This window comes from Ranitomeya variabilis, chromosome 3, assembly GCF_051348905.1.
Source record: "Ranitomeya variabilis isolate aRanVar5 chromosome 3, aRanVar5.hap1, whole genome shotgun sequence".
In the NCBI taxonomy this organism is placed as follows: Eukaryota; Metazoa; Chordata; class Amphibia; order Anura; family Dendrobatidae; genus Ranitomeya; species Ranitomeya variabilis.
Genome location: NC_135234.1, coordinates 400,382,225 through 400,670,582, shown reverse-complemented (window position 1 = coordinate 400,670,582; position 288,358 = coordinate 400,382,225). Strand labels below are relative to the sequence as shown.

Sequence of the window (288,358 nt, the reverse complement as noted above, 5' to 3'; positions counted from 1 at the left end):
TTGGTGCAGCTGATGTATGCGTCTCCAAGAGCCAGGATACGAGTAAATGGAGTCTTGTCGGGGGATTTCCCTTTATATAGGGGAACGCGGCAGGGGTGCCCCTTGTCTCCTCTGCTAATGGCAATTGCTATAGAGCCCTTGGCGGCGGCAATATGGAGGGACAGGGACGCAAAGGGGTTTCTGTATGGAAACTATGAAGAAAAAATAGCCCTGTCCCCTGATGACGTGTTATTGTTCTTGGAAGATGCACAGGAGTCTCTGGGGGCCGCTATGAACAGTATTTCTAAATTTGGGTCTCTTTCCGGATTATCTATTAATTGGGAGAAGTCTGTGTTGTTGCCCATGGACGCGGCGGCTCCTCTGACTCTTGACCCTGGGGTTCCCTTAAGAGTAGTACATGAGTTTAAATATCTGGGCATCATGGTTTCTGACAAAATAGAGGACTATGTGCGGCTCAACCTGACTCCTTTGCTTGGGAAGTTCCAGCAGAAGATTGGGGCCTGGAAGAAGCTATTTCTGTCGGTCGCAGACAGAGCCAATTTGATCAAAATGATACTTATGCCTCAGCTCCTCTACATATTGCATAATGCTCCAGTGTGGCTGCCTCAGAGTAAATTTTATAGGATCAATACTCTATTTAGGGATTTAATCTGGAAGGGTGGACAGGCGCGCATCAAATTGGAACATCTGCAAAGGGCAAAGGATGAGGGTGGTATGGCGGTCCCCAATCCATGGATTTACTGTATAGCATCTCAATGCCAGCACATGGTAGGTTGGGGAGAGCCAGAACAAAGCTCTTCAGCGGGAATAATCATTGAACACGCAGTAGGGAAGGGCCCATTGTTGGCCAGTCTTGAAGCAGGTAGATTCAGAATTAGTGTTGAGCATTCCGATACCGCAAGTATCAGGTATCGGCCGATACTTGCGGTATCGGAATTCCGATACCGAGATCCGATACTTTTGTGGTATCGGGAATCGGTATCGGGATTAATATCAATGTGTAAAAGAAAGAATTAAAATAAAAAATAGGGATATACTCACCTCTCCGGCGGCCCCTGGACTTTACCGCCGTAACCGGGAGCCGTTGTACCTAAGAATGCGCGCTTGAAGGGCCTTAGATGACGTCACGGGGGCTCTGATTGGTCCGTAGCGGTCGCGTGACCGCTACACGACCAATCACAAAGCCGTGACATCACCTAAGGTCTTTCAAGAGCTTCAAAGACCTTAGGTGACGTCACGGCTTTGTGATTGGTCGCGTAGCGGTCACGCGACCGCTACGCGACCAATCAGAAGCTGCGGACGTCTTCTAAGGTATTTCAAGCGCTTGAAAGACCTTAGGTGACGTGACATCTTTGTGATTGGTCGCGTAGCGGTCACGCGACCGCTACGGACCAATCAGAGCGACCTTGACGTCATCTAAGGCCCTTCAAGCGCGCATTCTTAGGTACAACGGCTCCCGGTTACGGCGGTAAAGTCCAGGGCGCGTCAGAGGGTGAGTATATCCCTATTTTTTATTTTAATTCTTTCTTTTACACATTGATATGGATCCCAGGGCCTGAAGGAGAGTTTCCTCTTCTTCAGACCCTGGGAACCATACAGGATACCGTCTGATACTTGGTGTCCCATTGACTTGTATTGGTATCGGGTATCGGTATCGGATTAGATCCGATACTTTGCCGGTATCGGCCGATACTTTCCGATACCGATACTTTCAAGTATTGGACGGTGTCGCTCAACACTATTCAGAATTATTCCCCAAAAATTCCCAACAATAGCTATGATGGGGAAAGTATGGCAGAAAATTAAGCAATGGAGGGGAGTAACGGAATTTACAGGATATACGCCAATTTGGTTTGAACCTAGGTTGGCAGAGCTTAAGAGATTGCGGGGGTTCGGTCAGTGGAGGCGCATTGGCATTTGGTTCGTGTCTCAGTTGCTTGATGGGGATGTCATTAAAACATTCGAGACACTTAGGACTGAGTTTCCTTTAACCCAGAAGTCATTCTTTGAGTACCTGCAGTTGAGACACGCCCTAAACTGTCAAAATGAGGTGTCGCGCGTGAATCTGCAGTCAGATAGCCTGTTGAATCTTATTGGGCCTCGGAGGAGTACGAGGGGGTTCATTACCTTGATGTTAAGGATTAAGGAGAAATGAGTGGCGGATGTGGGCCCCTTGTCGGAGTCCCAGTGGGAGTCCATACTTCAATATATCCCCAGGGCTTCCCTGAGTGAGGCTAAAAGGGTGTCACAGTTATACCTGGTGTATAGGGTGTACAGGACCCCGGCATGGATGAAGAAGGCAGGACTGAGAGGTGACTCAAAGTGTCCCAGGTGTGGTGAGGAAAGCGCTGATCTGCTACATATGATGTGGTCGTGTGCTCGCCTCCAACCCTTTTGGGTGAAAGTGCTTAACTTGATCCAGGAGGTGACAGGAGTAGATGTGGTGCGTAACCCGCTGACTTGCCTTTTGGGCTGTATGGATGATATTGCTACGGATGAATGTGGAAGGCTGACTATCGCAAGATTGTTGTATGCTGCGAGAAAGCTTATCGCAATGCATTGGTTGGATGAAAAACCGCCAGGGAAAAAGGAATTTATCAACAAGATAAATTTTATTGTCCTTATGGAAAGAAACATATACAGTAAGAGAGGTCAGAATACAAAATTTGAAAATGTGTGGGGTGGATGGATGGATTACCCGTGTGTGGCTTCTGCTGAGTTACTGCAAAGTAGAATGGGTGTCGTTTAGTTGATTCTGGGGGCACTCCTACATGTACTGGTGTGTAAAGCTTGTTATCTTTTCTCAAGAGGTGATGTTGTTATGGTTGTATTGGATAATGGGCAAGAGATTGGGGGGAGGGAGAGGGAGGTTGGTTAGGGGGTAAGGGTGTTGTTTTGTAAAATGAAAATGTGCTACCAGGTCATGTATCTAACGTACGGTATTTTTCTGGAAATTGTATCGGACTGTGTTATTGGCGTTTCATATGCTTTAACAAAAAAAATACATGATTAAAAAAAAAAACTTGACAGGGCACACCTGTGAAGTGAAAACCATTCCTGGTGACTACCTCTTGAAGCTCATCAAGAGAATGTCAAGAGTGTGCAAAGCAGTCATCAAAGCAAAAGGTAGCTATTTTGAAGAACCTGGAATATAAGACATAATTTCAGTTGTTTCACACTTTTTTGTTAAGTATATAATTCCACATGTGTTAATTCATAGTTTTGATGCCTTCAGTGTGAATGTACAATTTTCATAGTCATGAAAATACAGAAATATCTTTAAATGAGAAGGTGTGTCCAAACTTTTGGTCTGTACTGTGTGTGTATACATACAGTTATATGAAAAAGTTTGGGCACCCCTATTAATCTTAAGCTTAATGTTTTATAAAAATTGTTTTTTTTGCTACAGCTATTTTAGTTTCATATATCTAATAACTGTTGGACACAGTAATGTTTCTGCCTTAAAATGAGGTTTATTGTACTAACAGAAAATGTGCAATCTGCATTCAAACAAAATTTGACAGGTGCATAAGTATGGGCACCTGTTATGATGACCTGGTGGTTAGGAGCACTAGGAATGACCTGATGAGCAAACTAGTAATACAGGACAAGCTCTGGGAAGTGGTAGCTCTGCTGACCGCAACCCCTAATCCTATCAAAACAACTAGAAATAGCCGTGGAGCGTACCTGACTCTGCCTAGACGCCTCTTCACAGCCTAAGAGCTAACTACCCCTAAAGATAGAAAATAAGGCCTAAATTGCCTCAGAGAAATTCACCCAAAGAGAAAGGCAGCCCCCCACACATATTGACTGTGAGTTAAGATGGAAGTCACAAACACAGGAATGAAATAGGTTTCAGCAAAGGAGGCCAGACTTAACTAAACAGACTTGAGGATAGAAAAGGTATCTTTGCGGTCAGCATAAAAAACTACCAAAAAACCACGCAGAGTGTGCAAAAGAGACCCCACACCGACTCACGGCGTGGAGGTGCCACTCTGCATCCCAGAGCTTCCAGCTAGCAAGGCAGAATCATGATAGCAAGCTGGACAAGAAAACAGTGGTAAACAAATAAGCGAGCAGGGACTTAGCTTTTGCTGGAGTAGACAGGTCATCTGAAAGATCCAAAAGAGAACTGAACCAGTACTAGGACATTGACAGCTGGCATCAAGTAACGATCTAAGTGGAGTTAAATAGAGCAGCCAGCCTAGGACTAAACGAGGTCAGCTGAGGAAGGAACCTCAGAACCAGCAGCTCCACTCACAGCCACCAGAGGGAGTCCATGGACAGAACTCGCCGAAGTACCATTCATAACCACCAGAGGGAGTTCGAGAACAGAATTCACAACAGGCACCCTTATCATTTTCTTGATTAAAATACTCCTACCTACTTTTTACTGACTTACTAAAGCACTTTTTTTGGTTTTGTAACCTCATTGAGCTTTGAACTTCATAGCCAGGTGTATGCAATTATGAGAAAAGCTACTTAAAGTGGCCACTTGCAAGTTGTTCTCCTGTTTGAATCTCCTCTGAAGAGTGGCATCATGGGCTCCTCAAAACAACTGTCAAATGATCTGAAAACAAAGATTATTCAACATAGTTGTTCAGGGGAAGGATACAAAAAGCTGTCTCAGAGATTTAACCTGTCAATTTCCACTGTGAGGAACATAGTAAGGAAATGGAAGAACACAGGTACAGTTCTTGTTAAGGCCAGAAGTGGCAGGCCAAGAAAAACATCAGAAAGGCAGAGAAGAAGAATGGTGAGATCAGTCAAGGACAATCCTCAGACCACCTCCAGAGAGCTGCAGCATCAACTTGCTGCAGATGGTGTCACTGTGCATCGGTCAACTATACAACGCACTTTGCACAAGGAGAAGCTGTATGGGAGAGTGATGCAAAATAAGCCGTTTCTGCAAGCACGCCACAAACAGAGTCGGCTGAGGTATGCAAAAGCACATTTGGAGAAGCCAATTTCTTTTTGGAAGAAGGTCCTGTGGACTGATGAAACCAAGATTGAGTTGTTTGGTCATACAAAAAGGCGTTATGCATGGCAGCAAAAAAACACAGTGGGTTGTATAGTTGACCGATGCACAGTGACACCATCTGCAGCAAGTTGATGCTGCAGCTCTCTGGAGGTGGTCTGAGGATTGTCCTTGACTGATCTCACCATTCTTCTTCTCTGTCTTTCTGATGTTTTTCTTGGCCTGCCACTTCTGGCCTTAACAAGAACTGTACCTGTGTTCTTCCATTTCCTTACTATGTTCCTCACAGTTGAAATTGACAGGTTAAATCTCTGAGACAGCTTTTTGTATCCTTCCCCTGAACAACTATGTTGAATAGTCCTTGTTTACAGATCATTTGACAGTTGTTTTGAGGAGCCCATGATGCCACTCTTCAGAGGAGATTCAAACAGGAGAACAACTTGCAAGTGGCCACTTTAAGTAGCTTTTCTCATGATTGCATACACCTAGCTATGAAGTTCAAAGCTCAATGAGGTTACAAAACCAAAAAAAGTGCTTTAGTAAGTCAGTAAAAAGTAGGTAGGATTATTTTAAACAAGAAAATGATAAGGGTGCCCATACTTATGCACCTGTCAAATTTTGTTTGAATGCAGATTGCACATTTTCTGTTAGTACAATAAACCTCATTTCAAGGCAGAAACATTACTGTGTCCAACAGTTATTAGATATATAAAACTGAAATAGCTGTTGCAAAAAAAACAATTTTTATAAAACATTAGGCTTAAGATTAATAGGGGTGCCCAAACGTTTTCATATATCTGTATATATATACACACAAAATACAATTTAAACAATTCTGGACTTCCCGTATGATGATGTCATGTGTTTTGAAGCTTCTGATATTTTTTTTGCAACATCTGAGTTGTGGACATCGAGCCCTCATACCACCCTCATGGAGTCCGTTTCTGACCATTTGTGCAGACACGCACATTTGTGGCCTGCTGGAGGTCATTTTTCAGAGCTCTGGCACTGCTCCTCCTGTTTCTCCTTACACAAAGGAGGAGATAGCGGTCCTGCTGCTGGATTGTTGCCCTCCTATAGCCCCCTCCACGTCTCCTGGTGTACTGGCCTATCTCCTAGTATCGGCTTCATGCTCTGGACACTGTACTGACAGACACAGCTGCACTTCTTGTCACAGCTCGCATTGATGTGTCATCTTGGATGAGCTGCACTAAGCAACTTCTTTAGACATTATAGACACTGCCTCATGCTACTGTACTGTACCTCTAGGGGTGAGAGCAATGACAAAATGCAAAAGTGACCAAAGCAACAGCCAAATAGGATGACAACAGAGAAATCGTCTGTGGTCACCCCCTGCAGAACCACAACAGGAAAAATTGATTCACAATCAGTGCTGCATCATAACTGGACAGGTTGATTTCACAGAAGCATGATTGACTTGGAGTTGCATAGTGTTGTTTAAGTGCTCCCTTAATTTTTTTGAGCAGTGTGAATATGAATATATATATATATATATATATATATATATATATATATATATATACATACATACATACACACACAGTACAGACCAAAAGTTTGGACACACCTTCTCATTTAAAGATTTTTCTATATTTTCATGACTATGAAAATTGTACATTCACACTAAAGGCATCAAAACTATGAATTAACACATGTGGAATTTTATACTTAAAAAAGTTTGAAACAACTGAAATTATGTCTTATATTCTAGGTTCTTCAAAGTAGCCACCTTTTGCTTTGATGACTGCTTTGCACACTCTTCGCATTCTCTTGAGGTAGTCACTGGGAATGGCCTTCCAACAATCTTGAAGGAGTTCCCAGAGATGCTTAGCACTTGTTGGCCCTTTTGCCTTCACTCTGCAGTCCAGCTGACCCCAAACCATCTCGACTGGGTTCAGGTTTGGTGAGTATGGAGGCCAGGTCATCTGGCGAAGCACCCCATCACTCTCCTTCTTGGTCAAATAGCCCTTACACAGCCTGGAGGTGTGTTTGGGGTCATTGTCCTGTTGAAAAATAAATGATGGTCCAACTAAACGCAAACCGGATGGAATAGCATGCCGCTACAAGATGCTATGGTAGCCATGCTGGTTCAGTATGCCTTCAATTTTGAATAAATCCCCAACAGTGTCACCAGCAAAGCACCCCCACACCATCACACCTCCTCCTCCATGCTTCACGGTGGGAACCAGGCATGTAGAGTCCATCCGTTCACCTTTTCTGCGTCGCACAAAGACACGGTGGTTGGAACCGAAGATCTCAAATTTGAACTCATCAGACCAAAGCACAGATTTCCACTGGTCTAATGTCCATTCCTTGTGTTCTTTAGACCAAACAAGTCTTTTCTGCTTGTTGCCTGTCCTTAGCAGTGGTTTCCTAGCAGCTATTTTACCATGAAGGCCTGCTGCACAAAGTCTCCTCTTAACAGTTGTTGTAGAGATGTGTTTGCTGCTAGAACTCTGTGTGGCATTGACCTGGCCTCTAATCTGAGCTGCTGTTAACCTGCGATTTCTGAGGCTGGTGACTCGGATAAACTTATCCTCAGAAGCAGAGGCGACTCTTGGTCTTCCTTTCCTGGAGTGGTCCTCATGTGAGCCAGTTTCTTTGTAGCGCTTGATGGATTTTGCCACTGCACTTGGGGACACTTTCAAAGTTTTCCCAATTTTTTGGACTGACTGACCTTCATTTCTTAAAGTAATGATGGCCACTCGTTTTTCTTCACTTAGCTGCTTTTTCTTGCCATAATACAAATCCTAACAGTCTATTCAGTAGGTTTATCCACCAGACTTCTGCACAACACAACTGATGGTCCCAACCCCATTTATAAGGCAAGAAATCACACTTATTAAACCTGACAGGGCACACCTGTGAAGTGAAAACCTTTCCTGGTGACTACCTCTTGAAGCTCATTAAGAGAATGCCAAGAGTGTGCAAAGCAGTCATCAAAGCAAAAGGTGGCTGCTTTGAAGAACCTAGAATATAAGACATATTTTCAGTTGTTTCACACTTTTTTGTTAAGTATATACCGTATATACTCGAGTATAAGCCAACCCGAGTATAAGCCGACCCCCCTAATTTTGCCACAAAAAACTGGGAAAACTTATTGACTCGAGTATAAGCCTAGGGTGGAAAATGCAGCAGCTACCGGTAAATGTCAAAAATAAAAATAGATACCAATAAAATTTAAATTAATTGAGACATCAGTAGGTTGTGTTTTTTTTGAATATCCATATTGAATCAGGAGCCCCATATAATGCTCCATACAGTTCATGATGGGTCCCATAAGATGCTCCATACAAAATACGCCCCATATAATGATCCATATTAAAATATGCCCCATATAATGCTGCACAAAGGTTAATAATGGCCCCATAAGATGCTCCATAGAAACATTTGCCCCATACAATGCTGCATAAAGGTTGATGGCCCCATAAGATGCTCCACACATTATGCCCCATAAGATGCTCCATACATTATGGCCCCATAAGATGCTCCATACATTATGGCCCCATTAGATGCTCCACATATTATGGCCCCATGAGATGTTCCATACATTATGGCCCCATGAGATGCTCCATACATTATGGCCCCATGAGATGCTCCATACATTGTGGCCCCATACGATGCTCCATACATTGTGGCCTCATACGATGCTCCATACATTGTGGCCCCATACGATGCTCCATACATTGTGGCCCCATACGATGCTCCATACATTGTGGCCCCATACGATGCTCCATATATTGTGGCCCCATGAGATGCTCCATACATTGTGGCCCCATACGATGCTCAATACATTGTGGCCCCATAAGATGCTCCATACATTGTGGCCCCATAAGATGCTCCACACATTTGCCCCATATGCTGTTGCTGCAATTAAAATAAAAAAATCACATACTCACCTCTCTTCGCTCAGGCACCCGGCACTTGCAATATTCACCTTCCTCGTTCCACGCGCCGCTCTGTCTTCCATCCTCCACAGTGACTGTTCAGGCAGAGGGCTGCGCGCACACTAATCTTGTCATCGTGCCCTCTGACCTGAACAGTAAGTTCACAGGATGGAAGACAGAGCAACGCGCAGCGGTGGAACCAGGAAAGTGACTATCGCGCACTGTTCACCTCCCCCGATATACTCACCTGCTCCCGGCGCGGTCCCTGGCAGCGTCTCACTGTCAGATGGTCTCCGGGAGCCGGCGGCATCTTCCTGTGTTCAGCGGTCACGTACTGCTCATTACAGTAATGAATATGCGTCCATATTCATTTCTTTAATGAGCGGTACCACGTCACCACTGAACACAGGAAGAGCTGCCCAGAGACATGGGACATGCAGGGACAGCGCCAGGAGCAGGTGAGTATGTCACCGCGACGCTCTCCCGCCGATCCCCCCCCCTGCTGACAATGACTCGAGTATAAGCCGAGAGGGTCACTTTCAGCCCAAAAAAGTGGGCTGAAAATCTCGGCTTATACTCGAGTATATACGGTAATTCCACATGTGTTAATTCACAGTTTTGATGCCTTCAGTGTGAATGTACAATTTTCATAGTCATGAAAATACAGAAAAATCTTTAAATGAGAAGGTGTGTCAAGACTTTTGGTCTGTACTGTATATATATATATATATATATATATATATATATATATGTACATACATATACATAAACACACACACACGCATATACATACATATATACATGTATGGCAAGTGTGGGGAAAATATATAGTGCCGTACAAATGTTTTAGGCAGATGTGGATGTAAAGATATAAAATATATATTTACATATATCTAGCTACTAGCTCTAGCTCTCTTCTAAAATTTGTATAATACAGTTGGAACAATTATCTCTAATATTTCTGCATGACACTATTCAGTACAATGAAGCTTGTGGTAGAAAGCAGAAATCTTTAAAGCACTAAATATCCTCTTTGCACAATATTCTAATATTTGAAGTAGACATATCAAGTATCTGGAAGGCTCTTCCTTGTGGCAACAAGAGCACAGATGCAACATGTGCTGCATACTAAAAAGACCATCAATCTCCATCAGTAAAGGCCATTTGAATAGTTTCTGTTAATGAGTAAGGTACATGACAGAAAAATACATAGATGACCACACGAACATGAGAAAATTGTATTCATTTTCCAGCCAGTTGGAAAAAAGCAAATATAAAAGCAATGTCTGAGTAAACATGAACGTGCTGATGGACGTGTAAACACGCTGCCTTTGAGAATGATGCTGTAACATACACATCAGTGCTCCTGCTCTGGTGATGAAAGAGAGAGTTGTTTAGGTATTGTTACTGCTCCGCACGCTTGTCTGCGATAGCTATACTTCTGTGAGGCAAATGTCATCACATAAGACATGATAAAAGGATCAGTTTGTTTGTTTCTCATGTTTGTCTCCCTAAATAATGCAACTCATGTTTGTCTTGTGCTTTCATGAGAAGTACTGATCTATATGAGGATCATTCGGCACTAAGTAATAAACCTGGAGCACGATTATTATGTCTTAATGGTGTTGGGATCACACAGATCTAAAAGTTTCAAATTACCATCAGGTTTGGAGAGATATCACATATGTAGCAGAGTCCTAAAGAAGTTGTCATAAATTATAATAACCTCTCTGCTTTGTACAGTCCATTCTTGTCCATAGACTGTGGTAAAGCAGTTCTGCTCCATTCTAGTATAACACAATCTACTATATAATTGTCTAAGGGTCACTTCTGTCTTTCTGTCTGTCTTTCTGTCTGCGGCAATGACCGGAGATGACGTAGCGGTCTCGCGAGATCGCTACATCATCACGTGTTATTGCCGCTTGGGACCGGAGCGGCGCACGAGGAGCGGGAAAGGCCTGGGATGGATCCGGGGGCCGTCGGAGGGTGAGTATATAACTATTTTTTATTTTAATTCTTTTTTTAATAGGAATATGGTGCCTACATTGCTATATACTGCGTGGGCTGTGTTATATACTACGTCGGCTGCGCAATGTAATACGTGGGCTGTGTAATATACTATGTGGCTGTCTAATATACTGCGTGGCCTGTGCTATACACTGCGTGGGCTGTGTGTTATACTGCGTCGGCTCTGCAATATATTACGTGGGCTGTGCAATATACTACGTGGCTGTGCAATATACTACGTGGCTGTGCAATATACTACTTGGCTGTGCTATATACTATGTGGGACTACGTGGCTGTGTTATATGCTGCATGGGCTGTGTTATATACTACATCGCTGTGCTATATACTACGTGGGCTGTGTAATATACTGCGTGGACTGTGCAATATACCACATGGCTGTGCTATATACTATGTGGCTGTGCTATATACTACGTGGCTGTGTTATATACTACATGGCTGTTCTATATACTACCTGGCTGTGCTATATACTACGTGGGCTGTGCTATATACTACGTGGCTGTGCAATATACTATGTGGCTGTGCAATATACTATGTGGGCTGTGCAATATACTATGTGACTGTGCAATATACTACGTGGGCTGTGCAATATACTACGTGGCTGTGCAATATACTATGTGGCTGTGCTATATACTACGTGGCTGTGCAATATACTACGTGGGCTGTGCAATATACTACGTGGGCTGTGTTATATACTCCTTTGACCGCATGTTTACTTCACAGCAAAACCTTCCAAATGCAAGCACCACACCTCAAATCAACTCCAGGCCTTTTATCTGCTTAATTGAGAATGACATATTGCCCACAGGGATTGCCCACACCTGTCCATGAAATGGCCTTGGAGTTAATTGTCCAATTACTTGGACAGGGGTGCCACCGTGCCTTCTGGGTGTTAGGTCGGACAGGTAAATTAAAGTTTGACTGTCCTGCCGGTCTCTGATGTAAGTCATAGAGGTCCTTACAACCTCGGGGTTCCGGCTACCGGTCTCTGCGCCTCAGAAGGAGGCAGCCTGCTCGGGGCTGGTCTCCCCCTGATATCTTCTCCTGTGCTTTGCTCTCCTGCACTTTTGCTGCAATCAATTCAGCCTTCTAAATGTCTCTTTCCAGGAACTGCTGCACTGTGGCTGCACAGCTCTGTAAAACCTTTCTCTGCCTCAGACTGATCCAGTCTGTTTCCTGGCAAGACTGAACTCACTCGCCCTACAGACTACCAGTTATATATGTATGGGGAGTCACCTAGCAAGTAGGATCAAAAGCTCCCCTTGGTGGCCTGGAGTGTGAATGTGTTGAATGTTTGTGGTACCTGGTTGCAGTTATCCCTTCTTGCCTTCAAGCGTAACATCACTCTCCCCGTGAGGAAAGCAGTGCTACTAAGACGACCAGGACCCTGGGCGCCACAAAATTATGTCCAATTTGCCCTTTTTCTCTGTTTTTTTGTGTTGTTCCAATACAGACAAAGGAAATAGACATGCGTATAACAAAACATATGTAATTACTTTTATGTAATACTTTTCTGGGAGAAATATTTCATTTTCTGGGACAATTTCAAAGTTGCCAACACTTTCAACCACGAATGTATATTCCCTCGCACATTGGACACATGAAGCACACCCAACACATACACTGAATTTAAGCTTCATATATGCCATTACGTATAGGACTCATACTGGACATGCAACACATTTGACACATGCCTCATGGCTGCGAACGATGCACTATACACAAGCCAAACACATCTAGATTTCAATGGCATCTACAATGGTGGAGGAGAGAGAAGGCTATTGAGCCATTCAACCTGTGATCTTAGAACTGGATACTACAGATGCGATGATATAACTAGATCACACCTGCCACACTAGGCACATGCTGCAGAGACTGGAACAATACGCCAGGGAAATGCAGTGAGGTGAGTATTGTTTTCTACTCTTTTTTCAGTCATTACTTGTGGGAGCCCCTTACTGCATGAAGTTGCATTGTGGGACCACCATACAGTATATAGGGGAGCTGTGAGGACATCATACTGTATATGGGGAGCTGTGCCTCCCCAAACTGCATACAATGGAGCTATGAGGCCATCATACTGCATATAGAAGAGCTGTAGGGGCCTTTAACAGGGGCGGACATACCGCATGTGCAGCTGCTGCGGCTGCACTGGAGACCAGAGGTGGAGGGGGGCCCCTGCAGGGTGGCTAATAATGAGGGCAATCTGGCCTGATTATCCATCCCCGAGGCTCCGGGGGGGCCCTTGGCGAGATTGCCCTCATGTGCGGTGGGCAGGGAGAGATCCCTGAAGCTCCGCTGCCTACAAGAGAAAATGGCAGTGGAGCGGAGCTGCAGCGATCTGTCCTACTTCTTGCCTGCGCTTCCTGTCTCACACAGCAGTCAGCAGCGCAGCTAGATGACATCATCATTCAATGCCGCAGCTGTGCCAGAGAGAGAAAGCTGCCGGCGACAGTGATGCTGCTGGAGAGCGTGTGGAGAGGCAAGAGGTGGTCGTAAATGGCTCCACATCCAGTTGGAAGAATGTCTCAAGTGGGATACCACAGGGTTCTGTCCTGGGCCCTGTATTGTTCAACATCTTTATCAATGATTTAGATGAAGGAATTGAGGGTAAACTGATTAAATTTGCTGATGACACAAAGCTAGGAGGGATAGCTAATACTAGAGAAGAGAGAGAGGATTCAAAAAGATATAAATAAACTGGAGCAGTGGGCAGCAACTAACAGAATGATTTTTAACAGGGAAAAATGCAAAGTACTACATTTGGGCAATAAAAATGAAAAAAGCAAATACAGAATGGGAGGAGTAGGGATAAGCAACAGCACATGTGAAAAAGACTTGGGTATACTAATAGATAACAGACTGAACATGAGTCAACAGTGTGATGCAGCAGCAAAAAGGGCAAATACAATTCTGGGATGTATTAGCAGAAGCATACAGTATAGATCATGTGAAGTCATTATTGCCCTCTACTCCTCTTTTGTCAGACTTCATCTGGAATACTGTGTCCAGTTTTGGGCACTGCATTTTAAAAAAGACATCAGCAAACTGGAGCAAGTTCAGAGAAGAGCAAGTAGAATGGTGACCGGTCTGAAAACCATGTGCTATGAGTAGTGTTGAGCGATACCGTCCGATACTTGAAAGTATCGGTATCGGATAGTATCGGCCGATACCCGAAAAGTATCGGATATCGCCGATACCGATACCCGATACCAATACAAGTCAATGGGACACGAAGTATCGGAAGGTATCCTGATGGTTCCCAGGGTCTGAAGGAGAGGAAACTCCCCTTCAGGCCCTGGGATCCATATTAATGTGTAAAATAAAAAATAAAAATAAAAAATATTGATATACTCACCCTCTGACGCGCCCTGGTTGTAACCGCCAGCCTCCGTTCATAAGAATGAGCGCTTGAAAGTCCTTAGATGACGTCGCGGCCTGTGATTGGTCGCGGAGCGGTCACGTGACTGCAACGCGACCAATCACAGGCCGCGACATCATCTAAGGACTTTCAAGCGCTTGAAAGACCTTAGATGACGTCACGGCTTGTGATTGGTCGCGTTGCGGTCACGTGACCGCTCCGCGACCAATCACAGGCCGCGACGTCATCTAAGGACTTTCAAGCGCTCATTCTTATGAACGGAGGCTGGCGGTTACATCGGTAAGGTCCAGGCTGCGTCGGAGAGGTGAGTATATCAATATTTTTTATTTTTATTCTTTATTTTACACATTAATATTGATCCCGATACCGATTCCCGATATCACAAAAGTATCGGATCTCGGTATCGGAATTCCGATACAGCAAATATCGGCCGATACCCGATACTTGCGGTATCGGAATGCTCAACACTAGCTATGAGGAACGTTTACACTATTTAGGAATGTTTAGCTTGCAAAAAAGAAGACTGAGAGGAGACTTACCGTATACACTCGAGTATAAGCCGACCCAAGTATAAGCCGAGACCCCTAATTTTGCCACAAAAAAACTGGGAAAACTTATTGACTCGAGTATAAGCCTAGGGTGGAAAATTCAGCAGCTACCGGTTAATGTCAAAAATAAAAATAGGTACCAATAAAAGTAAAATTGAGACATCAGTAGGTTAAGTGTTTTTGAATATCCATATTGAATAAGGAGCCCCATAAAATGCTCCATACAGTTCATGATGGACCCCATAAGATGCTCCATACAAAATACTCCCCAGATAATGCTCCATAAAATTTATGATGGGCCCCATAAGATGCTCCATATTAAAATATGCCCCATATAATGCTTCACAAAGGTTACTAATGGCCCCATAAGATGCTCCATAGAAAATGTGCCCCATATAATGCTGCATAAAGGTTGATTATTGCCCCATAAGATGCTCCATAGAGACAGTTGCCCCATACAATGCTGCACAAATGTTGATTATGGCCCCATAAGATGCTGCATAAAGGTTAATAAGGGCCCCATAAGATGCTCCATACAGACATTTGCCCCATACAATGCTGAACAAATGCTGATTATGGCCCCATAAGATGCTCCATAGAAACATTTGCCCCATTTACTGTTGCTGCGATTTAAAAAAAACAAACAAAAAACATGACATACTAACCTTTATCGCTCAGGCCCCCAGCTCTTGCAATATTCACCTGTTGGGGGAGAAAGCAATGATGGAGGTGGTGGAAAGGGCAATGATGGGGATGGTGGGGGAGTAAGTAATGGTGGAGGTAGTAATGGTGGAGGTGGAAAGGACAATGATGGGGTGGAGGGGAGAAATAAATTGTGGAGGTGGGAAAAAGGCAATGATGGTGGTGGTGGAAAGGACGATGATGATCGTTGTGGAAAAGTCAATAATGGGGTGGTGGGGAGGAGGAAATGATGGAGGTGGTGAAATGAGCAATGATGGGGTGGTGGGGGAGAAAGCAATGATGGAGGTGGTGGAAAGGACAATGATGGGAGTGGTGGGGGAGAAATCAATGATGGAGGTGGTGGAATGGCAATGATGGAGGTGATGGGGAAAAGGCAATGATGGTGGTGGTGCAAAGGACAATGATGGTCGTGGTGGAAAGGGCAATAATGCGGGTGGTCGGGAGGAGGAAATGATGGAGGTGGTGGAATGGGCATGGGGTGGTGGGGGGAAAGGCAATGATGGCGGTCGTTTAAAGGACAATGATGGTGGAAAGGGCAATGATGGGGGTGGTGGGGAGGAGGAAATAATGGAGGTGGTGTGTTATGTTGGGCTGGTGGTTAGGAGCACTAGAAATGACCAGAAGAGCAAACTAGCAATACAGGACGAGCTCTGGGAAGTGGGAGCTCTGCTGACCGCAACCCCTAATCCTATCACAACAACTAGAAATAGCCGTGGAGCGTTCCTGACTCTCCCTAGACGCCTCTTCACAGCCTAAGAGCTAACTACCCCTAAAGATAGAAAATACAGCCTACCTTGCCTCAGAGAAATTCCCCAAAGAAATAGGCAGCCCCCACATATATTGACTGTGAGTTAAGATGGAAGTCACAAACACAGGAATGAAATAGGTTTCAGCATAGGAGGCCAGACTTAACTAAACAGACTGAAGATAGAAAAGGTATCTTTGCGGTCAGCATAAAAAACTAACAAAAAAACACGCAGAGTGTGCAAAAGAAACCACCGCACCGACTCACGGCACGGTGGTGCCACTCTGCATCCCAGAGCTTCCAGCTAACAAGATTAAATCATAATAGCAAGCTGGACAAAAACACAGTGGTAACAAATAAGCTAGCAGGGACTTAGCTTTTGCTGAAGTAGACAGGTCATCTGAAAGATCCAAGAGAACTGAACCAGTACTAGGACATTGACAGCTGGCATCAAGTAACGATCTGAGTGGAGTTAAATAGAGCAGCCAGCCAAGGCCTGAACGAGATCAGCTGGAGAAGGAATCTCAGAACCAGCAGCTCCACTCACAGCCACCAGAGGGAGTTCATGAACAGAACTCGCCGAAGTACCATTCATAACCACAGGAGGGAGCTCGAGAACAGAATTCACAACAGTACCCCCCCTTGAGGATGGGTCACCGAACCCTCACCAGAGCCTCCAGGCCGCTCCGGATGAGTCAAATGAAAGGCACGAACAAGATCGGCAGCATGAACATCAGAGGCAACTACCCAGGAATTATCCTCCTGACCATAACCTTTCCACTTGACTAGGTACTGAAGTTTCCGTCTCGAGATACGAGAATCCAAAATCTTCTCCACCACATACTCCAACTCCCCCTCAACCAACACCTGGGCAGGAGGATCAACGGAGGGAACCATAGGAGCCACATATCTCCGCAACAACGACCTATGGAACACATTATGGATGGCGAAAGAAGCTGGAAGGTCCAAATGAAACGACACAGGATTAATAATTTTAGAAATCTTATAAGGACCAATGAAACGAGGCTTAAACTTAGGAGACGAAACCTTCATAGGAACAAAACGAGATGACAACCAAACCAAATCCCCAACACGAAGTCGGGGACCCACACAGCGACGGCGGTTAGCGAAACGTTGAGCCTTCTCCTGGGACAATGTCAAATTGTCCACTACGTGAGTCCAAATTTGCTGCAACCTGTCCACCACAGAATCCACCCCAGGACAGTCCGAAGGCTCAACCTGCCCTGAAGAAAAACAAGGGTGGAAACCAGAATTACAGAAAAAAGGCGAAACCAAAGTGGCCGAGCTGGCCCGATTATTAAGGGCGAACTCAGCCAAAGGCAAGAAGGACACCCAATCATCCTGATCAGCAGAAACAAAGCATCTCAGATATGTTTCCAAAGTCTGATTGGTTCGTTCGGTTTGGCCATTTGTCTGAGGATGGAAAGCTGAAGAAAAAGACAAATCAATGCCCATCTTAGCACAAAAGGACCGCCAAAATCTTGAAACAAACTGGGAACCTCTGTCCGACACAATGTTCTCCGGAATGCCATGTAAACGAACCACATGCTGGAAAAACAATGGAACCAAATCAGAGGAGGAAGGCAATTTAGGCAAAGGTACCAAATGGACCATCTTAGAGAAGCGATCACAAACCACCCAGATGACCGACATCCTCTGAGAGACAGGGAGATCTGAAATAAAATCCATGGAAATATGCGTCCAGGGCCTTTTCGTGACCGGCAAGGGCAAAAGCAACCCACTGGCATGGGAACAGCAGGGCTTAGCCCGAGCACAAGTCCCACAGGACTGCACAAAAGAACGCACATCTCGTGACAAGGAAGGCCACCAAAAGGATCTAGCCACCAAATCTCTGGTACCAAAGATTCCAGGATGACCAGCCAACACCGAACAATGAACCTCAGAGATAACTCTACTAGTCCATCTATCAGGGACAAACAGCTTCTCCGCTGGGCAACGGTCAGGTCTATCAGCCTGAAACTCCTGCAGCACCCGCCGCAAATCAGGGGAGATGGCAGACAAAATTACCCCCTCCTTGAGAATACCAGCCGGCTCAGGAACTCCCGGAGAATCAGGCACAAAACTCCTTGAAAGGGCATCAGCCTTCACATTCTTAGAACCCGGAAGGTACAAAACCACAAAATTGAAGCGGGAGAAAAACAGCGACCATCGAGCCTGTCTAGGATTCAACCGCTTGGCAGACTCGAGATAAGTCAGATTCTTGTGATCCGTCAAGACCACCACGCGATGTTTGGCTCCTTCAAGCAAAAGTCGCCACTCCTCAAACGCCCACTTCATAGCTAACAACTCTCGATTACCCACATCATAATTATCATAATTGCGCTCAGCAGGCGAAAACTTTCTAGAAAAGAAAGCACATGTGTCATGGTTCTCAATGGCAAGAGACCGTAGTAAAGCATACAAAAGGACTAGCTCTTGGAAGATGGGAACTCAAGCTGACTGTGAGCTAAACCTACCGCACAACTAACAGTGGCCGGGTAGCGTGCCTACGTTTTATCCCTAGACGCCCAGCGCCAGCCGGAGGACTGACTGACCCTAGCAGAAGAAAATACAGACCTGGTTTACCTCTAGAGAAATTTTCCCCAAAAGGCAGACAGTAGCCCCCACATATATTGTCGGTGATTTTAGAGGAAAATGACATACGAAGTATGAAGATAGGTTTAGCAAACTGAGGTCCGCTTACTAGATAGTAGAAAGACAGAAAAGGGAACTTCCCAGTCAGCTGAAAACCCTTTCAAAACACCATCCTGAAATTACTTTAAGACTCTAATATCAACTCATGACACCAGAGTGGCAATTTCAGCTCACAAGAGCTTCCAGCCTCAGAAATATTCAAAAACAGAGAACTGGAACAAAAATGCAAAACAATCTTAGGACTACAAGTCCAACTTAGCTGATAGTAGTCTAGGAGCAGGAACATGCAACAGAAAGGCTTCTGGTAACATTGTTGGCCGGCATAGAAATGACTGAGGAGCAAGGCTAAATAGAAACTCCCACATCCTGATGGAAACAGGTGAACAGAGGAGATGAAGCACACAAGTTCAGTACCACCAGTAACCACCGGGGGAGCCCAGAAACCAAATTCACAACAGTACCCCCCCCTCAAGGAGGGGGCACCGAACCCTCACCAGAACCACCAGGGCGATCAGGATGAGCCCTATGAAAGGCAAGGACCAAATCGGAGGCATGAACATCAGAGGCTGTCACCCAAGAATTATCCTCCTGACCGTAGCCCTTCCACTTGACCAAATACTGAAGTCTCCGTCTGGAAACACGGGAGTCCAAGATCTTCTCGACAACGTACTCCAACTCACCCTCAACCAACAGCGGAGCAGGAGGCTCAACGGAAGGCACAACCGGTACCTCATACCTGCGCAACAATGACCGATGGAAGACATTATGAATAGAAAAAGATGCAGGGAGGTCCAAACGAAAGGACACAGGGTTAAGAATCTCCAATATCTTGTACGGGCCGATGAACCGAGGCTTAAACTTAGGAGAAGAAACCTTCATAGGGACAAAACGAGAAGACAACCACACCAAGTCCCCAACACAAAGACGAGGACCAGCACGACGACGGCGGTTGGCAAACTGCTGAGTCTTCTCCTGGGACAACTTCAAATTGTCCACCACATGCCCCCAAATCTGATGCAACCTCTCCACCACAGCATCCACTCCAGGACAATCCGAAGACTCCAACTGACCGGAAGAGAAACGAGGATGAAACCCCGAATTACAGAAGAAAGGAGAAACCAAGGTGGCAGAACTAGCCCGGTTATTGAGGGCAAACTCCGCCAAGGGCAAAAAGGCAACCCAATCATCCTGATCCGCAGACACAAAACACCTCAAATAAGTCTCCAAGGTCTGATTAGTTCGCTCGGTCTGGCCATTAGTCTGAGGATGGAAAGCAGACGAAAAAGACAAATCAATGCCCATCCTAGCACAGAACGCTCGCCAAAATCTAGACACGAATTGGGTTCCCCTGTCAGAAACGATATTCTCCGGAATACCATGCAAGCGAACCACATTTTGAAAAAACAGAGGAACCAGCTCGGTGAGGAAGGCAATTTAGGCAAGGGGACCAAATGGACCATCTTAGAGAAACGGTCACACACCACCCAGATGACAGACATCTTCTGAGAAACAGGGAGATCAGAAATAAAATCCATGGAGATGTGAGTCCAAGGCCTCTTCGGAATAGGCAAAGATAACAACAATCCACTAGCCCGAGAACAACAAGGCTTGGCCCGAGCACAAACATCACAAGACTGCACAAAACCTCGCACATCTCGCGACAGGGAAGGCCACCAGAAGGACCTAGCCACCAAATCCCTGGTACCAAAGATTCCAGGATGACCAGCTAACGCAGAAGAATGGACCTCCGAGATGACTCTACTGGTCCAATCATCCGGAACAAACAGTCTACCAGGCGGGCAACGATCAGGTCTATCCGCCTGAAACTCCTGCAAGACCCGTCGCAAGTCTGGGGAAACAGCAGATAATATCACTCCATCCTTAAGGATACCTGTAGGTTCAGAATTACCAGGGGAATCAGGCTCAAAACTCCTAGAAAGGGCATCCGCCTTCACATTTTTAGAACCCGGTAGGTAAGAAACCACAAAATTAAACCGAGAGAAAAATAACGACCAGCGCGCCTGTCTAGGATTCAGGCGCCTGGCAGACTCAAGATAAATCAAATTCTTGTGGTCGGTCAATACCACCACCTGATGTCTAGCCCCCTCAAGCCAATGACGCCACTCCTCAAAAGCCCACTTCATAGCCAAGAGCTCCCGATTACCAATATCATAATTTCGCTCAGCGGGCGAAAATTTACGAGAAAAGAACGCGCAAGGTCTCATCACGGAGCAGTCGGAACTTTTCTGCGACAAAACCGCCCCAGCTCCGATTTCTGAAGCGTCGACCTCAACCTGAAAAGGAAGAGTAACATCAGGCTGACGCAATACAGGGGCGGAAGAAAAGCGGCGCTTAAGCTCCCGAAAGGCCTCCACAGCAGCAGGGGACCAATCAGCAACATCAGCACCCTTCTTAGTCAAATCAGTCAACGGCTTAGCAACATCAGAAAAACCAGTTATAAATCGACGATAAAAATTAGCAAAGCCCAAAAACTTCTGAAGGCTCTTAAGAGAAGAGGGTTGCGTCCAATCACAAATAGCCTGAACCTTGACAGGGTCCATCTCAATGGAAGAGGGGGAAAAAATGTACCCCAAAAACGAAATCTTTTGAACCCCAAAAACACACTTAGAACCCTTTACACACAAGGAATTAGAGCGCAAAACCTGAAAAACCCTCCTGACCTGTTGGACATGAGAGTCCCAGTCATCCGAAAAAATCAAAATATCATCCAGATACACAATCATAAATTTATCCAAATATTCACGGAAAATGTCATGCATAAAAGACTGAAAGACTGAAGGGGCATTTGAAAGACCAAAAGGCATTACTAAATACTCAAAATGGCCCTCAGGCGTATTAAATGCGGTTTTCCACTCATCCCCCTGCTTAATTCGCACTAAATTATACGCCCCACGAAGATCAATCTTAGAGAACCACTTGGCCCCCTTTATTCGAGCAAACAAATCAGTAAGCAGTGGCAAAGGATACTGATATTTAACCGTGATTTTATTCAAAAGCCGATAATCAATACACGGCCTCAAAGAGCCATCTTTTTTAGATACAAAGAAAAAACCGGCTCCTAAGGGAGATGACGAAGGACGAATATGTCCCTTTTCCAAGGACTCCTTAATATATTCCCGCATAGCAGCATGTTCAGGCACAGATAGATTAAATAAACGACCCTTTGGAAACTTACTGCCCGGAATCAGATCTATAGTACAATCGCAATCTCTGTGCGGAGGTAGTGAACCAAGTTTAGGCTCCTCAAAAACGTCACGATAATCAGATAAAAATTCCGGAATCTCAGAGGGAATAGATGACGAAATGGAAACCAAAGGTACGTCCCCATGAGTCCCCTGACATCCCCAGCTTAACACAGACATTGCTTTCCAGTCGAGGACTGGGTTATGAGATTGCAGCCATGGCAATCCAAGCACCAACACATCATGTAGATTATACAACACAAGGAAGCGAATAATCTCCTGGTGATCCGGATTAATACGCATAGTTACTTGTGTCCAGTATTGTGGTTTATTACTAGCCAATGGCGTGGAGTCAATACCCTTCAGAGGTATAGGAACTTCCAGAGGCTCTAAATTAAACCCACAGCGTTTGGCAAAGGACCAATCCATAAGACTCAAAGCGGCGCCAGAGTCGACATAGGCGTCCGCGGTAATAGACGATAAAGAGCAAATCAGGGTCACAGATAGAATAAACTTAGACTGTAAAGTGCCAATTGAAACAGACTTATCAACCTTCTTAGTACGTTTAGAGCATGCTGATATAACATGAGTTGAATCACCACAATAGAAGCATAACCCATTTTTTCGCCTAAAATTCTGTCGTTCGCTTCTGGACAGAATTCTATCATATTGCATAATCTCTGGCGCCTTCTCAGTAGACACCGCCAAATGGTGCACAGGTTTGCGCTCCCGCAAACGCCGATCAATCTGAATAGCCATTGTCATGGACTCATTCAGACCTGTAGGCACAGGGAACCCCACCATAACATCTTTAATGGCATCAGAGAGACCCTCTCTGAAATTCGCCGCCAGGGCGCACTCATTCCACTGAGTAAGCACAGACCACTTACGAAATTTTTGGCAGTATATTTCAACCTCATCTTGCCCTTGAGACAGGGCCATCAAGGCTTTTTCAGCCTGAATCTCCAAATGAGGTTCCTCATAAAGCAACCCCAAAGCCAGGAAAAACGCATCCACATTGAGCAACGCAGGATCCCCTGGTGCCAAAGCAAATGCCCAATCCTGAGGGTCGCCCCGGAGCAAGGAAATTACAATCCTGACCTGCTGTGCAGGATCTCCAGCGGAGCGAGATCTCAGAGACAAAAATAATTTACAATTATGTTTGAAATTCTGGAAGCGAGATCTATCCCCGGAGAAAAATTCAGGTAAAGGAATTCTAGGTTCAGATATAGGAGCATGAATTACAAAATCCTGTAAACTTTGAACCTTCATAGCGAGATTATCCAAACCAATAGCTAAACTCTGAGGATCCATTTTAATCAGGTGAAATCAGAACCATTCAAGGATTAGAAGGAGAGAGAGACGAAGGCTGCAGTAAGCAGAGATGCAAGTGAATCAACTAATGAACAAACTCAGAAAAAAAAAAAAAAAAAAAATTCTCTGCAGACTTCTTTTCTCTCCTTTCTTCTGCCAATTATTTTAACTCTTGGCCGGCCAAACAGTCATGGTTCTCAATGGCAAGAGACTGTAGTAAAGCATACAAAAGGACTAGCTCTTGGAAGATGGGAACTCGAGCTGACTGTGAGCTAAACCTACCGCACAACTAACAGTGGCCGGGTAGCGTGCCTACGTTTTATCCCTAGACGCCCAGCGCCAGCCGGAGGACTGACTGACCCTAGCAGAGGAAAATACAGACCTGGCTTACCTCTAGAGAAATTTTCCCCAAAAGGCAGACAGTAGCCCCCACATATATTGTCGGTGATTTTAGAGGAAAATGACATACGGAGTATGAAGATAGGTTTAGCAAACTGAGGTCCGCTTACTAGATAGTAGAAAGACAGAAAAGGGAACTTCCCAGTCAGCTGAAAACCCTTTCAAAACACCATCCTGAAATTACTTTAAGACTCTAATATCAACTCATGACACCAGAGTGGCAATTTCAGCTCACAAGAGCTTCCAGCCTCAGAAATATTCAAAAACAGAGAACTGGAACAAAAATGCAAAACAATCTTAGGACTACAAGTCCAACTTAGCTGATAGTAGTCTAGGAGCAGGAACATGCAACAGAAAGGCTTCTGGTAACATTGTTGGCCGGCATAGAAATGACTGAGGAGCAAGGCTAAATAGAAACTCCCACATCCTGATGGAAACAGGTGAACAGAGGAGATGAAGCACACAAGTTCAGTACCACCAGTAACCACCGGGGGAGCCCAGAAACCAAATTCACAACACACATGGTTTCATCACAGAGCCATCAGAACCTCTTTGAGACAAAACAGCCCCTGCTCCAATCTCAGAAGCATCCACCTCGACCTGAAACGGGAGCGAAACATCTGGCTGACACAACACAGGAGCAGAAGAAAAACGACGCTTCAGCTCCTGAAAAGCCTCAACGGCCGCAGAGGACCAACTGACCACATCAGCACCTTTCTTGGTTAAATCAGTCAATGGTTTAACAACACTAGAAAAATTAGCGATGAAGCGACGGTAAAAATTAGCAAAGCCCAGAAATTTCTGAAGGCTCTTCACAGAAGTAGGCTGAGTCCAATCATAAATGGCCTGAACTTTAACAGGGTCCATCTCGATAGTAGAAGGGGAAAAAATGAAGCCCAAAAATGAAACCTTCTGAACTCCAAAGAGACATTTAGACCCCTTCACAAACAAGGAATGAGCACGAAGGACTTGGAACACCATTCTGACCTGCTTCACATGAGACTCCCAATCGTCCGAAAAGACCAAAATATCATCCAAATATACAATCATGAATCTATCCAGGTACTTTCGGAAGATGTCATGCATAAAGGACTGAAACACAGATGGAGCATTAGAAAGCCCGAATGGCATCACCAAGTACTCAAAATGGCCCTCGGGCGTATTAAATGCTGTTTTCTATTCGTCGCCCCGTTTAATACGCACAAGATTATACGCCCCTCGAAGATCTATCTTGGTGAACCAGCTAGCTCCCTTAATCCGAGCAAACAAATCAGACAGTAGCGGCAAAGGGTACTGAAATTTGACGGTGATTTTATTAAGAAGGCGGTAATCTATACAAGGTCTCAGAGAACCATCCTTCTTGGCCACAAAAAAGAACCCTGCTCCCAACGGTGACGACGACGGGCGAATATGCCCTTTCTCCAAGGACTCCTTTATATAACTCCGCATTGCAGCGTGTTCTGGCACAGATAAATTGAACAGTCGGCCCTTCGGAAACTTACTACCAGGAATCAAATTAATAGCACAATCGCAATCCCTATGAGGAGGTAGGGCACTGGATTTGGGCTCATCAAATACATCCCGGTAATCTGACAAGAACTCAGGGACTTCTGAAGGATGGGAAGACGAAATAGACAACAATGGGACATCCCCATGTACCCCTTGACAACCCCAACTGGATACAGACATTGATTTCCAATCCAATACAGGATTATGGACCTGTAGCCATGGCAAACCCAAAACGACCACATCATGCAGATTATGCAACACCAAAAAGCGAATATCCTCCTGATGTGCAGGAGCCATGCACATGGTCAATTGAGTCCAGTACTGAGGCTTATTCTTGGCCAAAGGTGTAGCATCAATTCCTCTCAATGGAATAGGATACTGCAAGGGCTCCAAGAAAAAACCACAGCGCCTGGCAAACTCCAAGTCCATCAAATTCAGGGCAGCGCCTGAATCCACAAATGCCATAACAGAATAGGACGACAAAGAGCAAATCAGAGTAACGGACAAAAGAAATTTTGGCTGTACCGTACCAATGGTGGCAGACCTAGCGAACCGTTTAGTGCGCTTAGGACAATCAGAGATAGCATGAGTGGAGTCACCACAGTAAAAACACAGCCCATTCTGACGTCTGTATTCTTGCCGTTCAGCTCTGGTCAAGGTCCTATCACATTGCATAGGCTCAGGCTTCTGCTCAGAAAACACCGCCAAATGGTGCACATTTTTGCGCTCACGTAAGCGTCGATCGATCTGAATGGCCAAGGACATAGACTCATTCAGACCAGCAGGCGTGGGAAATCCCACCATAACATCCTTAAGGGCTTCAGAAAGACCCTTTCTGAAAATTGCCGCCAGGGCACACTCATTCCACTGAGTAAGCACAGACCACTTTCTGAACTTCTGACAATATACCTCCGCTTCATCCTGACCCTGACACAAAGCCAGCAAAATTTTCTCTGCCTGATTGACTAAATCTGGTTCATCATAAAGCAATCCAAGCGCCAGAAAAAACGCATCAACATTACGCAATGCAGGATCTCCTGGCGCAAGGGAAAATGCCCAGTCTTGAGGGTCGCCACGTAGTAAAGAAATAATGATTTTTACTTGCTGAATGGGGTCACCAGAGGAGCGGGGTTTCAAAGCAAAAAACAGTCTACAATTATTTTTGAAATTCAGGAACTTAGATCTATCCCCAGAAAACAAATCAGGAATTGGAATTCTGGGTTCTAACATCGGGTTCTGAACTACATAATCTTGAATGCTTTGTACCCTTGCAGTGAGTTGATCCACACAAGAGGATAGACCTTGAATGTCCATATCTACACCTGTGTCCTGAACCACCCAGAGGTTAAGGGGAAAAGAAATACAAAACACATTGCAGAGAGAAAAAAATGGTCTCAGAACTTCTCTTATCCCTCTATTGAGATGCATTAACACTTTGTAGGCCAGCTGTACTGTTATGTTGGGCTGGTGGTTAGGAGCACTAGAAATGACCAGAAGAGCAAACTAGCAATACAGGACGAGCTCTGGGAAGTGGGAGCTCTGCTGACCGCAACCCCTAATCCTATCACAACAACTAGAAATAGCCGTGGAGCGTTCCTGACTCTCCCTAGACGCCTCTTCACAGCCTAAGAGCTAACTACCCCTAAAGATAGAAAATACAGCCTACCTTGCCTCAGAGAAATTCCCCAAAGAAATAGGCAGCCCCCACATATATTGACTGTGAGTTAAGATGGAAGTCACAAACACAGGAATGAAATAGGTTTCAGCATAGGAGGCCAGACCGAAGATAGAAAAGGTATCTTTGCGGTCAGCATAAAAAACTAACAAAAAAACACGGAGTGTGCAAAAGAAACCACCGCACCGACTCACGGCGCGGTGGTGCCACTCTGCATCCCAGAGCTTCCAGCTAACAAGATTAAATCATAATAGCAAGCTGGACAAAAACACAGTGGTAACAAATAAGCTAGCAGGGACTTAGCTTTTGCTGAAGTAGACAGGTCATCTGAAAGATCCAAGAGAACTGAACCAGTACTAGGACATTGACAGCTGGCATCAAGTAACGATCTGAGTGGAGTTAAATAGAGCAGCCAGCCAAGGCCTGAACGAGATCAGCTGGAGAAGGAATCTCAGAACCAGCAGCTCCACTCACAGCCACCAGAGGGAGTTCATGAACAGAACTCGCCGAAGTACCATTCATAACCACATGAGGGAGCTTGAGAACAGAATTCACAACAGTGGTGCAATGGGCAATGATGGGGGTGGTGGGGGAGAAGGCAGTGTTGGAGGTGGTGGAATGGGCAATGATGGGGTGGTGAGGGGGAAGGCAATGATGGCAGTCGTGGAAAGGACAATAATGGTGGAAAGGGCAATGATGGGGGTGGTGGGGGAGGAGGAAATGATGGAGGTGGTGCAATGGGCAATGATGGGGGGTGGTGGGGGAGAAGGCAGTGATGGAGGTGGTGGAATGGGCAATGATGGGGTGGTGGGGGAGAAAGCAATGATAGAGGTGGTGGAAAGGGCAATGATGGGGTGGGGGAATGGCAATGTTGGATGTGGTGAAGAGGGCAATGGCAATGATGGGGTGGGGAGAGGACAATAATGGGATGTGGGGGGAGGAGGATAATGAGGGGTGTGGGGGATTGGGATGGGAGGAAGGGGGATTTATAATGTATCTAGGAACAGGGGAAGGTGGAAGATGTTATTATCGCTTATTATGTTTAACACAGTCCCTTAGTATATAATGTACTCACTTATTATACATAGCACAGCCCCTTAGTATATAGTGTACTCACTTAATATGTAGAGCACAGTCCCTTAGTATATAGTGTACTCGCTTATTATGTACAGCGCCATCCCTCAGTATATAGTGTAGTCACTTTTTATGTAGCACAGTCCCTTAGTATATAGTGTACTCACTTATGTATAGCACAGTCCCTTAGTATATAGTGTAGTCACTTATTGTGTCTAACACACTCCCTTAGTATATAGTGTACTTATTATGTATAACACAGTCCCGTAGTATATAGTGTACTCACTTATTATGTATAACACCATCCTTAGTTACATAGTTTCCTCTTTTGTTATGTATAACACCATCCATTATTACATACCATCCTCTCTAGTTATATATGATGCCGTCCCTTATTATATGGCTTCCTCTGCTGTTATACACAGTGTATTCTTGTTATTTTTGTTATTCACAGTGCCCTCTTTTATTACTGTACATAGTCCCCTCCATTGTTAGATATAAAATGACTGCTGATGGAGGAGCCGGTGACCAGACTACCAGTGCATCAGCTTCTCCATTAGAAAATAAGCTTTCCCTTGAAAGAAGTATTTACCCCAAGAGGAATAAACAGGAATACTTCCATAAACTATGGCAGCCATGGTTGGATAAGATCAATTAGAGTAACACCTGTTTGTACTATTGTAGCGCAAAACTCACGGAAAACTGTAATATTGTTGGATAATTGTTAACACCCTTTCTGACATTAGACGTACTATCCCTTCGAGGTGGGGTGGGCCCGTATGACCACCGACGGGATAGTACGTCATATGCGATTGGCCGCGCTCATCGGGGAGCGCGGCCGGGTGTCAGCTGACTATCTATATATATATTGTTCCTATAAATACATTTCTTTATCTAAAATTATTAATAAAAAAAACGATAAAAGTACACATATTTAGTATCGCCGTGTCCGTAACGACCCGACCTATAAAACTGTCCAACTAGTTAACCCATTTAGTGAACATCGTAAAAAATGAAAAAAGAGGCAAAAAACAACGCTTTATTATCATACCACCGAACAAAAAGTGGAATAACACGCGATCAAAAAGACGGATATAAATAACCATGGTACCTCTGAAAACGTCATCTTGTCCCGCAAAAAACAAGCCACCACACAGCATCATCAGCGAAAAAATAAAAAAGTTATAGTCCTCAGAATAAAGCGATGTAAAAATAATTATTTTTTCTATAAAATAGTTTTTATCGTATAAAAGCGCCAAAACATAAAAAAGATATAAATGAGTTATCACTGTAATCGTTCTGACCCGAAGAATAAAACTGCTTTATCCATTTTACTAAACGTGGAACGGTATAAACCCCTCCCCCAAAAGAAATTCATGAATAGCTGGTTTTTGGTCATTCTGCCTCACAAAAATCGGAATAAAAAGCGATCAAAAAATGTCACGTGCCCGAAAATGTTACCAATAAAAACATCAACTCGTCCCGCAAAAAACAAGACCTCACATGACTCTGTGGAGCCAAATATGGAAAAATTATAGCTCTCAAAATGTGGTAACGCAAAAAATATTTTTTGCAATAAAAAGCATCTTTCAGTGTGTGATGGCTGCCAATCATAAAAATCCGCTAAAAAACCCGCTATAAAAGTAAATCAAACCCCCCTTCATCAACCCCTTAGTTAGGGAAAAATTAAAAAATTTGAAAAATGTATTTATTTCCATTTTTCCATTAGGGTTAGGGCTAGGGTTAGGGTTAGGGCTAGGGCTAGGGTTAGGGCTAGGGCTAGGATTAGGGATAGGGCTAGGGTTAGGGTTAGGAAGTTGGGTACAGTTTGAAGTGAACTATCCTAATTAATATGCAGGCAGTCCCTTTTGGATATAAAGGTCCCCTGCAGTGTGGAGGACGATGTCTTTTGTGCGTGAGACTGAGGTATATAGATTAAATAAATGTTTAAACAGGAAGGGGTCTTTATAGAGAGTTGAAACAAAAGTACCTGTGTTTGCACATAGATAGAGACATGGAAGAGCCTTTTTTAAACCTGAATTTAACCCCTTTTCGACCTCGTGCGTAATAGTATGCCGATGTCGGACTCCTTCCCTTTGATGTGGCCTCTAGTGCTTATCCCACATCTTTTCCGGCACAAGTCAGCTGTTTTAAACAGCTCACATGTGCCTTTAACAGCTGTGAGTGGATTATATGTGTGGGGCCATCATGCTATATATGGAGGATTACAGTTGGAACCATCATACTATATATGGGCGATTATATGTGTGGGGCTATCATACTATATATGGGTGATCACATGTGTGAGGTCATCATACTATATATGGGGGAATACAGGTGGAACCATTATACTATATAAATGTCATAATTAAATGATAGCCATGCACTAAACTCCAAACCCCTTCATAACCCCACTTCCATATAACCAAAGTCCCGTTCCTGCCGTGCCATGAAAGAATGGTCTTGCTTGAAGCCAGTCCCTGGTGCAAAAAAGGTTGGGGACCACTGGGTTAAATGACACCTGGGTTCCCTCAGAAGAAATGTTATACATTTACAATATTTGGCTGTGTCCAAAAGAAAGTTATGAATATTGGAATTTGTTTAGATCCAATAGTGATGGAACATACATTTTCAGCTTCAGGGCTAATCAGGGAATAAGATGCATGTTATTTTTATAGCCATAACCCCTGCCTATAAGCCTCAAATCTATAGTTGTCAGATGACTGACAACAGCCATAACCTGTTTGATCTCTGATAAAAATTTATCAGTGATCTGGAACTTCTGCAATCATCAGGAATGAAGTTATCGCATAAGTTGGTAGTTCCATAAAATCCTGAAGGTCTGAGGGCATCGCACAACCCGGCATACATGAGGTCATAATGGGGGTGAGGGTGTAACTCAGGGACTGATAAGAGGTCAAGACACATTATGATCTGTGTTCTATGCTGACGAAGATACATACTTGATTATGCTTGATCCCATAACCAGACGTTCTATCGTATTGCTTTCATCCACTAAGCTTAATCATATCTGTGATCAGTGTAGTAAGTCTTTTGTTAATCCTTTTTATTTTCTGTAATTGCATATGCTGTATTGTTTTGCCCCTTTGTAAAATCTTTTGCACTTTTTTTATAAACACTGCCTATTGTTTGGATTAAATATAAAATTTTATAGTTTTGTTACTATGTTCTGTAACCTGCATCCTGAACACCATATGCTACCAAAACCAGGCCTCCAGTCAGCCTTTATAAATGACTGGTGCTGACAGCAAGCAGTCTTGGGCTATTGTGCAGTTTGCAGTGACTGTATAGGGAGTATATACCTATATTCAATTCTCTCCTCCGTCCCCCAGCACCTCCTCCCTCCCCACTTATCTCAGCTGAAGACTTTGCCTCATTTTTCAAGCAGAAGATTGATAACATCAGAGACAGTTTTGGTCAACAACCCCCAGAGCCCTTCCTCCCGACTTCCCAGCCCTCCACCTTCAAATCCAACTTCTCCACCGTTACAGAAGATCAACTCTCCACTCTACTCTCAAGATCGCATCTCACCACCTGTGCACTTGTTGACCCGCTCCCATCCCACTTCATCCCAAACCTCACCAAAGTCTTCATCCCAACCCTAACCCATCTCTTCAAACTATCACTAACAACTGGTGTTTTCCCCTCAAGCTTTAAACATGCCTCAATCACACCTATGCTCAAAAAGCCCTCTCTTGACCCATCCTCTGTATCTAGCTATCGCCCTATATCACTTCTCCCTTATGCCTCCAAACTACTGGAACAACACGTCTACCTTGAACTGTCCTCCCATCTCTCTTCTTGCTCCCTCTTTGACCGCTTACAATCTGGCTTCCGGTCACACCGCTCCACTGAAACTGCCCTAACTAAGGTCACCAATGACCTCTTAACCGCCAAGAGCAAGCGACACTACTCTGTCCTCCTCCTCCTCGACCTCTCGGCTGCCTTTGACACAGTGGACCATTCCCTATTATTACAGACCCTCTCATCCCTTGGCATCACAGCCTTGGCCCTATCCTGGATCTCATCATACCTAACAGACCGGACATTCAGCGTCTCCCACTCACACACCACCTCCTCACCTCGCCCCCTATCTGTCGGAGTCCCACAAGGTTCAGTCCTTGGGCCCCTGCTCTTCTCCATTTACACCTTTGGCCTGGGACAGCTCATAGAATCTCATGGCTTCCAGTATCACTTCTATGCTGATGACACACAGATCTACATCTCTGGACCAGATATCACCTCCCTACTAACCAGAATCCCTCAATGTCTGTCCACTATTTCATCCTTCTTCTCCGCTAGATTTCTGAAACTTAACATGGACAAAACAGAATTCATCATCTTTCCCCCATCTCACACGACCCCCCCAACGAACCTATCCATTACAGTGCATGGCTGCCCACTCTCCCCAGTCCCACAAGCTCACTGCCTCGGGGTAATCCTTGACGCTGATCTCTCCTTCAAACCACATATCCAAGCCCTTTCCACTTCCTGCCAACTTCAACTCAAAAATATTTCACGAATCCGTACATTCCTCAACCAAGAATCTGCAAAAACCCTAGTCCATGCCCTCATCATCTCTCGCCTTGACTACTGCAACCTCCTGCTCTGTGGCCTCCTCTCTAACACTCTCGCACCCCTCCAATCTATTCTAAACTCCGCTGCCCGACTAATCCACCTGTCCCCCCGCTATTCCCCGGCCTCTCCCCTCTGTCAATCCCTTCACTGGCTCCCCATTGCCCAGAGACTCCAGTACAAAGCCCTAACCATGACATACAAAGCCATCCACAACCTGTCTCCTCCATACATCTGTGACCTCGTCTCCCGGTACTTATCTACACGCAACCACCGATCCTCACAAGATCTCCTTCTCTACTCCCCTCTTATCTCCTCTTCCCACAATCGTATACAAGATTTCTCTCGCGTATCACCCCTACTCTGGAACCCTCTACCACAACACATCAGAATCTCGCCTACCATCGAAACCTTCAAAAAGAACCTGAAGACCCACCTCTTCCGACAAGCCTACAACCTGCAGTAACCACCGATCAAACAAACCGCTGCATGACCAGCTCTATCCTTACCTACTGTATTCTCACCCATCCCTTGTAGATTGTGAGCCTTCGTGGGCAGGGTCCTCTCTCCTCCTGTACCAGTTATGACTTGTATTGTTTAAGATTATTGTACTTGTTTTTATTATGTATACCCCTCCTCACATGTAAAGCGCCATGGAATAAATGGCGCTATATCAATAAATAATAATAATAATAATATTCCATGCTTTGGAATTAGAGGTGTATATACTCACTGTTAGCTTCCCGATAACCAGCCTATTAGTGGAAACAGCCTGCGGCCTCCTCCGTTGATTGTTGTTCAAACGCCTAATTGTCCTGACGATAGGGGGTAGCAGAGAGCAGAGCAGAGAGGTGGATCTTAGACATGACCCCCCTGGCTGCTTTCCTTGACAGCCATCATACTGTATATAGGGAGCTGTTGGGGGCCATAATACTGTATGTAGCAGATCTGTGGGGCCATCATACTGTATGTAATAAGGTTGTGGGGGATATTATACTGTATACTTTATATAGGGATTGTGGGGCCAACAAAATGTATAAATGGATTTGTGATGCCATCATATTGCATATAGGGATCAGTTGGGTCATCATACTTTAGAAAAGGATGTAGGGGAGCTGTGGGGGGTCATCATACTGCATATAGGGGAGCTGCTGTAGCCCCAAAATGTATATAGGGGAACTGTTGGGCCACCATATTATGTATAGGAAGCTGTGGGGGCCATCACACTTTATAAATTGGAACTGTGGAATCCATCATGCTATATACAAGGGCTGTGAGAGCAATCATGCTGTACAAAGGGGAACTGTCAGGTTATCATCCTATGCATAGGGAGCTATGGGGGACATCATACTGTATATATGTAAGTAGGGTATACCCATAAAGTCCTTTGTATATATATATATATATATATATATATATATTGCTATTATTATTATTAACGGCCTTCAGCTCGATCTCGAGAGTTGGCCAAACCTACTAATTACAATAGGAGTGATGACAATCTGATGTTCATGGGAGCCTCCCTTCTTTCAACCGGTGATGTCAGGTGGGATAAGGAACGATTCTTTTCACTTTAGATGTCTAATCTTTTTGTTCTTCTGGGAGATAAGCTGCTGGAAAAGGTGTCTAGCAGAGGGTTTCTCCCCTTTCTAGATTCAGGACACAGTTGATATTTATGGGGCGGGGGTTTAGGAGAGATAGCTGTTGGCCATTCAGCTGACAGCTATTGGAAACTGTGTGAATGACCACGTTTAGATTGTGACATATTCTGTCATTCATTTGCTTCATGTGCCTGGTTAGTGGAGCGCCCTCACGTAAGGGCAATGGGGTACTCAATACCAGGTCCTTCAGTTCAGGGGATGTCACGGTGGCCCGACCCGGTCCGTGGCCCTTTGAGGGACGTCCAATAAAAGGGAAAGTTTGTTTAGTGTTCGTGACGCCACCTGTGGTATTCGGTCAGGGTGACCGACGCTGCTTAGGGGTCCGCTGGGGTGATGTTATGGCAGCTAGATGGTATACCTTCCCACAGGTGAAATGTATCCCCAGGGCTTCCCAGAGGTGTAGATGATGGATGGCGTAAGGCGCAGTGAATAACGAGGACACAAGGTTGCAGTCGCTTTACCTTTTACTGAAGACTTCAGCATCCACAGTCCAGGGTACAGACCACAGGGTAGGCAGAGTCCAGCCGGTCCGAAGGCAAATCCAGAGTCCCTCTATCCAGGTGGAAATCAGTAGCCTTCCTCTAGCGCCTGTGTGTTGTAGTACCTCCCTGCTGAGCTTCTCGGTAAGGTCCTCACAACTTTTGTAGATGTTCTAGAGGCTATGCCTTCCTCTCTGTCCCCCAGATGGTATGGATAGGACAAACCCGTATGACTGGTGGTCTGAGGCTTTTTACAGGGACCCTACGATGCCCCAGCCCCCACAAGTTGCCACCGTGCCTCCTGGGTATATGGTCGGGCAGCCAACGTGGAATTGACTGTCCTGCCGGTCTCTGGAGCAAGGCTTAGAGACTGTTGCTCCCTAAGTGTTCCGGCCACCGGCTTCTGCGCCTCAGAAGGAGGCAGCCTTTTGCAGGGCAGAACTCCCTGTGGTTTTCTCTCCTTGTGCTATGACTTCGTTTCTCACCCGCTACAATACAATTCTCTTTCGTGTCCTTCCTTAGGATGCTGCCGCACGTGGGGCAGGCGCAGCTCCGTGGCCTTCTCTCTAGGCCTCTGACAGGATCCCAACCCTGTCAGGGACCTCTCTGTCTGCAGCTCTGTGATGTTCCTCCTTCCCCTCTGTCTGCCTGACAGGAACTGCCTGGGTGAATCCCAGTCAGCTTCTGACTCCCAGGATGCTGCCTGGGTGAAGCCCAGTCAGCGTCTGTCTAACTTTCTATCCAGCCCACCAGTTTTACCTAACTGTGAGGAGTGCCCTAGTAGATAGGAGCAAGGCTCCCCCTGGTGGTCTGGAGTGTGAAGTGTGGTGTATGGTTTATGATACCTGGTAAGAAGATCTCCTTTATTGCCATCAGACGTAATATCACTCCCCCTGGTGGAAGAATAATATTACTGCAACGACCAGGACTCTGGCGCTGCATTAGCTTAGGCCCCTTTCACTGATGCCGCCGGATCCATTTTTTTTCTCATAGACTTGTATTAGCAATGGATTGCGGTGGATGGCCTCACGTTTCATCCATCGTTCGCCGGATCCATTGAAAATCAAAAGTTTAACAAAAAAAAAATCGGACAGCGACGATTCGTCGCCGTCCGTCATTTGCTCGAATGGAAGCCTATGGGCGCTGGATCCGTCAAATGATGGAATCCGGCAACGGATTCTGTTTTTTTTAACTGAGCATGCTCCGATTTATTTAGGATCCAATTAGCGAGATCTGCTAGTCGGATCTGTCAAAAAAACAGATCCGTCGCATCAGTTTTTCACAATCTGCGACGGACCCGTCAATCTAACGGATTGTGATTGACGGCAAAAAACTGATGTGCTAAAGGGGCCTTAAACAAATGGTCCCATCTTCTTAATGGGCAAAATCACAGGGTACTTGTAAAAACAAACAACTTTGCAATTTACCTCATTTTAAGAATCATCTATGTTCTCAAGAACTGAGGAATTTTTAATTGTGTAGTTTACTGCCCATTGCCTATGTTACCGGCCACCTCGGCAGTCTATCAGAGTTGGCTGGTCTTCTAGGCAAGGAGTATAGCACTGCTGAATCATCAGAGCTCTACTCCTCTCATTCTGTACAGGCAGAGCTGCCTTTCATAGAAGCATCTTAGAAAGCACAGATGAGAAGAGCAGGGCAGCCAAGCTACTGGCCATAACTGTCAATCATGTCTGAACTCTCAGCCCTGGCAAACAGGAAGCCGGGAGGCAGGGGAATGGTGCTCTTCTGAAGAACTAAGATGAGAAAAATACTTTAGTGCATGTAATAAGATAAAATAACTATTACATGCTAGGTAAATTATAGCCTAAGGGTATGTGCACTCGTTGAGTATTTACAGCAGATTTTTCTCCATCAAGAACCAGTGTTGGCAGGATGCATAATGGGTTTTGACATTTTTATGTGCGTTATTGATGCGCTTTTGCTTTTATTTCCCCTCCCTCCATTCGAATGTGTGAAAAAACACTGCATAAATGCTAAAAGAAATGACTTGGTGCAGATTTGAAAAAATAAGGATCAATGAAAAAAATAAGCAGCACGTGTATGAGATTTCAGAAATCACAATGTACTGTAAAGTGCAACATTTTTTACCCTTGAAAAATCCACTGCAAAAAACACAGAGTGTGAACGAGCACAAACTATTATTTTATTACATTAGAATAATATAGTCTAACTTGCCTGTTAACTTGTAACAAGCTATTCAATCCATAGCCATGAGGTGGCACTGTGGGGCTTCCCTTGCACAAGTCATATGGTATAATTTGTACTGTAAAAAGCCCAGGCAGTTTTTTTAGAACCTGGACATGGAGGTTATTCCAAACATGTTGGACAACAAGACTTTTGTGGATGTAGGATGGACAAATCCTCCTGTCTCTTCATGTAATCTCAGACAGACTCAATAATGTTGACATCAGGGCTTTGAGGGTGCCATATCATCATTTACAGGATGCCTTGTTCTTCTTTAAAAGGAAACTGTCAGCAGGATTGTGCACAATAACCTACACACTGTGTCAGGTCAGCGCTGTTATACTGAATAAAGTGCTGTCTTGGCTGATGTAATCCGTCTTGTGGTTGTTCTGTAATCTTTATTTTCAGTTTTCTGTTAATGAGATTCTCGTGCCCTAAGGTGGGGTTGGTATATGTGGTGCTCTGATTATATATTCATAATGCAGACTGCTGACAGGTCACTGATCCCTCACTGACCTGCGCCCAAGTTTGCATAATGAATATCTAACATACTGAAGAAAGAGACAAAAAATGCTTCTGCAGGCAGGTATCAGCCGTGGCACCTGCATAATCGCATGTTTAGTGTGGCAATAATACATTTTAATAAAATGTAATTGTGGTGCCCCAGGGTCCTGGTCGTCACAGTGACATTGCTTTCCTCCAGGGGAGAGTGATGTTTCGTTTGGAGGCAAGGAAGGATAACTGCATCCAGGTGCCACAAGCATGCAACATATTCACACTCCAGACCACCAGGGGGAGCTTTTGATCATATTTACTAGGTGACTCCCTATATATATATATATATATATATATATATATATATATATATATATATATATATATATATAACTGGTAGTCTGTAGGGAGAGTTAGTTAGTTCCAGACATCCGTCTGAGGAGGACAGAGGGTCCACGGAGCTGTTCATGCCCTCAGAGCTGCAGCTCTACAGCGCAAGGGAAGGCTATTGATTTCCACCTGGACAAGGGGACTCTGGAATTGCCTCCAAACCGGCTGGACTCTACCTGCCCTGTGATCTGGTGCCCTGGACTTTGGCTGCTGAAACCAACAGTAAACAAGGTAAAGAGATTGCAACCTGTGTTCTTGTTCTTCACTGCACCTCTCACCATTCTACCATCTACACACTGGGAAGCCCTGGGGATATACTTCACCTGTGGGAAGGTATACCATCTAGCTGCCATAACATCACCCTAGCGGATCCTTAAAGCAGCGTCGGTCACCCTGACCGCATACCACAGGTGGCGTCACAAACATAAACCTTATCCCTTTAAAGACCTTTCCCTTTTATACGGACGTCCCAGGGCCATGGACCGGGTCAGCCACCGTGACATCTCCCTGTGAACACCGGACCTGGTACCAAGTAACCCCTTGCCCTGACGGGGCGCTTAATAATAATAATAATAATAACTACTGCAGAAGCATTTTTTGTAGCTTTCTTCAGTATGTTAGGTATTCATTATGCAAACTAGGGGGCAGGTCAGTGAGGAATCAGTGACCTGTCACCAGTCTGCATTATGAATATCTAATCAAAGCACCACATACACCAACCCCGCCTTATGGCGCAAGATTCTCATTAACTACAAACTGAAAATAAAGATACCTTCACACTAAGCGACGCTGCAGCGATACAGACAACGATGCCGATCGCTGCAGCGTCGCTGTTTAGTTGTTGTGTGGTCGCTGGAGAGCTGTCACACAGACGGCTCTCCAGCGACCAACGATGCCAAAGTCCCCTGATAACCAGGGTAAACATCGGGTTACTAAGCGCAGGGCCGCGCTTAGTAACCCGATGTTTACCCTGGTTACCATTGTAAAAGTAAAAAAAAAAAACACATACTCACATTCCGGTGCCCGGCGTCCGCTTCCCTGCACTCCTCCTGCATCCTGTGTCAGCGCCGAACATCTCCGGCATCTCCCACAGAGCAGAGCGGTGACGTCACCGCTCTGCTTTACGGCCGGCACTTACACAGGATGCAGGAGGAGTGCAGGGAAGCGGACGCCGGGCACCGGAATGTGAGTATGTGTTTTTTTTTTTTACTTTTACAATGGTAACCACGGTAAACATCGGGTTACTAAGCGCGGCCCTGCGCTTAGTAACCTGATGATTACCCTGGTTACCAGTGAAGACATCGCTGGATCAGTGTCACACACACCGATTCAGCGATGTCAGCGGGAGATCCAGCGACGAAATAAAGTTCTGGACTTTCAGCAACGACCAGCGATCTCACAGCAGGATCCTGATCGCTGCTGCGTGTCAAACACAACGCTATCGCTATCCAGGACGCTGCAACGTCACGGATCGCTATCGTTATCGTTGTAAAGTCGCTTAGTGTGAAGGTACCTTAAAGATTAAAGAACAATCACAACATGGATTTCATCAACCGAGGTATCATTTTAATCAGTATAAAGGCACCGACCTGACACTGTCTGTAGGTTACTGTGCACAATCCTGCTGACAGGTTCCCTTTAACCCCTTTCTGACATCGTACTATCCTGTCGAGGTGGTCTGGGCCCCTATGACCACCGATGGGATAGTACGTCATCACTGTTCAGCCGCGCTCAAGGGGGGAGCGCGGCTGGTTGTCAGCTGACATCCGGCATTATGTGCCAGGAGCGGTCATGGACCGCTCCTAGCACATTAACCCCCGGAACACTGCGATCAAACAGTGTTAGTTTGGGTAATATATTCCTCAAGCTTGCTGAGATTTAATTTAATAGATTTCATCCATTCATCATATTGTTTCAGAGATGAGTATACTATTAGGGTATGTGCACACGTCAGGATTTCTTGCAGAAATTTCCTGAAGAAAACTGGAAATTTTCTGCAAGAAATCCGCATTTTTTTTGCGTTTTTTCCCCGTTTTTTTCGCATTTTTTTTTAGCATTTTGCAAGCGAAATTAGCTTGCAGAATGCTAAAGTTTTCCAAGCGATCTGTAGCATCGCTTGGAAAACTGACAGGTTGGTCACACTTGTCAAACATAGTGTTTGACAAGTGTGACCAACTTTTTACTATAGATGCTGCCTATGCAGCATCAATAGTAAAAGATAGAATGTTTAAAAATAATAACAAAAATAAAAAAATGGTTATACTCACCTGCAGACAGCCGATCTCCTCAGCGGCGTCCGTTCCTATAGATGGTGCGTGCAGGACCTTCGGTGACGTCACGGTCACGTGATCGGTCACATGAGCGGTCACGCGACCAATCAAAAGACCGCGACGTCATCGCAGGTCCTTCACACAGAGCATCTATAGGAACGGAAGAGAGAGCATGCAGCGCTGAGAGGCGGGAACACTCCGGGGGCCATCAGAGGGTGAGTATATCACTATTTTTTATTTTAATTATTTTTTTTTACCAATTATATGGTGCCCAGTCCGTGGAGGAGAGTCTCCTCTCCTCCACCCTGGGTACCAACCGCACATAATCCGCTTACTTCCCGCATGGTGTGCACAGCCCCGTGCGGGAAGTAAGCAGATCAATGCACTCCTAGGTGTGCGGAATCCCCGCAATTCCGCATTTTTAATGAACATGTTGCTTTTTTTCCCGCGATGCGATTTTTTCGCGGAAAAAAATGCAACATTTGCACAAGAAATGCGGAATACACTGTTAATAATAGGAGGCATAAGTAAGCATTTTTTTCGCGTTGTTTTCGCGTTTTTATCACGTTTTTATAGTGAAAAAACGCGAAAAAACGCGAAAAATACTGAACGTGTGCACATGGCCTTAAAGAGTTTTTAGTCCCATCAATTTGTTCATAAACTGAAACCAAAACTTTCTCTTCTTCTTGAACAATAAGTTTCATAAGCTGAATGGAGCAATTATCCAGGACCTCATACCACGATTTCTCAAAGCTATCAGAAAAAATAGTAGTTGCTTTCTTCTTGAGTCAAAAGTCCCTTTGGAATCATGTTTTTACTTATATATGCATTTGGAGCGGCCCCCAGACGCAGGACGACGGGGTACTCAGATCCGGGTCTCTCGGTTCTGAGGATGTCACGGTGGCCCGACCCGGTCCATGGTCCTGCTATGGGGCGCCCAATAAAAGGTGCAGGTGGTGGTGTAGGTCGCAGTATATAACGAGGACACAGGGTTGCAGTCTCTTTACCTCTTTACTGAAGGCTTCGGCATCCGCAATCCAGAGCACTGTTAACTGGGCTGGCTGAGACCATCTGGTTCCCTTTGCAGGTGGAAATCAGTGCCTACCTACTAGCGCCTGGGTGTTGTAGTACTTCCCTGCTGAGCACCACGGGATAGTCCTCACAACTGTCGTGTATGTTTCTGTTCTTTCTCGCCGTCCCCCAGATGATATGGATAGGACGCACCCGTATGACGGGGTAGGCCTGGAGTTATTTTATAGGGACCCTAGAGACGCCCCTCTCCCACAATTGCCTCCGTTGTCTTCATTAGGTGATTTAGGTGAGGCAGCCAACCTAAAATTAACTGCCCTGCCGTTGGTTTGAAGTAATGCGTGGAGCCCAATACTTCCTCGGCGTTCCGGCCACCGGCTACGCGCCTCAGTAGGATGTTGCCGCTCGGGGCACGACTCCTACTGGTTCTATCGCCTTTGTGCTGTGATCTCGTTTCTCACTTCTCCACAATATACTTCGCTTCGTGTCCTTTCTTAAGATGCCGCCGCAATGAAGTGCAGGCGCGGCTCCGTAACGATCTGTCCTTTTCGCTAGGCCTCTGCCAGGATCCCACCCCTGACAGGGACCCCCCTGGATCTTCCCAAGCAACGCTCTTCTCTCACAAGGTGTTACCTGGGCAAAACCCAGTCAGCTTCTCCCTAACTTTCTATCCAGCCCCCAGTTTTACCAGAGTGTGAGGAGTGGCCTAATACATAGAACCCTTTGCTCCCCCTGGTGGCCAGAGTGTGAAGTGTAATGTGTGACTGTGATACCTGGTCAGGTGAACTCTGTTGTGAATTAGACTTTTTTGGCTCCCTCTTTTGGTCACTAGTGATATGACTCTGGGATTGTCTTTCCTCAGTTTGGCACCCACCTGGGTCGTTAGTCCAGGGGTGTTGCTATATAAACTTCCTGGTTTCTCAGTCCAGTGCCTGGCATCGTTGTAATCAGTTCCTTTCTGTTTGCTCCTGTCTGCTGGTCTTGGATCTTGTAAAATTAAGCTAAGTCCTGCTTCCTTGTTTTTTGGTTATTTGCTTGCTCTTATTTTTTGCCCAGCTTGTACTAAATGTGATTCCTGATTTTGCTGGAAGCTCTAGGGGGCTGGTGTTCTCCCCCCGGGCCGTTAGACGGTTCGGGGGTTCTTGAATATCTAGCGTGGAAATTTTGATAGGGTTTTTGCTGACCATATAAGTCATCTTACTATATTCTGCTATTAGTCAGTGGGCCTCTCTTTGCTAAATATCTAGTTCATTCTTACGTTTGTCTTTTCTCCTTACCTCACCGTTATTATTTGTTGGGGGCTTGTATCCAACTTTTGGGGTCTTTTCTCTGGAGGCAAGAAAGGTCTATCTTTTCCCTTCTAGGGTTAGTTAGTTCTCCGGCTGGCGCGAGACGTCTGGAACCAACGTAGGCACGTTCCCCGGCTGCTGCTATTTGTGGTGCTAGGATTAGATATATGGTCAGCCCAGTTACCACTGCCCTATGAGCTGTTTTTTTGTGTTTGCAGACTTGGTATGTACTTTTGAGACCCTCTGCCATTGGGGTCATAACAGTATGCCAGGCCAAGGTTGAATGTTTAATGCATTGCAGAAGTGGGATTACAAGAAAGGAAAGTCTGAGTTTTTTTTTTTTTTTTTTTCTTTCCTCTCTTTTTTCCTCCCCTTTACCTCTGAGTGGCTTGTGCTTGCTGCAGACATGAATGTCCAGACTTTGATTACAAGTGTGGATCAGCTTGCTGCTCGTGTGCAGGGCATACAAGATTTTGTTACCAGTAGTCCAATGTCTGAACCTAAAATACCTATTCCTGAACTGTTCTCTGGAGATCGATTTAAGTTTAGGAATTTCAGGAATAATTGTAAATTGTTTCTATCTCTGAGACCCCGTTCATCTGGAGACTCAGCTCAGCAAGTAAAAATTGTTATCTCTTTCTTACGGGGCGACCCTCAGGATTGGGCCTTCTCGCTAGCGCCAGGAGATCCGGCATTGGCAAATATTGATGCGTTTTTTCTGGCGCTTGGATTGCTTTACGAGGAACCCAATCTTGAAATTCAGGCAGAAAAAGCCTTGCTGGCTATTTCTCAGGGTCAGGATGAAGCTGAAGTGTATTGCCAAAAATTTCGGAAATGGTCCGTGCTTACTCAGTGGAATGAGTGTGCTCTGGCCGCAAATTTCAGAAATGGCCTTTCTGAAGCCATTAAGAATGTGATGGTGGGTTTCTCCATTCCTACAGGTCTGAATGATTCCATGGCGCTGGCTATTCAAATTGACCGGCGTTTGCGGGAGCGCAAAGCCGCGAATCCTCTGGTGGTGTTGTCTGAACAAACACCTGATTTAATGCAATGTGGTAGAATTCAGACTAGAAATGAACGGAAAAATCATAGACGTCAGAATGGGTTGTGTTTTTACTGTGGTGATGTTATATCAGCATGCTCTAAACGCCTAACTAGGGTGGTTAGTCCTGTCGCCATTGGTAATTTGCAACCTAAATTTATTTTGTCTGTGACTTTAATTTGCTCATTGTCCTCCTACCCTGTTATGGCGTTTGTGGATTCAGGTGCTGCCCTGGTGCTGACGTGTACTGCTTCTCTCTCTTTTTTCTTGGAATGTCACATTAACTATTCTATAGTGTTACAATATTACTGTATTGCTCACGGCTGTGTACACATTGGTGCACAATATTGATTTTATGTTTGTATAGATTATTTAATAAAGTTTCAATTAATCTTTATAAATACTGGCCTGCACTACCTTGCGGCGGTATCTCAAGAAAGGACAAGAAGCGAGGTTTATTGTGAAGAGTGAGAAACGAGATCACAGCAAAAAGGAGATAATACCAGTAGGAGTCGTGCCGTAAGATCGAGGCAACATCCTACTGAGGCGCGTAGCCGGTGGCCGGAACGCCGAGGAAGTATTGGGCTCCAAGCATTACTTCAAACCAACGGCAGGACAGTTAATTATAGGTTGGATGTCTCACCTAAATCACCTAAGCAGACATAGGGGGCAACTGTGGGAGAGGGGCGTCACTAGGGTCCCGGAAGAACTCCAGGCCTACCCGTCATACGGGTGCGTCCTAGCCATATCATCTGGGTGACGGAGAAGAACATCAGAATAGATACGAGTTGTGAGAAAGAACATCAGAAACAGACACAACAGTTGTGAGGACTATCCCGTGGTGCTCAGCAGGGAAGTACTACAACACACAGGCGCTAGAAGGTAGGCACTGATTTCCACCTGCAAAGGAAGCTCTGGATGTGCCTTCGGACCGGCCGGTCTCAGCCAGCCCTGTTAGCAGTACTCTGGATTGAGGATCCTGAAGCCTTCAGTAAAGAGGTAAAGAGACTGCAACCCTGTGTCCTCGTTATTCATCGTGACCTACACCACGCACCACCATCACACCTTTCATTGGAGGCCCCTTAGCAGGGTCACGGACTGGGTCTAGCCACCGTAACAACCCCAAGACCGAGACAGAGAGGCCCGGTACCGAAGTACCCCACGGCCCTGCGTCTGGGGGCGCTCCAAACTTGGCGTCACGAACAGGATCTACTTAAGCCTGAAGAATCAGGTCATGTGTGCCTTGGAACTGTGTCTGAATTGTGCTTGAACTGTGATTTATTGCAAAGACTGTGCATTGCTATTACCACCAAAAGTTCCCACCAAAACCGCCGCCATTACAGCGCTAAGAGGAGCGCAGGAGAAGAAGAAGGGCGTGGAAGTGGGCGTAGACGAGCTGAAGAGCGCGAAAGACAATGGCCGCCCAGTCTAAGTATTGCTGTATCCTGAGGACGTGTCCGTCAGCAGCTGAGGTCCGCCTTCTTATCCTCTTTGGAGGGTGGAGACCATGGAGACGGGGCCGCCCACAAAAGAGAACGCAGGAAGACTATCTGAAAGAAGGGACAGACATGGCGGCCTCCAAGCAGCCGTGTGGGGACGACCCGACCCGGCGCCAGCCCACATCGGTGGGAGCAAGCCAGGACCCACCATTACAGCGAGCGCTGACCGCTGTGGAACTGCTCGCGAGAGGAGGACCCAGCAGCCGCTCACCGGATGAATGGGTGGCTGCGGCCAAGGCCCGGCAGGAGGAGCGGTGCCGAGAAGCCCACGCCCGGGTGAGTTCCCGACTGGTCCACTCTGCGGAGATTCGCCTGTCCCCTGCTTTCCCTTCTTCGCCCGACCCAACCGCGGAGGACTCATGGACCCCGTCACCGGTCCGTGAACCGCAGGAGCAGGACCTGAAGTTGATGCCATGGATGGAGCACCAGCGGCACCTGGTGGCCGCGTGGCGGGAGAGGAGGGAGAGGGAAGCCCAACCTGTGGCCGTGATCGACTTGCGAGCCGACGTGCAGGATCCTCCACCGAAGTGGGGCGTAGTGATTACCTTCAACTCCCAGGAAGGACGAGGAGTTATTCAGGAGATTGGGCAGCCGCTGAAGGTACATGTCGCCCGGGGTGAAGTGGAACCCTGCCACGGAATGATCGATGCGGACCGCGACCTGCAGCCTGGAGATGCTGTGGTCTATACCCGGTGGCAGCGAGGGACTGGTTGGAGGGCTCATGATGTACAGCGGTGCGCAACTCTTCCGGCCGCCCCTGAGGCCCAGGAGACCGGACCCCTTGTTGAGGGGCCGATTACCGCCTGCACCATGGATCATCCGGCGGTCTCAACCCAACGTGTGACCGTGAACTCCACCCGTCCTCAGCTGAGGGGGGTGGATGTGGGGCCAAGCCTTCCTAGGCCCCAGAGGGCTACCTGTGAGGTAAAGCCCTGGTGGAAACCACCTCCTGATTCATGAGCCTGAGCTGCTGAGACTGTACATAGTTTGTTAACTGTTCATCTTCTGTGTCTTCTGCTGCTACTACCCGACCAGGGTTGTTCTTAAAGGGATCCCTTTGTTTACCCGGGATCCCTATTGCTTTTATTTTTGCTTTTATTTTCCTTTTTGCTCCTTGTTCACCCATGTTATAAAGACTGCCGAATCATGGACAGTGAATGGTTCACAAACTGCATTGTAAATAGTTTGCACCTCATTAAGGGTGCCCCCTACTGGTTTTACAAGAAGAGGAACTCTTTGCGAAGAAACTGTTCCTGGAAACAGTACAGGAGTTCCTGCTGTAAATGGACTTGCGACTTGAGAAGTTGCGCTACCTCAAAGAGACTTGGTTCCCTCTTAAAGGGGATGTTCACCAGTTGCACTTAATGTATAATGTTGCCTTAAAAGAAAGTGAATAGTAACAATGTTTTACATAGCAAGTTATATGTAGCCAGCTAGTCAGTTATAGAAAATGTTTGATAATGTTGCTAGAGATTGAGGACAGGAAGTAGACCCGTAGGGGTTAGTGAGAGAGTCCTCCTAGGAGCCATAGAGAAATGGCTCAGTAATCCTGTAAAAAGAAAAGAGGCAGTAGGCCTGGGCAGATAGACAGGCGGTCCTGCATATGAACAATCAGAAAGTAAAAAGAAGAGAATTGCACTTAGAAGAGAAAAATAAAGAAAAGTTGAATTATATTTTAGGAGTTTTATAGTAAGCCTTTAGTGGGTTCAGCCTATACGCCCTTAAAGGAAAAGTTAAATTATTGTTCAGAATTTGCACTAAGTAGAATACCCGGCTGGGTAATAGAAGTTATTTATAGTATGTTATTTAAAGTATTTAGCCATGTTTTGTTTGTAACGTTCAAGAGTCCTCACCTCCCATAAAGGGAAGCACTGTTATAATTATTTGTTCATAGCATTTTCAAAATTTGTATGTCTTTTTGCTGACATGTATTGTTGTTTTCTTCCCAGTCCGGGAGTACTGGATTTAACCGGGGGGGAGTGCAGCGCCCCAGAGTCCTGGTCGTTGCAGTACTGTTGCTCCGCCACTAAGGGGAGTGATGGTATGTCCGATGGCACCTAAGGAGTTCATCTGACCAGGTATAACAGACACCAATACACTTCATAGTCTGGCCTCCAGGGGGAGCAAAGGGTACTATGTATTAGGCCACTCCTTACAATCTGGTAAAACTGGGGGTTGGATAGGAAGTTAGTGAGAAGCTGACTGGGTTGGAACCAGGCAACATTCTGTGGCAGAGGGTGTTGCGGGGAAAGATCCAGGGGGGTCCCTGTCAGGGATGGGATCCTGACAGAGGCCTAGCGAGCAAGACAGAACGTTAAGGAACCGCGCCTGCACTACCTTGCGGCGGTATCTCAAGAAAGGACAAGAAGCGAGGTTTATTGTGAAGAGTGAGAAACGAGATCACAGCAAAAAGGAGATAATACCAGTAGGAGTCGTGCCGTAAGATCGAGGCAACATCCTACTGAGGCGCGTAGCCGGTGGCCGGAACGCCGAGGAAGTATTGGGCTCCAAGCATTACTTCAAACCAACGGCAGGACAGTTAATTATAGGTTGGATGTCTCACCTAAATCACCTAAGCAGACATAGGGGGCAACTGTGGGAGAGGGGCGTCACTAGGGTCCCGGAAGAACTCCAGGCCTACCCGTCATACGGGTGCGTCCTAGCCATATCATCTGGGTGACGGAGAAGAACATCAGAATAGATACGAGTTGTGAGAAAGAACATCAGAAACAGACACAACAGTTGTGAGGACTATCCCGTGGTGCTCAGCAGGGAAGTACTACAACACACAGGCGCTAGAAGGTAGGCACTGATTTCCACCTGCAAAGGAAGCTCTGGATGTGCCTTCGGACCGGCCGGTCTCAGCCAGCCCAGTTAGCAGTACTCTGGATTGAGGATCCTGAAGCCTTCAGTAAAGAGGTAAAGAGACTGCAACCCTGTGTCCTCGTTATTCATGGCGACCTACACCACGCACCACCATCACACCTTTCATTGGACGCCCCTTAGCAGGGTCACGGACCGGGTCTAGCCACCGTGACAACCCCAAGACCGAGACAGAGAGGCCCGATACCGAGTACCCCGCGGCCCTGCATCTGGGGGCGCTCCACTCGCAGGATGCATTTTGGTGGACTGTCGGCACGAAACGTTTTTTGTCCATCGCATCCGCCATTTTCTACCGCGCATGCGCGGCCGAAACTCCGCCCCCTCCTCCCCAGACTTCAAAATGGGCAGCGGATGCGTTGAAAAACTGCATCCGCTGTCCACGTCGTGCACAAATTTCACAACTTGCGTCGGTACATCGGCCCGACGCATAGCGACGGACCCGTACCGACGCAAGTGTGAAAGATTCCTTAATGAGCGTTGAATTTAAAAAATAAAAAAAAACAGAAAAAAACGGCGTGGGCTCCCGCACAATTTTCTGGGCCAGAGGGGGAAAGCCGACGGCCAGGGGCCAATATTTGTAGCCTGCTATGAATATCAGCCCGCAGCTGTCTGCATAGCCTTTACTGGCTATTAAAATAGGGAAACCCCCCAAAAAAATGACGTGGGGTCCCCCTATATTTTATAGCCAGAAAGGCTACGCAGACAGCTGTTGGCTGATATTCATAGCCTAGAGAGGGGCCATGGATATTGGCCCCCCCCGGCTACAAATACCAGTCCGCAGCCACCCCAGAAATGGCGCATCTGTAAGATGCGCCAATTCCGGCACTTAGCCCCTCTCTTCCCACTCCCGTGTAGCGGTGGGATATGGGGTAATAAGGGGTTAATGTCACCTTGCTATTGTAAGGTGACATTAAGCTGGGTTAATAACGGAGAGGCGTCAATAAGATGCCTATCCATTATTAATCCAATAGTAGGAAAGGTTTAATAAAACACACACACATTAGGAAAAAAGTATTTTAATATTCTTCATTTAACCATACTTACCATACTTCAACACCTGCAAAAAAGATAAAATAATAAACCGTATACTACCTGTCCGCCATAGTCCAATTAATAATGAGTGTCCCACGACGATATCCCCTATAGAACAGAGACATCAGGTGATATCACTGCTCTATAGGACCCTCAGTGACACACTGACAGGAGACAATTGCTCCTGCAGTGCATCACTGAGAGGTTACCTTAGGACAAAGTCTCACTTTATGGCAATTTCTGCCTGGGAAAATTTCTCACACAGCAATGCCAAAAGTGAGACTAGGGACTATTTTTTTTCAGCGGCGGAGGAATACAGGGCAGAGGAATACAGTGTGGAAGGATACCTTCCTCCCGTCATTGTATTCCTGAAGCCCCTAGAGAGCGGTCGCATCAGCTGATGCTGCCGTTCTCCACGGGAGATCGTCGTGGGACACTCGTGGATTTCTGCGGACAGGGAGTATATTGGTTGTTTGTTATTTTGATCTTTTTTACAGATGACATTGGCTTCGGGGAACAAAGTGACAAGTAATGGTGAGTATGAAATCTATGTTTAATGTACTGTATGTCTGTATGTCTGTATTGTATGTAATGTATGAATGTATTGTTTGTAGTATGTATGTAGTATGTATGTAGTATGTATGTAGTATGTATGTTTTGTTGGTTTTTTTTTGTTTTTTTTACATTCAACACATTAGCCGGATGATGGGACTACTTCTGTCCCATCATTGGCTAATGTGTCAATCTGTTGTAGTCTTGTAGTCCCATCAGACGATGCCTGCACACACGCACAGAGCCCCGGCAGCCCGCACAGAGCCCCTGCACGCCGCACAGAGCCCTGGCACGCCGCACAGAGCCCCACACAGAGCCCCGGCACGCCGCACAGAGCCCCGGCATGCCACACAGAGCCCCGGCATGCCACAGAGCCCCGCACAGAGCCCCGGCACGTCACACAGAGCCCCGGCAGGCACATATAGAGCCCGGCAGGCATGCACAGAGCCCTGGCAGGCCACACAGAGCCCCGGCAGGCCGCACAGACCCCCGAGACGCCCGTACAGATCCCCGGCAGGCCCGCACAGACCCCGCCCGCACACACAGACACGCAGTGTCCACCCACACACCGCTCACACTCTTTCCCCCTCCAGAACAGGAAGTAGAAGAACAGAAAGGGCTTATTTACATTCCGATATTTGTGTCCCATTGACTTGCATTGGTATTGGGTATCAGTATCGGCGATATCCAATATTTTTTGGATATCGGCCGATCCAATCCGATACCAATACTTCTTGACTAGCTCAACACTAGTCCTGAGCGGTAGATCCAGGGCACCAGTAGTGGAAGAAATAAGACTTGGAACCACTGAGTAGAGAGACTTGCTGATCACGACTGTGGTATGGTGGCGACGTAGGGTGAAACAGTGTGTCTCATTAGCCCTGGAGTGGACTACACAGGAAAGATACTGTGTGTAGCAGAATGCTGTATGCTTTAGAGAAAACAGCCATAAGACTTTGTACCCACTATCCCATGTCCATAACTGTCATCAAGTTATCGTTCAGTAAAGACTATTTTTGAACAGCGGTCTCCTTTATTGAACTGTGGAATCCATGGTCCTGGTCAGCCCACACCATAAGCTAATAGCAGCTTGCAGGGGTGTAAGGCCCTCTAAGCACAAATCCACACACCCAGCTGCGAGGGCCCACGCTTTCATGTAGGGCATTGGAGCGTAAAGAGAGATGAGTTGCCTTGCCCACTACAATTGCAGTTAATGACATTGACTGTATATTTGAGGCTATTGTCCTGCTGCACAATAAATTTGGAATCAGATGACTCCCTGATGGTATTGCACAATGGATATGTGTCTAACAAATTCACAACTTAATTTGCAAAATTTAGCCCCAAACTTGCAAGGAAACTCCACCATGATTCACTGTTGGCTGAAGACATTATTATAGTGCTATCTAGCATATCGTGAATAAACTTCTGTAATAGCAAATATTTAGCATTTTGATTTACCAGTCCAGAGTACCTGATGCCATTTTACTGCACCCCAATTCCAATGTTTATGAGCATAGTTTAGTCACTTGACCTTGTTTCTGTGTGGAAAGTATGGATTTTGGCCACATTTCTTCCATAAAGACTAATTTTGGCAAGATTTCTCTGAACAGTAGGTGGATGTAGCTGAGTCCAACTAGTTGTTGCACATTCTGAGCTGATGGCACAGTGGGACATCTTTCAATTTCAAAGGAATGTAAGCATGATGTGTTTTTAATTTGTTGTATTAAGTTTCCTTGGCCGACCACTGAGTCTATTGTCCTCAATTTTGCCCATTTCTTGGTGTGCCCAATGTTGAGAAATACAAGTACAGTCCGTTATGCAAAATAATCAGAAAGGCATATGGTAGGTACCATATTTATTCTGCAGCAGGACAACACTGCCAAGCATACAGCTAATGTCATTTAGAATGATCTTCAGCATAAAGCAAAACAAGGATTCCTGGTGTCATCATTCATTGTGGCCTAGGGACGCTGTTAGTGACAGCTCAGCCAGCCTATGGGATCTGGAGTGGGCTAGACTGTCAATATTGAGTGACAGTAAAGTTGTCCAATCTGATGCTGGGGCGTAATGGGCTGTCAACATTTCTATTGACAGCCCTTTTGCTTAATCTAGCGCACATTCCTCCAGGTGCCTCCCATCCTTAATTATTTGCAGCACCAGAGCCCACATCTAAGGGGGAGACATGACATGCGCCGTACTAGTACGGCGCATGTCGTGAAGGGCTTAAAATTCATGGAGGTCATTCAGAAAACTAGATGTTATTGTTTCTGATGTGGGGTGTATTCATATTTACATCAACTAATTTTAATAAAACTGAAGATTTTGTAATCAAAGTTGTATTATTAATGTTATTTTCATGTGTTAAAAAAATGTTCTATGAAACTCAGTTGAAATGCAGTCTTGTCAAAATTTTAGAAATTGTTCTTGTGTTCAGTGAGATATTGATTCAAATCTTACCTTTCAAAAGGGGTGTACGCATTTATTTTGAGCACTGTATCTCAACTCTGCATTTGATACTGTACCATACAACATCCTAATGCTGAAGATTCAGAGGCCTGGACTAGGGGAAACTATTTTCAAATGGATCAAAATGGATAAAAAATAGTTAAGGGACAGGACACAAATTAGTTGAAAATGGTATATTCTCTAAATGGGATAAAGTCAGCAGTAAGGTTTGCAAGGATCAACGTTAGACCCCATTCTTTTTAATCTCTTTATTAATGATCCTGTTGATTGAATTGGAAGTAATTTGTCAGTCTTTGCTGATGACACAAAACTTTGTAGGATGATAAAAACTGATTTATTGTATAATAGTACAGAACAATCTGTATAAGATGCCTGCATTGGTAAATGGGCTTGAATGCTGATAAATGTATTGTAATGCATCTAAGCTGGAATAATGATATTGCTGTATGCACATTAGATGGAATTATACTGTAGACTACAGAACAGGAGGATTTGAGTATCCTGGTTAGAAGTAAGCTGAGCAGCAGCACTCAATGTCAAGCAGCAGCTGCGAAAGCAAACAAGATTTTAGGGTGATAAAATCCTGCTTTCCTATGTATTATTACCCCTCTGTAAATCACTTGTAAAGCCACATCTGTAATATGGGATTTAATTTTGGACTCCAAATTTTAAATAGGACATTGGAATGCTACAGTCAGTTCAAAGATGAGTAACTAGATTATTACATGGGAAGGAAGATCTCTGCTATAGAAACAATAGGCTCATTTAGCTAAGAAAAAAAGAAGTATAAACGTATGCAGTTCATATAGAGGACTGGAACATGATTTATTCGTTCCAATGTCCCTACAAAGCACCAGGGAACATTTATTACACGTGGAGGAAAGATGATTCCAGAAGCTAAATAGGAATGCGTTCTTTCCAAAGTAGTCAGACTGTGGAAAGTCCTACCACAAGAGGTACAGTAGTCATGGTTCATACTATATAAGTACTTAAAAAAGGACTTGATGCTTTTCTGACAACATTGTGTATTATAAAAGGTCTAGCTATAGAAAATGTATGACTCGTGAAGAAAGGTTGAAATTGATGGACTATGGATCATAAAATCAGAAGCCAAAGTCAGGGGAAAAGCTGAGATAAAGCACCAGGAGTTCAGTCAAAAGCTTAGTAAAATGAGCCAAGGTTAAAACTAGAAGGGTTATTCAGTCAGGGTCACTAGCCGGGTCAGAATTAGGATCTGGGAATCCAACTATCACTTTAGATCATAGAGTTATCCAGAAACAATATCTGGTAATTCCCAACAGAATCCTGGAATTTTAAGTAGGGTGTTGTGCAACCCCAAAGACCAAAGCAGCAAGCTGATTACATCGGCAAATTTGCTTGACAGCACACATACCCTTTTGTCTGGCTGGGTGGAACCACACGTTAAGGATAGGACTAGGGTTATTGTTAGGACTAGCGTTAGTGATACTGCTAGGGTTAAGTTTAAGGTAATAACATACCGTAGTTACACAAAAATGTAATAAAATCACAACACCAAAGAAATGAGTTGGAACACATGTTGATATAAGTGTAATGCTTAGGTGCACATTCACACTATGGCCATTAACTAACATACCGTATATACTCGAGTATAAGCCGACCCGAGTATAAGCCGACCCCCCTAATTTTGCCACAAAAAACTGGGAAAACGTATTGACTCGAGTATAAGCCTAGGGTGGAAAATGCAGCTGCTACCGGTAAATGTCAAAAATAAAAATAGATACCAATAAAAGTAAAATTAATTGAGACATCAGTAGGTTAAGTGTTTTTGACTATCCATATTGAATCTGGAGCCCCATATAATGCTCCATACAGTTCATGATGGGCCCCATAAGATGCTCCATACAAAATACGCCCCATATAATGCTGCACAAAGGTTAATAATGGCCCCATAAGATGCTCTATAGAAACATTTGCCCCATACAATGCTGCATAAAGGTTGATGGCCCCATAAGATGATCCACACATTATGCCCCATACATTGTGGCCCCATAGATGCTCCAAACATTGTGGCCCCATAGATGCTCCACACATTGTGGCCCCATAGATGCTCCAAACATTGTGGCCCCATAGATGCTCCACACATTGTGGCCCCATAGATGCTCCACACATTGTGGCCCCATAGAAGCTCCAAACATTGTGGCCCCATAGAAGCTCCAAACATTGTGGCCCCATAGACGCTCCAAACATTGTGGCCCCATAGAAGCTCCAAACATTGTGGCCCCATAGAAGCTCCAAACATTGTGGCCCCATAGAAGCTCCAAACATTGTGGCCCCATAGAAGCTCCAAACATTGTGGCCCCATAGAAGCTCCAAACATTGTGGCCCCATAGAAGCTGCAAACATTGTGGCCCCATAGATGCTCCAAACATTGTGGCCCCATAGAAGCTCCAAACATTGTGGCCCCATAGAAGCTCCAAACATTGTGGCCCCATAGAAGCTCCAAACATTGTGGCCCCATAGAAGCTCCAAACATTGTGGCCCCATAGAAGCTCCAAACATTGTGGCCCCATAGAAGCTCCAAACATTGTGGCCCCATATGCTGTTGCTGCGATTAAAATAAAAAAAAAAAATCACATACTCACCTCTCTTCGCTTCGGCCCCGGCACTTGCGATAGTCACCTTCCTCGTTCCAGGCGCTGCTCTGTCTTCCATCCTCCACACTGACTGTTCAGGCAGAGGGCGGCGCGCACACTAATCGCGTCATCGCGCCCTCTGACCTGAACGGTGCAGAGGATGGAAGAGAGAGCGGCGCGCAGCGATGGAACGAGGAAGGTGACTATCGCGCACTGCTCACCTCCCCCGATATACTCACCTGCTCCCGGACGGTCCCTGGCAGCGTCTCACTGTCAGATGGTCTCCGGGAGCCAGCGGCATCTTCCTGTGTTCAGCGGTCACGTGATGTGTTCACGTGACCGCTGAACATAGGAAGATACCGCCGGCTCCCAGAGACCATCTGATGATCTGACATGCAGGGACCGAGCTAGGAACAGGTGAGTATGTCACCGCGCCGCTCCCCCTCCCCCACCAACCCCCCCGCTGCCAATGACTCGAGTATAAGCCGAGAGGGTCACTTTCAGCCCAAAAAAGTGGGCTGAAAATCTCGGCTTATACTCGAGTATATACGGTAATCTATTTAAGGGGGAGAAACTAACCAGGTTTGCCTCATAGGTACAAATATAGTACATGTAAATAACATAGGGTACTTGGTTTACACTGTTTTGATTAAAAAAAAAGCATATAAGCCATCACAGTGTGACACGGTGTACAAAATCAGGATGGTCCAATCTCTAAAGTAAAACCGCTCTATGTGTAAGCTGGCCTCAATAGATGCAGGTAGAGCAGGAGCAATGTCTGACTGTCTAAACACCTGCCTGTGGAAAGCTATGTAAACAAAATGTGCAGCCCCCAACAGGGAACCATGCACCTGTATGTGCAAAGAATAAGAAGTAAAGAAAACATAACAATGTATAATTTAATATTTTAAAAATGAAAATTGTTATTTCATATTTTAACAAAAGCAGAAAATAATAGCAGGGCCAAATAGAGATGTATAATTACATCAGTATATACTTAAATTACAATACATGTAATTAGGTGATAAGCGGTTCCATACTGGACAGGTAGAATGAACTCAGGCATTCTAATGGTCCATAGGTTATGGGACTCAAAATATTTGCCTTGCCCCAGGTTCTGGCATCCCATGCTATACCAGTGAACTTATCCCCAGTAGGTATATAAGCAAAGTTTACAAATTTTCAGACAAGAACAAATTAAAGAGAACATATCACATAACATTACTCTTCCCTTTTTTATTTTAATATATTAACACTTCTTTTCTCTCTCCTCACTAAACAGTGACATCCTGCAATAACTTGCGAGACATCTCTACTTAATGAGAGAAAGACCAAAAAGTGTTCTCACACACGCAGCTCTGAACGACTTTGCTGCACTTTATTAGCAGACCAATCACCGCCGCTAGTCCGCTACCCTGCCCCTCACTAGTGTTAAGTATACTACAGTTGTCTCACCAGCTACTCTGTCTATCACACTGGTCTTTGCTTTGATCAGAGCGTTTTCATTCCTATAAAACCCAGACCAGTATGACAATGGCAGATAGTGAAGCTGCAGGCAGGCATGGAAAGCCGTCTAATAAAGTAGCAGTATGCTTCCGATCTCTCTGCCTGAGCATGCGCATTAGAAGCATGCATGGTGCAGAGGGATCAGTGAGAAGCTGTGCCATCCACAAGATGGCAGTGCGCTTCTATTGAAAAATAGGTGCAAAAAACAAAGGTTTTTACATCGATACTGACTGTTTTAAAAGTCAGTATCTATCTAAAATAACTAAAAACAAACATAATTTTATTTTTTTTAGTTTTTAATAAAACTAGATTTTTGGTGATAGGCACTCTTTAAATACTTTAACACAACTAATAGAACAAGCAGTTTCTCCAAATTTAACAGACAATGACATGTTTAATAACCTATGCAGTCTGAAAATTATTCTTCCCCTGAATAAAATCAATCATAAGAGCAAACATTTGAAAATCAGATGTTGCCTCACGCAATCAATCATGACAGAAAGAGTTAACTATCACCGATTCCCATCAGATTACGTAGGAAGCAGGTGCTGAAAAACCCTCGAGTGGCTGCAAAAAAGCTGAACAAAAGATATGTTGGCAGCAGGCACTTATGGTTCAGTTTGCACAGAAAGGTGCTTTCTAAAAATTCAAGGTCTCCAATACATACATACCTCTACTGATGCAAATGCATCTCCAATAAACTCAAAACCATATAAATAAAACTCATACATTTTGTGATTCTGTTCTTTCGACTGATGAAACAAAACTGGAACGTTTTGGGCTATTGGATCAACAAGCACATGTTGAAAAGGACACCTTGCCTAAAATGAAACATGGTGAAGACCTGGTGATGCTCTGGGCAGCATTGCTTCCTCTGGCACAGGAAGCCTGCAGTGTTTTAAAGGCAAGATGGATTTGATCAAGTATTAGGAAATCCTATAAAAAATGTCATACCTTCTGGAAGAAAGCTAAAGCTTGGGCATCATTAGACCTGCTAGCAGGACGATGACCCAAGTATAACTGTCACAGTCCACCAAGGCTTCAGAAGAAGCTTTGGAAGATTTTAGACTTGCCTGATTTAAAGTTCATAGAAAATCTTTGGTAGGATTTGAAGAAGGAGCAAACACAAGAAAATATTAGTGAAATTGAGGCCAGCAACCATTAGGAATGGGCTAAGATTTCTCTAGAATGTTGCCAGAAGCTGGTGTCTGACTATGCATCACATTTGCAGCAAGTCAAATTAGCCAATGGGTATTCTAGTAAGTAAAAAATATGCTTTTCAAGAACGGGTGGAATAATTCTGAAACTGCAGTAGTGGCAATTTATGTTGAATTTGCAGAAACCACTTGTTAGTTGTGTTGAACTATTTCAATTATTCTTGTTTATTGAAAACAGCAGAACATTTTTACACTTTGCTAATAAACCTACTTTGCATTGAGGGCTGAATAATTTTGATTGCAAGTGTAGCAAGTTAACGAGTGTTTTTTTAAGTGAATGCTTCTTTAGTGATCCTTAGCATAGAGAAATGATGCTTGATACTTTGTAATAAATATTAAACTGAAAAAAAAACACCTAATTTACTGACATTTATGAAAAATATATGGAAAATATTCCAGTAGAACCTATTTTACTTTTGCTGTTTGTGTATTACAGAATGTCATTTATTTCTCATTCTTAGAGAAAATGTACAAAGTTATCAAAAGGAGGGATGATTTGCAGCAATGACTATTTTGCACAAGATGCATGCACCTAGGAAAAAACACTGTCTCATCATAAATGAAAAAACATGTTGACCAAATGCTTAGCCAATCATTCCCGGGGTAGATTACAAGTTAACACCTATAATTTAATTTGCCAAGTTACAGAGCAAATAGTGATCGCTGGAGACCTCTAGAGCACATTGCAGGAGAAGGTTTCTGCTAGCCTGCTTGGAAAAGGCAGGAAGCTTAAGAACTAGTAATCACTCAAGGAAATGAAAGCCAGCTCTGCCAGGAATTCCCTCTCTTCTTAGGTATACATTCTCTATTTGGGGAAGCAAGAGTTACCTGTTACGGGAGGAAAGTTCAGATCCAGCACTTGTGGATTTCCTGTGCCTAGAAATATAATGGGAATAATATAGAAGAAATATCCAGAGAGCAAAACTGAAGAGAAGACTTCAGATCGTAGACTTGAACAGTTCCTTCTGGATTCCGGGATGGTAATATATTGTTTATTTTATGTAATTGACAGTTGTTTTATCTGCTAAGATGCCCGGTGTTCTACATTATATATGGACCATGCTATGTATTACTGGATTTTTGTGCCATTTTGGTAATGGAAGTTTTGTGAAAAATCATCTGAGATCAAGTTTTATCCAGAGGAAATTAAGTGGTAGAGAGAAACGTGAGATGCAGAGAGAGATATTATCCATCTTGGGGTTGCCTGGAAGACCCAGACCTGCAAATGGTGGCCAGTTCCCATCATCAGCACCGTTGTTTATGTTGGATCTTTATCATGCTATGTGCAGTGAAGAAGAAGATGATGGAGGGCAAGGGGTATCAAGGCCACTGTTCACAACTCTAAGCACCCAAAGCCCTCCACTGGGAGCAGTCATCAGCGAGGCTGATACAGTCATGAGTTTTGTCAATATGGGTAAGAACAACGTTTTTTATCCTTTTTACTATAAATAATATCTAAAAAATGTTCTGGGCTTCACTGCTTTAAATGTTGAGAAGACAAGTAATTTATCAATGAATTGTAAAGATAGCAATGCTTCTATTGTCCCTAGATCATCTCTTCATATGTTGAATGTGTCTTACAGTCAATGACCACATGAATGTCAGAACTACACAAAAATAAGCTATAAACAGAAAATACAAATTATACATTTTAAGAGAGTTGATGTTAGGGTTAAGGGTTGTACACGTTTAAAGAACACATTCTCTTAAATTACTAACACCTCATGATGAATAAACATGTGTTATGGGTGGGAGTAATTCACGTTCCACAATGTACTCTTCTGTGACGGCAATTTATCGCAAGAGATCAGAGAAGTTTCACTTTTTCGCCATTACCCCCATGAATGTGGCAATCAAAGCTGCCATGTACAATCTTCTAGTGTTTTCCACTAGCAAGACACTCAATACATCACATTTGAAGTCAATGGGAAGGTTTTAAAGATGCATGTAAGATGACGGGGCATCTTTTTGAGCAATTTGTCAGGTTTTTTTGCATAAAAAACACTAAAATTTTTTGGTTTGTTTAAAGGATTTAAAAATAGTTAATAAAAAAGGAGAAAAAAAACATAGAAAAACACTAAAGAGAGATAGAAAAAAGATGACTCAGGTTTACAAAACTCCAGAGAAAATGGTTCCTGAAGTGTGTTCTGCTTTAAAAACATTTTTTGACCCTCTGGAAATAGACGAAGTGTGAACATACCCAGAGGCTACATTTAATTTTATTCAGGAGGCAATAAACATAATTTTTAAGTCAGTTTTGGAGAAGGACTTTAGGACTTTGGAAAGTTTCAACTACAAAAACTCCTGAAAAAACAGAGTGAACAATGCATCTTTTTCTAACATTTGTTTGTGCAGATAATGGTTCAAAAATCACAAAAAAATCTAAAAAAAAAAAATGAACATAATCATTTTTATATAAAAACATCTTGCTATTCACATGTGAAGTCTTTTGAGCTTCGCTTATAAATTTAGGATTTCAAAAGAGGCCAAGTGTGTAAAAGATGTAATATGTGTATTCTTCAGGTGTTTTCCACTAGGAAGATGCTCAATACAAGTCAATGGGGAGGCTAAAACTATGCTAGGAAGATGCCTGGGTATTTTTTTTATTATTTTTTTTAGGTTTTCTTTCATTAAAAAATTATAGCATTTTTCTTCATTGATTAATAAAGTTCAAAAAATGTCCAGAAAACTCTTGAAAATGCCCCCCCAAAACATCTATAGTGAATCTGTCAGCAGGTTGTTTTCTATGTAATCTGACAGCAGCACAAGGTAAGGACAGATACCCCGATTCCAGCGATGTATCACTTAGTTTATGGGTGAAGCAGTTTTGATAGAATCCCAGTTTTTTCTATTGTTGATCTAGAAGAGCTCAGGTGTTGATCCCTGTGTAACCTTGCCTACACCCCTGATTAGCACGTTTCTATGTACATTGTATAGTGACAGAGAGCTGCAAATCAGCGCTGGGGGTTTGATTGCACTAGGATGCACAAGATCAGCTGTCCTGTACTAATAATCTCCTGCCGATAAAACACTGGATTGAAGCCGCAAAACACAGCCCAGTAAGTGACACGTTGCTGGAATCAGAGTCTCTTCATCTACAACATAGTGCTCACAGATTACATATCAAAACCTACTGAAAGATTCCCATGAAGAGTCATTAGAAAAACATCAGAGAAAATGAAAATATCCTTAAGTGTCTTCTGCTTGAAAAATTGTCATTTTGAAACAGCAGGAAAGATGCAGTGTGAACGTACCCTAATGGTGTGTTCATTCAGAGCATTTTGGCTGTGGTCAGACTCAGTCTGCACACACCATAGAATAAATTCAGAAGGAGTTTTCGAGAAATTGAGCAGATTCTCTCCAAAATCTTCCAGAAAAATGCTTGAAAACTCTTCCTATTAATTTCTCTAGTAAATCTGTTTTTGCTGTTCATATGAAAAGTTTGCTTTAAAAAAAAAAAAAGTTCATGTCACTTTATTGCAGCAGTTCCTAAGGGTATGTGCATATGATGTGTGTGTTATCACTAAGTTTTTCAGCAGGAAGATGTTTCAGTACATGCCTCTGCTTTCCTCAAGCATCTTGTTAGTGATACGGTCGTTCCTTGAGTGCATTTTGTGACATCTTTGGCCACCGGCATTTTTATAACTTTCATAAACTAGTGAGCAGCTATCTGAATAGAACTTAAGATCTTTTTTGGATTTGCTCCTGGACTCATGGTGTTCCTGGACTCCAATCTTTCTACACACATGAACACAATTGTTGTTACCTTCTGTTCAAGTAAGAAAAATCCGCAATGGGCACTGATACTACTTGAGTCTGAGAAAAATAATTTTCAATTTAAATTTACTTAATATCATCTAATGAAAATCAGACATTGCTTCTCAACTGTGGTTCAAAAGAAAAAAAAATGAAAATAGCTTTGGACAAAAATGATTATACCATTAATTTAATATTTTGTTGTGTAAGCTTTTAAGGCATTCACTGCAAACAATTTCTGTAACTCTCAGTGAGACTTCTGCCTGTCCATAGGTAGTTTGGCCAACTATTCGTGAGCAAACTGCTCCAGGTGTGAAGGTTGCCTTCTCCAGATTGCACGTTTCAGCTCCTTTCACAGATGTTCAATAGGATTCAGATCAGATCAGAGCTCATAAAAGGTCACTTCAGAATAATCCAATGCTTTGCTATTAGCCATTATTGGATGTTTTTAGCTGTATTTTAGATCATTATCTTGATGCAGCACCTATGACCTAAGGGTACTGTCACAGAGTGCAATTTTGATCGCTACGACGGTACGATTCGTGACGTTCTAGCGATATCGTTACGATATCGCAGTGTCTGACACGCAGCAGCGATCAGGGATCCTGCTGAGAATCATACGTCGTAGCAGATCGTTTGGAACTTTCTTTCGTCGCTTGATCACCCGCTGACATCGCTGGATCGTTGTGTGTGACAGCGATCCAGCGATGCGTTCGCTTGTAACCAGGGTAAACATCGGGTAACTAAGCGCAGGGCCGCGCTTAGTAACCCGATGTTTACCCTGGTTACCAGCGTAAACGTAAAAAAAACAAACAGTACATACTCACATTCCGGTGTCTGTCCTCCGGCGTCTCAGCTTCTCTCCACTGTGAGCGCCTGCCGGCCGGAAAGCGAGCACAGCGGTGACGTCTGACGTCACCGCTGTGCTTTCCGGCTATGGTGCTTACACAGTGGAGAGAAGCAGAACGCCGGGGGACAGACACCGGAATGTAAGTATGTACTGTTTGTTTTTTTTACGTTTACGCTGGTAACCAGGGTAAACATCGGGTTACTAAGCGCGGCCCTGCGCTTAGTAACCCGATGTTTACCCTGGTTACCCGGGGACTTCGGCATCGCTCCAGCGCCGTGATTGCAACGTGTGACCGCAGTCTACGACGCTGGAGCGATAATCATACGATCGCTGCGACGTCACGGATCGTGCCGTCGTAGCGATCAAAATTGCACTGTGTGATGGTACCCTTAGACGCAGACCAAGCTGGGCAGCACATTTTGCTCCAGAATGCCTTGATAGTCTTGAGATTTCATTGTACCCTGCACAGATTATAGACACCCTGTGTCAAATGCAGCAAAGCAGCCCCAAAACATAACCGAGTCTTCTCCATGCTTCATTTTTGCGTTTGTGAACATAGAGCTGATGTGACTTGCCAAAAAGCTACAGTTTTGTCTCATCTCTCCAAAGGACATTCTCCTAGAATCTTATTTTGGGAAATTCAAGTCTCGCTTTTTTATGATTTGCATCAACAGTGGTTTCTTCTTCGGACATCTTCTTTGAAGTTCACTTTGGCCAAGACAGCGACAAATGGTGCGATCTGACACTGATGTAACTTGACATTTGGAAGTTGTTCTGGGCTCTTTTGTTACCATTCATATTATCCGTCTCTTCAATTAGTCATCAGTTTTCCTCTTGCAGACAAGATCAGGGAGATTAACTACAGACCCATAGACCTTAAACTTCTGAATAATATGTACAATTGTAGAAACAGGAACATCAAACTGTTCCTATAGCCTTTACCTTTCTCATGTTTGTCTATACTTTTCTTTCTAATCTCCAGAGGCAACCCTCAATGCTCAGTGTGGTACTCAACATGATACCAAACAGCACAGTGACTACTTTTTACCTTCCAAATAGTCAGACTGACTGATTACAAGTTTGCAGACACCTGTGATGCTAATTGCAGGTCACACCTTAGTTTAAAATGTCCATATGGTAAAATTATTTTCAATATTTTCTAGGGGTGCAATAATTTTTTCCCCATGGCATTTTCACTATGAATTAATTAATTCATTCATTCATTCATTTATTTTTAATTAAACCACAATTCAAAAACAACATGTAATTTGAATTAGTTCATATTAGTTGATATTCAGTAAATTTAAATTGAAACTTACTTTTGTCAGTTTCAAATTATTGGCCTGAAGTCCGTGGTACTGGTCGAGTTCATCAACCCGAACGGAACTTGTTAAAAGGCTGCAGCGAATCAACAAGCTTTTCCTAGGTGGGCACTTCTGGCCCCAACATATCTGTTGTGAATTTGGTTTTTGGGCTCCCCCGGTGGTCACTGGTGGTACTGGACTTGTGTGCTTCACTTTCTCTGTTCACCTGTTTCCATCAGGATATGGGAGTACCCTATTTAGCCTTGCTGCTCAGTTATTCTAGTGCCGGCCATCAATGTAACCAGAGCCTTTCTGTTGCATGTTCCTGCTTCTAGACTACTATCAGCTAAGTTGGACTCTTAGTCCTAAGTTTGTTTTGCATTTTTGTTCCAGTTCACAGTTATGTTATTTTTCTGTAGCTGGAAGCTCTTGTGGGCCGAAATTGCCACTCCGGTGTCATGAGTTGACACATGAGTCTTAAAGTAATTTCGGGATGGTATTTTAATAGGGTTTTCAGCTGACCGTGAAGTTCCCTATTGTATCTTCTTGCTATCTAGTAAGCGGACCTCGCTTTGCTGAACCTACCTTCATACTGCGTGTGTCTTTTCCTCTGAACTCACCGTCAATATATGTGGGGGGCTTCTGTCTCCTTTTTGGGGGAATTTCCCTAGAGGTAAGCCAGGTCTGTCTTTTCCTCTATTAGGGTTAGTTAGTCCTCCGGCTGTCGCTAGGCGTCTAGGGATAAAACGTAGGTACGTCACCCGGCCACTGTTAGTTGTGTGGTAGGTTTAGCTCACGGTCAGCTCGAGATTCCATCACCCAAGAGCTAGTCTGTTATTTAAGTTCTCTGACGTTCCCTTGCCATTGGGAACCATGACAGTATGGCCGGCCAAGGGTTAAAACCGTTGGCAGAAGAAAGGAGAGAAAAAGAAGTCTGCAGATTTTTTTTTTTTTTTTTTTTCCTCTGAGCTTGCTCTATAGTTGACTTAGTTGCATTTCTGCTCTAATTGCAGCCTTTGTCTCTCTCTCTCCTTCTAATCCTTGAATGGCTCTGAGCTCACCTGATTAAAATGGATCCTCAGAGTTTGGCTACAGGTTTGAATAATCTTGCTACGAAGGTTCAAAATTTACAGGATTTTGTTATTCATGCTCCTATATCTGAACCTAGAATTCCTATACCAGAATTTTTCTCCGGGGATAGATCTCGTTTCCTGAATTTCAAAAATAATTGTAAATTATTTCTTTCCCTGAGATCTCGCTCCGCTGGAGATCCCACACAGCAGGTTAGGATAGTAATTTCCTTGCTGCGGGGCGACCCTCAAGACTGGGCATTTGCATTGGCACCCGGGGATCCTGCGTTGCTCAATGTGGATGCGTTTTTTCTGGCTTTGGGGGTGCTTTATGAGGAACCTAACTTAGAGATTCAGGCTGAAAAAGCCTTGATGGCCCTATCTCAAGGGCAAGATGAAGCTGAAATATACTGCCAAAAATTTCGTAAATGGTCTGTGCTTACTCAGTGGAATGGGTGCGCCCTGGCGGCGAATTTCAGAGAGGGTCTCTCTGATGCCATTAAAGATGTCATGGTGGGGTTCCCTGCACCTACAGGTCTGAATGAGTCCATGACAATGGCTATTCAGATTGATCGGCGTTTGCGGGAGCGCAAACCTGTGCACCATTTGGCGGTGTCTTCTGAGAAGGCTCCAGAAAATATGCAATGTGATAGAATTCTGTCCAGAAGCGAACGGCAGAATTTTAGGCGAAAAAATGGGTTGTGCTTCTATTGTGGTGATTCAACTCATGTTATATCAGCATGCTCTAAACGTACAAAAAAGGTTGATAAGTCTATTTCAATTGGCACCTTACAGTCTAAGTTTATTCTGTCTGTGACCTTGATTTGTTCATTATCGTCAATTACCGCGGATGCCTATGTCGACTCTGGCGCCGCTTTGAGTCTAATGGATTGGTCCTTTGCCAGGCGCTGTGGGTTTGATCTAGAGCCTCTGGAAGTTCCTATACCTCTGAAGGGTATTGACTCTACACCATTGGCTAGTAATAAACCACAATACTGGACACAAGTGACTATGCGTATGAATCCAGACCATCAGGAGATGATTCGCTTCCTTGTGTTGTACAATCTACATGACGTTTTGGTGCTCGGATTACCATGGTTACAATCTCATAACCCAGTCCTTGACTGGAAAGCAATGTCTGTGTTAAGCTGGGGATGTCAGGGGGCTCATGGGGACGTACCTTTGGTTTCCATTTCGTCATCTATTCCCTCTGAGATTCCGGAATTTTTATCTGATTATCGTGATGTTTTTGAGGAGCCTAAGCTTGGTTCACTACCTCCTCACAGAGATTGCGATTGTGCCATAGATCTGATTCCGGGCAGTAAATTTCCAAAGGGTCGTTTATTTAATCTATCTGTACCTGAACATGCTGCTATGCGAGAATATATTAAGGAGTCCCTGGAAAAGGGACATATTCGTCCTTCTTCATCTCCCTTAGGAGCCGGTTTTTTCTTTGTATCTAAAAAAGATGGCTCTTTGAGGCCGTGTATTGATTATCGACTCTTGAATAAAATTACAGTCAAATATCAGTATCCTCTGCCACTGCTTACTGATTTGTTTGCTCGAATAAAAGGGGCTAAGTGGTTCTCTAAGATTGATCTCCGTGGGGCGTATAATTTGGTGCGAATTAAGCAGGGGGATGAGTGGAAAACCGCATTTAATACGCCCGAGGGCCATTTTGAGTATTTGGTAATGCCTTTTGGTCTTTCAAATGCCCCTTCAGTCTTTCAGTCCTTTATGCATGACATTTTCCGTGAATATTTGGATAAATTTATGATCGTGTATCTGGATGATATTTTGATTTTTTCGGATGACTGGGATTCTCATGTCCAACAGGTCAGGAGGGTTTTTCAGGTTTTGCGGGCTAATTCCTTGTGTGTGAAGGGTTCTAAGTGTATTTTTGGGGTTCAAAAGATTTCTTTTTTGGGGTACATTTTTTCCCCCTCTTCCATTGAGATGGATCCTGTCAAGGTTCGGGCTATTTGTGATTGGACGCAACCTTCTTCTCTTAAGAGCCTTCAGAAATTTTTGGGTTTTGCTAATTTTTATCGTCGATTTATAACTGGTTTTTCTGATGTTGCTAAACCTTTGACTGATTTGACCAAAAAGGGTGCTGATGTTGCTGATTGGTCCCCTGCTGCTGTGGAGGCCTTTCGGGAGCTTAAGCGCCGCTTTTCTTCCGCCCCTGTGTTGCGTCAGCCTGATGTTACTCTTCCTTTTCAGGTTGAGGTCGATGCTTCCGAGATCGGAGCTGGGGCGGTCTTGTCGCAGAAAAGTTCCGACTGCTCCGTGATGAGACCTTGTGCGTTCTTTTCTCGAAAATTTTCGCCCGCCGAGCGAAATTATGATATTGGTAATCGGGAGCTTTTGGCTATGAAGTGGGCTTTTGAGGAGTGGCGTCATTGGCTTGAGGGGGCTAGACATCAGGTGGTGGTATTGACCGATCACAAGAATTTGATTTATCTTGAGTCTGCCAGGCGCCTGAATCCTAGACAGGCGCGCTGGTCGTTGTTTTTCTCTCGGTTTAATTTTGTGGTCTCATACTTACCAGGTTCTAAAAATGTGAAGGCGGATGCCCTTTCTAGGAGTTTTGAGCCTGATTCCCCTGGTGATTCTGAACCTACAGGTATCCTTAAGGATGGGGTGATATTATCTGCTGTTTCCCCAGACCTGCGACGGGCTTTGCAGGAGTTTCAGGAGGATAGACCTGATCGTTGCCCGCCTGGTAGACTGTTTGTTCCTGATGATTGGACCAGTAGAGTCATCTCGGAGGTTCATTCTTCTGTGTTGGCAGGTCATCCCGGGATCTTTGGTACCAGGGATTTGGTGGCTAGGTCCTTCTGGTGGCCTTCCCTGTCTCGAGATGTACGAGTTTTTGTGCAGTCTTGTGATGTTTGTGCTCGGGCCAAACCTTGTTGTTCTCGGGCTAGCGGATTGTTGTTATCTTTGCCTATTCCGACGAGGCCTTGGACTCACATCTCTATGGATTTTATCTCTGATCTCCCTGTTTCTCAGAAAATGTCTGTCATCTGGGTGGTGTGTGACCGTTTTTCAAAGATGGTTCATTTGGTGCCCTTGCCTAAGTTGCCTTCCTCATCCGAGTTGGTTCCTCTGTTTTTTCAAAATGTGGTTCGCTTGCATGGTATTCCGGAGAATATCGTTTCTGACAGGGGGACCCAGTTCGTGTCTAGATTTTGGCGGGCGTTCTGTGCTAGGATGGGCATTGATTTGTCTTTTTCGTCTGCGTTCCATCCTCAGACTAATGGCCAGACTGAGCGAACTAATCAGACCTTGGAGACTTATTTGAGGTGTTTTGTGTCTGCGGATCAGGATGACTGGGTTGCCTTTTTGCCGTTGGCGGAGTTTGCCCTCAATAATCGGGCTAGTTCTGCCACTTTGGTTTCTCCTTTCTTTTGCAATTCGGGGTTTCATCCTCGTTTTTCTTCCGGTCAGGTGGAGTCTTCGGATTGTCCTGGAGTGGATACTGTGGTGGATAGGTTGCATCGGATTTGGGGACAGGTGGTGGACAATTTGGAGTTGTCCCAGGAAAAGACTCGGCATTTTGCTAACCACCGTCGTCGTGTTGGTCCTTGTCTTCGTGTTGGGGACTTGGTGTGGTTGTCTTCTCGTTTTGTCCCTATGAGGGTTTCTTCTCCTAAGTTTAAGCCTCGGTTCATCGGCCCGTATAAGATTTTGGAGATTCTTAACCCCGTGTCCTTTCGATTGGACCTCCCAGCATCTTTTTCTATCCATAATGTCTTCCATCGGTCATTATTGCGCAGGTATGAGGTACCGGTTGTGCCTTCCATTGAGCCTCCCGCTCCGGTGTTGGTTGAGGGTGAATTGGAGTACGTTGTGGAGAAGATCTTGGACTCCCGTGTTTCCAGACGGAAACTTCAGTATCTGGTCAAGTGGAAGGGCTACGGTCAGGAGGATAATTCTTGGGTGACAGCCTCTGATGTTCATGCCTCTGATTTGGTCCGTGCCTTTCATAGGGCTCATCCTGATCACCCTGGTGGTTCTTGTGAGGGTTCGGTGCCCCCTCCTTGAGGGGGGGGTACTGTTGTGAATTTGGTTTTTGGGCTCCCCCGGTGGTCACTGGTGGTACTGGACTTGTGTGCTTCACTTTCTCTGTTCACCTGTTTCCATCAGGATATGGGAGTATCCTATTTAGCCTTGCTGCTCAGTTATTCTAGTGCCGGCCATCAATGTAACCAGAGCCTTTCTGTTGCATGTTCCTGCTTCTAGACTACTATCAGCTAAGTTGGACTCTTAGTCCTAAGTTTGTTTTGCATTTTTGTTCCAGTTCACAGTTATGTTATTTTTCTGTAGCTGGAAGCTCTTGTGGGCCGAAATTGCCACTTCGGTGTCATGAGTTGACACATGAGTCTTAAAGTAATTTCGGGATGGTATTTTAATAGGGTTTTCAGCTGACCGTGAAGTTCCCTATTGTATCTTCTTGCTATCTAGTAAGCGGACCTCGCTTTGCTGAACCTACCTTCATACTGCGTGTGTCTTTTCCTCTGAACTCACCGTCAATATATGTGGAGGGCTTCTGTCTCCTTTTTGGGGGAATTTCCCTAGAGGTAAGCCAGGTCTGTCTTTTCCTCTATTAGGGTTAGTTAGTCCTCCGGCTGTCGCTAGGCGTCTAGGGATAAAACGTAGGTACGTCACCCGGCCACTGTTAGTTGTGTGGTAGGTTTAGCTCACGGTCAGCTCGAGATTCCATCACCCAAGAGCTAGTCTGTTATTTAAGTTCTCTGACGTTCCCTTGCCATTGGGAACCATGACACATATCTATGTCAAGTATTGTCATGGCTGTGATTGTCAGGCGCACTGTGTAAAAATCAAACTATATAATAATAAAAAAAGATGTGGGGTCCCCTTTATTATTTATAACAAGCGAATGTGAAGCCGACAACTGCGAGCTACTCAGTGTGCTCTGGTTGATGGGCGAAGAGGTCACATTACTAATGTCACTGCTCAGCAATGCAACCAGATATCGCAGACTTGGTGGGTGTTCATCGTTAGACATCATCATTATGGATTAAAGGTTATCAAAACTAGAGGGGCAACCACACCATTTTTTAAAATTATTTAAATAAATAATTCAAAAAACGGTGTGAGGTCCCCCCAATTTCTGATAACAAGTCAAGCTATAGCAGACAGCTGGAGGCTGGTATTCTCAGGATGGGAAGGCCAATGGATATTTGGCCCTCTCCAGCCTAAAAATAGCAGCCCCCAGCTGCCCCAGAAAAGGTGCATCTATAAGATGCGCCAATTCTGACGCTTTGCCCGTCGTTACTAACCTCATAGTAAAAATTTGTAAAGACACACACAGAAAAAAGTCCTTTAATTGAACAAAACACTCCCCAACAAATCCCATTTCCCATTTTTTAACATAAAAATAATAAATCAAAGTAATCCTCACCTGTCCGCCTTTAATCCATAATGATGATGTCCCATGACGAATACCTACTCTGCTACATCTGGATGTATTGCTGAGCGATGACATGAGTAATATGACAGCTCATCCCAGCAGCCAGAACACACTGAGCTTAACGTGAAAACGTGGTTGCAGTGACGAGTGGTGACGTCATTAAGGTTACTGCCAGTCACATGCAGCCACGTTTTCACGCTAAGCTCAGTGTGTTCTGTCTGCTGGGATGAGCGGTCATATTACTGATGTCACCCCTCAGCAATGCAACCACATGTAGCAGATTTGGTGTTCATCATTAGACATCATCATTATGGATTAATGGTGGACAGGTGAGGATCACATTGATTTTTTATTTTTATGTTAATAAATGGGAAAAGGGGGGAGATTTGTCAGGGAGGGTTTTATTCAATTAAAGGACATTTTCTGGTGTGTTTGATAGAAGCTTCTCCATTACTAACCCCTGGGCTTGATGTCAGCATACATAAAACAGTTGACATCAACCCAAAAACCATTACCCCACTTGCCAACACACCAGGTTAAATGGGAAGAGCCAATGCTAAGCACCAGAATTGCTGCATCAAATGGATGTGCCATTTCTGGGGCAGCTGAGGGCTGATGTTATTAGTCATGGCCCCTTCTCAGCCTATTAATATGAGCCTGCAACTGTCTGTTTAGCCTTTGCTCATTATTAAAAATAGGATGGACTCCACACCGTTTTGTTATTTTAATAAATAATAAAATAAACGTTGTGGGGTCCTCCTATTTTTGATAACCAGCCAAGCTAAATCAGACAGCTGGGGGGTAGTATTCTCAGCCTGGGAAGGCCCATGGATATTTGGCCCTCCCCAGCCTAAAAATAGCAGCCCACAGAAAAACCGCATCCATTAGATGCGACAATTCTAGAGCTTTGCCCATCTCTTCCTACTTGCCCTGGTGCGTTGGCAAGCGGGGTAATATTTTGGGGTTGATGTCAGCTTTATAAAGACAAATAAAATAATAAAGCGACACATAGAAAAAAAAGTCCTTTAATTCAACAAAACAATGCCGACAATTACACTCTTTTCCCATTTCTTAACATAAAAATTAAAATTAAAAATAATCCTCACCTCTCTGCCATTAATGCATAAAGATGATGTCCTATGACAAACACGAACTGTGCTACATCTGGTTGCATTGCTAAGTGGTGCTAAAAGTAATGTGAATGCTCAGCCCGGCAACCAGATCACACTGAGCTTAGCAAGAGAACACGGTTGCGTGTGACCAGCGGTAACCTTAATGAGGATTACTTTGTTTTTTTTGTTTTTATGTTAATAAATGGGAAAAAGAGGGGATTTTGTTTAAGAGGGGAGTGTTTTGTTTAATTAAAGGACTTTTTTTCTGTGTGTCTTTCTTACTTTTGACTAGTGAGTTAGAAATGGGGGTGTCTGATAGACACCTCTCCATTACTAACCCCTGGGCTTGATGTCAGCGGACATAAAACAGTTGACATCAACCACAAAAAACCATTACCCCACTTGCCAGGGCAAGTGGGAAGAGCATTTAACCACAGAATTGATGCATTTAATGGATGTGCCATTTCTGGGGAGACTAAGAGCTGATGTTATTAGTCTGGGAGGGGGCCAATATCCATGGTCCCTTCACAGCCTAATAAGATCAGACTGCAATTTTCTGTTTAGTCTTTGCTGGTTATTAAAAATAGTGGGGACTCCACATAATTTTTTAGGGGGTCTCCTTTCTTTAATAACCGGTAAAGGCTAGGCAGACAGCTCTGAGCTGATATTAATAACCTGGGAAGTGCACAATTTTCATAGTCATGAAAATACAGAAAAATCTTTAAATGAGAAGGTGTGTCTAAACTTTTGGTCTGTACTGTATATATATAAACTGACTATGGGAATGACACAGGGGAAGATGATCAAGGGGGTGCACAGGGAGACACAGCCCAAATGCTATCATATTGGGCTTTTGATCACTGTTATAGTGTCTATGAAAGTGATCAAAAGTCAGGAACCAATGGGAATAATCCCTACGGTTGCCGGGTGCTGGCAGGCAGATCTCACCATTTTGCTCTAGTAATAGGAGGAGGAGGGCCAGGGGATGGCAGATCTGGTACTATGGTACTGTTGGGGGCCAGGGGACCTAATATGTCTCTCCTCTGACATGTTAGATCATGTCAGAGGAGAAAGAAATGATTTTTAATTGGACTTTACTTTTTTAATGTGAATGCCATTATTCGTTGAATAACGGCGAACGTGATGGGGGACCAGAAAAAAAACAGTCTAATCGTGTTCTCCAGGGTACATGAAATCCCTGAGATTTTTTTAATAATTAGGGGCGCTATTCACTTATTTCTCATCGTCGTTAAAAAGTGGCATTGAGGAATAAGGCTCCTTAAAGGGAATCTGTCACCTTATATTTCGTATATAAACTGCAGCCACCGCCATCAGGGGCTTATCTACAGCATTCTGTAATGCTGTAGATAAGCCCCCGATGTATCCTGAAAGATAAGAAAAACAAGTTACAGTAGATTATACTCACCCAGGGGCGGTCCCGTTGTGGTCCAGGTCCGATGGACGTTGCGGTCCGGGTCCAGCGCCTCCCATCTTCATACAATGACATCCTCTTCTTTGCTTCCTGCCACAGCTCCTGCACAAAGTACTGCAGTGCGCAGACACCGGGAAAGGTCAGAGAGGCGCGGTGTCTGCGCACTACAGTACTTTGCTCTGCCCCCAACAGGGCAGATAAAGTACGCCTGCACAGAAGCCGCGGCAGGAAGCAAAGAAAAGGACCTCATCATATGAAGATGGGAGGTGCCGGACCCGGACCGCGACGCCCATCAGACCGGATCGCACCGCCCCTGGGTGAGTATAATCTAACTTGGTTTTCTTATCTTTCAGGTAACATCGGGGGCTTATCTACAGCATTACAGAATGCTGTAGCTAAGCCCCTGATGGCGGTGGCCGCAGTTTATATACGAAATATGAGGTGACAGATACCCTTTCACTGCGCCATTATAAGGCGTATCGGCGGTCATTAAGGGGTTACGTGACAGCCAGTTATACAGCATGTGTGCACAGCAGCTTCTCAGTCAAGCTGATAGGTTCCCTTTAAACAGGGGTGGGATTCAAATTTTTAACAACAGGTCCTCTAAGTCGCCGGAATTTTGGCCACGCCCATTTTCAATAACCCCGCCCATACTAATAAGCCACGCCCAGTGGCACGATTCATATTTTTGGGAGCAGTTTGTCTCCCTTAATGACAAGAATACGTTATGTATGCATGGGTGGCTCAGGCACTGGCTCATCTCCCATCCCCCCCCCGTATGCGTGGCCCATCGCCGGCGCGGCTCCCCAGTCCCATCTTGTATCATGGCTCCCCGTCCACCGCGGACCTCCTACATGCTCGCCGCCGGCTCCCTTCATCCTCCCTGGCTGCCTGCCTGGAATGATTCATGATTCATCCCGCCGCCCCCCCCCCCATGCGTGGCTCATCGCCGGCTCCCCGACGCTCCCAGTCCCATCTTGTATTATTCATGGGCATGGCTCCCCGTCCTGGCCGTCCACCGCAGACCTCCTCCTCCCCGCCGGCTCCCCCGTCCTCCCTGGCTGGAATGATTCATACTCACCTGAGTCACCTCACAGGCTCACACACCGCGTAGCAGAGGAACGGAATCCTCCACCTCGCTCTGTCCCTGCGCAGCACTGCACCGTCCTCCTCGTCCTGTGTGAGCGCCGCGGTCAGGTGGTAACGGTCATTTAAGATGATGAATATTCATGAATATTCATCACCTTAATGAGGCGGCACCATGTGACCGCTCACACAGGGCGAGCTGCAGTCGTGCAGTCGCTGAGAGCTAGTGATGGGCAGTCCGGCTCTTTTTGGTGATCCGGCTCTTTCGGCTCCGCTCACTATAAAGAGCCGGCTCTTTCGGCTCGTGAACCGGCTCTTTTTTAAATAAAACTAGATTTTACTCTGTCATCGTTCCCACTCTTTGCCTGTAAAGTGACAGCCTCATGATACACCTGTGTAAGTATCTAGTGAAGCAGTAAAGACTGTTTTTTAGCGTTGCTGTTTCCGCAGATTGTTGGCTCTTGTGAACAGAGCCCGCGCTACTTGGTTGTAGTCCTAAGGCCGGGTTCACTCTGCGTTAGCAGCAGCCCGCTCAGCACATATGCTAACTAGCTGCTGTTAACGCAAGTGCCGACGTTACATCGCGCTAGCGCAGATAGAGCATCTTCTAGCTCTATCTGCGCTAGCAGTGACGGACCCGGAAACGCTGCAGCCCGCGGCTCCGGGTCCGTCACTCAATGATGGCATATCCCTAGCTCTCGCCCATTGTGGGTGTGCGCTACTGATGCGTCCGACAATGGAGTCAATGGTGGCCGTAACGGACTGCGTTACACCGCGTTTATGCCGCTGTGTAACGTAGTCCGTCTAACAGACGCCACTAACGCAATGTGAACCCAGCCTAACCTGTATTACTTTGTAATATGTGCCGTTTTTTGTACACGTCCTTTCTGAATTAGCAAGTGCTGTGCTATATGTTGGTGCTGTATAAGATTGTAATTCATAAAAATAAAGGCATGCTGCAAGCACTGTGCTAAGGCTACTTTCACACTAGTGTCGGTACGGGGCCATCGCTATGCGTCGGCCCGATGTACTGACGCACGTTGTGAAAGAAATGAACAACGTGGGCAGCGGATGCAGTTTTTCAATGCATCCGTTGCCCATTGTAAGGTCTGGGGAGGAGGGGGCGCAGTCGAAAATGGCAGATGTGACGCACAAAAAAAGTTACATGGAACTTTTTTTGTGCCGACGGTCCACCAAAACACAACGCATCCGTCGCACGATGGATGCGACGTGTGGCCTTACATCGCAATGCGTCGCTAATAAAAGTCTATGGAGAAAAAACGCATCGTGCAGATAATTCTGCAGGATGCGTTTTTTCTCCAAAACAACGCATTGCGACGTACACCAAACAACGCTAGTGTGAAAGTAGCCTTACACGCACACTGTATACACACACTGTACACACACTACACACACATACACTGTGTACATACGCAATGTATACACTGTACACACACAAACACACACACACACACACGCTGTGCAAAGCATACGGAATAGTAAACTCAGTTTATTTCAACACAACGTGGAACAGAAATGTATAATTGCTACTATACCATCAACTCCTGCTGGTGGTGCACAGCACTACAAATCCCAGCAAGTCAAACAGAATATGGCACTGCAACCCTAGTTACATACCAACTTTATTAACAGTTAAGTTACAGTAAATATGATTGAGGTAGTATTACAGATAGAACAAGTTTAAAGAGATTGTCCATGACTAACATTGATGGCCTGGCCTTAGGGTACCGTTACACTAAATGATTTACCAACGATCACGACCAGCGATACGACCTGGCCGTGATCGTTGGTAAGTCGTTGTATGGTCGCTGGGGAGCTGTCACACAGACAGCTCTCCAGCGACCAACAATGCCGAAGTCCCCAGGTAACCAGGGTAAACATCGGGTTACTAAGCGCAGGGCTGCGGTTAGTAACCCGATGTTTACCCTGGTTACCATTGTAAATGTAAAAAAAACCAAATACTACATACTTACATTCTGATGTCTGTCATGTCCCCCGCCGGCGGCTTCCCGCACTGACTGTCAGTGCCGGCCGTAAAGCACAGCACAGCAGTGACGTCACCGCTGTGCTCTGCTTTTACTTTACGGCCGGCGCTCACAGTCAGTGCGGGAAGCAGACACCGGGGGACGTGACAGACATCAGAAGGTGAGTGTTTTGTTTTTTTTTTTACATTTACAATGGCAACCAGGGTAAACATCGGGTTACTAAGCGCGGCCCTGCGCTTAGTAACCCGATGTTTACCCTGGTTACAAGCGAACACATCGCTGGATCGGTGTCACACATCGCTGGATCGGTGTCACACATGCCGATCCAGCGATGACAGCGGGAGATCCAGCGACGAAAGAAAGTTTCAAACGATCTGCTACGACGTACGATTCTGATCGGTCCCTGATCGCTGCTGCGTGTCAGACACAGCGATATCGTATGGATATCGCTGGAACGTCACGGATCGTGCCGTCGTAGCGACCAAAGTGCCACTGTGAGACGGTACCCTTACTGTAGGTGATCAATGTGGCGAGACGCTGCAGAGAAGCGAGTGCAGCCCCAGCCTCCTGTGATGCCACGTGTGAGACCACCTCAAATGAAACCGTGCACTCTGAACTACGCAAAACAAATCCCCCAAACTATACGGTGGAATTGCTTCCCCACCTTCATTTTACCTCACTGTGAACTTTTTTTTTCCTGGTTTTTCAGGACATTATATGGTAAAATGGGCTCATTCAGAACTAAAACTTGTCCTGCAAAAAAGAAAAACAAAACCCCAAGCCCTTACAAAGGCTCCTGAAAGGTGTGGCAGAAAAAGAACAATATCTACAACATGAAGGGGTTAATCACCATGATTTGCAGATATTTTGGGTGCATTAAAAAGGTTGCAAAAGTGTAAAGACAAGAAGAGCTGCAGAGTGTCAGATAATTGGAGATGGCACAGAACTGCAGGCCTTATTAGGGGGAGCTGATACTAACAGCATGGCCACCTCTCCAGCACAAGCCTGGCCTGACGGGAGGCTACAGGCTGCACAGCTGCGGTACCTGTGTGAGGTGAATGCCCGGGTGCTGAGGGGAACAATACAGCGACACTTCAACCGCACCCGGCTGTGCCTTCCTGGGGACTGATTTTGTGATCACATCACTGGACTCACCGGCATTTCTTTACACTCCACAGACTCCACATCTCCCTCTCTGCTGTCTGCTCCTCCCACATGAGTCACAGTCACACTCACTGAGCTCGCTGAATCTGATAGGCTGCAGGTGCCAGACAAGGAAGGAAAAAAAAAAGATTCGGTTCACTCACGCTGCAGAGCCGGCTCCCGGAACGCTGGCAGATAGAAATTTTAGTAAACGGCTGCCCCGTACCGGGTCGTACCGGCTGAATCCCACCCCTGCCTTTAAAGCATTCGGTGCATCTTTTGGCTGCCCACGTGCCAGCATCAGACGATGTACTCCTGTCACCAACTTGAATATATTTACGCTATAAGTACAAAAGCAAGCGTGGGAATGAGATTTAACAAAATCTCATTTATTCATTTCGGAAAAAATCCACTGTGGAAATTGAACCGTTTTGTGGATTTTTAAACCCCCAGCATGTCAATTCATTCAGTGAATGTTCTAGCATATTTCCACATTGGCAGTGCATAAAGTGAAATATTCATAACATTTGCACAGTGAAATCTGTATTCACCAAGGTGAATTTCCAAGTGTTTTTAGTCAGTGGCAATTCCGCAAGGGGTGCACCATTTGGGGACATGCCCTAAAACCAGTGAATGCTACCTTAATCTCCCTTAATGTCTTAGAACCCCAGTAATTTTGACAACGGTACCTTAGACCCCACCAGAAGAGAATACATTGACCTTTTCACTTCACTAGACAAGTCAAAAAATTTACATTAACCCTATAACCCTAAAACTACCTATAACTAAGTCCTGCCGCTCGGTGCATCATAGTGGGGCTAAATATTTAAGTGCACCTTTCTACCAGCTTGTTTTTACTTATTCTCCACCCCCTCTTCCTTGATTGACAGCTCTGGCTTCATAGGGCCAGAGAAGGTTGGAGATAGATGGAAACCAAGCAGGTGGGACGGGACGGTATATATAAGTGATTGGCCTGCCGTAAAACACCGAGCACCTGTCCTTTGTATGAACAGTCATTCTGTGCTGACAACAAAGAATGTTCATATTAACCCTTGTTCATTTTTACAGATAATGCAATAGTGATACTATAGTTCCTGCTCGCAATAGATTGGAAATACACTTTCTGCTATAAATAGGAAATGGCCAAAAGCCAAAGGGTTATATTTACCTGAGTTCCTTATGCAAATAGAAACCCAAGCAGCATATTTTTGGCATTTTTAGCCTATAATTTTCTTGTGGTGACTTTGGTCACTCTAAAGAACAGGTTACCACAATCCACCCACCCACATTCTTCCTAAGCAAGTACTAAAGAACTGGAAAGATACTGAAAGAAAATCTCTAAAATGTCTTCTTCTCAATGGTGGATTAAATCATGTAGGCAATGCACAAGAAAACATGGGGTAATTTAGTCATTTTTCCAAGCAAGCTATACCACTGACCCGTGAGACTTCAGATATGATGACTACAGAATTACTATTGTAGTCATCATACACACATTGTGTTGTGTTTTTGTCTTTGTGACTTAAAAATTGACCATCTGATGGTTTACACGCTATACACAATTATTAGGAATTTTGTAGTTTTGCTGATTATTTTTAGTTTTGAACAAATGCACTGGTGTCAGTCAATTCAAAAGGTTAATAAACCTGAATATTTATGAAACTAAAAGTGAGGAGACTATCTGTGTCTGTGTGCAGAATTATTGGGCAACTATTTATGGGCAGCATTAATATGCAGCTAATTGAAAAACGTAAATTTTCTCATCTCAATTCCATTTTTTTTAATCTGTTAAATTGGGAATAGTGATAAAACTAGAAAATGCGCATAATACATAAAATATATATACACTCCTCAAAAAAATGAAGGGGACAATTAAACAACAGAATATAACTCCAAGTAAATCAAACTTCTGTGAAATCAAACTGTCCACTTAGGAAGCAACACTGTTTGACAATCAATTTCACATGCTGTTGTGCAAATGGAATAGACAACAGATGGAAATTATGGGCAATTATCAAGACACCCTCAATAAAGGAGTTGTTCTGCAGACCACATCTCAGTACCAATGCTTTCTGGCTGATGTTTTGGTCACTTTTGAATGTTGGTTGTGCTTTCACACTCCGGGGGGGTCCGATACTCAAAAGGGATGTCACGGTGGCGTCGACCCGGTCCGTGGCCCTGGGCACCCAAGTAAAAGGGAATTTCCTTAAAGGGGTTTGGAAATAAGTTTGTGTTCGTGACGCCTCTTTTGGTATTCGGTCAATGGTGAACAATGCTGCTTAAAGGGGTCCTCTGGGGTGATGTTATGGCAGCTAGATCTTATAACTTCCCACAGGCGAAGTTGGGTCTCCAGGGTTCCCGCTGTGTAGGTGAAGATGTGGGTGGTGCGGTAAGAAACGGAGGACACAGGTTTGCAGTCTCTTTACCTGGTTTACTGAGGGCTTCAGGTAACCACAGTCCAGGGCACCAGATCACAAGTACAGGCAGGGTCCGGCTGGCTTGGAAGCGAGTTCAGAGTCCCCTTTACAGATGGAGATGAAAGCTTTCCTACCAGCGCTTTGGTGTAGTCCCTTACTGCCTGTGGCTTCTGTTAAGGTCCTCACAGTTCTCTCTGTCCTCCATAAAGGTGGGACACTAACCCGTATGACAGGTGACTAGAGCCTTTAAACAGGGTCTCTGTCACGACCCGGGCTCTATGTGCCACTGTGTCTCCTGGGTTTTAGGGTGGACAGGTTACATGTAGTCCAGCTGTCCTGCCGGTTTCTGCTGTGCCTCCTAGAGTCCGACACAACCTCGGTTTTCCGGCTATTGGAATCTGCGCTCTGCAGGGAGGTAGCCCAGTCACAGATATCCTCCCCAGTTGTCACTCTCCAGTGCTTCGCTCTCCTGCACGCTCTCTACAATCTGTTCTTTCCTTCTGTATTCTCTTCCCCAGGAGCTGCAGCACTTCTGGCTGCATGGCCCCTTCAGTCCTTCCGACACTCACTGTCTGACTGCCCTCTTCTCTGTCCTCCTGACAGACTCACTGCTTTCCCTCCAAGCCAGAAAATATATATATAGGGAAGTTCCACTTAAACCGGGTTTAGTGCTCCCCCTTCTGGCCTGGAGTGTGAACATGTTGTATGTTTGTGTTTACCTGACAAAAGAGATCTTCCCTAGCTTACAAGCGTGGCATCACTCTCCCCTTGAAGAAAGCAATGCCAAAGTAACAACCAGGACCCTGGGGTGTTACAGTAGCATGAGACGGACTCTAAAACCCACAAGTGGTCAGGTAGTGCAACTTATCCAGGATGGCACATCAACGCGAGCTGTGGCAAGAATGTTTTCTGTGTCTGTCAGCATAGTGTCCAGAGGCTGGAGGCTGTTATGATCCTTAGTGGTTGAGGATCACGAATTACTCCAGCTAAGTAACAAACATAGGACAAGCTCTAGGGAGGTGGCAAACTGGACTAACCGCAAATCTGAACCTATTCAAACACACTAGAAGTAGCCGGTGAACGTGCCTAAAAAATCCTAGACGTCTCGAGCCAGCCTGAGGAACTAATTACCCCTAGAGAGAAAGAAAGACCTCTCTTGCCTCCAGAGAAATAATCCCCAAAGATATAGAAGCCCCCAACAAATAATAACGGTGAGGTAAGAGGAAGGCACATACACAGGGGTGAAAACAGATTCAGCAAATGAGGCCCACTAATACTAGATAGCAGAAAATAGTAAGGGGTCTGTGCGGTCAGTAAAAAACCCTAACAAAATATCCACACTGAGATTTCAAGAACCCCCGCACCAACTACGGTGTGGGGGGAGAAACTCAGTCTCCTAGAGCAACCAACAAGCGAGAAGATCACATCTTAGCAAGCTGGACAAGAAACATGATGAATGCTGATAATCAAAAAATGAACGGACAAAAACTTAGCTTGTCTTGGAGAGGCTGGGAGCAAGGTAATCACAAAGAATCTGAAGAGCACTGAATACATTGATAGCAGGCAAGGAACTGAGTATCCAGGTGAGTTAAATAGGAAACGAACCAAGGATAACGAACCAGCTGATGCAGCCAACCTGCAGAAGACAACACTACACAGTACCGCTCGTGACCACCAGAGGGAGCCCAAAAATAGAGCTCACAACAGGAGGCGCTACCAGGAGACAGGTCAGTACACCAGGAGATGTGGAAGGAACACCGCGGCGGCGGTTGGCCAAGCGCTGAGCCTTCTCCTGTGACAACCTCAAATTGTCCACCACATGGTTCCAAATCTGCTGCAACCTATCCACCACAAAATCCACCCCAGGACAGTCAGAAGACTCAACCTGACCCGAGGAAAAACGAGGATGGAAACCAGAATTGCAGAAAAAAGGCGAAACCAAAGTAGCAGAACTAGCCCGATTATTAAGGGCAAACTCGGCCAATGGCAAAAAAGTCACCCAATCATCCTGATCAGCAGAAACAAAACATCTCAAATAAGTTTCCAACGTCTGATTAGTTCGCTCGGTTTGGCCATTAGTCTGAGGATGGAAGGCCAACGAAAAAGATAAATCAATGCCCATCTTAGCACAAAAAGTCCGCCAAAACCTGGACACAAACTGGGATCCTCTATCAGACACAATATTTTCAGGAATGCCGTGCAAGCGAGGAGATCACATCTTAGCAAGCTGGACAAGAAACATGATGAATGCTGATAATCAAAAAATGAACGGACAAAAACTTAGCTTGTCTTGGAGAGGCTGGGAGCAAGGTAATCACAAGGAATCTGAAGAGCACTGAATACATTGATAGCAGGCAAGGAACTGAGTATCCAGGTGAGTTAAATAGGAAATGAACCAAGGATAACGAACCAGCTGATGCAGCCAACCTGCAGAAGACAACACTACACAGTACCGCTCGTGACCACCAGAGGGAGCCCAAAAATAGAGCTCACAACAGGAGGCGCTACCAGGAGACAGGTCAGTACACCAGGAGATGTGGAAGGAACTGTAGGAGGGCAACAACCCAGCAGCAGGACCGCTACCTCAGCCTTTGTGCAAGGAGGAACAGGAGGAGTACTGCCGGAGCCCTGCAAAATGACCTCCAGCAGGCCACAAATGTGCATGTTTCTGCACAAACAGTTAGAAACCGACTCCATGAGGATGGCCTGAGTGCCCAATGTCCACATATGGGGGTTGTGCTCACAGCCCAACACCATGCAGGACAATTGGCATTTGCCACAGAACACCAGATTGGCAAATTCGCCACTGGCGCCATGTGCTCTTCACAAATGAAAGCAGGTTCACACTGAGTACATGTGACAGAAGTGATAGAGTCTGGAGACGCCGTGGAGAGCGATCTGCTGCCTGCAACATCCTTCAGCATGATCGGTTTGGCAGTGGGTCAGTAATGGTGTGGGGTGGCATTTCTTTGGATGGCCGCACAGCCTTCCATGTGCTCGCCAGAGGTGGCCTGACTGCAATTAGGTACCGGGATGAGATCCTCAGGCCCCTTGTGAGACCATATGCTGGTGCAGTTGGCCCTGGGTTCCTCCTAATGCAGGACAATGCCAGACCTCATGTGGCTGGAGTGTGTCAGCAGTTCCTGCAAGATGAAGGTATTAAAGCTATGGACTGGCCCGCCCATTCCCCAGACCTGAATCAGATTGAACACATGTAGGCAGGGCCGGACTGGCCATCAGGCAATTCTGGCAAATGCCAGAAGGGCCTGTCTGGTCATGGGCTGCCTTGTCTGCTATGTTGTTAGCAGAATCTGTGTTCTCAAGACACCCATACTGTTAAGAGTTGTGATGGAGCACAAAGTTGCTGACTCCGTCACTTACCCCAGCAGGCCAAGGGTAGAGGGTATCATTAGAAATATTGGTCTTGTAGTAAATCTTGCTTTCCTCCATCCAGGGTAATATTAGTAATATATCCCATCTGGTGCTTGAGGACGGGAACAACATGGGCCTGTGCGATTTCAAATGCCAGGACTGAATTTCAGCCCCAGTCCATACCTGCGATCTTGGACATCATGTCTCGCACCATCCACCAACATCATGTTGCACCACAGACTGTCCAGGAGTTGGCGGATGCTTTAGTCCAGGTCTGGGAGGAGATCCCTCAAGAGGCCATCCGCCGCCTCATCAGGAGCATGCCCAGGTGTTATAGGGAGGTCATACAGGCACGTGGAGGCCACACACACTACTGAGCATCATTTCTTTGTCTTGAGGCATTTCCACTGAAGTTGGATTAGCCTGTAACTTCATTTTCCACTTTGATTTTGAGCATCATTCCAACTCCAGACCTCAGTGGAATATTAGTTGTGATTTACGTTGATCATTTTTAGGTTTTATTGTTCTTAACACATTCTACTATGTAATGAATAAAGATTTACAACTGGAATATTTCATTCAGTGATATCTAAGATGTGAGATTTTAGTGTTCCCTTTATTTTTTTGAGCAGTGTATATATATCAGTGACCAATGTAGTCACCCTTCTTTTCAATAACAGTCATAAGCTCCCCCCATGGAGTCTGGCAGTTTCTTAATCTGTTGACAAACAACTTTTGGGCAACACCAGCCAGTCACATCTCCCCACACACTGTTCAGTGAGATGACGGTTTTCCTTCACCGTAAAGCTCCTGTTTAAGAAAGGCTCACAAGTTCTCAATAGGGTTTAGGTCAGGTGAGGAAGAGGACATGGCATTATTCTTTTATCTTTAAGGCCTTTACTGGCAGCCAAGCAGTGGAGTACTTTGGTGCATGTGATGGAGCAGAGTCCTGCATAAAAATCATGTTTTTTTTGAAAGATGCATACTTTTTCTTGTACCACTGCTTGAAGAAAGTGTCTAAATAAGTTTGGAGGTTGATTTTGAATCCATCTTCAACCTGAAAAGCTCCAACATGCCAGCCCATAGCAGTAGCCCACCTCCACCTTGCAGGTGTCTGATTTGAAGTGGAGGCCTCTGCTCGTTACTGATCCAACCACCGTGCTCATACATCTGGTCTGTCAAGAGTCATTCTCAACTCATCAGTTCATAAAACCTTTGAAAAATCTGTCTTCAGATATTTCTTGGCCCAGTCTTGATGTTTCACCTTCTGTGTCTTCAGGACCAGTTTTAGACAAAGCTGGGCCCTGGGCAAAACTTTAAAGTGAGGCCCTAAATAACATATTGCATCATCACATGGAAATAATTAGATTACATTTACATGAGCTGAGTTCAGACCATTAAGGCCATGTGCACACGTTCAGGACTTTTCGCGGTTTTTTCGCGTTATTTCGCTATAAAAACGTGATAAAAACGCGAAAAAACCGCTAACCTATGCCTCCTATTATGTACAGTGTATTCCGCATTTTTTGTGCAAATGTTGCGATTTTTTCCGCGAAAAAAATCGCATCGCGGAAAAAAAAGCAACATGTTCATTAAAAATGCGGAATTGCGGGGATTCCGCACACCTAGGAGTCCATTGATCTGCTTACTTCCCGCACGGGGCTGTGCACACCATGCGGGAAGTAAGCAGATTATGTGCGGTTGGTACCCAGGGTGGAGGAGAGGAGACTCTCCTCCATGGACTGGGCACCATATAAGTGGTAAAAAAAAAAGAATTAAAATAAAAAATAGTCCTATACTCACCTTCGATGTCTTCCCGCCTTTCAGGTGCATGCTGCCGCTTCGCTTCCTGTAGCTGGTGTGCGGTGAAGGACCTGCGATGAGGTTACGGTCCTGTGATTGGTCGAGACCGGTCATGTGACCGCTCACGTGACCGCGACGTCATGGAAGGTCCTGCGCGCACACACCATCTATACGGAACAGACGCCGCTGAGGTCTGCAGGTGAGTATAAGCATTTTTTTTTTTTTTTAATTATTTTTAAACATTCTATCTTTTACTATAGATGCTGCATAAGCAGCATCTATAGTAAAAAGTTGGTCACACTTGTCAAACAGTATGTTTGACAAGTGTGTCCAACCTGTCAGTCAGTTTTCCAAGCGATGCTACAGATCGCTTGGAAAACTTTAGCATTCTGCAAGCTAATTACGCTTGCAGAATGCTAAAAAAACCGCGAAAAAAACGGAAAAAAAATGCGGATTTCTTGCAGAAAATTTCTGGTTTTCTTCAGGAAATTTCTGCAAGAAATCCGGACGTGTGCACATACCCTAAATGAGCACAATTGATAATATTGAAGTTGTTTGGTGCTTGCTTACCGGCCTCTTTACTTAGGTTAACAAAGAATGATGGGCAAAGACGATCACTATGTAGTATTATGTTATCAGCAGCACATCTACAGTTTACACCGGACGATGTGCTGCTGAGAACAATGATTTTTTGTTCCGCCATAAACAATCCAATCACCCAATGAATAAGCAGCATTTTGCCTGTTTATTGGGCGATTACTGACATGTTTTTACCTGTGAACTCTTGTCTGTGCTGCCGGATTTCTAAATGTGGATTCTACATACAAACAGTATGTTACACAAACACTGCATATTACCCAAATATATGTATACACACATATGTATACACTGAGTACATACGCCCACATAAATATGTATATACAGGGCACATACTGTACAAACAGATCCATGTATGCAAAGAGCAAATACATAAACAAACATGTATACACAAAGCACATTCATAGATGTCTATGAATACACAGAGCACATACATACATATAGACATATGTGTATACACAAAGCACCTCCATACAGACACATGCATGCAAAGAGGACATACATACCCACACATGTATACAAAGCACATACATACAAACACATATATACACAGAGCACATAGATACAGACAGACACATGTATACAAAGAACACATACAGACATGTATATACACAGAGCACATACATACAAACAATACAAGAAATATAGCAAAAACACACTCAGCTCTACTACATTTGTATATCTTCTATATCTAACTTGTACAGACGTAGCAGAGCTGAGCAGTGATTCTGTCAATTAATCAGCATGAACCCAGAAAACTCCACTGTGCTACATCCATGTAGTCTGATCATACAACACACTTCCCTTTACTATATCTGTATATGTTCTGTATCTAACCTGTACAGATGTGGCAAAGCTGAGTAATTCTGTCACTTCATCAACATGCTGACAACAAAGTTCGCTCTGCTATATCTATGTAGTCTGATCATACACCACACTCTGCTCTGCTACATCTGTATATGTTATGTATCTAACCTGCACAGAGATGTAGCAGAGCTGAGCAGTGATTCTGTCACATCATCAGCATGCACAAAGTAAACCATACTATCTATTACAATGGTTAAAGGTACCGTAATTATAGTCATCTTTACCATGCTATTATGCTGCCTTGATATATTAATCACATATGCCTTGTTTGACTACTGCTGTGCATACTGAAATTGGGTATTTCCTTATAGTATTACATATCATTTAAAATAGGACACCGTCTCCTGTGTATCTGCCTCTTACTATATTATATAGGAAGGTCAGCTCCACTATAAGATCTGCAGCTTTAATACGATGTACTTGGATTGTCTTGTTTGCTTATTCTGTCCTGTATCTAATTAGTCTTATCAATTTTTATAATAAAAATCAAATAAATATTAACAATTTACTATGATTATTGATTTTGCTATCTGCTATCTCTTATTTGCTGTAGGTGTTTATGTTTTTTTGTGAGGATATCAATAATATTATATGATGAATCCTTTTTATTCTGCAGCGGGTAAAAATCTCACACTACCTTCCCTGTTCCGATGGCCAGGTTGAGGAACACAGACACCCAAAAACAGAAAGACAGATACACAGACAAACACACACAGGCAGACAGACAATCTCTCCTCTTCAGTTCTTCTGACTCCTCCCGCAGAGTACAGGACCTGCGTTTACATCACGGTCACATGACCGGTCACATGATCGTTATGTCACCAAAGATCCTGAAGTTCCGCAGAGTACAAGACCCATGGTCACATGATTGAGATATCACCAAAGGTCCTGAATCAGTCTCCACATCGGAAGCTACACTGAAAATATTAGTATCAGTGTAGCTCCTGCTGTAGACACTGAGCGCCCCTAAGGGAGTGGGGGCACTGCGCAATCTCCCAGTTTGCATCCACCCTAATGCTGGCCCATCTGTCTCATTCAGTGGTGGTCGGGTTTAAGGTTTTACTCACTTGCCTGATAATTGTGCACACAATGTAATTCTTATGCATTCTAAGAATGTTCAATCATGTCTAACTAATTGTCAATTATGGCCCTTTTATTTGTTGCCATTCTTTAACTATGACATGCCAAAAATCAAATTAATCAGACAAGTGATAAAAATGACTGATCTCCTTTAAACATTAAAACTTTTTTACGTCTCCCCACTAGTGTTGAGCGATACCGTCCGATACTTGAAAGTATCGGTATCGGAAAGTATCGGCCGATACCGGCAAAGTATCGGATCCAATCCGATACCGATACCCGATACCAATACAAGTCAATGGGACTCAAGTATCGGACGGTATTCCTGATGGTTCCCAGGGTCTGAAGGAGAGGAAACTCTCCTTCAGGCCCTGGGATCCATATAAATGTGTAAAAGAAAGAATTAAAATAAAAAATATCGCTATACTCACCTGTCCGACGCAGCCTGGACCTCAGCGAGGGAACCGGCAGCGTTGTTTGTTTAAAATTCGCGCTTTTACTTGGTTACGTGAAGTCCCGGCTTGTGATTGGTCAGGGCGGCCATGTTGCCGGGACGCGGACCAATCACAGCAAGCCGTGACGAAATTACGTCACGGCTTGCTGTGATTGGTCCGCGTCCCGGCAACATGGCCGCCATTAACCAATCACAAGCCGTGACGTCACGGGAGGCTGGACACGCGCGCTTTTTAAAATGGGCGCGTGTCCAGCCTCCAGTGACGTCCCGGCTTATGATTGGTCACGGCGCCATGTTGCCGGGACGCGGACCAATCACAGCAAGCCGTGACGAAATTACGTCACGGCTTGCTGTGATTGGTCCGCGTCCCGGCAACATGGCCGCCATTAACCAATCACAAGCCGTGACGTCACGGGAGGCTGGACACGCGCGCTTTTTAAAATGGGCGCGTGTCCAGCCTCCCGTGACGTCCCGGCTTGTGATTGGTTGCGCCGCGGTCAACCAATCACAAGCCGGGAGGCTGGACACGCGCGCATTTTAAAATTTTAAAATGGGCGCGTGTCCAGCCTCCCGTGACGTCCCGGCTTGTGATTGGTTGCGCCGCGGTCAACCAATCACAAGCCGGGAGGCTGGACACGCGCGCATTTTAAAATTTTAAAATGCGCGCGTGTCCAGCCTCCCGGCTTGTGATTGGTTGATCGCGGCGCAACCAATCACAAGCCGGGACGTCACGGGAGGCTGGACACGCGCCCATTTTAAAATGCGCGCGTGTCCAGTCTCCCGTGACGTCACGGCTTGTGATTGGTTGCGTCTCCCATGTGACTGCGACGCAACCAATCACAAAGCCGGGACGTAATTTTAAAATCCTTAAGGACCTGAAATTACGTCACGGCTTGCTGTGATTGGTTGCGTCGCCCATGTGACTGCGACGCAACCAATCACAACGCCGGAACGTAATTTTAAAATCCTGAAGGACCTGAAATTACGTCACGGCTTGCTGTGATTGGTTGCGTCCCGGTCACATGGGCGGCACGCAACCAATCACAAGCCGGGACTCACGTAAAGGAAAGAAAAGCGCGAATTTTAAACAAAGAACGCTGCCGCTTCCCTCGGTAAGGTGCAGGCTGCGTCGGAGAGGTGAGTATAGCAATATTTTTTATTTTGATTCTCTCTTTTACACATTTTTACATTAATGTTGTTTCGATACCGATACCCGATATCACAAAAATATCGGATCTCGGTATCGGAATTCCGATACAGCAAGTATCGGCCGATACCCGATACTTGCAGTATCGGAATGCTCAACACTACTCCTCACATATTTAAATAATTTTCAAGCTAGTCTTGATTTTTTAATTTATACAAATGTAAGGAAGTTGACTAAAGCCATGAAATGCTATTATGCTTTAAAAAATTGTATTGTTTCTAATATGTATGAGGGAGAGCGTAGTACCCTAGTTGGCCCAATAGATGGGAGTGGAGACTTACTCAGCCTGTAAATAGTTAAGTGGGAGGAGCTAGTGACATTTAGGGTTCAGATCAGCTGAGAATTTGAATCAGTTGGGCGGGAGAGCCCTGTCAGGACAGTCAGCTCTGCAGAAGTCCAAGGTCCAGTCATGCAGCATCAGGGCCAGGAAGGCTACATGAGAAAGAATGAAGGCATTGGAAGAGTTACTGACATCACAGTATGAGTGGGACTGTGGCTGTAGGTGCTAGAAAAGAACTAAGCAGTACAGACAGGTCACTCGCAATGTGGCGGCTTATTGCATGGACGGTCATTCCAGAGACCAGGAAAAAATGGTTGAAGGGGACTCCCGCTAAAGTAAGACTGGGCACAGAGGACTCTGGAGGACCGGTAAGCACTGTCCGTTCCGGGAGCGGGCTTAGTAAAGATGAAGGAAAGACAGAGGAAGATAATCTGTGTAGTGCAGAGCCTGCTATAAATGCTGACAAGGAAAGAGAGGAGACAGGGGCAGAGAAGGAACTGTGTATTGTAAAGCCTGCTGTAAATTCTGAAAAGAATCGTTATGTGCCTGTTTCAAGTAAAGTTCATTGTTCAAGCGTTCAACAGGACTGTGTCTCTGTGTGAAATAGACTGAAGAGTCAAACAGTCTATTCAGTAGGACTATCAGCTGTGTATCCACCAGACTTCTGCACAACACAACTGATGTTCCCAACCCCATTTATAAGGCAATACCTCTTGAAGCTCATCAAGAGAATGCCAAGAGCGTGCAAAGCAGTCATCAAAGCAAAAGGTGGCTACTTTGAAGAACCTAGAATATAAGACATATTTTCAGCTGTTTCACACTTTGTTAAGTATATAATTCCACATTTGTTAATTCATAGTTTTGATGCCTTCAGTGTGAATGTACAATTTTCATAGTCATGAAAATACAGAAAAATCTTTAAATGAGGTGTGTCCAAACTTTTGGTCTGTACTGTAGATGTAAAAATGAAAATTATCTATAATTTGTTACACCATTGTACCCCATATGTCATCAAAAACTGCTGTTTGGGCACATGGCAAAGCATGAGCAGTTTGGGCACATGGAAAGAGCGCTACTTGATTTTTGGAGCATAAATTTATCTGAAATAGATTGTGAATGTCATTTCGCATTGGCAGGGTCCCTGACATGCCAAAACTGCAGAAACCCCCCACAATTGACCCCATTTTGGAAACTAGACCTCTCATGCAAATCATCAAGGATTGTACTGAGAATTTTTAACCTATAGGTGATTCACAAAACTTTATGATATTTAGATGTGAGAACAAAAAAATTTTTTTTCCACTAAAATACTATTTTAGCACCAAAGCACCAAACTTATAATTTTCACGATGGGTAATAGGAGAAAATGAACCCTATAATCTGAAATGAAATTTCTCCCGAACAAACTGATACCCTATATGTGATTTAAAACTAATGTTTGGGAACATGTCAAAACTCACAAGCAAAGAGCACTATTTAATGTTTGGAGCGCAAATTTGAACACCACATTGCATTTGCAGAGCCCCTGAGGTGCCAAAAGGGCAAAACACCCACAAGTGACCCCATTTGACAATCTAAATCCCATAAGGAATTGATCTAGGGGTCTAGTGAGCATTTTTAACCCACAGACTACATCACTGAATTTTATAAGTTTGGGCTGTAAAAATGCAAAACCTAGGTGTTTTCGCTAAAATTTTACTTTAGCCTCAAAGTTTTAATTCACACAAAGGGTACTGTGAGAAAACAGAGAGAACAATTTGTTATGCAATTTTTACTGAACGTGGCAGTATCCCATATGTGGTTGCACACTACTGTTTAAGCTCATTGCAGGGATTGGATAGGAAGGAGCGCTACAAAGCTTTTAGAACACAGATTCCTTATGAATGGATTGTGTGCCCTTAGCTGAGCCTCTGCGGTCGCAGATCAGTACAAACCTCCCCAAGGTGATCTCTACTTGAAGACTTCACTACTTATGGAATTCTGTTAGGGGTGTAGTGAGTATTTAGAACCAACAGGTGCCTCACAGCATTTTATGACATTGGGAAGTCGAAATATAACATTTTAGTGGTAAAGTATTTTTTTCTCTATTTGCTGAAAATTTGACAGTTACACAAGGGTTAATGGGTGAAACTGGACCCCACAGTTGTCAGAAACTACTGTTTGGCCACACATCAGGACTGAGAAGGAAGGAGCACTATTTAGCTTTTGGAGCAGATTTTGCTAGAATAGTTTGCGGGCGACATTTGCGGAGACCCGAAGGTGCCAGAACAGCAGAAAAAACTCAAAGTGTCCCCATTGTAGAAATTGCACCTCTCAATGAATTCATCTATGGCTGCAGTGACTATTTGTAACATCCACACCAGACTTTCTTTCTGGAGAATTGAAAATTTGCCAGTTTAGTGCCCATACATTGTGCCCCATACAGTTTAGAGCCCCCATATATTGTAGTGCCCCCCTACATTGTGCCTAGCTTCTGATTCTTGAGATACACACTTTGTAAATTAAGTGTGCTCTCTCTGATACAGTAATGCCAAACATGTGGCTGCTTACTGCAGTTTAGGCACAGTGGAGCTCAGAAAGAGGTGATATTTGGAGTTGGGAGCACATTTCACTACATTTTATTTGAGAGTGTGGGAACCGTCACTTTTCCAGAGTCTTTGTTTTAGGGCAGAGACACACTGCCGTATTTCTCTGCCCTTACCAGTATAGTAGGAAATCCTATATTTCCAGTGACATGTGATGGACCTGAGTGGGGGCTGGTTTTGTGCTGGATAAATTAGGGTTTTTATTGGTACCATTTTGGGGTACATAACATTTTTTGATCACTTTCCGTATAAGGAAGATCACATTCTTGAATTCTACGCTGAGCACTTACGCCGGGTTTTATGTGTAAATCCCACAAAAATGCAATTCAGACAAAACACCCAAAGAAACCACTCATTATAATAAGGCAGATGGAGAAACTTTGGACTTCATTTGGCATCTGCTCCGGTGGTATCCATCTTTTTAGACGTGCAAAGAACTGTGGTCAACCACACTTGTGTGCTAAAAAGACACCTAAAATGATGGGAGGTTGCCAGAAAAGAGACCAGAAGGAGTCTAAAGTGCCTCATAAGTGAGCGCTTCCATCAGGGTTTTTTGTCTTACTCAGAATTCTTGTGAGCTACATGGAAGCCCCAACGTAAGTGCTTGGTGGAGAGAGCAGGATAAATGATAAATGTGAATAGAGCCTTAGTCCGAGTTTTGGGAGGTAGAATGAACAAATAGACAGCAGGACAAGAATAGTTTTCATTTTTATTTTTGCGCAGTTCACTATGCGGTATTAGGGATTAGACGACTTTATTATTAGATTACTTTTATATAGTTTTTTTATGCTTTGCTACTTTTGCACACTAGAAACAATATTTTGCAAAAATTAATTTGCCTTTGCCTCGCCATATGAGGGCTTGGTTTTGGTGAGATGGTTTATCGTTTTCATTTATTCTTTTTCTTTTACATAAGACTTTTTGATCACAAATTATTACATTTTTGAGTATCAGTATAATGAAAAAGCGATATTTTTGGCATGTTTTTTAATATTTTTTACGATGTTCGTGTTTATTCTGTATGTATTCTGTATGGAATAAATAACACTGCAGTTTTGTAGATTGGGTCATTCCAGATGCATCTATACCAATTATGTGTACTTTTTTGTTTATTTTTTTATCACAAAAGATGCATTTTTAGTGGTGAAACGACTTTTCGTGATTTTTTGTGCATTTTTTACATATATTCCTGATCGCTGTTTTAAAATGGCAATGAGGTCCCTTAACGAACACTTTTTTAATGCTTATCAATGGTTGTTAAGGGGTTAAAAGGTGGGCGTTATCTACCCTTTTGTGACTGTGCCTATGTGCCCTGACCCCAAGGAACATTTTTTTTGGGGGGAGGAGGGAAGTGGTGGTGGTGGGAGGTACAATATGGACTCTTGTTATAGGTACCCGTGATTTTTATGTATTACTCTGACTGGACTCATTGTTGAAGCAGCCTGAGGGGCAGAGGCATAACTACAACAGGTGCAGCAGGGGTTTCAATCGGACCCGGGCCCTGGAGCCTAGGGGCCCTAAAAGTCCCTTTGGCCTACAGAAAAAGACTATTGCTATTAAAAATTTAAAATATTTGGGGGCCCCGTTGGAGCTTTCGCATCGGGGCCCATGAGTTTCAAGTTACGCCACTGCTGAGGGGACATGCACTTTATCACTTACAGTGTTATGCATCTAAAACAGAGTAGGCCATATACGCTGTACTCTCTTCATACAGGGATAAACTCGCACAGAATTAATACTATGATGCTTAAAAATAAGCCCTCACCCGACCCCAGATCATGAAAAATGGAGATGCTACGGGTATTGGAAAATGGCGCAATTTTTTAAACATTTTTTTTTTTAGCAAAGTTTGGAATTTTTTTTCACCACTTAGATAAAAAATAACCTAGACATGTTTGGTGTCTATGAACTCATACTGACCTGGAGAATCATGTTAGCAGGTCAGTTTTAGCATTTAGTGAACCTAGCAAAAAAGCCAAACAGAAAACACACATAGGATTGCACTTTTTTTGCAATTTCACCGCACTTGGAGTTTTTTCCCATTTTCTGGTACATGTCATGGTAAAACCAATGATGTCGTTCAAAAGTACAACTCATCCCGCAAAAAATAAGCCCTCACATGGCCATATTGACAGAAAAATAGAAAAGTTATGGCTCTGGGAATGAGGGGAGTGAAAAACGAACACGGAAAAACGGAAAATCCCAAGGTCATGAAGGGGTTAATATCTCAGTCATTTGTGCCCATGGTGATTTTTATAAGTAGACATGCTCACTTAGCTGGGCATGTATCTTTTGTGGGAAGTCAGTGAAATATTGTAAATTGAGACCATTACTGCACTTGCATGGGCAGCACGTATACTAAAATTGTAAATGATATAGAAAGTATTAGGCTGGAGTCACACACAATGTATAAAAAATCTGTCCGATTTTGTCTGCTGAGAATCGCACAAATGTTCTCTGTATGGTGATCTGTATCTCATCCGTGTGCAATGCCAGGATGCGTTTTTTTCTCAAAAAAGTATCCGTGTGTCATCAGTATCTCATCCGTATAGTGAGATTTTCTCACACACTTGCAAAATGAGCAAATAATGGCTGAGCCTTTCCTGTCACCTGCCCAATGCCTGAGAATTTCTCGCAAGTCACACTGATGGTCCGTGTACGGTGCGATTTTTTTCTCGCACCCATAGACTTGCATTGGGGTTTCTCAGCTGAGATACGCGGACAATCGCAGCCTGCTGCGATTTCACTCGCAAGTGTAATACGGACGAGAAAAAACCAGATGATGGAGGCTGCCCCATAGATTAACATTGATCCGAGTGCTATGCGATTTTTTATCGCATAGCACTTGTCTGTATTACAGACTAGTGTGACTCCAGCCTTAGCGTGATCCCAATGCAAAGATGACAAGCAAAGTTGTTAAACTTTCTATATTTTTACCTTTAAAAAGTTCCCTAAAATTTGGCATATATAGACCAGTTACATTGAACATTTTAGGCCTCTTTCACATTTCCGTCGGTACGGGCCCGTCGCAATGCGTCGGGCTGACGTACCGACGGACGTTGTGAATTCTCTGCACGACGTGGGCAGAGGATGGACGCATCCGCTGCCCATTCTGCAGTCTGGGGAGGAGGGGGCGGAGTTTCGGCCGCGCATGCGCGGTTGAAAATGGCGGACCCGTCGCACAAAAAAAGTTACATTGAACTTTTTTTGTGACGACGGTCTGCCAATTACCGACGCATCTAGTGCACGACGTATGGAACGTGTGTCCATACGTCGCAATGCATCGGTAATACAAGTCTGTGTGCAAAAAACGCATCCTGCGAGCAACTTTGCAGGATGCGTTTTTGCACAGAACGACGCATTGCGACGTCTTCAAAAAGACAGAAGTGTGAAAGCACCCTAAGTTTGGCATAGGTGTGCTTGCTCTCCTCTAACACTAAAGTCCAGTCTTAGTTCCTGAGGAAATGTACCTGTTTATACATTTTCAACCTTATCTATTCCCCTCATGATTTAGCACAAATCCAGGAGAATATAGTCTTGGAATGATACAAGACACACAGCAGTAAGGTTGGATATTTTGGAACTTAATCGATTTGTTTGCATGAATTGCTGACTACTTACTGATTGGCTTTGCATATAGGGTGCATTATGTTATTTTGAATTATGTTTATAAAACATTTCACATATCGGGTTCAGAGGTTCCCTCTTCAATTAGAAGGGGTTTCTCTATACTCCATATCTAAGTAACTATTATTGGTGTCCTACAAGGACATTGTGTTAAATATCTCTTCTCAATACTGTGAATTGTGCTCATTAAATTCAAGTCTGGTTTCCAATATGTGTGCAGCTTATACCTTGAAAATGGTGCAAATATCACATATCAATCAGTTCTATTTATGCATTTCCTGGCATGATGCTCAGGGCATTTTGTCCACTTATTTTGGGACTCCTTATATCTGATGTGGTTCATCACTCTAAAGCTCCTTTTAATTTTGTGTCTGAGAAAAAGAAAGCCAGGACTAGTAATTACAGACAATGTGTCATTTATAGTAAGGAAGAGTCTGCACAGTACGCTTACAATGAAATCCAGACCACATTTCAGAGAAAATACATTTTGCTGACATTGTGTAGGAGGGAACCTTTATTAAACGACCAGCATTAAAGTAAGAACAAAAGTGGAGGTTCCCATGGAGACCTTTAATATCCATATCTGGCATCTTCATATCTGCCACAAGCAGGATGTAAGACTAACACAAATTTAGTGTAATGTTATAGTCCACAAATACGCGCCTGATGTTCTTCATGTGAATTACTGACACAAATGACCTGTGTAATCTGTATTCTGTATCTTCAACTGAGCATTTAATTTCAAGTTTGATAAATGGAAAGTAGAATAATTTACAAATAGTATTAATAATTAGATGTCCATTTTAGAGGACTGCTCCTAAAAAGCATGAGTATGGATGCGTTTCTCAGGGGCGGACATATTATTGGTGCAAGAGGTAAAGACAACAATTTCTAAATCCAAAGCAAGTGTAATTTTACATTTTTAGGAGCTCTTGGGCTGCAAAGGACCCATATATTGTTCTTGCACAGATGCCCTTTTCTGTCTGTGTCCACCAGTGGACTTCCTTATTGTAGCCCAATGTTATAAGTTCACCTGGTGTTAGGAGTTGAGTTCCCACTTCTGCACAGGGGGAATCTCAGGCCGTTTCTGCTGTGGTCTCCCATTCTTCTCCTGCCACGGTGGCGCCTGCTCAGCAGAGACGTTGGTCCCAGTGTCTCGCTCAGTCCCACTCTGTACAAAGAGTTACTGCTGTTTTTCCGGCTTCTGCCATTGAAGTCAATGCTGGGCAGCGGCGAGCAGACCCTTCTGGGACTAAGTCCTGCTTTTCTCGTTCTGAGCATGCCCAGAGTGAGATCTCTCAGTGGAGATCGAGGGTCACATGGTCAGACACTGCAGCTAGGTCCATTGGTCCTTTCAGGAAGGTCCTTTAAGTGCTAAGGCTAAGTCTTGCTTTGCACACACTGAGCATGCCCAGGGCAAGATCTCTCAGTGGAGATTTAGGGTCACATGCTCAGGTATGGCAGTCTCTCATTGGTCCTTCTAGGAAGGTCTTTTACTTGCTGCAGCTATATAAGGCTCGCATGGCCGCACGGCCATGCGCTAGTGTACATTTGTATACGTGTGTTTGTTGTGAGCGCAAGTCGTTCATTAAATACCCCTACCCTATTGTATGATTGATCGTGTAAGGTGTATGGGTGCTACCTAGCACCCGACTAATCACTCAACGTGTTACACACGAGTCAGCATCTATCGCTGTGACCGCCAGTGCCGCGCCACGCGCCAGTAGTGCGCTTCTTAACCCACGTCCGGGTACCAGTGGTGTCTGCGAGCACAGCACAGTTCGCACTTCGGTGCTCTTACTATACCTAACACACCCAGTTGCGGTGTGGTGCGCAAGTAGTCTGCACGGACTTCTACCCTGAGTCTTGGGATTGAGTTCGCCGACTCCTTGCTTGCACTCATCTGTGCGGTATTGCGGACCTGTGGCTTTACAGGGTTCGCTTCCACCGCCATATAGCGCTGCCATTTACTAGCAGCAGGTTTTCACCTGCACGGTGGACCCCGGACTGCGAACGCACCAATATTATTACATCTTTTACTTGGTGCGTTCCACCAGTCCTAACACCTGGTGAGGTGGATTTACTGACACATAGCACGTACCAGGATTATTAATGCAGTGGAGCAGGACTTGCCAGACGGATGAAATAATGAGGACCTGTACAGCTGGATATTCAGGACACAGGTGTGGGGTGAGGGTGTTGACATCACTAGGAATAGCAGAAACAAGTTGTCCTTGATTCTGTGGAGTTGAGGATGCGTACCGTACCAGGTACAGCAGAGACAAATTGGTTATAGAAGCTGTTTGCTGGACAGCACTCAGGAGCAACTGAGAAGATAATGAAGCACCTGGTTTAAGCAGAAACAAAGTGAGAAATTTGGCTTGACTCATGGAAAGCATGGGGTAAAAACATCAAGTACTACCTGATTACTCAGGCAGTGCACATCTGTCTAAGCCGGCCTTTAAAGACCCTGGATGCTGACATCACAATTGTATGCCAGTTTACTATAGTAACTTGGCACAGACTATCACAGATGGAGCTTACCATAGAAAGGAAATTAGAGCCCTGTGCTCAAGCCGGGACAGGTGAATTACTCCCAAGCAGAAGTGTAACTTGTTATCAGCACATTAGGGACATGAGGGCCACCAACTGAATATTGCTGGGGTACACAAATATGCTGATATAGATACCATGCATGCATGTACTGTATAAAAGGTACCAACAATTACATGCACAAGTACATTTACAGCTAGCTCCTTTTAGGGAATCCTCAGCAACATCACCACACAGCGTGACATGGCTGAGTTCTCCTGTACCATAAAATACATTATCATTATGCATGACATTGACATCCACATTGTCGACATTTCACTCACATGAAGGGCCAGATCTGGGAGGGTTGTCAGTAATGTATTGAGCGACAAACCGTCATAAAATAAGTTCCCAATAAAACATTTATGTGGAGATTGTCGGACACCCTCACTTGTTATGACCTGGTGGTTAAGAGGCCACACTGATATGACCTGGTGGCTAAAACGCAACATGGGACGAGCTCTGGGAAGGTGGTATCTCTACTGACCGCAGTCCCTAATCCTAACAACAACACTAGTAATAGCCGTGGGATGTTCCTGACTCTCCCTAGACACCTCTTCACAGCCTAAGAACTAACTACCCCTAAAGAAGGAAATAGAAAGCTATCTTGCCTCAGAGAAAACCCCAAAAGGAAAGACAGCCCCCCACAAATATTGACTGTGAGTGAAGAGGGAAATGACGTACACAGAAATGAAATCAGATTTCAGCAAAGGAGGCCAATACTAAACTTGATAGACAGAGAGAAAAGGATACTGTGCGGTCAGTATTAAAAACTACAAAATCCACGCAGAGTTTACAAAAATGAACTCCACACCGACTCACGGTGTGGAGGGGCAAATCTGCTTTCCCAGAGCTTCCAGCTAGCCTGAATATGACATAGTGACAAGCTGGACAAAAAGAGACATATTTGCAGAGCAATAGTGTCCAAGCAAATGGACAAACAAAAACTAGCAAAAACTTATCTTTTGCTGACAAGGACAGGCCATATGAGAAATCCAAGGAGAAAACCAAATCCAACCAAGAACATTGACAGCTGGCATGAACTAAAGCCCAGAGCAGGTTTAAATAACAAACCCAGGCAAGGCGATTAGTGAAGGCAGCTGCCACAGCTACCTAAAGGAGCAGCAGTTCCACTCGAAACCACTAGAGGGAGCCCAAGGGCAGAACTCACAAAAATACCATTAGCAACCACAGGAGGGAGCTCCAGAACGGAATTCACAACACTCACTTGCCTCAACCCCTCCTGCATCACAATACAGGAAAACCTGGGCCATAAGTAAGAGTTGTCGAACATCCCGATCCCAAAGATAGTCTGGGTCTTCCCAGGGATAAGTTCTTCATGGAACACAAATTCCGTGTGGGAGAGAGTTTGTTCTACACCAGCATCCTTGAGCCCCACAGTGATGGTGTTGCCCACAGTGACCGGTTGAAAGTTTTCACTGGCCCTCCCAACTGCCCCATCCACAAAAAGAACAGCTGCAGTAGGCCCCTGGGCCTTGGATGTGAGGTTCCTCTTCTACCTCCGCGGGCAGGTGAGGCTGATGTGGCCAGATCAGTCTCAGGTAAAACCCAGCGGGAGTCAGTTGCAGACGAATGTTGGAAGATGGGGCGAGACACCCAAGGACCAGCTGGCAGGAGCCTTGGGTGTTGGCTTACCCCCTTTCCAACTAGCAACAGCTGACTTTCACACCTTAGGTGTATGGTTGGCCTCATAGTTATCTGCAATCTGTGCGGCCTTGGCGGTCTCTTTTAGCTCCCGACCCATCACAAACTGTCGTGCCTACACAGAGCAAAGAAGAAGAAATTGGTCCTTCACCATCAATTCCTTCCATTACTCAAAGATGTTAACTTATAGTCCCTGGACCCACCACTCGAAGTTGGTTCTGAGCCTACCCACCAAATCATTGTAGCTATCATGAGGTCCACGTTAGAGGGCTCAAATTCTTTTTACAGTACACGTCAGACGATATTTCCTTATAAGGGCCTGTTTGATGGCCTCATGGTCTCCATTCTGTTTTCTAGGGAGAGCAGGGAACAACTCTAGAGCTTTGCGTTTTAGCCCTGGGGATAAATATGGCACCCACTGGTCATTAGTCAACTGGTACTGTTTGCAGGCCTTTTAAAAACCCCTCAAAAATTGTGTCCTAATCCACATCCTTGTCTGTAGCAAAAATGCTCAGGACAGGGTTTAAAGGTGTTGGCATTACTGTGGAGTAGATTGCTTCTTCTGGAGTTGGATTAATGCCAGTTAGTGCGCTCTCATGGCTTGGGCCTGTCTCTTGGCAAACTCTCGCTCTTGGTATTGCTGAATCAGCTTTAGTCATCCCTCATGATCGTCTGTGTTGAGTTGCAGTAAGGCTATCTGCAGGTGGGGGTCCACGCTACTCTTGTTGCGGATGTGGCTTGCATCCACAGTTCAACCTCAGCAGCAATGCCATCAACGCCTTGGCTTGCCTCCCCTTCATCAAGGCCCTGGTGACGGACTTGCTCTGTGTCTTGTTTCACCAGCGCAGTGATAATTTGCTGCCTGTTTTGCCAGTGGAGTCAATCTGCCTGACCATCAGGGGAGCAGTTTACAGAGCATGAGGAACAGAGCTATTAAATCTTATGTAATTGATTTAATCCAGAAAGGTTGGCAGTGTTTATAAAAAATATAAAGAGATTATACAAAATGGGAACAAAACAATACGATATATACAATTATATAAAATATGTTATGTTCGTCCCTTTGCTACAATGCCGAAAATATATCTCCCATAGATATTGGATTGATGCAAAGCCCAATATTCATATCTGGACACCGGACACAGAGTGTGTAAGTGCAATTGTCCAGTTTTTCTTTGAAGAGAACAAGAGTTACTCCTGCTGGTGAGTTTTTTATTTTTCTGCCTCTTGAATATGTGGATCTCATACTCAATGTCTTTTTTTGCAGAGAAAAACGCCTGTTGTAATTATATAGTCACTTCAAGGGGCCACTACTTCAATTAAGATGGAAGTGTCAGATCTCTCTCTTGCATCTTCTACTTTAATTAGTTTTTTTTTCTTTTCCTCAGTTATAATTAGAACCATATGTTCAATGTTAGGGGTATATGACCCTCTCTTTGGAGATGTCTGTATGGATTTTAATTTTTCTTTATAACATTGTCCATAAATTATGTGTAATAATGAGAAATCACACAGGGGAAGTGTATTGAAATGTATTTAATACTCTGTACAAAAGTCCTTGTTGGAGATGACAACATCAAGATGCCTCCTCTATGGAGAAACAAGTTGCATGCATTACTCAGGTGTGATTTTGGCCCCTTCTTTCACACAAATACTATTCAATCCTGAAGGTTCCATGGACTACTTCTATGAACTCTCAGCTTTAGTTCCTTCAATACATTTTTTATTGGTTTCAAGTCAGGTGATTGGCTTAGCCATTCTAGCAGTTTTATTTTCTTTCTCTGAAACCAATTGACAGTTTCCTTGGCCGTGTGTTAGGGATCATTGTCTTGCTGAAATGTCCACACTCATGTCCTATTTCTCATCCTGGTAGATGGCAGCAGAGTTTTTTCAAGAATGTCTCGGTACATTTGTCCATTCATCCTTCCTTCAATTATATTAGTTTTGCCAGCGCCATACATTGAAAAACAGACCCACACCAAACTTCACTGTTAGTATGGTGTTTTTGGGGTGATATGCAGTGCCTTTTTGGCCTCCAAGCATGATGTGTATTATTGCATCCAAAGAGTTCAATTTTGGTCTCATCTGACCAGACTATATTCTCCCAGCATTTCACAGGCTTGTCTAAATGTTGTTGAGCAAACTTTAAATGCTCTTAAACATGCTTTTTGTTCAGCAATGTAGTCTTGCCTAGAGAGTGTGCATACGGGTCATGGAGATTGAGTGCATTTCTTATTATTTTCTTTTATACAATTGTACCTGCTGATTTCAGGTCGTTCTGTAGCACTTCACATCTGGTCCTTGGCTCTTGCATAATTGTTCTGATAATTATTTTCCTTCCTTTGTCTCAGATCTTGCAAGAAGCACTTGATCGTGGCCGGTTTATGGTGAAATTATATTTTTTACACTTTCAGATTATGGCCCCAATAGCGCTCACTGGAACGTTCAGTAGTTTAGAAATTCCTCTCCAACCATTAAGCCATCATTTTTTTTTCTGTGCAGCTTCTTGCTCACTTAACTACCCTTTTTTGCACAGTTAGTTTTAGCACCACTAGTTTCTATCTATATTTAATATATTTTTGTGGTGCCCACTATTCTTTCCTTCTATCTTTATGCATTCTACCCACAATGAAACATGCTCTTAATGGCATGAAGTAAAAAACAAAAACATGATGTTTAGTCATAGCGTGTGTGTGCAAATAGCAGATGTTTCCACTAAACTTAGACATGGTTTAAACAATGAATCATTTCCATTTAAGATTGGCCACTGTGTACTCATATACTAGTAAAACTTTCATCAGTGTATACATAGAGAAGTGGTTTAGTGTAGTGGTTTGTATTGTTCCACCAGTAATGTGCTGTTGCCTTTAAATAATTATTCTTAGTTGCAGAATTTGTTTTTACTAACAGTTTTCTCGTGTTGAACAAGTGTCTTCTCTCTTTCTCTACCTTAAAATGATTGCAACTAAGGTTTTAAAGCATATCTCTCACCAGATTTCACAATGCAAACTGCATACATTATTATATAGATTTAATGGACTTGGTGAAACTGGTGTACTTACTTTGAAACTAAATGTCATAAAGTTGTAGAATCCGTTTTTGAAAGTTTCCCTGCCTAATTGTTACACACCTGTCCCAGGTATCCTGGGCTCTGATTCCTTCCCCTGGGTCTACTGCCCTCTGTTTTGCTCCACAGTTTTGCAGGTGGCCCTGCGTTGATCCATTACATCATCTCCCAAGACCAATTTAAGGCCCATTAAGACATGCACTGGTGCCTTGGGATTGAGACACTATACCTCTATGTCGGGGTTACAGGTGCGAGGTCCAGGTTCTCCTTCAGCAGTGTCACCTTTTCCAGGTGTGCATTGCTTTCCGGCTCCACCGAGGTCAAAGGTGCAGGCTCCGCCGGGGCTGGCAGCGCGGCTAGTGAGTACTGTCGTTGCGGCCGTGCGGTCGTCATTCTCCGGACCAGGGACTCTTTCCAGGCGGCCACCGATGTCATCTTTCCATCTTGGTGGCGAGGAGCTCTGGGTCCAAAGTGGGTTTTAGGTCTGAGGTTTCATGCCGCTGCCGAACAGGGACATCTCCACAGGTATCGATAGATTTTGACGGCTCTCCACAGCTGTCCGCCAATGTCTTTACCAGGTAGCGTGCAGCCATGCTGCTGCCACACTTTCCCGCGTCTTTCTCCATCATGCTTCCAGGGCTTTCTAGGCGGTGCCTCCCGCACTTTCCCGCCAGCCATCTCCGGGGGCGGATCCATACTGGTGACGGGCAGGTTTTATTGGTATTACAGTCTCTATAGGGGGTTGATCCAGCTTTCGTGCTGTTTCTTTAACTCCACCCATGGCAACACATCTTCTTCCTCCTTTATCCGCCTCGTGGTGAAGCAATGGCGGCCATTAACAATTTCACAAAGTCCATTATGGTCCATGGCGCACAGGACCCATTTCAATGGGTCGGTCCATCCTGTTCGTGATGGCAAAATGAGTCGCCCACCTGGGCTGTGGGATACTCGGTACCGGGTCCGGTCGCTTTTAAAGGGGATGTCACGGTGGCTGCGAGCCGGTCCGTGGCCCTGGGACTTACTGTAAAAGGGGAATGGTCTCTAAAGGGGAATTGTGATAAAGTCTTTCGTGACGCCACATGTGGTCTTCGGTCAGTGGGGACCGACGCCGCTTAAAGGGTTCCTCTGGGGTGATGATATGGTGGCCAGATGGTGACGCTTCCCACAGGTGAAACAGGGTCCCCAGGACTCCCAGTGTATGGCAATGATGGTGTATGCCGGTAAACGAGTAAAGGACACAGCGTTGCAGTCCTTACCTGGTTTACTGAAGATTTAACAGGCCTCAGTCCAGGGTACCGGCAACATGTACATCAGGTGTCCAGGCAGCCTGGAAACAAGTGAAATTCCCTTGGGTGCCTTCCACTTTGCACTCGCTATAAGTCCCTTGCTGCTTGAAGTGTCCTAACAAGGTCCTGTTTTTTCCCCTGGCCTGGGACAGGTACCTGCATGGTAGGCAGCGTGGGCCGTTCCTTCTGACTCCAGGCTCCAGAATGCTGCTGTACCACAGGCTTAACTTGGGCAATATACGTGTAGTTCTGTGCCCTCCTGTTCTGCTATGGGATTGCAGCTCCCCACAGCCTCGAGCTCCCGGTACCCGGTTTCTGCGCTCTGGCTCCTTGGTGGCCCACTCACAGCCTACTTGAGCTCTATTTTCTCCTCTGTGCTCCTTTCCCTTCACTGTCTGCTCCAGACTAAACTAGCTCCTCCTCCAGACCAGGATCTTTATTCAGGGAAGCTGCCCTGAAACCGGGTTTTGAGCTCCCCCTCCTGGCCTGGATTCAGAAGGTGTTGTGTGTGTGTGTGTGAGGTTACCTGCTAAAGAGATCCCTCTTGTTTCCAGGCATAGCACTACCCTCCCCGAGAGGAAGGCAACACTTCTGTGGTACCCGAACTCCTGGGGTGCCACAAAAACACTTACTGGAAAGCTGCAGCCCAATCTGTTTGTATCTCGCTCTGGTTGTTCCCTCACTATGTTCTCCCTGATACCTTCTGTTATTACCCCTTCTCCTCTCAATAGACTTCTTTAGGCATATGTAATCTGATCAATGAATTAGCTGATTTTGACTTAGTTGTTTTGGCCAAGATGGATTTATGCAGTTTTCAGGAGGACGGAGGATAGAGGAGGGAGACAATGTGGCTCAAAGATGGAGAAAGAAGCATATACTATATTTCTGATACTATATGTTGAAAAGATTCTTAGATTTGCTTGTAATATTGATATTTGGAAAGTTTGTGGAAATGACAGTGACCATTAACCACTTAATCCCATATGACGTACTATCCCGTCGAGGTGACCTGGGACTTAATTCCCAGTGACGGGATAGTATGTCATATGTGATCGGCGGCACTCACGGGGGGAGCGCGGCCGATCGCGGCTGGGTGTCAGCTGACTATCGCAGCTGACATCTGGCACTATGTGCCAGGAGCGGTCACAGACCGCCCCCGGCACATTAACCCCACGGAAAACTGCGATCAAAATGATCGCAGTGTTCCGGCAGTACAGAGAAGCATCGCGCAGGGAGGGGGCTCCCTGCGTGCTTCCCTGAGAAGATAGGTACAAGGCGATGTGCTCACCTTGTACCGAGCGTCTCCTCCCTGCAGGCCCCGGATCCAAAATGGCCACGGGGCTACTTTCAGGTCCTGCAGGGAGGTGGCTTACCAAGTGCCTGCTCAGAGCAAGCGCTGGTAAGCCAGGAGCCCTGCATGTCAGATCACTGATCTGACACAGTGCTCTGCAAAGTGTCAGATCAGCGATCTGTCACTATACAGTGATGTCCCCCTGGGACAAAGTAAAAAAGTAAAACAAATAAATTAAATGTGTAAAAAAAATAAAAAATTCCTAAATAAAGAAAAAAAAATATTGTTCCCATAAATACATTTCTTTATCTAAATTAAAAAAAACAAACAATAAAAGTACTCATATTTAGTATCACCGCATCCGTAACGACCCGACCTATAAAACTGTCCCACTAGTTAACCCCTTCAGTGAACACTGTAAAAAAAAAAAGAGGCAAAAAACGCTTTATTATCATACTGCCGAACAAAAAGTGGAATAACAAGCGATCAAAAAGACGGATATAAATAACCATGGTACCACTGAAAACGTCATCTTGTCCCGCAAAAAACGAGCCACCATACAGCACCATCAGCAAAAAAAATAAAAAAACTTATAGTCCTCAGAATAAAGCGATGCAAAAATTATTATTTTTTCTATAAAATATTTTTTATCGTATAAAAGCGCCAAAACATAAAAAAATTGTCAAAGAGGTATCACTGTAATTGTACTGACCGAAAGAATAATTCTGCTTTATCCATTTTACGAAACATGGAATGGTATACACGTCCCCCCCCCCCAAAAGAAATTAATGAATAGCTGGTTTTTGGTCATTCTGCCTCACAAAAATCAGAATAAAAAGCGATAAAAAAAGTCACATGCCCAAAAATGGTACCAATAAAAACGTTAACTTGTCCCGCAAAATACAAGACCTCACATGACTCTGTGGACCAAAATATGGAAAAATTATAGGTCTCAAAATGTGGTAACACAAAAAGTATTTTTTGCAATAAAAAGCGTCTTTTAGTGTGTGACAGCTGCCAATCATAAAAATCCGCTAAAAAACCCGCTATAAAAAAGTAAATCAAACCCCCCCTTCATCACCCCCTTACTTATGGAAACATAAAAAAATAAAAAAATGTATTTATTTCCATTTTCTAGGGTTAGGGTTATGGCTAGGGTTAGGGTTAGGGTTAGGGCTAGGGTTAGGGCTAGGGTTAGGGCTAGGGTTAGGGCTACAGTTAGGGTTAGGGCTACAGTTAGGGTTGGAGCTAAAGTTATGGTTAGGGCTGGGGCTAAAGTTTGGGTTGGGCTGGGGCTAAAGTTAAGGTTAGGGCTAGTTAGGGTTGGGGCTAAAGTTAGGGTTAGGGTTGGGGCTAAAGTTAGGGTTGGGGCTAAAGTTAGGGTTAGGGTTTGGATTACATTAACGGTTGGGATTAGGGTTAGGGGTGTGTCAGGGTTAGGGGTGTAGTTAGGGTTATGGTTGGGATTAGGGTTAGGGGTGTGTTTGAGATGGGGCTTCAGTTAGAATTGGGGGTTTCCACTGTTTAGGCACATCAGGGCTCTCAAAACGCGATATGGCGTCCGATCTCAATTCCAGACAATTCTGCATTGAAAAAGTAAAACAGTGCTCCTTCCCTTCCGAGCTCTCCCGTGCGCCAAAACAGGGGTTTACCCCAACATATGGGGTATCAGCATACTCAGGACAAATTGGACAACAACAGTTGGGGTCCAATTTCTCTTGTTACCCTTGGGAAAATAAAAATTTGGGGGCTAAATAAACATTTTTTGTGGGAAAAAAATAAATTTTTATTTTCACAACTCTGCGTTATTAACTGTAGTGAAACACTTGAGGGTTCAAAGTTCTCACAACACATCTAGATAAGTTCCTTGGGAGGTCTAGTTTCCAAAATGGTGTCACTTGTGGGGGGTTTCTACTGTTTAGGTGCATCAGGGGCTCTGCAAATGCAACGTGACACCTGCAGACGAGTCCATTTAAGTCTGCTTTCCAAATGGCACGCCTTCCCTTCCGAGCTCTGCCTTGCGCTCAAATGGTGGTTCCCCCCCACATATGGGGTATAAGCGTACTCAGAACAAATTGGACAACAACTTTTGGGGTCCAATTTCTCCTTTTACCCTTGGGAAAATACAAAACTGGGGGCTACAAAATAATTTTTGTAAAAAAAATATATATATATTTTCACGGCTCTGCATTATAAACTGTAGTGGAACACTTGAGGGTTCAAATCTGTCAAAACACATCTAGATAAGTTCCTTAGGGGGTCTACTTGTGGGGGGTTTCAATGTTTAGGCACATCAGGGGCTCTCCAAACGTGACATGGTGTCCAATCTCAATTCCACTCAATTTTGCATTGAAAAGCCAAATGGCGCTCCTTCCCTTCCGAGCGCTGCCATGTACCCAAACAGTGGTTTACCCCCACATATAGGGTATCAGCGTACTCAGGACAAATGGCACAACAAATTTTGGGGTCCAATTTCTTCTCTTACCCTTGGGAAAATAAAAAACTGGGGGCAAAAATATCATATTTGTGGTAAAATATGATTTTTTATTTTGACAGTTCTGCATTATAAACTTCTGTGAAGCACTTGGTGGGTCAAAGTGCTCACCACACATCTAGATAAGTTCCTTAGGGGGTCTACTTTCCAAAATGATGTCACTTGTGGGGGTTTCAATGTTTAGGCACATCAGGGGCTCTCCAAATGCAACATGGCGTCCCATCTCAATTCCAGTCAATTTTGCATTGAAAAGTCAAATGGCGCTCCTTCCCTTCCCGAGCTCTGCCATGTGCCCAAGCAGTGGTTTACCCCCACATATGGGATGTTGGCGTACTCAGAACAAATGGAACAAGAACTTTTGGGGTCCAATTTCGTCTCTTATCCTTGGGAAAATAAAAAATTGGGCACGAAAAAATCATATTTGTGAAAAAATATGATTTTTTACTTTGACGGCTCTGCATTATAAACTTCTGTGAAGCACTTGGTGGGTCAAAGTGCTCACCACACATCTAGATAAGTTCCTTAGGGGGTCTACTTTCCAAAATGGTGTCACTTGTGGGGGGTTTCAATGTTTAGGCACATCAGGGGCTCTCCAAACGCAACATGGCGTCCCATCTCAATTCCAGTCAATTTTGCATTGAAAAGTCAAACGGCGCTCCTTCCCTTCCGAGCTCCGCCATGCACCCAAACAGTGGTTTACCCCCACATATGGGGTATCAGCGTACTCAGAACAAATTGTACAACAACTTTTGGGGTCCATTTTCTCCTGTTACCCTTGGTAAAATAAAATAAATTGAAAAAAAGTTAAATGTTCATTTTTTTTAAACATTCCAAAATTCCTGTAAAACACCTGAAGGGTTAATAAACTTCTTGAATGTGGTTTTGAGCACCTTGGTGGGAGCAGTTTTTAGAATGGTGTCACACTTGGTTATTTTCTATATCATATAGACCCCTCAAAATGACTTCAAATGTGATGTGGTCCCTAAAAAATATTGGTTTTGTAAAAATGAGAAATTGCTGGTCAACTTTTAACCCTTATAAATCCCTAACAAAAAAAAATTTGGTTCCAAAATTGTGCTGATGTAAAGTAGACATGTGGGAAATGTTACTTATTAATTATATTGTGTGACATATCTCTGTGATTTAAGGGCATAAAAATTCAAAGTTGGAAAATTGCAAAATTTTCAAAATTTTCGCCAAATTTCCATTTTTTTCACAAATAAACGCAAGTTATATCAAAGAAATTTTACCACTATCATGAAGTACAATATGTCACAAGAAAACAGTGTCAGAATCGCCAAGATCCGTTGAAGCGTTCCAGAGTTATAACCTCATAAATGGACAGTGGTCAGAATTGTAAAAATTGGCCCGGTCATTAACATGCAAACCACCCTTGGGGCTTAAGGGGTTAAAGCTTAATGACCACAGTTAAAATGGCAAGACTTCAGGATTTTTTAATATATACAGTATTGTGCAAGTGTCTGAGGCAAGTGTGCTTCAAAAAATAGATAATTCTTTTATTAGCAAAACGCAAAGTGAATGAGCAAAAGAGAAATGTAAATCAAATTAGGTTTGCACAAATCCTTCTGTATTTTCATATGATCCCTCATGGACTCTATGATTTTGATATCAGGGCTCTGTGGGGAACATGTCATCAGTTCCAGGACACCTTATTCTTCTTTGCACTTAAGATCATTCTTAATGACATTTTCTGTATGTTTTTGCTTATTGTCCTGCTACAGAATAAATTTGAAGCCAAGCAGACATCTCTCTGATCGTATTGCACGATGGATAAGTATCTGCCAGTATTTTGCTGCATTGTGGACACCAAGAGAAGGGAAAACAGCGAGGATCATACATGAAGTGGTCAACCAAGGAAACTTAGTGCAGCAGATGAAATACATATCATGCTTACTTCCTTCAAAAATGAAAAATGGCCAGCAGTGACATCTGCTCAGAACTGGTATCAACCAGTGGGAAATGTGAAATATTTGGCTGTTTTCTTGCCAAAGGGCTGGAGAGTAGTACACTAATGAGTGTCTGCAAGGAGGTTCCTTGCAGGTTTGGGACTCAATTCTCCAGATGAATTTGTGGATTTAGCCAAGATTAATGGTGTCCTCAATGCTGAGAAATACTGGTAGATAAATCTTATTGTACCATCAAGGAGGCATCCAAATTTGTTCTGCAGCAGGATAATGACCCCAAAGATACAACCAATGTAATTAATAACTATCTTCAGCATAAAGGAGAATGAGAAATCCTGGAAAGTGATGATATCGCCCCCACAGAGCCATGATCTCAACATCGTTGAGTCTGTGTGAGAAGATTGAACTGGAAAGGAGAAAAAAAGAGTGGATATCATCCAGGCACTGCGATCAAGTCTAAGGGGTATGGGTTCAGTTCAATGCCCTGCACTCCTTGCATACGTCCCTGGCATGTAAATATGCCTGACAGAAACTGTATATTTCATGTGTCATGTTTTCCTATGTTCCTATAAAAGCTGATATACCTCATGTGTTTTATAATGCTATTATAAGGTGCAATGTAATGTATATACGCTCCTGTATTGTGTAGATGTAGGGAAAGTGTGGGATATAGTTTTAGCCCACTAGGGGGGGCACAATAGGAATTAGATAGAACAATAGGATGTAATTAGTTAGGAGTAGTGTTGAGCATTCCGATACCGCAAGTATCGGGTATCGGCCGATACTTGCTGTATCGGAATTCCGATACCGAGATCCGATATTTTTGTGATATCGGGTATCGGTATCGAAACAACATTAATGTAAAAATGTGTAAAAGAGAGAATTAAAATAAAAAATATTGCTATACTCACCTCTCCGACGCAGCCTGCACCTTACCGAGGGAAGCGGCAGCGTTCTTTGTTTAAAATTCGCGCTTTTCTTTCCTTTACGTGAGTCCCGGCTTGTGATTGGTTGCGTGCCGCCCATGTGACCGGGACGCAACCAATCACAGCAAGCCGTGACGTAATTTCAGGTCCTTCAGGATTTTAAAATTACGTTCCGGCGTTGTGATTGGTTGCGTCGCAGTCACATGGGCGACGCAACCAATCACAGCAAGCCGTGACGTAATTTCAGGTCCTTAAAGGAAAGGTGCCGCAATTTTGTTTTTGTATTAAAAATGATTGTTTATATAAACAATTATCTTTAATACAAAATTATTTTTTTTAACCTTAATATCTTTTTTATTATTAATAATTTTTGCAGCCACTGGGCGCCGCCATTTTGCTTTGCAGGAGTGTAAGAGTCCCAGCACGACATTTACACTCTGCATTTACGGCAGCCCTGTGCATAGGACTCAGCAGTCGGGAGCCGACCGCGTTATCTCCTGCTCTGATCTGGCCACGCCCCCTGGGCTGTCTCCACATCACAGCAGAGGCAGGAGGTCGGCGCCATGTTTCTTCAGCCCACAGTGTGTGAGCTCCACTGTGACTGAGAGCTGTGCTGTTGGAGGGGCAGCTCCAGCTGCCTCTCCTTTCACACTGTCAGCAGTCGGCTGTTCCCTGTCCTCTGCTGCCTGGTGCCCTGGCTCAATCTCTAGAATCGCTAGAGAGGGTGAAGTGCTGGGGTCTGATGTCCTCTATCAGGAGCTGCAGAGAGGTAACAGGGGGGGGGAGGGGGAGAATCTCTGTGCTGCTCCGACCCGACCCTGCCTCTCACTGCAGCCACTGATCAAGGACATCAGACCGTGTATCTATCACTACACTGTGCTGAGCCATGTATCTAATCCTCTCCTGTATGATAGTCTGCTGTGCCATATACCTAATCCTCTCCTGTATGATACTGTCTGCTGTGCCCTGTACCTAATCCTCTCCTGTGTGATACTATGCTGAGCCGTGTATCTAATCCTATACTGTGTGATACTGTCTGCTGAGCCATGCATCTAATCCTATACTGTGATACTATGCTGAGCCATGTATCTAATCCTATACTGTGTGATACTGTCTGCTGAGCCATGCATCTAATCCTATACTGTGATACTATGCTGAGCCATGTATCTAATCCTATACTGTGTGATACTGTCTGCTGAGCCATGCATCTAATTTTATACTGTGATACTATGCTGAGCCATGCATCTAATTCTATCCTGTGTGATACTGACTGCTGAGCCGTGTATCTAATCCTCTCCTGTGTGATACTATGCTGAGCCGTGTATCTAATCCTATACTGTGTGATACTGTCTGCTGAGCCATGCATCTAATCCTATACTGTGATACTATGCTGAGCCATGCATCTAATTCTATCCTGTGTGATACTGACTGCTGAGCCGTGTATCTAATCCTCTCCTGTGTGATACTGACTGCTGAGCCGTGTATCTAATCCTCTCCTGTGTGATACTGTCTTCTGAGCTGTGTATCTAATTTTATCCTGTGTGATACTGACTACTGAGCCGTGTATCTAATCCTATCCTGTGATACTGTCTGCTGAGCTGTGTATCTAATCTTATCCTGTGTGATACTGACTGCTGAGCCGTGTATCTAATCCTATCCTGTGATACTGTCTGCTGAGCCGTGTATCTAATCCTATCCTGTGTGATACTGACTGCTGAGCCGTGTATCTAATCCTCTCCTGTGTGATACTGTGCTGAGCCGTGCATCTAATCCTCTCCTGTGTGATACTGACTGCTGAGCCGTGTATCTAATCCTCTCCTGTGTGATACTGACTGCTGAGCCGTGTATCTAATCCTCTCCTGTGTGATACTGACTGCTGAGCCGTGTATCTAATCCTCTCCTGTGTGATACTGACTGCTGAGCCGTGTATCTAATCCTATCCTGTGTGATACTGACTGCTGAGCCGTGTATCTAATCCTCTCCTGTGTGATACTGACTGCTGAGCCGTGTATCTAATCCTCTCCTGTGTGATACTGACTGCTGAGCCGTGTATCTAATCCTCTCCTGTGTGATACTGACTGCTGAGCCGTGTATCTAATCCTCTCCTGTGTGATACTGACTGCTGAGCCGTGTATCTAATCCTATCCTGTGTGATACTGTCTGGTGAACCGTGTATCTAATCCTCTCAGGCACTCCTCTCCCCCCTGCATATCTTTCCCCATTACACACACAACTCAATGCATGCGATAACAGGAGCTGCAGGGGTCATGCTGTATTATGGCATTATGTGAGATCTATATGACAGTATTATGTGATCTGTATGGTGGTGATTATGCTTGATCAGTATTGTGAGAATTATACGGTGGTATTGTGTGTGATCTATATGGTGGTATTATGTGAGAACACTGGCAGTATTATGTGTGATCTATATGGCGGTATGTGAGAACACTGGCGGTATTATGTGTGATCTATATGGTGGTATTATGTGAGAACACTGGCAGTATTATGTGTGATCTATATGGTGGTATGTGAGAACTGTATGATGGTATTGTGTGTGATCCATATGGCTGTATTATGTGTGCTCTATATGGTGGTATGTCAGAACTGTATGACAGTATTGTGTGTGATCTATTTGATGGTATTGTGTGTGATCTATATGGCGGTATTATGTGTGAGCTATATGGCAGTATTATGTGAGAACACTATGGCAGTATTATCTTCAGAAAGTGGACCCATTCTATGGTGGTTCTGGCTGAGCACCTGCTCGCGGGTCTGGGGTAATAGAGGGGGCAGCATGACCTCCAGTTAGGTGCAGTCAGGGCTGGTCAGGCTGCTGAAGAGAGGGGTCTCATTTTTATTGTTACTATATGGCTAAATTTCCTTCCCAGCGTCACCCCGTACTTCGCCTGCCGTCTCACTTTCACACATCACCAGGACAGGATGGAGAAGACAGGATCTGAGGAGGGGAATGGGGTCTTAGCATGCAAAGTCTGGATCAGAACAGGCCATCAATCCGCAGAAATGTTTCCTGGATTTCTGTGGAGCAGACGGTCCATCCATGTGTATAAAAGACAGTGCTCTATGTACAATCCCTGGCTGCTCCGCGCACCAAACAGGGGGCCCCCATAGACCAGCACACTGCTCTCCTGAAATACTCTGCGCTGCGGTCACCCTGCTCCCTCCACCACATATCTCCCAGAATCCTTGCTGGCTGCCATCCTCGGTGACTGTCTACTTGTCAGTGTAAGGCTGCTTTCACACTAGCGTCAGTACGGGCCCGTCGCAGTGCGTCGGGCCGACGTACCGACGCATGCTGTGAAAGAAATGCCCGACGTGGTAGCGGATGTAGTCTTACGACGCTTCCGCTGCCCCATTGTAAGGTCCGGGGAGGAGGGGGCGGAGTTTCGGCTGCGCATGCACGGTCGAAAATGGCGGACTCGACGCACAAAAAAACCGTTACATGTAATTTTTTTTGTGGCGGTGGTCCGCCAAAACACGACTCAACCGTCGCACGGTGGTTGCGACGTGTGGCAATACGTCGCAATGCGTCGGTAATGTTAGTCTATGGGGAAAAAAACACATCCTGCAGACAACTTTGCAGGATGTGTTTTGCAGGATGTGTTTTATCTCCTGAACGACGCATTGCGACGTACAGCCAACAACGCTAGTGTGCAAGTAGCCTAAGGCTGCCGTCACACATTCAGTATTTGGTCAGTATTTTACCTCAGTATTTGTAAGCCAAGACCAGGAGTGGCTGATAAATGCAGAAGTGGTGCAGATGTGTCTGTTATACTTCTCCTCTAATTGTTCCACTCCTGGTTTTGGCTACAAATACTGAGGTAAAATACTGACCAAATACTGCTAGTGTGACGGCAGCCTTACTCTGCAGTCACCAACAAAATGGCTGCTCACTGGGTTCCTGAATATCATCCTCTTATCCCTTAGCAGACACCCAGAAGGGAAGGAGAGGAGTGACATCACACATGTCAGCAGACTCCGCCCATAATTACTGCAGTGCAGTAATGTGAGCTAGTTGTACACGAGGTTTTTCTGAAATTTCAGCAGCTGCTCCCCCTAGTGTTTAAAAGTGGAAATTCCAAAACTTTTCAAATTATTTTTCATATTTTACTAAATTATAAACAAATGATAATAATTTTTAAGAAAATGTAAACATTAATTCTTTACATTTTTACAATTTCTGTAAAAAAAATTTTTTTGATGGCACCTTCCCTTTAAGGATTTTAAAATTACGTCCCGGCTTTGTGATTGGTTGCGTCGCAGTCACATGGGAGACGCAACCAATCACAAGCCGTGACGTCACGGGAGGCTGGACACGCGCGCATTTTAAAATGGGCGCGTGTCCAGCCTCCCGTGACGTCCCGGCTTGTGATTGGTTGCGCCGTGATCAACCAATCACAAGCCGGGAGGCTGGACACGCGCGCATTTTAAAATTTTAAAATGCGCGCGTGTCCAGCCTCCCGTGACGTCACGGCTTGTGATTGGTTAATGGCGGCCATGTTGCCGGGACGCGGACCAATCACAGCAAGCCGTGATGTAATTTCGTCACGGCTTGCTGTGATTGGTCCGCGTCCCGGCAACATGGCCGCCCTGACCAATCACAAGCCGGGACTTCACGTAACCAAGTAAAAGCGCGAATTTTAAACAAACAACGCTGCCGGTTCCCTCGGTGAGGTCCAGGCTGCATCGGACAGGTGAGTATAGCGATATTTTTTATTTTAATTCTTTCTTTTACACATTTATATGGATCCCAGGGCCTGAAGGAGAGTTTCCTCTCCTTCAGACCCTGGGAACCATCAGGAATACCGTCCGATACTTGAGTCCCATTGACTTGTATTGGTATCGGGTATCGGTATCGGATTAGATCCGATACTTTGCCGGTATCGGCCGATACTTTCCGATACCGATACTTTCAAGTATCGGACGGTATCGCTCAACACTAGTTAGGAGGGGCCATCTGAGAGTAAAGGTACCGTCACACTAAACGATATCGCTAGCGATCCGTGACTTGCAGCATCCTGGATAGCGATATCGTTGTGTTTGACACGCAGCAGCGATCAGGATCCTGCTGTGGTATCGCTGGTCGTTGATTAAAGTTCAGAACTTTATTTGGTCGTCAGATCGCCGTGTATCGTTGTGTTTGACAGCAAAAGCAACGATACCAGCGATGTTTTACAATGGTAACCAGGGTAAATATCGGTTACTAAGCGCAGGGCCTCGCTTAGTAACCCGATGTTTACCCTGGTTACCAGTGTAAAATGTAAAAAAACAAACAGTACATACTCACCTTCGCGTCCCCCGCCGTCCGCTTCCTGCACTGACTGAGCGCTGGCCGTAAAGTGAAAGCACAGCACAGCAGTGACGTCACCGCTCTGCTGTTAGGGCCGGCGCTCAGTAAGTGCAGGAAGCGGACGCCGGGGGACGCGAAGGTGAGTATGTAGTGTTTGTTTTTTTACATTTTACACTGGTAACCAGGGTAAACATCGGGTTACTAAGCGCGGCCCTGCGCTTAGCAACCCGATGTTTACCCTGGTTACCCAGGGACCTCGGCATCGTTGGTCGCTGGAGAGCGGTCTGTGTGACAGCTCTCCAGCGACCAACCAGCGACGCTGCAGCGATCGGCATCGTTGTCTGTATCGCTGCAGCGTCGCTTAGTGTGACGGTACTTTTAGTTAGAGAGCTTCCTGGGAGTTAGTCAGTTAGAGTTGGGAGTCAGGACAGTATAGTTGTGTCCCGTTACGTTCAAGCTGGGGAGCCCAGCCATCCAGGGCCTATGGGCTGATAGTCACATGGTGGTGGAGGAATACATCAAGATGGTAGCAGCTAATTTCATGGGAACTATCCTAAATGTCCGGTGCGAAACGGACGGAGAACTCCTGAAGCGAGTCAGGAAGCTGCAGTACCGAAGGTGACAGTACGACCCTGCGATATTCCTGGAGAAGTGAGGGACAGTACAGGGAATGGAAGGTTGATGATCTGTAAGGAACCTTGTGCTGTTTCTGTGACTGAACTGGATGGACTGAGTAAACTTGTGTTGAAATTGAATTTGGACTTTGCCTGTCATTACGTGATGCTTAAAGGAACGAAGCCCCAGCAGACCAAGGTGGACTCTGATATACAAGTAACTGGACCCCCAAGTGCATCACAAAAGAGACAATGTGTTTATGAGATGGAGGGCCAGGGTGTGCCAATACTGCCACCCTCTGCCACGACTCCCCCCCTGGCCTCCGTTTCACAAGCAGGTGAAAGAGATGAATGACATTTAGGTGCATACAGATAGAAACCTCTCATAGCATTTTAAACAGGTCCGATGAGATGTAGATTTACAGATAAAAACAATGAGACATTTTATACAACATATAGAACACATGTTAATAAGGTATTTAAGATGAATTAAAATAATATGATTTGATGAAAACATGCCTACACACAAGTACCTGCGTTCTTTGACTATTTAACCATTTAGATACTTAACAAGAAGAACACAGCCAACCAACCAAATGTCATGTCGTGTATTAAAAATGTTAAATTACACACGTATACACAGAGAGTTCACACATAAATCAGCATTTCTATTCAATATTTACATTCAGGCCCTCCAGGGTCAGAGTTCCAAGTGCAATCCCTTATGACTTGCAAATACGCATTAAAATGATTGCCACTAAGGGGCCTTATTCCCTCATTGCTGCTTTAAAATGGCGATAGGGAATAATTGTATAGCGATCTCCATAGTCCAAAAATCTCCGGGGTCTCGCCTACTGGGGATAGCGGAGACCGTGGAGAACAAGATCAGGTCCAGATTTTCTGGTCTCCGATCACGGGATCACTGTTAATCAATGAATAACGGCAATCACTCTAAAAAGTGTGTCAGCTATTAAAATAATTTCTTCATCTTCTGACATGATATACTTGTCAGAGGAGAGAGAAATGATGTCCCTAAGCCCCACGTCGGTAGATCTGGTGCACCCGCTAGGACCGTGGGGTACTCGGACCAGGTCCGACGATTCTTAAAGGGATGTGTCACTGCAGCTGTGACCTGGTCCGTGGCCCTGGGTGTCCAATAAATGAGTCAATGAAATTAAAGGGGAAATAAAGTTTATAGGGGAATTGTTCGTGACGCCACCCGTGGTGTTCGGTCAATATGGCCGACGCTGCAGTTCAGATCCACTGGGGCAGTTGGTGACGCAGCAAAGATGTTTCAGCTCTCCATGGGCAGAGCTAGTACCCAGGACAGATACACCGGATTACGTACCGGTAATGCTCTTTTATAGAGCCACGACAGCACCCACTTGAGAGAGGGGATCCGCCCCCAGGAACAGGAAACCCTATGGAGAGATAAAAGGGGCGGTCCCCCTCGCTCCCACAGTTGGGTTACAGAGATTGCGAGGAACCGCCCACCAGATTTAGTAGGCAATTTGATATCAGCTTTTATCATTAGTTAACTTAGTATGGCTAACTACAAGAACCAAAAAACACCCTTAATCGTGCTTTTATAAAAATAACTTAATAGGGTGGGAAGTAAAGGGGTGCTGTCGTGGCTCTATAAAAGAGCATTACCGGTACGTAATCCGGTGTTTTCTCTTCGCCACGACAGCACCCACTTGAGAGACTTTCAGAGATAGTCATTTGGGAGGGATCACAGTGTTAAGAACTGATCTACCAAAAGACAGGTCAGATGAAGAAGATAAATCCAATCTATAGTGATTATAGAATGTAGTGGGAGAAGCCCAAGTTGCGGCCTTACATATCAGTTCTATTGGAACTTCTGCTCGCTCGGCCCAGGATGATGCTATCGCCCGAGTGGAGTGTGCTTTTACAGTCTCAGGCGGGTTCTCCCCTTTGGATGAATAGGCCAGACATATTGCATCCCGAATCCACCGAGATAAAGTACCCTTCGTGATTCCAGCTCCTTTTCTATGGCCCTGGAAGGAAATAAAGAGAGCCCTGCTCTTCCTCCAGGCGCTAGTTCTGTCTAAATAGGCTAATATGGCCCTCCTCACATCTAATGTATGGTATTTTTGTTCTTCCTGATTCGTAGGGTTATCATAGAAGGAGGGAAGAAAAATTTCTTGTGATCTATGAAATTTAGTGCATACTTTGGGTAAGTAGGAAGGGTCTGTTTTTAGGACAATTCTGTCTGGAAATATAGACATAAACGGTGGATCTAGAGAAGAAGAGCTGTCTTGATGGAAACATGTTTTATGTGAGCTGAATGTAGTGGCTCAAAGGGGTGGTCTGTTAGAGCTTCAAGGACTAAATTAACATCCCAAGGTGGTACATGGGGAATTTGGACTGTCTCTGACCTTTGGCAAGCTGCGATAAACCTGGCTACCCACCTGTCACCTGCAATATCGTGACCATATAAAGCACCAAGCGCAGAAATGTGTACTTTTAAGGTACTGACTGCCAGACCTAAATCGCGCCCTTTTTGAAGAAATTCTAGGACCATAGGGATCTGAATCTCGTTTGATAGTGCTGTTGGGTAGAGGTTTAAGAATTTTTTCCACACTCTCACATAAATGGATGTGGTAGATTTTTTCCTACTTAGTAGGAGAGTGTCAATTACTTTGTTAGAAAATCCTCTCATTTTTAGCAGCCGCCTCTCAAATGCCAGGCAGTCAACCGCAGACCCTTCACCTGAGGGTGGTTGAAGGGGCCTTGGGAGAGCAGATCCTGATCCTCCGGAAGGATCCACGGGTCTGAAATTGACATAATTCTCAGCCAGGAGAACCATGGCCTCTTGGGCCAAAATGGAGCTATTAAGATCACATTTGCTCTGTCCTCCCTTATCTTCCTGATCACCGTTGGAAGAAGTATTAGTGGGGGAAAGGCATATGCTTTCTGGAATGTCCATGGGACTTGCAGAGCATCGAAGATATCTGGATTGTCGGATCGGAACAATGAAGCGAACCTTTTGACTTGTCTGTTGTGTCTCGTCGCAAAAAGGTCTATCTCGGGAGTACCCCATTTTTTGATTATCATTAAAAAGATACGACGGCTGAGAACCCACTCTCCTTGGCGGAGAGTGTGGCGGCTGAGGAAATCCGCTTTTGGATTGTCGACTCCTCTTACATGCAGTGCTGATAAGGATAGGAGGTGCTCCTCTGCTATGGATAGAATGTCGCCGGCTATACACATGAGAGCTTCTGATCTTGTTCCCCCTTGGTGGTTTATGTATGCCACCGCTGTCATGTTGTCTGAAAAGATTCTTGTATGCGTTCCGTGTAACTGCGGAAGAAATTTACATATGGCATGAAAGATAGCCTTCAGTTCTTTTTGATTAGAAGAATCATTCGATTCTCTAGGAGACCACAGACCTTGAACTATTTGATCTCCTAAGTGTGCTCCCCAACCACTAGGACTGGCATCGGTAAAGAGTGTTTTTGAAGGTTTAACCACCCAGGGAACCCCACTGGTAAAATGACTCTGGTCTAACCACCAGGTAAGAGAATCTACCACGTCAGATGGTAAAGATAACCGACTATCCAATTGGCCTTGTAACCTCTCTTCTTCCTGTAGAATTTTATATTGTAATTTTCTACTATGGAATTGGGCCCATGGGACAGCCGGGATACATGATGTAAAGGAACCAAGAAGGGACATCCCTTCTCTTAGGGAAATTAGGGGTTTATTAATCACCGATTGTACCTTGTTTATAATTGCTAATTGTTTAGAGTCGGGAAGAAAGCACCTTTGATTTGTAGAATCTAGAATAAGCCCTAGGAATGTTTGTCGAGTTGTGGGGGACAGCCTGGATTTCTCCCAGTTTACTAACCACCCCAATTCCTGTAGGGACGAAATTGTATCAAGTACTCGTTGATGGCATTGGGAAAGAGAGTTGCCCACTATAAGAAGGTCATCTAAATATGGTATTACAAGAGTGTCTTTTAATCTCAAATATGACATTACTTCTGACATTAATTTTGTGAAGACTCTCGGAGCTATCGACAGTCCAAAGGGCATTGCTGTATATTGATAATGCCTTATCTGACCTTCCATTATAACTGCCACCCGTAGATATTGCTGATGTTCAATGAAGATTGGTAGATGGTAATACGCATCTTTAAGGTCAAGTACTGCCATAAAGCCATAAAGCAATGGGGAAACAGGAGCTTTATAGTTGATCGTATAGACTCCATTTTAAAGGTTTGGTTTTCTAAGAAGACGTTTAGTCTTTTCAGGTTAATTATTGTTCTAAATGATCCGTCTGGTTTTGGAATCAAAAATAGAGGGGAATAAAAACCCCTTCCTTTTTGATGAGAAGGGACTTCCACTAGTACCCCTTTGGACAGGAGATTTATTATTTCCTGTTCCAAGGCCTCTTGTTGTGAATGAGACTTTAAGGAAGTCAATAAGAATGAGTCCGGAGGGACTCGGGCAAATCTTAATTTAAGACCCGTAGATATAAGGCTAGTTGCCCATGGATTGGAAGTCATTGTCAGCCATTGTGAAGTGAAGAAAGACAACCTACCACCAACGGGTAGATCTGTCCTAACGGGTTTTATCCTCAGGTTTGAATGGACGTTTTCCGAAAAACGCTCCTTTCTGCTTAAAGTCTTTATTAGCCCAGCGGTCTTGGTTTTTATAGTCCTTTCTTCTATTAAACGTGGGCTTACGGAACGCTCTCCTGTAGGATGGGAGATAAGTGTTATTGGGGAACCCCTTCTTCCTCTCACCCGCTTTAGTTAGTATTTCGTCTAACTTAGTACCAAATAGGTACTCACCCTGGCATGGAAGACCACATAATTTAGACTTCGTTTGGGGATCTCCTTTCCACCCCTTTAGCCATAAGGCTCGACGAGCCGCGTTAGTCAGACCTGCCGATTTGGCAGCTAGCCGTATGGAATCAGCTGAGGAATCCGCCAAAAAGGCTGTAGCTCCTCTAATTAACGGTATGGAAGAGATCAGTCTATCTCGGGAAAGGCCGCTCTTTAATCCTTCTTCTAAATCATTTAACCAGACCAACATGGACCTGGCAGTGCATGTGGCTGATATAGCCGGCCTGAAGGCTCCAGTACAGGATTCCCATGCTCTTTTTAAGAGGGTATCCGCTTTCCGGTCCAGCGGGTCTTGCAAGGAGCCGGAATCTTCTACGGGTAGCAAAGATTTTTTAGAAGTGGAAGCCACTGCTGCATCTACCTTCGGGGCTTTTAACCATATAGAGAAATCTTCGTCATTAAAGGGATAGCGTCTTTTTGATGAAGACGGTAGTCCTCTTTGTCCCTGGCTTTCCCACTCCTTTTTTACTACATTTTTAATTGCTGGAATTACAGGGAAAGAAGGTTTTTTCCTCTCTGACAGGCCTGCAAACATCACGTCCTGTGGTGTTTTAGGGATTTTTGTGTCTTCAATACCCATGGTGTTACAAACTGATCTTACTAAATTATCGATACTGTCTGTGGGAAAGCATGTATCCCGCTCATCATCTGAGGAAATGATCCTTTGGGACCCATCCGAATCTTTATCTTCAGTCTCAGAGGACTGCTCAGACCTGGGGGAATTATATTTTTTTCTACCCTCTGGAATTTTTTCCGAGCTTCGGAAGGCCTGTAATTCTTCCCTAATCATACTCCTTATATCTTCCGACCTTACTGAAGACTCCTCACGTAAGGTGGATTCGATGCAAGACTGGCACAGCTTCTTTAAATAATTATCGGGGAGCGGCTGAGAGCATAAAGCACATTGTATGTGTTTGGTTTTCCCCGTTCTTTTTGCCTAAGGAATATAGACAAAGAGGGGGAGTGTAATCAGCCTAAGAGGGTACACACACACACTCACCCAGTGAGGTTGTTGTTACAATACCGGCTGATGAGGAGGAGACGGAGGCACAGATGGAACCGACCGGCCTGATTTCTTATCTCTGGCGCTTTTGGAAGAAGATGATCTGCGACTGCTGCTTGTTCGGCTACTAGGCGCAATAGCGGTGACTTCGGATGAAGCCATCGCCGGGTCCTGTGGAGATGCCATGATGGACTCCGGAGGATCAGTGCCGGCGTCCTTTTCTAATGGGGGCCGCCATCTTCTTCCTGCCGCACCCGGAAGTGACCGCTACATCCGGGTCGCGTCTATTCAGTATGCGCCTGCGCTCCCACCAGCATCAGCGCAGGCGCCGTCCTCCTCCTGTTTCACCCCGGAAGTTACGATCTGCTTCCGGGGGATAGTATACCGGACCCACGCTGCCTGCGCACCATGAGGGATGGCGCCGCAGGATCTCCTTACCCCAGCGATTTGGTCCTTGCAGGTCTGCTGGGTTGATCTCCATGAGCCAGGCGACTCCCCGGACCTGGCCTCACAGTACCTGCCAGCAGAGGGGGGAAGCTGCCATAGGACCCCCGACGCTGCTTCCAGCTTCTGGAGCCCTTGCCGTCCCATAAAGGTAAACTGCGCAAGCGGCATCCAGGCTGGGCATCCTCTTCTCTCCAAGGGTCTCCCGTAGGAACAGGAAACCAACTGTGGGAGCGAGGGGGACCGCCCCTTTTATCTCTCCATAGGGTTTCCTGTTCCTGGGGGCGGATCCCCTCTCTCAAGTGGGTGCTGTCGTGGCGAAGAGAAAATAGATGTTTCAGTGTCTTGCGAAGGTATAGGTATTCGGCCCCCTGGAACTTTTCAACCTTTTCCCATATTTCACGCTTTAAACATAAAGATGCCAAATGTAAATTTTTGGTGAAGAATCAACAACAAGTGGAACACAATTGTGAAGTTGAATGAAATTTATTGGTTATTTTAAATTTTTGTGGAAATTCAAAACTGAAAAGTGGGGCGTGCAATATTATATTATTAATATTGTGTTGCGCCATCTTTTGCTACGATTAGAGCTGCAAGTTGCTTGGGGTATGTCTCTATCAGTTTTGTACCTCGAGAGACTGAAATTCTTGCCCATTCTTCCTTGCCAAACAGCTCGGGCTCAGTGAGGTTTGATGGAGATCGTTTGTGAACAGCAGTTTTCTGCTCTTTCCACAGATTCTCAATTGGATTGAGGTTTGGACTTTGACTTGGCCATTCTAACACCTAGATATGTTTATTTGTGAACCATTCCATTGTAGGCTTTGCTTTATGTTTGGGATCATTGTCTTGTTGGAAGACAAATCTCCGTCCCAGTCTCAGGTCTTTTGAGGTTTTCTTCAAGAATGGTCCTGTATTTGGCTCCATCCATCTTCCATCAATTTTAACCATCTTCCCTGTCCCTGCTGAAGAAAAGCAGGCCCAAACCATGATGCTGCCACCACCATGTTTGACAGTGGGGATGGTGTGTTCAGGGTGATGAGCTGTGTTGCCTTTACGCCAAACATATCGTTTGGCATTGTTGCCAAAAAGTTCGATTTTGGTTTCATCTGACCAGAGCACCTTCTTCTGTTTGGTGTGTCTCCCAGGTGGCTTGTTGCAAACTTTAAAATACACTTTTTATGGATATCTTTGAGAAATGGCTTTCTTCTTGCCACTCTTCCATAAAGGCCAGATTTGTGCAGTGTACGACTGATTGTTGTCCTATGGACAGACTGTCCCACCTCAGCTGTAGATCTCTGCAGTTCATCCAGAGTGATCATGGGCCTCTTGGCTGCATCTCTGATCAGTCTTCTTGTTTGAGATGAAAGTTTAGAGGGACGGCCGGGTCTTGGTAGATTTGCAGTGGTATGATACTCCTTCCATTTCAATATGATCGCTTGCACAGTGCTCCTTGGGATGTTTAAAGTTTTGGAAATCATTTTGCATCCAAGTCCGGATTTAAACTTCTCCACAACAGTATCACGGACCTGCCTGTTGTGTTCCTTGGTCTTCATGATGCTCTCTGTGCTTCAAACAGTATCCTGAGATTATCACAGAGCAGGTGCATTTATACGGAAACTTGATTACATACAGGTGGATTATATCTATCATCATTAGGCATTTAGGACAACATTGGATCATTCAGAGATCCACAATGAACTTCTGGAGTGAGTTTGCTGCACTGAAAGTAAAGGGGCCGAATAATATTGAACGCCCCACTTTTCAGTTTTTGAATTTCCACAAAAATTTAAAATAACCAATAAATTTCCTTCCACTTCACAATTGTGTTCCACTTGTTGTTGATTCTTCACCAAAAATTTACATTTGGTATCTTTATGTTTGAAGCATGATATGTGGGAAAAGGTTGAAACGTTTCAGGGGGCCGAATACTTTCACAAAGCACTGTAACTATTGACATGCACTTTCTGCTGTTTCTTCTCTTACTTTATCTTCCAGTACAGGTCCTGACGGCTGCCCTCCCCTGGATGGGGAAGTTCAGGATCAAATAGCGCAATGGGTGCACCATACAGTGCAAGTATAGTGGACTCTACCACCGGTGTCTGAGTGGCTTGAGTGCACTGGGTGACTGGCCTGGCAGTGCCTTCAGTGGCTGGGGATTCTGCCTAGTCCGCAGCTGTTGATTCCTTTGTTAGGGGGTACATTTTCAGACGTTTAAAGCATACCACCCCTTTTCACCGAGGTGGCGAATGTAAGTGACCTGATCTCCAGATGCAGATCTCTAAAGGGATGGCCTTCCATTAGGTGGGATTTGACATCCCACCGTGTAGCGAAAACGTCATTTATCATGCCCGGCTCCTTAATAAAGCCCCATCCCTTTTTTTGATGAAAGGCAATCACCACCCCTTGCTGCAGTGGGCCTTGCTCAATGCACTTGTTCTTATGGGCTTGGGCTTTAGCCTTCAGATTCCTCCACTCCTCCTGCCGAGCCCTCCTTTCTGCATAATATTTTTCTGCCCGCCGCCTGCAATGTTCCTCGTATGTGATGGCCGGGGTCTCCCCCTGGAGCTCGATCATATCAGCCCCCTGGGCTCCCCCTTAAAATACAACCGGCTCAGCACGCACCTTCTGAGGCTCACTTGTTGGTGTCAGTGGGGTTGGCATCTTGCCTAAGCTGTTGGATGTCAAGTCCCAGGACGCATTCTTGGATGCCAAGCCAGGCCCTAGGACCATAGGGGTTGGAAGTGGGCCTACTAAAGTCTCATCGGTCACCGGAGCAGGGTCAGTCATCGGAGCAGGATTGGTCATCGAGGCAGGGTCGATCACAGTACCTGCTGTTGGTGTCTCACCGGTGCCGGTTTCCTCCTCCACTGTGGTTGGAGACATTGGACGCAGAACGGGATGCTGCTCCTTCAGCTTGATCTTTCTCTGCAGGGCTGATTTCCACCTGCTCACCGCCGCCAGCTGTGTCTGCATGAGCTGGCAGGCCGGCTCCCCCACCTCCACATCCAGGAGCTCCAGATCTGTGACAGGTAGTTGATGGCCCAGACCTTCTTCCCGTTGGCTGGGGGAGTCCGCCACCTCCACTCCATGCACCGGCACTGGCTGACCTCCTTCCACCATCGCGTCACCCGGGTGTGCTGCTGCTCTGGCTTCAGCACAGTTTCCCACGCGTTCTCTCCACCACGCCCGTCTCCGTGGGCGGTTCCTCTTCGTTTGTGGCGGTTCCTTTTTCTTGGTATGCCATTTCTAGTCATGAGGTGTATCCCTTTGGCTTGCCTGTTCTTTTTGCATTGTAAACTGTACACTCTGCGGGTACAGCTTTTGTACAGTTTAAAAATACAGTCCAAAATAGGTGCACGGGACCCAGCTCACTGGGTCGGTACATCCTGTTCGTGATGCCAAAATGGTGCGCCCGCTAGGACCATGGGGTACTCGGGCTGGGTCCGACGGTTCTTAAAGGGATGCGTCACTGCAGCAGTGACCCGGTCCATGGCCATGGGCATTCAATAAAAGAGTCAATGAAATTAAAGGGGAAATAAAGCTTATAGGGGAATGGTTTGTGACGCCACCCGTGGTGTTCGGTCAATATGGCCGACGCTGCAGTTCAGATCCACTGGGGCAGTTGTGATGCAGCAAGCATGTTTCAGCTCTCCAAGGGCAGAGCTAGTCCCCAGGGCAGATATAGATGTTAATTGTGATGATTGTAGTTGTGGTAGTTGTACTGCAGGGCAAGTGACGCAGGAATAATTCAGAGGACACAGCTGGGTGCAGTTTTCAACGCTTTACTCAGTTCTGCAGATTACTGTCTCTAGCCGTGTGCTGTGTCCTTCGGGTCTGTGGTCCAGCCAACCCCCAGATGATTTGGGATACACTTCTCCAGGACTCCTCTCTTATGTTCCTTTCCTGGATGTCTCACTGTGCTTGTTCTCACCTCTCCGCCCCTGCGCCTTTACACACAGTGTCCCAAGCCAGCAGCCTCGGACCTTGTCTGGCGACGTCCTCTGAGTCCCCTTTGCTCCTATGCGGCTGCCTTTTCAGCAAATGTGGGTGGATGTGACTGTGGCACATACAGGTCCTTCTCAAAAAATTAGCATATAGTGTTAAATTTCATTATTTACCATAATGTAATGATTACAATTAAACTTTCATATATTATAGATTCATTATCCACCAACTGAAATTTGTCAGGTCTTTTATTGTTTTAATACTGATGATTTTGGCATACAACTCCTGATAACCCAAAAAACCTGTCTCAATAAATTAGCATATCAAGAAAAGGTTCTCTAAACGACCTATTACCCTAATCTTCTGAATCAACTAATTAACTCTAAACACATGCAAAAGATACCTGAGGCTTTTAAAAACTCCCTGCCTGGTTCATTACTCAAAACCCCCATCATGGGTAAGACTAGCGACCTGACAGATGTCAAGAAGGCCATCATTGACACCCTCAAGCAAGAGGGTAAGACCCAGAAAGAAATTTCTCAACAAATAGGCTGTTCCCAGAGTGCTGTATCAAGGCACCTCAATGGTAAGTCTGTTGGAAGGAAACAATGTGGCAGAAAACGCTGTACAACGAGAAGAGGTGACCGGACCCTGAGGAAGATTGTGGAGAAGGACCGATTCCAGACCTTGGGGAACCTGAGGAAGCAGTGGACTGAGTCTGGTGTGGAAACATCCAGAGCCACCGTGCACAGGCGTGTGCAGGAAATGGGCTACAGGTGCCGCATTCCCCAGGTAAAGCCACTTTTTTTCTACAGAGAAGCAGCACTGGACTGTTGCTAAGTGGTCCCAAGTACTTTTTTCTGATGAAAGCAAATTTTGCATGTCATTCGGAAATCAAGGTGCCAGAGTCTGGAGGAAGACTGGGGAGAAGGAAATGCCAAAATGCCTGAAGTCCAGTGTCAAGTACCCACAGTCAGTGATGGTGTGGGGTGCCATGTCAGCTGCTGGTGTTGGTCCACTGTGTTTCATCAAGGTCAGGGTCAATGCAGCTAGCTATCAGGAGATTTTGGAGCACTTCATGCTTCCATCGGCTGAAATGCTTTATGGAGATGAAGATTTCATTTTTCAGCACGACCTGGCACCTGCTCACAGTGCCAAAACCACTGGTAAATGGTTTACTGACCATGGTATTACTGTGCTCAATTGGCCTGCCAACTCTCCTGACCTGAACCCCATAGAGAATCTGTGGGATATTGTGAAGAGAAAGTTGAGAGACGCAAGACCCAACACTCTGGATGAGCTTAAGGCCGCTATTGAAGCATCCTGGGCCTCCATAACATCTCAGCAGTGTCACAGGCTGATTGCCTCCATGCCACGCCGCATTGAAGCAGTCATTTCTGCCAAAGGATTCCCGACCAAGTATTGAGTGCATAACTGAACATTATTATTTGATGTTTTTTTTGTTTGTTATTAAAAAACACTTTTATTTGATTGGCCGGGTGAAATATGCTAATTTATTGAGACAGGTTTTTTGGGTTATCAGGAGTTGTATGCCAAAATCATCAGTATTAAAACAATAAAAGACCTGACAAATTTCAGTTGGTGGATAATGAATCTATAATATATGAAAGTTTAATTGTAATCATTACATTATGGTAAATAATGAAATTTAACACTATATGCTAATTTTTTGAGAAGGACCTGTACAGATACCACAGCCTCCAGCTGGCTAGCTGAGCCTTGCAGTTCTCCACTAGTCTTTTGGGCCTGTTCCCCACTGTGACCTGGTCCCTCCACCTGGCGATGGTCAGCGTGGATGCCGGCCCCACGGGTGGATTGCTTACTACCCGTGCCCCTAGGACCCCTTCTTTCTCTCTCACTCTCTGGAACTTCTCTCTTCTCTGGTGCTGGGACGAGCTCCTCTCTGCTCAAGTCCCAAGCTCCAACTGTCTCTCACGTCTGCTCTCCTTCACTTCTTCCCACAGACTGACTAACTTTCTGGACCTTTCCTGACTCCTCCCTTTCCATGACAACTCTTCTCTCTCCACGCACACCCTCTACCTAGTAACCCTCTGCAGACTGCGATGAGGCCATCCTCCCATAGGGTATGCCCAGGTGCCCTGACTGAAGTGGTGAGGAGTTGGATGCTGGTGTTAGAGTCCTAGGTAGTGCCCTCTCCTTACCTGAGAGTGGGATATCATACCTCTGGATGAGGTGCAGTAACTCTGTGGCGACTGAACCATCAGGGGTGCCACACATCCACCATCCCCCAGTTCCTCCTGCTCCGTCTCCCGGACCTCCGTCTCTTTGAAAAAAATAGCGGGAGCATGCACAGTGTCCGACAAGATCTGCAGGCCAGCACCCGGCAACAGCAGGTATTTTTCCTATTGGTTCCTTTTGATCACTCTGATAGACCCTATCAGTGCGATCAAAAGCCAATAATTAGTATGTCATTCCCCTGTGCTATCCCCTTAGTCAGATTCATTTTTTTATGTTATCATTTTTACTTTATTTTTTGCTGTTATGCTTAGGGTTAAAGTTGGGCTTAGGGTTTTTTCAAAAGTTAAAATAAAATCATGAAGATATGATGACTAGTGTTGAGATCAAGTACTCGCTACTTGAGTTTGCATTGGATGCTCGGGTATGCTTGAGTCTGCGCTCCCCCACGGCTATTAGAAAGCCAGAAAAGCATGCAGGGATTGCCTGCCATACACGGACAATCCCCACATTTTTTGAGGGTGTCTAAGGGTATGTTTCCACGTTCAGGATTGCATCAGAATTTGACGCAGGTAAAATCTGCACCAAATCTGCCCCTGAGGTCACTGGCAGGTCATCTGCTTTTTTCATGCGTTTTTTGATACGTTTTTTGATGCGTTTTTCATGCGGATTTGTGTGTTTTTGTAAGCCCAATAAAGATATACAAAAAAAAAATGGTGATGTAATTTCTTGTCCAACCTCTTCATTTACATACTCCATTGAAGAATAATGTTTACACACACAGACAGATAGATGATAGATAACAGATAGATGATAGATGATAGATAGATCTATCGAATCTATCTATCGTAACTATCTATCATATCTATCTATCTATCGTATCTATTATCTATCTATAAATATATCTATTGATAGATATATCCATAGATAGCTAGATAGATATATCGATAGATAATAGATACGCTAGATGATAGATAGATGATAGATAGATAATACTGTAGATAGATACGATAGATAATACCAAGCCCGATGTTTAGTATATCTATGTATCTATAGATATATCTATCAATATAGCTATAGATAGATTATCTATATATATATATATATATATATATATATACTGTATGCATATTGTAAGATTGCTCTTACTGAGTGTATTGGGGGACACTCGCTTGGCACGGGATTCAAGCACACGGGCACGTTTTTTTTAAACAAAGCAGTCCATATGGTTTATTAAGCCTCATAAACCGGATTAGGCACAGTTCATTATGTACATCTCATGAAACACAACAGGCACCAACTGGTGATATAAACTTGCAGCTTTAACTTACACTTCATTTACGGCTTTGACTCACGGACACTAAACATGCTGGACCTCTCACTTCGCCCAGTTACCATGGGTGTCCATACGCCGTACACTTCACCAATGTCCCAAGTCACATACAGCACATATGACTCTGGGTTTCAGTCTCTAAACACGCTGAACCTCACTCCGTTCGGTTGCCGTGGGAGACCACACAGTTCATAGAACTTCACAAGCACTAACAGTCTGTATAGTACCTGACGGGAGCTCCTGCTCCACCTGCTGACTCCTTGTCAGTCCACTCCTCCGGGTAAGCTGCCTCACAGGGATCACCAACTTGCCTGGCCGGCACACATTAGTCAGTCCAGACCCACCGAAGGACTGTAGCTTCCCCACACAGTAGCTGTAACTGGCTCTGCAGATCCCGGTCCTCACCTTGTGCTATTCAGGAATCCGGTCCTACTCCCAGGACCTCCCAACACCCAGGTTACGCAGGATCACACAGGTGGCCAGTCCGGGTACTATTCAGGATGTCCATCCCCAGCTGGGACCGTCCAATACCCAGGCCACCAATAGCAAAGTCCCACCAAATGCTATTCAGGATTCCTACTCCCAGGAAATCCAACACAGGCTGCCCAGTGTGCTATTCAGGATTCCTACTCCCAGGAAATCCAACACTGGTATGTGCTCTTCAGGATTCCTACTCCCAGGAAATCCAACACATACTTCCAGGACCTTCACCACTCAGGTCCAAACACTGGAACCATAGAGGAACATGTGACCCACACCCTGGTCACATTATATACCCTGAAACCACACCCCTGCATGGGAGTGTGGATGTGTGGCTAGTTTGTCCCGCCCATCTCGCACAACTTGCCTAGTAAGTCTCCCATACTAACTATACACCATTACACAAACTCGAGGGACTACAGGTCCCAGAACAACCACATTACATCAGACTTACTACGCAGACTCCCTCTGCGACACATATTGGCCATTCACAACACTGCCAGTCACTGTTTCACCACCATTATAACAACAAATATGCCTCCATGCATATCCCAAAGAGCACACACAGCGCCCCCTAGCTGCCACAGGGGTCACTGCATCAATATATATATATATATATATATATATATATTTATAATTGTCTAAGGGTCTGTTTGTAATGGAAATTCCGCGTCGCTGATTGGTCGCGGGCAGCTGGCGCGACCAATCAGCGACAGGTGGAGTCCGGCCGCGAATTGGCGCGGGATTTAAACCACGCTTTGCTGATTGGTTGTGCCCGGCCGGCTGCAACGAATCAGCGATATTGCAGCGGGATTTACGCAGTTACTACGCATGTGACTAATCATTAGATGCAGCTTTACCGCATCTAATGATATTCTATTATAAATTTACGGCGTAGCGTCGCTGCACTGTAAACAGGCATGCTGTGTTCTGAAAAGAAGCGCCGCATGTCCGTTTACGCGGGTCTGCCGCCTGCGTGTTTTACCGCATAGTGGAGACGAGATTTCATGAAATCCCCTCCACTATGCTGTAACATCTGGACGCTGCGTGTTTGACGCTGAGGCTCTACGCAGCGTCAAACACGCAGCGTTTCCTGAATGTGGAAACATACCCTAACAGCTGAAAAATATGCAAGGTGGAGACTCGAGCATGTCATACGAGCACCCGCGATACTGTGGTGGACAACGTGGGTTATTATCGCACTCGTAAGAAAATGGGTACCAAACTGTGGGATGTACTTTTTGGTGCTACTGCAGCGCCCCCACTGCCGCAGGGCCGAGGGGTACCCGGTACCGGGCCTCTGGGTCTCTGCTCTGGGGTTGTCATGGTGGCTAGGCCCGGTCCATGACCCAGCTGAGGGGCGCCCAAATAATAGGGTGAGAATGGTGGTGGTAGTGCGGTGCAGTGCTGGTCACAGTAAATAACGAGGACACCAGGTTGCAGTCTCTTTACCTCTTTACTGAAGGCTTCAGGATCCTCAGTCCGGAATACGGTCAACCAGGCTGTGCAAGTCCGGCCGGTCCGATGGCACCTCCAGAGTTCCCTTTGCAGGTGGAAATCTGTGCCTACCTTCTAGCGCTTGTGTGTTGTGGTCCTCCCCTAGTGTCGCCCTTCTCCTAGTGTGCCCCCCATGTCTTCATAGGTGATTGGTGTGAGACAGCCCGCCTATAGCTGACTGTCCTGCCGTAGGTTTGAAGTATTGCTTGGAGCCTGATACTTCCTCGGCGTTCTGGACACCGGCTACGCGCCTCAGTAGGATGTTGCCTCGATCTTACAGCACGACTCCCACTGGTATTTCTCCTTGTTGCGTTGATCTCGTTTCTCATTCAGCACAATATACCTCGCTTCTTGTCCTTTCTTAGGGTACCACCGCGATCAGGTGCAGGCGCGGTCCCGTAACGTTCTCTCTGTTCGCTAGGCCTCTGTCAGGATCCCACCCCTGACAGGGACCCCTCTGAATCTTCCCCTACAACACCCTCTGCCACAAGGTGTTGCCTGGTTCCAACCCAGTCAGCTTTCTGATCTAACTTCCTATCCAACCCCCAGTTTTACCAGACTGTGAGGAGTGGCCTAATGCATAGTGCCCTTAGCTCCCCCTGGAGGCCAGACTGTGAAATGTATTGGTGTCTGTGATACCTGGTCAGATGAACTCCTTCAGTGCCATCAGACGTACCATAGCCCCCCTTAGTGGCGGAGCAACAGTACTGCAACGACCAGAACTCTGGGGCGCTGCACTCCCCCCCGGTTAAATCCAGTACTCCTGGACTGGGAAGAAAACAACAATACATGTCAGCAAAAAGACATACAATTTTTGAAATGCAATAACAAATAAACTTTAACAGAGCTTCCCTTTATGGGAGGTGAGGACACTTGAACGTTACAAACATGGTTAAATATTTAAGTAACATACTATAAATAACTTCTTTTACCCAACCGGGTATTCTACTAAGTGCAAATTTTTGAACAATAATTTAACTTTGCCTTTAAGGACGTACTCGCTGAATCCACTAAAGACCTTCTTATAAAACATTATAAGGCTAATCAAGTTTTCTGCATTCTCCTTCTTTACATCTGCAGGACCGCCTGTCCTATCTGCTCCAGGCCTACTGCCTCTCCTTTCTGTTACAGGACCGCCCCTTTCCGCCCGGGCCTACTGCCTTTCTACTACTATACACGGTATAGAACTTATCATCCATCTTTCAGTTCAGGATTACTGAGCCAGCTCTGTATGGCTCCTAGGAGGACTCACTGACTAACCCCGTACGGGTTCACTTTCTGTCCTCATTCTTCTATCAACATCATTAAACATTTTTCACAATCAACTAGTTAGCTACATTTAACTTCTCCTTTCAAGACATTATTGCCATTTAACCATCTTAAGGTAACACTGTTCATAAGTGCAATATGTGAACATCCCCTTTAAGAGGGGACCAAGTCTCTATGAGGTAGTGCAACTTCTCAAGCTGCAAGTCTGTTCGCAGTAAGGACTCCGGTGCTGGTTCCAAGACCAGTGTCTTCGCAAAGAGTCCTTTCCTTGTGTAAAACCAGTAGAGAGCACCTTTAAGAAGGTGCAAACTATGTACAAAAAGTTTGTAATCATGCATTGTTCATGATCCAGCAGTTCTTTCAACAATGGTAAAACAGGAAACAAAAGCAAAAGCAGAGGAAGGGATCCCGGGTAAACAAAGGGATCCCTTTAAGAGTTACCCTGATCGGGTTGTAGCAGCAAGAAGACAAACAGTTAACTATTTACATATCCATGGCATCGAGGTTTACTCTCGCTCTGGCGGCCGTAGCTCTGCATAGACCTCGCTCGGCAAGGTGATCGGCGAGATCGGGGCCTTTAAGAAGTGCTCCATACCCGTGGTCCAATCCCAGGGTGTAAGGCGCTGGAGTCTACAGGTCCCAGGGAGAGGGGGTGCCGCGACGGGGCCTATCAGCAGGTCCTCTAATGGCGGGGCAGGGTCGTTCTTCATACCTGCTTCAGATGCGGTCCCTCCGGTGCCGATCTGCTCTGTCTCCGCTGGGATCTGGAGCGCTGGTTGCGGGGCCTTGCGCTGCGGCGTTGTCATCTCCATTTGCAGCATCTCGCTTTCCAGCAGGGCCTTGCTTCCTGGCTTCGGAGCGCTGGAACTTCTTTCCTGCTCCGGACCAGACGAGGCTGCCAACAGACGTCTGATGAGGCTCCCGATGAAGGTCTTCTTCCACCCGGCCTCAGTGCTCAGCTGCGTCCGCCAGAGTTGGTCGCCGATCTCATCCACTCCGGCCTGCAGGAAGTCAATATCAGCGGTGGAGGCCTGGTTGCGGTGCCCCTCCAGGTAGCTGGGGGAGTCCTCTGCGCCTACCCCACGCTCCGGCTCCGGGTAGCTGGCCATGGCGTCCTTCATGTCGCTGATTTCTTCTTCCTCGTCCTTTTCCCGCTCTCTCCTTCGTGGGCGGTTTCGTTTTCTCTGTCTCCGCCCACCATTGAGAATCAGGAGGCGGATCTCGGCTGCTGACGGACACGTCCTCACAGTGCAGAAATATTTAGACTGGGCGGCCATTGTCTTTCGCGCTCTTCAGCTGGTCCACGCCTACTCCACGCCCTTCTTCTTCTCCTGCGCTTTCCTCAGCGCTGTAATGGCGGCGGTTTTTGGCGGGAACTTTTGGCGGCAAATGGCAATCCACAGTCTTTGCAATAAGTCACAGTCCAAGCACAATAAATCACAGTTCCAAGGCACACATGACCTGATTCTTCAGGCTTAAGTAGATCCTGTTTGTGATGCCAAGTTTGCAGCGCCCCCACTGCCGCAGGGCCGAGGGGTACCCGGTACCGGGCCTCTGGGTCTCTGCTCTGGGGTTATCACGGTGGCTAGGCCCGGTTCGTGACCCTGCTGAGGGGCGCCCAAATAATAGTGTGAGAATGGTGGTGGTAGTGCGGTGCAGTGCTGGTCACAGTAAATAACGAGGACACCAGGTTGCAGTCTCTTTACCTCTTTACTGAAGGCTTCAGGATCCTCAGTCTGGAATACGGTCAACCAGGCTGGGCAAGTCCGGCCGGTCCGATGGCACCTCCAGAGTTCCCTTTGCAGGTGGAAATCTGTGCCTACCTTCTAGCGCTTGTGTGTTGTGGTCCTCCCCTGCTGTGCTTACGGGATAGTCCCCACAACTGTTGTGTCTGTTTCTCGTGTTCCCTCACAACTGGATTCTGATGTCCTTCTTCGTCCCCCAGATGATATGGCTAGGACGCACCCGTATGACGGGTAGGCTCGGAGCTCTTCCTGGACCCTAGTGTCGCCCTTCTCCTAGTGTGCCCCCCATGTCTTCATAGGTGATTGGTGTGAGACAGCCCGCCTATAGCTGACTGTCCTGCCGTAGGTTTGCAGTATTGCTTGGAGCCTGATACTTCCTCGGCGTTCCAGCCACCGGCTACGCGCCTCAGTAGGATGTTGCCTCGATCTTACAGCACGACTCCCACTGGTATTTCTCCTTGTTGCGTTGATCTCGTTTCTCACTCAGCACAATATACCTCGCTTTTTGTCCTTTCTTAGGGTACCTGTTGTGAATTTGCTTTTTGCTCCCTCTAGTGGTTACTAGTTTTTTGACTCTGGTTTTTCTGTCATTCCTTTTATCCGCACCTGGGTCGTTAGTTAGGGGTGTTGCTATATAAGCTCCCTAGACCTTCAGTTCAATGCCTGGCAACGTAGTTATCAGAGCTAGTCTGCTGTGCTCTTGTCTACTGATCCTGGTTCCAGTTATATCAGCTAAGTCTGCCTTTTGCTTTTTGCTATTTGTTTTGGTTTTGTATTTTTGTCCAGCTTGTTCCAAATCTATATCCTGACCTTTGCTGGAAGCTCTAGGGGGCTGGTGTTCTCCCCCCGGACCGTTAGACGGTTCGGGGGTTCTTGAATTTCCAGTGTGGATTTTGATAGGGTTTTTGTTGACCATATAAGTTACCTTTCTTTATTCTGCTATCAGTAAGCGGGCCTCTCTGTGCTAAACCTGGTTCATTTCTGTGTTTGTCATTTCCTCTTACCTCACCGTTATTATTTGTGGGGGGCTTCTATCCAGCTTTGGGGTCCCCTTCTCTGGAGGCAAGAAAGGTCTTTTGTTTTCCTCTACTAGGGGTAGCTAGATTCTCCGGCTGGAGCGTGTCATCTAGAATCAACGTAGGAATGATCCCCGGCTACTTCTAGTGTTGGCGTTAGGAGTAGATATATGGTCAACCCAGTTACCACTGCCCTATGAGCTGGATTTTTGTATTCTGCAGACTTCCACGTACCTCTGAGACCCTCGCCATTGGGGTCATAACAGTTTGCCAGGCCAGTATTAAATGTTTAATGCGTTGCAGAAGAGGGATTATAAGAAAGAAGATTCTGAGTTTTTTTTTTTTTTTTCTTTCTTCTTCCCCTTTACCTCAGAGTGGCTATGCTTGCTGCAGACATGAATGTCCAGACCTTGATTACAAGTGTGGACCAGCTGGCTACTCGTGTGCAGGGCATACAAGACTATGTTATCAGAAATCCTAGGTCAGAACCTAAAATACCGATTCCTGAACTGTTTTCCGGAGACAGGTTTAAGTTTAGGAATTTTGTGAATAATTGTAAATTGTTTTTGTCCCTGAGACCCTGTTCATCTGGAGACTCTGCTCAGCAAGTAAAAATAGTTATTTCGTTCTTACGGGGCGACCCTCAGGATTGGGCTTTTTCGCTGGCGCCAGGAGATCCGGCATTGGCTGATATTGATGCGTTTTTTCTGGCGCTCGGTTTACTTTATGAGGAACCCAATCTTGAGATTCAGGCAGAAAAGGCCTTGCTGGCTATGTCTCAGGGGCAGGACGAGGCTGAAGTGTATTGCCAAAAATTTCGGAAATGGTCCGTGCTGACACATTGGAACGAGTGTGCACTGGCCGCTAATTTTAGAAATGGCCTATCTGAAGCCATTAAGAATGTTATGGTGGGTTTTCCCATTCCCACAGGTCTCAATGATACTATGGCACTGGCTATTCAAATTGACCGGCGGTTGCGGGAGCGCAAAACCGCAAATTCCCTCATGGTGTTGTCTGAACAGACACCTAATTCGGTGCAATGTGATAGAAAAACCGCAAATTCCCTCATGGTGTTGTCTGAACAGACACCTGATTTAATGCAATGTGATAGAATCCTGACTAGAAATGAGCGGAAAATTCATAGACGCCGGAATGGCTTGTGCTACTACTGTGGTGATTCTACACATGTTATCTCAGCATGCTCTAAACGTATAGCTAAGGTTGTTAGTCCTGTCACCGTTGGTAATTTGCAACCTAAATTTATTCTGTCTGTAACTTTGATTTGCTCACTGTCGTCTTATCCTGTCATGGCGTTTGTAGATTCAGGTGCTGCCCTGAGTCTTATGGATCTGTCATTTGCTAAGCACTGTGGTTTTACTCTTGAACCATTAGAAAATCCTATTCCTCTTAGGGGTATTGATGCTACGCCATTGGCAGCAAATAAACCGCAGTATTGGACACAGGTTATCATGTGCATGACTCCTGAACACCGCGAGGTGATACGTTTCCTGGTTTTACATAAAATGCATGATTTGGTTGTTTTAGGGCTGCCATGGTTACAGACCCATAATCCAGTCCTGGACTGGAAGGCTATGTCAGTCTCAAGTTGGGGCTGTCGTGGTATTCATGGGGATTTCCTGCCTGTGTCTATTGCTTCTTCTACGCCTTCGGAAGTTCCGGAGTATTTGTCTGATTATCAGGATGTCTTCAGTGAGTCTGAGTCCAGTGCACTGCCTCCTCATAGGGACTGTGACTGTGCTATAGATTTGATCCCAGGCAGTAAGTTTCCTAAGGGAAGACTGTTTAATCTGTCGGTACCTGAACATACCGCTATGCGTTCATATATCAGGGAGTCTCTGGAGAAAGGACATATTCGTCCGTCTTCTTCCCCCCTTGGTGCGGGATTCTTTTTTGTGGCAAAAAAGGACGGATCTTTGAGACCTTGTATTGATTATCGGCTTTTAAATAAGATCACTGTCAAATTTCAGTATCCTTTACCGCTGTTGTCTGACTTGTTTGCCCGGATTAAAGGTGCCAAGTGGTTCACCAAGATAGACCTTCGTGGTGCGTACAACCTTGTGCGCATTAAGCAAGGTGATGAATGGAAAACCGCATTCAATACGCCCGAAGGTCATTTTGAGTACTTGGTGATGCCTTTTGGGCTCTCCAATGCGCCTTCAGTTTTTCAGTCCTTTATGCATGACATTTTCCGGAAGTATCTGGATAAATTTTTGATTGTTTATCTGGATGATATTTTGGTTTTTTCTGATGATTGGGATTCGCATGTGGAGCAGGTCAGGTTGGTCTTTAAAATTTTGCGTGAAAATTCTTTGTTTGTCAAGGGCTCAAAGTGTCTCTTTGGTGTACAGAAGGTTCCCTTTTTGGGGTTCATTTTTTCCCCTTCTGCTGTGGAGATGGACCCAGTCAAGGTCCGAGCTATTCTTGATTGGACTCAGCCCTCGTCGGTTAAGAGTCTTCAGAAGTTCTTGGGTTTCGCTAACTTCTACCGTCGTTTTATCGCTAATTTTTCTAGCATTGTGAAACCGTTGACGGATATGACCAAGAAGGGCTCCGATGTAGCTAACTGGGCTCCTGCTGCCGTGGAGGCTTTCCAGGAGTTGAAGCGCCGGTTTACTTCGGCGCCTGTTTTGTGCCAGCCCGATGTCTCACTTCCCTTTCAGGTTGAGGTGGATGCTTCAGAGATTGGAGCAGGGGCCGTTTTGTCGCAGAGAGGCCCTGGTTGCTCTGTTATGAAACCTTGTGCCTTTTTCTCCAGGAAGTTTTCGCCTGCCGAGCGAAATTATGATGTGGGCAATCGGGAGTTGTTGGCCATGAAATGGGCATTTGAGGAGTGGCGTCATTGGCTCGAGGGTGCTAAGCATCGTGTGGTGGTCTTGACTGATCACAAAAATCTGATGTATCTCGAGTCTGCTAAACGCCTTAATCCGAGACAGGCCCGCTGGTCATTGTTTTTCTCCCGCTTTGATTTTGTTGTCTCGTATTTACCAGGTTCAAAGAATGTGAAGGCCGATGCTCTTTCTAGGAGCTTTGTGCCTGATGCTCCTGGAGTCGCTGATCCTGTTGGTATTCTTAAAGATGGAGTTATCTTGTCAGCTATTTCTCCGGATCTGCGACGTGTGTTGCAGAGATTTCAGGCTGATAGGCCTGAGTCTTGTCCACCTGACAGACTGTTTGTCCTGGATAAATGGACCAGCAGAGTCATTTCCGAGGTTCATTCCTCGGTGTTGGCAGGTCACCCGGGAATTTTTGGCACCAGAGATCTGGTGGCCAGGTCCTTTTGGTGGCCTTCCTTGTCAAGGGATGTGCGGTCATTTGTGCAGTCCTGTGGGACTTGTGCTCGAGCTAAGCCTTGCTGTTCTCGTGCCAGCGGTTTGCTCTTGCCCTTGCCTGTCCCGAAGAGACCTTGGACACATATCTCCATGGATTTCATTTCTGATCTTCCGCTATCTCAGGGCATGTCCGTTATCTGGGTGATATGTGATCGCTTCTCCAAGATGGTCCATTTGGTTCCTTTGCCTAAGCTGCCTTCCTCTTCCGATCTGGTTCCTGTGTTTTTCCAGAACGTGGTTCGTTTGCACGGCATCCCTGAGAATATTGTGTCAGACAGAGGATCCCAGTTCGTTTCTAGGTTCTGGCGATCTTTTTGTAGTAGGATGGGCATTGATTTGTCGTTTTCGTCTGCTTTCCATCCTCAGACTAATGGACAGACGGAGCGAACCAATCAGACTTTGGAGGCTTATTTGAGGTGTTTTGTCTCTGCTGATCAGGATGATTGGGTGACATTCTTGCCGTTGGCTGAGTTTGCCCTTAATAATCGGGCTAGTTCCGCCACCTTGGTTTCGCCTTTTTTCTGCAACTCTGGTTTCCATCCTCGCTTTTCTTCGGGTCATGTGGAGCCTTCTGACTGTCCTGGGGTGGATTCTGTGGTAGATAGGTTGCAGCGGATCTGGAATCATGTGGTGGACAACTTGAAGTTGTCACAGGAGAGGGCTCAGCGCTTTGCCAACCGCCGCCGCGGTGTGGGTCCCCGACTACGCGTTGGGGATTTGGTATGGCTTTCTTCCCGCTTTGTTCCTATGAAGGTCTCCTCTCCCAAATTTAAACCTCGTTTTATTGGGCCTTACAAGATATTGGAAATCCTTAATCCTGTATCTTTTCGTCTGGATCTTCCTGTGTCGTTTGCTATTCACAATGTATTTCATAGGTCCTTGTTGCGGCGGTACATTGTGCCTGTAGTTCCTTCTGCTGAGCCTCCTGCTCCGGTGTTGGTTGAGGGCGAGTTGGAGTACGTGGTGGAGAAGATCTTGGATTCTCGCCTCTCCAGGCGGAGGCTTCAGTACCTGGTCAAGTGGAAGGGCTATGGTCAGGAGGATAATTCCTGGGTGGTCGCCTCTGATGTTCATGCGGCCGATTTAGTTCGTGCCTTTCATGCCGCTCATCCTGATCGCCCTGGTGGTCGTGGTGAGGGTTCGGTGACCCCTCACTAAGGGGGGGGTACTGTTGTGAATTTGCTTTTTGCTCCCTCTAGTGGTTACTAGTTTTTTGACTCTGGTTTTTCTGTCATTCCTTTTATCCGCACCTGGGTCGTTAGTTAGGGGTGTTGCTATATAAGCTCCCTAGACCTTCAGTTCAATGCCTGGCAACGTAGTTATCAGAGCTAGTCTGCTGTGCTCTTGTCTACTGATCCTGGTTCCAGTTATATCAGCTAAGTCTGCCTTTTGCTTTTTGCTATTTGTTTTGGTTTTGTATTTTTGTCCAGCTTGTTCCAAATCTATATCCTGACCTTTGCTGGAAGCTCTAGGGGGCTGGTGTTCTCCCCCCGGACCGTTAGACGGTTCGGGGGTTCTTGAATTTCCAGTGTGGATTTTGATAGGGTTTTTGTTGACCATATAAGTTACCTTTCTTTATTCTGCTATCAGTAAGCGGGCCTCTCTGTGCTAAACCTGGTTCATTTCTGTGTTTGTCATTTCCTCTTACCTCACCGTTATTATTTGTGGGGGGCTTCTATCCAGCTTTGGGGTCCCCTTCTCTGGAGGCAAGAAAGGTCTTTTGTTTTCCTCTACTAGGGGTAGCTAGATTCTCCGGCTGGAGCGTGTCATCTAGAATCAACGTAGGAATGATCCCCGGCTACTTCTAGTGTTGGCGTTAGGAGTAGATATATGGTCAACCCAGTTACCACTGCCCTATGAGCTGGATTTTTGTATTCTGCAGACTTCCACGTACCTCTGAGACCCTCGCCATTGGGGTCATAACAGGTACCGCCGCGATCAGGTGCAGGCGCGGTCCCGTAACGTTCTCTCTGTTCGCTAGGCCTCTGTCAGGATCCCACCCCTGACAGGGACCCCTCTGAATCTTCCCCTACAACACCCTCTGCCACAAGGTGTTGCCTGGTTCCAACCCAGTCAGCTTTCTGATCTAACTTCCTATCCAACCCCCAGTTTTACCAGACTGTGAGGAGTGGCCTAATGCATAGTGCCCTTAGCTCCCCCTGGAGGCCAGACTGTGAAATGTATTGGTGTCTGTGATACCTGGTCAGATGAACTCCTTCAGTGCCATCAGACGTACCATAGCCCCCCTTAGTGGCGGAGCAACAGTACTGCAACGACCAGGACTCTGGGGCGCTGCACTACCTCTTACAAAAGTGAGAAATTTTGGGGTAAAGCAAGATTTTAGGAGTAAAATTTAAATATATTTATGAAATTTATGGTATGAAAAAATGGTATCACTTTTGGGGATTTTCCAACATATTGGCCTCTCAAAGACCACTCTCCGAGTGGGATATGACACCCGCAAAACCATAACAGTAAAATCTGCACTAAATTATGGCGCTGCTTCCCTTCTGAGATTTGCAGTGAGCCTCAAACGTATTTCCTGATTATATGTATGGTATTGGCATACTCAGGACAAATTGCGCAACAAGCTGGGAGGTCCATTTTTTCCTATTAGCCCTTATAAAAATTAAACATTTTGGGCTAAAACAACATTTTAGCAGTAAAAATATCATTATTCTTTCTTCACTGCCAAATGGTAAATATTTCTGTGAGGCACATGTGGTGTCAACATGCTCACTGAACCCTAGATGAATACATTGAGATGTGTAGTTTGTAAAATGACATCACTTATGGGGGATTCTGCTGTTCTGATGCAGCGCCCCCACTGCCGCAGGGCCGAGGGGTACCCGGTACCGGGCCTCCGAGGCTCTGCTCTGGGGTTGTCACGGTGGCTAGGCCCCGGTCCGTGACCCTGCTGAGGGGCGCACAGTGAATGATATGATGGATGTGGATGGTGGTGGAGGTGGTGATGCTGTAGTGGTGCGGTGCAGTAAATAACGAGGACACCAGGTTGCAGTCTCTTTACCTCTTTACTGAAGATCTCTGGGTCCTCAGTCCAGAATCTGGATAACCAGGCAGCGCAAGTCCGGCCGGTCCAATGACGCCTCCAGAGTTCTCTTAGCAGGTGGAAATCTGTGCCTTCCTGCTAGCACTATGTGTTGCGGTCCTTCCCTGCTGTGCTTACGGAAAGTCCCCACAACTGTTGTGTCTGTTTCTTAAGTTCCCTCACAACTCGATTAGATGATGTTCTGCTAATCCTCCGTCCCTCCCTGATGTTACGGTTGGGACGGCACCCGTTTGACGGGTAGGCTCGGAGCTCTTCCGGGACCCTAGAGTCGCCCCTCTCCACAAGTTGCCCCCCAAGACTGCATAGGTGATTTAAGTGAGACAGCCCGCCTTAGACTGACTGTCCTGCCGCTGTTTAGAGTATCGCTTGAAGCTGGATGTTGTAATACTCCCTCGGCGTTCCGGCCACCGGTAGTGCGCCTCAGTAGGGTGTTGCCTCGGTCTTACGGCACGAACCCTACTGGTATTCTCCTTATTGCCTTGATCTCGTTTCTCACTCAGCACAATCTATCTCGCTTCTCGTCCTTCCTTGGGCACCGCCGCTATCCTGAGCAGGCACGGTCCCGTTACGTTCGCTCAAGTTGCCAAGCCTCTGTCAGGATCCCACCCCTGACAGAGACCCTACTGTATCTTCCCCCCACAACACCCTCTGCCACAAGGTGTTGCCTGGTTCCAACCCAGTCAGCTTTCTGCTCTAACTTCCTGCCTGACCCCCAGTTTACCCACTATGGTGGGGAGTGGCCTAGTGAATAGAACCCTTAGCTCCCCCCGGAGGCCCGACTGTGAAATGTATTGGTGTCTGTGATACCTGATCAGATGAACTCCTTCAGTGCCATCAGTTGTACCATAGCTCCCCTTAGTGGCGGAGCCACAGTACTGCAACGACCAGGACTCTGGGGCGCTGCACTCCCCCCTGGTTAAACACAGTACTCCGGGACTGAGAAGAAAACAACAATACAAGTTAGCAAAAAGACATACAGTTTTGTTGAGTGTGATAACAATAAGCATATTTAAACAGAGCTTCCCTTTATGGGAGGTGAGGACACTTGAACGTTACAAACATGGTTAAATATCATAGCAACATGCTATAACTAACTTTCTTTTACCCAACCGGGTATTCTACTAAGTGCAAAATTGTTGAACAATAATTTAACATCGCCTTTAAGGATGTACACTCTGAATCCGCTAAAGACCTTCTTATAATCACATTATAAGGCAATTTAACTTTTACATTCTCCTTCTTTAAATCTGCAGGACCGCCTGTCCTAACGGCACCAGACCTACTGCCTCTCCTTTCTTACAGGACCGCTCCTTTCAGCCCGAGCCTTCTGTCTTTTCAACGACTATACACAGTATAGAACATAACATTACTTTCAGTTTAAGAGCACCGAGCCATCTCTACATGACTCCTAGGAGGACTCAGGGTTCACCTTCTGTCCGCGTTATCTTTCAACATTATCAAACATTTTCTATAGAACATTAAACCTTCTTCTAGCTTTCACTTTCTTTCAGGGAACATCATCAGCATTTCTTTACAATTAACTTGTTGGATACATATAACTTTCTCACATAAACATTATCATCACGTTCTCTTTATCGCAACATTATTGCTATCTCTCAGTCTTAAAGCAATACTATTCTCTAAGTGCAACACATGAACGTCCCCTTTAAGAGGGGACCAAGTCTCTATGAGGTAGCATGTCTTCTCAAGCTACCAGTCCGTACTCAACAAAGGTTCCAGTGTGGTATCTTCACAAAGAGTCCTTTTTGAAGTAAAACCAGTAGGGAGCACCTTTAATAAGGTGCAAACTATTTACAAAAAGTTTGTATCATGCACTGTTTATGATTGCGGCAGTTCTGGAAACTTTGTGCAAAAACTCAGAAAAATAAACAAAACAATAGGGATCCCGGGTCAACAAAGGAATCCCTTTAAAAGTTAACCCTGGACGGGTTTAGCAGCAAAACAGGAGAACAATAACTATTTACATGTTCAAGAGTAGTATTATCTTACTCATCTTTCGGTACAGAAGGTGGTTTCCTTCCGGGCCTCACCAGACCAACGGGTCGCGCTGCCGATCCAAGGAGCGGTTCCTGTCCCAGCAATGACAGGATTCCTCGCCGTGATGCTCTTCTCACTGATGGGCCGGCACGCCCCCAAGGTACGTGGTGGGTCCGGGTTCCCCGCTGCTCCGCAGGGACAGGTTCCATTGCCTTTTCGGCAGGAGGTTCCTCTTCGGATGTTTCGGCGGCGGCCTGGAGTGCGACGCACCGCTGGACGCCCCGCGCTATCCAGCCAGCTTCACCTGTTTCCCTCCTCCACCTGGTGTAGGTTACAGCGTCACCTGGCTCCAGGTCGCGAGCGAACCTTCCTCCGCAGGGCTCTACCTCCTCCCGGTCTACACGGATCTGTAGCGGCTCCCCAATCTCCTGTATAACTCCCCTTCCGTGTCGGGAGTTGAAGGACACCAACACACCCCAGTGTGATGGCGGGGTTTCTTCTACACTGGTCAAATCAATCTGAGCTACAGGCTGGGGCCGGCTCCGCCACGCTGTCATCAAGTGCCGCAGGTGTTCGGCCTCTGGCAAGATCCTCATGCCCTGCGTTTGCAGCGTACCTTCAGCCGCCGCCGGGTTGGGAGGAGCCGGGGACACCGGAGATAGACGGACCTCCGTGGGCTGGCCCAGCCGAGCGAGCAGGCGGGCATCAGCCTCCAAGCGGCGTGCTATTTGTCGGGCCTCGGCTGCGGCCACACACTCCTCGGACATCTGCCAGTTGGGTCGACCCATCGGTGGTTCCGTGAGGGCCAGTCCCCGCAACGATGGCGTCTCCGAGGCTGTGTCCGGTGATGCGGCTCCATACCGAGTCAGGTCATCCCCACGCGGTGCTCCCATCTTTATTTCCTTTCCAGTGTCTTCTTCCCGCGGTCTCTTTCGTGGGCGGCCCCGTCTCCATGGTCTCCACCCTCCAAACAGGATCGGGAGGCGGACCTCGGCTGTTGACGGACACGTCCTCAGGACACAGAAATATCTAGACTGGGCGGCCATTGTCGTCCGCGCTCTTCAGCTTGTCCACGCCTACTCCACGCCCCTCTTCTTCTCCTGCGCTCTCCTCAGCGCTGTAATGGCGGCGGATTTTGGCGGTAAATGGCGCAGCACAGTCTTTGCAATAAAGTACAGTCCAAGCACAGCAAATCACAGTTCCAAGGCACACATGACCTGATTTTTCAGGCTTAAGTAGATCCTGTTCGTGACGCCAAAATTTGCAGCGCCCCCACTGCCGCAGGGCCGAGGGGTACCCGGTACCGGGCCTCCGAGGCTCTGCTCTGGGGTTGTCACGGTGGCTAGGCCCCGGTCCGTGACCCTGCCGAGGGGCGCACAGTGAATGATATGATGGATGTGGATGGTGGTGGAGGTGGTGATGCTGTAGTGGTACGGTGCAGTAAATAACGAGGACACCAGGTTGCAGTCTCTTTACCTCTTTACTGAAGATCTCTGGGTCCTCAGTCCAGAATCTGGATAACCAGGCAGCGCAAGTCCGGCCGGTCCAATGACACCTCCAGAGTTCTCTTAGCAGGTGGAAATCTGTGCCTTCCTGCTAGCGCTATGTGTTGCGGTCCTTCCCTGCTGTGCTTACGGAAAGTCCCCACAACTGTTGTGTCTGTTTCTTAAGTTCCCTCACAACTCGATTAGATGATGTTCTGCTAATCCTCCGTCCCTCCCTGATGTTACGGTTGGGACGGCACCCGTTTGACGGGTAGGCTCGGAGCTCTTCCGGGACCCTAGAGTCGCCCCTCTCCACAAGTTGCCCCCCAAGACTGCATAGGTGATTTAAGTGAGACAGCCCGCCTTAGACTGACTGTCCTGCCGCTGTTTAGAGTATCGCTTGAAGCTGGATGTTGTAATACTCCCTCGGCGTTCCGGCCACCGGTAGTGCGCCTCAGTAGGGTGTTGCCTCGGTCTTACGGCACGACCCCTACTGGTATTTTCCTTATTGCCTTGATCTCGTTTCTCACTCAGCACAATCTATCTCGCTTCTCGTCCTTCCTTGGGCACCGCCGCTATCCTGAGCAGGCACGGTTCCATTACGTTCGCTCAAGTTGCCAAGCCTCTGTCAGGATCCCACCCCTGACAGAGACCCTACTGTATCTTCCCCCCACAACACCCTCTGCCACAAGGTGTTGCCTGGTTCCAACCCAGTCAGCTTTCTGCTCTAACTTCCTGCCTGACCCCCAGTTTACCCACTATGGTGGGGAGTGGCCTAGTGAATAGAACCCTTAGCTCCCCCCGGAGGCCCGACTGTGAAATGTATTGGTGTCTGTGATACCTGATCAGATGAACTCCTTCAGTGCCATCAGACGTACCATAGCTCCCCTTAGTGGCGGAGCCACAGTACTGCAACGACCAGGACTCTGGGGCGCTGCACTGACACCTCAGGACGTCTGCCAATGTGACATGGCACCCTCAAACCATTCCAGCAAAATTTGAACTGCAATATGGCGCTTCTTCCCTTCTGAGGTTTGCACTGTACCTCAAAAATAGTTTTCAACCACATATAGGGTATCGGTGTACTCAGGAGAAATTGCACAACAAATTTTATGGTCCATTTTGCTCTTGCTACCCTTATGAAAATGAAAAATTTGGTGCAATGCCAACATTTTGCGGGGATTTTTTTTGTTTTCATTTTCACAGTTCAACATTATAAACTTCTGTAAAACAAGGTGCTCACCACACATCTAGATACATTCCTTGATGGGTCTAGTTTCCAAAATGGGGACACTTGTGGGGTGTTTCCACTGTTTAGGCACATCAGGAGCTCTCCAAATGCAACATGGCGTCTGCTACTGATTCCAGCTAATTTTCCGTTCAAAAAGTCAAATGGCACTCCTTCCCTTCCAAGCCCTGCTGTGTGCCCAAAGAGTAGTTTTCCCCACATATGTAGTATTGGCATACTCAGGAAAAATTGGACAACAAATTGTATGGTCCATTTTCTCTTGTTACCCTTGTGAAAATGCAAAATTTGGGGAAAACAAAACACTTTCTGGGATTTTTTTTAAATTTTTAATGCTCTATGTTATAAACGTCCCTGAAGCCCCTGTGGGTTCAAGGTGCTCACCACACATCTAGATACATTCCCTGAGGGGTCTAGTTTCCAAAATGGGATCACTTGTGGGGTATTTCTACTCTTTAGGCACATCAGGGGTTCTTCAAGCATTATATGGCATCCACTCTCGTTTCCACCTATTTTTGCTTTCAAAAAGTCAAAAGGTGCTCCTGCCATGCACCCAAACAGTAGTTTTATCCCAAAAATGGGGCATCATTGTACTCAGGAGAAATTTCACAACAAGTTTTGGGGTACATTTTCTCCTGTTACCCTTGTGAAAATAAAAAATTGGGGCTAAAAATCATTTTTGTGGGAAAAATTTGATTTTTATTTTAACGGCTCTAAGTTATAAACTTCTGTGAAGCATCTGAAGGTTCAAGGTGCTCACCACATATCTAGATACATTCCTTCAGGGGTCTAGTTTCCAAAATGGGGTTACATGTGGGGGATTTCCACTCTTTAGGCACATCAGGGGCTCTCCAAACCCAACATGGCATCCGCTCTCGATTCCAGACAATTTTGAGTTAAAAAAGTCAAACAGTACTGATTCCCTTTCTAGCCCTGCCGTGTGCCCAATAGTAGTTTTTCACCATATATGGAGTATCAGCGTACTCAAGAGAATTCGCACAACAAATTTTGGGGTTCATTTTGTCTTTTAACTCTGTAAAGTAAAAGATTTTCGGCTAAAGTAAAGTTTTTGTGAAAAAAAGGTAAAATTAAAATTTTTTCCTTCCACATTCTATTAATTCCTGTGAAGCATCTGAAGGGTTAATTAACATCTCGAATGTGGTTTTGAGGAATGGTGTCACTTTTGGGTATTTTCTGCCATATACGCCCCAAAGTCACTTCAAATGTGAAGTGGTCCCTAAAAAAATGGTTTTGTAAATTTTGTTGGAAAAATGAGAAATTGCTGTTAAATTTTTAACAATTCTAGCTTCCTAATGAAAAAAAAATGATGTTTCAAAAATTATGCAGATGTAGAGTAGACATATGGGAAATGTTATTTATTAATTATTTTGTGTGGTATAACTATCTGAATTAAGGGCATCAAAATTTAAAGTTTTAAAATTGCAAAAATGTTCACATTTTTTGTCAAATTTTTGATATTTTCATAAATATATGCAAATCATATTGACAAAATTTTACCACTATAATGAAGTACAGCATGTTGTGAAAAAACAGTCCCAGAATCACTGGGATCAATTGAAGCATTCCAGAGTTATTACCACATAAAGTGACACTGGTCCGATTTAAAAAATCTGGCCTGTTCATTAAGGTCAAAATTAGCTCTTTCACTAAGGGGTTAAAAATCCAGAAGGATTCTCTTAATTAACCTCTGAAAAAAATTGTGAAGATTTTCATGTATTTGTTCTAAAATTGGTAAGACATAAACACTCAGGATTTTTTTGATGCTCTAATAATTTTTTTTGATACACTATGATTCACTACTTATTCCCAATATTGTGTCTTTGCTTATTCATTCTGTTGTGCATAAGTTGAATAGTCCGACCAACATATTGAAAACCGCAGCTGCATTCTAAAAAATAGACCACAAAAGACGTATTGCAGTTTAAAAGTTGATAACTGGGAAATATTTTACCAGTTGTCTTCGACTGAAAACTATTACAACAGTTCTCCAGCATACCACAGCAGAAACATTTGGGGCCCCCACAACAAAAGACCCTTCTCAATTCCAAGGAAAGGATTTATGATTGTGGATCCAATTAGACCCCTTCATTTTGTTGATCCGACTGGGTGCAATATAATTTTTTTAATTTCTATACCGCCTCAATACATTTTTTTTTCTTTTTTGTAACATAGATGCCAGTATAGGATCATTTCCTAAAATGAACCAATTTATTCAATAGCCCACTGATGGATCCATGAGAGTTGTTGAAGGAGGTAATAAAACTATGCCTGAATTTACTATCAACCACTATTCCCTCCTTGCTCTTATAAGATTTTTCCCCCTGATTCTGGCCAGACAATAATTCTGTTGAAGGTTCTTAGTTCTGTTAAAAGCATCCCTCGGGATACCGATTCTCTTTGAATCTTTTATTCAGAATGTGTGACTCCTTCAGGAAATCCGCATCATTGGTGCATTGGTACATCCATCATTGGTACACTTCTTACAGATGTGACAATATTTCCCATAGGGCACATTTTTATACATTTTGGGAGGTGGCTGTTAGATTATAACACATAATTATTACCATCCACCTTTCTAAAATGGGTGGAAGTATTGATTACACCATTTTTCAAATAACCAAGTCCAAAAATTCGATTTGAACTTCCGAATAGGTGAACGTAAATTCCAAACTCCATGGACTGGTGTTTGAATTATCAACAAATGACAGCACCTCATCCTGTTTTGCCTTCCAAACAAAAACAAGTAATATATGAATCTATGATTCAAAAAATGAGAATGGTGTAATCTATACTTCCATCCATTTTAACCCCTTAACGACCGCCGATACGCCTTTTAATGGCGGTAGTTAAGGGTACTTAAACCACAGCGCCGTGGAAAAAGTGTATAGCGCCCCCCAGAGTCAGATTTTCATCAGGGTCTCGGCTGCTGGAGGTAGCCGAGACCCCAGAGAACATGATTCGGGTCAGTTTTTACCAACCCCCGGGTTGCAATCGCCGTTATTAACTGTATAACAGCGACCGCAAAAAAAAATAAAAGCGCGATTTGCCATTTCATTTCTCTGTCCTCAGATGTGATCGCACGTCTTCTTCCGATAAGAAAACAGCACCTGGCAACAATAGGAATATTTTTCCTATTGATTCATTTTGGTCACTGTGATAGACTCTATCACAGTGATCAAAATAAAAAAAAATAGTAAATAACCCCCATCTTTATCACCCCCTTAGTTAGGGAAAAATAAAATAAAGAAAATGCATTTACGTACATTTTCCCATTAGGGTTACAGTTGGGCTAAAGTGAGTTGGGATAAATTTAGAGTTAGGTTTGGGACTTAAATTAGGGTTAGGGTATGTTTCCACGATAAGGATTCGTTCAGGATTTGCTGCAGACTGGACACTGCATACAGCCACAGCGTCCAATCCACAGCGTTCAGATGTTACAGCATAGTGGAGAGGATTTTATGAAATCACATCTCCACTGTGCGCGCAGGGCCGCCGGATGTGGCCCTGCGTAACCGGACATATGGCTCTTCTTTCCAGACCGCAGCATGTCTATTTATCTTGCAGAGATGCTTCGTCTCTGCAAGATAAATAACACAGTCTATGAATACAATGCGGTGATTCCGCATGTGTTCAATGTACACATCCGGAGTCACCGTGCATACAATAGGGGGCGGGCTTTTGGTGGAGTGGGGTATCTGAGTGGGCCCTCATTCCTCCTGGTATCTATTTTGAACTGTGATTTCTGTTATGCTGTAATGTCTATTGTCTGTACAAGTCCCCTCTATAAGTTGTAAAGCGCTGCGGAATATGTTGGCGCTATATAAATAAAAATTATTATTATTATTATTATCTGCTGCGTCCATAGCACAGAGATTACGCCCCATGGAAACATACTCTTAGGGTTGGGGCTAAAGTTAGGGTTAGAGTTGGAATTAGTGTTAGGGTTTGGGTTAGGGTTGGAATTAGGGTTTGGATTAGGATTAGGGTTGAGATTAGGGTTTAGGGATTAGTGGGATTAGAGTTAGGGTTGGGATTAGGGTTAGGTTTGTTCTTAGGGTTATGGTTAGGGTTGGGATTAGTGTTAGGGGTGTGTTGGGATTAGGGTTGGGATTAGGGTTAGGGGTGTGTTGGGGTTAGGATTGTGATTAGGGTTATGGTTAGGGTTGGTATTAGGGTTAGGTTTGGGATTAGAGTTAGGGTTGGGATTAGGGTTTGGATTACCGTTAGGGTTGAGATTAGGGTTGGGATTAGTGGCATTAGAGTTAGGGTTGGTGTTAGGTTTGTGGTTAAGGTTATGGTTAGGGTTGGGATTAGGGTTAGGGGTGTGTTAGGAATAGGGTTGGGATTAGAGTTAGGGGTGTGTTGGGGTTAGGGTTGTGATTAGGGTTATGGTTGGGATTAGGGTTATGGGTGTGGTTGGGTTAGGGTTGGGATTAGGGTTAGGGGTGTGTTGGTGTTAGGGTTGGAGTTAGAATTGGGGGTTTCCACTGTTTAGGTACATCAGGGGGTCTCCAAATGCGACATGGCTCCACCATTGAGCTCTGTCATGCGCCCAAGCAGTGGTTTACCCCCTCATATGGGGCATCAGCGTACTCAGGACAAATTGCACAACTTTTGGGGTCCAATCTCCCTGTTACCCTTAATAAAATAAAAAAAATTGCGGGCTAAAAAATCATTTTTGTGGAAAAAAATATTTTTTATTTTTACGGCTCTGCGTTATAAACTTTATTGAAACAGTTGGGGGTTCAAATTTCACACAACACATCTAGATAAGTTCCTTGAGGGTTCTAGTTTCCAAAATGGGGTCACTTGTGGGGGTCTCTACTGTTTACGTACATCAAACGCAACATGACGTCTGCAGACCATTCTATCAAAGTCTGCATTCCAAAACGGCGCTCCTTCCCTTCAGAGCTCTGCCATGCGCCCAAACAGTGGTCCCCCCCAAATATGGGTTATCGGCGTACTCAGGACAAACTGGGTAACAACTTTTAGGGTCTAATTTCTCCTGTTACCCTTGTGAAAATAAAAAATTGCAGGCTAAAAAATCATTTTTGAGGATTGAAAAAAGATTTTTTATTTTCATGGCTCTTAGGTGTCGAGTTCCCACCGCTGCACAGGGGGAATCTCAAACCATGTCTGCTGCAGTCTCCCACTCTCCTCCAGCCGGAGTGGAACCTGCTCAGCGGAGACGTCGGTCCCGGCGTCTGGCTCAAGCTGATACTGTGTGAATGGTTACTGCTGCCTTTCCAGGCTCTGCCTTTGTAGCCATCATTGATCAGCAGTGAGCAGGCCTTTCTGGGACTAAGTCCTGCTTTTCCCATACTGAGCATACCCACGGGACGACCTCCCATTGGAGGTCAGGGGTCACATGCTCAGGTCCTGTTGCGGCTCCTATTGGACCATCAAGAAGGTCCCGGAGCGCTTCTGCTGTAAAAGGTTCGCATGGCCGCTCGGCCATGTGCTAGTGTAAACTTATTAACGTGTGTGTGTGTGTTTGTGTGTGTGTATGAATGAATGCCTGTCGATGGATGAAAGCTCCGAATCATTCCCATCCCTAGTATTGTTGCCTGCTCGCGAATGGTGGAAGCTATCTAGTGCCAGACAGTGCTACTCTGCACATCCAGCACACAATTCAGCGTCTCTCAGCAGCGACCACCAGTGCGGCGCCGTGCGTTTAGTGTGCTTTCCTGGCCCTGGTTAGGGTGGTTAGTGGCGTCCGGCAGAGCGGCATTGTACACACTCTTGTGCAAAAAATTATTAGTTCCGTTCTATCCCTGACATCACAGTAGCAGTGTCGAGCGTAAGAGGTCTAGAGGAACTCTTTCCCCGTGTCTTGGGACAGAGTTCTGTGACTCTTTACTTGCGCTTTCTGTGCGGTATCGCAGCCCTGTGACGCAACAGGGTTTGCTTCCTTCACACCAGGTGAAGCTAACCCGTGTGTGTATTCACATTATACCTCCATCTTGGTGGACCCCGGACTGCGATCGCACCTCATATCCTCTCTAATTATTATTTGGTACGTTCCGCCAGTCCTAACAATGGCTCTGTGTTATAAACTTCTGTGAAGCACTTGGGGGTTCAAAGTGCTCACCACACATCTAGATAAGTTCCTTAAGGGGTCTAGTTTCCAAAATGGTGTCGTTTGTGGGGGGTTTCCACTGTTTAGGCACATCAAAGTTTCACCTTTCTTTTTCAAGGTGCACACCTTGAAAAAGAAAGGCAAAATGCGCGTCGGTGTCAGCATGGCACGTGTCTGGACTCCTTTATACTATGGGTAAGCAATGTTAATGTGGGGGTGGTACAGGCTCCATTGATTTTGCGTGCATTTACAATGATCTCTGGAATACATTGGCCTTAAACATATATTCCCCCATTGCACCTTCCCATGCACTAAGCACTTTATTTGCAGAACAGATAATGGAAGAGAAGCGAGCACCACTAATATATGCATATATAAGTAATCAGGGGTGCTACCAATGTGCCCAATATTATAGTAGATGAAGCAAGGAAAAGAAGGCGCATATAAAAGTGCACACCTGGTAGCCATCACTACCTGATCCTAGTCTCTAATGTTTATTGTAATCTGTATGGATTAATACATTTATATCTTTTTATACAAATGGACATATTACTCCTATTTTTCTCTTGTTGATGTGAGTGTAGGTTTTGCAGTTTTTCACATTGCAAGGATAAGTTCCTCTTGGTGTATCAGGGGATATTGAGCTTCTGATACCAATATTTCTTAAATTTGGAGGTTGTCTGTAAGGCTACGTTCACATTTGCGTTGTTGTGTGCTGCATCGGCGTCGCAACGCACAACGCACGCAAAAACGCATGCAAAACGCAGCAAAAAGCAGCATTTTGTGACGCATGCGTTCATTTTTTTAGCGCAAAAAAAATGCAACTTGCTGCGTCCTCTGCGCCCTGACGCGTGCGCCCAAAAAGACGCATGCGTCACAAAACGCAACACAACGCATGTCCATATGCCCCCATGTTAAATATAGGGGCGCATGACACATGCGGCGACGCTGCAGCGCCCGACGCTGCGGCGCACAACGCAAATGTGAACATAGCCTAACATAGCAAGAGAGGGTCTTTGAATATTAATTTTAGTTGGTCATCTTTGTGGTAGGATATGGTGAAGTTTTTGAGTCTGTGTAGGATGACATGAAGAGAGAATGATTAGCGTAAGTTTACATCCTGAGAAGATCTGTGGTTAGTCCTACTAGATGTTTGTACCAGCCTCCATGTCGAGTTCCTTCAAAAACTGTGTGCTGGTGTACCTAACCCTCACACTTCTACTTTTTAAAGTATTCTTACTTTGCAGCATTTTTTCCACACCTAGCTTAATATTTTGTGCAGTAATATACATTATAGTGATATGGGAAATTTAAGAAAAATTATTACAAAATATTTAGCATGGAAATTTACTTGAAATTATTTTAACATAAAGTACTTTAACCCCTTTACCCCCAAGGGTGGTTTGCACGTTATGGACCGGGCCAATTTTTACAATTCTGACCACTGTCCCTTTATGAGGTTATAACTCTGGAACGCTTCAACGGATCTTGGCGATTCTGACACTGTTTTCTCGTGACATATTGTACTTCATGATAGTGGTAAAATTTCTTTGATATTACCTGCGTTTATTTGTGAAAAAAACGGAAATTTGGCTAAAATTTTGAAAATTTAGCAATTTTCCAACTTTGAATTTTTATGCAATTAAATCACAGAGATATGTCACACAAAATACTTAATAAGTAACATTTCCCACATGTCTACTTTTACATCAGCACAATTTTGGAACCAAAATTTTTTTTGTTAGGGATTTATAAGGGTTAAAAGTTGACCAGCAATTTCTCATTTTTACACCATTTTTTTTTAGGGACCACATCTCATTTGAAGTCATTTTGAGGGGTCTATATGATAGAAAATACCCAAGTATGACACCATTCTAAAAATTGCACCCCTCAAGGTGCTCAAAACCACATTCAAGAAGTTTATTAACCCTTCAGGTGTTTCACAGGAATTTTTGGAATGTTTAAATAAAAATGAACATTTAACTTTTTTTCACAAAAAATTAACTTCAGCTCCAATTTGTTTTATTTTGCCAAGGGTAACAGGAGAAAATGGACCCCAAACGTTGTTGTACAATTTGTCCTGAGTACGCCGATATCCCATATGTGGGGGTAAACCACTGTTTGGGCGCATGGCAGAGCTCGGAAGGGACGGAGCGCCGTTTGACTTTTCAATGCAAAATTGACAGGAATTGAGATGGGATGCCATGTTGCGTTTGGAGAGCCACTGATGTGCCTAAACATTCAAACCCCCCACAAGTGACACCATTTTGGAAAGTAGACCCCCTAAGGAACTTATCTAGAGGTGTGGTGAGCACTTTGACCCACCAAGTGCTTCACAGAAGTTTATAATGCAGAACCGTAAAAATAAATAATCCTTTTTTTTCACAAAAATTATCTTTTCGCCCCCAATTTTTTATTTTCCCAAGGGTAAGAGAAGAAATTGGACCCCAAAAGTTGTTGTACAATTTGTCCTGAGTTCGCTGATACCCCAAATGTGGGGGTAAACCACTGTTTAGGCGCATGGGAGAGCTCGGAAGGGAAGGAGTGCCGTTTGACTTTTCAATGCAAAATTGACAGGAATTGAGATGGGACGCCATGTTGCGTTTGGAGAGCCACTGATGTGCCTAAACATTGAAACCCCCCACAAGTGACACCATTTTGGAAAGTAGACCCCCTAAGGAACTTATCTAGATGTGTGGTGAGCACTTTGACCCACCAAGGGCTTCACAGAAGTTTATAATGCAGAGCCGTAAAAATAAAACACAAATTTTTTCCCACAAAAATTATTTTTTAGCCCCCAGTTTTGTATTTTTCCAAGGGTAACAGGAGAAATTGGACCCCCAAAATTGTTGTCCAATTTGTCCTGACTGCGCTGATACCCCATATGTGGGGGGAACCACCATTTGGGCGCATGGGAGGGCTCGGAAGGGAAGGAGCGCCATTTGGAATGCAGACTTAGATGGAATGGTCTGCAGGCGTCACATTGCGTTTGCAGAGCCCCTAATGTACCTAAACAGTAGAAACCCCCCACAAGTGACACCATTTTGGAAAGTAGACCCCCTAAGGAACTCATCTAGATGTGTTGTGAGAGCTTTGAACCCCCAAGTGTTTCACTACAGTTTATAACGCAGAGCCGTGCAAATAATTTTTTTTTTTCCACAAAAATTATTTTTTAGCCCCAGTTTTGTATTTTTCCAAGGGTAACAGGAGAAATTGGACCCTAAATATTGTTGTCCAATTTGTCCTGAGTACGCTGATACCTGATATGTGGGGGGGAAACCACCGTTTGAGCACATGGCAGAGCTCGGAAGGGAAGGAGCATCATTTGGAATGCAGACTTAGATGGATTGGTCTGCAGGCGTCACATTGCGTTTGCAGAGCCCCTAATGTACCTAAACAGTAGAAACCCCCCATAAGTGACCCCATATTGGAAACTAGACCCCCCAAAGAACTTATCTAGATGTGTTGTGAGAACTTTGAGCCCCCAAGTGTTTCACTACAGTTTATAATGCAGAGCCGTGAAAATAAAAAATCCTTTTTTTTTCCCACAAAAATTATTTTTTAGCCCCCAGTTTTGTATTTTCCCAAGGGTAACAGGAGAACTTGGACCCCAAAAGTTGTTGTTCAATTTGTCCTGAGTACGCCGATACCCCATATGTTGGGGTAAACCCCTGTGTGGGCACACGGGAGAGCTCGAAAGGGAAGGAGCACTGTTTTACTTTTTCAACGCAGAATTGGCTGGAATTGAGATCAGACGCCATGTCGCGTTTGGAGAGCCCCTGATGTGCCTAAACAGTGGAAACCCCCCAATTATAACTGAAACCCTAATGCAAACACACCCCTAACCCTAATCCCAACGGTAACCCTAACCACACCTCTAACCCAAACACACCCCTAACCCTAATCCCAACCCTATTCCCAACCGTAAATGTAATCCAAACCCTAGCCCTAACTTTAGCCCCAACCCTAACTTTAGCCCCAACCCTAACTATAGCCTTAACCCTAGCCCCAACCCTAACCCTAGCCCTAACCTTAGCCCTAGCTCTAACCCTAGCCCTAAACCTAACCCTAACCCTAGCCCTAACCCTAATCCTAACCCTAACCCTAGCCCTAACCCTAACCCTAGCCCTAACCCTAACCCTAGCCCTAACCCTAACCCTAGCCCTAACCCTAATCCTAACCCTAACCCTAGCCCTAATGGGAAAATGGAAATAAATACGTTTTTTTAGTTTTTCCCTAACTAAGGGGGTGATGAAGGGGGGTTTGATTTAATTTTATAGCGGGTTTTTTAGCAGATTTTTATGATTGGCAGCCGTCACACACTGAAAGACGCTTTTTATTGCAAAAAATATTTTTTGCGTTACCACATTTTGAGAGCTATAATTTTTCCATATTTGAGACTACAGAGTCATGTGAGGTCTTGTTTTTTGCGGGACGAGTTGACGTTTTTATTGGTAACATTTTCGGGCATGTGACATTTTTTGATCGCTTTTTATTCCGATTTTTGTGAGGCAGAATGACCAAAAACCAGCTATTCATGAATTTCTTTTGGGGGAGGCGTTTATACCATTCCACGTTTGGTAAAATTGATAAAACAGTTTTATTCTTCGGGTCAGTACGATTACAGCGATATCTCATTTATATCATTTTTTTATGTTTTGGCGCTTTTATACGATAAAAACTATTTTATAGAAAAAATAATTATTTTGGCATCCCTTTATTCTGAGGACTATAACTTTTTTATTTTTTTGCTGATGATGCTGTGTGGCAGCTCTTTTTTTGCGGGACAAAATGACGCTTTCAGCGGTACCATGGTTATTTATATCTGTCTTTTTGATCGCATTTTATTCCACTTTTTATTCGGCGGTATGATAATAAAGCGTTGTTTTTTGCCTCGTTTTTTTTTCTTACGGTGTTTACTGAAGGGGTTAACTAGTGGGACAGTTTTATAGGTTGGGTCGTTACGGACGCGGCGATACTAAATATGTGTACTTTTCTTGTTTGTTTTTTTATTATTTAGATAAAGAAATGTATTTATGGGAATAATATTTTTTTTTCTTTATTTAGGAAATTTTTTTATTTATTTATTTTTTTACACATGTGGAATTTTTTTTTTAAACTTTTTTACTTTGTCCCAGGGGGGGACATCACAGATCGGTGATCTGACAGTTTGCACAGCACTCTGTCAGATCACCGATCTGACTTAGAGCACTGCAGGCTTACCAGCACCTGCACTGAGCAGGCACTCTGTAAGCCACCTCCCTCCCTGCAGGACCCGGATGCCGCTGCCATCTTGGATCCGGGACCTGCAGCGAGGAAGGAGGTAGGAGACCCTCGGAGCAACGCGATCATATTGCGTTGCTGCGGGGTTCTCAGGGAAGCCCGCAGGGAGCCCCCTCCCTGCGCGAAGCTTCCCTATACCGCTGGCACACCGCGAGCGCGGCCGATCGCGCTGGACGTACTATTCCATCCTTGGGAAGTAGGGCCCACCCCACATGGACGGAATAGTATGTCCAATGACAGAAAGGGGTTAAGGGGTTGTCAGCCTTTTGTGATATTGTTTCTTTACTTAAATATATGTATTTTGGGCTAAAAATTATTAATTTAAAATGTTCTACTGTTTGCCTTTTATTAGCTATTTAGATTCCCTACAGATTCAACTTTAATGTAGTCTGTAGCCATAAATCAGCTGAGAGGACCTAAAAAAAGACTGATGAAAAAGAGTTATAAACATTCCTGATAGACTGTCAGAATGAGCTCACCGATAGATTCTCAGGTAAAGAGGTCGGCCACTTTCTCTTGTTAGTGCAGCTTTCCTCACAAACCGCACAACTATGCCGTTATGCAGTCCATAAAATGGCTCATGATGGAGAAGCATGTGACCAGACCTGTCCATCAGCTTCATCCAATTGTAAAACATTTCACAGAAGAAAGCTGTTTTTTTTTTATTGGAGGGGGCTGATGAACAGGTCTGCTCACATGTTCCTCCATCAGCAGCCATTTTTTGGACAAGTGCTGGTCAATTTAAAAGCAAAATGGTGCAAAATTTGTTAAGTGCAAAAATTATGTTTAGCCCAAAATACATGCATTTAAGTAAAAAAAATGCATCTAAAAGTGACCAACCCCTTTAATGTAAACATTACATTCTCCTTAAAGCGAACCTGTCACATTGTACATACAGTCTGACCTATGGACAGCATGGTATAGAGAAGGAGAAGCTAAGCAGAAAGATATATAGATTTTCTTAAAATATTAAGTATAGCTTGTATTTTGTTCACTGAAATCCTTGGTATTTGTATGTTTATTAGTCCAGTGGGCGGTCCTACTAGTGATTGACAGCTGTCTCTGCATGCTCAATCATACTGGAAGACTGTCAGTCTCTGAATAGGACTACCCACTAGACTATATGTATACAAACACCAGGGATTTCACCAAATAAATTGCAAGTTTTACTGGATTTTTGCCCGTGAAAATGTGTATGAATCTGATCAGCTCCTCCTGCTTTATATAACCTTCTGTCTGCAGATCAGATAACATTTTCAACATAACAGGTTCCCTTTAATTTATTATGATGAACTTAGTGTTAGGTTTAGACCTTGCATGTCCATAAAGCTGTATTTCAGAAGTCATATATGCAGTGGTAATGAATAAGAATTTACAACTTTTAAAACCACAGCAAGCTCTAGATTAGTTATATTGAATTTATCCTGATTGCCATCAATGGAAGAAAGAAACATTTATTAAAATCCACACAGACTAGTACATTCAGTACTGCACATTTAATTTCAATGCAAACAGTTTCAGAAACTTTCCCTAGAATAGCTTCTCCCCTAGACGGATACCTTCATGTGCACTTTCATATGACGACGATGTGATTTATTTTTCCTCCATTTTCATGCATGGTGCATTTCCCATTTGTGGCATTATCTCTCTTCAGAGCCAAAATAAGCGTGAGCTTTTTTATTTTAGTGCTATTAGGTCTATGATGAGAAAAGTGTGTCTAGGAACGAACAGATTTATCATAAATAACGAAAAGCAGAATGATCGGGGAAAGTCCTGTGCATGGTGTATTCACAGCTCTTTAATTACATAGCATTATTTAGATTGCGCATATGCTCTTTTCATCTTCCTCATATATACAGTTAGCTCCTCTATATGTCAACATTTGGCAACGATTTATATATTAAAACCACATTAAGAGATCTTGAAAAGTAAACTTATTACTTTATTCACGTGGGAGGAAATAGCCTGAGGGCGTTTGAACATTGGGTACTTCTGTTTAGGTTCTACCAATTACCATAATTTGTCCTAGATTACTTCTATTCACATTTCATAACCTGAGATCACAGAACCACTCTTCTATATTGCCTGTAAAAGCAAATATTTATACATTGAGGTACAGAACAGTAGAAGTGTCCAGAAATACATGGCCAAATTAACAGCTGCTATGTAGAAGGAGGTAAATTTTGAGATTTAATGTTTTGCTGCAGAAGATTATAAAGCATGATCATAAGACATAATTGTTTCCATCCTATAACTGCAGCTGTCCACTTTACAATGCCAGAAGAGAGCCACAAAATGTCTCCACATCCGTAGCAACTTCCCTCATGTAAAAACTAAAATTAAGATTCTCATCATAAAGATGACATTTAACTTTTTAGATGTATAAACTGTATTTTATTTTAATTTGTGTGCATTTTTTGGATGTACAGTAGGTAATGAGGTAAAGCTAGCAGCACAGTGTTAGCAGACTTTCCTAGTACCACTACTACCTAGTTTTAGGTGGATGTTACAACATTGGTGTCATGTCCAAACATGAGTGACCAATGTTCTTGCTGGGTCAACTCTTTTAAGCCCTTGCCGAAATGTGATATTCAGCCATCATCTGCCTCCAGCAGCCACATGTGAAGCGGAGCTCTGCTAGCAGCTGTTGACCTGTTAAAGGCCGCTGTCAATTTATGACCCATCAGTGCCCCCAGACGTGATCGTGGGGCACGTTAACGGCCGGAGGTCTGCTGAAGACCAATGTGCAGTCATGATGGTACTCTGGCATTCATATGAGACCCTGATTTTTTTATATATTGTAAAATAGCTGGGGAGGACAGGGTTAAATCCCAGCTCTACAGGGACTTGATTAGATTCACCACAGGGTTTCTCTAAGAAGGAGGAAGTAGCTTCATGGAGTAGCAGTTTCCTGAGGAAGTGTTAGGGCTCATACTCACTTGCGAGCAAAACGGACGAGTGCAGTCCAATAAAAAATCGGATTGCACTCGGACCAATGTTAGTCAATAGGTGACATCTCATTTGCGATTTTTTTTCTCAGCCGAAATCGGACTGAGAAAAAAATCACAGCATGCTGTGATTTGCTGCGAGTCTCGGATGATACTCGCCAATGCAAGTCAATGGATGCGAGAAAAAATCGCACAGCACTCGCACCATGTGAGTGCTGTCCGATTTTTACGCATCGGTGTTCTTTGAAAAGCCGGTAATTCAGTGCGGTGTACAGTAAAATCACACTGACAGATTAGAATAGAATAGATATATACCCATAGAATAGGTATATATATACAGTATATATGTCAGTGAGGCACATATATATATATATATATATATATATATATATATATATATATATAATATAACGCTAGGAGCGTCACTCTGTCCGAAGCCTTTATAGACTGCTCAAGCGCAAGCGCCGGCGCAGTCTGGACCCCACAGAGTGACGCTCCCAGGAGGAGATCGCGGTATGCGTAAGCAGTGAACGCACACCGCGATCTCCAACGGAGAAGCAGGGACGAGCCAGGAGGGTGAGTATGTGATATTTACCTCTGAACGGTTCAGAGGGCGCGATGACGCGCTTAATGCGCGCCGCCCTCTGACTGAACAGGCAGAGGACCCGGAAGATGGAGTGGCGCGTAGCAGTGGAACGTTGGACAGGTAAACATAGCAAGTGCCGGGGGCCTGAGCTAGCGGCGACTCCGGCACCTGACCCCCCCCAGCGCGCCGGTGTCCCCGCCTGCTCAGGCCGCCAGCACTCGGTGCCCAGCACAGCCACGCACAGCCGCCCACACTCATCAGAGCCACGCACAGCCGCCCACACTCACCAGAGCCACGCACAGCTGCCCACACTCACCAAGAGCCACGCACAGCCGCCCACACTCATCAGAGCCACGCACAGCCGCCCACACTCACCAGAGCCACGCACAGCCGCCCACACTCACCAGAGCCACGCACAGCCGCCCACACTCACCAGAGCCACGCACAGCCGCCCACACTCACCACCGCCATGCACAGCCGCCCACACTCATCAGAGCCACGCACAGCCGCCCACACTCACCAGAGCCACGCACAGCCGCCCGTACTCACCACCGCCACGCACAGCCGCCCGTACTCACCACCGCCACGCACAGCCGCCCGCACTCACCACCGCCACGCACAGCCGCCCGCACTCCCCACCGCCATGCACAGCCGCCCGCACTCACCAGCGCCACGCACAGCCGCCCGCACTCACCACCGCCACGCACAGCCGCCCGCACTCACCACCGCCACGCACAGCCGCCTGCACTCACCACCGCCACACACAGCCGCCCGCACTCATCACAGCCGCCCGCACTCGCCACCGCCACGCACAGCCGCCCGCACTCGCCACCGCCATGCACAGCCGCCCGCACTCGCCACCGCCACGCACAGCCGCCCGCACTCGCCACCGCCACGCACAGCCGCCCGCACTCACCACAGCCACGCTCAGCCGCCCGCACTCACCACAGCCACGCTCAGCCGCCCGCACTCACCACAGCCAACTCAGCCGCCCGCACTCAGCACCGCCACGCGCAGCTGCCCGCACTCAGCATCGCCATGCGCAGCCGCCCGCACTCACCACAGCCGCCTGCACTCAGCACTGCCACGCGCAGCCGCCCGCACTCAGCACCGCCACGCGCAGCCGCCCGCACTCAGCACCGCCACGCGCAGCTGCCTGCACTCAACACCGCCACGCGCAGCCGCCTGCACTCACCACCGCCTGTGGAAACTTCACACTAGACCTCAAGCAGCTTGGATTGTCTGTGTCTCCACTCTTCATCCAGACTCTGGGACCTTGATTTCCAAGGTCTAGTGTGAAGTTTCCACAATCAATGATGGTTTTGGGAATCATGTCGTCTGCTGGTGTAGGTCCACTGTGTTTTATCAAGACAAAAGTCATCGCAGCCATCTACCAGGAAATTCTAGAGCACTTCATGCTTCCCTCTGCCGACAAGCTTTTTGGAGATGGAAATTTAATTCTCCAGCAGGACTTGGCACCTGTCCTCACTGCCAAAAATACCAATTCCTGGCTTAAAAACAACAGTATCACTGTGCATGATTGGCCAGCAAACTCGCCTGACCTTAACCCCATGAGTATTGTCAAGAGGAAGATGAGAGACAGCAGACGCAACAATGCAGACGAGCTGAAGGATGCTATCAAAGCAACCTGGGCTTCCATAAAACCTCAGCAGTGGCACAGGCTGATCGCCTCCATGCCACGCTGCATTGATGCAGTAATTGATGCAAAAGGAGCCCCGACCAAGTACTGAGTGCATTTATTGAACATACATTTCAGTAGACCAATATTTTGAATTTTAAAATCATTTTTTCAAGCTAGTGTTATAAAGTATTCTAATTTACTGAGATAATGACTTTTGGGTTTTCATTGGCTGTAAGCCACAATCATCAACATTAACAGAAATAAACACTTGAAATACATCACTCTGTTTGTAATGACTCTATCTAACATATGAGTTTCACATTTTGTATTGAAGAACTGAAATAAATTAACTTTTTAATGGTATTCTAATTTTCTGAGATGTACATATAGAATGTTGGGGAGAAAGGAGATTGGTGAAGACTGGAGTTTGGGAAACAGCCATAGGCCGTCAGGACTCTTCCTATGTGTGTGTATAGGGAGTCCAGGGGAGCAGGGCAAGGAGAAGCCACCAGGCACCTGACAAAGATGCGTTAAATTAAATGTACAATCACAAAGACCAGTATATTGAAGTTACCAATGTATGAAAATATTCCTTTATTTGAACCCCACAATTGTTCTATTGACAAATATATTCTGAACTGCAAAAAATGAATATGGTAACATTAAAACAATTTTTTGTTCAATAACATATAACAATAACATATGTTCAATAACATGCTATAACTATGCAAAACTAGTAAAACACAAAAAAAGACATTAGTATCAACATGTCTTATGGATGGTTCATTTAGATTTTCCATGAATATACTCTGGCACAGACTATAGTTATTTTTTAATTTACTATTACTTTGCTTATTATACACTTTTGATACATATGTATACATGCCGTGACTTATTGTTTCATTTGTTTAAAATCCTACTGATGCATAGAACAAATAATGCATTATTTATGCCATATACTATTGAAAATATAATTGCAAAACACAATAAAGTAAATAAAAATAATTAGCACATTATATATACACTTACATGGTAATCTTGGAAAATACAGCTGCTTCCACAATAAAAGAAACCCTCATGCAGTTACAGTAGTAGAAAAAAATGTTATGATGTGACAAAAAATATCACTAAAAAATATTAAAAAACATTATTCATAAGTTCCTAAATTGGCTTGTGAGTTGCTCTCTAGTTAATGGCTATGGAATCCTTTGACATGAAAAATATGATTTTTACATATATTAGTTATCACCTTCTGTTTATCGTATAGTTTAGACTGTTTTCTCTGCCCTCCCACATACTGTAGATGCTGTATCCCCTGTTCACATTGTAGAGAACTGCGTATAACCCCCTCCCTCTCCTTGCTGCTACATCTTCCAATGAGAGGAGGAAGGAGGAGAGTATAGAGAGCTGCCCAAACCAGGAGCAGGAGCCATGAAAGATTTGCATCAGTTTGCAAAAGCACTGTGGTAGATAAAGGATTTACATATACTATGTAGCAGCAAAATTGTAAACATATTTAATGAAGACTGTTTAGAAAGTTGCTTAACATTGCATTTAGAAAGCAAATAAACAATTTAAAAAAAATCTGTGTGAAGGTATAGATAGCCTTTAACCTCTTAATCCCATATGACGTACTATCCCGTCGAGGTGACCTGGGACTTAATTCCCAGTGACGGGATAGTACGTCATATGTTATCGGCCGCGCTCACGGGGGGAGCGCGGCCGGGTGTCAGCTGACTATCGCAGCTGACATCCGGCACTATGTGCCAGGAGCGGCCCCAGCACATTAACTCCCAGCACACTGCGATCAAACATGATCGCAGTGTTCCGGCGGGATAGGGAAGCATCGCGCAGGGAGGGGGCTCCCTGCAGGCTTCCCTGAGACGATCGGTACAAGGCGATGTACTCACCTTGTACCGAGCGTCTCCTCCCTGCAGGCTCCGGATCCAAAATGGCCGCGGGGCCGCATCCGGGTCCTGCAGGGACTACTTCCGGGTCCAGAGCAGGCGCTGGTAAGCCTGCAGCGATGTAAGTCAGATCGCCGATCTGACAGAGTGCTGTGCAAACTGTCAGATCAGCGATCTGTGATGTCCCTCCCTGGGACAAAGTAAAAAAGTAAAAAAAAAAAATTCCACGTGTAAAAAAAAAATACAAAAAAATTCCTAAATAAAGAAAAAAAAAATATATTATTCCCATAAATACATTTATTTATCTAAATAAAAAAAACAAAACAATAAAAGTACACATATTTAGTATCGCCGCGTCCGTAACGACCCAACCTATAAAACTTTCCCACTAGTTAACCCCTTCAGTGAACACCGTAAGAAAAAAAAACAAGCCAAAAAACAACGCTTTATTATCATACCGCCGAACAAAAAGTGGAATAACACGCAATCAAAAAGACGGATATAAATAACCATGGTACCGCTGAAAACGTCATCTTGTCCCGCAAAAAACCAGCTGCCATACAGTATCATAAGCAAAAAAATAAAAAAGTTATAGTCCTCAATAAAGCGATGCCAAAATAATTATTTTTTCTATAAAATAGCTTTTATCGTATAAAAGCGCCAAAACATAAAAAAATGATATAAATGAGATATCGCTGTAATCGTACTGACCCGAAGAATAAAACTGCTTTATCAATTTTACCAAACGTGGAACGTATAAACGCCTCCCCCAAAAGAAATTCATGAATAGCTGGTTTTCGGTCATTCTGCCTCACAAAAATCGGAATAAAAAGCGATCAAAAACTGTCACGTGTCCGAAAATGATACTAATAAAAACGTCAACTCGTCCCGCAAAAAACAAGACCTCACATGACTCTGTGGACCAAAATATGGAAAAATTATAGGTCTCAAAATGTGGAGACGCAAAAACGTTTTTGCTATAAAAAGCGTCTTTTAGTGTGTGACAGCTGCCAATCATAAAAATCCGATATAAAAAACGCTATAAAAGTAAATCAAACCCCCCTTCATCACCCCCTTAGTTAGGGAAAAATAATAAAATTAAAAAAATGTATTTATTTCCATTTTCCCATTAGGGCTATGGTTAGGGTTAGGGCTAGGGTTAGGGTTAGGGCTAGGGCTTGGGTTAGGGTTAGGGTTAGGGTTGGGGCTAGGGTTGGAGCTAAAGTTAGGGTTAGGGATGGGGCTAAAGTTAGGGTTAGGGTTGGGGCTAAAGTTAGGGTTAGGGTTGGGGCTAAAGTTAGGGTTAGGGTTGGGGCTAAAGTTAGGGTTAGGGTTGGGGCTAAAGTTAGGGTTAGGGTTTGGATTACATTTACGGTTGGGATTAGAGTTAGGGGTGTGTCAGGGTTAGGGTTGTGGTTAGGGTTACCGTTGGGATTAGGGTTAGGGGTGTGTTTGGATTAGGGTTTCAGGTAGAATTGGGGAGTTTCCATTGTTCAGGCACATCAGGGGCTCTCCAAACGCGACATGGCGTCTGATCTCAATTCCAGCCAATTCTGCGTTGAAAAAGTAAAACAGTGCTCCTTCCCTTCCGAGCTCTCCCGTGCGCCCAAACAGGGGTTTACCCCAACATATGGGGTATCAGCGTACTCGGGACAAATTGGACAACAACTTTTGGGGTCCAAGTTCTCTTGTTATCCTTGGGAAAATAAAAATTTGGGGGGCTAAAAATCATTTTTGTGGGAAAAAAAAATATTTTATTTTCACGGCTCTGCGTTGTAAACTGTAGTGAAACACTTGGGGGTTCAAAGTTCTCACAACACATCTAGATAAGTTCCTTGGGAGGTCTAATTTCCAATATGGGGTCACTTGTGGGGGGTTTGTACTGTTTGGGTACATCAGGGGCTCTGCAAATGCAACGTGACGCCTGCAGACCAATCCATCTAAGTCTGCATTCCAAATGGCGCTCCTTCCCTTCCGAGCTCTGCCATGCGCCCAAACAGTGGTTCCCCCCCACATAAGGGGTATCAGCGTACTCAGGACAAATTGGACAACAACTATTGGGGTCCAATTTATCCTGTTACCCTTGTGAAAATACAAAACTGGGGGCTAAAAAAATCATTTTTGTGAAAAAAAAAATAATTTTTATTTTCACGGCTCTGCGTTATAAACTGTAGTGAAACACTTGGGGGTTCAAAGCTCTCAAAACACATCTAGATAAGTTCCTTAGGGGGTCTACTTTCCAAAATGGTGTCACTTGTGGGGGGTTTTAATGTTTAGGCACATCAGGGGCTCTCCAAACACGACATGGTGTCCCATCTCAATTCCAGTCAATTTTGCATTGAAAAGTCAAATGGCGCTCCTTCCCTTCCGAGCTCTGCCATGCGCCCAAACAATGGTTTACACCCACATATGGGGCATAAGCGTACTCAGGACAAATTGCACAACAATTGTTGGGGTCCAATTTCTTCTCTTACCCTTGGAAAAATAAAAAATTGGGGGTGAAAAATCATTTTTGTGAAAAAAATATGATTTTTTATTTTTACGGCTCTGCATTATAAACTTCTGTGAAGCACTTGGTGGGTCAAAGTGCTCACCACACATCTAGATAAGTTCCTTAGGGGGTCTACTTTCCAAAATGGTGTCACTTGTGAGGGGTTTCAATGTTTAGGCACATCAGGGGCTCTCCAAACGCAACATGGCGTCCCATCTCAATTCCAGTCAAATTTGCATTGAAAAGTCAAACGGCGCTCCTTTCCTTCTGAGCTCTGCCATGCGCCCAAACAGTGGTTTACCCCCACATATGGGGTATCAGCGTACTCAGGACAAATTGTCCAACAACTTTTGGGGTCCATTTTCTCCTGTTACCCTTGGTAAAATAAAACAAATTGGAGCTGAATTAAATTTTGTGTGAAAAAAGGTTAAATGTTCATTTTTATTTAAATATTCCAAAAATTCCTGTGAAACACCTGAAGGGTTAATAAACTTCTTGAATGTGGTTTTGAGTACCTTGATGGGTGCAGTTTTTAGAATGGTGTCACACTTGGGTATTTTCTATCATATAGACCTCTCAAAATGACTTCAAATGAGATGTGGTCCCTAAAAAAAAATGGTGTTGTAAAAATGAGAAATTTCTGGTCAACTTTTAACCCTTATAACTCCCTAACAAAAAAATTTTGGTTCCAAAATTGTGCTGATGTAAAGTAGACATGTGGGAAATGTAACTTATAAAGTATTTTGTGTGACATAGCTCTGTGATTTAAGGTCATAAAAATTCAAAGTTGGAAAATTGCGAAATTTTCTAAATTTTCACCAAATTTCCATTTTTTTCACAAATAAACGCAAGTTATATCGAATAAATTTTACCATTATCATGAAGTACAATATCTCACGACAAAACAGTCTCAGAATCGCCAAGATCCGTTGAAGTGTTCCAGAGTTATAACCTCATAAAGGGACAGTGGTCAGATTTGTAAAAATTGGCCCAGTCATTAACGTGCAAACCACCCTCGGGGCTTAAGGAGTTAAAAGCAAAACTTCATAGTAATAAATAGCAATTAGTAATATACATATTGTGTAATATAAACTGTTCAGTGCCTCCGATTTTCTATTAAAATGTGCCATTAAAGTTTCTCACTATATCTTTTCTATCTGTATTTTTTTGTACGTTGTGGATATTCCTGTCGGGCCATTAAACAGTGTTTGGAGAGGATTGCTGCGGACCATCACACTGTCTTCATAACCACCCAGGGCTCAAGTGAGGAAATAGCTTTAGGGGCTTTGGACAACTCAGCTATGAATGGATAGGAGATTACTTTTACAACTGTTATTAAAATGGTGGGATTAGCCTTTCAAACCTTTCTACTCACATAGCCGAGGAAACCATCTAAAATGTGTATAACTTACAAAAGCCTTTCCAATCACTTTGCTTCTTATTGCCATATACTATTACCCTGACTATTCATTTCCTTCATTCTCTTTCTTCTGTGTGAAGTAGCGCAGTGTAATAAATGCCATATGTGGACTGTACATTGACGATTATGCTGCTGTGTGATATTTTAGAGCAGAACTTCATGAACAACTACTATATGTACTTCCTGGCCTTCCTGCCTGTCCACTGTTTTTAATAAAGAGGTCAGATCGATGATTGATAAAAATGAACAATTAGCACATTCTGTGGTGTATGTTTCTACAGCCTGTGAATATGAAAAAATATTATGCTGTCAGTCACTGAAAGATTAACATTTTTTGACATCCAAAACCTCTACTTCTTTTCTACGTTTCCTACTTTCCATTGATTTTTTATATTCCCCCCCAAAAAATAGCAATATTTGAAGGAAATCTCAGGTCAGAGATGAACATGGAACTCATATGACCCCCAAAGAATAAATTACAAGGGGCCCCACACACAGCTCTGTTAAAAGTACAACATTATTATCAAAGAAATAAAATGTCCACTATTCCATTTTTTAGACACAATTTTTTGCTGATTAATTGTATGTCATATCTTTATATGAGAGCACTGTTTTTCTTGCTTACTAAATGATATAATTCTGGTGGCATTGTAATAGAGTGCAGGGTTGTGTATGTCACCACGAAACAGACAGACCAACTGTTGAAGGGGATTTATTAACAGGGGTAAAATTCTCCTCGCAGGGAGTAAACAGGGGGGTTAATTGAGTCAAACAGTAAACAGTCAACAATTAAGCGGAATCAAAAGGGTTAACGAGTGTTCTGGTAACTTATCAGCCCAGGGAGGTCCTGACTGGAGGGTCCTTATTTCCCAATATGGATACAGTCACCAGCAGGGCTTGAGATCCTGAAGTCTCTTCTGTGTCTCCTGGAAAGTCCGGGGTTAAGCCTCTGCAGCCTGTTCTTCGCAAAGTGAAACTGGAACCAGGAAATAGCACAGCCTCCGTCGCTGCTGCAGGAGCCTCTGTGTACCAGGCTGACAGTCTCTCTGTAATAACGCTGTCACACACACACTGGGCAGTTACTTATCACACTCAGGGATCTTTGCTTGTCACTGCGGTCATCAGGGCTGCACGGTCACAGTCTCTGATTCAGGAGGCTTCCAAATCTACACCCCCACATCCAGCCTTCACTCTGGTGGGTACCTCAGCCTCAGTACCCTCACGGGGAGCACTACTTTTAGGGGAGCACGGCGCTGCAGCCTGCCCTCTCTTTGGCGCGCTGCCTTCTCTCTGGTGCGCTGCCTTCTCTCTGCTCTCCCGCTCTTTTCTGACCACTCCCCTCTCTCTTCCCAGCAGTCCCCTGGTCCCCTCTGTCCAGGGCAGAACATCTTCCCCCCAACAACCCAGCTGTCTGACTATGTGGTTCCAGGCAAGGAGCAGGGAAAGCAACCTCCTTACAGCATTAAAAGGATTGATTAGCCAGCTTAATAAACAAAAATGAAACAATAAAAGCGCAATGTTTATTTCCCTGAGGGTATGTGCACACGTTGCGGATTGGTGTGCTGATTTTTCCGCACTGATTTTGGTAAATTACCGGGGATTTACTGCGGTTTTTCCGAGTTTTTTTTGCAGATTCCACCTGCGGTTTTACACCTGCAGATTACTATTATGGAGCAGGTGTAAACTGCTGCGGAATACGCACAAAGGATTGACATTATTATTATTATTATTTATTTATATAGCACCATTGATTCCATGGTGCTGTACATGAGAAGTGGTTACATACAAATTACAGATATCACTTACAGTAAGCAAACTAACAATGACAGACTGATATAGAGGGGCGAGGACCCTGCCCTTGCGGGCTTACATTCTACAGGATGGTAGGGATGGAGACAATAGGTTGAGGGTTGTAGGAGCACGGTGGTGGTGAGGCGGTAGCTTCAGTAGTGGTGAGGATGCAGCGGGGTCAGTGCAGGCTGTAGGCTTTCCTGAAGAGGTGGGTTTTCATGTTCCGTCTGAAGGATCCGAATGTGGTTGATAGTCGGATGTGTTGGGGCAAAGAATTCCAGAGGATGGGGGATATTCTGGAGAAGTCTTGGAGGCGGTTGGGTGAGGAGCGGATAAGTGTGGAGGAGAGAAGGAGATCTTGGGAGGACCGGAGATTACGTGAAGGAAGATATCGGGAGATTAGTTCAGAGATATATGGAGGAGACAGGTTATGGATGGCTTTGTAGGTCAGTATTAGTAGTTTGAACTGGATACGCTGAGGGAATGGGAGCCAGTGAAGAGATTTGCAGAGAGGGGAAGCGGAGGAGTAGCGAGGAGAGAGATGAATTAGTCAGGCAGCAGAGTTAAGGATAGACTGGAGAGGTGCAAGGGTGTTAGCAGGGAGGCCACAGAAAAGGATGTTGCAGTAGTCAAGGCGGGAGATGATGAGGGCATGCACAAGCATTTTAGTAGATTGACGGTTGAGGAAAGGACTGAGTCTGGAGATATTTTTGAGCTGGAGGCGACAGGAGGTGGAGAGAGCTTGGAAGTGCGGTTTGAAGGACAGGGCAGAGTCAAGGGATACTCCGAGGTAGCGGACTTCCGGTACGGGGGAAAGCGTGATGTCATTAATTGCGATAGATAGGTCAGGTATGGAAGATCTATGAGATGGAGGAAAGATGATGAGTTCAGATTTGTCCACATTGAGTTTCAGAAAGCGAGATGAGAAGAAGGAGGATATGGCTGATAGAAACTCTGGGATTCTGGACAGCAGAGAGGTGACGTCTGGTCCAGAAAGGTAGATCTGAGTGTCATCAGCATAAAGGTGGTACTGGAATCCATGGGACTTTATAAGTTGTCCCAGGCCAAGTGTGTAGATTGAGAAGAGTAGGGGTCCTAGAACAGAGCCTTGGGGGACTCCAACAGAGAGAGGATGGGATGAGGAGGTAGTGTGGGAGTGGGAGACACTGAATGTGCGGTTGGAAAGGTATGAGGAGATCCAGGATAGGGCGAGGTCTTTGATGCCAAAGGAGGAGAGGATCTGTCGTAGGAGGCAGTGGTCAACTGTGTCAAAAGCAGAGGACAGGTCTAAAAGGAGGAGTACAGAGTATTGTCCGTTAGCTTTGGCTGTAAGTACATCATTAGTGATTTTGGTCAGGGCTGTCTCAGTTGAGTGATGGGGCGGAAACCAGATTGTAGATTGTCAAAGAGCAGGTCAGATGAGAGGTAGGAGGAAAGTTCAGCGTGGACGTGCTGCTCTAGGAGTTTGAAAGCGAATGGGAGCAGCGATATTGGGCGATAGCTGGACATAGCTGTTGGGTCGAGGGTTGGCTTTTTAAGGATAGGCGTGATTGTGGCATGTTTGAAAGCAGAAGGGAAGGTGCCAGAAGTTAGTGATAGGTTGAAAAGGTGAGTTAGGGATGGGATAAGTGTGGTGGTGAGGTTGGGGGGGAGGTGGGATGGGGTCAGGCGCACAGGTGGTGACGTGCGATTTGGAGCGGAAACAATTAAGCCCCCCTTCAGTAATCTTGGAGAGGGAGGTTATGGGGTTTGGGTATTGGTCTGGTATACAAAGGGGTTGTGGTGGTTGAACAATGAAGACTTGCCTTGTTTGGTCGATCTTATTTTGAAAGTGGGTGGCAAAGTCCTCAGCAGAGATGAGGGAGGTTGGAGGGGGCAGTGGGGGGCGGAGGAGGGAGTTAAAGGTTTTGAATAACTGTTTGGGGTTGTAGGATAGGGAGGATACGAGGGTTGTGAAGTATGCCTGTTAAGCAGAGGTGAGAGCAGATTTAAAAGCGAGTGTTGCCTGTTTGAATGCAGTGAAGTCGTCTTGCGAATGTGTTTTCTTCCAATGCCGCTCTGCAACCCTGGACAGTTGCCGGAGCTTTTTAGTGGTGTTATTGTGCCAGGGTTGTCTATTGATACGTCGCACTCTGCTATGAATGAGCGGTGCGACCGTGTCAATAGCTGATGCGAGAGTGGCATTGTAGAAAGCAGTGTCTGTGTCGTGGAGTGAGGATATGGATGTCAGTGGTAGGATAGAGTCAGAGAGCGTGTGGGAGTCTAGGTGTGCAAGGTTTCTGTGGGGCTGCGCATGTTGCTGGACATGGGTGACCGGTGAGGAGGACAGGGATGAGAAAGTGAGCAGATTGTGGTCGGATAGAGGGAGAGGGGTGGTGGTGAAGTTAGATAGAGAGCAGAGACGGGTGAAGACCAGGTCTAATGTATGTCCCTCTGTGTGGGTGGCTGCGGAGGATCACTGAGTAAGTCTAAAAGATGAAGTAAGGGACAGAAGTTTGGAGACTGTTGACTGAGGGGTATCAGTGGGGATGTTGAAGTCGCCCATGATGATGGTGGGAATGTCAGCAGAGAGAAAGTGAAGAAGCCAGGTTGAGAATTGGTCAATAAAGGCAGTGGCTGGGCCTGGAGGTCGGTATATGACGGCCACTTGGAGGTTGGAGGGAGAGTAGATGCGGATAGAGTGGACTTCAAAAGAGGGGAGGATAAGGGAGGGTAGAGGTGGGATTGGGTTAAAGGTGCAGTTAGAAGAAAGGAGAAGACCCACTCCTCCACCATGTTTGTTGCTGGGGCTAGGGGTGTGGGTGAAGTGGAGGCCGCCGTAACACAGCGCAGCAGGGGAGACGGTGTCAGAGGGTGTTAGCCATGTTTCTGTGAGGCCAAGGAAGGCAAGCTTGTGAGAGAGAAAAAGGTCATGAATCACATGAAGCTTATTGCAGATTGAGCGGGCATTCCAGAGTGCTTCAGAGAGAGGGAGCAGGGGGGTGGGCGTCAGGGGCACAGGTTTTATGTTGGAAAGATTGCAGTAGTTCGTATTAGATAGGGAGCAATAGGAGGGGGTAGGCATGGGAGGTATGAGCTGTGGGAGGCCAGGGTTGGGAGATATGTTGTCAGCAGTGAGGAGAAGCAGAGAAAGGGAGAACAGGTGGGAGAAGGAGAGTGGCCGGCTTGTTTTGTGTTTTATTTGGACAGATTTGTAAGGATTCCGAACTTTCCTGGTGTCTGTTCGCCCTGATCCAAGATGGAGTTTTGGAGCTCGCCCTGTCATGGAAATTCCTGTCTGTCCTGATTATTTAAGTCCGGGTCTTGTGTTCACCTGTGCCTGAATATTTTGTGCTGCTGGCTCCTGAGCATCTGCCTGTTTGCTGGTTAACTCCCTGCTTCTGCTGCTCACTACTCGGTGGTCTGCCTCACCTCATTCAGCTACCTCTCGCCTCTGAAACTGCTGTGAAGGGCAGCACACCAGTGGAAGGATTTCCTTTGTGTACAAAACTTTTCCCAGTGTTTTGGCTCTTTGCACAACCACACCAGGTGAGCAAGATTCAAGCTGTGTTATCTCTCCAAGAAAGATCTACTCATCTACTACGCTTAGATGGTGCTCTCCCTCTTTCTCCCCTCGTCCTCTCTTTTCTAGGACGTCATTTACATGACGCATCATCTGTGAACTATTGGAATCCTACTAACAAGAACTGTGCACACGTGTGAGCAAGTGTTGCTGGACTTCATCATTTAAATACACCTCCTCCTCTGCCCGTGTTAGTGGAGGGACAAGAACAGTTTGTGGTAGAGAAGATTCTGGACTCCAGGATCCACAGGAATCAACTGCAGTACCTCATCAAATGGCAAGGATATCCGTCTGAGGAGAACTCTTGGGAGCCGGTGGGCAATATCTGTGCTCCTCAAAAGATTACTTTGTTCCATCAGAAATATCCTGACAAGCCTGGTCCTGGATCATGCTGAGGCCGCTTCTGAGGTGGGAGTAATGTAAGAATTCCGGACTTTCCTGGTGTCTGTTCGCCCTGATCCAAGATGGAGTCTTGGATCTCACCCTGTCATGAAACTTCCTGTCTGTCCTGATTATTTAAGTCCGGGTCTTGTGTTCACCTGTGCCTGAATATTTTGTGCTACTGGCTCCTGAGCATCTGCCTGTTTGCTAGTTAACTCCCTGCTTCTGCTGCTCACTACTCGGTGGTCTGCCTCACCTCATTCAGCTACCTCTCGCCTCTGGAACTGCCGAAAGATCTACTCATCTTCTAAGCTTAGATGGCGCTCTCCGTCTTTCTCCCCTCATCCTCTCTTTTCTGGGACGTCATTCACATGACACATCATCTGTGAACTATTGGACTCCTACTAACAAGAACTGTGCACACGAGTGAGCAAGTGTTGCTGGACTTCATCATTTAAATACTGTGTGCATTTGCACTATAACCTTATTGGACTTCCTGGTTTATGTGTCTTGTTTGCTTCTTTGCTGGACTGGTTCACATTAGCGGTTGCGCCCCGCTACTCAGGTTGCTGTGATTTTCTATATAGAGCTGAGGACCTCTTTACAATTGCAGGAATATCTCTACTATGTTTTGTTTGCTATCCTGTTGGCTATTTTCTATATAGAGCTGAGGACCTCGTTACAATTGCAGAAATATCTGTTAGTTCTGCTTACATTTCTGTTTTTGAGTAAATACATATTTTGCTGCAACTTAACTTTGTTCTCAGACTGGCTTTATCCCATGCTATCAGATTCCATAGTACCCATATAATTATTACAAGATTTGAGGTTGAGGAGCAGGTCAGCAGAGGAGGACAGGTGGGGAGGTAAGAGTGCAGTGGAGATGATTATTTGGTTAGAGGGTGCTGGGGTTTGTGGATAGCAAAGAGAGAGAGGATTAGTGGAGCAAACACGATGAAGGAGTAAGATGAGTTAATAGAAAAGCTAGGTCCAAGTAATAAGAAGTGCTTACTCAGCAGACATACCCAAAAGAGACAGATCCATAGAGTGGGGTCCTGACTCCTGCCATTGAAATAACTGCGGCGTCTGTATGCTTAGCTGCATGATGCTTTGCTGCGGGGATGCGCGTGCCTGACCCCACACGCGTGCACCCCTTAAGATGCTACTAAATTTATAGGACTGAGTAAAGGATCAGGTGAGAGGGATTGTGGGACCTGATTGGGGATAAATTAGCAATTGACCAACACCCCGGGGGAGGTTACATAATCAAAGGCACTGAGCCTGGCTACAACCATATGCTCTAACACCTCCTTGCACAAGATAATGTCTCCTGTGACCCCAGCATGGATGTGCAGCAGTAAGTATTTAATACAATACAGCAAATGAGTTTAGCAAACATTCAGCAGGCACATTAAAGGAATTGTTGCAGGATGATAGGCAGCAGATGAGATTGGAGCGCCCCCGTAGGGCAGTGGGGTACTCGGTACCGGGCTCTTCGGCTCTCAAGGGGGATGTCACGGTGGCTGACCCGGTCCGTGGCCCTAGGGACGTCCGTTTTAAAAGGGGGGAAAGGTCTTTAAAGGGATAATGTTCATGATGCCACCTGTGGTATTCGGTCAGGGTGACCGACGCTGCTTAGGGGTCCGCTGGGGTGATGTTATGGCAGCTAGATGGTATACCTTCCCACAGGCGAAGTGTATCCCCAAAGCTTCCCAGAGTGTAGATAGTGGATGGTGTGAGGCGCAGTGAAGAACGAGGACACAAGGTTGCAGTCTCTTTACCTTTACTGAAGGCTTCAACGTCCACAATCCAGAGGACCAGATCACAGGGTAGGCAGAGTTCGGCCGGTCTGAAGGCAAATCCAGAGTCCCCTTATCCAGGTGGAAATTAGTAGCCTTCCTCTAGCGCTTGGATGTTGTAGTACCTTACTGCTGAGCCTCTCATAAGGTCCTCACAACTGTTGTAGATGTTCTAGATGTTATGTCTTTCTCTCTGTGCCTCCAGATGGATAGGAACAACCCGTATGACTGATGGCCTGAGGCTTTTTACAGGGACTCTAGCACGCCCCAGCCCCCACAAGTTGCCACCGTGCCTCCTGGGTATAGGTCGGGCAGGTATAGTGGAATTATCTGTCCTGCCAGTCTCTGAAGTAAAGCGTAGAGATTCTTACTCCCTCGGTATTCTGGCTACCAGATTTCTGCGCCTCAGAAGGAAGCAGCCTGCTCCTGGCTGGTCTCCCTCTGATATTCCTCTCCTGTGCTCTGCTTTCCTGCACACTCTCTGCAATATGTTCACATTAGTGTCTTCTTCCAGGAGCTGCAGTACTTCAGGCTCCAGGACTCCTTCTTCTCCCTCTGTCTTCCTAACAGGAATTGAACTCTGAACTCCTTTTCCCTCCAGATCAGGATGTTTTATAGGGGAGTTCACCTTAAACAGGCTTAGAGCTCCCCCTTCTGGTCTGGAGTGTGAACATGTTGCATGCATTGTGTTTACCTGGTGAAAAGATCTCCTTTATTGCCTTCAGACGTAACATCACTCCCCCCTAGAGGATAATGGTATTACTGCAACGACCAGGACCCTGGGGCGCTGCAACAGCAAGCAGAGATATTTGTACCATGTACATGCTGCGGAATAAACAACGCAGCGTTTCCGCACGTTTTTTTTCCGCAGCATGTGCACTGCGGATTTTGTTTTCCGTAGGTTTACATGGTACTGTAAACTCATGGAAAACTGCTGCGAATCTCATATGAACTCGAGCATGGGAAAATATTCTGAAAAGTTCCCACGCTCCAGTTCATATGAGTTCATCCAGCAGAGGGCGCATCACCGCGACTCGAGGTAACTACAGTACATTCCCCTGCATTCCATTCATTCACCAAGTTTTACAGACAGGAGCACAGCTTCATTAGCAGAGGTCCTGGGTGTAAAATGATTTAACCCCTTCAGATGGATTTACAGCGTGGGACAAGACTGAACGACGGAAGGTATGGAATATTGTTGTTTGTTTTTTTAACTTTGTTTCAGATGACAAGGGTCTTCTGGTGGATTAAGAGTATAATAAAATATTAAAACACCATGTGTCTTTATTTCATTAAAATACTTTTTAATATTGTGTGTGTTTTATTAACCATTTCGTACTATAGGATTAATAATGGATAGGTGTCATAATTGAAGCCTCTCCATTATTAACCTGGCTTAATGTCACCTTACAATAGCAAGGTGACATTAACCCTTCATTACCCCATATCCCACTGCTACACAGGAGTGGGAAGAGAGAGGCTAAGTGCCAGAATAGGCGCATCTTACAGATGTGCCTTTTCTGGGGTGGCTGGGGGCAGATGTTTTTAGCCGGGGGGGGGGGGCAATAACCATGGTCCCTCTCTAGGCTATTAATATCAGCCCTCAGTCACTGGCTTTCCCACTCTGGCGGAGAAAATTGCGCGGGAGCCCACGCCAGTTTTTTCCGCGATTTAACCCTTTAATTTAATAGCTGGAGCCCCCAAATTTGACACCAAGGCACTTCTTACGTTAGTAAAGAGGAATATGTAATAAAAGAAGGGATATGAGATGGTTTACTGTATGTAAACCATGTCTCATATCCTGTCGGGTTTGTGAAGGAGATAGGAAAAGCCGGGAATTGAATTACCGGCTTTTCTGCTATCTAGCGCTGAATTAAATATAAATACAGTATATACACTCACCGGCCACTTTATTAGGTACACCATGCTAGTAACGGGTTGGACCCCCTTTTGCCTTCAGAACTGCCTCAATTCTTCGTGGCATAGATTCAACAAGGTGCTGGAAGCATTCCTCAGAGATTTTGGTCCATATTGACATGATGGCATCACACAGTTGCCGCAGATTTGTCGGCTGCACATCCCAAAGATGCTCCATACAAGGCAGGATGGATCCATGCTTTCATGTTGTTTACGCCAAATTCTGACCCTACCATCCGAATGTCGCAGCAGAAATCGAGACTCATCAGACCAAGCAACGTTTTTCCAATCTTCTACTGTCCAATTTCGATGAGCTTGTACAAATTGTAGCCTCAGTTTCCTGTTCTTAGCTGAAAGGAGTGGTACCCGGTGTGGTCTTCTGCTGCTGTAGCCCATCTGCCTCAAAGTTCGACGCACTGTGCGTTCAGAGATGCTCTTAGGCCTACCTTGGTTGTAACGGGTGGCGATTTGAGTCACTGTTGCCTTTCTATCAGCTCGAACCAGTCTGCCCATTCTCCTCTGACCTCTGGCATCAACAAGGCATTTCCGCCCACAGAACTGCCGCTCACTGGATTTTTTTTCTTTTTCGGATCATTCTCAGTAAACCCTAGAGATGGTTGTGCGTGAAAATCCCAGTAGATCAGCAGTTTCTGAAATACTCAGACCAGCCCTTCTGGCACCAACAACCATGCCACGTTCAAAGGCACTCAAATCACCTTTCTTCCCCATACTGATGCTCGGTTTGAACTGCAGGAGATTGTCTTGACCATGTCTACATGCCTAAATGCACTGAGTTGCCGCCATGTGATTGGCTGATTAGAAATTAAGTGTTAACAAGAAGTTGGACAGGTGTACCTAATAAAGTGGCCAGTGAGTGTGTGTATATATATATATATATATATATATATATATATATATGTGTGTGTCTCACTGACATATATATATATATATATATATATATATATATATATATATATCTATTCTATGTGTACACATTTATTCTACCTATCCTATTCTGTCAGTGTGATTTTACTGTACACCGCACTGAATTACCGGCTTTTCTAAAGAACACCGCTGCGTATTTCTCGCAAGTCACACGCATGGTCTGTGTGTAATCCGTAATTTTCCCGCCCCCATAGACTTTCATTGGCGGATTTTTTGTGCAATACGGTGACAAAAGCAGCATGCTGCGATTTTCTACGGCCGTACAAGACCGTATAATACGGATACGTAAAATACGGCAGATAGGAGCTGGGCCATAGAGAATCATATTATTCGTATATAATCGTATTTTCTGCGCCTCTCATACGTTCGTAAAACTCGTGAGTGTGACGCCGGCCTTTCTCACATATCAGTATTTGGTTAGCATCAGTATTTGTATGCCAAAGCCAGGAGTGGAGCTTACAGAGAAAAACTATAATTGAAAGTTGGACAGCTGTTCTGTGTTTTGAAGACAATCCTGATTTTGGCATACAAATACTGATGACATGCTGATCAAAAATACTGATGTGTGAATAAGACCTAAAGGTACCGTCACACTCAGCGACGCTGCGGCGATATAGACAACGAGCCGACCTAAACTAGATCGCTGGAGCGTCGCTGTTTAGGTCGCTGTGGAGACGTCAAACACAGCAACTCCAGAACGATGCAGGAGCGATCCAGTGACGTAACGGCGACTCACTTCTCGTTCTCATTGGTTGTTAGCTCCATGTCAAACATTGCTGGCGTCGTTGCTTTTGATGTCAAACATGACGATACACGCCGACCTGGCGACGAAATAAAGTTCTGGACTTCTAGCTCCGACCAGCGATGGCACAGCGGGATCCAGATCGCTGCTGCGTGTCAAACACAACGAGATCGCTATCCAGGACGCTGCAACATCACGGATTGTTGTCGTTCTCGTTGCAAAGTTGCTGAGTGTGACGGTACCTTAAGAGAATCTTCTTGCTGATTTGGAGCTGGCAGTGGGCCCCCTTATCTCTGATCTGCCTCTGATCAGAGTTTTCCATTGATTGACTAAATGTGCACTGCGGATTTTGTTTTCCATAGGTTTACATGGTACTGTAAACTCAGGGAAAACTGCTGAGAATACGCAGCGGTCAATCCGCTGAGGATCCGCAGCAAAATCCACAACCCTAAAGGTTTACACCTGTTCCATAATAGGAATCCGCAGGTGTAAAACCGCAGATGGAATCCGAACAAAATCCGCAAAAAAATCGCCGTAAATCCACGGTATTCCGCAGGAAATCCGCTGTGCGGTTTACCTGTGGAATTACCAAAATCAGTCCGGAAAAATCCGCAGCGTGTGTACATACCCAAAAGCTGACACTGAATGAAACGCGGATCCAAAGCATTTTATGAAAATCGGTCCATTATTTTTTTTCACATACATTAAGCCTAACTTACTGACATGTTAGCTTTATTCGGCAGATTGGTCAGATTGATAAAATTACAGCTATACTAAATACATATTTATTTTTGTCAGCTACTTTTGTACAATAAAAACATGTTGTTTTTTTAAATAACATGATTTTGTGTCACCATATTCTCTGAGTCATCATTTTGGGGGCTTTTACCATCTACTGAACTTTGTGAGGACTTGCCTTTCTGATGATTTTTTATTGGTACCATTTTTGGTTGCAAATGACTTCATTACCTTTTCATGGTAGAAGGAATGATCAAAAACAGCCTGTCTGTCCTTGTTTTTAATAATTTTATTGGTTTTAAGAAGGACTAATTAATTCTATTTCGATGGCTGAAATAGCAATCTATCAGCAACGTGCATTTCTCCAGCAGCGGGTGCCAACCGAGCCCCTGCCTTGCCTAATCACTCTGATACTGCAGTCACTATTGGTAATGACATCTCTGGGTATGTGTACTTTCCTGCAAAAGACAATTCAGGAAAACATCAACTGTGTTTTTCCTGAACTGTCTTATCCTTCTTTTAACCACTTTGGAAGCCCAAAGCAATTAAAAGATCAAAAAGACTGAATATACACAGCAACTGCATTCTTGTTGGCATTTTGTTAGCACTTTTTGAAGGTTGAAGGTGGAAGACATCATATGCATATACCCTGAGGGGTTAAACACCCAGGATCAAAGATATCGGCTTTATGTTACTTACAGAGCAATAATTGCATATTAGCAGCACTGCAAATGTGCAAAGCAGTAAAAAGGGTTAATAAAAAAAATAAAATTAAGAAATCATTACATATTGACATGCTTAGGGCAATTCACTAAGCAAAATGTCATCCTGTTACAAATGATAATGAAAAATGCACACGGCACTCAAGGTTCCTGTGTGGTGCTCAAGTCGGGTTTCCAGCCCCTCAATCCAATACTCAAAAAACACTTGGCACTCAAAAAATTATTTTGCAAGTTGATTATTCCATTTATTTGTGCATCCAGTTTAGAAAATTGAACGTTTTCGGTCCATACATCAGACCTTCATCAGAAATGCCTTTTTACAAACTGGTACATTTAATGTAGAAGGGTATATCAAGGCCCGAATAGGCCAATGCTGGGTGGCCCGGGACAAGGCAGAGAGGCTGACAGCCAGGTTGCCTCACTTTGCCCGAAGATGTGCTGCTGGGTGAAGGCGCCAATCAGCTGCTATGGGTAGCGCTTGAAGCGCCGGCTACGTGGCGTAAGGACTGAAAATCCCGGTGCCCGGTGCCCGGGATTTTCAGTCCTTACGCCACGTAGCCGGCGCTTCAAGCGCTACCCATAGCAGCTGATTGGCGCCTTCACCCAGCAGCACATCTTCGGGCAAAGTGAGGCAACCTGGCTGTCAGCCTCTCTGCCTTGTCCCGGGCCACCCAGCATTGGCCTATTCGGGCCTTGATATACCCTTCTACATTAAATGTACCAGTTTGTAAAAAGGCATTTCTGATGAAGGTCTGATGTATGGACCGAAAACGTTCAATTTTCTAAACTGGATGCACAAATAAATGGAATAATCAACTTGCAAAATAATTTTTTGAGTGCCAAGTGTTTTTTGAGTATCCTGTTACAAATGGTCAGCACCAAATTTACTATGGTTTCTAAGCAATACTTACATTAATATTAACCAAAATACTAATGTGCATGGGCAGCACGGTAGCACGGTGGCTCAGTGGATAACACTGCAGCGCTGGAGTCCTGGGTTCAAATCCCATCAAGGACAACATCTGCAAGGAGTTTGTATGTTCTCCCTGTGTTTGCGTGGGTTTCCTCCGGGTACTCCGGTTTCCTCCCACATTCCAAATACATACTGATAGGGAATTTAGATTGTGAGCCCCAATGGGGACAGCGATGACAATGTGTGCAAACTGTAAATATATGTTAGCGCTATATAAAAATAAAGATTATTATAATTATGTACAGCAGCCAGGATAACGTATAGTGGAGTGATAAATGTTTGGCTTATAAGCTATGCATGTTCACAGACCATATCCTGATGACCCTCACTCAACCCCTTTTTCCCCTACTTATCTCTTTTCTAATTTAACTTGGTGAGATCTCCGTCCTTACCATTGACCACTTTACACCTTGGCCATCAAAGCTAGTTTTTCATCAACATAGCTGTATGAGAACTTTATTGTTTTTTTTTTTTACTAGTTGTAATTTTTTTTGTATTTAACATCCAATGTATCTAAAAATGAAAAAAAAACAAACGCTTGTGGAGTTGAACTGAAAAAAAACAACAATAATATCTTTTGATTGTTTTTCATTAGTCCATTTTTTAGAAGGCTGTACACCATTCAAGGTAAATACAGTTGTGTGAAAGTGTTTGCCCCCTTCCTGATTTCCTATTCTTATGCATGTTTGTCACACTTAAATGTTTCAGATCAACAAACAAATTTAAATATTAGACAAAGATAACACAAGTAAGCACAAAATGCAGTTTTTAAATGAAGGTCTTTATTATTAAGGGAAAAAGAAATCCAAACCTACAGAGCCTTGTGTGAAAAAATAATCACCCCTGCCTTAAAACATAAGGTTTATCGTGTCTTTGGGAAGCTGATTTCAAATTCCCTAGCCACACCCAGGCCTGATTACACCTGTTCTCAATCAAGAAATCACTTAAATAAGACCTGCCTCACAAAGTGAAGTTGAGCAAAAGATCCTCAAAAGTTAGACATCATGAGAGACAAAATAATTAAGATCTATCAGTCTGGAAAAGGTTATAAAGCAATATCTAAAGCTTTGGGACTACAGTGAACCATAGTGAGAGCCATTAACCACAAATTGCGAAAACATGAAATAGTGGTGAAGATTTCCCAGGAGTGGCCGGCCGGCCGACCAAAATTACCCCAAGAGCGCAGTAACGACTGATCCAAGAGGTCACAAAAGACACCTCAACAACATCCAAAGACCTGCAGGCCTCACTTGCCTCAGTTAAAGTCAGTGTTCATGACTCCACCAGAAGAAAGACTGGGCGAAAATGCCCTGCATGTCAGAGTTCCAAGATGAAAACCACTGCTGAGCAATAAGAACATAAACGCTCGTCTCAGTTTTGCCAGAAAACATCTTGATGATCCCCAAGACTTTTGGGAGAATACTCTGTGGACTGACAAGACAAAAGCTGAAGTTTTTGGAAGGTGTATGTCCCATTACACTTGGTGCAGAAGTAACAGCATTTCAGAAAAGGAACATCATACCAACAGTAAAACATGGTGGTGGTAGTGTGATGGTCTGGGGCTATTTTGCTGCCTCAAGACCTGGAAGACTTTCTGTGGTAAATGCAACCATGAATTCTGTTGTCTACCAAAAAATCCGGAATGTCCGGCCATCTGTTCGTGACCTCAAGCTGAAGCGCACATCCGTTATGCAGCAGTACAGTGATTCAAAACACACCAGCAAGTCAATGTCTGAATGGCTTAAAACAAAATTAAGAGTTTGGAGTGGCCTAGTCAAAGTACTGACCTTATCCAATTGAGATGCTGTGGCATGACCTCAGAAAAGCAGTTCATGCTTGAAAACCCTCCAATGTGGCTGAATTGCAACAAATCTGCAACATGAGTGGGCCAAAATTCCTCCAGAACGTTGTAAAAGACTCATTGTCAGTTATCACAAATGCTTGATTGTAGTTGTTTCTTCTAAGGATGGCCCAACCAGTTATTAGATTTAGGGGCAATCCCCTTTTCACACAGGGCTCTGTAGGTTTGGATTTCCTTTTCCCTCAATAATAAAGACCTTCATTTAAAAACTGTGTTTTGTGTTTACTTGTGTTATCTTTGTCTAATATTTAAATTTGTTTGGTGACTTGAAACATTTAAGTGTGACAAAGATGGAGATGATTAGGAAATCAGGAAGGGGACAAACACGTTTTCACATAACTGTATATTTGGTATCTTTCATTTTATTTATTTTTTAGCAATCTCTTATTATTAGACATTGAAGGTGGCATTAATAGGTATACTAGTGTGGCAGACATGACATTGCAATGACAACCTGCAGTTGTGACACGGGATGCTTCATCTAACCAATTAGATGCAGCAGTCATTTTTTACATTAGATTAAACTGCTTCAGTTATATTCTGCCACAACATGTATAGAGCGGGCATAGCTTTCGAGCCTACTTCATACACTTACACCCAATGTGTGGTATAAATGTTCATCACATATCAAGAAGGGGTTAAAAAAGTCACATGCCCTCCACATTTCAATGCCCCACAATGGTGCCTGTGCTCTCCATTCAGTCCATCCATTTTAGTGATACTTAAGACCCCTAGATTTTTAGTGGTTCAGATCACCTAGATCACCCACTTACACAACTATTTATTTACAGCTAATTGCACATCTATGTTGTGATAAGGACAATGTCTTGCTGGTCCACATTAACTATTTATGATTATGCTACTAAAATTACTATACTTCCGAAACTGTATTATCTTATGTATTATTTTTGAGCCCCCTACCCATTATTATCCTCATATTTCCTTTGTCTCCCTTGAAAAATACCTCTGATACTATTACTAAGTGGCCACCCTAACATTGTGTGGTAGACACTAGAACAAAAATTCCCCTCACGCTGCCTAATACATTTCGTTTGGACTCTTATGGACTTCTCAACCATCTCAGCCACCATTTATTAATTTGACACTCCCTTGTCCTTTTTTTTTTAGTTTATTCTGACAAATACTTACTGACCTGTTATGATCCTAGTGGCAAGGATCGCAGGTCGGACTAGCTAAGTAACTGAACAGACTACTAGCTCTGGGGAAGTGGTAACTAGATTGACCGCAACCTGATCCTATCCGCAAACAACTATAGGCAGCCGTGGAACGTTACCTAAAAATCCTAGACGTCTCGTCACGGCCTGAGAAACTGACTATTCCTGGAGGGAAAGTAAGTCCTCACTTGCCTCAGTGGAATGACCCCAAAGATATAGAATAGCCCCTGTCATGTTCTCAATGGCAAGAGAACATAGCATAAGCATATATAGAAACTAGCTCTTGGAAGATGGGAACTGAGCTGACCATGAACTAAACCTAACACACAACTAGCAGTGGCCGGGTAGCATGCCTACGTTGATTCTAGATGCCCAGCACCAGCCGGAGGACTAAATAATGCTAGCAGAGGGAAATATTAGTCCTAGCTCACCTCTAGAGAAATACCCCGAAAGGAGACAGAGGCCCCCCACATATATTGGCGGTGAATCAAGATGAAATAACAAACGTAGTATGAAAATAGGTTTAGCAAATTTGAGGTCCACTTACTACATAGCAGAAGACAGAAAGGGCACTTTCATGGTCAGCTGAAAACCCTATCAAAACACCATCCAGAAATTACTTTAAAACTCTGGCATTAACTCATAACACCAGAGTGGCAATTCCTGTTCACAAGAGCTTTCCAGACACAGTAACGAAACTACAGCTGTGAACTGGAACAAAAATGCAAAAACAAACATGGACAAGAGTCCAACTTATCTAGTAGTTGTCTAGGAGCAGGAACAAGCACAGAGAGGCTTCTGATAACATTGTTGACCGGCAAGCAACTAACAGAGCAGCAAGGTTATATAGCGACTCCCACATCTTGATGGGAACAGGTGAACAGAGAAGATGACAACACCAGTTCAATTCCACCAGTAGCCACCGGGGGAGCCCAGAATCCAAATTCACAACAGTACCCCCCCCTCAAGGAGGGGGCACCGAACCCTCACCAGAACCACCAGGGCGATCAGGATGGGCCCTATGAAAGGCACGAACCAGATCAGAGGCATGAACATCAGATGCATTCACCCAAGAATTATCCTCCTGGCCGTATCCCTTCCACTTGACCAGATACTGGAGTCTCCGTCTGGAAACACGAGAGTCTAAGATTTTCTCCACAACGTACTCCAACTCACCCTCAACCAACACCGGAGCAGGAGGCTCAACGGAAGGCACAACCGGTACCTCATACCTGCGCAATAACGACCGATGAAAAACGTTATGAATAGAAAAGGATGCAGGGAGGTCCAAACGGAAGGAAACAGGGTTAAGAATCTCCAATATCTTATACGGGCCGATGAACCGAGGCTTAAACTTAGGAGAAGAGACCCTCATAGGGACAAAACGAGAAGACAACCACACCAAATCCCCAACACAAAGCCGAGGACCAACACGACGGTGGCGGTTGGCAAAAAGCTGAGTCTTCTCCTGGGACAACCTCAAATTGTCCACCACCTGCCCCCAGATCTGATGCAATCTCTCCACCACAGCATCCACTCCAGGACAATCCGAAGTTTCCACCTGACCAGAGGAAAATCGAGGATGAAACCCCGAATTACAGAAAAACGGGGACACCAAAGTGGCAGAGCTGGCCCGATTATTGAGAGCGAACTCCGCCAATGGCAAAAAAGCAACCCAATCATCCTGGTCAGCAGACACAAAACACCTCAGATATGTCTCCAGGGTCTGATTAGTCCGCTCGGTCTGGCCATTCGTCTGAGGATGGAAAGCGGACGAAAAAGATAAATCTATGCCCATCCTAGCACAGAATGCCCGCCAAAATCTAGACACGAATTGGGTCCCTCTGTCAGAAATGATATTCTCAGGAATACCATGCAAACGAACAACATTTTGAAAAAACAGAGGAACCAACTCGGAAGAAGAAGGCAACTTGGGCAGAGGAACCAAATGGACCATCTTAGAGAAACGGTCACACACCACCCAGATGACAGACATCTTCTGAGAAACAGGCAGATCTGAAATAAAATCCATCGAGATGTGCGTCCAAGGCCTCTTAGGAATAGGCAAGGGCAACAATAATCCACTAGCCCGAGAGCAACAAGGCTTGGCCCGAGCACAAACGTCACAAGACTGCACAAAGCCTCGCACATCTCGTGACAGGGAAGGCCACCAGAAGGACCTTGCCACCAAATCCCTGGTACCAAAAATGCCAGGATGACCTGCCAACGCAGAAGAATGAACCTCAGAGATGACTCTACTGGTCCAATCATCAGGAACAAACAGTTTATCAGGTGGGCAACGATCCGGTCTATCCGCCTGAAACTCCTGCAAGGCCCGCCGCAGGTCTGGAGAAACGGCTGACAATACCACTCCATCCTTAAGGATACCTGTGGGCTCAGAGTTACCAGGCGAGTCAGGCTCAAAACTCCTAGAAAGGGCATCCGCCTTAACATTCTTAGAACCCGGTAGGTATGACACCACAAAATTAAACCGAGAGAAAAATAATGACCAGCGCGCCTGTCTAGGATTCAGGCGCCTGGCGGTCTCAAGATAAATCAAGTTTTTGTGGTCAGTCAATACCACCACCTGATGTCTGGCCCCCTCAAGCCAATGGCGCCACTCCTCAAAAGCCCACTTCATGGCCAAAAGCTCCCGATTCCCAACATCATAATTCCGCTCAGCGGGCGAAAATTTACGGGAAAAGAAGGCACAAGGCCTCATCACGGAGCAGTCAGAACTTTTCTGCGACAACACTGCCCCAGCTCCAATCTCAGAAGCGTCGACCTCAACCTGAAAAGGTAGAGCAACATCAGGCTGACGCAACACAGGGGCAGAGGAAAAACGGCGCTTAAGCTCCCGAAAGGCCTCCACAGCGTCAGGGGACCAATCAGCAACATCAGCACCCTTCTTAGTCAAATCGGTCAATGGCTTAGCAATATCCGAAAAACCAGCAATAAATCGACGATAAAAGTTAGCAAAGCCCAAAAATTTCTGAAGACTCTTAAGAGAAGAGGGCTGCGTCCAATCACAAATAGCTTGAACCTTGACAGGATCCATTTCAATGGAAGAGGGAGAAAAAATATATCCCAAAAAGGAAATCCTCTGTACCCCAAAAACACACTTAGAACCCTTCACACACAAAGAATTAGACCGCAAAACCTGGAAAACCCTCCTGACTTGCTGGACATGAGAGTCCCAGTCCTCCGAAAAAATCAGAATATCATCCAGATACACAATCATAAATTTATCCAAATAATCGCGAAAAATATCATGCATAAAGGACTGGAAAACTGACGGAGCATTTGAAAGACCAAAAGGCATCACTAAATACTCAAAGTGGCCCTCGGGCGTATTAAATGCGGTTTTCCACTCATCCCCCTGCCTGATTCGCACCAAATTATACGCCCCACGAAGGTCAATCTTAGAGAACCACTTGGCCCCCTTTATGCGAGCAAACAAATCAGTCAGCAACGGCAATGGGTATTGATATTTTACAGTGATTTTATTCAAAAGCCGATAATCGATACATGGTCTCAAAGAGCCGTCTTTTTTTGACACAAAGAAAAAACCGGCTCCTAAGGGAGATGACGATGGACGAATATGTCCCTTTTCCAAGGACTCCTTTATATATTCTCGCATAGCAGCATGTTCAGGCACAGACAGATTAAATAAACGACCCTTTGGGTATTTACTACCCGGGATTAAATCTATGGCACAATCGCACTCTCGGTGCGGAGGTAATGAACCAAGCTTGGATTCTTCAAAGACGTCACGATAGTCAGACAGGAACTCAGGAATTTCAGAGGGAATAGATGATGAAATGGAAACCACAGGTACATCCCCATGAGCCCCCTTACATCCCCAGCTCAACACAGACATAGCTTTCCAGTCGAGGACTGGGTTGTGAGATTGCAGCCAAGGCAATCCTAGCACCAAATCATCATGTAGATTATGCAGCACCAGAAAGCGAATAATCTCCTGGTGATCCGGATTAATACGCATAGTTACTTGTGTCCAGTATTGTGGTTTATTATTAGCCAATGGGGTGGAGTCAATCCCCTTCAGAGGAATAAGAGTCTCCAAAGGCTCTAAATCATACCCACAGCGTTTGGCAAAGGACCAATCCATAAGACTCAAAGCGGCGCCAGAGTCGACATAGGCGTCCGTGGTAATAGATGACAAAGAGCAAATCAGGGTCACAGATAGAATAAACTTAGACGGTAAGGTGCAAATGGAAACAGATTTATCAAGCTTTTTAGTGCGCTTAGAGCATGCTGATATAACATGAGTAGAATCACCACAATAGAAACACAACCCATTTTTCCGTCTAAAATTCTGCCGCTCGCTTCGGGACAAAATTCTATCACACTGCATACTCTCTGGCGACTTCTCAGTGGACACCGCCAGATGGTGCACTGGTTTGCGCTCCCGCAAACGCCTATCGATCTGAATAGCCATTGTCATGGACTCATTCAGACCCGCAGGCACAGGGAACCCCACCATAACATCCTTAATGGCATCAGAGAGACCCTCTCTGAAAGTCGCCGCCAGGGCGCACTCATTCCACTGAGTAAGCACAGACCATTTACGGAATCTTTGACAGTAAATTTCCGCTTCATCTTGCCCCTGAGATAGGGACATCAAAGTTTTTTCTGCCTGAAGCTCCAAATGAGGTTCGTCATAAAGCAACCCCAAGGCCAGAAAAAACGCATCCACATTGAGCAACGCAGGATCCCCTGGTGTCAATGAAAAAGCCCAGTCTTGAGGGTCGCCCCGGAGCAAGGAAATCACAATCCTGACCTGCTGTGCAGGGTCTCCGGCAGAGCGAAATTTCAGGGACAAAAATAATTTGCAATTATTTCGAAAATTCTGAAACCCAGATCTATTCCCCGAGAAAAATTCCGGCAAAGGAATTCTCGGCTCAGATACAGGTGCATGACAAACAAAGTCTTGCAAATTTTGTACCTTCGTGGCGAGATTATTCAAACCTGCAGTTACACTCTGAAGATCCATTACAAACAGGTGGACACAGAGCCATTCAAAGATTAGAAGGAGAAAAAAAAAAAAAAATTCTCAGCAGACTTCTTATTTCTCTCCTTTCTCAGCCAAGGATTTTAACCCTTTAGTGGGCCGGTCAAACTGTCATGTTCTCAATGGCAAGAGAACATAGCATAAGCATATATAGAAACTAGCTCTTGGAAGATGGGAACTGAGCTGACCATGAACTAAACCTAACACACAACTAGCAGTGGCCGGGTAGCATGCCTACGTTGATTCTAGATGCCCAGCACCAGCCGGAGGACTAAATAATGCTAGCAGAGGGAAATATTAGTCCTAGCTCACCTCTAGAGAAATACCCCGAAAGGAGACAGAGGCCCCCCACATATATTGGCGGTGAATCAAGATGAAATAACAAACGTAGTATGAAAATAGGTTTAGCAAATTTGAGGTCCACTTACTACATAGCAGAAGACAGAAAGGGCACTTTCATGGTCAGCTGAAAACCCTATCAAAACACCATCCAGAAATTACTTTAAAACTCTGGCATTAACTCATAACACCAGAGTGGCAATTCCTGTTCACAAGAGCTTTCCAGACACAGTAACGAAACTACAGCTGTGAACTGGAACAAAAATGCAAAAACAAACATGGACAAGAGTCCAACTTATCTAGTAGTTGTCTAGGAGCAGGAACAAGCACAGAGAGGCTTCTGATAACATTGTTGACCGGCAAGCAACTAACAGAGCAGCAAGGTTATATAGCGACTCCCACATCTTGATGGGAACAGGTGAACAGAGAAGATGACAACACCAGTTCAATTCCACCAGTAGCCACCGGGGGAGCCCAGAATCCAAATTCACAACAAGCCCCCCACAAATATTAACGGTGAGTTAAGGGGAAAGCACAAACGCAGAGATGAAATCAGATTTAGCAAATGAGGCCCGCTAATACTAGATAGCAGAAAATAGGAAGGAAACTGTGCGGTCAATAAAAAACCCTATTCAAAATATCCACGCAGAGATTGCTCGAGCCCCCGCACCAACTAACGGTGCGGGGGAAGCAACTCCGTACCCCAGAGCTTACCAGCAAAAAGAAATCACATGTGAGCAAGCTGGACTAGACTCATCATACACAGAAATCATATTGCAGGCAGATGAGCAAAAAATATTCAAACAGAACTTAGCTTATCCTGAAGAGGCAGAAAACGAGATAATCAGGAGTAATCAGAATAGCACTGAATACATTGACAGCCGGCAGCAAGTGGAAGTGAAGCAGAGCTAAATAGGAGCCTCCCTGGTGAATAACGAGGCAGCTGATCCAGCAGACCTGCAGGATAATAAACCAAACCACCAGGGGGAGCCAAAAAAACCAAAGTCACACAATACCATCTGTGACCACAAGAGGGAGCCTGAAAACGGAGTTCACAACAGTACCCCCCCCTTGAGGAGGGGTCACCGAACCCTCATCAAAACCCCCAGGGCGATCAGGGTGAGCCACATGGAAGGCACAAACCAAATCGGCCGCATGAACATCAGAGGCGACAACCCAGGAATTATCCTCCTGACCATAGCCTTTCCACTTAACCAAATACTGAAGCCTCCGTCTATAAATACGAGAATCCAAGATCTTCTCCACCACGTATTCCAATTCTCCCTCAACCAGCACAGGGGCAGGAGGCTCAACCGAAGGAACCACAGGCACCACATACCTCCGCAACAACGACCGATGGAACACATTATGAATAGCAAACGATGCCGGGAGGTCCAAACGAAATGACACAGGGTTAAGGACTTCCAAAATCTTATAAGGACCGATAAACCGAGGCTTAAACTTAGGAGAGGAGACCTTCATAGGAACAAAGCGAGAAGACAACCACACCAAATCCCCAACGCGAAGTCGGGGACCCACACAGCGACGGCGGTTGGCAAAGCGCTGAGCCTTCTCTTGTGACAGCTTCAAATTGTCCACCACATGATTCCAAATCTGATGCAACCTATCCACCACAACATCCACTCCAGGACAGTCAGAAGACTCCACCTGACCCGAGGAAAAACGAGGATGAAACCCTGAATTACAAAAAAAAGGAGAAACCAAAGTAGCAGAACTAGCTCGATTATTAAGGGCAAACTCGGCCAATGGCAAAAAAGTCACCCAGTCGTCCTGATCAGCAGAAACAAAACATCTTAAATAGGTTTCCAAAGTCTGATTAGTGCGCTCGGTTTGGCCATTAGTCTGAGGATGGAAGGCCGACGAAAAAGACAAATTAATGCCCATCTTAGCACAAAAGGTCCGCCAAAATCTAGACACAAACTGGGATCCTCTGTCGGAAACAATATTTTCAGGGATCCCGTGCAAACGAACCACATTTTGAAAAAACAGAGGAACCAACTCGGAGGAGGAAGGCAACTTAGGCAAGGGCACCAAATGGACCATTTTAGAAAAACGATCACACACCACCCAAATGACCGACATTCTCTGAGAGACAGGGAGATCTGAAATAAAATCCATGGAAATGTGCGTCCAAGGCCTCTTCGGGACAGGCAAAGGCAACAACAAGCCACTGGCACGAGAACAGCAAGGCTTAGCCCGAGCACAAATTCCACAAGACTGCACAAAGGAACGCACATCCCGCAACAAGGAAGGCCACCAGAAGGACCTAGCCACCAAATCTCTGGTACCAAAAATCCCAGGATGGCCTGCCAACACCGAAGAATGAACCTCGGAAATAACTCTGCTGGTCCATCTATCCGGGACAAACAGTCTCTCCGGTGGACAACGGTCAGGTCTATCCACCTGAAACTCCTGCAGCACTCGTCGCAAATCTGGGGAGATGGCAGACAAAATCACCCCTTCTCTGAGGATACCAGCTGGCTCTGAATCACCAGGAGAGTCAGGCACAAAACTCCTAGAAAGAGCATCAGCCTTCACATTCTTCGAACCAGGCAGGTATGAGACCACGAAATCAAAACAAGAGAAAAACAACGACCAACGAGCCTGTCTAGGATTCAGCTGCTTGGCCGACTCGAGATAAATCAAATTCTTGTGATCAGTCAAGACCACCACACGATGCTTAGCTCTCTCGAGCCAATGTCGCCACTCCTCAAATGCCCACTTCATAGCCAACAACTCCCGATTACCAACATCATAATTCCGCTCGGCAGGCGAAAACTTTCTTGAAAAGAAAGCACATGGCTTCATCACAGAGCCATCAGAGCTTCTCTGCGACAAAACAGCCCCCGCTCCAATCTCAGAAGCATCAACCTCGACCTGGAAAAGAAGGGAGACGTCTGGCTGACATAAGACCGGAGCCGAAGAAAACCGGCGCTTCAGCTCCCGAAAGGCCTCCACAGCCGCAGGAGACCAATTAGTAACATCAGAACCCTTCTTGGTCAAATCCGTCAATGGCTTAACAACACCAGAAAAATTAGCGATGAAGCGACGGTAAAAATTAGCAAAACCCAAGAACTTCTGAAGACTCTTAACAGATGTAGGCTGAGTCCAGTCATGAATAGCCTGAACCTTGACTGGGTCCATCTCAATAGCAGAAGGAGAAAAAATGAAACCCAAAAAAGAGACCTTCTGGACTCCAAAAAGACATTTTGAGTCCTTCACAAATAAAGCATTGGCACGCAGGACCTGAAACACCATCCTGACCTGCTTAACATGGGACTCCCAATCATCCGAAAAAACCAGAATATCATCCAGATACACAATCATAAATTTATCCAGATATTCGCGGAAGACGTCGTGCATAAAGGACTGAAAGACAGAAGGAGCGTTAGAAAGTCCAAAAGGCATCACCAAGTACTCAAAATGGCCTTCGGGCGTATTAAATGCAGTTTTCCATTCATCACCCTGCTTAATACGCACAAGGTTATACGCACCACGAAGATCTATCTTGGTGAACCAACTAGACCCCCTAATGCGAGCAAACAGATCAGATAACAATGGCAAGGGATACTGAAATTTGACCGTGATTTTGTTTAGAAGGCGATAATCAATACAAGGTCTCAAGGAACCATCCTTCTTAGCCACAAAAAAGAACCCCGCACCAAGAGGGGAGGAGGAGGGGCGAATAAGTCCTTTCTCCAAAGACTCCTTTATATAACTCCGCATAGCAGCATGCTCCGGCACTGACAAATTGAAAAGTCGTCCCTTAGGAAACTTACTACCAGGAATCAAATTTATAGCACAATCACAATCCCTATGAGGAGGTAGAGAACTGAGTTTGGGCTCATCAAATACATCCTGGTAATCTGACAAAAACGCAGGGACCTCAGAAGGAGTGGATGAAGCAATTGACACCACAGGAGCGTCGCCATGAATTCCCTGACAACCCCAACTTGACACAGACATTGCTTTCCAATCCAGGACTCGATTATGAGTCTGCAACCATGGCAGGCCCAACACGACAACATCTTGCAAATTATGCAATACAAGAAAGTGAATCACTTCCTGATGAACAGGAGTCATGCACATGGTCACTTGTGTCCAGTACTGAGGTTTATTCGTAGCCAATGGTGTAGCATCAATTCCCCTTAGTGGAATAGGGAATTTTAAAGGCTCCAAAACAAAATTACAGCGCCTGGCAAATGACAAATCCATCAGACTCAGGGCAGCACCTGAATCCACAAAAGCCATAACCGGGTAAGATGACAGAGAACAAATCAGGGTAACAGACAAAATAAACTTAGGCTGTAAAGTACCGATGGTGACAGATTTATCAATCTTTTTTGTGCGCTTAGAGCATGCTGAGATAACATGAGCTGAGTCACCACAGTAAAAGCACAACCCATTTTGCCGTCTATAATTTTGCCGTTCACTTCTGGTCAGAATTCTATCACATTGCATAGACTCAGGTGTCTGTTCAGAAGACACCGCCAAATGGTGCGCAGGTTTGCGCTCCCGCAAACGCCGATCAATCTGAATGGCCAGAGTCATTGACTCATTCAGACCTGCAGGCGTAGGGAACCCCACCATGACATTCTTAATGGCTTCAGAAAGACCTTTTCTGAAATTTGCAGCCAGGGCACACTCATTCCATTGAGTAAGCACCGACCATTTCCGAAATTTCTGGCAGTACACCTCTGCATCATCTTGCCCCTGAGAGAGGGCCAACAACGCTTTTTCAGCCTGGTTCTCAAGATTAGGTTCCTCATAGAGCAATCCAAGGGCCAGAAAAAACGCATCCACACTGAGCAATGCAGGATCCCCTGGAGCCAATGCGAAAGCCCAATCTTGAGGATCGCCACGCAAGAAAGAAATAATAATCTTAACTTGCTGAACAGAATCCCCAGAGGAACGAGGTTTCAAAGAAAGAAACAACTTGCAATTGTTCTTAAAATTCAGGAACCTAGATCTATCTCCAGAAAACAACTCCGGAATAGGTATTCTAGGCTCTGACATAGGACTGTGCACAACAAAATCCTGAATACTTTGTACCCTTGCAGCAAGATGATCCACACTGGAGGCTAAACTCTGGATATCCATATCAGCAGCTGAACTAAGAGCCACACCAAGATTAAGAGGAGGAGATAAGCCAGACACACAGCAGCTAGACACACGGCAGCAAAAAAAAAAAAAAAAATATCTCCAAGCTTCTTTTCTCCTGCTTCTGCCATGCAATTAACACTTTATAGGCCGGCTGTACTGTTATGATCCTAGTGGCCAGGATCGCAGGTCGGACTAGCTAAGTAACTGAACAGACTACTAGCTCTGGGGAAGTGGTAACTAGATTGACCGCAACCTGATCCTATCCGCAAACAACTATAGGCAGCCGTGGAACGTTACCTAAAAATCCTAGACGTCTCGTCACGGCCTGAGAAACTGACTATTCCTGGAGGGAAAGTAAGTCCTCACTTGCCTCAGTGGAATGACCCCAAAGATATAGAATAGCCCCCCACAAATATTAACGGTGAGTTAAGGGGAAAGCACAAACGCAGAGATGAAATCAGATTTAGCAAATGAGGCCCGCTAATACTAGATAGCAGAAAATAGGAAGGAAACTGTGCGGTCAATAAAAAACCCTATTCAAAATATCCACGCAGACATTGCTCGAGCCCCCGCACCAACTAACGGTGCGGGGGAAGCAACTCCGTACCTCAGAGCTTACCAGCAAAAAGAAATCACATGTTAGCAAGCTGGACTAGACTCATCATACACAGAAATCATATTGCAGGCAGATGAGCAAAAAATATTCAAAGAGAACTTAGCTTATCCTGAAGAGGCAGAAAATGAGATAATTAGGAGTAATCAGAATAGCACTGAATACATTGACAGCCGGCAACAAGTGGAAGTGAAGCAGAGCTAAATAGGAGCCTCCCTGGTGAATAACGAGGCAGCTGATCCAGCAGACCCGCAGGATAATAAACCAAACCACCAGGGGGAGCCAAAAAACCAAAGTCACACAATACCATCTGTGACCACAAGAGGGAGCCTGAAAACGGAGTTCACAACACTGACCCCAGTCAGGAAATTTTAGATATATGCTAAGTAAGCAATGATGAATTTTGTGAACTCATGAGTTTCCTACTAATTTATAACCCTTCATATCCTATTACATCCCTTGAACACGTTTGTGGAACATGCCCTCACAGTCTTATTTTAGTTGTTTTTTTACTCACTGAACAGTCTATCCATTATGCTATTCATTATTATGTATGAAAATGGAAATCTGACCTGTTCCATATGCTTAATGACCAGTATTCAAACTGACACTTATCCTACTTTTCGACCTTTTGCTTATTGATATCTCATGTACCAGCCTCCGAGATAGATAACTATGTAACATAAAAAAACACCCTTCCAACTTTCTTCATTTGTCCCTCCTACCCTCTAATTTATACTTTCCCTACCTCATTTTTTTCTAACTCCCCCTCTTCTTTCTGATTTTTTGCTCTCCTCATTTCACTTTATCATGGCTTTATCTTGCATCTATGTAAAATTGTCAAAACTGTGCTCAAAGGTTTTCACAGGATTATGCACCTTTGAACTTTTATGATGACGCAAAAATTTTAGCTTGGTAGTTGTTTCCATTGGTAAAAATTTAAAATGTAATAACTTTTTTAAAAGTGAGAAAACTGTTTAGGGAGTCTAGAGAGCTTGCACCACTTTTGCCGATTTAGAAAATTTATGAAACTTCTATCTATCTATCTATCTATTTTTGCATCCCTGTTTTATCAATTAGGGGTGTATAAACATACAGTTATGGTGGACCTAAAGCATAGATCAAATTGGGCTTCTTTGGGTAACATTATTAAACACATGGGTCAAGAGGTGTCATGATCCAGACCGAGTTTTGAGTCCTGTCTTCCCCTTTTTCCGGTCTGGTCATGCCAGGGGTTAACTTTCTCAGCCTCAGTCTGGACTCAGGTTTGCTATTTATCTCTGCTGTGTCCTGCAGACCATGTCAGTTATAGTTTCTGCCTACAGCGTGTGTAGCTGACTCCGTTTACCCTGATTTGTCCTGCGGCTTGCTTATTGAAGCTGTGTCTGTTTTTCCTCTCTTCCCTTCCTGACTCAGTGTTTCCCTTTCATGTATTGACTCTCTGGTTTTGACTTGGCTTGGACCCTGACCTGTGATTTTGTCTCTTGTCTTTGGCATATCTGCTTCTGACCAGTATTGACCCATTTGGCTTGTTGTTGACTCTGTGTTTGCTTACTCCTTTAGTACTGCGTTACAGTCTTATATCGACCTGGCTTGTTTTGACTATTCTGCTGCCACCTGGTGGTGGCCTCGCCGGTGCATTGAAGGTCTGGTCTTGCTGTGTGCTGTCCTTCCTCCACTCTATTGCCACCTAGTGGCGCTTGCATTTACCTGCATTGCAGCAGCGTGACATTATAACTGACCAAAACAGACAGTTCTTTTTTCTCTGCTCCTCTTTCTATGGATCTGCTCCATACCTTGGCGGATCAGATGTCTAGTTTGACACAGATAATGTAGGATTTGTCTGTGGTCTGTAGGGCTCTGGTCATGTCTCATAACCAACTGCAGAGGGAGAATTCTGAAATGGTTAAATCTCTTAAGGGATCTATTTATCAATCTGTCTGTAAGCACTCTGACACTGTTGATGTTTCGCTGCACTCTCCTGAACCTACGGTCAGGCTTCCAGATACCTTCCCCGGAGAAAAGGAGAAGCTCCGTACGTTCAGGGAGAGTTATAAGTTGCTGTTTTCTCTTAGACCCCGATCCTCTGGTAATGAGTCAGTGGGTGGGGATAATTATTTCCTTACTTCGGGAGGGACCTCAATTGTGGGCTTACTCTTTACCTGACACTGCCCCTGAACGTATGTCTGTTGATAGGTTCTTTGAGGCATTAGGACTTATTTTTGATGAACCAGACTGGATCAGAGTGGCAGAGGACACTATCATGGGTCTCTTTCAGGGTAAGCTCTCGGCCAAATGGTATTGCTTTGAGTTCCGACGATGGTCCAATGAGGTGTCCGGGAATGACTCTGCACTAGATGTCAGTTCAGGAGAAGACTGTCGGATCACCTGAAGGATGCTCTGGCTCTCCATCCACCACCCAGCTCCTTGGAGGAGGCCATGACTCGGCTGTCTGTATGGATCGAAGGCCACGGGAGAGAGGTGTAGTGCAGCGAGAGGTTCATTTGCTTCCTGCTACTCCTGTTGTTATGCCACCTTCTGAACCTATGGAGGTGGGGGCAATCAACTTCAGGGAGAAAGAGAGAAAACTGTGACGCGAAGGCAAATTGTGTTTCTACTGTGGAAATCCCGGATATTGGAAAAAGGACTGCCCCTCCTGCCCACCGACTTTCAAAGGGTCGGGAAACGCCTAAGTCTGGGTGACTACCATGGAGTTCACCCAGACTCTCAGGTACTTTTTTCATCATTTCATAAAATATTGTTGGAAGTGGAACTTTGTTGTAGGAAATGCTTCACGCTCACTTCTGCTTTCGTGGTCTGCGGGTCGTCCATGAACTTTATTGACTCTAACTTGGTGACCAAGTGCAAGTTAGGGACAGTTAGGCTTGAGACTCCTATTTATATTGTGGCCATTGGCAAAACACCATTGGCTAAGAATGTTATTAAATTTGTGTCGGAAGAGTGCCTCCTGAAGGTGGGATTATTGTACCAGGTACATATTTCATGCTTTGTTCTCGACAATCTTCCTGCGAGACTGGTGTTGGGATTTCCTTGGTTACAGTTACACAATCCTGTAATTGACTGGGAATCTCAGGACATTGTTAAATGGGGTCCTAATTGTGTTAAAGGTTGTCTTACCTCTGTACTGGTGTCATCCGCAAGTCTGGAGGGTATTCTGAAGTACCTGAAGGATTTTGAGGATGTTTTTTCTGAAAAGGAGGCCGAGGTCTTACCACCCCTTTTGATTGTGCTATCAATCTGATTCCGGGTGCTAAATTGCCCAAGGCCCATCTGTACAATCTCTCTGTCCCGGAGCGTACCGCTATAAAAGAGTATATGTCAGGACTCTGAACATTTTTTACCTTTTGTGCATTACTGCCCTTTTCCAAGATGGCGTCTTTGGTCTCATGTGCACTGTGTCTTCCTGCTATAAAACTCCACCCCAGCCTTCAGTCTGTGCTAGAGTATTCTGCCTTGCATCCAGCTCCTGACCTCTGATTACTCCCTGGCTATACACCTGCTCCTGTGAACCTGTGTGGGGATCCTGCTACTCAGCTCTGAGTTCCTGCTGCATACACAAGTTTCCAGTAATCCTCCTTCATCTGCTGTTCGTGTTTACTTCCATCTGCATTTGCTGGACATGTAAGCTGTTTCTGCTTTGCAATAACCTGAGACTATTAACCAGGCCTCCCTGGTTGAGCTAAGATATGATTTGAACTGCCTAATAAGCATATCTATCTGTGCCTGGACTAAGACAAGGATTTATTTGTGTCAAGTATCCTCAAGAATAACTGTGCTTCATAGACTTTCTGCTTGATTGAATTTTCCTCTGAAGTTTCCTATAGACTGCTAAGCTGCGTTTATTATTTGCACCAAGTGTTGTGGACTTGAGTTTCTCTCTGCACCTGTTGAATCACCGTGTGATAATATAGACTTTACCACTTATAAACTGTGTCCTCTAGTTGTCTTGTTCCACGCAGAGAGTCTCCTGAGTTATCCCCTATAATTATTACAGTATATCTCTGAAAGCATACGTAAGGGTCACATACGCCCCTCTGACTCTCCAGTGGCGGCTGGATTCTTTTTTGTAAAAAATAAAGATGGTGGTTAATGTCGTGCCTCGATTTTCGGGAATTAAATAAGATCACAGTGAGAAATACTTATCCCCTTCCGCTCATCCCTGATTTGTTTAAACAATTATCTGGGGCCAAGTGGTTTTCTAAATTGGACCTCAGGGGTGCATATAACCTTATCTGTATTGAGGAAGGGTTGAGTGGAAAACAGCATTTCTCACCTCTGAGGGTTTGTTTGAGAATTTGGTTATGCCCTTTGGTTTCACTAACGCGTCAGCCGTCTTTCAGAATTTTATTAACCATGTATTTTCTGATTTCATTGGTGCTTTATGGTGGTTTACTTAGATGATATCCTGGTATTCTCATTGGACAAACAAGATCACATGGGTCATCTACGTGCAGTTCTCCAGAGGTTATGTGAGAACTCTTTTTCGGGGTTCATCCTGTCTGCCAAGGTGTTTTGTATGGACCCTCGGAAGGTACAGGTCATTGTGGATTGGGTGCAACCCAGAGACCTGAAGGGTCTTCAGCGTTTTTTGGGGTTTGCCAATTACTAGAGGAAATTCATTAAGGGGTTTTCACAGGTGGTCAAGCCCCTCATGGATCTTACTCGTAAGGCGGCAGATCTTAAAAACTAGTCAGCTCCAGGAGTTTCGGCATTTAAGGAATGCTTTATGTATGCTCCTGTGTTGGTCCAGCCCTATCCATCTGAACCGTTTATTGTTGAGGTGGACACATCGGAGGTGGGGGTGGGGGCGGTGTTGTCCGCCCGGTGTTGCCACTTTGACTAATTTTCTCTAAGAAATTCTCTCCTGCAGAGAGAAATTAGAATGTCGGGAATCGGGAGTTATTGGCCATCAAATTGGCTTTGGAAGAATGGAGGCACTTTTTGGAGGGAGCTGTTCATCGGATCATGGTGATTACTGACAACAAGAACCTGTCCTACATTGAGTGTGCCAAATGTTTAACTCCTAGATAGGCGAGGTGGTCGCTTTTTCTCATGCTTTCATTTTCTCATTACCTTTCGACCTGGTTCCAAAAATGTCAAGGCCAATGCCTTGTCTCATAGCTTGGATCCAATATCACCTTCCGAACCTCCTTCCTCCATTTTTCTGCATGGGGTGGTCATGGCAGCAGTGTCCTCAGAATTGGAGCAGGAGATTCATGAGGCTCAGTCTCTTGCTCCTCCATCATTGCCTGATAACAAGGTCTTCGTCCCTGTTCAGTACCGGTTGAGGGTGCTCCAGGAGTTGCGCCACTCGAAGAGCTATTGCTAGGCTGTTTTGGTGGTCCTCTATGGCCTCTGATGTTGCTGTGTTTGTGTCTGCTTGTGATACTTGTGCCCATGCTAAGAGTTCCCATAACCGGTCAGCCAGGGAATTGGTGCCATTGCCAATTCCGGATAGACCTTGGACTCATTTGTCCATGCACTCTATCACTGATATCCCTCCTTCCAATGGCAAAACTGTGGTCTGGGTGGTGGTGGAGAGATTCAGTAAATAGGTGCATTTTTAACCTTTGGCAAGCCTGCCTAATGCTGAAACACTATCGAGGTTGTTTGTTGAATACGTGGTGCGGCTGCATGGTGTGCCTTTGAGTGCTGTTTCTGATAGAGGGGTACAATTTGTGTCCAAATTCTGGAGGGCTTTTTGTAAAAGGAAAATAGAAAAAATTGGAGTCCGGCTCAACAGGACTGGATTTTCCTTTTCTTTTTCTTTTTCAAAAGAAAATATAGTGCATACAAAAGAAAAATGTACATGGTGGGCAGCACCCAGTCAACACGCTTTGAGTGCACTAGGCAGTCTTACTCTCCGCTGTGTCCTGCAGACCATGTCAGTTATAGTTTCTGCCTACAGCGTGTGTAGTTGACTCCGTTTACCCTGATTTGCCCTGCTGCTTGCTTACTGATCCTGTGTCTGTTTTTCCCCTCTTCCCTTTCCGACTCAGTGTCCCCCTTTCGTGTATTGACTCTCTAGTTTTGACTTGGCTTGGCCCCTGACCTGTGGTTTTGTCTCTTGTCTTTGGCATATCTGCTCTTGACCGGTATTGACCCATTTGGCTTGTTGTTGACTCTGTGTTTGCTTATTTCTTTCGTTCTGTGCTACAGTCTTATATCGACCTGGCTTGTTTTGACTATTCTGCTGTCACCTGGTGGTGGCCTTGCTGCTGCATTGAAGGTCTGGTCTTGCTGTCCTTTCTCCACTCTATTGCCACCGAGTGGAGCTTGTATTTACCGGCATTGCAGCTGCGTGACAGGAGAACTTGAGGTTTGTTTACTCCCATTTCTCTTGATGATACTTCAATTAAAGGGTTATTCCAAAAATCGTAATTTATACCCTATCTTCAAGAAAGGGGATAAGTTTCTGATCGTCTGGGGTCTGACCACGGGGACCACCAGTAATCCACAGATTGGGGCTCTGGAACCTGGGTTCTTGAATGGACCAGAGGTATGCTATCTTGACCCCACTCCATTCATTGTCTGTGGGACTGCTGGAGAAAACAGATTACAGTAGTTCCATGGAAAAATGAAGGTCAAGCACACACACCTCCACTCCGTTCAAGACAGGGCTCTGCAAAGTAATTTACTGAGTTCCAGAGCCCCTTTCTTGGGAACACTGGGGATCCCATCGGTTGGTAATCAGTAAGTTATCCCTTATTGTATGGTCAGCTATCCCTTATTTCTGCTAATGGATGTATAATCTGTAAAGATTTCTATTATTAGAATTCTATGCCAGTGTTTTAGTCATTTTTGGGCTGAACCTTCATGTATTTTGCTGTATTTAATTACAGTGAGGCACAGTTGCCCTAATTAATGGTGACATTAGGATTGAAAGTGAATAAGAAAATTATACTTTCTATGTTTACAGTTGAAAATGACAGAGATATCTTTTATCAGAAGCCTTACTGGAAAGAGTTTAAGTTTGACATGACTCAGATTCCAACTGGAGAGTCTGTGACGGCAGCAGAGTTTCGACTTTTTAAAACTCGCAGTTTTTTACGGAACTTAAACAGGACTCTTCACATCAGTATCTACGAGATACACAGAGAGCATGCAAACCGGTAGGTGGCTTTATCTTACTGATAATAGTAAATGGCATCAGTCTGCCCGTAAATTCAACATTTCTTAAGGTGTAATTCTAATTAGAAGTCTCGCTGATGATATAAAGTGTATGTATATAATATCTCTCTTCTATAGGCAGCCTGAGTTAACTTTGCTGGACCATGAGAGCATACAGCCTGGGGATGAAGGGTGGCTGGTCTTCGATGTGACAGCAGCTAGTAACCACTGGTTACTTAACTCAAAATTTAATTCAGGGCTGCGCCTCTACGTAGAGAATGATGATGGTGAGGATAAACTTTTTTTCATTACTCATGAAGAGATGGGTTGATCCATCTTTTTGGGAGGTGGGGCACAATATATATAAATATCTTTTACTTTTGCAAACTGTTTTAGCTCCTGTAGCTCAAAATTGGCAGTAAGAGGTCCCTTCAACAGCAATAAATGAGCAGCTCCCTTCAGGGGATCCTCTTGTGATTTACATGAGCAAATCACTATCTCACAAATGGTCTTCTTTATTATGCTACTGGGGTGTAATAACGTTTTAAAAGCTATGCTCAAATCACATCACAGATGTACATTCTGTCTATATGCACAATGTAGCAAAAGATTTCTGTTAGCTAAACGTATGCCATAGAAGTACTTTTCAAATACTGTATGCACCTCATATGTAGGCTACCCCCTAGGTGAACTGAAAAGAGGCTGAGTTTGAATTTAATTATGTCAGTGTGATAATTAAAAGAAACAATGTTCATCTATACTAGCACACTGTTTTCGGTATGTAAACAAATACAACGCCTTGAAAAAGTACCGTATTCATACCCTGGGACTTTCCATATTTTTTCACATTACACCCACAAAGTTAAATGTATTTTATTGGGATTGCATGTGATATACCAACAACAAGTAGCATTTGTGAAGTGTAAAATAAATGAGACATGGTTTTCTAATTATTTTAAAAATATAAATCTGAAAATTGCAGTGTGCATTTGTATTCAGCCCCCACTGAGTCAGTATATTAGAGGACAGGTGGGCAATTCATTTTCCTGAGGGACCACATGAGAGAGCGTGACTGTTATGGAGACCAAAATAATAGGCTGAAATTAATTCTTCTTATTATTAATATTAATTATATTAATATTAATTGTATCATGTGAAACGCCTGCCAGGGCCGCGGGGTACTCGGTACCAGGTCCGGTCTTAAAGAGGATGTCACGGTGGCTGCGACCCGGTCCGTGGCCCTGGGCGTCCAATTAAAGGGGAAAGGTCTTTAAAGGGAATATGGTATAAAGTCTATTGCCTGTGGTTCTCGGTCAGTAGGGACCGACGTTGCTTAAAGGGGTCCTCTGTGGTGATGTTATGCAGCAAGATGGTGACGTTTCCCACAGGTGAAGCGGGGTCCCCAGGGCTTCTCTGGTGTAAGTCACAGATGGTGTGGTGGATGGTATAGTAAAGAACGAGGACACAGGTTTGCAGTCTTTACCTGGTTTACTGAGCAGTCCTCAGTCCAGGGTACCAAGTGCAGGGTAGCTGTGGTCCGGCCGGCTTGGAGACAATAGGAGATCCCTCTCCCAGGTGAGGGCCATAAGCCTTTCCTACTTGCGCTATTTTAGTTGGTGAGGTCCCTGCCACTTAAAGCTTAGGACAGGAGAGAGGGGACTTGCAACTAAGACAGATGTCTGTACAATAGGCAGTGCGAGCCTGTTTATAGGGTCTCTATCATGACCCGGGCTCTCAGATTACTGCTGCACCTCAGACTTGATGCTGGCAATTGACATACAGTCCTATGCCCTCCGGTTCTGTCGCGCATCCTGGAGAACAACACGGCCTAGGGCTCACGGTACCCGGCTTCTGCGCTTCGGCTCTTAGGGTGTCCTTCCGCTGTTCCCCTCCTGAGCCTCTTCCTCCACTGTGCTTATTCCCTCTAAGCTCCTCCACTATTCAACTCCTTCAAATTCTCACTCTTTCCAGAGGCTGCAGCCAGGGCCGGCTCCAGGTTTTTGAGGGCCCCGGGTGAAAGAGTCTCAGTGGGCCCCCCCTTTAACACATACCGCGATTCATAATGCACAAATACAGCAGAGAAATATAGGTATAGTACAATGCCAGATTTCACTTCTTACATGAGTGATAGCTATTGAAAATTCTGCAGTGTATATATACAGGACACGAGGAGCGGTACTGTGCAGTGTATATATACAGGGGAGTGATGGTACTGTGCAGTGTATATATACAGGGGCGTGATGGTACTGTGCAGTGTATATATTACAGGGGAGTGATGGCACTGTGCAGTGTATATATACAGGACACGAGGAGCGGTACTGTGCAGTGTATATATACAGGGGAGTGATGGTACTGTGCAGTGTATATATACAGGGGCGTGATGGTACTGTGCAGTGTATATATTACAGGGGAGTGATGGCACTGTGCAGTGTATATATACAGGACACGAGGAGCGGTACTGTGCAGTGTATATATACAGGGGAGTGATGGTACTGTGCACGGTATATATACAGGGGCGTGATGGTACTGTGCAGTGTATATATTACAGGGGAGTGATGGCACTGTGCAGTGTATATATACAGGACACGAGGAGCGGTACTGTGCAGTGTATATATACAGGGGAGTGATGGTACTGTGCAGTGTATATATACAGGGGCGTGATGGTACTGTGCAGTGTATATATTACAGGGGAGTGATGGCACTGTGCAGTGTATATATACAGGACACGAGGAGCGGTACTGTGCAGTGTATATATACAGGGGAGTGATGGTACTGTGCACGGTATATATACAGGGGCGTGATGGTACTGTGCAGTGTATATATTACAGGGGAGTGATGGCACTGTGCAGTGTATATATACAGGACACGAGGAGCGGTACTGTGCAGTGTATATATACAGGGGAGTGATGGTACTGTGCAGTGTATATATACAGGGGCGTGATGGTACTGTGCAGTGTATATATTACAGGGGAGTGATGGCACTGTGCAGTGTATATATACAGGACACGAGGAGCGGTACTGTGCAGTGTATATATACAGGGGAGTGATGGTACTGTGCACGGTATATATACAGGGGCGTGATGGTACTGTGCAGTGTATATATTACAGGGGAGTGATGGCACTGTGCAGTGTATATATACAGGACACGAGGAGCGGTACTGTGCAGTGTATATATACAGGGGCGTGATGGTACTGTGCAGTGTATATATTACAGGGGAGTGATGGCACTGTGCAGTGTATATATACAGGACACGAGGAGCGGTACTGTGCAGTGTATATATACAGGGGAGTGATGGTACTGTGCACGGTATATATACAGGGGCGTGATGGTACTGTGCAGTGTATATATTACAGGGGAGTGATGGCACTGTGCAGTGTATATATACAGGACACGAGGAGCGGTACTGTGCAGTGTATATATACAGGGGAGTGATGGTACTGTGCACGGTATATATACAGGGGCGTGATGGTACTGTGCAGTGTATACATTACAGGGGAGTGATGGCACTGTGCAGTGTATATATACAGGACAGGAGGAGTGGTACTGTGCAGTGTATATATACACAGGACAGGAGGAATGGTACTGTGCAGTGTATATATACACAGGACAGGAGGAATGGTACTGTGCAGTGTATATATACAGGACACGAGGAGTGGTACTGTGCAGTGTATATATATACAGGACACGAGGAACGGTACTGTGCAGTGTATATATACAGGGGAGTGATGGTACTGTGCAGTGTATATATACAGGGCAGTGATGGTACTGTGCAGTGTATATATACAGGACAGGAGGAGTGGTACTGTGCAGTGTATATATACAGGACACGAGGAGCGGTACTGTGCAGTGTATATATACAGGGGAGTGATGGTACTGTGCAGTGTATATATACAGGACAGGAGGAGCGGTACTGTGCAGTGTATATATACAGGGCAGTGATGGTACTGTGCAGTGTATATATATTTCAACAGCCGCGCAGCCCAGGCCCCCAGCACCTGTCCTGTATATATATTATATATACTGTCATACAGGCTGTATAGATACAGTATATACATATACAGGACAGGTGCTGGGGGCCTGGGCGGCTGCTGAAGTATATAATATACAGTATATCAGCTGTGGCCGCCCCAGGTCACCCAGACTGTCAGAATACAGCGATACATCGCACTCACTCAGGGCGGTTAGGAGCTCCTCCACCTCCGGAATCAGGCTGCCTGAATCTGATAACTTCAGCAGTCAGTGAGCGAGTGCAGCCAGCGAGGGGCGGACGGAGAGCAAAGCAAGAGAACGTGCTCTCTCCGCCCACAAACAGTGTCACGCTGGCTGCCTTCTTAACCCCTATGTGCCTTGCCCTGCACTGACAGTGAGAAGATGCTTGTGCCAGCACAAATTGAACGGCCAGATGGATCTCTTACAGCGTGAGTGGGCCCCCCCATCTCGCCAGGGCCCCGGCACTTGCCCGAGTGCGCCGGGTGCTGACGCCGGCCCTGGCTGCAGCTCCCAGGTGGCTGCTAGGCCTCTCTGTCTGTTCCAGACGTCCTTCTCCTTTCCTCACTCCTCTACAACTGGCTACAACTAACTGGCTCCTCCTCCAGACCCGGATCTTTATTCAGGGAAGCTGCCCTAAAACCGGGTATTTAGCTCCCCTTCCTGGCCTGGAGTCAGAAGGTGTTGTGTGCAAGATTACCTGATAGAAAGAATCTCACTTGCCTCCAAGCGTGGCATCACCCTCCCCGAAAGGAAAGCAACATCACTGCCAACAACCTGTTACTTGGGGAGTTGCACATGTATGCTTACTAAGCATTTAACCCCAAAAGTTATACTTTGGTCTCATCTGACCAGAGCACCTTCTTCCACATGCTAGCTGTGTTCCCTATATGGCTTTTTGAAAACGACAAATGGGAGTTCTTCTGGCTTGCTTTCAAAAATGGCATTCTTCTTGCCAGTCTTCCATAAGCTCAGATTTGTGGCGTGTACGACTAAGGCTGCTGTCACACTAGCAGTATTTGGTCAGTATTTTACATAAGTATTTGTAAGCTAAAACCAGGAGTGGGTGATAAATCCAGAAGTTGTGCATATGTTTCTATTATACCTTTCCTCTAATTGTTCTACTCCTGGTTTTGGCTTACAAATACTGATATAAAATATTGACCAAATTCTGCTAGTGTGATGGCAGCTTAATAGTTGTCGTATGGACAGATTCTCCCACCTGAGCTGCGGATGTCTGCAGCTTCTCCAAAGTGACCATAGGCCTCTTGGCTGCATCTCTAATTAGTGCTCTCCTTTCTTTGGATGTCAGCAGTAGCATAGCTACTGGGGGTAGAGGGGGCGGTCGCCCCGGGCCTCGCGCTCTAAGAGGGCCCACCCGGAGCTACACTACTGTAACTGTATCAGCATGCACAGCACGCCAATACAGTTACATTCTGTGGCAGAGCAGGCAGAATTGATCTCCCTGCTCTTCCACCCAGCCGCTATGGGGCCCCTCAGCAGACGGTGGGGGGCCTGGTGCCAGCAGTGGGCCCCCCACCTGTCATCGCAGGTTCAACTGTATCGATACAGCTGACTGTATAGATGAAAGAAGGAGTGCTACGCTCCCTCTCCCATCATCCCCCTCTCAGATTCTGATGTCACCGACGCCGACACTGACAGCAGGCGCGAAGACTTCATCACTACTCGGCACCTGCGGATGTGCGGGCGCTCAGAGCAGTAACCAGGAGGAAGAGAGGTGAGCATTTATTATTTTTTTTTAATGCGGGTGCATTATGCTATAGAGGCTGCCTATGGAGGTGCATTATATTAGGGGCTGCATTACACTATAGAGTCTGCCTATGGGGTTGCATTGTATTAGGGGCTGTATTACACTATAGTAGCTGCCTATGGGGAGTGCATTATATTAATAACTGCATTACACTATAGAGGCTGCCTGTGGAGGTGCATTATATTAGGGGCTGCATTATTCTATAGAGGCTGCCTGTGGGGGTGCATTATGTTAGGGGCTGCATTATTCTATAGAGGCTGCCTGTGGGGGTGCATTATGTTAGGGGCTGCATTATTCTATAGAGGCTGCCTGTGGGGGTGCATTATGTTAGGGGCTGCATGACACTATAGAGGCTGCCTATGGGGGTGCATTATATTAAGGACTGCATTATTCTATAGAGGCTGCATATGGGGTGCATTATATTATGAGCTGCATTATACTATAGAGGCTGCCTATGGGGTGCATTATATTAAGGGCTACATTACACTATAGAGGCTGCCTATGGGGATGCATTGTGCTATAGAAGCTGCCTATGGGGGTGCATTATGCTATAGAGGCTGCCTATGGGGGTGCATTATATTAGGGGCTGCATTATACTATAAAGTCTGCCTATGGGGGGTGCATTATACTGTAGAGTCTGCCTATGGGGGTATATTATATTATAGAGTCTGCCTATGGGAGTGCAGTATACTATATGGAGACCTATGGGGAGTGCATTACACTATAAATAGAGTCTGCCTATGGGAAGTGCAGTATACTATATGGAAACCTATGGGGAGTGCATTATACTATGGAGGCCTATGGGGAATGCATTATACTATATGGAGGCCTATGATGAGTGCAGTATACTATATTGAGGACTATCTTGTGCATTATCATATATGGAGGTTATCTAAGGGGCCATCATACAGTGTGGAGATTACAGTGAGGGGTCCATCATACAGTGTTGGAGCCATTAAATAGTTTGGGGGATATTAAGGGGTCAGTATATATACAATGTGGGGGAATTATACTGTGTATAAGAGAACATCATACTTTGTATAGGGGAGCTTTACAGGGGGAGACTTGGGACATTATTACATGTAAAGTGGGCACTTATTGTTATAGGGGAATTCAGGTTACTGTGACTGTCAAAGGGGCACACACAGGGCAATATTACTTTTTAGGGGATAAAATCTGGGCACTATTTTCTAAGGCACTTGCACCCGGCATTACTATATTCTAGAGGGTTGCTTTAGAATTTAGAGGGCACAGAGAACCACACAGTAAGTGCAGTAATAGTGACACATACGGCAGCAGCGGCTCAGCATTGGAGTATTTGCAGGATGAGGAGTTTGTGCAGATTGGTAATAGTCCCGTTGGGGACAGTGCTGAAGATACGAGAAGTGAAAGGAGTCTATGTTGTATTCTCTGCAGCCGAGTCCTGGCTGGAAGAAGTTTTCATGTTGGTCTGAGCCAGATGGAAAAGATGTGAAAAGTGAATGACTCCATCAGAAAGAACGTCAGCGGTAAGTCATTATCTGTAACTGTGCTGTGATCTCTTATATGTTCTGTAGGACTGGTATTTTCCACTGACCATATGGCAGGAATATAGTCTTTATATAGAGATTATTTTCAGCAACAGCGCAGTCATCTGCTGAGGCTCTCCTCCCCTATTAGGGTGCGTCACACAGTTGTAATCAAGGTTACCTGTTTAGGGGCCCACTAAGAAGTTTTGCCCCCCTGAACCAAAACCCTAACTACACCTCTAGATGTCAGTTTAGGTGAAAGACCATGTCTTGATAGATTTGCAGTTGTACCATTCTCATTCCATTTTTTAGATGATGGATTTAACAGTGCTCCGTGAGATGTTCAGAGCTTGTGCTATTTTTTTTATACCCTAACCCTGCTTTACTCTTCTCCACTTTATCTCTGACCTGTCTGTTGTGTTCCTTGGGTTTCTTGATTCTGTTTGATCCCTAATATTCTCAATCAAACCTCTGAGGCCATCACAGAACAACTGTAGTTATACTGAGAATAAGTTACACACAGAGTCAATTGGTTACTCAATGACTACAAGCGCACGTTAACATTTTCAGATTTGTATTAGTAAAATACTTAGAAAACATTGTATAATTTCTTCTACATTTCAGAAATACTTGCAAGTTTATGTTGGTATGCCACATAAAATCCATTTAAGTTGTGAGTGTAGCGTGAAAAAATGTAAAAAAGTTGATGGGGTATGAATACCTTTTCAAGGCACTGTATATTAGGGAAAATACAGGTTGGGCCATTTATATGGATGCACCTAAATATAATGGGAATGGTTGGTGATATCAACTTCTTGTTTGTGGCACATTAGTATATGGGAGGGGAAAACTTTTCAAGATGGGTGGTGACCATGGCGGCCATTTTGAAGTTGGCCATTTTGGATCCAACTTTATTTTTTTCAATGGGAAGAGGGTCATATGACACATCAAACTTATTGAGAATTTCACAAAAAAACCTCAATGGTGTGCTTGGTTTTATCGTAACTTTATTCTTTCATGAGTTATTTACAAGTTTATGACCACTTATAAAATGTGTTCAAAGTGCTGCCCATTGTGTTGGATTGTCAATGCAACCCTCTTCTCCCACTCTTGACACACTGATAGCAACACCGCAGAAGAAATGCTAGCACAGGCTTCCAGTATCCGTTATTTCAGATGCTGCACATGTCGTGCCTTCACAGCATAGACAATTGCCTTCAGATGACCCCAAAGATAAAAGTCTAAGGGTATCAGATTGGGAGACCTTGATGGCCATTCAACTGGCCCACGACGACCAATCCACTTTCCAGGAAACTGTTCATGTAGGAATACTCGGACCTGACACCCATAATGTGGTGGTGCACCCTCTTCCCATTGAAAAAAATAAAGTTGGATCCAAAATGGTTGACTTCAAAATGGCTGCCATGGTCACCACCCATCTTGAAAAGTTTTCCCCCTCCCAAATGCTAATGTGCCACAAACAGGAAGTTGATACAACCAAACATTCCCTTTTTATTTAGGTGTATCCATATAAATGGCCCACCCTGTACTACAAAACTTAGATCACATAACATATTATTTTACTTGCTCATACAGCACCATTAATCTTTTCCCATTGTGGCTGACAATCTAAATTCCCCTATCGGTATATCTTTGGAGTGTGGGGGAAACCCACACAGACAAGGGGAGACCATACAACCTCCTTGCAGATTTTGTCCTTGGTGGGAGTTGAACCCAGGATCCCTGCGCTGCAAGAATAGAGCACTAATACTGAGCCACCTTATAATATTTAATTATAATTTTCTGTTATGATGTGTGTTAACATAATAGGGCAGAGCATTGATCCAAGTCTGGCAGGTATCTTAGGAAGACGTGCACCTCGTGCAAAACAGCCTTTCATGGTTACATTTTTCCGTGCAAGTAAAAACCAGATCAGATTAACAAGAGCAATTAAACAGCTGAAGAAAAGGCAACAGAAGAAACACAGCGATCTACCACATCCCAACAAACTACCTGGTGTATTAGGTAAGTCTTTTATGGAAATAATTTCTGACTTCTATTGCATGGCTAATGTAAAAAATGGATACACAAAACAATATAGCATTATATTTTAATTGTATTTCAAATATTAATTCACTACACATGAATACTTTCTAAGAAACACAGTATTTTATGGCTGAAAACCCCTTGAAAAGGAACCTGTAATGTGAAAAAATGCTATTAACCTGCAGATATGGGTATAATCTGCAGTTTATTAGCGTTCTGAAGCTGCCGCCGCCCACACTGAAAGCCTGGCTACCAGGACGAAATTAATTGTATTCCCGGCAGCCTCTGGCTTTCAGTCATAGACGTGTGGCTGGTATGGCTACAGTCATTGCTGAGTACATAGTGAGTTGTGGCTGTAACCACGCCCTGATCCTGACTGACAGCTGGTTCTTCAGGGTATCAGTACTGAGCAGACTGTCAGTCAGTGCCAGGGGAGCGATTTCAGCTGCCTCTCACTGTCCATTGAGCTGTCTCTGAAGCCAGGCTGGCCAATCCCTATGACTGAAAGGAATAAAGTTCATTTCCTCTCGGCAGCAGGGCTTTCATTGACCTGCAAATTAACCCTAAATCTGTAGCTTAATAGAGCATGTTCCCTTTAATGTGCCTGCATAGCAGATTAGATCCTTAAGAAGGTCACCTTACATCACTTTATTTTTTGTCCAAGTGCTGATCAGCCTGTACAACCAGATTTAACAACATACAGTAAAATCTCTTCAGGATTAACTGATAACTTCTCCTCTAAAGGTACCTTCACACGAAACGACTTTGTAACGATATCGCTAGCGATCCGTGACGTTGCAGCGTCCTGGCTAGCGATATCGTTTAGTTTGACACGCAGCAGCGATCAGGATCCTGCTGTGATGTCGCTGGTCACTGAATAAAGTTCAGAACTTTATTTGGTCGTCCGATCGCCGTGTATCGTTGTGTTTGACAGCAAAAGCAACGATACCAGCGATATTTTACACTGGTAACCAGGGTAAACATCGGGTTACTAAGCGCAGGGCCGCGCTTAGTAACCCGATGTTTACCCTGGTTACCAGCGTAAACGTAAAAAAAAAAAACAGTACATACTCACCATCTGATGTCCGTCAGGTCCCTTGCCCTCTGCTTGCCACACTGACTGAGCGCCGCAAAGTGAAAGTGAAAGTACAGCACAGCGGTGACGTCACCGCTGTGCTCTGCTCTCACTGTACGGCGGCACACAGTCAGAGCAGGAAGCAGACGGCAAGGGACCTGACGGACATCAGATGGTGAGTATGTACTGTTTGGTTTTTTTTACTTTTACGATGGTAACCAGGGTAAACATCGGGTTACTAAGCGCGGCCCTGCGCTTAGTAACCCGATGTTTACCCTGGTTACCCCCGGGGGCCTCGGCATCGTTGGTCGCTGGAGAGCGGTCTGTGTGACAGCTCTCCAGCGATCAAACAGCGACGCTGCAGCGATCTGCATCGTTGTCGCTATCGCTGCAGCGTCGTTTCGTGTGAAGGTACCTTTAGAACAATGGCTGCTATGATTAGCCATGGTCACACATACCATAAATGCAGCTGCATACTTTACTCTTTTTTTTTTTTAAGTAATCATGAATCCCTCAGTTAACAAAAATTATTGGATTATGAGATTGTATTGCTTCAAAATTCAACCCTCTGGTGTCTAACCTTTGATATATTAACTAACGGGCAGTAAGCGAGCCAATAAGGTTCCTGCACATGAGCCTTTTTGTGACTATATCTGCCATTGCGCTTTGAGGACTGACGTCACATAGATGCTTCTCCAACCATCAGTGTCATCGAGACACCTTCCTGTTTACGACCAGTTGATGTGATGACATACATCCTAACAAAATCTCTAAACTTTTATTTTTCATAAACATTTTTATGGTGGGAAACAATTTTATATGCTTTGAGAAAGATCAGTGTATGTTTTCATAGCTTAAGAGGAAAATTATTGTGCATCCGAAGCTCAAGCAAAGGCAAGATAAATATACAAAATCCAGCCATCACAACCAGAAGTCTTTACATTCAGTGTTGGATATGTGCGGCTTTGTAAATATTTTTCAGTATATAACTTATATTTATAAAGAACAAAGCATAATATCCATTGATCTCTTCAGTGTTGTTGTTTTACCTTCTGCTGTTTAGTTGTATTTTTGCCACTAGTACTAAAGACTTTTGTGGATTGTTGTTATTATGTTCAACATAGAAACTTCTGGAAAATTGTCATTTATATCCCACTACAAATTTGGGGCTTAAGATTGTGGATATACTTGTCTAAGACCTGTACAATGATTCTATAGCCCCACTGTCTACATCCATATGTGGATATATGCACCCACATTCACTATTCCATGCTCTGTTAGGCATATATTGTATGTACTTTTATGTCAGATAAGGGTAATTTAAGTTTTATACATATTTAAAATATGATATGTCATTTTAGATCATGTACATGTACCAGAAGGCAGGCAAGTGTGCAAAAGGCATGAGCTATATGTGAGCTTTCGAGATTTAGGTTGGCTGGTAAGTATCTACTACTGTCTATTGTATTGTCTATTTATCTTTTAGTTATTCTTTCCTTTCTATTGTAAAAGTGTATTTATATATTCTGTTTATTACGCTTCGGTTATACAGCACCTTCATATACCACAGCGATTACAGAAATTGTCATCTCTGTCCCCAATGGGGCTCACAATCTAGATTCCCTATCAGTATGTCTTTGGAGTGTGGGAGGAAACCGGAGAACCCGGAGGAAACCCATGAAACACGGGGAGAATATACAAACTCCTTGCAGATGTTGTCATAGTCAAGATGTAAAAAAAAGATCCATATCTCATTCACCTTCTTATGCAGCTATAGATGTTTATTGGATGTAGTACAGCCAAAAAAATTATATCCGACCTGTAAATTGCTGTTTTTTTATTTACTTTGGCTAAAACTGTAGAATAATTTCTGTGTTCCTCCTCTCACAGCACTAGTCTCACACATAGGCCATGTTCACATGTTCATTATTTGCTCAGTACTTTACATCAGCATTTGTAAGTCAAAATCAGGAGTGGAACAATTAGAGGAAAAGTATAATAGAAACACGTCACCACTTCTGTATTTATCACCCACTCCTGGTTTTGGCTTACAAATACGAAAAATACTAAAATACTGACCAAATACTGAACGTGTGAATGTGACCATATACTGAGATTCAGACTGCAGCACATCATCCCTCGTTCCCCACTTACAGTTTAAATACTGTAAGATGGCCGCCGGAGGAGTCCTTTAGGGGATATATGTGTCATCACGGCTATTAGCTGTGGAGATGTGAGCTCGGAAGCATGATCCAGCACATATAGTGCTGATAGAGTTATTAGGCCATTCCAGAGCCGGATTTACAAGCAGTCATAAGAGATGGGTGGGAATGACTGCTCGCATATCCCAACCCCAGGGGCGTGGTTTGGCAGATAAAATGGAGGGCGAGTGTCTCATTCAGTGTCTGGAGCTGAAGATGTGTGGATCTCATCTGCATTGGTCTGTGCTGAGGCCTAAAGAACCAGACGCTATCCTGAGCGGGCGGACCCGCTATATGGTATATAGACTTTTTACTTTGTGCCATAAAAGGCTCTGTTTCATTTTGCCATCCGGAGCGGTTTATGAACTTTAAATAAACTTGCCTGGACATTGCAGCAATACCGCTTCCTGTGCCTACCTAAAACACAGCTGAGTGAGTACAAACCTCTACAATTGATGCTAGAAGCATCAGCAAGAATCCCAAGGGGCAGTGTGACTGCCGCACAGATATCGCATGTCCTGGGTGAAAGTGGCTGCAGGAGCGAAATCTGACAACATGAAGGAATTGATAAAGCAACTTGTGCAGGTTAATCTCCAGTAGCAACAGATATTGCAGTAGTGGCAACAGCAGCAAGCAGATGCAACAGCAGCACCGGCAGCAGATGGAACTCCTATCTGAGGCAATCCTTGGCAGCGCAACCACCCCAACCCCAAATCCAGGTGATGACTCTCACGTGAGGAAGATGGTAAGAAGAGTATTGCAAAAGATGACCCCGGGTGATGACGCAGAGGCGTTTCCTGGCGGTGTTTGAAAGGGTGGCGGAGCGGGAGAAATTGCCTTCAGAGCAGTGGGCGGAGGTTCTGGCGCCATATTTAACTGGTGAACCGCAGAAGGTGTATTATGACTTGGCGCTGCAGGATGCAAGAGTACACCAAATTAAAGGCTTAGATCTTGGCACGATTAGGAGTGACTCTGACTGTCAGTGCAGCGGGTGCACCAGTGGGCCTATCGCAGTGACAAACCTCCCCAGTCCCAAAATGTTTGACCTCCTACACCTGGTCCAAAAATGGTTGCAACCTGAATCCTCCTTCCCAGCACAGATAGAAGAGAAGGTTGTCATGGACAGGTTAATACACTTCCTACCATGGCTGGGGCAATCCTCGGTTGCCCAGGGAGATCCCCATAATGCCGATGACCTAGTGAGCCTGGTGGAGAGGTACCAGGTGGTCGAGAGTTCCTTGGGCAAGCAAGGTGGTGGAGCATCCTCATACTGGAGTTCCCAAAGGGGGCGAACACCAAAAAGGCGGTGGGAAGTCCACAAGCCCAGGAGGTATCTGAGTCAAAGGCCCCGTCCAATAGTATAATTTGTTGAAGGTGTCATACCCCAGGTCACATAGCCGCCCATTGCCCCATGACCACTGAGACAATGGACTGCAGCCTAGGATGGCACTGCTCATATGTTGCATATCCTGCCTGCAGTGCTGTCCCTCAACCAGGTGAGGGACTGCAGGCATGCCCCATAACAGTAAACGGGGTACAAATGACTGGTCTGTTGGACTCGTGGAGTTTGGTAACCCTAATGTGGACCATAATTTCCCGTCGGCTGATTCCTGAAAATAGGGTGGGCGTCCGCTGTATTCATTGTGATGCTAAGGACTACCCTGTGGCCCAAGTGGTCATAAACACAAACTGTGGTTCCAAGTCCCATGAGGTCGGTGTGGTCAAGGACCTATTGCACCCTATTATAATAGGGTGGGACTTTGCGTTATTTTGGGACTTGTGGGGGAAAGGGAGGACGTCTGGTTGTCCAGACAACATCCAGGTTGCGCCCAAAGAAACCTCGTCACAGACTGCAGATGACAGGTTTCCATTTTGTGTGCTCGTTGGCGATGAGGATGAGGCAACATCCACTGAGACCAATGTCCCTGAGCTGGAGGTGTCCAGGGGAAACTTTGCAACCACCCAACTCAGGGATTTAATTCTAAAAGGGGTATTTGAAAATGTAACTGTATTAAATGGTGGGCCACAGGAACCGGGTGCCAGCAATCGGTTCCCTCATGGGATTGGGGATCTGCTTTATAGAGTAACCAAGCCAAGGGGTGAGGTGATAGAGCAGTTATTGGTACCAGGGCCCTATAGATGCAGGGTGTTAGACATAGCTCATTCCCATGTGTTAGGTGGTCACCTGGGGGCAGATAAGACCCAGGAGTGCATTTTGCAGAGATTCTACTGGCCTGGGTGTTACAGAGAAATTTTGAACTATTGTCGTTCCTGCCCCACATGCCCACTGACCTCCCCAGGAGCCCACTTCCGCAGTCTTCTGGTACTGTTGTCCATCATCTAGGTGCCATTTGAGCGAATAGTGATGGACCTGGTGGGACCCCTGGTAAAGTCCGCAAGAGGACATCAATATATATTGGTGGTCCTGGATTATACTACCCAGTACCTAGAGGCGGTACCCTTATGAAATGCCTCTGCTAAGTGTATCTTTAAGGAGCTGATCCATATCTTCTCATGAATCGGGCTGCCGAAGGAGATACTGAAGGACCAAGGGACCCCCTTCATTTCGAAGGCCATGAGGGAGTTGTGCAAGACCCTGCAAATTTCCCAGCTCAGAACCTCAGTATACCATCCCCAGACTGGTGGAGAGGTTTAACAAAACCTTGAAGGCAATGCAAAAAAAAAAAGCAGCGGAGAAGCAGGGCTGTGGAGTCAAAGTCGTGGAGTCAGAGTCAGTGTCATGGAATTTGAGGAGTCGAAATCGGAGGTTTGGCTTACTGACTCCACAGTCCTGTGGAGAAGAATGGCCGAAACTGGAACTGTCTGCTTCCTTACCTGTTGTTCTCCATTAGAGAAGTTCCCCAAACTTCCACCGGCTTCTCCTCATTTGAAGTACTGTATGGACGACACCCTCGAGGACTCCTGGATGTGGCAAAGGAATCCTGGGAAACTGAAATCGCCCCCTATAGAAGTGTGGTAGAACATGTCACCCAGATGCAAGAGATGATAGCCAACGTGATGCCCATTGTGAAGGAGCAACTCCTCAAGGCTCAGGAAGCCCAGTCCAGGGTGTATAATAGGTCAGCCAGGGTAAGACAGTTCATCCCAGGGGATCGAATACTTGTGCTGGTGCCCACGATGGAGACCAAATTACCTTCATTAAGGTAATGAATATTCACCTCTCTCCACTCCCATAGGCATAGAGAGGTGAATATTCATTACTTTAATGAGCGGGGACAAGTGATCGCTCGGCCGCAGGAGCTGTTAGCCCCAGAATGAGATGCTGCGAGGACGCACAGGGAAGGTAAGTAGGATGTTTTTGTTTTTCTTAATGCATTTCTTATGGGGGTCATACATACAAGAATGGGGATAAGGAGCCATGCATACAAGGATGTGAATAAGGAGTCATGCAGCCAAGGATGGGGATAAGGAGCCACACAGACAGGGATGTGCGGCGCGCCCCCACACCGCCGCAGGGCCGAGGGGATACCCGGAGCCGGGCCTCTGGGTCTCAGTCTCGGGGTTGTCACGGTGGCTAGACCCGGTCCGTGGCCCTGTCCGTCAGTGGGGGACGTCCGGTGTAATAGATGGTAGTAATGATAGCGGTGGAGCGGTGCAGTTGTGGGGTGTAAGTCGCGGTAAATAACGAGGACACCAGGTTGCAGTCTCTTTACCTCTTTACTGGAGATCTCTGAGTCCTCAGTCCAGAACACGGTTCACCAGGCTACGCAAGTCCGGCCGGTCCAATGGCACCTCCAGAGTTCTCCTCTCAGGTGGAAATCTGTGCCTTCCTTCTAGCGCTATGTGTTGAAGTCCTTCCCTGCTGTGCTTACGGAAAGTAACCCCACAATGGTTGTGTCTGTTTCTTAAGTTCCCTCACAACTCGATTTGATGTTCCTCTGTAATCCACCCCTTCCCTGTATTCAGGTTGGAATGGCACCCGTTTGTCAGGTAGGCCTGGAGTTCTTCCGGGACCCTAGAGTCGCCCCTCTCCCGCAATTGCCCCCCAAGACTTCATAGGTGATATGTGGTAGACAGCCCGCCTGAGACCGACTGTCCTGCCGCTGTTTGGAGTATGGCTTGAAGCTGTATTCTAATCCACTCCCTCGGCGTTCCGGCCACCGGTATTGCGCCTCAGCAGGGTGCTGCCTCTTTCAACAAAACCCCTGCTGGTATTCTCCTTCTGCTTGATCTCGTTTCTCACTCAGCACAATCTGTCTCGCTTCTAGTCCTTTCCTTGAGTCCCGCCGCTTCCAGGAGCCTGCGCGGACCCGTTACGTTCTTTCAATGCCAAGCCTCTGCCAGGATCCCACCCCTGGCAGAGACCCTACAGTCTCTCCCTTCACAACACCCCCTGCCACAGGGTGTTGCTCCGTTCAATCCCGTCAGCGTTCTCTCTAACTTTCTGCCTGACCCCCAGTTTACCCACTATGGTGGGGAGTGGCCTAATGAATAGCACCCTTAGCTCCCCCCGGAGGCCCAGCTGTGAAACATATTGGTGTCTGTGATACCTGATTGGAGGAACTCCTTCGGTGCCATCGAACGTACCATGGCTCCCCTTAGCGGCGAAGCCACAGTACTGCAACGACCAGAACTCTGGGGCGCTGCACTCCCCCCTGGTTAAACACAGTACTCCGGGACTGGGAAGAAAAACAACAATACAGATTAGTAAACAGACATACAATTTTGTTGAGTGCAAAACAATAAGTATACTTGAACAGGCTTCCCTTTATGGGAGGTGAGGACACTTTTAACGTTACAAACATGGTCAACATTATAAATTACAGGCTATGCATAACTCCTGTTACCCAACCGGGTATTCTACTTAGTGCAAATTCTGGAACAATAAATTAACATTGCCTTTAAGAAACATACACTCTTAGTTTACCAAAGGCCTTCCTATAATCACATTACAGGGTAAGGTAACTTCACATTCTCCTACTTTGAACCTGCAGGACCGCCTGTCCCTATGGCACCAGACCTACTGCCTCTCCTTTCTTTTACAGGACCGCCCCGTTCAGCCAGGGCCTACTGCCTTTCGCTACTATACATAGTATAGACATAACATTCCTTTCATTTAAAGAACTCTGAGCCAGCTCTACTCGTCTCCTTTAAGGACTCACTCTCTAACCCCTACGGGTTCACTCTCTGTCCTTAGTAACAAAGTAACTTTCAATGGGGACGCGGGGTTTACCTTCTATCCTCACCTTCATTATTACTTTGCTTACTTTCAACTATGCAGACCTCTATCTCTACCCCTACGGGCTCTCTGCATCTTTTCTTTCTGCAAAACATTATTTAGACATTTCAACAAATTCAACACATATAACTTAGCATGTAAAACAGTTACATTTCTTTTCAAGGCATCATTATGGCATTACTGTTCTGCAACAGTATCTCTCTCAAGTTCAGTTTCTCACATCCCCTTTAAGAGGAGACCAAGTCTTTCTAAGGTAGCTCGTCTTCTCAGCCTACCGGCCCATGCAAAGGTTCCGGCATGGTATCTTCGCAAAGTGTCTTTAACTAGAACCGGTAGGAAAGGTATCTTCACAAAGTGTCTTTGGCTCAAACAAATAGGGCAAATATCTTCGCAAAGTGTCTTTGGCTAAAACCAGTAGGGAGCACCTTTAAGAAGGTGCAAACTATTTACAAGGGAAGTTCGAATCATGCACAGTCCATGATTTCTGCAGTTCGTGTAACTTTTGTGCAACAACTTCAGAAAAGGAAAACAAACAAAGAGGATCCCGGGTTAACAGAGGGATCCATTAACCCTGGGCGGGTTTAGCAACAACTCAAAAGAACAAATAGTAACTATTTACATTTTCACAAAGTGACTCTTCTTTCAGAAGTTTCCATGAGGCGCCTCCTGGCGGGCGGACCCCTGCAATCCAGGTTTCAGGTCCACTCCCGCTACCAGATACACCCCATGGGTTCGGGTCTGTTGCACGACCAGGTCGTGCGCGGCGATCAAGGTCTGTGTTCCCACTTCTCTCTGTGCTGGCACATCCGGAACATCGGTCACTCGAAGGGGCACCTCTTTAGGCACGACAGTGGTGGCGGCGATCGGGTGGCAGATCGCAAGTTCTGTGGTCAGGCAGGTGGGGCCGACCAGGGTGGTTACAGATCGGTCACACGGCGGCACTTTGGCCACAGGGGCTGGTTTCTCTTTCTTGTAGACGTTCAGAGCGAACCACCCCTTTTCCCCAAGGTGCCGGGTGTAGGTAACACTGTCTCCCGGATAGAGGTCTCGATCGGGGTGACCCTCTCTAAGGTGTGACTCGACATCCCGTCGGTTAACAAAGACCTCTGCGTATAGCCCCGGTTCTTTAATGAAGCCCCAGCCTCCTTGGAGTTTAAAGACGGTGATGATGCCCTGCCTGCGCGGGGCCTGGTGAGTGGTGGGGTCCTTACGGGCCCGGTCCTTGACCGCCAAATCTTTTTGATGATAGGCCTCCCGTTTAGCCTGATGTGTTTTCTCTTCCTCTCGCCACCGCTGTTCTAGCTGGATCTGGTATTCCTCCCAGCTTAGGGCCTGTACCATTTCTCCCTTCTGGGTCTCCACCCCGGGGAACCCCATGAGATTGGATCCAGGGTTCACCCAGCGGCACACCGTGCGCTCCGCGCTGACCTCACACGGCAAGGGAGTAGGGGTGATTGGGGCTCGCATACGGTGTTCCATGCCCGTGGCTTCCTCCCATGGTAACAGGCGCTGAAGTCTATGGGTCCCCGGGAGAGGTGGTGCTGCTACGGGACCCACTAACACACCCTCTGCCAGTGGGGTAGGATCGGCGGACTCACCCACTGGTACGATTCCACCTTCCGCGACAGGTCCCGCCGGTTCTTCCGATGTCCGGGAATCCACTGCCGGTCCCACCTGATGCGGGGCCTGGACTCTTACATGCAGTTGGAGGAGCTGGTTATATAAATCCTCCATCTCGGCTCTCAGGAATTTGGTGTTATCCACGGAGGACAAGCTGCTGGGCTCAGCCGGGTAGTCAGGGGAGACTTCCACTTCAACCCCGCTGTCGGGTTCGGAGCTGCTGGCCATAGCGTCCTCCACGTGGGTCGCTTCCTGGTCTTTTTCCCGCTCTCTCCTGCGTGAGCAGTTTCGTTTTCTCTGCCTCCGCCCCCCATTAAGGATTAGGAGGCGGATCTCTGCTGCTGACGGACACGTCCTCACTGCACAGAAATATTTAGACTGGGCGGCCATTACTGTTCGCGCTCTCCAGCTCGTCTAGGCCCACTCCACGCCCCTCTTCTCTTCCTGCGCTTTCCTCAGCGCTGCAATGGCGGCGGATTTTGGCGGCAAATGGCACAACACAGTCTTGCAATAAAGCACAGTCCAAGCACAACAAATCACAGTCTCTAGGCACACATGACCTGATTCTTCAGGCTTAAGTAGATCCTGTTCGTGACACCAAGTCTGCGGCGCGCCCCCACACCGCCGCAGGGCCGAGGGGATACCCGGAGCCGGGCCTCTGGGTCTCAGTCTCGGGGTTGTCACGGTGGCTAGACCCGGTCCGTGGCCCTGTCCGTCAGTGGGGGACGTCCGGTGTAATAGATGGTAGTAATGATAGCGGTGGAGCGGTGCAGTTGTGGGGTGTAAGTCGCGGTAAATAACGAGGACACCAGGTTGCAGTCTCTTTACCTCTTTACTGGAGATCTCTGAGTCCTCAGTCCAGAACACGGTTCACCAGGCTACGCAAGTCCGGCCGGTCCAATGGCACCTCCAGAGTTCTCCTCTCAGGTGGAAATCTGTGCCTTCCTTCTAGCGCTATGTGTTGTAGTCCTTCCCTGCTGTGCTTACGGAAAGTAACCCCACAACGGTTGTGTCTGTTTCTTAAGTTCCCTCACAACTCGATTTGATGTTCCTCTGTAATCCACCCCTTCCCTGTATTCAGGTTGGAATGGCACCCGTTTGTCAGGTAGGCCTGGAGTTCTTCCGGGACCCTAGAGTCGCCCCTCTCCCGCAATTGCCCCCCAAGACTTCATAGGTGATATGTGGTAGACAGCCCGCCTGAGACCGACTGTCCTGCCGCTGTTTGGAGTATGGCTTGAAGCTGTATTCTAATCCACTCCCTCGGCGTTCCGGCCACCGGTATTGCGCCTCAGCAGGGTGCTGCCTCTTTCAACAAAACCCCTGCTGGTATTCTCCTGCTTGATCTCGTTTCTCACTCAGCACAATCTGTCTCGCTTCTAGTCCTTTCCTTGAGTCCCGCCGCTTCCAGGAGCCTGCGCGGACCCGTTACGTTCTTTCAATGCCAAGCCTCTGCCAGGATCCCACCCCTGGCAGAGACCCTACAGTCTCTCCCTTCACAACACCCCCTGCCACAGGGTGTTGCTCCGTTCAATCCCGTCAGCGTTCTCTCTAACTTTCTGCCTGACCCCCAGTTTACCCACTATGGTGGGGAGTGGCCTAATGAATAGCACCCTTAGCTCCCCCCGGAGGCCCAGCTGTGAAACATATTGGTGTCTGTGATACCTGATTGGAGGAACTCCTTCGGTGCCATCGAACGTACCATGGCTCCCCTTAGCGGCGAAGCCACAGTACTGCAACGACCAGAACTCTGGGGCGCTGCAGATGGGAATAAGGAGCCACACAGACAAGGATGGGAATAAGGAGCAAAGCAGACAAGGATGGGGATAAGGAGCCATGCATACAAGGATGGGAATAAGGAGCCATGCATACAAGGATGGGAATAAGGAGGCATGCATACAAGGATGGGGATAAGGAGCCATGCATACAAGGATGGGGATGAGGAACCATGCATACCAGAATAGGGATTAGGGGACAATGTATACCCGGCATATACTCAAGTCAATAAGTGTTCCCAGTTTTTCGAGGCAAAATTAGGTGCCTCGGCTTATACTCGGGTCGACTTATACACAAGTATATACGGTATGTAGATACTAAAAGAGAGATATTTCTGCAGCTCTCCCATATGCCCGCATACCATACAATATAGGCTGGCTCCCCATGTCTAAATGCATTTATTGGTGAGTGCTGGCGTCACATTGACAGCGCTATAGCCAATAAGTGAGTACAATGACTCTGCCTAAGTAGATGGCAGAGCCACAGAGCTCACTGTGTGGCTGCAGCGCTGTCAGCCTGAAGTCAGCACTGCAGAAAATAAGGGCTCCTCTCCGTCAGTTTTTCTCGTATGAGTGCCATCTGGGTTTTTCATTGGTAGCACTTGTACGTATGATAATATGCGGGGTTGTTCATACTTCCGTTTTTTTCTTTGGAATGAGTGGACCACGCAAAAGTTCGGAGGCTGTCTATTATCTATCCAAGTGTCAAATCAAACTCTCCAATGCTGCAAGTCTTCATGAAAAAATGGACAGCAATGGTATGACATCTGTGTAATGTCCATTTTTCATGGACTGTTTGACATGAGAAACCATCATCAGTTTTTAATTTTCATCTGATGATACTAATCAAGCAGGCTAATCACTTTTTTTTTGTTAATAAAAAAAATCACTGGCAAGTGGAGATCTAATCAACCCCAGGATCAACGTGGAGACTCGGTGCTAAACTTATTTTGTAACAAAAAAAAGCGTCTTTTAATGTGACAGCAGCCAAACATAAAAAAACCATATAAATCTGGGATCACTGTAATCACACTGATCCGAAGAATACAGTCATCTAATCACTTATACCACACGAGGAACAACATAAAAAAATAACACCAATTTTTCACCTGCTGATGATTTGTTCATTCTGCCTCTGAGAAACCGGAGTATGGCTTGGCTCACATTTATACTGAGCTCTGCGCTGAGCGCTCACACTGGGGTTTTTGTCTAAATCTCTGAAATACATGATTTAGACAGAACCCCCGGCAGAAGATTCCCTATAATGAAGCAGATGGAGGCACTGTGGATGCCTTCTGACATGTGATCTGGCGATGTCCATCTTTTTAGGCGTGCATAAAAGTGCCGTCAGCAACAATTATGTGTTCCTCTGAAAAGAATGACATTGCTGAACAGAGGCCAGATGGAGTCCATAGTAACTCTGCTGCCTCATTATAGTGAACAGATCACTCGGGGGTTTCATCTGTATCACATCACTCAGAGATTTAGATGGAAACCCCGATATAAGTGCTCAGCGTAGAGGGCGGGATAAATGTGATCCTAAATGTTATGTAAAATGTTCCCAATAAAAGCTTCAACTCAATCCACAAAAAAAGTATGTCCCACTCATCTATTTACGGAAATATAGGGGGCTTCCACATTACTGGTAGTACAAAGGCTCTGGAAAAGCACTATGGCTCCTTGCGCCGCCAAAAAAATCCATCAAATTCTGCACTCCCAAATCCAAATGCCCCCCTGTTTTCTGAGCCCCACAGTGTGCCTACGCCACATTTTTGCATCCACATGTTTGGTATTTCTGTAGTGATGAGAGCCTGCCTAATTTACAAGTGCATGTCTTCAGAAGCATGAACTGGGCATACCGTACTGGGCACTACAGCGTGCTAAGCATTACAATGTTCGAGTGTTACAATTACAGATTTGCAATTTTCACTCTGCAACATCCACTGCTCCTTGTTTCTGAAAAACACCCATGGAGTCAAAATCATCACTACACTTGTAGATAAATTTGTAATGGGGTATAATTTCCAAAATGGGGTCACTTGAGGGGGTATTCTGCTGTTCTAGCACTTAGGGGCTCTGTTTATGGAGTCCGCAAAGTATTCTAGGAAAATCTGCGCTCCAGGAGGCAAATAGCGCTCTGTCCCTCCCAAGTCTTGCTGTGTGGCTAAGCAGTACTCTACAGCCACATATGGGGTATTTCCACATTCAGCAAAAATTGTGGGACAAATCTTGGTGCCATTTTTACCCATTTTACCTTGTAAAAATATATAATATGGGGCTAAAATAATATTTTTGTGGCAAAATATGTAATAATTTTTTCTTCACTGCCCAACGATATAAAATTCTGTGAAACATCCGTGGTGTCAATATGATCACTGCACCCTTAGATTAATTCATTCACAGGTGTAGTTTGTAAAATTAGGTCACTTATGGGGGGGGTCTGCTGTTCTGGCACCTCAGGGGCTCTCCCAGTGGATCATGGCACCCACAAACCATTCCAGTAAATCTGAACTCCAACATGGTGCTCCTTCCTTTCTGAGATTTGCACTGTGTCTCAAAAGAAGTTTTAGACCACATATGGAGTATCGGTACTCAGGATAAATTGCACAACAAACTGTATAGTGCAATTTCTCCTGTTATGAAAATAAAAAATTTTGGGATAAAAAACATTTTTGTGGGAGAAAATTAGATTTTTTTTATATTCCCAGGTCAATGTTATAAACTTCTGTGAAGCACATCAGGGTTCAAGGTGCTCACAACACATCTATATACATTCCTTGAAGTGTCTAGTTTCCAAAATTGGGTCACCTGTGGGTAGTTTCCACTCTTTAGGCACATCAAGAGCTCTACAAACCCGACATGGCATCCACTCTCACTTTCAGACAGTTAAGTTAAAAAAGTCAAGTGATGCTCGTTCCCTTCTGAGCCCTGCCATGCACCCAAACAGTAGTTTTCCTCCACATATGGTATATCGGCGTGCTCAGGAGAAATTGCACAACAAACTTTGAGGTCTATTTTCTCCTGTTACCCTTCTGAAAATAAAAAAATTGGGGTCAAAAATAAAATTTTTGTTAATAAACTTCTTGAATGTGACTTTGAGCATCTTGTGGGGGGCAGTTTGTAAAATGGGGTCTAGTTTGGGTATTTTCTGTCATATCGGCCCCTCTAAGTCACTTCAAATGTGATGTGGTCCATAAAAAAATGGATTTGCAAATTTTGTTGGAAAAATGAGAAATTGCTGGTCAACTTTTAACCCTTCTAACTTTCTAACCGAAAAATGTTGTTTCAAAAATTGTGCTGATGTAAACTAGACATGTGGAAAATGTTATTTTTTAACTATTTTGTGTGACATAACTCTCTGGTTTAAGGGCATAAAAATTAAGTTTAAAAATTGCGACATTTTCAAAATGTTCCCCAAATTTCCAATTGTTTCCCAAAAAAACGCAAGTAAAAAACTTTACCACTATCATGAAGTACAATATGTCACGAAAAAACACTTCTCAGAATCAGTGGGATCCGTTGAAGCATTCCAGAGTTATTACCATATAAAATTACAAATTTGGCCTGGTCATGAAGGTGGCAACAGGTTTGTGGAGTGAAGACGCTAAAAGAAACTGCATCTGGAGGTCTGGAGTTTTCTGAAACTGGAAGACCCCTTTAATCAATCAGTTTATAGTCAGATTGGATGCCACTTTTGTCTAACAAGATAAATCCCAAATTCCACACAAGTTTCATAAACGAACGGTACATAAACTACTGATTCAAGTTGCTAGGTACACTTTAAGCACACATTAGTTTCGGTGAGAAATTAAACAGGATGCATTTGCTTTTTCATAAACTAAAACAGACCATCATAATCTAATAATCTACAAAAGAAAACTTTAAACATGAAACATTAAAAATACAGCATTTGTTTTAGAATAATAAACAACAAAAATAGCCAAAAACTTTTTTTTGCAAGTTGTGTGGCTCAAATATGATAAAAAAAAAATTGGAACTATCTATCATTGCTTTGTATGTATGTTTTGACTAATTTTTAATTTTATTTCCATAGGACTGGGTAATAGCTCCACAGGGGTATTCAGCATTTTACTGTGAGGGAGAATGTTCATTTCCCCTTGATTCCTGTATGAATGCCACCAATCATGCCATCTTACAATCATTAGTAAGTAAAACAATGTTCATTGGTCACCATTTATATATGGGGAGTGGATACTGTAAATCGATATCTATAAAATATCTTCCCTACATAGCAAAACACCCCTGACAAGGGATCCGTGCTGATAATACAAACTTAGAAAAGTGAAGTCTCAAACTTATCATATCAAAATATCAATTTTATTAAATCATATTAAAGCAGAACAAAGTTCATACAAGGCTATGTTTACACGTTGCGTTTTTGCTGCGTTTTTTCATGCAAATTTTAAGCTGTGTTTTACAGTACCAGCAAAGGCTATGAGATTTCAAAAATCTCATGCACACACATTGTTTTTTTTCTGACTGATTTGGAAAACTGCTTAGTTTTTGCAAACTGCAGATGTCGATTCTTTCAGTGTGTTTTCAGCATTTTTGCAGCGTTTTTTCACCCATAGAAAGCAATGGGTAAGTGCAAAAACACAGTAAAAAAAAATAGGTATCGGGTTTTGCTGCATTTTTGGTGCAAAAACCTGAGGAAGTTGTATCACGATTTTTGGGGGGGTCACTAAACTTTATCAACATGCAGAAGAGACAATAAAAACACTGCAAAAGATCAGCAAAATCTGCTTTTTTTAAGCAGCTTCCTTAGTGCCAAAGGAGCAGGTTTTGCCTGCAGGGAAAAAAGCAGCCAAAAAATGCAAATTATGAACATAGTCTAATAGTATCAACGTCACAAAAAAAGGATAGGAAAATATAGTAGCATATCAGTATGATATACTGTACATCAAAAACATAATTGCATGGTAAATAATATCGAGAGGTATATACTGTAGTAATAAGTTCGCTATAAAGTGTAAGTGCAATTACAGAGAAATTACCCCAATAATCTCACAGGGGCAGCGGCAATCATATGAGGCACTTTTGTTATACTTATCATAGGTGAGATTTGTGCTTCTATCTAATGGACTTTACATGTACCATGATTTTGTATTTACATTGTATTCCTGTAAATTGTCCTTAATTGGGAATGCTATATCTGGGTAATTTCCCACTAATTCTACTTGCAATTTACAGTGGGTTTCCTAGTGTATACCTATTGATATTAAAGGATTTATCCAGACTATTTGTTTTTTACTCTGGGCCTAAAAATTAACACACAGGTAGTTTCTACCTATCTACCTGTTGTGCCTGTCGCCAATCTATGCCAGCACACAGCGGTCACAGGCGGTTCAGCGGCTTCTGCTGACATCACATCGACAGAGCAGCTGCTTCTCTTCCACTCTACTCTGTTCACAGGGTTGTGACAGCCAAAATCATGCTAATTGACAACCAGCTCCCCGCTGCCTAACTGAGGGGAACTGGCTGTTAATCAGCATGATGTCTGTAGTCACACTCTATTGATATCACGCTGTGAAAGGGGACCTATACTGTCCCTAGGACTGGAACCCTAACTATCCCTGCTCCCAAAGGTACCTCTAAAGGTGAGGAGGTTTGGGCCAACAATCTTACTGTTTTCCTGTTAGGCACTAAGCTGTCCCCTCCCACTACCCAGGAGGCCAGGGACAAAAATGCTAGTGTATAAACACGTAAGACAAACAGGGATAACAAAAAGCAACTAACATATACAAAACACTCACAAACTGTAGAGAGGTATATAGGGAAGGGTAGGAATGTACAAACTAAATGGGAATATGACGATGAGGAAAGCATACACCCAAAAACAGCATGCAACACTATCCAGCAGCAACAACAATCTCCAACTCAGCACAGCGACTCCAAGGAGCTAGGAAGTAAACTTTCACTGGCAAGCAAAAGAAGGTTTTATAGGGAGAAGAAATGACCAGATCAGGAACAGCTGTGAGATGGAGCTGCAAGTTTCTAGCCAGCATAGAAAGTGTTGTCAACCTCTTCAGTACCAAAGGAAGCAAAATCCATTTAATATGAAACACAAACACCCAGGCTTCACAATACATAGTGATTTTCGAACCCCAGATCTCCCAGGAGGACGTGACCCATGGCAGTTGATGTAGAGCAGCAGAACAGGCAGGTAGATAAACTAATATAAACCCAAAAGAAATATTCATCAAGCATATAAAAATATTTTATTTTATTAATAAATCATACAAAATGACACAATACATGCATGAAAGTGACAGTGTATCAAAAAGCCTACATAGGCAGAGTGCAAATGAATAAGAAGATCTGAAAACCAGCCACAAATACCAACCGGTATGATGCACCGCTGCCGCGGAACACACCACTCCAACGCACGTTTTGCTGCCACTGTCACTTTCATGCATTTGCCCTTTACTTTTGAGAATTTTTGATGCACTGTCACTTTTCTAAACGATTTTCATTCCTAGATTCAAATTTATGTGCAATTTTTTCCTTCATTACTTATTTGCTTTTTATGAAATGATTATGAGTAAGTTCACAATTTATTTAATTTATTATTATTGACTCATATTCACCTGCATTTTTTATAAAACCAGCAATTATGTCAATATGGGAACTTTTTCTCTATCATTAAATATATATTAATATATTTTACCAATTGATCTGACGTACCCTGCCCTCTGCATACTAGTCTCTATTATTATATTTTTTATATATTATATACTGTATATTTTTTAATAAAATTTCATATCTCTGATAATTTTTTGTCTTATTTTTTAATCATGTATTGTTGTGTCATTTTGTATGATTTATTAATAAAATAAAATATTATATTGATATGCTTGATGAATATTTATTTTGGGTTTATATATTGATTTAATATTCATTAAAACTTTTTTATTTATTGGATATTTTTGGTATTTCTTTTCTATATAGGATTTTGTTTTTTTTTAGGTAGATAAACTAACCTGCCTGTTAGCTTTTAGGCCAATAGTAAAAAAAAAAAATAGTCATGGATAAATCCTTTAATTACCATGGAATCATGTTTTTGATACTGTGACTATCATACTGAAATGCTGCTATTTTTTCCTATCCTCTTTTGTTGACCTCAGTCTTATTATATGAACTTTTTTCTGTTTAATATGATTTAATAACATTATTTTTATATTATAAATTTGTGACTCCAGTTTTCTAAGTATGTAGAATCATTAGTAAGTGTTGCTATTCAATAATGTGTTCTTTATTTGTTTTATATTTTTGATTTTTAGCCATCGAAAGACACAGACCTCTGGTTATAAATGGTTCTGAAATATATAAAAGAGGAAAAATATGTCACACTCAAAAAATCAATGTAGCACAAAGCAGAACAGAAAAACTAAATGGATCCAAATCAGAAACATAAAATTCCCATTAGGGGCACGAATAGACAAAGTTTCCAATAATTCTCCATTATGTGAATACAAAGGGATAAGATCATGAACATATGGATATTTCCGTTAGTTTAGGCAATAACTAATATATGAGCACAGATCACGAAACTTTAAAGGAAATAAATGGTACACAATACGCTACAAACATCAAAAATCGGTGTGCATCTGGTGGCGAGTTTGGTGGCCATTAAAATCATTCCAGCTCACGGGAAGTTGCTATTTTGCAGCCCCCTACTCTTGCTTATAGGTTAAAGGGCCCCAAGTGAGTCCCTCCACTGGTCTAAAAGAACATAATGGAAGTGGTTGACCTAAACCAGTTCAAGACTTTGTGCACAAGGGGTCTTTTGTTGAGTTTTGGAGCAAAAGGTGAACAGAAACTCCAAGTTTTTGAGTAGTTTTGAGTACTTGAGGAGAATTTTGGAGAATTTCCGCTCAGTTTCTGCTCGTAAAACTCCTTAAAAAAACTGTGTGCATATAACGTTAAGAAACTGAAAAGCCAAGCAAATTGTATAATTCACGGTTTACTTTGTGTTAGAAAATTTCCATTCTTACTTGGATTGATTTAGCAAGGCTTTTGGCTCAGCATTTGTATATTGATACATGACAAGTATTAACTGCATGATTGTCCTGCCAGGTTTCTGAGCTAATCCTTCTCATAAGGAATTCTGAGACAGATTTTAACCAAATTCTAACAAGGAAGAGACAAACTATCTTAACTCTGAAATGAGAGGAATAGCGCTGAATGGATCTTTTATATCAAATCACAGAGCTGAGATACATATGTTACCGATACTCCGAAGTGTTGTCTAGACTTCCATGAAAATCTACACTGAGATAGTCATGAAGAAGTGATACCTGGGATTAGCGATAATACATTTAACATTTTGTATCAGAATCAGTCTATTCATTGCGTACCTACAATATGAGCTCTACAGACATTTTTTTACCCATTTCTACAATAATTTGCATATAGTTGACAAAATACTATAATTTAAAGGTTGTCTGTGTATTAGTCTGCCAGTAATAGAAGAGCTTTAATAGTATTCACTATTGTGCATTGTTGTAAAAATTATAGAAATAGTTTCTGCAAAGTAGGTTGTCCAGTTAACAAATGAAGGTAAATATGTTTAAAGGGAATATGTCATCAGTAGTGATGGGCGAACCCAAACAGTACGGTTCGGGATCCGTATCAGACATCTAGTGCGTGTGCACTGACCCCGAACAAGTACTTCTCACGGAAGTCTGTGTTACTGTTTGGGTTTGGCAGCCCAAACAAAGCTTGTTGAAAGGCTGTGGCGCAGCCAATCAACAAGCTTTCCTGGTGTGGGCACTTCCAGCTCCATCACAGCCAAGTATTGGCATGGCTGTGATTGGCCGGCGCAATTTGTAAAAAAAAAAAAAAAAAGGCGTTCGGTCCCCTCTATTTTTGCTAACAAGTGCATGTAAAATAGATAGCTGCGAGTTGCATCTCTCAGCTGTCTAGTTTATCTTGGCTGAGTATCAAAAATAGAGGGGCCCCCATACCTTTTTTAAAAAAAAAAAAGAATTTAAACAAATAATTTTAAAAAAAGGTGTGGGGTGCCCCCTATTTTTGATAACTAGTCAAGGTAATGCAGACAGCTGGGGGCTGGTATTCTGAGGCTGCGAAGGGCCATGGATATTGACCCTCCTCAACCTAAAAATAGCAGCCCACAGCTGCCACAGAAAAGGCGCATCCATTGGATGTGCCAATCCTGGTGCTTTGCATGGATCTTCCTGCTTGCCCTGGTGCATTGGCAACGGGGTAATGGTTTTGGGGTTGATGTCAGCTGTGTAATGTCCGCTGACATCAAGCCCATTACTAACCCAAAAGTAATAAACACACACACAGAGAAAAGTCCTTTAATTGTACAAAACATTCCCCAACCCTCTTTTACCTACCGTATTTTTTTGGACTATAAGACGCACCGGACTATAAGGCGCACCCAGGTTTTAGAGGTTGAAAATAGGGAAAAAAATATTTGAAGCAAAAAAAATGTGGTAAAATATTTAATAACATAAATAACATACTATTATATGTGGTGTTATTATATATAATAGTATGTTATTATGTTGGAAGCTGTGGGACCAGTGTGGTGTCCGTGAAGTACTATATGAAGATGCTGGAGGGTGAGTATAAGAATGGGGGCACAGGGCTTATATTGAAAGCACCACTCCAGCACTGCAAAATAACACTGGAGTGCCGCTTTAAAATCCCATGGGAGAACTATAACTCCCAGCATGTCCTGCAAATCCTATGACATGCTGGGAGTTATAGCTCACCAAAGGAGTGGCAGAGTGCTTTATTGTGTTTTGTAAAGACTAACCTCTTAATTGTGGCAGCCAGCCAGCCACTGTGGTGAGGTAAAAGCATCCCATGGCTGCACACACAGAGCCCTCCCTCTTGTTGCCTTTCCACAGCACAGGTTATAAGAGGAAGCCTGCAGATTCTAGTGGGGAGTCTGAAGGACCTGTGATGATGTCAAGAAGAGGGAGGGCTCTGTGCTGCCATGTGATGCTCCAGCCCGCCCACTTCTGACATCACACAGGTCCTCCTTGTGCACAGCACTCAGCGTCCAGCCCAGGCAGGTATGCAGCGATCTCCTCTCCCCTGGCCCCTGCTCCTGCTGCCTCCTCCTCCCCAGGACACACAGATCTCCCCAGCTGCTGCAGGAATCCAGCGCTGGGGAAACCATGTGTGTCCCTGCTTAAGTGCAGTATTCATTTGCTGCTCCTGGCTCACAGCTCAGCTGATAGGTGGGCGGGGATGCATGTAATGAATATTCACTGCACTTAATCATCGGGACCATGTGGTTTCCCGAGCGCTGATTCCGGGCAGCAGGGACATTTTTCTGCCTCCTGAAGTGGGATAACAGTGCAATCCCACTCGCTGCTGCCCCCCTCCCCACATGCTACATCCCTACCATAAGACGCACCCACACTTTCCTCCCAAATTTGGAGGAAAAAAAGTGCGTCTTTTGGTCAGATAAATACGGTATTTATTACTTTTAAAATATAAAAACATCCAAAGGGATCTGCCATAAATCCATCCCACAACCCACGACCATCCCCGACTCTTCTCGATGCAGTGCTGAGCAATGACATCAGTAATGTGACCACTCAGCATGGCAGCTGGCACACAATGACGGTAGCTGGAACTGGTAACTGGTAATTTCTCATGCTAAGAGTGATGATGTCAGTAAGGTCACCACAGTTCATCGGCTATGAACTGCGATAAGTTTACTGACGTCAGCGCACATCGAAGCAACTGAATTCACACACTACTGTCGTGTTCTGGCTGCCATGCTGAGCGGTCACATTACTGATGTCACCACTCAGAATTGCATCCAGATGTAGCAGAGTCGGGGATCGTTGTCGGAGCCGGTGTTTCTCAGGCTGTCACACAGATGACAGCGTGGGAACCACTGCATGTTCGGGCCCCTATTCACTTGAATGGGGTTTGGGATCAAGTTTGGGTACCGTTCTGGTACCTAAACAGAACTTTTTTTTATAAAGTTTGGCTGAACCCAATGGGTCTGAACATCCACGGGTCCGCCCATCCTTAGTTATGATTATTTTTTAAAATGTTTAGCAATGTTTTTTTTTTTCATTTCACGATTTAAAAAAAGAAAAGAAATAGTAATCTTGTAATTTTCACACTGGCCACTGGGGCTATTTTAGACTCATACTTAGTGTTGAGCGATACCTTCCGATACTTGAAAGTATCGGTATCGGATAGTATCGGCCAATACCCGAAAAATATCGGATATCGCCGATACCGATACCCTATACCAATACAAGTCAATGGGACACAAATATTGGAAGGTATCCTGGATGGTTCCCAGGGTCTGAAGGAGAGGAAACTCTCCTTCAGGCCCTGGGATCCATATTCATGTAAAAAATAAAGAATTAAAATAAAAAATATGGATATACTCACCCCTCCGGCGGCCCCTGGACCTTACCGATGTAACCGGCAGCCTCCGTTCCTAAGAATGAGGAGTTTAGGACCTTCGATGACGTCGCGGCTTGTGATTGGTCGCGTGACCGCTCATGTGACCGCTCACGCGACCAATCACAAGCCGCGACGTCATCGCAGGTCCTAAACTCCTCATTCTTAGGAACGGAGGCTGCCGGTTACAACGGTAAGGTCCAGGGGCCGCCGGAGGGGTGAGTATATCCATATTTTTTATTTCAATTCTTTATTTTTTACATGAATATGGATCCCAGGGCCTGAAGGAGAGTCTCCTCTCCTCCAGACCCTTGGAACCATACACTGGGAACTTCCGATTCCGATTTCCGATATCACAAAAATATCGGAACTCGGTATTGGAATTCCGATACCGCAAATATCGGCTGATACCCGATACTTGTGGTATCGGAATGCTCAACACTACTCATACTCCCTATTCTTAGTTAATAGCAGTTTTCTTTTCATTCCCAGACAGGATTACAATTACTTATAATGCCTATATAAACATCTGATAACACAGGATCCACCAATCACAATAAGCAATGTCACCCAGGACCCTGCTTTCCCTGTGTTCAAAATCACCTTTGCACATGCTCATTAGATGCTACAATACAAAGGATAGTGTCTGTTCCTTGCGGCCAATGTACATGTGACTTTACTGAAACAACAAGAAGTAAGAGTCTAAAAAAGCCCCAGTTGCCAGTTTCAATAGAGTTCTAATTTTTATTTTTAATAAAGATTGTAAAATACGGATAAAAAAAAACTTTGTCCAAAATTTTTACAGAACTCATTTAACACAAAATCCTGACTTAAATAGGTTATTTTCTGAAGAAATATTCCCTTTAAATTAGTAATTTATCCAACTCACTAATATACCTGATATCTTTAGGGGTGTATGATTTTTAGCTACAAGATCCTTTTCAAGTTTTGTTTTATATGCATCATGAGACTAAGGGCTCATACTCACATGCGAGAAATTCGGATGAGTCTCGCATGTCAATACCCGGCACTGCACCCGGCACTCAGGAGTGGAGCCGCATAGCAATACATGCAGCCACATGCTCCGCTCCTGAGTGCCGGGTGCAGTGCCGGGTATTGACGTGCGAGACTCATCCGAGTTTCTCGCATGTGAGTATGAGCCCTAACTGACACAGTTCAAGAGTCAAACATCATAATCCATATGGATCAGAAAATAATATGCATCTTCAGTGTGAAACTGAAGTGTAACTGTATTATAAATCAAGGAAATAATTTGACACACAAGGAAGTCCATAGTGATCAACCTGTTCCATCTATGTGAACACACACCTAGTGCCTCTAGTCTTGTCGCCAGGCGGCACCATATTTTCACCACAGAAGCCACTGTCCAATGCAAGCGTGTTTCAGACTTAACTTTATTATAGCTGAAACTTGACAGAAAGTTTAGTTACAAAGTTTACACTTTGCTTCCAAATTCTCCAGATCTCAGTCTCAGACATTTTGGATGTGCTGGAAAGGCAAGATTGATTCAGCTCTTAAATTTTTCATAACATTTCAGCACTTATATTTTCCTTTTATTCCACCATTTTCAGTATATTTGCTGTCAGTGAATGGTACACTTCTTTACATAGGCTATGTGCCCACGTTCAGGATTGTTCGCAGAATTTTCCTGATCAAAACCGGACTCCTTTCGCAGGAAATCAGCTCGTGTTTTTCTCTAATTTTTTTGCGTTTTTTTTCCGGAGCGTCCCAATACAATAATATAGCTGCAAATCCGCAGATTTTCCACAAAATTAATGAACATGCTGCCTTTTTTTTCCACTATGTGTTTTTTTGCGGAAAAAAACGCAGCATGGGCACAAAAATTGCGGAATGCATGGGATGCTTAATGTAAGCGTTTTTCAAGTGTTTTTGCAGCGTAAAACCGCCGCAAAAACACTAAAAAAAGCTAAAAATCCGGAACATGGGCACATAGCCTTAGGAAAATTCTGCGAACAATCCTGAACGTAGGCACATAGCCTTAAAGGGAACCTGTCACCAGGTTTGGCTGATATGAGATACGGTCACCACCTTTCAGGCTCATGGTTGGACTGGCCCACCGGAGAATTCTCTAGTGGACCATGGGGCTTTGGGGGGCCCCGAGCAGGACGCAGAGGAGGCCCACTTGTGTCGGACACACATTCAGTTGAAATATATCGCCCTACGCAATAGGCTGCTGACCTGGCAAAGGCAGACAGCTGACTTAAGTGTGGTCTCCCTTTGCAGGTGGTGTATGACAGTGATGTCGCCGAAGTATGATGTCATTGCCATGCGGTGCCTGCCACGGGTGCACTCACATCAGCCCTTGGTCTTTGCTAGGTCAGTGGCCATTTTAACATGAGCGCGCCTAATCTGTAGAGGAGGGCGCGGTGTCGGGAGCACTTCCCTTCGGTGAATGCGGTGTAAAGAGGTGGCGGGGACCCTCATGTGCCTCCTCTCTCACATGTGTCACATGCGACACCCTGATGGTTCACGAATGTTTTATATGGTTATGTAATTTAGTAATGTGATTGTCATATGTTGTATCCTGAATGTGCATGTACTTGTATATATTTAGTTTATTGACAGGATGAGTTAAACTGTTGAGAGGAGTTAAAAGAGGGTTGGTGCAAAGCTTCTGGACTTAGGGAAGGGACTTCCTGCTCTTAGAGCAGAGCTGGGGCAGGTTGCCCAGGGCAGGACATGCACCATAGCAAGGGCAGAGGATTCCCCGGTCAGGGGGATAGAAGCTGCCCTAGCTTGATGGGCAGTGTGGACAGACATTGGCTCCGTGGGATCGACCCCAGGAGAAATACGGGGTTCGGGACCAGGATGGGAGCTGGTGTTGTGCAGCCTTCTGAAGTCACAGGGATAGAGCAGGTGATGTTGTCTTGCTTGCACCATGTTCAGTAAAGTTTTGCTGTTGGAATATACTGTAACTTTGGCTTGTGGTGTGTTCTGAGACCTCATCCACTGCAACAGAAGTGAACGTGTGCTGAAGGTAACTGACTGTACCGCAGGACTGGGACGTCACCTGCCTTTTCATGTGCAAGGTGCCAGGGTGTTCACTGACTTAGTAAACTCACCCAAGACTGCCACCCCATGCCGCCTTGTTACAGCGGCATGGTGCGGGGGCCAGGACAAGGGACCAGGATGCATATATGGGAGGGGCAAGATGGATATATGGGGCCAGGATGGATATATTAAGGGACCAGGACAAGGGACATATGGGGGCCAGGATGGATATATGGAGGGACCAGGAAAAGGGGCATATGGGGGCCAGGATGGATATATGGGGGACCAGGACAAGGGGCATGTGGGGGCCACAATTGATATATGGGGGGCCAGGACAAGGGACCTATGGGGCCAGGATAGATATATGAGGGAACCAGGATGGCTATATGGGAGACCAGGACAAGGGACCTATGGGGGCCAGGATGGGTATATGAGGGGTGTTAGGACAAGGGTCATATGGGGGCCACAAAGGGTATATGGAGGGGCTAGGACAAGGGACCCATGGGAGCCAGGATGGATGTATGAGGGAGCCAGGATGGATATATGGTGTTGTGGTATTTGTTCCTTGTATGTGGTTTTATTCTGTACTGTGGTGTGGTCATGGTCTGTTGGTATTTGTTCCTTGTATGCGGTATTATTTGATCACTATGTGGTCTGGTCACAGTGTGGTGTTTTTTTTTTGTTATTTTTGTATGTGGTATTGTTCAGTCACTATGTGGTGGTAATATCTGGTCTGGTCTTGATGTGGTGGTATTTGTCCCTTGTATATGGAATTATTTGGTCACTATGTGGTCTGGTCATGGTGTGGTGGAAGTTGGTCTTTGTATGTGGTATTATTTGGTCACTATGTGGTGGTAATATGCGGTCTGGTCATGGTGTGGTGGTATTTGTCCCTTGTATATGGAATTATTCAGTCACTATGTGGTCTAGTCATGTGAGGTGGTATTTGTTCCTTGTATGTGGTATTATTCAGTCACTATGTGGTCTGGTCATGGTGTGGCAGTATTTCTCCTTGTATGTGTTATAATGCAGCGGTGTCCACGCTATGTAGTGATGAGGCAGTGACACAATAAAGTTCAAAAGTAAAACGTAGTAGATTATAATGCCAAGATTTCGCTCTCTCGGCTCTGTGTTCTCTCAGAACAACCAGAACAAGAGACCGCTGAAAAACATTCGCACACCACCAAAAGGTAATTTATCAAAAGGAATAACTTTATTGGAAGCACAATTAAAAACAGTTAAAACCAATACAAACAACAACTGCCCCCCCTACGGACCTGGACAACACTATGTGCTGCATCCATGGCACAGAAAATGTGATAAATGTTCCACAAAAACATATATATATGGCTGTTAGGACACACTGCAAGGGAACAGAACATAACACTTGACATGGGTACAGCCACAGGTAAAGGACCTCCAAACTTAGATAAAAATAGGTGAATGATCCCCCATGGTTCTGTCTAATGCACAGAAATACATCCAAGAAAATTAACGTACCATAACCCGTTGGAGTATAAGAAAAGGAGCACAGCCCATGTCACCTCCTGATAAAGGTGGATCCTAAAAGACTCCAAAGAGGAGAGGTTCCCCACATGCAGCAGTGTGAGTCCCAGTCACCCTAGACTACCTGAAAATAGGGAGGGCGACGCCGCAGCCAGAAGTGTGCCAAGCCCGGGAGGCAGATGAACCCAACGCGTGTCGCGGTCACCCAGACCGCTTCTTCAGGGGAAGTCACTATGTGGTCTAGTCATGTGAGGTGGTATTTGTTCCTTGTATGTGGTATTATTCAGTCACTATGTGGTCTGGTCATGGTGTGGCAGTATTTCTCCTTGTATGTGTTATAATGCAGCGGTGTCCACGCTATGTAGTGATGAGGCAGTGACACAATAAAGTTCAAAAGTAAAACGTAGTTTTAATGTCCAAACTTACAAATGAAACACAACAGTATCCTCCAGATAACAACCAGGAAACAACACAGTCTGTAAATGCATCCGGTTGCGGAGGATGACTGCACCAGCTGAATATAATGCCAGGATTTCGCTCTCTCTGCTCTGTGTTCTCTCACACAGGTTGAGCTTTTGCAGAGCATCTGCTCTGCTTGCTGCAAGCTCCACACTTATATGCCCAAACCCTTCTTGCAGGGTATTTCTCTAACCTGGAATCTGTGGCCTTGGGCCACTTGTAAGATCCAGGCTGGAGGAAACGGACTGGCCCCACTACCTTCCTGCAGTCCGTTTAAAAAATAAAAGCCCATACCGGGTTTTCCTGACCAGTTTCTTGGCCAAATAACTTAACCAGGTTCATGCTTACTTTTATTCTGCCTTGTGACTCACAAGCATCCTGCTTTTGACCACAAGGCACTCCAGCGGATCTAATAAGCTTCTGAGTGCATCCTGGGGGACACATAGCGACCCTCGCAAATAGCACCAGTCGCTGCTTCACAGTGGTATTATTCAGTCACTATGTGGTGGTAATTTGTGGCCTGGTCATGGTGTGGTGGTATTTCTTCTTGTATGTGGTATAATTTGGTTACTATGTATTGGTAATATGTGGTCTGGTCATGGAGTGGCGGCATTTGTTCTGTATATGTGGTATTATTCAGTCACTATGTGGTCTGGTCATGGTGTGGTGGTATTCTTTCCCTGTATGTAATATTATTCAGTCACTATGTGGTCTGGTCATGGTGTGGTGGTATTTATCCCTTGTATGTGGTATTATTCGGTCACTATGTGGTCTGCTCATGCTATGATGGTATTTCTTCCCTGTATGTGCTAGTATTGGTCTTGGTATAGTGGATTGTGTTGTGTATGGCGGTCATTTGTTCAAACTGATATTAATTAGGAGAAGATTCTTTATTTCCATTGAAGAGGAAATACTTGGAACACAGTGGCAGAGATGCACTTACAGGGGTTCTCCTGTGAAAAAAAGTAATCACCTCTCCACCAGATAAGTGATAACGTATTGATTGGTGGGGGTCTGACTGTTGGGACCTGCACCAATCGGCAGAATGTGGAGCTTTTATCCCCATCAGACAGAAATGTCATGTGCGACTTGACCACAGATCCATTCATTACCTCAGTGGCTGCGAGCGCTGCACTTGTTTTTTTCTTGAAGCCCAAACAGAATGAATGGAGCTGCGGTCAGACATCCCACCTGCCGTTCCATTTTAAAATGGGGATAAGTGCCCTGTCAGGAATGAAACATCCCCATTCTTCTGATCGGTGCAGTTTCTAATGCCCGGCCCTAAACAATTATATATCCTGTGGAGCCCATGGATCGGTGGGTGATAACTTGTTTTAACCAAATGTCCCCTTTAATGCAAACTACTGTAATTGTACATCCCTGTTATAGTGTGTGCACAGTAGATGTGCAGGAGATGCCTGTGTTTTACAGTCAATGCTCCACTATAACAGTGATAACCGTTTATACAACCCCTGGCAAAAATTTTGGAATCACCAGCCTTGGAGGATGTTCATTCAGTTGTTTAATTTTGTAGAAAAAAAACAGATCACAGACATGGCACAAAACTAAAGTCATTACAAATAGCAACTTTCTGGCTTTAAAAAACACTAAAACAAATCAAGAACAAAAAATGTGGTAGTCAGTAATGGTTACTTTTTTAATCAAGCATAGGGGAAAAATTATGGAATCACTCAATTCTGAGGAAAAAATTACGGAATCATGAAAAACAAGCAAACAAAAAAACACTCCAAAACATCACTAGTATTTTGTTGCACCACCTCTGGCTTTTATATCAGCTTGCAGTCTCTGAGGCATGGACTTAATGAGTGTCAAACAGTACTCTTCATCAATCTGGCTCCAGCTTTGTCTGATTGCTGTTGCCAGATCAGCTTTGCAGGTTGGAGCCTTGTCATGGACCATTTTCTTCAACTTCCACCAAAGATTTTCAATTGGATTGAGATCCGGACTATTTGTAGGCCATGACATTGACCTTATGTGTCTTTTTTCAAGGAATGTTTTCACAATATTCACTCTATGGCAGGATGCATTATCATCTTGAAAAAATGATTTCATCATCCCCAAACATCCTTTCAATTGATGGGATAAGAAAAGTGTCCAAAATATCAACATAAACTTGTGCATTTATTGAAGATGTAATGACAGCCATCTCCCCAGTGCCTTTACCTGGCATGCAGCCCCATATCATCAATGACTGTGGAAACTTGCATGTTCTCTTCAGGCAGTTGTCTTTATAAATCTCATTGGAACGGCATCACACAAAAGTTTCAGCATCATCACCTTGCCCAATGCAGATTTGTGATTCATCACTGAATATGCCTTTCATCCAGTCATCCACGGTCCACGATTGCTTTTCCTTAGCCCATTGTAACCTTGTTTTTTTCTGTTTAGGTGTTAATGATGGCTTTCGTTTAACTTTTCTGTATGTAAATCCCATTTCCTTTAGGCGGTTTCTTACAGTTCGGTCACAGACGTTGACTCCAGTTTTCACCCATTCGTTCCTCATTTGTTTTGTTGTGCATTTCCTGTTTTGGAGACATATTGCTATATGTTTCCGGTCTTGACGCTTTCATGTCTTCCTTGATCTACCAGTATGTTTGCCTTTAACAACCTTCTCATGCGGTTCAGATTTTAGACACAGCTGACTGTGAACAACCAACATCTTTTGCAACATTGCATGATGATTTACCCTCTTTAAGAGTTTGATAATCCTCTCCTTTGTTTCAATTGACATCTCTCGTGTTGGAGCCATGATTCCTGTCAGTCCACTTTGTGCAACAGCTCTCCAAGGTGTGATCACTTCTTTTTAGATGCAGACTAACGAGGAGATCTAATTTGATGCAGGTGTTATTTTTTGGTATGCAAATTTACAGGGTGATTCCAAAATGTTTTCCTCAAAATTGAGTGATTGCATAATTTTTCCCCTATGCTTGGCTAAAAAAAGTAACCATTACTGACTACCACATTTTGTGTTCTTGATTTCTTTCACTGTTTTTTAAAGACAGAGAGTTGCCATTTGAAATGACTTTAGTTTTGTGCCATGTCTGTGATCTGCTTTTTTTCTACAAAATTAAACAACTGAATGAACATCCTCCAAGGCCGGTGATTCCATAATTTTTGCCAGGAGTTGTAGATATTTGCATATAGCTATAGGGTGAGCCCCTAGGGTCAATTCCTCCTGTGGGCCCCAGACACCCCAGTCTGACCCTGTACAGGCCTGATATAAAGTATTCTGCAAGGCTGTATATCTACCCCCAACCCAACTTGTAATAGAAGAAAAATACCTTTTATTATACTCACCTGCGGGGTGGTCAGGTCCGAGGGGTGTCACTGGTCCTGGTCCAGCGCTTTCCTTATTTTTGCGATGCCATCCTCCTTCTTGCTTTGTGTTGATTGCACGTCCCTACATCATCCACACAGTCTCCCCGGAATTACGCTCTTGTGAAGGCCTACTTCTCTACCCTGACTGGGGCAGAGTAAAGTACTGCAGTGCACATGCGCATGGGGTCTTTGATCTTTCCCAACAGCTGTGCACTGCAGTACTTTCCTTTGCCCTACTCATTACAGAGAAGTACGCTAGGAGCGCAATGCTAGGGAGACTTTGGGGATAACATAAGGGACTCATCATCCACACGAAGCAAGAAGGAGGACAGCATCTCAAGATTAAGGAACGCTCCGGACCAGGACCAGTGACACCCCTCAGACCGGACCACCCCGCAGGTGAGTATAAGAAAATGTCTTTTTCTTGTCTTGCAGGTCTAGCTAGGGGCATATACACAGCATTACAGAATGTGCCCAGAATAGACTCTGTAGAAATGCATAGTGGGTCTGCAAGCAGAGATTTTACATACTGTGCTCCAAAAGCAACAAATGTGAATATCTTTAATTTTTCAGCAAGAGACAGGTTCTCCTTAATCAAAGAGTAGTAAACCAATCTGTGATTTGGAGGCATCTAAATTATTTTAAAGTGGTGACATTATGTATGCTTTGCTTGGAGTCTCAAAACAGTATACTCCTAATAGCGACAGTAGGATGTGCACCTAATGGAAGCCATGTTTTTTCAACCACTGTGGGCTTATGACAAACTGTATTACAGGTTTAGGAAATGTACATACAGTGTGGCTAGTCCATTAGAGGATATTTTAGAGTTTCAGATTGAGAGAAAATGCTCTTTTTAATGGTCTGATGAGTTGAACTGAGCTCTGAACTGGGCTTGTATACAGATGTATAATGGGCTGTTCGTGGTTGAATGTTGGGTAGGTCTAAAAAGACACACATCATGTAGCTGTGTTCACAGGTATACGGATGTAACAGTGTAGACAAGTAGGAGACAGTGGTACTTAATAAACAACTATTTATTTAGCTAACACGAATATCTATACATATGTAGGCACGGTATCAATGGTAACAGTGAACAATGACAGTACAGTCAAATATGGCACAATCCGAACACGGTAGTACAATTAAACAGGATATCTATAGATCGACATACATATATTTGGACACTGTTCTTTATGTTTACAGTTAAGAGACATCGTAAGTCTTGTCTAGTCCTAAATCCCCAACCTAATAGGAGTCACTCTCACTACTTAGCTCATCACCGTTGTTTTTCCTTTAGACGGCCCACATCCTCAAATAGGCCCTAACAGGGGTCAACGATACTACCAGCCAGGCCGTAAGGTCACAGACAGGAGAGTAATTTGGTATATTGTACAATCTTCACACTGGCTGCCTTCGTTTCCTGAAACACATTCTCAGTCCCCACTCTGTACTGTACATCTACGCTGAAAGTAAAGAACATTACACAAATGTCGTTACTCTGCGACCTGGTCTCTTTCTCAGCCCTGACTCGGCTCACTCAGTTCGGATCTGGTCTCTCATCTCTGAACTCGGCTCGGCTCTCAAAGATATGGTCCCTTGTCTCTGGCCTCTGATCGCCTGGATTTAGTCCTTCAGTTTCTCCTCTTGCATCTCACTACTCGGGTCTGCTCTTTACTCTCTCATAATGGCGGCTATAAGCCAGCTCGCTGAACCGCACGTCCGGTACCTCTCCTGACCTAAGCATGACAGCTTTGACGTATTTCTATGCAGCTGTTAAGTTCAGGTCAGGAAAGCAGACATCCAGTATGAGGTTTACTATGCAATCCTCGCACGAGTTTTATGGCAGTCTATCTCTGCCCTGCTACAGGGTTTCGCAGATCTCTGAAAAAATTGCGTGAATTTGTGATTCCTGAAACGCGAATACATGAGGTATTACTGTATTTCATAAAATTGGGTGCACTAAGGCCTCCCTTGTTCTACATAAAATATAGGGGAAATCTTTAGACTCCTACATAGACAAAATAAGGTTATTTGACATTGGAAGTTACAATTAACCCAAAAAAGGTAAGACACTGTGTGTAATGTGAGAAAAAAACAAAATGCAATGATTTGGAAAACTTTATAGCAAACAAATAAAGTTGCACTCTGTTGTGCTAAAACATTTAAATATGTAATACTAGATGGTGGCCAGATTCTAACACATCGGGTATTCTAGAATATGTATGTATATAGCAGCCACATAGTACATAGCACAGGCCACGTAGTATATAGGAGCCATGTAGTATATAGCAGACAAATAGTACGTGGCCTGTGCTATATAGTATGTGGCTGCTATATACATACATACATATTGTAGAATACCCGATGCGTTAATACAGGCCACGCAATATATAACACAGCCCAATCAGTATGTAACACAGCCCACGTACTATATAACACAGGCCACGCAGTATATAGCAGCCACGTAGTATATAACACAGGCAATGTAGTATATAACACAGGCCACGCAATATATAGCAAACCCCACACAGTACAAAACACAGGCCACATAGTGTGTAACACTGGCCACATAGTATATAGCAGCCATGTAGTATATAACGCAGCCCACACAGTATCTAACACTGCCCACTAGTATGTAGCAGCCATGTAGTATATAGTACTGCCCACGTAGTATATAGCAGCCATGTAGTATATAGTACTGCCCATGTAGTATATAGCAGCCATGTAGTACTGTATATAGTACTGTCCATGTAGTATATAGCAGCCATGTAGTACTGTATATAGTACTGTCCACGTAGTATATAGCAGCCATGTAGTACTGTATATAGTACTGTCCACGTAGTATATAGCCGCTAATTATGTGCCGCTAATTATAGACCTGTCTCTAATCTTCCCTTCATCTCTAAACTCCTGGAACGCCTGGTCCACTCCCGTCTTACCCGCTATCTCTCAGATAATTCTCTTCTCGACCCTCTTCAATCTGGTTTCCGCTCTTTACACTCTACTGAAACTGCCCTCACTAAAGTCTCTAATGACCTACTAACAGCTAAATCTAATGGTCACTATTCCATGCTAATTCTCTTGGATCTCTCCGCAGCATTCGACACTGTGGATCATCAGCTCCTCCTCACTATGCTCCGCTCCATCGGCCTCAAGGACACCGTTCTCTCTTGGTTCTCCTCCTATCTCTCTGGCCGATCCTTCACTGTTTGTTTTGCTGGTTCCTCCTCCTCTCACCTTCCCCTTACTGTTGGGGTTCCTCAAGGATCAGTCCTAGGCCCCCTCCTCTTCTCTTTGTATACTGCCCCTATTGGACAAACAATCAGTAGATTTGGTTTCCAGTACCATCTCTATGCTGACGACACCCAATTATATACCTCTTCTCCTGTTATCACGCCGACCTTTTTAGAAAACACCAGTGATTGTCTTACCGCTGTCTCTAACATCATGTCCTCCCTCTATCTGAAACTGAACCTGTCAAAAACTGAACTCCTCGTGTTCTCTCCCTCTACAAACCTACCTTTGCCCGACATTGCCATCTCTGTGTGCGGTTCCACCATTACTCCAAAGCAACATGCCCGCTGCCTTGGAGTCATCCTTGATTCCGAGCTTTCATTCACCCCCCACATCCGATCACTGGCTCGCTCTTCTTATCTGCATCTCAAAAACATTTCCAGAATTCGCCCTTTTCTTACTTTCGACTCTGCAAAAACTCTTACTGTCTCACTTATTCATTCTCGTCTGGACTATTGTAACTCTCTACTAATTGGCCTACCTTTTACCAGACTCTCCCCGCGCCAATCTGTCCTGAATGCTGCTGCCAGGATCACATTCCTCGCCAACCGTTACACCGATGCCTCTACCTTGTGCCAGTCATTACACTGGCTACCCATCCAATCCAGAATCCAGTACAAAACTACTACCCTCATCCACAAAGCACTCCATGGCTCAGCACCACCCTACATCTCCTCTCTGGTCTCAGTCTACCAACCTACCCGTGCCCTCCGCTCTGCTAATGACCTCAGGTTAGCATCCTCAATAATCAGAACCTCCCACTCCCGTCTCCAAGACTTTACACGTGCGGCGCCGATTCTTTGGAATGCACTACCTAGGTTAATACAATTAATCCCCAATCCCCACAGTTTTAAGCGTGCACTAAAAACTCATTTGTTCAGATTGGCCTACCGCCTCAACGCATTAACCTAATTATCCCTGTGTGGCCTATTAATAAAAAACAACAACATAATCACGTTCCTCCATCATGTTCTCATACACTTTATGCAGTTAATAGCCTCTGTGTCTGTACTGTTACATACTTAGGCAGTTAACTGGTTCATGCAGCTTTACATGAACACCCGAGCCTTACACTATGGCTGGTCCAAATAACTAAAGCAAATGTTACCATCCACCTCTTGTGTCTCCCCTTTTCCTCATAGATTGTAAGCTTGCGAGCAGCAGGGCCCTCATTCCTCCTGGTATCTGTTTTGAACTGTGATTTCTGTTATGCTGTAATGTCTGTTGTCTGTATAAGTCCCCTCTATAAGTTGTAAAGCGCTGCGGAATATGTTGGCGCTATATAAATAAAATTATTATTATTATTATTATTATTATAGCAGCCATATAGTATATAGTACTGCCCACGTAGTATATAGCAGCCATGTAGTACTGTATATAGTACTGTCCACGTAGTATATAGCAGCCATGTAGTATATAGTACTGCCCACGTAGTATATAGCAGCTATGTAGTATATAGTACTGCCCACATAGTATATAGCAGCCATGTAGTATATAACGCAGCCCACGCAGTATTTAGCAGTGTGGGCACCATATCCCTGTTAAAAAAAAGAATTAAAATAAAAAATAGTTACATACTCACCCCCTGGGATCCAACGGCGCTCTGGCGATGTGCGCGCGGCTGCCGCCATCTTCCGTTCCCAGGATGCATTGCGAAATTACCCAGAAGACTTAGCGGTCTCACGAGACTGCTAAGTCTTCTGGGTAATTTCGCAATGCATCTCTGGGACCGGAAGCTGGCGGAAGGCGCGAGCGCATCGTCGGACTACGGAGGGTGAGTATAGCAGGTTTTTTTATTATTATTATTTTTAACATTAGATTTTTTTACTATTGACGCTGCATAGGCAGCATCAATAGTAAAAAGTTGGGGACACACAGGGTTAATAGCAGCAGTAACGTTACCCGCGGCATAGCGCGGTACGTTACCCCTGGGATTAACCCTGTGTGAGCGGTGAGGGGAATATGGAGCGGGCGCCGGGCACTGACTGCGGGGAGTATGGAGCGGGCGCCGGGCACTGACTGCAGGGGAGTAGGGAGGGACTAATCGGACTGTGCCCATCGCTGATTGGTCACGGCAGCCATGACAGGCAGCTGGCGAGACCAATCAGCAACGCGGGATTTCCGTGACGAAAGTTGCAGACAGAAAGACGGAAATACCCCTTAGACAATTATCTAATACTAGATGGCAGCCCGATTCTAAAGAATCGGGAGTCTAGAATCCATATATACTTTATTTATTCAAATGTAAGAATAATACAATTAATAAATAATAGTAAGAAAGAACAAAAAATGGCTGCACTCACCAGCTCTTGACAATTCTTGACAGTACGGCACATTTCTGATTGGTCGCTCGCGGCAGGCGGCAACCAATCAGAAAAGTGCCGCGCACCACGAAGGCATATATCTTTGTCCACCCTGAGCGGGTGTAGGACGCTGGTGACGTCGCTTATCTCCGTACATTATCTCCGGACAAAGCCACGGAAGTTGGCACAAATTGCCGGAAGTAGTATTCTAGGCAATTATATATTAGATTTTAATATTATCAGTGTTTACCTTTGAACGTTTATATTGTATTGTCCTGTCACCAGCCATGTGTACGATTATCGGCCGAAAGCCTCTCTGGAACCAATAATCACCCCATGTAAAGGTATCTTTATAAGTTAAAGATTCAGAATACCATGACTTTTATCATATCCTGAACAGTCAAGTTTTTTATGAACCGTTAAGGTTTTCTGGTTGAAGTAAAAAAAACTCTGAGTGTTTACAGTTTGAAACCATAAAATGTTGAAAAATTATGTCATTCTTGAGTATATCACTCAATGGTGCTCATAAACGTGTCAAATTTGATCTATAATATACTTTAATATACGTTACTTTAATCTTTAATATACTTAAGAACAGGGTCCCAGACATCACACAGGGGGTCTGAAACACCGCACAGTGGTCCAAAATATCGCTGTGCTCTGCCTGGGGCCCCATATGCTGCCTGGGGCCCCTGTGCTCTGCCTGGGGCCCCATATGCTGCCTGGGGCCCCTGTGCTCTGCCTGGGGCCCCATGTTCTACCTGGGGCCCCTGTGCTCTGCCTGGGGCCACTGTGCTCTGCCTGGGGCCCCATATGCTGCCTGGGGCCCCTGTGCTCTGCCTGGGGCCCCATATGCTGCCTGGGGCCCCTGTGCTCTGCCTGGGGCCCCATAGGCTGCCTGGGGCCCCTGTGCTCTACCTGGGACCACTGTGCTCTGCCTGGGGCCCCATATGCTGCCTGGGGCCCCTGTGCTCTGCCTGGGGCCCCTGTGCTCTGCCTGGGGCCCCATGTTCTGCCTGGGGTCACTGTGCTCTGCCTGGGGACCCATAAGCTGCCTGGGGCCCCTGTGCTCTGCCTGGGACCACTGTGCTCTGCCTGGGGCCCCATATGCTGCCTGGGGCCCCTGTGCTCTGCCTGGGGCCACTGTGCTCTGCCTGGGGCCCCATATGCTGCCTGGGGCCACTGTGCTCTGCCTGGGGCCCCATATGCTGCCTGGGGCCCCTGTGCTCTGCCTGGGGCCCCTGTGCTCTGCCTGGGGCCCCATGTTCTGCCTGGGGCCCCTGTGCTCTGCCTGGGGCCACTGTGCTCTGCCTGGGTGTAGGACACTGGTGACGTCACTTATCTCCGGACATTAGCTACGGACATTAGCTCCGGACAATAGCTCCGGACAAAGCCACGGAAGTTGGCACAAATTGCAGGAAGTAGTATTCTAGGCAATTATATATTAGACTAGATGGCAGCCCGATTCTAAAGAATCGGGAGTCTAGAATCCATATATACTTTATTTATTCAAATGTAAGAATAATACAATTAATAAATAATAGTAAGAAAGAACAAAAAATGGCTGCACTCACCAGCTCTTGACAATTCTTGTTATTTAAGGTACAGTTACACAGGATCCATGAACATGCTTATGAGGGGAGTGATGAAAGACATCAGACAACAACTTTGCGTGTTGTGGCAAATGCCACAACAACGGTTCTTTGCTTAAGAACAATAATGTAAATAATAAATAATATGTATCAATAACTATGTATATTGGTATGTTCTATGACATTTTAAAATATTTCATTATTATGTGGAAAAGCTCTTAGTACCCATACTGGCGCATACTTGTGTGCCCATCAGGTATTTTCACAGTAATTTTACATCTGATGGGTTGGTATGAAACGTTTTTAATCATCTCTTGGGATTAGCTAAGCCTTCATTTTAAATAATTCTAATAAGTACAACAGAAATAAAAGCCTTTTTGTGTATCCAAATTTTTTGTGTTTATTTTTACAGAAGTGTAAAATTTAAGAAATCAACGTTCATAGTACACCGATGGGCTAATATAAGCATGCCCATCAACCACGTCACGGTAGCCTTTGAACTGATGGGTCCTAACTAACTGATTCCTATTTCTTAATACTCAAACCTCTTTCACATCTGCATGTTTCTGATATTTGCAGAAGTAATGTTAAAAACAATACAACTTCCACACTTGGCACCAAAGAACTGACCTACAACACACTTTCAGCAAGTGCCATGCAATGTAGATGAAGCTTGGAGTTAACTTGCAGTAAATGCGGCAAACACGGCTTCGACAATTGCATTAAATGCAGCCACAACAAAAACACTGGTAAGTAGTGTTGAGCATTCCGATACTGCAAGTATCGGGTATCGGCCGATACTTGCTGTATCGGAATTCCGATACCGAGATCCGATATTTTTGTGATATCGGGTATCGGTATCGAAACAACATTAATGTAAAAATGTGTAAAAGAGAGAATTAAAATAAAAAACATTGCTATACTCACCTCTCCGACGCAGCCTGCACCTTACCGAGGGAAGCGGCAGCGTTCTTTGTTTAAAATTCGCGCTTTTCTTTCCTTTACGTGAGTCCCGGCTTGTGATTGGTTGCGTGCCGCCCATGTGACCGGGACGCAACCAATCACAGCAAGCCGTGACGTAATTTCAGGTCCTTCAGGATTTTAAAATTACGTTCCGGCGTTGTGATTGGTTGCGTCGCAGTCACATGGGCGACGCAACCAATCACAGCAAGCCGTGACGTAATTTCAGGTCCTTAAGGATTTTAAAATTACGTCCCGGCTTTGTGATTGGTTGCGTCGCAGTCACATGGGAGACGCAACCAATCACAAGCCGTGACGTCACGGGAGGCTGGACACGCGCGCATTTTAAAATGGGCGCGTGTCCAGCCTCCCGTGACGTCCCGGCTTGTGATTGGTTGCGCCGCGATCAACCAATCACAAGCCGGGAGGCTGGACACGCGCGCATTTTAAAATTTTAAAATGCGCGCGTGTCCAGCCTCCCGGCTTGTGATTGGTTGACCGCGGCGCAACCAATCACAAGCCGGGACGTCACGGGAGGCTGGACACGCGCCCATTTTAAAATTTTAAAATGCGCGCGTGTCCAGCCTCCCGGCTTGTGATTGGTTGACCGCGGCGCACAAAATGAGTGAGGATGAACTAAACCAAACAAGGGGAAACTGCCAATGTTGTCAAAACATCAATTATTGCATAATAAGTTTGGTCGAATTTGCAGGATGTGTCTCACATTCCCATGTATCACCTCTCAGCTGATGTATTATACAAGCCTCCCGGCTTGTGATTGGTTGACCGCGGCGCAACCAATCACAAGCCGGGACGTCACGGGAGGCTGGACACGCGCCCATTTTAAAAAGCGCGCGTGTCCAGCCTCCCGTGACGTCACGGCTTGTGATTGGTTAATGGCGGCCATGTTGCCGGGACGCGGACCAATCACAGCAAGCCGTGACGTAATTTCGTCACGGCTTGCTGTGATTGGTCCGCGTCCCGGCAACATGGCGCCGTGACCAATCATAAGCCGGGACGTCACTGGAGGCTGGACACGCGCGCTTTTTAAAAAGCGCGCGTGTCCAGCCTCCCGTGACGTCACGGCTTGTGATTGGTTAATGGCGGCCATGTTGCCGGGACGCGGACCAATCACAGCAAGCCGTGACGTAATTTCGTCACGGCTTGCTGTGATTGGTCCGCGTCCCGGCAACATGGCCGCCCTGACCAATCACAAGCCGGGACTTCACGTAACCAAGTAAAAGCGCGAATTTTAAACAAACAACGCTGCCGGTTCCCTCGCTGAGGTCCAGGCTGCGTCGGACAGGTGAGTATAGCGATATTTTTTATTTTAATTCTTTCTTTTACACATTTATATGGATCCCAGGGCCTGAAGGAGAGTTTCTTCTCCTTCAGACCCTGGGAACCATCAGGGATACCGTCCGATACTTGAGTCCCATTGACTTGTATTGGTATCGGGTATCGGTATACTTTGCCGGTATCGGCCGATACTTTCCGATACCGATACTTTCAAGTATCGGACGGTATCGCTCAACACTACTGGTAAGTGGAGATTTTGTGGCGAAAACTGCAGAAACCACATGTGCCGCACCTGCCGCAAGTGAAGTACAAATTCCGTATACATTGCATGCAACTTACAGCAAGAGTGGCGTGGGTCAGCCCTTAGGCAGGAAGTGCAGAAATAGCCTTTTTTCCACCATAAATTCTCCAAATAGCAGAAAAATGTTGATGTGAAAGCAAAATCTCTATTCTTTCCCTATCTATCTAAATATGTACCTATCTATATATCTATTTCTATGTACAGAACACACCTGGAGATAGAGATGTGTGTGAACAGCCATCCCACCCGTCTCTTACCTGTTCACAAAAACCTCACCCTTTTTAAAAACAAAATGAAATCTCTCAGCAGCTATACTGCTGGAGCTTCAAATACAGGTTCCTATCACCAAATACAGGCATTTGGATGATACACATCTTACATCTTGTACTTAATGTGTGTTCTACTTACCTATAAAAATATGTATTGATATATCATATTTCTAAATTTATGTAGATATGATATAGAGTTATTAACCCTATATGCTAATGAGTACGTATGTTATATACGTATCTATATATATAATTGTCTAAGGGGTTTTCCGTCTGTCTGTCTGTCTGTCTTTCTGTCTGTCTGTCTGTCTGTCTGTCTTTCTGTCTGTCTGTCCTGGAAATCCCGCGTCTCTGATTGGTCGAGGCCGCCAGGCCTCGACCAATCAGCGACGGGCACAGCATGGCGACGATGATGTCATAAAGGTTGCTTCGACCAATCAGCGACGGGCACAGTCTGCCGTGAATTCACCTCGACCAATCAGCAACGGGCACAGTATCGATAATGGTTGCCATGGCGACGATGATGTCATAAAGGTTGCCTCGACCAATCAGCGACGGGCACAGTCTGCCGTGAATTCTGGAATCATCATTGTCCATATACTACGGGGACATGCATATTCTAGAATACCCGATGCATTAGAATCGGGCCACAGTCTAGTTTCCTACATAAGTACTTAAAATCTATATGTCTATGGCTACACTAATTTTTTTTTGTTTTTGTTTTTTTTCCTTATCTCTATACATAGAATTTGCCTATTGCTGTCTATGTTATTAGAAAAACTGAATGATGAAAAAAAAGAAAAGTAACTTTAAACTAAAATATTTTTGTGGATAATATTACGTGTGAAGACTTTAGTACTATCAGCCAATAATTGTCCTTGAAGTGGTGTATTAACCACTTTAACCCTCACATTGCAACATTGCTTCACCCTGGAAAAAGCAACATACAATTGACCATGGGCAAAAGCAGGTTCTGGTAGATAAATGCCAACTCGATGGAGGGTCTGGCCTTGAGATTTATTTATGGTCATTGCAAATGCGGGCTTGATGGGAAATTTTCTCCGTCTTAATTTAAAAGGTAATCCAGTCTCTGATGGACACAAATCAATTCGTGGAATGAATACCACATTTCCTGCTGCTGACCCACTAATTACTTTAGCCAGTATGATATTGGCATGTAAGGCAGTGACAATGAGCCGCGTACCATTGCAGAGACCTTTGTTCGTGTTCAGATTACGTAATAACATGACAATGGTGCCAATTTTAAGTTTCAGCCGATGTGAAGGCATTCCAGTTGGTGTTAGTGAATTCAAAAACTCAAGTGGGTATTGATCGAGGTCATCAGCTTCATCAGGATCGATGGAATCATCACTGATATATTCAGTATAGTCACCTATCAATAAATCCATGACTTGGGAATTGACTTTCTCAACGTCCTCATTTTTTGGACATAAAATTGCATGAGATGCAGCTGTATTTATGCTTTCGGTGTCATTCACATCAATACAAAGATTATCTCCAAAAATTTCAATTATTAAAGAGCCAGTGCATACCATGTCTGGAGGAATTTCAATTACATCATCTCCAAGGTTATGTTCATTAGATAGTTCACCATTTCCCAGTTGAAGCAACCAACTGCTGTAGTGAGGATCAATGGAGCGCATGTTGTTAATAAGTGGCAGGCGAGTAAAATGTTGCCAGTGTTGTGAATATTTTATACAGCTCTCTACAACATCAGTTCTTGTCCCATGAGGGATGACAGGAAGACATTGTCTAAAGTCGCCTCCAAAAACAATCACTTTACCTCCAAACGGTGTTTTTTCTTTGTGAGCTACATTTGTTGTCATGACATCACGTAAAACTCTATCAATGACATGCAATGCATATTTGGATAGCATTGTGCACTCATCAATAATAAAAAGTTTAGTGCTGTGCAAATCTTTTGCTGCATCGGTATCATTCTTAATCCTGGAAACAGATGTTTAATTCACAGGAATTGGAATCCCATAAAGAGAATGAATGGTTCGTCCACCTTGTAGCAAGTTGGCGGCAATTCCAGTAGTGGCAGCAGGTGACACAATGTCTCCTTGTCCTCTTAGCTGATGTAGGAGTAGATGATATAGGTACGTTTTTCCGCTGCCACCAGGACCATCAAGGAAAAAACACATTGCTGTAGAATTAGTGTCTTCTAAAGCTTGAGTGATAGCATCAAAAGCAAAAAGTTGGTCCTCATTTAGAGTAGCTTTCATTTCAGCAGCTGCTGATAACTCATAATCTTTATCATACTGTGGGAGGAGGTGTTGTTTCTTGACTGGACGTGGCAAATTAAAATCAGTATAAGTTTTGCCATGAGCTTTAAGAACATGTTGGACATCTGTCATAGCATAGCCTTCACAATTGACACACTCCAGAGTGTCGGAGTGGTATGCATAGCAGTAGTCTTCTACAAAGTGTTCCTTAAATTCATCCCATAAGTCCCGAGGTTTAGCTGGAGGACCAAAAATACAAATGTAGGCAAACATGTCACGTAGCTGTGCTGGCATGTTGAGAATACTGGCATCAAGTAATGTATTTCTCCACAGACTATCATCAAATAGTAAGCCAAGAGCTAATGCCGCATCTTTGAAGGTTTCATGTGTGACTCCGTGTACAGTTTTTATGCTGTCAAAACTGGTTGCACCTTTGACATGTAACAATAACAATCTTAAATAGTAGCGTTCTTGGTCTTTCACACTGACAGTATACATTCGTCCAATCACAGAACCACCTGCTCGCTTTCTAACTTCCCAAGAACCTTCTTTCCAAACATAGTTTTCGGGAATTTCACGGTATAAATAAATATGAGCATGATGGTCGTTCTGATTAAGCTTGAAGTAGGCCATAAGTGTAGAATTTTGATGGAGCTTTTGTTTGATGTTTCCAATAGAGTCATCCTCATGAAAATAGAGTGGCTGAGAATGCGGTAGATGTACAGCAAGGCGAATGATGCTATGAGATTGTTTATGCATTGGATATGAGAATATTCGCCAAGCTGCCTCTGGTGCACTGACATATCTTGAATCCATGAATTGGTGTGTTTCATCATGTTGGATGTTAGTCTGGCAGATTTCAAGATTGGCTTTATCATGTCCTTTGTAGACGTATTTAAATAAATATTTCACAGCCTGAATGGAACCACAAACTTCGACATTTATATGGCACTTGTATTTTAATAGCAGGAACGGATTATATGGAACCACCCACGAATTGTCAATCATGTTAGAATGGTGTTGAAAAGATGGGCCAAAGTGTCTGCGATAAGTAGGATAGGCGTCCTTAGCTATGATGGTTCTTGGTTGCAAATCTTTAGGGAAACCTTTTGTACACTTCCCCAGATCCATACAGGGAGAATTTGGGTTGTGTTCTCCACACGGACCATGAATCATATGTTGGAGAACAATTTTATGGAGCTGAGGGTAGTGGGTAGGATTGGGAATTTCAGCCCACACTGTATTGTCTATGTCCTCCTCAGTCCTTAATTTGGAGTTGCTGTCCAGAATAATCAAAATGTGAGCGTGTGGAAGGCCACGTTTTTGAAATTCAATTACATGAACCATAGCGCAAACTTTCCCAAATAATCCGTTGTTAATGTCTTTTAAGAGTGCTTCCAGTTTAATTTTGAAAACACGTGCCACCAAATCAGGTCTATGTTCCACACGCTGCCAAGGTTCCAAATTCTCAGTAATCTCATTCCATTTTGGATTACAGGTCATGGTGACGAATAGATCAGGACGACCATATTTAGTCACAATAGCCATGGCATCCTGGTACCGCTGCTGCATATTCCTGGGACTGCCTTCAAACGAAGATGGTAAAATGACCGTTTTTCCAATGGGGATGCCCTTCTCAATGGATTTTTTCTGGAGATGTTCCTGGAGTACACAATAATCCTCTACTTTCAAATCCTTTTGGTGTTGACGGATATAATTTAGGCGATTTGCCTCGATTTTCACATAAGCATCCACTAAGTACTGCTGAGTGAGTTTGCCACCATTCAGGAGTGGATTAAACTGATTACGGACAGACAGCACATAGCAGTAATATTGCAGTTGTGTAACTCTGCGTGGACTTTGCCCTTGTTGCTTGAGGCCATCATGCCAGCCCTGGTCTCCGTAAGGGAAAAATAAAGGATAGAGTAAAGCATCTAAATTACTGTGTAGAATGCTGACCTGTTGTGTTCTTGGCGCCAAAGGATTTTTGGGGTCCGGTTGTAAATGTATTAAAATATCACGATTAAATGGTGGCTCTCCATTGTCATTTTCAAATACGACAGCAACTTCATTGACAGTTGGATTATTATATCGGCGAGGGTCTTGATTCCGATCTTGTTTAAGGGCCATGATGATATTTGGCATGAGAGTGCCATTAGCTTCAGCTTTAAGATGTTCTTCATGTTCCACATCTCGTAACATTTTGTAGGCAGCAACAAAAGGATTCACATTGTCTAACTGAAGAGCAATTATACTCATCAAAGTGGGATGACATTTTTGATTTTGTTCACAGTTTAAACGTTGTTCATTCGCGGTAGCGGTATCCAAAATATACAGTTGGGCATAAGCTGGAACTTGATCATCACTGGGATGTAGGGTTCCAGTACGATGATATATTTGTCCATGTATACGGAAACAGTAAGGGCCATGTCCAGGTGGAGGGGATATATTGGCACCCATGGAGGCGAAAGCAAATGAGCTGTTAATACTATGAATATTTTCCATGAGATTCTTACTGAACTCACTCTCCCCTGTCAGCAATCGTTTAACCCCTTAAGCCCCGAGGGTGGTTTGCACGTTAATGACCAGGCCAATTTTTACAATTCTGACCACTGTCCCATTATGAGGTTATAACTCTGGAACGCTTCAACGGATCTTGGCGATTCTGACATTGTTTTCTCGTGACATATTGTACTTCATGTTAGTGGTAAAATTTCTTCGATATAACTTGCGTTTATTTGTGAAAAAAACGAATATTTGGCGAAAATTTTGAAAATTTCGCAATTTTCCAACTTTGAATTTTTATGCCCTTAAATCACAGACATATGTCACACAAAATACTTAATAAATAACATTTCCCACATGTCTACTTTACATCAGCACAATTTTGGAACCAAAATTTTTTTTTGTGACGGAGTTATAAGGGTTAAAAGTTGACCAGCAATTTCTCATTTTTACAACACCATTTTTTTTTAGGGACCACATCTCATTTGAAGTCATTTTGACGGGTCTATATGATAGAAAATACCCAAGTGTGACACCATTCTAAAAACTGCACCCCTCAAGGTACTCAAAACCACTTTCAAGAAGTTTATTAACCCTTCAGGTGTTTCACAGGAATTTTTGGAATGTTTAAATAAAAATGAACATTTAACTTTTTTTCACACAAAATTTATTTCAGCTCCAATTTGTTTTATTTTACCAAGGGTAACAGGAGAAAATAGACCCCAAAAGTTGTTGTACAATTTGTCCTGAGTACGCTGATACCCCATATGTGGAGGTAAACCACAGTTTGGGCGCATGGCAGAGCTCGGAAGGAATGGAGCGCCATTTGACTTTTCAATGCAAAATTGACTGGAATTGAGATGGGACGCCATGTTGCATTTGGAGAGCCCCTGATGTGCCTAAACATTGAAACCCCTAACAAGTGACACCATTTTGGAAAGTAGACCCCCTACGGAACTTATCTAGATGTGTGGTGAGCACTTTGACCCAACAAGTGCTTTACAGAAGTTTATAATGCAGAGCCGTAAAAATAAAAAATCATATTTTTTCACAAAAATGATCTTTTCACCCCCAATTTTTTATTTTCCCAAGGGTGAGAGAAGAAATTGGACCCCAAAAATTGTTGTGCAATTTGTCCTGAGTACGCTGATACCCCATATGTGGGTGTAAACCATTGTTTGGGCGCAGGGCAGAGCTCGGAAGGGAAGGAGCGCCATTTGACTTTTCAATGCAAAATTGACTGGAATTGAGATGGGACGCCATGTTGCATTTAGAGAGCCCTTGATGTGCCTAAACATTGAAACCCCTAACAAGTGACACCATTTTGGAAAGTAGACCCCCTAAGGAACATATCTAGATGTGTGGTGAGCACTTTGACCCAACAAGTGCTTTACAGAAGTTTATAATGCAGAGCCGTAAAAATAAAAAATCATATTTTTTCACAAAAATGATCTTTTCACCCCCAATTTTTTATTTTCCCAAGGGTAAGAGAAGAAATTGGACCCCAAAAATTGTTGTGCAATTTGTCCTGAGTACACTGATACCCCATATGTGGGTGTAAACCATTGTTTGGGCGCAGGGCAGAGCTCAGAAGGGAAGGAGCGCCATTTGACTTTTCAATGCAAAATTGACTGGAATTGAGATGGGACGCCATGTTGCGTTTGGAGAGCCCCTAATGTGCCTAAACATTGAAACCCCCCACGAGTGACACCATTTTGGAAAGTAGACCCCTTAAGGAACTTATCTAGATGTGTGTTGAGCACTTTGACCCAACAAGTGCTTCACAGAAGTTTATAATGCAGAGCCGTAAAAATAAAAAATCATATTTTTTCACAAAAATGATTTTTCACCCCCATTTTTTTATTTCCCCAAGGGTAAGAGAAGAAATTAGACCACAAAAGTTGTTGTGCAATTTGTCCTGAGTACGACGATACCCCATATGTGGGTGTAAACCATTGTTTGGGCGCATAGCAGAGCTCAGAAGGGAAGAAGCGCTATTTTACTTTTCAATGCAAAATTGACTGGAATTAAGATGGGATGCCATGTTGCGTTTGGAGAGCCCCTGATGTGCCTAAACATTAAACCCCCCCACAAGTGACACCATTTTGGAAAGTAGACCCCCTAAGGAACTTATCTAGATGTGTTTTGAGAGCTTTGAACCCCCAAGTGTTTCACTACAGTTTATAACGCAGAGCCGTGAAAATAAAAATTATTTTTTTTTTTCACAAAAATGATTTTTTAGCCCCCAGTTTTGTATTTTCACAAGGGTATCAGGATAAATTGGACCCCAAAAGTTGTTGTCCAATTTGTCTGGAGTACGCTGATACCCCATTTGTGGGGGGGGACCACTGTTTGGGCGCATGACAGAGCTCGGAAGGGAAGGAGCGCCATTTGGAATGCAGACTTAAATGGATTGGTCTGCAGGCGTCACGTTGCATTTGCAGAGCCCCTGATGTACCCAAACAGTACAAACCCCCCCACAAGTGACCCCATATTGGAAACTAGACCCCCCAAGGAACTTATCTAGATGTGTTGTGAGAACTTTGAAACCCCAAGTGTTTCACTACAGTTTATAACGCAGAGCCGTGAAAATAAAAATTATTTTTTTTTTTCACAAAAATGATTTTTTAGCCCCCAGTTTTGTATTTTCACAAGGGTATCAGGATAAATTGGACCCTAAAAGTTGTTGTCCAATTTGTCCTGAGTACGCTGATACCCCCTATGTGGGGGGGAACCACTGTTTGGGCGCATGACAGAGCTCGGAAGGGAAGGAGCGCCATTTGGAATGCAGACTTAAATGGATTGGTCTGCAGGCGTCACGTTGCATTTGCAGAGCCCCTGATGTACCCAAATAGTACAAACCCCCCACAAGTGACCCCATATTGGAAACTAGACCTCCCAAGGAACTTATCTAGATGTGTTGTGAGAACTTTGAACCCCCAAGTGTTTCACTACAGTTTACAACGCAGAGCCGTGAAAATAAAACATATTTTTTTTCCCACAAAAATGATTTTTAGCCCCCCAAATTTTTATTTTCCCAAGGATAACAAGAGAACTTGGACCCCAGAAGTTGTTGTTCAATTTGTCCCTAGTACGCTGATACCCCATATGTTGGGGTAAACCCCTTTTTGGACGCACGGGAGAGCTCGGAAGGGAAGGAGCACAGAATTGGCTGGAATTGAGATTGGACGCCATGTCGCGTTTGGAGAGCCCCTGATGTGCCTGAACAGTGGAAACTCCCCAATTCTACCTGAAACCCTACCCCTAACCTCACCCCTAACCGTTTACTGAACATTTTCTGACAGTCATAAGTGCCACGTATATAAGTGCCACGTATATAAGTGCCACGTATTTAAGAGCCACGTATTTAAGTGCCACGTATTTAAGTGCCACGTATTTCAGTGCCACGTATTTCAGTGCCACGATATTTCAGTGCCACGTATTTCAGTGCCACGTATTTCAGTGCCACGTATTTCAGGCACTGAAAAATACGTGGCACGTAAATACTTCAGTGCCACGATATTTCAGTGCCACGATATTTCAGTGCCACGATATTTCAGTGCCACGATATTTCAGTGCCTCGTATTTCAGGCACTGAAAAATACGTGGCACGTAAATACGTGGCACTGAAATACGTGGCACTTAAATACGTGGCACTTAAATACGTGGCACATATACGTGGCCACTGAAATATCGTGGCACTTATATACGTATATACGTATATAAACGTATATTTCAGTGCCACGTATTTCAGTGCCACGTATTTCAGGTTAGGGGTAGGGTTAGGGGTAGGGTTAGGGTTTTTTGTTTTTGTCTTGTTTTCTTGTGTTTTTCTATAAAAACAAATGCGTTTTACCGCGTTTACATGGATTTTTTCACACATGCGGTTTTTTTAAAAAACGCATGCAGATAAAAACGCAAGTGTGAAACCAGACTAAAAGACGCTTTTTATAGCAAAAAAGTTTTTGCGTCTCCACATTTTGAGACCTATAATTTTTCCACATTTTGGTCCACAGAGTCATGTGAGGTCTTGTTTTTTGCGGGACGAGTTGACGTTTTTATTGGTAACATTTTCGGACACGTGACCATTTTTTATCACTTTTTATTCCGATTTTTGTGAGGCAGAATAACCAAAAACCAGCTATTCATGAATTTCTTTTGGGAGAGGCGTTTATACCGTTCTGCGCTTGGTAAAATTGATAAAGCAGTTTTATTCGTCGGGTCAGTACGATTACAGCGATACCTCATTAATATCATTTTTTTATGTTTTGATGCTTTTATACGATAAAAACTATTTTATAGAAAAAATAATTATTTTGGCATCGCTTTATTCTGAGGACTATAACTTTTTTATTTTTTTGCTGATGATGCTGTATGGCGGCTCGTTTTTTGCGGGACAAGATGACGTTTTCAGCGGTAACATGGTTATTTATATCCGTCTTTTTGATCGCGTGTTATTCCACTTTTTGTTCGGCGGTATGGTAATAAAGCGTTGTTTTTTGCCTCGTTTTTTTTTTTTTTTTCTTACGGTGTTTACTGAAGGGGTTAACTAGTGGGCCAGTTTTATAGGTTGGGTCATTACGGACGCGGCGATACTAAATATGTGTACTTTTATTGTTTTTGTTTGTTTTTTTTTAGATAAAGAAATGTATTTATGGGAATAATATTTTTTTTTTTTATTATTATTTATTTAGGAATTTTTTTTTTTTTTTTTTACACATGTGGAAATTTTTTTTTTTACTTTTTTACTTTGTCCCAGGGGGGGACATCACAGATCGCAGATCTGATAGTGTGCACAGCACTCTATCAGATCGGCGATCATACTTTCATCGGAGCAGGCTGCAGCTTTCATCTGCAGCCTGCTCCGACCCGGAAGTGCTCCCTGCAGGACCCGGATACAGCCCCTCGGCCATTTTGGATCCGGGGCCTGCAGGGAGAAGACGTTCGGTACGAGGTGAGTACATCACCTTGTACCGATCGTCTCAGGGAAGCACGCAGGGAGCCCCCTCCCTGCGCGATGCTTCCCTGTACCGCCGGTACACCGCGATCATGTTTGATCGCGGTGTGCCGGGGGTTAATGTGCCGGGGGCAGTCCGTGACCGCTCCTGGCACATAGTGCCGGATGTCAGCTGCGATATGCAGCCGACACCCGGCCGCGATCGGCCGCGCTCCCCCCGTGAGCGCGGCCGATCGCGTATGACGTACTATCCCGTCACCGGGAATTAAGGCCCACCCCACCTCGACGGTATAGTACGTCATACGGGCTTAAGGGGTTAAAGACCTCGGGATATTGGGGTATAGGTATATGCACTTTACTCTTGTGACAACACAGAGTAAAATTTTTATCTGCTGGTATCTCAGCATTAAAATGTAATGCTTGACAATGTTCACATAAATAGTTCATAGGACCACAGGAGTGTTCTACTATGGTACTGTCATCATTAGTAAAACCTGTAGGATGTTGAGGTACAGGTTGTGGTAACGGAGCATTGGAATGTTTCTTTAAGCCAACATATATAAAGCGTGGACCTGGTAGAGGATCTTCACTGTCCACAGATTCAATCACTGAGGAGTTGGAAGGTGTATCGTGGTCAGGGTTTATTAATATGGAGGTGCAAGCGGTTTTTTTGCGCCATTCACGGCGTGCACCAGCTGCATTTGGTAATGGTTTGTTTGTTGCCTTAGAAGAGTCAGGTGTGAAGCATGTCTTATAAGCAGACTTAACGGTGTACAGGCGACGGCGTTTATCATTTGGAGTGTAAGTAGGACAGTGTTTGCGCTTACGTGCAGATTTACCAACGGTTAAAGGAGCTTCAGGCTGCACACATTCTATGAATGGAGACAAAGAAGCTGTATTGTGGGCAGAATCTATGACTGAGGACGTGGAAATATTATGTTTGCAACGTTGAGAGCGTGCAGCAGCAGCTTTATTACTTAATCGATTAGTTTTGTCCTCAAAAGACTCATTAGTAATGCGTTTATTGCAAGCAGCATTAACAGTGTCCAGGCGCTTCTGTCTGTCCTCTGTAGTCTCGTTAGCACGCTGTTTGCGCTTAAGTGCGGCATCGGCGGCTTTTCGCTCTGCGTCATTGGTATACTTATTATCAGACCTGATGCTACGTGCGCCATCAGCAGCTTTGGGCTCTGTGTCATTAGTATACTTAACAGTGTCCAGGCGCTTGCATCTATCCTCTGTACTCTTGTTAGCACGCTGTTTGCGCTTACGTGCAGCATCGGTGTCTTTTCGCTGTGCGTCATTGGTATACTTATTATCAGACCTGATGTTACGTGCGCCATCAGCAGCTTTGGGCTCTGTGTCATTAGTATACTTAACAGTGTCCAGGCGCTTGCATCTATCCTCTGTACTCTTGTTAGCACGCTGTTTACGCTTACGTGCAGCATCGGCGGCTTTTCGCTCTGCGTCATTGGTATACTTATTATCAGACCTGATGTTACGTGCGCCATCAGCAGCTTTGGGCTCTGTGTCATTAGTATACTTAACAGTGTCCAGGCGCTTGCATCTCTCCTCTGTACTCTTGTTAGCACGCTGTTTGCGCTTACGTGCAGCATCGGCGGCTTTTCGCTCTGCATCATTACCATACTTTATATCAGACCTGATCTTACGTGCGCCATCAGCAGCTTTGGACTCTGTGTCATTACTATACTTAACAGTGTCCAGGCGCTTGCATCTATCCTCTGTACTCTTGTTAGCACGCTGTTTACGCTTACGTGCGGCATCGGCGTCTTTTTGCTCTGCATTATTAGTATACTTTATATCAGACCTAATCTTACGTGCGCCATCAGCAGCTTTGGGCTCTGTGTCATTAGTATCCTTACTATTAGAGCTCATGTTGGCTAAGCTAAACAGCTTTAAGCGTGGTGGTGGCAAACAACAGGTTAATAAGAGGCAGTGTCAGGTAGTAGGAAAATAGCCAGTTAATAATAGGCAATAGTTCTTTGCAGGAATACAGATATTAATAAATAGGCAGTTTATATTGCAGAGAAATTGCTGGGCAATAATGGACAATGTCCTTATGTGGCAAATAATAGAGCAATATACCCAGTGTGGCAAAGAAGAGGTTAATAAACGGCAGTCTCTCAGTATAACAGTCAGTGAATAATAGGCAGTATATGGAGAAAACACCAAACAAAAGTTCAAAATTGGTGTGAAAATGTCACTGAACCACTTCACAACTAAATATATATAGTTTTGGTAAATGGTATTATCATTTTTTTGACGAAATTCGGCAGGAGCTTGAAGAGCGACGTCACTGGGAGCGCCTCCACGCAGTAGAAACTTGCTGTGAGGTAAAAATTCAAAAATCACACCAAAATGGCGGGCGGAGTGTGTCACAGTACGGCACATTTCTGATTGGTCGCTCGCGGCAGGCGGCAACCAATCAGAAAAGTGCCGCGCACCACGAAGGCAAATATCTTTGTCCACCCTGAGCGGGTGTAGGACGCTGGTGACGTCACTTATCTCCGGACATTATCTCCGGACAAAGCCACGGAAGTTGGCACAAATTGCCGGAAGTAGTATTCTAGGCAATTATATATTAGATTTTAATGTTATCAGTGTTTACCTTTGAACGTTTATATTGTATTGTCCTGTCACCAGCCATGTGTACGATTATCGGCCGAAAGCCTCTCTGGTACCAATAATCACCCCATGTAAAGGTATCTTTATAAGTTAAAGATTCAGAATACTATGACTTTTATCATATCCTGAACAGTCAAGTTTTTTATGAACCGTTAAGGTTTTCTGGTTGAAGTAAAAAAACTCTGAGTGTTTACAGTTTGAAACCATAAAATGTTGAAAAATTATGTCATTCTTGAGTATATCACTCAATGGTGCTCATAAACGTGTCAAATTTGATCTATAATATACTTTACTATACGTTACTTTAATCTTTAATATACTTAAGAACAGGGCCCCAGACATCACACAGGGGGTCTGAAACACCGCACAGTGGTCCAAAATATCGTTGTGCTCTGCCTGGGGCCCCATATGCTGCCTGGGGCCCCTGTGCACTGCCTGGGGCCCCATATGCTGCCTGGGGCCCCTGTGCTCTGCCTGGGACCACTGTACTCTGCCTGGGGCCCCATGTTCTGCCTGGGGCCCCTGTGCTCTGCCTGGGGCCACTGTGCTCTGCCTGGGGCCCCATATGCTGCCTGGGGCCCCTGTGCTCTGCCTGGAGCCCCATATGCTGCCTGGGGCCCCTGTGCTCTGCCTGGGGGCCCATAGGCTGCCTGGGGCCCCTGTGCTCTGCCTGGGACCACTGTGCTCTGCCTGGGGCCCCATATGCTGCCTGGGGCCCCTGTGCTCTGCCTGGGGCCACTGTGCTCTGCCTGGGGCCCCATATGCTGCCTGGGGCCCCTGTGCTCTGCCTGGGGCCCCATATGCTGCCTGGGGCCCCTGTGCTCTGCCTGGGGCCCCTGTGCTCTGCCTGGGGCCCCATGTTCTGCCTGGGGCCCCTGTGCTCTGCCTGGGGCCACTGTGCTCTGCCTGGGGCCCCATATGCTGCCTGGGGCCCCTGTGCTCTGCCTGGGGCCCCATATGCTGCCTGGGGCCCCTGTGCTCTGCCTGGGGCCCCTGTGCTCTGCCTGGGGCCCCATGTTCTGCCTGGGGCCACTGTGCTCTGCCTGGGGCCCCATAAGCTGCCTGGTGCCCCTGTGCTCTGCCTGGGACCACTGTGCTCTGCCTGGGGCCCCATATGCTGCCTGGGGCCCCTGTGCTCTGCCTGGGGCCACTGTGCTCTGCCTGGGGCCCCATATGCTGCCTGGGGCCCCTGTGCTCTGCCTGGGGCCCCATATGCTGCCTGGGGCCCCTGTGCTCTGCCTGGGGCCCCTGTGCTCTGCCTGGGGCCCCATGTTCTGCCTGGGGCCCCTGTGCTCTGCCTGGGGCCACTGTGCTCTGCCTGGGGCCCCATATGCTGCCTGGGGCCCCTGTGCTCTGCCTGGGGCCCCATATGCTGCCTGGGGCCCCTGTGCTCTGCCTGGGGCCCCTGTGCTCTGCCTGGGGCCCCATGTTCTGCCTGGGGCCCCATGTTCTGTCTGGGGCCACTGTGCTCTGCCTGGGGCCCCATAGGCTGCCTGGGGCCCCTGTGCTCTGCTTGGGACCACTGTGCTCTGCCTGGGGCCCCATATGCTGCCTGGGGCCCCATATGCTGCCTGGGGCCCCTGTGCTCTGCCTGGGGCCACTGTGCTCTGCCTGGGGCCCCTGTGCTCTGCCTGGGGCCCCATATGCTGCCTGGGGCCCCTGTGCTCTGCCTGGGGCCACTGTGCTCTGCCTGGGGGCCCATATGCTGCCTGGGGCCCCTGTGCTCTGCCTGGGGCCCCATATGCTGCCTGGGGCCCCTGTGCTCTGCCTGGGACCACTGTGCTCTGCCTGGGGCCCCATATGCTGCCTGGGGCCCCTGTGCTCTGCCTGGGGCCACTGTGCTCTGCCTGGGGCCCCATATGCTGCCTAGGGCCCCTGTGCTCTGCCTGGGGCCCCATATGCTGCCTGGGGCCCCTGTGCTCTGCCTGGGGCCACTGTGCTCTGCCTGGGGCCCCATATGCTGCCTGGGGCCCCTGTGCTCTGCCTGGGGCCACTGTGCTCTGCCTGGGGGCCCATATGCTGCCTGGGGCCCCTGTGCTCTGCCTGGGGCCACTGTGCTCTGCCTGGGGGCCCATATGCTGCCTGGGGCCCCTGTGCTCTGCCTGGGGCCCCATATGCTGCCTGGGGCCCCTGTGCTCTGCCTGGGGCCCCTGTGCTCTGCCTGGGGCCCCATATGCTGCCTGGGGCCCCTGTGCTCTGCCTGGGGCCACTGTGCTCTGCCTGGGGGCCCATATGCTGCCTGGGGCCCCTGTGCTCTGCCTGGGGCCCCATATGCTGCCTGGGGCCCCTGTGCTCTGCCTGGGGCCCCTGTGCTCTGCCTGGGGCCCCATGTTCTGCCTGTGGCCCCTGTGCTCTGCCTGGGGCCACTGTGCTCTGCCTGGGGCCCCATATGCTGCCTGGGGCCCCTGTGCTCTGCCTGGGGCCCCATATGCTGCCTGGGGCCCCTGTGCTCTGCCTGGGGCCCCTGTGCTCTGCCTGGGGCCCCATGTTCTGCCTGGGGCCACTGTGCTCTGCCTGGGGCCCCATAGGCTGCCTGGGGCCCCTGTGCTCTGCCTGGGACCACTGTGCTCTGCCTGGGGCCCCATATGCTGCCTGGGGCCCCTGTGCTCTGCCTGGGGCCACTGTGCTCTGCCTGGGGCCCCATATGCTGCCTGGGGCCCCTGTGCTCTGCCTGGGGCCCCATATGCTGCCTGGGGCCCCTGTGCTCTGCCTGGGGCCCCTGTGCTCTGCCTGGGGCCCCATGTTCTGCCTGGGGCCCCTGTGCTCTGCCTGGGGCCACTGTGCTCTGCCTGGGGCCCCATATGCTGCCTGGGGCCCCTGTGCTCTGCCTGGGGCCCCATATGCTGCCTGGGGCCCCTGTGCTCTGCCTGTGCTCTGCCTGGGGCCCCATGTTCTGCCTGGGGCCCCTGTGCTCTGCCTGGGGCCCCATATGCTGCCTGGGGCCCCTGTGCTCTGCCTGGGGCCCCATATGCTGCCTGGGGCCCCTGTGCTCTGCCTGGGGCCCCTGTGCTCTGCCTGGGGCCCATGTTCTGCCTGGGGCCACTGTGCTCTGCCTGGGGCCCCATAGGCTGCCTGGGGCCCCTGTGCTCTGCCTGGGACCACTGTGCTCTGCCTGGGGCCCCATATGCTGCCTGGGGCCCCTGTGCTCTGCCTGGGGCCACTGTGCTCTGCCTGGGGCCCCATATGCTGCCTGGGGCCCCTGTGCTCTGCCTGGGGCCCCATAGGCTGCCTGGGGCCCCTGTGCTCTACCTGGGACCACTGTGCTCTGCCTGGGGCCCCATATGCTGCCTGGGGCCCCTGTGCTCTGCCTGGGGCCACTGTGCTCTGCCTGGGGCCCCATATGCTGCCTGGGGCCCCTGTGCTCTGCCTGGGTGTAGGACACTGGTGACGTCACTTATCTCCGGACATTAGCTCCGGACATTAGCTCCGGACATTAGCTCCGGACAAAGCCACGGAAGTTGGCACAAATTGCAGGAAGTAGTAGTATTCTAGGCAATTAATCTCCGGACATTAGCTCCGGACATTAGCTCCGGACATTAGCTCCGAACATTATCTCCGAACATTAGCTCCGGACAAAGCCACGGAAGTTGGCACAAATTGCAGGAAGTAGTATTCTAGGCAATTATATATCTAATATATAAAGCTGAATGTGTGTGTGTGTGTATGTATGTATGTATGTATGTATGTCCGGGATTGGCATCTGAACCGTAGCAGCTACAGCCACAAAATTTTGCACAGTCACACGTCTGGACCCCGAGAGCGTCATAGGCTATGTTGTGAGGTGAAATTTTAACCCCGCGCTTTCCAATTCACCAAACAATTTTGCCCCTATCTACATAATGGGGAAAAAGTGAAAGGAAAAGTGTTGGAGGCGTCGCAGCTACAGGCACAAAATTTTGCACAGTCACACGTCTGGACCCTGAGAGCGTCAAAGCTATATTGTGAGGTGAAATTTTAACCCCGCGCTTTCCAAGTCACCAAACAATTTTGCCCCTATCTACATAATGGGGAAAAAATGAAAGGAAAAGTGTTGGAGGCAAATTAACAGCTGCCAGATGTGAACAAGGGGGACTTAAAGAATGACAGCGATGGCACCAAAGAGTATATACTGTACAGTTGCTAAGGTGGGGCCCCAACATGGGATAATCACACCACCACGGGGATATGAACACACACACAAAATGCGCCACACACTACCACGTGCTCGAACACATATACCACCCTCAGTGCACATTTCACCACACATACACCAACCTCGCCACATAAAAGTAGAAACACAAAAGTCGCCGCTCAAAACTCGCCACGCGCAAAACTCTCCACATGCAAAACTCGCCACACGTGCAAAACTCGCCACACGCAAAACTTGCACACGCAGAAAAATTGCCACACGCAGAAAAATTGCCACATGCACAAAAGTTGCAACACATGCAAAAGTTGCCTCACACAAAACTTGCACATACTCAAAAGGCACCACACATAAAACTCGCCACGCGCAAAACTCGCCATGCGCAAAACTTGCTGCACACAACTTGCTACACTAACCTGTCACATGCAACTCGACACACAAAAAGTTGCTACACGCATGTCGCCACACAAAACTCATCTCACAAAAGTCCCTACATGCATGTCGCCACACGCAACTCAACACACACAACTTGACACACGAAACTCGCCCTAAAACACACACAAGTCTGGTATCCTTCAAAAATAAAAATCTGATTAATAAGCAGACAAACTACAAGAGCAACAAATGTACCATATAGGAATCCGGCAGCTGTCAGTCACATGACCAGTCTATTATGTGTATGTGTGAGCTAATATATACTGCCAGGGGGTGGGCTTACTGTTGGCTGGGGATTTATCAGGCTGCCATTTTAGCTTACAAATACTGAGGTAAAAATACTGACCAAATAACGTGTGAACGAGGGCTAATACAGGAGGAGATGGCATACAGCTATATACTATATACAGGAGATGACACACAGGTATATACTATTTACAGGGGAGATGACACACAGGTATATACTATATACAGGAGGAGATGACACACAGATATATACTATATACAGGAGAGATGACACACAGGTATATACTATATAGAGGAGGAGATGACATACAGGTACATACTACATACAGGAGGAGATGACATACAGGTATATACTATATACAGGAGGAGATGACACACAGGTATATACTATATACAGGAGCAGATTACCTACAGGTATATAGTATATACAGGAGGAGATGACACAGGTATATGCTATGTATAGGAGGAGATGACATACAGGTATATACTATATACAGGAGATGACACACAGATATATACTATATATAGGTGAGATGACACACAGGTATATACTATATACAGGAGATTACATACAGGTATATCTAATATATAAAGCTGAATGTGTGTATGTATGTATGTGTGTATGTCCGGGATTGGCATCTGTACCGTCGCAGCTACAGCCACAAAATTTTGCACAGTCACACGTCTGGACCCCGAGAGCGTCATAGGCTATGTTGTGAGGTGAAATTTTAACCCCGCGCGTTCCAATTCACCAAACAATTTTGCTCCTATCTACATAATGGGGAAAAAGTGAAGGGAAAAGTGTTGGAGGAAAATTGACAGCTGCCAGATGTGAACAATGAGGACTTAAAGAATGAGAGCGATGGCGACAAAGAGTATATACCGTACAGTTGCTAAGGTGGGGCCCCGACATGGGATACTCACCACACACGGGGATATGAACACAAACACAAAATGCGCCACACACTACCACGTGCTTGAACACATATACCACCCTCAGCACACATTTCACCACACACACACACCAACCTCGCCACATAAAAGTCGAAACACAAAAGTCACCACTCAAAACTCGCTACATGCAAAACTCGCCATATGCAAAACTAGGCTCACGCAAAACTCGCCACACGTGCAAAACTCACCTCATGGAAAACTCACCTCATGCAAAACTTGCACACACAGAAAAATTGCCACATGTACAAAAGTTGCACCACATGCAAAAGTTGCCTCACACAAAACTTGCACATACTCAAAATGCACCACACATAAAACTCGCCACGCGCAAAACTCGCCATGCACAAATCTTGCTGCACACAACTTGCTACACTAACCTGTCACATGCAACTCAACACACAAAATGTTGCTACACGCATGTCGCCACACAAAACTCATCTCACAAAAGTCGCTACATGCATGTCGCCACACGCAACTCAACACACACAACTTGACACATAAAACTCGCCCTAAAACACACACAAGTCTGGTATTGTCCTTCAAAAATAAAAATCTGATTAATAAGCAAACTACAAGAGCAACAAATGTACCATATAGGAAATACGGCAGCTGTCAGTCACATGACCTGTCTATTATGTGTATGTGTGAGCTAATATATACTGCCAGGGGGGAGGGCTTCCTGTTGGCTGGGGATTTATCAGGCTGCCAATAGCAACCAATCACAGCTCAGCTTCTATTTTGCTACAGTTAATTAACCTGAGCTCTGATTGGTTAATATAGGCAACAAAGACATTCTCAGTATAACAAAGCTAATATATGTTGTGAAATGCTTCTATTTGCTTAGTTTTTGCCTTTTAATAATTACATTTCTATCTATTTGTTTTGTGGTTTTTGTGTGCAGAATAAATTTTTGTTAACACATTCTATTTTGCTAACAGCAGTCATTAACCCGGGCGAAGCCGGGTAGTACAGCTAGTTAGATATAAAGCTGAATGTGTGTATGTATGTGTGTATGTATGTCCGGGATTGGCATCTGAACCGTCGCAGCTACAGCCACAAAATTTTTCACAGTCACACGTCTGGACCCCGAGAGCGTCATAGGCTATGTTGTGAGGTGAAATTTTAACCCCGCGCTTTCCAATTCACCAAACAATTTTGCCCCTATCTACATAATGGGGAAAAAGTGAAAGGAAAAGTGTTGGAGGCAAATTAACAGCTGCCAGATGTGAACAAGGGGGACTTAAAGAATGAGAGCGATGGCGCCAAAGAGTATATACTGTACAGTTGCTAAGGTGGGGCCCCGACATGGGATAATCACCACACCACCACGGGGATATGAACACACACACAAAATGCGCCACACACTACCACGTGCTCAAACACATATACCACCCTCAGCGCACATTTCACCACACATACACCAACCTCGCCACATAAAAGTTGAAACACAAAAGTCGCAGCTCAAAACTCGCCACACGCAAAACTCTCCACATGCAAAACTCGCCACACGTGCAAAACTCACCTCATGGAAAACTCGCCACACGCAAAACTTGCACACGCGGAAAAATTGCCACATGCACAAAAGTTGCAACACATGCAAAAGTTGCCTCACACAAAACTTGCACATACTCAAAAGGCACCACACATAAAACTCGCCACGCGCAAAACTCGCCATGCGCAAAACTTGCTGCACACAACTTGCTCCACTAACCTGTCACATGCAACTCGACACACAAAAAGTTGCTACACGCATGTTGCCACACAAAACTCATCTCACAAAAGTCGCTACATGCATGTCGCCACACGCAACTCAACACACACAACTTGACACACGAAACTCGCCCCCAAAACACATACAAGTCTGGTATTATCCTTCAAAAATAAAAATCTGATTAATAAGCTGAAAAACTACAAGAGCAACAAATGTACCATATAGGAATCCAGCAGCTGTCAGTCACATGACCAGTCTATTATGTGTATGTGTGAGCTAATATATACTGCCAGGGGGTGGGCTTACTGTTGGCTGGAGATTTATCAGGCTGCCAATTTAGCTTACAAATACTGAGGTAAAAATACTGACCAAATAACGTGTGAATGAGGTCTAATACAGGAGGAGATGACATACAGATATATACTATATACAGGAGGAGATGACACACCGGTATATACTATTTACAGGGGAGATGACACACAGGTATATACTATATGCAGGAGGAGATGACACACAGATATATACTATATACAGGAGAGATGACACACAGGTATATACTATATAGAGGAGGAGATGACATACAGGTACATACTACATACAGCAGGAGATGACATGCAGGTATATACTATATACAGAAGGAGATGACACACAGGTATATACTATATACAGGAGCAGATTACCTACAGGTATATAGTATATACAGGAGGAGATGACATACAGGTATATGCTATGTATAGGAGGAGATGACATACAGGTATATACTATATACAGGAGGAGATGACACACAGATATATACTATATATAGGTGAGATGACACACAGGTATATACTATATACAGGAGGAGATTACATACAGGTATATACTATATATAGGAGGAGATGACATACAGGTATATACTATATACAGGGGACATGACACACAGCAGGTATATACTATATACAGGGGAGATGACATACAGGTATATACTATATACAGGAGATGACATACAGGTGTATACTATATATAAGGGAGATGACAAACATGTATATACTGAGGTGAAAATGAGAGGTGTGAGGTTAAAATGAAAAGGTGTGAGTGCAAAATGAGAGGAGTGAGGGAAAATAGTGGAGTGATCGAAAAATGACAGATGTGAGGTCGAAATGACAAGTGTTAGGGGGGAATGAGAGGAGTGAGGGGGAAAATAAGAGGAGTGAGGGGGAAAATGAGAGGTGTGAGGGAGAAAATGAGAGATGTGAGGGGGAAAATGAAAGATGTGATGGGGAAAATGAGAGGCGTGATGGGAAAATAAGAGAAGTGAGGTGCTATAACTAACCACAGATATTTACTATGCCCAGGCAACGCCGGGCTCTTCAGCTAGCTTAGATTTACAATCTCCATGCTTTTCTCATGGTCAACTTTATGTGGCCTGTTCAAGAGTTGGAACAGCCAAAAATCTGTTTGTCTTTGTAACTGAAGGAAAAACTAAGAATGTCGTTTATCAAAAGGCTCTTGAATAAGTAGTAGAAGATTACTTCACATTACTTGGCCAATTTAGTTAAATCTGTGTGGAATATCTCTGGTGTTGAAATATATGTTGTAAAATGCTTCTATTAGCTTAGTTTTTGCCTTTTAATAATTACATTTCTATCTATTTGTTTTGTGGTTTTTTTGTGCAGAATAAATTTTTGTTAACACATTCTATTTTGCTAACAGCAGTTATTACCCCGGGCGAAGCCGGGTAGTACAGCTAGTATATATATAGATATGAAATATGAATAGCAATACTGCTCTAGATAATAAGAGCAGTAATGCTATTCATATATTACATATTTTAGCACTACAGAGTGCAAGCAATTTTATTTGTTTGTTATGTATAGAAATGGTTACTCCTAGTTTGCACCTGTACAGACCAGTTTTCTGATATGGAAGTGCCAGTCAGTTTTTTGTTATTTGTATGTTAGCTCTCTGACTGAGCACTACGCCCTTCAGCCTGTGGCAGTTTTAATTGCACCAGGATCCTGCCTTACCCATAAATTCAGGCTTTAGCCTAAGAGAGCTATTCACACTAGACATGTAGGCAGCAAACCAAAGACCGCCTTGTTGCTGGCTGCTGGGCATGCATGAATTGGCCAAATTATGTGCTAAGTATCTCAATTTTTTCGTATAATCTAAAGCAGTAATGCTATTCATATTTTATATATTACATATTTGTTTGCTTTACCACTACAGAGTGCTACTTCATTTATTTGTTATACACTGCTCAAAAAAATAAAGGCAGCACTTAAACAACAGAATATAACTTCAAGTAAATCAGACTTCTGTGAAATCAAACTGTCCACTTAGGAAGCAACACTGTTTGACAATCAATTTCACATGCTGTTGTGCAAATGGAATAGACAACAGATGGAAATTATTGGCAATTATCAAGACACCCTCAATAAAGAAGTGGTTCTGCACGTGGGGACCACAGACCACATCTCAGTACCAATGCTTTCTGGCTGATGTTTTGGTCACTTTTGAATGTTGGTTGTGCTTTCACACTCGTGGTGGCATGAGAAGGACTCTACAACCCACACAAGTGGTTCAGGTAGTGCAGCTGATCCAGGATGGCACATCAATGTAAGCTGTGGCAAGAAGGTTTGGTGTGTCTGTCAGCGTAGTGTCCAGAGGTTGGAGGCGCTACCCGGAGACAGGCCAGTACACGTGGAGATGTGGAGGGGGCCGTAGGAGGGCAACAACCCAGCAGCAGGACCGCTACCTCAGCCTTTGTGCAAGGAGGAACAGGAGGAGCACTGCCAGAGCCCTGCAAAATGACCTCCAGCAGGCCACAAATGCGCATGTGTCTGCACAAACGGTTAGAAACCGACTCCATGAGGATGGTCTGAGTGCCCGGCGTCCACAGATGGGGGTTATGCTCACAGCCCAACATCGTACAGGATGCTTGTCATTGGCCACAGAACACCAGGATTGGCAAATTCGCCACTGGCGCACTGAGCTCTTCACAGATGAAAGCAGGTTCACACTGAGCACATGTGACAGATGTGACAGAGTCTGGAGACACCGTGGAAAGCGATCTGCTGCCTAGAACATCCTTCAACATGACCTGTTTGGCAGTGGGTTAGTAATGGTGTGGGGTGGCATTTCTTTGGAGGGCTGCACAGCCCTCCATGTGCTTGCTAGAGGTAGCCTGACTGCCATTAGGTACTGAGATGAGATCCTCAGACCCCTTGTGAGACCATAAGCTGGTGCAGTTGGCCCTGGGTTCCTCCTAATGCAGGACAATGCCAGACCTCATGTGGCTGGAGTGTGTCAGCAGTTCCTGCAAGATGAAGGCATTGAAGCTATGGACTGTTCCCCGGACCTGAATCTGATTGAACACATCTGGGACAACATGTCTCGCACCATCCAACAAAGTCACATTGCACCACAGACTGTCCATGAGTTGGCTGATGGTTTAGTTCAGGTCTGGAAGGAGATCCCTCAGGAGACCATCTGCCGCCTCATCAGGAGCATGACCAGTCATTGTATGGAGATCATACAAGCACGTGGAGGCCACACACACTACTGATTATCATTTCCTTGTTTTGAGGCAATTCCACTGAAGTTGGACCAGCCTGTAATTTGATTTTCCACTTTGATTTTGAGTATCGCTCCAAATCCAGGTCTCCATTGGTTAATAAATTTGATTTACATTGATGATTTTTGTGTGATTTTGTTGCGAGCACATTCAACTTTGTACAGAACAAAGTATTCAATGTAAATATTTCATTCATTCAGATCTAGGATGTGTTATTTGAGTGTTCCCTTTATTTTTTTGAGCAGTGTATATAGATGGCTACTCCTAGGTCGCACCTGTACACACCAGTATTCTGATTTGGAAGTGCCAGTCAGTTTTTCGTTATTTGGAAATCTTTATAGCCATAAAACATAGAACATATATAAGAAGAAATTAGACATTCTTCCATTTCATTTGAAAAAACTTAGCTAATTTAGAAATTGTTGGCAGCAACACATCTCAAAAAGTTGTGACCGGGTTAAGAAAAAGCTACACAATTAAGGTACTGATGATAAACAGCAAGAGGGTCAATTGTGAACTAAGTCACATGACTGTGCAAAAAGAGCACGTTGGGAAGGCAGAGGCTCTCAGATGCAAAGATGGTCAGAGGTTCACTAATCTGTGAACAACTGCTCATAAAACTTGTGGAACAGTCTCAGAAAAAATGTTCTTCATTGTAAAATTGCAAAGATTTGGAATATACGACAATCTACAGCATATAATATCAAGAGATTCAGAAATTCAGGAAAAATTCATGTGTACAAGGGACAAAGCCAGCAGTCAATATTGGATGCTCATGATCTGTGGGCACTGTATTAAAAACAGGCTTCATTCCATTGTGCAAATCATTGAACAGGCTCAGGAATACTTCAAGAAATCATTGTCTTTGAGAATAGTTTGCCATGTAATCTACAAATGCAAGTTAAAGTTCTATCATGCAAAGAAGTCATATCAATACAATGAAGAAATGCTGTCTTCTTCTCTTGGCCAAAGCTCATTAAAAATGGACTGAGGCAAAACAGAAACTGTTCCATGTTCACATGAATCAAAATTTTAAATCCTTCAAGAAAACTATAGATGCAGTGTCCTGCAGACTCAAGTGCGGTGGGACCATCCAGCTTGTTATCAGCACACAGTTCAATAGCCTGCATATCTGATGGTATAGGGTTATATTAGTGGCTATTGCATGGGCAGCTTACACATCTTGATAGGTACCATCAATGCTGAGCATTATATAGAGGTTATAGACCAACATATGCTCCCATCCAGACAACTCCTATATCAGGGAAGGTCTTACATATTTCAGCAAGATAATGCTAAACCACATACTGCACCCATCACAACAGTATGGCTACACAGAGGAAGAGTTTGGGTCATGAAATGGCTTCCTGAAGTGAAGACCTTTCACCAATAGAAAACATTTGGTGTGTTATAAAATTAAATATCTGGAAAAAACGACCTACAACTGTTGAGCAGATAGAATCCTACATCAGACAAGAATGGGAGCATTTCTCTCCCAAAATTCCACTAATTGAGTAACTATTTAATGTGAAATGGAAAAATGTCTAATTTACTATTTTATTTTTGTTTTGTTTTTTATATTTGTTTTATTACTTTGTGCTTTATATATGGAAAATGATTTGTAAAATACTTTGTTTTAACACAGTTCTTTGCCAGTAGTGAAGCAAATGTGTGTAAAACAAAGATAGTTGTCATTGACGGAAATGTCTCAGGTTTCAACAGAAAAATAGTCAGACTAGGGTCACAACTAGCTAAATGAGGCCGCCCAAACCCCTTTCCCTATTGCAATATTATTACTGCTACTGTGGTCATTGGTTGACTAATCCCTTTGGTCAGAAGAACTTCCTATGCAGTTTAAGATCAGAAAGTGTGTTGTTTTTCTCCTTGCATACAAATACAAGGTTACATTCAGGATGTGCCTCATTTCGGGGGTGGTGGTACCGTTTACTCAACTTTTCTCCAGACTTAGTAAAATAAAACATGAATAGAAGCTGGTCAAACAGTAACAGCAGTGTGCAAGGGTTTATTTTTGTTATTTTTATTTAATATGGAGAGAGAAAATAAACTGATGAAAACGGTCAAAATCTGTAAGTATCCAAGAGGACTTTTACATGAAAGGCTGATCTCTTTTCATCAAAAGTACAAGTAAATCTAAGCCTAATAAATTCACTACAAAGGAAAAACGCACAAGAGACAAACCAGCATGTGTGGCTGTCACTGGTACGGCGGCATGAAGCCCTCTACCGGTATATTACTGAGCAGGGCTTTTGAAAAGAACTAACATGGAATCCAATGTAAACCACCAAATATTCTGCCAAGGAAAACAGTCAAGAAACAACTGGAAATAATCTGACTACTGAATTGTACCTTTTTTACCGAGAATAGCTCTTTTTATGCGTTGAATGTCTCTTAGACTCTCTTCTGGTGTTTTATTAGCTAGATGCCTATGATATTTATGCATTGTTTTACTTTCAAGAGATAGTAAAATTCTACAGTATGTATCATTTAATTTTGCATTCTCTTCCAGGTTCACCTTATGAAGCCAGAGAGCGTTCCCAAAGCATGCTGCGCTCCTACCAAACTCTCAGCAACATCAGTCCTTTATTATGACAACAATAACAATGTAATATTAAAAAAGCACAGAAACATGGTGGTCAAGTCTTGTGGATGCCACTAAACAAGAGGAAAGATGTATAAAGTTGCACTGATACAAAGATTTGCTGAAAATATTTATGATACTTGTTAAAAATGTTGCAATAAATCAAGAGAATAAATTCAATTTCTAAATATAGTGAAGAATGATTATGTACTGATCTATGATACAATAAATATTTGATTGATTTTTAGGTGAGTTCTGAAGCGGGTTAGTAGTGTGCCCGTTATATCACCTGAAATCATATCCCTTGTTAGCTTATTTCTTGCAACATTGCACGGTGTGTGTAAAGCTTGGGTGATATAATGTTCAAAGAGGTCAGATTAGAATACAAGGAAAAAGGTTATGCTAGAATCATCCTTTTGTTGTGAAAATAGATGTATGAGAGAACAGACGTTATTGCAGAACATACTTTGAATTTAGCCTTATTTTTATTGCATAGAATGAAATGATTCTTGTTGGAAATCTAGATGGAGCTTATAACTTTAAAACCTGCTACAAGTCCAATATCCAATATATACTTGTAAGCTTGAAGTTTCCAAAAAAAGTCCCTTAATATTATTGAAAATCTTTGTGTAAAATAACAAAAAAAAAAAGAAAAAGGGAAGGAAAGGGTGTCATTAGGTCTCTGTGTGATCTATTTTTTTGAAAGGTGCCTTTCAAGATTTACGTGGGTGGGCCATCTTATATTTCCCTTTCTAGGTATGAGATTGTGGTTTCAAAGTGTCTTTATTTTGTTTAAATTCTCAAGGGCGGAATGGTTATAAAATGCTCTCATTGTGATGAATTCTCGACTCAAGATTCTTTAAGCTTCTACCCTATTGATTTGAAATAGAAAGGATAGCTTTTATAGAAATATGAAAGCTGAAAGTAACCATCAGATTGAGTACTTTGAGAAAGGCTACCACCTTAATCACCCTCTTCCCCCTTCGTCAATGTATAAACTAGACTATATCGTTCAATTTGTCATCATAAAGAATCAATCGACAAATTGAACAGAAGAGGTGAAGGGAAAAGTCCCGCCTGCCTGATACATAGAAAAAGATCTATCGGGTAAGTGTTTCTACCATTGATGGTCAAGATAGTGTGTGCTCCTTCATTTCTCTGAAAATAAGTAACAAAATTACATCTGATTAAAGTGACTTGGTCTCATGGCCCTATAAAAGGCCTTTTCTGCCTCGAGTAACATTGAAATAAGATTGAAATTATCCATCAGATATACCACTGTCGTGATTGTTTTGAGTATATTCTCATTTGACTGACAGTTTGATATAAAATTTTAAAAAAAGGAAAGAGGGGAGAGAGTTCAGGTTCTAAGTGCAGCAGCTAGATTCGAATGTATGTGAAACAAGGGCTATTTTGCACCCACCTTTTTTGATGTCTTTATAAAACTTGTATATAATTCCACTGGGTGGATTATTTGTTGTTCCCCCTGTTCATGACTTGCAGCACAATCCTGGGCACTTGTGAAAACACTCAAGGTGTTTCAATAGGAAGCCGCATGTGTAGTTCTTCTCCAGGTGGTGTGCGCTCCCGAAACACAGTGGGTGAGATACGATGATATATATTGACTGACAGTTTGTGAAGATGCCCTGTTTGAATTTAAAATAATAAATAATACTAGGAAAATTGTCTGTAAATGCTTGGTCAGGATTTTAGACAGAAGTATTTGCTTCTACAAAGTTATCTATTGTTGCCAAATGTTTAAAAGCAAAGCTAAATAAGAATATTTCATGCGAGGTGATTTACGGGGATAAAATCTTCTAAGGTTTGCTTGTAAAGACATTCGAGCATGGAGTTTTATTGTTTGGATAGCGGACTGATTGCGTCTCCACCTTCTTGGTTATATCCTGCTCAAAGGTTATTTTTGTATCTAGCAAATTAGGAATTAGAGAGATCATTCACTCTCAAAAACTGCTCAAATGTGTACAAATCTGTCTACAGTGAGGGATCAGATCAAACCTGCTGCTCTAAAACTCTATGAAGAAAGGAGAAGCTGCTGGGAATTGAAAACAGAAAGGCACAAGGAGAAACTATTCAGGCTTCTAATGTTAAAGGAAAAAATGCTAAAATGAAGGATACAAATCATTTAATGGCCAGAAACATTGTTATTCCTCATGTACAGGGTGATTAAAAGTTTGTGAACCCTACATAATCGTTTATATTTCTGCCTAAATCTGTACTAAAACTACCTTCAGATTTTCACATATTTCCTAAAAGTTGATAAAGTGAAACAAATAAAACAAAGTATTCAAAAATAGTTCTTTTATTTAAAGAACAGGGAATAATGGGCTAAAATTCCTCCAGGCCAATGGTCTGGAATAATCAATAATTAACAGAAATGCTTAGGTTAAATTATTACCGCATGGGGGGTCACTACTGGTGTGAAAGCAAATAATCACATACTTGTGCCACTCACAGACACGTCATTTTCGACAATTTTCACAATTTAAAAAAATTACAAAAGTCTTCCACTTGTGATTTGTTTGATTCATGTGGTTCTCTTTATCTACTTTTAGAACTTGTGTGAAAATCTGATGTAGTTTTAGGCAAAATGAATGAAGAAAGATGGAAAATTCTGAAGAGTTCACAAACTTTCAGTTATCACTGAATATACAGTGGGTACGGAAAGTATTCAGACCCCTTTCAATTTTTCTCTCTTTGTTTCATTGCAGCCATTTGGTAAATTCAGAAAAGTTCTTCTTTTTTCATTAATGTACACTCTGAACCCCATCTTGACTAAAAAAAAGAAATGTAGAAATTCTTATTTTTACAAACTTAATAAAACCGGTGGTTGGGGAGTGGGACCCCTGATCTAGACAATTATACGATTGAAGGGCGATGAATGGAGGCTGCAGGCTGTTTCCATTAATAGGATGGTTATCGGGAAACTAACAGTGAGCGTATAGTATAAACCCCTCTGATTGCAATGCATGGAATAAATGTACACACGTGGTCAAAATTGTTGGTACCCCTCATTTAATGACAGAAAAACTCACAATGGTCACAGAAATAACTTGAATCTGACAAAAGTAATAATAAATAAAAGATCTATGAAAATGAACAAATTAAAGTCAGACATTGATTTTTAACCATGCTTCCACAGAATTAAACAAAAAAAAAAATAAACTCATGAAACAGGCCTGGACAGAAATTATGGTACCCTTAACTTAATAATTTGTTGCACAACGTTTTGAGGCAATCACTGCAATCAAACGATTCCTGTAACTGTCAATGAGACTTCTGCACCTATCGACAGGTATTTTGGCCCACTCCTCAAAAGCAAACTGCTCCAATTGTTTCATGTATAAAGGTTGCCTTTTCCAGACGGCATGTTTCAGCTCTTTCCAAAGATGCTCAATAGGATTTAGGTAAGGGCTCATAGAAGACCACTTCAGAATAGTCCAATGTTTTCCTCTTAACCATTCTTGGGTGATTTTAGCTGTGTTTATATACCCCCAATGCAGTCACTGCAAATTCCACGATAACCCCAGACTACTCACTGCCACCAGTTGTTTTTACAGGCTGTCTGTACACCTGATAGGTAGAGTATGGCTTTGGGGCACAGTTTACAGAACAAAAGGAACAGAACTACTAACCCCTTCACGCCAAAACCCTTTTTCGTTTTTGCGTTTCTGTTTTTCGCTCCCCTTCTTCCCAGAGCCATAACTTTTTTATTTTTCTGTTAATATGGGCATGTGAGGGTTTTTTTTGTGGGACAAGTTGTACTTTTGAATGGCACCAGTTGTTTTACGATATCTGGAAAACGGGAAAAAATTCCAAGTGCAGTAAAATTGCAAAAAAGTGCAATTCCACAACAGTTTTTTTTATTTTTTTTACCATGTTCACCAAATGGTAAAACTGACCTGCCATTATGATTCTCCAATTCATTACGAGTTCACAGACACTAAACATGCATAGGTTCTATTTTATTTAAGTGGTGAAAAAAAATTGAATCATTTTCCAAGACCCGTAGCGTCTCCATTTTTGTGATCTGGGGGTGGGTGAGGGCTTATTCTTTGCGTGCCGAGGTGACGTTTTTATTGATACCATTTTGGTGTGGATAAAATCTTTTGATCGCCCATTATTGCACTTTAATACAATGTTGGGGCGACCAAAGAAACATTATTCTGGCCTTTTCACTTTTTTTTTTGCTAGGCCATTTACCAATCAGATTATTTTTTATATCTTGATAGATCAGGCAATTCTGAACGTGGCAATACCAAATAAGTATTTTTTATTGTTTTATTTTGAATGGGGCAAATGGGGGGTGATTTGAACTTTTATATATATATATTTTTAATATTTTTAAAAACATTTTTTTTTACATTTCATTTGCTTCACTAGTTTCCATGGGAGACTAGAAGCTGCGATGATCAGATTGCCTGTGTGTAGCAGAAATGCTTCCACTGGGCGGCGCTCATAGCAATCCGGCAATAACAACCTGCTGCAGACCCTGGGTTGTCATGCCAATCCATCGGCGACATGCAGTCATGTGGCACAGGCGCCAATGGGCAGGATTAGTGACGCGCTTCTGGCGCAATCACATTAAATGCCGCTGTCAGAGATTGACAGCGGCATTTAACAGATCAAAAGCCGGGGTGGATCGCAATTCCACCTGCGGCTGTTCGGGGCACATGTCAGCTGTTCAAAACAGCTGACGTGTCGAGAAAGATGTGGGCTCAGTGCCGGAGCCCACATCAAAGGGAGAGACACGACATGCACAGTACATGCACAGCGCATGTTGTGAAGGGGTAAAATGTTATATTTAATACAAACGATAGGCAGTGTTTATAAAAAATGTACAAAGGATTTTACAAAGGGGACAAATAATACAGCATATTCAGTTACAAAAAAAAAATGGATTAACAAAAGAACTTATTAGGTTGCTAACAGAGATGCGCCAACATAGCTGAAGGCGAGCACTTCAATTTGGGTGATGTTCAGCTAACGGTATTCATGCATACATGATTTATATCTTTGCCTTGATTTTTTATGAGCACCTGAGTTACATCCCCCCGTGATGACCTGAAAATCCCAATTTATGCGATAACTCTTCTCCGGATGATCGCAGAAGTTAGAGATTGCCGCCATATTTTTTATTGTTATTTTATGGTTACCCCGAGACCAAACATGATCTGGCTGTGGTCAGCGGTCTGCCCACTAGCAATTTTATGAACGGATCATATTGAAATGTCTCATGAGCAGAACTCTGCTAAAAATGCTGCAGTTATAACATCACATACTGAATCCTTAATCATTAATATGGAATTTGTCCCCTGCTTTGTAGCTAAGACAGCTTCCACTCTTTTGAGAAGCTTTTCTAGAAGATTTTGGATTCTGTTTGAGCCCATTCATCCAGAAAAGCATTTGTGAAGTCAGACACTGATGTTGTATGAGAGGGCCTCAATCAAATCAAATAAAAAACCCTCCAACCTATAGACACACATTTGGTAACTAGTACTACGATAACACTCTGGACATTCAAAATAAGTCAAGTAGAGAATAAACCAAAGGAGTACTGAGTAACTTAGTATAGCATCTAGTGTCTTTTAAGAGTTTATTGCCCTTCACTTCATACATGTAGATCAACCAAATAACCAATTTACCACTCATATCTGCAGGTTTAAACACTACATCACTTCATGATTTATACCTTTTAAAACCTCACTCTTGCTTACTTATATTAGAGGTTAGCAATGGCTTCTCCTCAAATTGTTTCATGTCTGCTGATATTAGTTTGGCCAAAATCTCAACAGCAGGGAAAGAGAAGAGATGGATTTTTTTTTACTTGTTATGTAGGTGGATGGGAAAGGTACTTGCCTATGAGAAGGTGTCAACATCAGTCAATGATTCAGCAATGTCCAAAGCCTCTACTTCTTTAGTGTTAAAGTGAACTTCCATGTCAGGTCTGTGATGAAAGCACTTTCAGATCAGTTTTGTGGCAAATGGTCGTAAAAGAGTCTAAATTGGGAGGGAGTGAAAGTGAAGCCTTTTTCTAATATTTTCTTTTACATCTCAGATAGCACATGTGCGGAAAAGTTTATTACCTTGTGATGATCTTCATGCCTATTTATATTGGCACAGGTTGTTCTCATGGTTTTTTCTTTTTCCTCCATATCTAGTTCTTGAAATTCTCTCATTCTTAAATCCATGGTGGCAGCTGGAGTTTGTACTGTCAGTAGACAATGATATCGATGTTAAGGATATACTTCTTCATGGTGGTCCAGTATAATTATTTAATTCACAATACCAGCAGAAAATCTTTTTGGTCTCAGAATCTTTTAAATCATGCTGAAATTTCTTGGTCCTGTTTTGACTAATGTCACGTTCCCAAATTTTTCCCTAATCAACATAGAATTTTTGTAGCAGATCTGCCTGTATTTCCTTTTTCATTACTTTAAGGAGTTTCTCAAGTTCCTTATCCATCTAATTTAAAAATGTGGTATTTCTTTCAATTACTATTTATTTATATACTATTTATATTTTTCCTTCAGTAAATGAACACGGTCAGCGAGATTATTTCCTCCAACCTTTTAATCAATTCTTCACCTTCAAGATCAAAAGTCCTGTATATTTGTACATGTAGGCCAATGGGGAATATTTTATGAGTGAGATAATTTTCCAGTGAGGCTTTAGTCCACCATACTTTTGTTTTTTTATTAATAAGATTTTTTTAGATTATTTCTGTAGCATTTCTTTATTGGTGGTGTGCGTACCATTTAAAAACGGAGAGCTAACTCAGATGAGTGAAACAATCGGTTACCTATAATTTATATGAAATACTTTAATTTTATTCAGAGTGGTAAAATACACATAACACTACAAAAATAGCAAAAAATAAGGTAACTCAAAAATGGGATATATGAGATACCAGATAATAGTATAACAGTAATTAAGTGATAACATATAAAAGCACATAGCAGTATGCTTATTAGTTAAATATATTAAGGCAACTTACAATAAGCTTATCAATTAATCCCACCACAGTTAAGGTACCGTTACACTAAAGGACTTACCAACGATCACGACCAGCGATACGACCTGGCCGTGATCGTTGGTAAGTCGTTGTGTGGTTGCTGGGGAGCTGTCACACAGACAGCTCTCTCCAGCGACCAACGATCAGGGGAACGACTTCGGC

General features: G+C 44.7%; 1 protein-coding gene across 1 annotated transcript; it reads left to right on the top strand.

Annotated features, from left to right (window-relative positions):
- The first annotated feature begins 58,044 nt into the window (after positions 1-58,044).
- Positions 58,045-281,639, top strand: LOC143816148 (bone morphogenetic protein 8A-like). The gene is made up of 7 exons (XM_077296175.1): positions 58,045-58,781; positions 204,026-204,218; positions 204,355-204,503; positions 213,314-213,508; positions 215,966-216,045; positions 229,452-229,562; positions 281,092-281,639. Exons 1-7 carry the CDS (start codon positions 58,397-58,399, stop codon positions 281,239-281,241), a joined length of 1,263 nt encoding a protein of 420 aa, XP_077152290.1. The 5' UTR covers positions 58,045-58,396; the 3' UTR covers positions 281,242-281,639.
- The last annotated feature ends 6,719 nt before the right edge of the window (positions 281,640-288,358 follow it).

Excerpts from the sequence above, each read along its gene's own strand:
- LOC143816148 (XM_077296175.1), top strand. The coding sequence starts at position 58,397 with ATGCCCGGTGTTCTACATTATATATGGACCATGCTATGTATTACTGGA. Across the intron at positions 58,782-204,025 it reads CATGAGTTTTGTCAATATGG|TTGAAAATGACAGAGATATC; the intron begins GTAAGAACAACG and ends CTATGTTTACAG. Across the intron at positions 204,219-204,354 it reads CACAGAGAGCATGCAAACCG|GCAGCCTGAGTTAACTTTGC; the intron begins GTAGGTGGCTTT and ends TCTCTTCTATAG.